This window comes from Lissotriton helveticus, chromosome 8, assembly GCF_964261635.1.
Source record: "Lissotriton helveticus chromosome 8, aLisHel1.1, whole genome shotgun sequence".
Taxonomy (NCBI): domain Eukaryota; kingdom Metazoa; phylum Chordata; class Amphibia; order Caudata; family Salamandridae; genus Lissotriton; species Lissotriton helveticus.
The window spans coordinates 541,921,220-542,209,577 of NC_136069.1; positions in this window are offsets into that span (position 1 = coordinate 541,921,220).

The following is a 288,358-nucleotide window of genomic DNA, read 5'->3' on the forward strand; positions in this document are numbered from 1 at the left end:
ATCCCCTTCTCTTTTGCTGGACCTTCCAAATTTCGAATTACATTCAAAGGTCGCTCTAGAATTTTTGATGAACCCTCTGACCTTTCCAATTTTTTGGATAATCAGTCTGAATCGCAGATGGATTCTTCTTCTGCTCCTTCTGGTTCCTGATTCTGTTTGTTCCTTGTTCATGTAATTTATTAGCTCTTTTCTTCCGATATGTGCCACTGTTTCAGTGTTACATGTTGTGTTTGGCTCCTCTTATCTCTTCAGATGTCGTATCGTCTCATATTTTGACGTCGTAACTCCTGACATCTTGAGTCATGGTCCTTCGGCACATATGTTATCTTTTGTGACTTTTTATCCGTTTCGGACGTGTTCTCGTCTTCTCTGTTATTGGTCGTGCTGCTAGCTGTCATTTGCGTTTCTCTGTTCTACATATTTTTGCGTTCCCATAGTTGATTTGTTCTATTTTTTCGTTTTATTTTGTCATCCATCTATCTTCGTGTTGGCACTCTGGTCACTAATTGGATTGCTCTATGTCATTGATAGTTCTTTGTGATGTTTAATATGTAGGTGTTTCCTCGAGTTCTCCTTTCTCTTCTTTTTCGATTCTTTGTTTTTGTCACTAGGCTTTTCTTTAGTTTCTTGTTTTGTGGGTTCCGCTCATTATCTCTCTGACATTTCCTCACTTCCAATCGTTGTTCTGTGATTTTTTCTTGCACATTGTTACTTTTTGGTCATTTTATGTATTTGTATTGTAGCCTTCTATTAATGGTTCTATGTTTGACCAGCTTCACTATGTGCTTGATGTGGTTTTCTTTTTTCTTGTATATTCCACTGCGCTTTTCATCATTTATACAGTATATATAGTGCATTATTGTTATTATTGTATTCCTAATTTCCCTGCAAGTTTTACCATGGTTGATGCATTATGAGAGTTATTAGGTTTCTTTCCCTTTTACATATGTGGTTAATGATATCTTGCTTATCTTTACTTGCGTATTCCTTTTCATAGTGATATAGATCTGCAATTTTTATTCAATATATATCTATGTTATCACAATTGGCTGCAAATATTTGCTGTTTCTTATATTTTATATACCTCTTATTAATCTTAGGCTGTTTTTTAACTACTTACTTTTACCAAGGGTGATCTTTCATTTTGGTTAGCAAATTACTTCATTGTATGATTTTTTGCCTTGTTCTCTATACTGTGGATTTTACTTTTAGGGTTTCTACACTTTAACATCCAAGCTCTCCCGATGGTCTTCTGCTTCCCTTCCCATGTTCCCCCTGGTATGAATTGGGTCTCTTTTAGACCTCCCCTGGTGGGTCCTGTTTTCTCTCTTTCTTTCTTCCCCTCTCTGCTTCTTTTTTCTTCCTTTTGGTTCTTCTGGGGCGGCTCTCCCCTTTTCCTTTTTCAGACGTGGTCTTTGCCTCTTTGCTTTTTTCTATTACTTCTCCTTATATTACCCATTTTTACTGGATTTTTTGTTGATGCACACTTATGCCTGAGTTGAATATTGTGTCCCTGAATGTTAAAGGATTAAATCACCCGGTAAAGAGATCAAAAATCTTAGATTATTGTAAATCTCTTTCTTCTGATCTCGTTTTGTTACAGGAAACGAACATTTCTTACAAGGAGGCTTTGTGCCTGAGGAAAGAATGGGTGCTTGATGTTGCTTGTTCTGATGCCTCTGGTAAAAAGAATGGTGTGCTTACATTGATCTCTAAAAATTCTGGATTATCGTTGGTTTCTGCTGAACATGACTCTGAGGGCCGCTGGCTACTGTCTAGATTTTCTATGGGTACTAATGACATATATGTTCTCAATATTTATGCTCCGAATTGTGATGACCCGGTGTTCTGGCGTACGATTACGAAAAAGCTGATAGATACTCCTCATCAGGGAAATTTAATTGTTGGGGGTGATTTTAATTTAACTATGGACCCTCTGTTGGATAGAAATTCTGCCTTTCAGTTTCGTTCCTCTAGGGCGCACAAACAAATGTTAAGCATGTGCTCCACTCTTCAGCTTCAAGATCTCTGGCGGCTTCATAACCCATCTGGTAGTGATTTCTCTTTCTTTTCGTCTCCACACTCTAGCTTTTCTCGTATTGACTACCTCTTAGTTCATTCGTCTCTTGTTCAGGCTTCATCCTTCCCACTCATTCATCCTATTCTTGTTTCTGACCATGCTGCTGTTTCCTTCTCTCTTTCCTCTTTTGTTACGAAAAAAGGTCCTGGTTCGTGGAGATTAAACACAGAAATTCTTTATGATGACTCCCAGGTTCTGGCATTAATGACTGAAATTGAGAACTTCTTTGCTGATAATGATGGGTCGGTTAGCTCTCCCGTAGTTTTATGGGATGCGTTTAAATGCTCTCTTCGGGGCTCCATTATTCAATGCATGGCTAGGAGGAATTCTGCCGCCAAAAAAGAGCTTCAACTTTTAGCAGACGAAATTAAACAACGGGAAATTCTCTTCCGAAGCTCTAAAGATAGAACCCATTTACAAGCTATTAAGAATCTAAAATATTCCTACAACACTATCGTTACGAAGCGGGCTCACATTGGGGTTCAAGCCCAGAAATCCAAGCGCCTATTGTTGAAAAACCGTGCAGGAAAAGTATTGGCGGCGACATTGAAATATCAGGCTTCTAATATCAAATCCATTCAAATCTCCTCAATTACTGACAGCTCTGGTGATACCAAAGTTCAGACCAAAGACATTCTCGATGTCTTTCGGGACTTCTATAGTAAATTATATACTCCCACTAATCAATCATCTTTTGTTCAATGTCAGGAGTTTCTCAAAACAATTCCTCTTCAATCGATCTCCACTGATGATAGCCTGCAGTCGGGTGGCGAGATTACCTCTGAAGAAATTATTTCAGCCATTAAAGCTACTAGGTCCGGGAAAGCCCCAGGGCCAGATGGGTTTCCTATCCTGTTTTATAAAACCTTTCTTTCTGTGGTTGTCCCTCGTCTTAAAGTGGTCTTTGACTCTTTCATCCAACAAGGGTCAGTCTCGGGGTCGGCTGCGGATGCCACCATTGTTGTAATTCCGAAGGAAGGCAAGGATCATTTAGACCCCAAAAACTTTCGGCCCATTTCTCTCCTTAATATGGAAGCGAAAATCTTTGCCAAAATTTTGGCTAAGCGTTTAGAATCCCTTATTCCTAAGCTTGTTCACCCTTCTCAGACTGGTTTTGTCAAGGGCCGACTAGCGAGAGATAATATCCGTACCTTTTGTCATGTTTTGGGTGCTGCAAACGCGTTTCCCTTCCAGCGGCTGCTTTGGCCTTAGACGCCGAAAAGGCCTTTTGACAAGGTCTCTTGGCCTTTTTTACATGCGGTTCTTTGTGCACACAATTTGGGTGAATCATTTATTAATATGGTTATGTCCCTATATGCCCAGCCTAGAGCAAATATTAGAATCAATGGTTCCACTTCCTCTTTTTTCAATCTACGCCAAGGCACCAGGCAAGGTTGCCCTTTGTCCCCTCTTTTGTTTTTACTTTCTATTGATCCGTTGCTTCGTTTGATTGACATCCATCCAGACATCAGAGGTTTTACTTTTGGCTCGCATTGCATTAAAACTGCTGCATATGCAGATGATGTTCTTATTTTTTCTGAAGATATTGAACGGGCCATTCCCGCGATTTCGGATACCATCTCTCTTTTTTCGGGTGTTTCTGGCTATACTCTTAATCGGGACAAAACGGAAATGTTTCCTTTAAATGCTTACTGCTTTCCGGCTCATATGGGCCCTGCAGGGTTTAAGTGGCAATCTAAACAGCTTAAATACTTGGGTATCGGGTTCTGCAGTACTCTTTATGATACTGTTGCGTATAATGAGGCTCAGACTATTAATAAAGAACGAAAAATGATGATTACCCCTATTATTAATTTTGTTTCTTCAATGCTCCCTGTGAAACTCTCCTCTTCCTTTTTTCATACAATAAACTCCCTTACTTCTAAGTTTCTTTGGAATGAAAAGAGGGCTCGAATTGCTAATAAATACTTGAAGAAACCTTATGAGTTGGGTGGTTGTAACTTTCCTGATTGGGAAAAGTATCAAACTGCTTTTTTGGCCTCGCAGGGGGCGCTTTGGCTTTCTTCGTGTTCTGATCATATTCCTTCTTGGCTCTTCATTGAGCAGAGTATTGCTTCTCCTTTACCACCCTTATCTTTTCTAACTACTTCTACTCTTTCTATCCCTTTCTCACGCTGTATCATCTTAGATACCATTGCAGCAATTAAACAGGTTGATAGACGAGTTACTACTCCTATTCATAAATCAAGATGGTCCTCACTGTGGCACAATCCTCGTATCAAAATTGTTATTGACCCTGGGTTGATATTGTATTGGGCTAACAAAGGGATAACTTTAGTGCATCATTTGTATGACTCCAATGGAGATCCACTTCCTTTTTCTACCTTATCCTGACAGTTCTCTCTCAATAATTTGGACTTTTACACTTTCCTGAAAATAAAGGTGGCGTTAGCTAAAACTCGACTGACTCCAACCTCTTCTTCTATTAAATTATTTCAAATGTGGGTTCGTTTGGGTCATGTGGCTTCCAAAATTTATAAATTTCTCTCTGATGCTTCTCCTGCCGAATGTACTGTCACACAACAGAAATGGATATCTCATTTTGAGCAGGATATTATTGCCCATATCTCTGCAGATGACTGGCGCTTGATTGGGAAGCTCTCTCTTCGGAATAAGGTTGCTCCTTCTTTAATCCAATCTAAATTTTTCTCTATTAACCTGCTCCATTGGACGCCGGTGCGTTTACACTCTCTTCAATTGAAGGATGATGATCTTTGTTGGAGTTGTGGTCTATGTCCAGGTGATTACTTACACATGTTTTTTGAGTGCTCGCTACTTAAACCTTTTTGGGACTTAATACATAAACATCTTCAATTGATTTTTAACCTCCGGTTTCAGCTTTCTTTCCCCATGATTATGTTAGGTCCACTTGCATCTTGTACTCCACTACCCTTAGATTCCTTAGATTCCCAACTACTAGATTTGTTATTAACTATTGCAGTGAAAGTAATTCTTATGGAATGGAAATCTTTTTCTTCGATCTCTTATCACACTTGGTGGGCTTGGGTCTCTTTCTTAAGAGGTGCACACACCTCAGTTGAGGATGCTCATCTCTCTCCTTCAATTTCTAAAGGGGTCTGGAAAACTTTAGACTCTTATATGGATTTATCTTCTAAGGGTTTGGTTGCTCAATATCCTTTTGATTCAGATGTGTGAATGTTGTCGTTCTGTATAAATGTAGCTCCCCAGAAGATCTTTTCCTTCTTCTTCTTCCTCTTCTTTCCCTACTCTTCTTCCTCTCTTTTTCTTTAACCTCCCTTCTGTTTCTCCTTCTTTTCTTCCTTTTTCTATCTTTTTCTCTCTGCTCTCTTCTTTTTCTCTATATTTTTCTTTCTTTGATAACCTATGGTGATGCCATTGTTTTGGTTCCCGGTTTTTTAGATTTCATTTTATATTTTATCTCAGATATCAACTTATGATGTATTCATACTTTTTATTTTCTCTTATGTATCACCTCTATGTTATTCAAATGTTTATATACTCTTTTAAATTCTAATAAACTTATTGAACAAAAAAAAAATAACAAAAGTATGTTCTCTGAGGAAAGGTGCCAAATTTGGTGTAATGCTGTGTTTGCTTTCTTTTCTCTATCACTTCTTAAATTTTCAATGGAAATTGGTATTGGGAAAATGCATTTTGGTACCCCCCTTTAACAGATCACCTCAAAACTTTCCTGGAATCATCATTTTGGTGAACCTTTTTTGTAACGTTTTGAAAATTTCAACTAACAGTTCACAAATTATTGGAAAACAAAAAACGCTTCTTTTGTGAACTCTGATCAAGCTATAGTTCCATAGTGGAGACGGCCATTATGTAATCTCCCCACAATCAGTAATAAGAAGGTAATATTTTTAAAGAATTGTATGAGTGTCATCTATGTAGTATTCATTGTTTGCCTAAGAGAGCACATATGTCGGTCAAAGTTTTGAGAAATGTCTGCTTTTGTTTGTGAAAATGTACTAATATATATAATATGTTTTATGAATCAATGTGTATTATTGCAAGTTGAATTTTAAATGCAAAATACATTGTAAGGATCTTAAAAACATGAAATCTAAAATATACTTTTTTTTTTTCCCAAGACATTAACACTATTGAGTAGGTTTACCAAGACAAATGTACAGAAAGAAAATAAAGTGCAGTGTGGGACATTGTAACTTTGTTGTTGATAGGGGGCTCGATTAACAATAGTAATCTGAGATAAAATCCTACCTTTACGAGTCCTAAATGCCGTTTGTGAATGCCAAAAGTCGTAAAGTTAGGATTTTGTCTCAGATTACTTTTCTGAATCGGGCCCAGGGTTCAGTGAGCACAATGATTGTTTTCACGCACTAAGAAGGATTCACTATTGGAAGCTTACATTGAGGATTCATCTGCAAGGGGGAACTAGCCAGGTGTGCTGATTAACACTTTAAGATCGTTCCTGCTTTTGGGAGAGAGTTTTTTCTTCAGCGCTGTTGGAAATGGCCCTTTTTGCAGGGTTAGCCCCTAACTTTTTGCTTCTTCCTCTTTTTTTCCTGACCTGTCTGTGTTGCTTTTAGGACTCTGGGTACTTTACCACTGCTGATCAGTGCTAAAGTGCATATGCTCACTGTGTAAACTGGGTTACGGTTTGGTGTTTCCATGATTGGCATATTTGATCTACTAGTAAGTCCCTAGTACTAAGCACTGAGAGTACCAGGGCATGTAAATCAAATGAATGCTACTATTGGGCCTGCAGCACTGATTGTGCCACCCACATGAGTAGCCCTGAAAATGTATCTCAGAACTGCCACAAAGTTTCTGCACACAGTGTAATTGCCTTGTCGACCTGGCAAGGCCCTAACCTTCCCTTTTCTTACATATATGTTCCCCTTAATGTAGGCTCAAGGTACCCCTGTGGGCAGGGTGCTGGGTATGTTAAAGGTAGGACATGTACTGGTGTTTGTGACATGCCCTGGTGGTGAATATCTTCATTTTTCACCACTGCAAGTCTATCTGTCCCATAGGAAAGAATGGGAGTTTTTCTTATAACATCTTATAAGCATAACTTCCCACTGGGACCAAATAGAGAAAAGGAGTTTAGTATGCCTGGACTCAGAATTTCAAAATGCATTTTTTGTAAGGATGATGTTTATGTTCTGGGTTTGAAAATATCACTTTTAGAAAGTAGGTATTGTGTTGCTTAGCCAGCCTGTGTGCCTCTGCTGGGTTTTTGGATTGATTGTCTGGCTTTGGAGGGACAGGGGCTGGGGATGTGCAGTGGCTCCAGAGAGTCTGGATGAGTCAGGGCTGGGCTGCATTTAGAGTAGTGGGAGGAGATTTCATTGCACCTGAAGGGGCCTGGTCTGTCTGGAACAATGTTGTCTCCAACTCCTGCTGGGAAGCTGGGTCAGAGAGGACCGAACTTGTTTGGACTAAGCCCAGACACACTCTGCCTGAGATAACAAAAGGATTTTGAGCATAAATATCGGGCCCCAGACCCAAGAATTTTAGAATGCGCTTGAATCAAGGAACCTGCCATGAAGAAGAGCTGGAGAAGCTGTCAAGAGGAGTACTGCCCCTTTGCTGTGTTGTTGCTTTTTTGGGTTGGCCTGAAGTTGCTGCTTCTGTTTTGGGCAGTGAAAGGACTGGACTGAAATTTCTTTTACTTGTGCTGAGCACCTCCAAGGTCTTGAAGTAGAGCTTGCTCCTGTCCTGAAGTCTCAAGAACTGCAAAGACTTCACCAACATCTGGGTACCACTTCTGGAACCACTGTTTCAGTTGCCACAGAGAAGTGAAATACAACTATCACTGGCTCTCTGTCCTGACGGCACCGCAGAAGGCACTGTCCACATCTTGCACCTCAACCCTGGTCTCACCAACGATGACGAACGGTGCCTCCGGCACCGAGCGGCTGCTTACACCGTGACCTGTTGGCACTGCACTCCGCACCGCCTCGCTTCACTTCGCCATCCTGGTCTCACTGTCGCTGCTGCTGACTCTGACACCCATTACCGCATCATGGGTGGGGGGCCCCACTCATAAGTTTCACGATGCACCGCCACATCCCATACAGCAGTCTGGGCTGACCAATGCCAGCTCCCGCTAACAGGCTCTGTCGCTTGCACCGCAGGCTGGCAGCACTGCACCGAGCACCGCCTCACCCTGCACCTAAGTCTTGGTCTCACCATCTCCGTCTGCCTGCACCACATCGAGAGGGCACCACACCCTACACCGCTTCAATTTTGCAACGCAACCACGATGGTTGCCATGACCGGCTCGCAACAAACGTGCCAGCCACAACAAGAAAGGTACTGTCACTGAGTCTGTCCACGCTTATACTGGCCCATACCAATGTGGTCAGCTGGAACTGTTGGACTCTGTTGTTTTCAGGATAAAGGTATCCCCGAACAGAGCTACCGACTGTTATGAACTGTGTTTTTGAGGTATTCTGCCATTTTGAGGATATCTTGCAAAGTATATATTTTTAAGTACTGTATGTTGAATTCTTATCATTTTGGTCTTGTTTTGGATATATAAAACTATTGGATATTTTTCTAAACTGGCATGGTGTCCTTTTGTAGTGCTTTCACTCTATTATAGTTGGTTATGTGCAAATGCTTTACACACTGCTTCTAAGATAAGCCTGAATACTCTTGCTAAGCTTCCAAGGGGGTGAGCAGGTGTTATTTTAGGAGTGTACCTCCCTTACCCTGACTAGGAAAGAGGGGCCCTATTTGGACAAAGGTACCTACCTCTCGCAACTAGAGACCCCCATTTCTAACAAGCACTGAAAAAGGTTAAATGCTGTGGTAACCATCCATTGAACTTTAGTACTTGTTTAGGAAAGTATTCAGCACTGTGAATTATGGGAAACAATTTACAGTTAGAGCTCTTATCTGTGAAATTTTAGCTTTACAAACATTCAATAAGACTTACCCATGGGACCTTTCTATAGAAAATAATATTATTTATTGTTAAAATATGCATTTAAGATATGTTACTGTACATTCTTTAGCAACTTTTATTAATTTTATATTACACTATTGATGTACCTTTTGTATTTGTGTCTAAAATTATTTTATATACATATTTAATATTAAAGTGTTTGTAATTAAATCATATTAAATATTCATACACTTTTTTACTTTTTCTGCCTAAGTGGTGGAGAGCTCCGAAGAGGTGTTAGAAATGTACTAGTAGTAAATTTGCACTTGTACCTCCACCCCCTGGTTTCAGGAAGGGGACATATGAGTCTCCAGTTTGGAGAATATTGCATTCAGAAATGGTGACTAGCCAAAAGTAGTAAGGTTAATACACAATGTAAGAGTAAAATTTAAGTAAATCTACATGTATAAATTCAACTTTGAGAACAGGGCCAAATGATGTATGCCTATATTGTCCTTCTGATCAGATGTAGTAATTCATATCATATACTATTTGAGAGCTACACCGATGAAACACATTTTTAGTCAAGCTTTGAGCAATGAATAAAGTTAGATGTAAGTGCTTTGGTGGTTTCTTGATACAAATAGTTGAGAACATATGCCAAAATAACAATGTACCAATGTAAGATGGAAATGATAATGAGAAGGTACAGAGACATCTGCACTATCTGAGATATTGCCAACTGCCCAAATGTTCTTCATGATTGTTGTAACGAGGGTCAGTGATTCTGCGCTTTCAAATGATGACAATCTATAGATAACTAGTGTGGTAAAAGTGGGGATTTATCATCTTGAAGTAATCAAAAAGTTCTTCTCACTACTGAATTTCTCTTAAGGGTACATGAAGTCATTGCATTTTTGTTATTTGATTGTGACAACTGTTGGCACCTGGTCTTCAACAATGTCTGCTGAAATGTCAACCAGGGTTGCAGAATGCCTCAAAATATTCCCTGCTAGACCTGAGTCAATAGGCAAGTGTAACATGTTCAGAAGTCCCTGCATTGTTAACAACAGCATAAGGTTGCTCATAAACTATTCAGATGTGTGGTTTTGAATTGATACTAGGCTACTAAATAGTTCATGAGCATCAGTGTAAAGAGGAGTGTGGTGAATACGGGATTGCTGTGTGTATTCATGTCTATCTGTGTTCACGAATGCACACGTTTGTTGGATGTGAGCAAATATATTTGTAATACCTGTAGTAAGGTGAGAACACCAGCAAACTATTTAGCATGCGTTCAAAGCATTTGTCCGGGCATGGGGTGGCAATATTTGGTATGTCAGTACTTGGAGCTGTAATGTAAATAAATTACTTGGGATTACTTGGTATGGTATGCCTTCGTGCTGAGTAGTCCTCTGCACAAACATTTCACTGACTGCATTGTACTACGTAAAAGAACAATGTGGCCGTTGCAGGGGGCAAACAGTGACAAGGAGCATAGATTTGGATTGGGGCACCCACATTAAAAAAAAAGAGTAAAGGAGCGGAAGCGTATGGGGCACCCTTTATACAAAAAAGCAGACTAGTGAAACACATGATAACATCAAGGACACCACCAAACATTGAAAAAATATAAGAGCAACTAGGAACACAAAAATGCATGAGTTAATGTTCGCAAATCAGGATGCAATTGTCTTCAAAATTATATTATCTACCTGGCTATTTCATGACAAAATGTTACATTACAGTACTTAAGCATGCGATGGCAATACATAGCATAAAGTAGGAATACCTAATCGGGCATACAATTTTAACATGTGGTTTATTGTAAATACCTGGATATGTGATGGTAGCATTGAGACCAACTTATTTTGCAGGTATTTAAGTACCTGACATAAGGATTGTCGTGCGTAAAGAATTTAAAAGACAATGTTATCATTAATGGCACGATTCAGAAAGGCCTAAGACCAACAGTTATATAGTATTCATTATAAAAATGGCAAAAATGTTTAACATGGTAAGGCAGGACTTTGTGAACAAAAGAGGATCTGAGAGCTCAGCTATTTCTTTTTCTCTGTGAATACTTGAAACTCGGTTCCAAATATGAAGTACGAGAAAACTTTAGATGCCTAGGTGGCACTGTCAAAAGGTGTATTTTGCTACTTTTTAGGTCGAGCATTAGCGATGCCTTGTTGTATCTCTCTGTGGGGCTTTGGCAAACTCACCCATTGCCATTGGCTGTTAGCTGCAGCATTTAGAAATGCTAGCCTATTATTGGTCCATTTCTGACAAAGTCCATCCTTTGTTTGTTTAGTTCTCTTTCCGGGATTTCACTCTGAGAATATTTTAGTTGGCCCTCAAACAGAACAGAGTGTGATGACCTCTCTTGCGTCCTCCCATCTGGTCAGGCATTTTTTTTGTGTAATTTTAAATAGCACAAACTCAACCCAAATGTATTGCAACTCTTTAAAAGAGCACAAGTTAGTTACAGATGGACACATTCATTTTTGGATAGGCACGGGAGATTAAGTTATTTTCTGGGAATTACTAATGTTGAGCCGATGCTCATTTATTATTTACGACCCTTAGAATGAGCAGTTCAAACGCTTTACTATTTACCTCAAGCAGGACATTATCAGCATCCTTGTAACTACATCAAGGCCTTTTTCTAGAAGATAGACCTCACACACGAGCCTATTAGCATTGTTATAACTACATTTAGGCTGTTTTCTATTTTGTTTTAGCAGGCTGAAGCCATTGACAGGAGCCCAACAGCCGCCACAGTCTGTTAAGTAAATGTCAGTGTTGTTTATTATTGGCTAGAAACAGAAAGCTGCTGTGGCCGGTTGGTGAAAGAGCAGCCAGCTGCTCTTTTTCAAAGTGCACAATTCCAGAGTCTCGTGGCCGATGGCACAAGCCTTTTAGGCAAGAAAAACCTGTTCTTACCTCCAAAGGTAGAAAACAATTGAATTGTCTGGTTCATTTTCAAGCCAATAATGTTTTTGATGGTTTCTAAATGGCTAAGAAATGTAATTTAATGCGTTACCATTAACCCCTTCTGTGCTCCTGTACTCATGACGGAACCATTCTGTCATGAGGACAGGGGCACGAAATTCCTCTGCTGTAAACAGCAGAGAGATTTCCATTTTTGGGGGGACCTCGGGAGGTGGGGAAGAGCTTCCCCAAACTCCTGAGGCCCGTCCCTGGTTTTCAATGTAATGACGATTGCGTGCATGGAGAGCTGTCGTCATTACATTGAAAACAAAACTAAAACTTAGTTTCAGTTTCAGCGTTTTAGACCTTGTGGGGCTATCTGATCCCCTGAGCACTGCATCACTTGGCAGGGGTATCATCCACCCACCAGCACCAGGGAGGGGGGAGAGGCCCCTTGGGCAAGGGCCTTTGCTCCGCCCATTGTGTTTTGGGCACAACAGTCTTTTGGGGCAGTAGCCCCCAATCCTCCCCCGGGTAGGCAGAAAGCTGACTGGACACCAGAGATTTTTTTTTTTACATTGGAGTGGGGGCTGCCCAAAAAGGGCAAGGCAATGCCCCACCCCCACATAAATATCAGTCTTTCTGCCCCCTCGGGGGGGTGCAGAAAGCCCACTAAAAAACTGGGATTTTTTTATTGATGTTGGGGTGGGAGCTGCCTAAAAAGGGCATGCCAATGCCCCCGGGAAATATCAGTATTTCTGCCCCCCCGGGGGAAGACTAGGGCAGTAGCCCCCAATCTGCCCCGGGGGAGGCAGAAAGTCCACTAGAAACCAGGTTTTTCTTTATTGAGGTTGGGGTGGGAGCTGCCCAAAAAGGGCATGACAATGCCCCCACCACCCCTCCAGAGAAATATCAGCACTTCTGCCCCCCCAGATGGAAGACAGGGGCAGCAGCCCCCAATCTGCCCCCGGGGAGGCAGAAAGTCCACTAGAAACTAGTTTTTTTTATTAATGTTGGGGTGGGGGCTGCACAAGATAGGCATGACAATGCCCCCACCCCCAGTGAAATTCCAGTTGTTCTGCCCCTGGGGGGCAGATGGGGCAGTAGCCCCCAATCTGCCCTCCTGGGAGCAGAAAGCTCATTAGAAACCAGGGATTTTGTTTATTGATGTAGGGGTGGGGGCTGCCCAAGATGGGCAGGCCAATGCCCCCACTCCCCCCCCCCCAAAATACAACATTCTTTCTGCTCCTCCCAGGGGGTGATGGGGACAATAGCCCTCTGATTTTTTTATTTTTTAATGTAGTGGTGAGGGCTTCCCAGAATGGGCATGATAATGCCTCCACCCCAAAATCAAGTACCACAGTCCTTCTGTCCCTCCCTGGAGGCATATTGGGGCATTAGCCCCTTATCTGCCCCCCGGGGGCAAAAAGCCCACTGGGCCTACAGATTTATTTTTTTTTAATTCAGGAGAGATGTAATTCCAGAATGGGCATGCCAATGCCCACAAGTCCCCCAAAAATACCACAGTCTTTCTGCCCCCCCCGGGAGGTAGATGGGGCAATGGCCCCTGATCTGCCACAGGGGGGGGGGGCAGAAAGCCCACTAGGCACCAGCGGTTACGCTGGCTTTTTTATGTGTGGGTGTGGGGGCTGCCCAGAATGGGCATACCAATACCCCCACTGCCAATAAAATAGCCACAGTCTTTCTGTCATATCGGGGAAACCCTACCCCCCCCCCCCCAGGGCCGCAAAAAGCCGACTAGGCACAAACTTGTTTTCAGCAATGTGCCTACCTGTGGATTTTGGACCCTAGCGCAGCCGGCACATTAGGAAACCTAGCAAACCTGTACATTTTTTAAAACTAGACACCATGGGGAATCCAGGCTGGTTTGACTTGTGTGCTTCTCACCAGGTTCTGTTACCCAGTATCCCTTGCAAACCTCAAACTTAGTTAAAAAAACACTTTTCTGTGATAGAAAGTTCTGGAATCTGCGTGGATCCACAAAATCCCAGCCATCCCGCATTTTCCAAAGTCTTTTGAGAAAAATGGTACCTCACTTGTGTGGGTAGGCCTTGTGCCCACGACAGGAAACGGTCCAAAACGCCACGTGGACACACCACATTTCCTCTGTGAAAACGGACCCTTTTTTTGCAAAGTGCCTAGCTGTAGATTTTGAAACCTAGCTCTGCCGGAACCTAGGGAATCCTAGCAAACCAATATTTTTTTTAAACTAGACATCCAGGTGAATCTAGGATGAGGTGATTTGTCTGGCTCTCACCAGGTTCTCTTACCCAGAATATGTTGCAAACCGCAAAATTTGTCCTAAAAACCAATTTTCCTCACATTTCTGTGGTGAAAAGTTCTGGAATCTGCGTGGATCCACATAATTCCACTCAACCCGCATTCCCCAAAGTCTTCCGAAACAAATGGTACCTCACATGTGTGGTAGGTCGAATTCCCGCGACAGGAAACGGCCCAGAACTCAACATGGATACACTACATTTTACAGTGAAAACTGACACTATTTTGCAAAGTGCCTAGCTGTAGATTTTGAACCCTAGCTCTGCTGGCACCTAGGGAAACCTAGCAAACCTATGTATTTTTCGAAAACTAGACACCCTGGGGAATCCAGGATGGGGTGACTTGTCTGGCTCTCACTAGGTTCTGTTACCCAGAATCCCTTGCAAACCTCATACCTTGTAAAAAAAAAACAAATCCTCACATTTCTGTGGTGGAGAGTTCTGGAATCTGCGTGGATCCACAAAAATCTACCCAGCCCGCATTTCCCAAAGTCTTCCGAGAAAAATGGTACCTCACTTGTGTGGGTGTGTCAAGTATCCACGACAGGCAAGGGCCCAAAACCTATTGAGGCAACATCAAAATTACCTATTACAAAACAACCTTGTTTTGCAAAGGGGGACCCAGGAGTTTTTGGCGCCGGGCTTGGCGGCCACCTAGAGAGACCTACCAAACCCGCACATTTCTGAAAACTAGACACCCGAGGGAGTCCAGCAAGGTATGGCTTGCATGGGGCCCCAACATTTCCCTGCCCAGAATCCCCTGCAAACCTAAAATTTTGTTGAAAAAAATCTATTTTTTCCTACATTTCTGTGTGGGAAAGTTGATAAATAAAAATGGTATCTCACTTGTGTGGGTAGGCATAGTGGCTGCAACAGGAAAGGGCCAAAACCGTACTGTGGAGACTTCAAAGTTACCTAAAACAAAACTACCTGGTTTTGGGGGGGGGCGGCACCTGGCATTTTGGCCCCGGGATCATCACCATCTAGGGAAACCTACCAAACCCACACATGTCTGAAAACTAGACACCCTGAGGAGTCCAATGAGGTATGGCTTCCGTGGATCTCCCAACGTTTCCATAGCCACCGCCATGGGGCGGTGGCGATCCGCCCTACATCCTAATGGACCCCTTGGTGTTTCTCCTACCTCTAAATGAAGCAGAGAACCACAGGTTTGGCAGCAATGAAGTCTCACCAATTCATGCAGAGGTTCCTGGTCGCCCAAACGCTAATTGAACTTTATCTAATTACCAAACATTTTCAGAAAATCAAATATTGTAATGATGATGCTGCAACAGTAAATCGAGCACACTTTGCTGGGGGCATTCAAAGAAGGAACTATGCCCTGCGATAGTAGGCCTTCAGCGCTCCAGAGATTTTTAGCATCTAACTATAGTGCTTTTATACTAAAGAGAAATACAGGTACATTGCACATGAATACTCTCTAAACTGGTGCTACAGGCCAGGTAGAAACTTGCAGGTACCATCTTCTTCCCAACAAATGTACTTGAGTGAACTTAAATAGAAAGTCTAGTGTTTCAAACATGAGAATACTAAAAGACTTTCGACCGATTTTCCTAAACAGTTGAGGTCATGTTGAGCTAGCATTTGCCATTATTTCCTTTTTCTCAGCAGTTCAGGTGTCTGCCGTGAGTGAATGCTCACTTCAGCATTAGTAACGAAGTTAATCTTATTTGTCACCTCTCCTGCTTTTCGTTCATTTCAATCACAGATTAACACCCTTCCATAACCATGAATAATTGTTACTAGATGTTTCCCACGGGAAAGTAAAGAGTCTGTTTTGTTTACCTAATCTATTTAGGAGGCGTGAAACTTACACAACGTCGTAGTTATTTGAGCTGAACTCATTATGTGTCTAGTCAGCAGAATCTAAGACAAATATAGGGGCATATTACCAATAAAGTGGGGTAGCGTGGGTTAGCTCCAAAATGGCTATCCCATGCTCCATCACTTTCGAAACATAGGAATGCACTGTATTTGCAGTAACACTGTGCACCTCTGCATTTCTCCCTGCCATGGCACTAAATTAAGCTTCTTAGCGCCAACACAGGCACCATTGCAACATAGTGCCTGTTTATGTGCAGAAAGGGACACCTTTCAGCACATAAAAAATCATTCATAGCAATTTTCTGTTTCTATGTGAAGTGTGGCTCACTGGTTAGAGGAGGCAGACCCTGAAGCAGAGGTCAGACCCGGGACCAGGGTTCAATTCCCGACGCGGCAGGGTCTTGAGCCCAAATATCCGGGAGAAGTGTGGCTCACTGGTTAGAGGAGGCAGACCCTGAAGCAGAGGTCAGACCCGGGACCAGGGTTCAATTCCCGACGCGGCAGGGTCTTGAGCCCAAATATCCACGGACTCGATAATTCTCGTTTCGGTGCCTACTCGAATCAGGGGTTCACACTCTGCAGCTCTGGGCATTAGCTTGCTTAATCTCCACTACGGCCCCCCCGCGGCGGGATGCCTGGCTTTCACCTTGGGGATGCCCAGTACGAGTATCTCACAGGGAAGAAAGCCAAGACGGGTTCCCAAGGCAAGCGCCGAGATGCCTCCGGGAAATCGAGCGCTATATAAGAACGCATAATAATAATAATAATAATAATAATGTGAGCAAAATCAAGGAGAAATAAAGCATTTCTCTTCGTTTTGCCATGTTAAGACCAGGTTTTCCCTGGTCTTAATTTTGGCGCTGCTTCCTACTCATGCTGCCCTTGTAAATAGTGGGCAGCGTCAAAATCATTGGGTGTTGCTGCGGAATGCCCACCGTAACACCCATTGCCCACCCCTTTCACGCTAAGTATAGCGTTAAAGGATGCCTTATTTACAAGGTGATTTTAAGCCACGTTGTTGCCACCTTGTAAATAAGGCAAAGCCCCTATCGCCACAGGAATGTCATAAAAAGTGACGTTCCTGTGTTGATAGGGGCTTGTAAATATGCCCCATAGATTTTTATTGCATATCTCGGTCACTACAAGGTTAATAGTGCCATTTTTGTATATTTTTTCCAGGGGTAAATTATTATAGTGACTGCCAAAGAAAGACTTTAATACCTTGAAAACTTGCTGCTGACAAATTGTAATATGCTACACTAACGTGTTTTTTTTTGTCATTAACTTCTTTCAGGAAACATTGACGGAGAGGAACCCGAGGAAATTTGATATGGTTCTTTCACACACCTTTGCTCATAATTTCAAGTGAGGTTTCCCAAGTACCCGGCAAAGCGGGAAATGGAAAAGAAAGGGTTTAGAACATCCTATGGTTTCCTAATGGTAAGTAGAACTAGAACCAGAAAATGATTAGTTGTACACTGTTTGTTTATAGTAATTTTAGAGTGAAATGCGGACTTTCATTCACAAACTAAGACGTGCAGTTTGCACATCCACTGATTTGCGAATGGTAGTGCAATGTTTCTGTCAAAAGGAGGTCACAAAACGACCTGCCTAATAAATATTAATTAAACAGGGCAGAGTTTATGACCCCCTGTGATTGACTGAGGCTGTGCGTTTTAAAGTATGTACATTGACATTTCCAAACAGGAAACATCGGTGCTCATTTATAAGCCCCTTTTCATCACTTTTAGCATGGGAAAAAGTGACCTACCAGTGACACTAGGGGCTTGCAAATAAGCCCCATTGTTTTATAAAAACATCCAATGCCCATCAGTGGGACACATGCAATTGGTTGTTTTTTTTTATGTTTCTCATTTAGGAAGACACCCACCTGGAGAAAGGTCAAGAGGACAGATCCACTTTGTTAATCAGTTGCTATCCTGTGACGGGCGTTGGCAGCTTAAGCTTATCATTCGTTTGGAACTACAAATGTAGTCACAAAAAGCTGTGGGCTCTTGCAGGTAAGAGTGGTAGGGCCGGGTGTGGGAGGGGGATTTCAACAGACTACGACGAGGAAAATTAAATAAATAATACATTTTCCCTTGTCATCATCTGTCAAACCCCCGCCCCCCCCCCCCCTCAGCCCCCACCGGGTCCCACCGCCCCACTGCTTTTACCTGCATGGGCTGCAGTTTGTCACATTGATGCATCCCTTTCAACTCGCAAATAGGAGAGGGACATCTCTTGCACACTCCCTCCTACTATTGCGAGTCGGAAAAGGTTTTCCAACTATTGTAAAACAGCTTTTATACATTGTGAAATGCCTTCTTCTTGCAAACCAAAATATTTTTCAAATGCAGGGTTTGAGACAGCAAAAGAGCTGTGTGCACGAGACACTAAGGGGCATATTTACTAGAGAATTGCAAGAGTGAGGAGTTAGCCTTCTTGGATTATTGCACCACCTAAATTTTAGTGATGAGTTGTGAGCGTGCAGATGCCAACATTTGCGGCAGTTCACCAAAACCTTATTCTTTTAAGCCCAATGGGGATAAAGTGGGTTCTGGGATTGCAAAAAAACTTACTATACCAGACTATAACTGTAATAAATTGGGTTACTGGTTGAGGGGGTAATACACTACTCAAGCAGCAACCACAATTCTTGTCAGGGTGAAACAAAAGGAAACTCCAAATTAACCTGTGAACATCCTTCTGGTAGCCTGATACAATAGCAATCTGGCTTAACTTAGAGGCAATGTGTAAAGTATTTCAAATGGTAACTAAGTGAAATACAACACAAGAGAAATTCCATACCAATTTTAAAAAAATGGAATAAAATGAAATGCATTATTTGATGCCAAAAAATAAAACATTCAATCTGTAAAACCGCATATGTGCATATCAAGGTTTAGGTAAAAATAGTGCCGAAAGGCACAAAACACCAACAGTGGTTAACTGGTCATGCCGTATCACGACCAAGTCACAAGTTCAGGTCAACTGCGATGGAGCGTGGACTGAATACAGGGAACAAGTTTGGATCTCTGAACAATGTACCTTAAATCCTGGTTGCAGAGCTTTGCTAAGCCCAATGTCAAGGATGTATAATGCAGATGGGGTTCCGAGGAGCGATGCAAGGTCCTTCATTGAGGATGTATTGTGCAGCTGAGATTCCAAGGAGCTGCCAGGCTGTGATTCAAGTTCCTGCGTTAAAATGCTTTGCGCATCAGTGGTTCCGATAAGCTTTGGGGCGATATTTCATACTGTGTCAGTTCTGCCAGAACCACAGTTGATCTGGCAGAGCACCTTCAGAACCACTTCCAAGGGTCCAGGACTGGTGTGATGTCTCTTGGGGGCAGGACTCACAGCAGAAGGATTCCAGGAGTTGGGTGCAAGGTGGTAGGTTCCTTTTATGTCCCTGAGGTGCTGATTAGGAGGCCAGCCAACTAGCCCTTGGAGTGACTGGTTGTCCTAGGCTCAAGCTGCAGGTCCAGTCCTCACTAAGGAAGCAGGGCAGCTGGGTAGAAGGGCAGCAGAGAAACAGTCCTTCATGCAGAAGAGCAGCACAGCAGGTCTTCTTTGTAGTCTTCCATAGGTTTAGATGTGTACAGTTGGGTCTGAGGGTCCACTATCTATCCTTGGTGACAGCTTTGAAGTAGGAGATGTTTCTTCCCTCTATTGTCTTTGGAATTTTATTCCTCTCTGCCCTGGCCTCAGTTTGGGGGCATAAAAGACTGGTATGAAAATCTTTGTGATTGTGCTGAGGCAGATTCTTTGTGATGTGCAAATGTGGTAGGTGACAGCACCACCCAGTCATCAAATCAGAGCTGGCCCATCCTACCAACACCTATTCACACTTTCTCTCACTGTCTGGAAATAATAGATAAAGACCAACTGGCAGCTACACCAAGTCATGTGTCCCGGGTTACAGGCACCAAATTGTTACAGAAAAGGAGTCATCTACTTTATAAACATGTAATTTTTGGAATTGTGACTTAAAATCTACATTCACCATTAATGAGGGTTTCAAATTACAATTATTTAGACAACAAACTCAATATTCCTATCTGCTCCCAATTGAAAGTTATCACTTACTAAATGTAATGAAGTAACCCAATGTTATCCTAAAGGCAAGACAAACCTTGCAGTAGTAAAAAAGAAACATATGAGTTTTTCACTACCAGGACATCTAAAGGTTAAAAGTGCATGCCTAGCGGTTTAAATATACTGTACACTGCCTCAGTAGTCGCTTAGGTCCTACCCTAGAGGTGAATCACATGCATTAAAAAGGAAGGTTAAGGCCTGGCAAAGACTTATTTTGACAGGTTTAAATGGAAGTTTAAAAGCACACACACATGCTGCAATGGCAAGCCTGAGACATGTTTAAAAGGCTACCTAAGTCGGGTGCACAATTAGTGCTGCAGGCCTACAAGTAGCATTCATTTTACAGGCCACGGGTACAAGTAGTACCACTTTCTTATGGATTCACATGCAAATTAAACGCCCAATTGGATGTAAGCCAATTTTATCTTGTTTGAAGGAGAGAGCACAAGATCTTTAGCACCAGTTTGCAGTGGTAAAGGGCACAAAGTCTTAAAAGCCAACAAAAATGGGTTCAGAAAACAGTACGGTTAAGGCAAAATGTTTGGGGATGACTCTGCAGAGAGGTCCAAGTCCAACAAAAACCATGTTGCTACACCAGCAGTCCTTTATAAACAATGGAAAGGCTTGCCATATTATAAAGGATTAGACCCGCTGAGAGAACTTGATGTCCCTAAATCTATTTTCGCTGATATGCCCATTAGAGGAAACAGGGGTATAAAAAAACAGAACTGCATTCATTTTGTTAGTGACTTTGCCTCAGGTGCCCTCTGAGACATTCTTTCAGGTAGACTTGTACTCTGAAAGCCATTTGTATCTGTCATAGTTATGGTAATGGTAGAATACAACAGTCTAGAATGTGACAGAATGATTAATCTAGAAAGACTAGGTAAGCCGATGAATTAGACTTAAAGGTTGTACAGGTAGAGTGAGTGGTGGTAAGCTCTCATGAGACCAATAGATCAGATGGGAACCCATAGGACACCATAGGCAGACAGGTCACCTGCGGATAATCAAGGTTTAAGGGAGTAAAACATAGGAGAACCACAATGCGAGGCATATTAAGGAAAGAAACTAAAGGAAAAATCTAAACGCTGGTAAGCAATAAGGGAACAATAACAGCAGTGAAAGGACAGTAAACTAGGGAACTGTAGCAAAGCAGGACAATCACAGCAATAATCCAGGATATTTTTAGCTATCTGATGATTTTAAAGGGGCTTTGAATATTGGCTCTTCCATTAAGAGAGTGAACTAAGATTGTAAATCCAATTTCCTCTGTTCTGTTCTCCAAACTCCCCATGCTTTCCTGAATCTGCGAGTGATTTGGAATGTGTGACCCTTCAGAATCTTGACAAGACTATGTCTGCTACATGTGATGTGTATATTTGCACTCAGATATGATGCATGGAAACCCTATTGAGAGCCTGAAGGGATTTGAAGTGTCTGCCCTGTCAGCAAATTCATCGGCAATATCTTTACAGCTTGCCGCTCCCGCTGCGCGGGAGCCGCTGCGTGCTGCAGATCTCTCACCTGCCAGAGAAGAAAATTTCGGACTAGCTGCCGTGGCGTGGAGAGGCTGCAGGGGTGTTGCGCGGCAGGGACTCACTGTTCCAGGAGTCCCTGCGAGACCTGACGTCATCTGGTCAGCGCCCCCTGCCTGCCCCGCCCGCGGCCGGCTGATTACTGATAAGGCGCCTGCTCCTTCAATTCGAAGATAACCCTATTGAGAGCCTGAAGGGATTTGAAGTGTCTGGAGAATCGTAGCTTTGCCTGCCTGCCCTGTCAGCAAATTCATCGGCAATATCTTTACAGCTTGCCGCTCCCGCTGCGCGGGAGCCGCTGCGTGCTGCAGATCTCTGACCTGCCAGAGAAGAAAATTTCGGACTAGCTGCCGTGGCGTGGAGAGGCTGCAGGGGTGTTGCGCGGCAGGGACTCACTGTTCCAGGAGTCCCTGCGAGACCAGACGTCATCTGGTCAGCGCCCCCTGCCTGCCCCGCCCGCGGCCGCACTTCCGTGTATAAAAATAGTAACAGTTTCGTCTCGCGGGACGCCGGGCGAAGCCCGGGCAAAGGGTGGACCGTCTGTGGCCGTCCGGGGACGTACAAGGACGGGACGGGCCACCCTATTAACATCTGCGTCCAAAATTCACACCTACACTGTAGTCTTGTGACAAGGACCCCTAACTAAAAAGAATGCGGTAAGTGCACAACAACGCAATCGTCAGTAAGGTGACGGGTGATAGAGAATCGGGCTGAATCTCTAATAGCAACAATAAAGCGATACCTTGGGGAAACCAGCATCACTAACATCACTAGGTCTCCGACAGGAAAGTGAAATGGGATTTAAAAAATTACGTTCTCGCACTATATTCATGAAGCGAATGGGCACCGAGGAAGCTGTCAGGAAATCCTCAGATAAAGCAATAACACATGGCCGGATAACTCGGACCCCGGCAATTAGCAACTACTTTTCTGCTTTAACATCTAAAAGGGAACTAGATACGAATATCCCGGAAATAGAAAATAACCTTAATCCACACACAAGTATAGGGGAACAAATGTGCTCATCATTGATACCTCACCTAACTCAGAATTTAAGTGATTTGGTTCCTGATAACAAGTCCAACTATTCTTTACATGACCTACAATCCTTGGACCACAAGGCGACTCTCTTAAAATCCTCAACTCCTATAAAAGGTTTTGGGAGTCTACACAAAACTGAGGACCTAAGTACAAATAATTTGAAGCCAAAAGAAAACAATTCTGAATTAAAGTTATCTAATAGTTTTTCCAAAAAATCATCAGCACAAGTTCTTGAATTTGATTCTTCTTTGGATCCATTCATACTCAAAAATAACAATTTTGCTAACACCGCAACACCAATGTCAAAGGCTCTGTTTTCTCTACAAGAAATACTGGAATCGGTTCTCTCCTTTTTAGGAAATATTCTAGAAAATTCTGACCAAACTTTAGACGTCCAAATTGGTATACTAAAGTTTCTAGTAAAAGAAAAAAGGAAAAAAGAGTCCTCCGAAGCAGCGGAAAATCAACTAACTGCTAACACTAAACAAGTGCAAAAGAATATATCTACCAATAACGTACAAAAGCAAATAAAACGTGATTCTAGTACTCAGACATCAGAAACAGTACAATCAGAAACACAAAAAAGGGAAAAGTTGGAAACTAAAAATGAATCTACACTATACTCCTTAAAAAAATTATTTAGAGAAAAACCTCTAAAAAATGTAAAACAATATCCAATTTTTTCAAAACCGAATAAAACTGATATGCACAAAAACGATTCCGTCCAAGACGATCAGGACAATAGTACTAAAAACTTATCTGAAACTGTAAAAGGAGAAATAACTAATAAAAATATGGAAACTGAGCAAGAACGAAGGAAAAAAAGGAGGAAAAAACCATTAAGAAGGATTCACAAAAAGAAAACCCGCAAGCTTAAATTTCAAAAATCTATCACACCTCAAAAACATCGAGAGGAACAAGAAGATGAAATTATAAAGCTTCACACTACAAAAAAAGTGGAAACCACTGACAGAAACATCGTAGAGAAAATACAACCACTGAACCCAAGAGCAGAGGAATACCTTCCACCCAGGATACTTATAAAGACAGGACACCGAAATATAGGGGTCGGAGAAGGCGATAACAAGTATTCTCAATGTAGCGAAAAGACACAGTCCAAACTATTACAATTCGAAGAACTTTTTCCAACTGATAATGTTCCACTCAATAGAGGTAAGATAGTCAATCTTCTGCAACATATATGGCCTCTACAATCATTGACCAGTAACGAAATAGATTTAGTGACTTTCCCCAAAAAAGACAATATTAAAATAGCGATGGTAACATTCTGGTTATCAGTTCTTCCTGGGATCATTCTGAATGAAAAAGAGACACTTCATAAATGCGGATATGATGTAATTGAAAAATCTGAACCCAAGGAAAATAAAACCTATAAAATGTTTAAAGATCATACGCGATCAATTCCTAGTACGCAATCCAAACATTCTCTTACAATCTCTTCTGCATCACAAGATCCAGGATCAAGTTATTCAGGATCTACATACCCAGGGGAGGATACTTTGAAAATTCAAGTGAACAATGGGGAAATGGCAGTTTGGTACCAAGATTCAAAAGAGAAGGAAGTCACTGATAGTGTAAAATCCTGGTCTTGGGTCTCGGAGACACTGAATAGCAATAAAACCTTCACTTGCCTGCAACACCCTGTTTAACAATGGATTAAAGATAACATCGTGGAATATGGCTGGGAAAACTAAAAATAAAATGATTGAAGCCATGAATAACCAGCCTGACATCCTGATTCTGCAAGAAACTTGGGAAACTGAATCGTTCTCCCAGAAAGGCTACTATGTTTATGACATACCAGCAAAAGCAACTAACCGGGGCCATGCTAAAGGTGGTTTGGCTATTCTACTAAGGGAAGAATATTTGTGGGCCCAGGAGATTGTTGAGACCAACCTCGATAACTTACAGTGCATTAAGATTTCCTTAAAAACAAATGATACTGCCCCACACAATGCAATTCTGCTTTTCAACATATATGCCCCTCCTGGTAAAAAGCAAGATACCCTATTTGTAGATATCATGGAAACCATTACACAGATAATAGAAGACCAACTTTATCTGTCTTATATAATTATGGGCGACCTTAACGGAAAAATTTCCAACCTCGAAATAAGTAAGTGGGAAAGTATATATAAAGAAGAAACACTGGAAATTTCAACTCCACAGTTCCCTAAAGGTATTCATTCAGATAAAAGAGGTAAACTGTTACTATCAGCACTGCCTAATTTAAATGGGGTAATCTTGAATGGTAATGTCGAAGGAGATATTCCGGCATCATACACTAGACGGGGAAACTGGACCTTTTCTATTATAGACTACATCATCTGAGGTATGGATTTAATGGAAACAGTTACGTTTTTGCACTCTAATTTTACAGTAGATAGTGATCATGCACTGATGCATTTAACCACCTGCTGGTTGGCTAACCCTACAGCTGCAGGTCAGATCACCCTTTATAGAAATACAATCTTGGTAAAAAGTGAACAGAGACGCATCTTCTGGAACTCATCAACTATGGACAATATATCTGCAATGATCAAATATACTCAATTTCTAAAGAAAAAACATTCAGATGATCCAATAGCAAACTTTGAGTACATAATCAAGGAACTTAAAGATGTACTATTAAACAAGTTACAACAGGGTACAATAGGAAATAAAAAGAAGAAAAATAAAAATAACAATAATACCCGGAATTCAATAACTAAGAAAAAGCTCAATAAACTGATACGTGCTCAATATGTGTACTTTTCTCCTTCAAAAAAGAAAGAAATTAATAAATTAAAAAATCAATTGAGAAGAGTGAAATTAAGCTATAAAAAAATATTACAAGATCGCAATTGGGTTGATATCCAAATAGCCGCAAGAAAATATAACCAGCACAAATATTGGTCCCTAATCGCTAAAATAACCGGAACAAAAAAGAAACTACAAGCCATTCCGGTTCCACCGAAAGATTGGGAAACTTATCTGACTGATCTTTATAAAGCAAATCTGAGTATATTAGATGAAAAAAGCGCTGATAACATCATGGAAAAGCATAATTCATCAATTTCTAAAACCACGGCAATATCTGTAGAAACATATATTCGAAAAGCAAGAAACACTGGTGCCTCAGGCCCAGACCAAATATCCATCAAGGTCTTGCATGCAGACCCCAAGGAGTGGGGCCAGATGTTATCACCACTCTTTAATCACATCTTCAACACTGGACAAGTACCAAAATCATGGCAGGGGAGTATCATCATCCCCATACATAAAAAGGGGAGTAAAATCATAGCAGGAAATTACCGTCAAATAGCACTGATGGATGCCACCGGAATTTTTTTTGCCGCAGAGGTATTAGAACGATTGAAAGATTGGGCCTTCTCGTTGGGTCTAATACCTATGTTTCAAGCTGGCTTTAGACCGAAACACTCCGTTACTGACAATATTGCAATCATCCAGGTTATCCTAGATAAATACGTAACTCGGAAAACTCAGGCTGTATATGCAGCATTCATAGACTATTCTACCGCGTTTGACCGTGTCGACCGACCAACACTATGGAATAAATTAAGGAGTCTTGGTATACCAGAACAATTGCTACAGGTCATAGTAAGCCTCCATACCAATACCTGGTGTCAAGTACAAATGGGAGGTGAAAAAGGTTTAACGAAAATAATAAAAACAGCTAACGGTCTTAAACAAGGGTGTCTTTTAGCCCCGATACTATTTTCCCTATATCTCAGTGACTTACCATTTCAGCTACAACAGGGCTCAAGTTTGCCTCCTAAAATTGATAAACAAAGTATTCATGCGTTGCTTTACGCTGATGATATAGTGATGTTAGATCTCACTCCTTTCGGACTGCTAAAATCATTAGACATCCTGCATAAATATTCAAAAGAATTTTTTTTAATCCGAGGCGTGAATTTCGCCATAGTGTGAGGGTGTGGGGTGGTGATGGGCATGGCGCTGCGGTACTCATGACGACTCCGGGCTGTCATAAATCACGGTGGGCATGTGCTCATGATGGCCAGGAGCTCCACTGATTAATTCTCGCGCACAGGCCGGGAATTGACAGCGCATGGGAGGAGCGGCAACGGCCTGACGGCTCCCGGCCGTCATGAGAACATGCCTACTGTGACTCATCACAGCCGGAAACCGTCATGAGCACCAAAAAGGTTCAAAGGAAGGTGTTTGAATGGCTGTGACACAGAGGTCTCAGAATTGTAATCTTTGCCACAGTCAATGCCAGTAATATAGTTAAGGCCATGGCAAAAAGTAAATATTTCAGGATCATGTATGTGGGGCATTGCATCAACATCATTCTGCAGGACTTTCTCAAAAAAGGAGGCCCGGTCAGCAACTTACTGACTTCCTGCAGAAGAATCTGCGCTGATTTCAGCCATTGTACTAAAGCTCTGAAGCAGTTGAAGATCATTCAGCGTGCTAATAGAGTACCAGTTAAAGCCTTCATACGGGAGGCACCAACATGATGGAACCCGAGCTATTACATCTTATAACTACTGTTTGAGCAGTACAAACCGATCAATTAGTATTTCATGCAAAAGAGGGGATGTAACTGGGAAAAGAATGATCATTGAGATGGATAAATGGGGCCTCGTCAAATGCCTGGCATGGATGCAAATTTCTTTTTGAAGTTATCACACTGGTAGTTAGCAAGGATGACAGTATGATGGGCCAAGCTATCCCGTTGTTGAATCTGCTACAGGATCAGTTAAAAAAGGTGTCTGAAAGATTTGGATTAACAGTTGTGAACGAAAATGAAGGTGCGCATGAGTTGGTTGAGAGCTCAATCCTTCACTTGACTCATAATCCAAGGCTGTGAAGAGATATTGAGTCTTTCAATGAGTACACCTGTGCCACAATACTTAATCCACAGTACAGGGATGTGTTATACTACAATACCTGGAAAAAGAATGGTTGGACATTAGAGCCCAACTCCCGGGCAGAAGTTCTGGGGTGCCACCTTCAAGTTCCAGAGAGGCCTGTCCTGTTTTCCCACATCAGCCAACACAAGTAACATGAACACTGGAAGCAAACACAAAAGGAAAAGAAGAATCAGCCCAAACCTCTGCATTGGCTCAGTTTCAAGTAGCAGGTCCCAAGGCCAATGCAGGAGGCAAAAGTGGTTGAGCAAGTGGCAGCACCAATAACCATTCAGGAGATGATCCAGTACTATCTTGAAGATCTAACAGAGGTCTCTGTGGATCATAGCCTATTAGTGTATTGGTATAGGAAGATGTGGCAATGGTCAGAGCTCTGCAGGCTGGCAATAAAGTATCTGGCTTGTCCTCAATCCAGAGTATCTGTTAAACATGTACTCTGTGCAGCTGGTACAGTGTCATAGTGAGAAGAACCAGTCTCTAACCTCAAAATGTGGCTAGATTGACCAAGATCAAAAAGAGCCAAAACTTCAAACCACAACATTACAGTGTTAATTAAATACCACCGGTGGCGAATGAGGGTGATTGGTCAGACTCAAATGTGTTAGCTGACCAACTTCTGGGCAAACCACCTCACTTTGAGGACAAACTCCACTTCTTTGACTGAGAGTAGGCAACCTTAGAATTTTTATTCAATTATCGTTGGACTGCTTTGCCAAAAAAAGAAGCTACAGCTAGGGGAATATTATATATTTTATTTGTTTGTGTCTGACTGATTTACGCAGCCTCACCATTTTGAAAGCCCGAAACTGGTCCTAGGATGCTTGTTTCCAGTCCAGGGAGGACCTGGCTTGGCAGTTTGGTCTGGACTGTTCCCATGGGGCACAGGGTCAAGAATGATTTGCATATGGCTGGGTTCAAACTGGAATGGCATGGTGAGCCAACAACTATAGATTTAGGCCCAGATCTCTGTACTGGGTTGAATGTATGACATTGTTCTGAATTCTGTTCATCAACTGTTGTTTTTGCCTTTGTCACCATTTTCAACGCATTTATGGCAAGATCAGAGTTGGACCTGTATTTAGTGAAGAAGCCTCCCCATTCACTTCAAGTACATTGGAGGCAATGCCTGTCTCCATCCCATGCCTATCCTTTATTTTATCCTGTGGCTGGACAGCCTCAGATCATTTGATTTAAAAGACAGCCCAATGTGTGTTGCTTGCACCAAAGAGGAGATACAGTTTTGTACCACCGTGCTTGGATTGGAACAGGGAACTATTGTACCAATGAGTGATATATTATTGAGTGATTATAAGTTATGATTGATAATTCATGTGGTTTCAGAAAGTGAGGGAGGGCGTACAACTAATTTGTAAACTTGATTTCGATGATGAACAATGTTTGGGGCCTGATGGGTGATTTTGCCTGAAGGTGATTGACCCTTTCACACTTAGCAAAATTTACTTGCCGGGTCCACTTCTGGTTCTCAAACACTAATCTACACAAAAAGAATCCCAAACAATCTATTTTTTTTTGTTCATCTACAGCAGTGCACTACAGGACAAACTCTCTTATTTGGGTCGAGACAGAGTTAGACTGATTCATTACTCGGAGTCAGGATGATGACCTCACGAGGACTACTCAGCTCTGTCGATGGGAGATTGGTGTGTTGATTTGGGAATTGCTGCTGAGTGTGTGTGCTGGCTCAAATTTTAAACTTTTTTCTTATGTGGATGTGGTCGGGTGAGAGGCCTGTTATTGTGATTAGAGACAGACATGTGATGTCACATCATTGCATGATTCATGCATTTGGCTAAATGCTATGATTACAGTTGTGAGATTAATCAGCCCAGTACCTGCAGCTACTTTTCAATTAGTTGTAAATTGCCCTAACTTCTCAGTTAATTCATTCCTCATGAGTCATCTGACTTTAAGTCTTGATTCACTCCTCATGAATCTTACTTTCTGTCCTTCTCCTTGACTCTACAATATACTTCTGTTTTACAGTTCACAGGTTTCTCCTGTACGAAAGGCAAAAACCCAGCCCCACTTTCATTTGAATAGGCTGTGGCCTGTCTCCACACGAGTGCTGTATACCCCCTGTAGTTGGCCTGGGGCCAGGAATGCAGGACACATGTGCACTTCAAAGGCATGCCTCCATAAGCTTCTTCTCACTTCAAAGGCACAACTGCATATAAATACTGGACCTCAGACACCACAACCTCGGTTCACTTCTGGACCTGTGGATATTCTGCTAGGAAGAAGGGTTATTGTGCTGCTTCATGGACTGCCACTTTATTGTACTGCTGCTCTGAAGGAACTACTGCCCTACTTTGCTGAACTGCTGCCTACTGCCCTCTTACTGGGGTTAGAAAGACTGGACATTAATCTCTTGAACCCAGAAACCAGAGACATTCCAAGGGCTAGTAGGCTGGCTTCCGCATCAGAAGCCTCAGAGACATAAAAGGCTTGTAACAACCTTCCACCTGCACCTGCACCTGGACTCTAACAGTTTTGAGTCTACCCTGCCAAGTGGTGCCACCCCAGTCCTACATACTTGGAAGTGGGCCTAAGGTGCTGTGCCACCCTCTGTGGATCTAGTGGAACCAACGTATCTTCCCTGCTAGAAGCTGCAAACCCAAGAAGAATCAATGAATGTCTGTTGCAGTGTGGAGTGGACCCTTTGCAAATATCCACATCGCATTGGAACCAACACATCACCCCAGCTGTGCAACGCATCCTCAGCAAAGGCCTTCGCATTCCTCATCAATGGCAGCCTTAACAACAGCAACAGACTCTGCATTGCAGCCCCGCAACAGACTCTGCATTGCAGCCCCGCAACTCTTCTGAACCAACCCATCACACTGAGCGCATGCTGCATCCTCAATGCCGGACTTCGCATCACAAGTCCTGTCAACAGGGTCGTTGAAGAAAATTCAGGCCCTAGAATCACAGCCTCACCGAGCCTCGGAACCGATGCATTGCATCGGTTGGGCGGTTCATCTTAAACGCGGATCCACGCAATGCTTCGCAAACCCGGATTTAAGGTACTTTGGTCAGCGAGCCTAACTGAGTCCCTATAGGCGGCCGGCACTCCATCACAGTCAGCCTGAACTTGCAACTTTGTCCCAGTCCAGTGCAACCAGATATCCACTTTTGGCGCTTTGTGCTTTTTTGGGCGCTACTTTCACTGAAATCGTTAAACTTGACAGGTTAATTTGGAGTTGGCTTGTGCCTCACCCTCGAAAGGATTGTGGTTGCTTGGTTATCAAGGCTCATTCCCCAGTCAATCAACAACCCCAGTTCTCATATTTGTGATCAGAGTTGAAGATTAGTACTTGTCTTTTTTAAGTGCTATACTGTGATTTGGTGTGCACTACCATCCCATATCTAAGACCAATTCAAGTTTAAATTCTCCTTAATTGGCTTTTTTTTCTTGGTCCAAATTCTTCATTGGGCTGTTGTGTCTGAAACCACACTTGCAAGGATGGATTTAGGATTTAGTTTATTGTACAGTTAATAAAAACTCACAATTTTAAAACGTACATTTGTATATAAAGAAGTCAATAGCTGCAAATGAAGCATAAAAAGGAGCGGGTAGGCTCACATATTTAAAATCTTAAAAGTCACAGTATGGATTTAATAAAGTCCTTTGGGGTTAGGGGGGCGAGGTGCTTGCAGAATTAAGAATGGAATTCAAGCTTGTCAGCATGGATTCCTTCACTGTGCCGCAGTACAAAGTGTTTTGCAAGGACATGTAACGTCCAGCAAAGGGCACCACCAGAAATATAGAGCCCTGAAAGGAGCTGAGGATCTGTGCGGAAGCCCATCAGTTCAAACCACAGAAGCGATGATATGATGGAAAGACAAGGAGATGGCCTCCCTGTGATGCAACCTTCTGCTGAGGGGGTGACAGCCCCTGAAGTGGAGCCCCCCTTGCCAGTGCAGGGAGAAGCCTGTCTCTTCACAGCCTGTCCCCAGAGGAGTGGGCGAAGAGGAGGAAGGAGAGAGAGTTCAGGCTGGAGATGTCCAGGATCAGGCTGGAGGAAAAGAAACTCGCTATGGAGGTAGCAAAACAGAAGCCTGAGGCTGAAAGAGCCTTGGAGGGGGGAGACTAGCCATGGAGGGAAGGAGAATCTCTCATGAGCTAAGTCCACAAGAGCTCAACATCAGAACTGAGCAGGTGGAGTCCAGCAAGAATGGTGACAGATAACCTACAATGCTCTCTGGAGACAAGACGGTCCACATCCTTCTCTGGTGCCTGACTTTGTTGTGGGAGAGGACACTGACAAATTGTTTCGAAGCTGATGAGGTGGCTTTACAGATGTACAGGATCACTGTGGAGGTTTCGGGATAGTCTGTGGAAGCACAACCCTAACTAGGGAATGGACACCCTACTGGCCCTAAAAAAGGGGGTCAGGATGAGGTACCCCCCTCATGAAGGAAGCCCTTGTGAGAAAAAAAGGCCTTACCCCAGAGAAGTGCAGGCAGAAGTTCTGGGACAGCCAGAAGCTGCCCCGGCAATGCTGGTTGGATTTCGTGAATTCCTTTTGCAAGGCACTGGATGGTTGGGTGAAGGGCAGTATGTATGTATGTATGTATCGCCTATTTGTACCGCGCATACTGTCACCCAAAGGGTATCCTGGCGCATGACACTTAGAACACCGTGATGTTATGCTGTCGTGGCAATTACACTGTCCTAGGGAAAAGATACGTTTTTAAGCCCTTTTTGAAGGAGGAAAAATCCTCGACGATTCTCAGAGAAAAGGTTAAAGAATTCCACAGTTTAGCCACGGTAAATCTGAAGGCGCGCCCGCCCATCCGAGTCCTCACAATCTTGGGAACTGCCACCAGGCAAGCTGATGAAGAACGTAGCGCTCTGGCCGGCATGTACCTTGAGAACAGCTTCTGCAGCGGAACAGGCCCCTGACCATGAAGAGCCTTAAAAACCAAGCATGCTGCTTTGAAGTGGATGCGCTGGTAGATTGGCGGCCAATGAAGATCAGAAAGCGCCAGAGAAGAAGAGTCAGAGCGCAGCCGTGAGAGGGCCAGCTTAGCAGCCATGTTCTGTACTCGCTGCAGTTTGCCAACCAGAGTGGCTGGCGCCCCCAGGAGTAGTGCGATGCATTAATCAAGCCTCCTTAAGATGATACTACGCACTACCTCTGGGCGGGCGTGGACCGGGAGCATAGGGAGTATCTTGCGTAATGTGCGAAGCAACATCATGCAAGTGGCCACTGTTTTATTCACAAACACATGTGAGGTGAAAGATTACAAAGTGACGCATGATCTGTTTGCAAGAGAGCACATGCTCAGTAATTGTTTTCCAGAGCTGCACACAGTGCTTAATTAGTAAAACACTAAATGCTGGGGCGCAAAGTTTGCTCAAAAGCCTTCGGCTTACACTTTCGAAGGGTGGAGTGCCTAATGGCAAGGCTGCATTGTCTTTAATTTCAGTTCATACATTTTTAATGTGCGACAAAACACTCCCTGTCACATATTCTTACTCTTGCAGGTTCTTATTAATCCCTGTTTTCATACTTTGTCACTGTTTTCTTCTTCCTTCTTCGCCCTTTTGTGTTTTTCTCTCTTTTGCTGTGGATCAAAGTCTGTTGAGGAAACATAAGTGCTGGGCCCCAAAAAAAAGAGTGCCGGGGAGCCCCACAGGCAGCCTTCAGCTCAAAATAAGCACTGGCCGCATTTGACCGCATCACAAAGCGTTTGGCCCTGATGGTGTGACAATTCATGTTTTTTAAATCACCTTTATTGAAATCAGAATAGATTACAACTATATACTAGCCAAAGCTAAAGATATGAAATTAGTTTTTAATGAAACATATTCATATAATTATTTTTTGGCTGTATTGAATACACATAATTTTTTAAGATTTTGCTTTTGCTAAGATTGTCATAGGTATGTTGTGTGGTCGTGTTTGTTTGTAGGTCATTTTAACTTTAGTTAACTAAACTGATAATAATAATAACAATACAAATTATAAAGCTATACTTTTACAAAACAGTATTAGCGTTTGTTTGTTAAATTACCTGGGTTGCAAAGGAGCACTCTAGGGTTGTAGGTAGGAACAATGGGTGAATATTTGGAATCACTAACTATTCCTAAATTACTATATTGGGATTAGGCTTTCGAGAAGTTTAAGTTGCTTATTTTATTTGCTTTATTTATCAGCCACTCCACAAAGCCCCTCTGGACAGACCAACACTGTGTACACCTCTCCTTCAACAAGGCCACTACACACAAACCCACTCCTTGCCCATCGCGAAAGAACTGGAGCAAGGTCACAGAGGAACACTTCAACTCCACCCTCAACCATGATCCCCCTCCCACCTCGGCCAACGCCAACTGTACAGCCAAAGACCTACATCAGTGGATCACCAACTGCTCAGACAAGATCGCCCCCCTCCGGAACCCTTACAGATAGCACCCCATGAAGGCCACCTACTTCACCACTGACCTCTGAGAATCCAGACGCACCTGCAGACATCTCGAAAAATGATAGAAGAACAGCAAAACCACTGAAGACTAGACTACATACAAGAACGCCACGTTATAATTCCTCCATCTCCTCAGATTCACCAAAAGGACCTTCTTCCGGAACAAAATAAATCCTCGCCAACTCCAGCAACTCTAAGGAACTATTCAGCGTCATCCAGCATTTCACCAAACCCCTAGCGAAGCCACGGAAGTAACTCCCTTCCAGGACCTCTGCAACAAGCTAGGCTCCTACTTTCATCTGAAGATCTAGACCCTCAACAACAACTTAACCAGTCTCCCGAAACCACTCGTACATCCAGCGGCGACTGCCAGCCTAACATAACTGCCTGGACCCCGGTCTTCACTGAAGATACCACCACAACCATGAAGAGCACTCACTCAGGAGCCCCCCTGCACTCCTCTCCTCGACACATCTTCCACAGAGCTACCGCCGCCATTGCACCCGAGCTACAAGGCACCATCAACACCACATTCGGATCTGACACTTTCCCTGATGACTGGAAACACGGAGAAGTCAAGCCCCTGCTCAAGAGACCCTCGCCAGACCGGACGGACCTGAAAACTTACTGACCCATCTCTCTTCTCCCCTTACTGACCTAAGTCACCGAGAAGATCGTCAACCCCCAGCTGACAAACTTCATCGAAGAGAATGCCATTCTTGACCCCTCCCAATACGGATTACGCAGCAACCACAGCATTGAAACCACCCTCCACGCCGCCACAGATGACAACCGCGCGCTCCCCAACCAAGGCCACACTGCAGCCCTCATCATACTAGACCTCTCTGTAGCCTTCAACACCATCTCCCACCCCACTCTCGCAGCCAGACCCCATGACGCCAGAATACCGGGAACCGCCCTCGACTGGCTCCACTTCTTCCTTGCCAGCAGAACCCAAAGGATCAGACTCCCACCCTTCCTCTCCGAGCCCACTGAGATCAACCGTGGAGTTCCCCAGGGATCATCCCTCAGCCCCCCTTGCCACCATCGTCAGACAGCAGGGACTCAGCATAGTATCCTACGCCAACGACACCCAGCTCATCCTCTGACCCCATGAAGGAACCCAACACCACCAGACTCAGCTTCCAGGAAGGGATAAAAGATGTTGCATCCTGGATGAGCAGCAGCTGTCTGAAGCTGAACTCAGAGAAGATTGAAGTCCTCATCCTCAGTCCCACCCCCTCAGCTTGGGACAACACCTGGTGGCCCACTGCCCTCGGCACCCCCCCACCCCAACACACCATGCCTGGAACCTCTACATCATACTCAAATCCTCTCTCATCATGCCCCGCCAGATCGATGGCATCACCTCCAACTGCTTTAACACCCTCTGCAGACTTCACAAGACCTTCAAATGGACCTCCCAATCCAGAAAGACCTTCACCCACGCACTCATAACATACAGACTGGACTACGGAAAACCCCTCTACACTGATATCAACAAAAACCTGCTGTGCAAACTCCAGACCATCCAGAACACCGCAGCCAGACACGTCCACAGCATCTCATGCCATGAAGATATCACCCAACATCTACGAGACCTCCACTGGCTTCCCGGTGAGAAGAGAGTAACTTTCAAGCTACTCACAAATGCCTAGAAATCCCTCCATAACTTGGGACCCAAATACCTCAGAGAAAGAGTCTCCTTCCACGTACCCAAGAGAAACCTCAGCTCCGCCGACCTCGCCCTAGCAGTAACCCCATGCATCCAGAGAACCAGAACAGGTGGAAAAGCCTTCTCCTACATCACGGCAAAGGCCTGGAATGAGCTCCCGGGCAACATCAGATGTTTCCCCACTCTGCACACCTTCAGGAAAAGCCTATAGACTTGGCTCTTCGGCTGACTCAGAGTCATACCTCCTCCCCCAGGGCCTTGAGACCCTCGCTGGTAAGTAGAGCACTTCACAATTCCCTGATTGATTGATTGAATGATTGCTCAGTTCATCTACTTTTTGCCCTGCCTCAGTACCCAATTGTGTTTCTTGTTTGCCATTTAACTTACTGACTGACTCGCCTCAGCATTAGCACATTCTACTTTCCACCCTTGAAAACAACAACTATTTTTCTAGTTACTACACCTTATATTGCTTCGTTTCAGGTAGATGTTCCATTGATATAGCCATTTTAAAAAATGTATCAAACTCTGAGTACACTAAATCAGCACCAAGCCAAACTATTCTTCTGCGTGCACGCTTTGTTCCATACCATGGTGGATAGTTTATTTTGGGTTTAGTTTTGTGAATGCTGCTTGTGGCATGTTTTATGTCAAACCCTTGTAGTAATATACGATCAATGGTCTGTGGTATGGCAAGCAGAATTGCTCTTTTTGTGAATGGCTTAGCAAGAAAGCTATGTGTGTGTCAAGATTATGGTGTGGAGTTTAGCCTATGCCAATAAAGCATCTGTTGTTTTCATTGGTGCTGTGGTAGAAAGTAATCCCATCCCAATATAAACCATTGAAGACAGGTATTTCCTGTACTATGTATTTGAGTTTCAGTATTAATGCACCGAATGACCAAGTCATCCTTTCAGTGTAGCTACATGCCTCTCTCGGGGACTTATAAAAGTTTATTGCAGGTGGCCCTTCAAGTCTCCAGGCGAAACAGTATGAAAGTCAAGAAATCTTAAATAAAAAATGTAACATTCCTATTTATTGTAGCACATGTCCTACAAAATTCCACTAGGAAGCACTTGAAATGAGGGAATTAAGTGGAACTATCAATACTATAAACATCAAATGTATGTTTAGCGTGACAAAATAATGATGGTAGTTATTGAAAGCAAACCTAATTATAGAAGAGGTCGCAGATCTCTAAATAAACCCTCATACATTTTCTAATTATAGGTTTTGGTTCAATAAAAAAGAGCATTCTGAGATTTTAGAACCGTTTACATCGATTTATCCAACTAGACTAACACACTTAGCAAACATAATTTATAAAAGAAAACCCTCTTGACTGGATACATGTCCATTGTTGTACATGAAGCCCTCTGGCAACCATACGATGTGGTATTAGTTAATTATAGAAACATGCACATACTGAATTGCAGTAATACATATATGTATAATTATACATAGGAGCCTGCAGGACTAACTATGTTGTTTTCTACAAATGGAGACACACGGAATTTGCATGGACAACAAAACCAGCGTCACTCCTTACCAGGAAAAAAACGATATCTTAAAAGAAGAAACCTAGAACTGGATGATAATTGATAACCCACTGCGTTCCACGCCTCAAATGTCATATCCTCAGTAGGTGGACTAAAGGTTATGTGAACAGGAAGCCTTAAATCACCAGACGCATCCATCTCGCTCTTCGTCCCTGTCTGTCTGAAGCCTGTATACCCATAAAATGGATTTGTGTTGTGTGGGACTGTACATATGTCAGTGTGCTTTTGTGTGTATTTGTGCGTGTGTTGAGCAGCGCGAGAGAGAGAACCGCTCTCCGTGCGTTGCACTGTATGCGTTGGTGGGGACTGGTCTGGTGGTGTGTGAACAAGAGCGCCTAAAGGCCTGTGCGCATTGATACCAGTATATTTGTTAGACTTTAGGCATGATTAGTGCATGTCTTTGAGCATAGATGCATATTGATCTGGTGGTCTCTGTATATACACGTCTTTAGTGTGTTGGTCTGTGTGCTTGGATGTGCATTTACGTTGCTATATGTCAAGTTGTGCATGGACGTTGTGTCTATTTATGTGCATGCACAATATAATAATTGCAGGTGGCCCTTCAAGTCTCCAGGCGAAACAGTATGAAAGTCAAGAAATCTTAAATAAAAAATGTAACATTCCTATTTATTGTAGCACATGTCCTACAAAATTCCACTAGGAAGCACTTGAAATGAGGGAATTAAGTGGAACTATCAATACTATAAACATCAAATGTATGTTTAGCGTGACAAAATAATGATGGTAGTTATTGAAAGCAAACCTAATTATAGAAGAGGTCGCAGATCTCTAAATAAACCCTCATACATTTTCTAATTATAGGTTTTGGTTCAATAAAAAAGAGCATTCTGAGATTTTAGAACCGTTTACATCGATTTATCCAACTAGACTAACACACTTAGCAAACATAATTTATAAAAGAAAACCCTCTTGACTGGATACATGTCCATTGTTGTACATGAAGCCCTCTGGCAACCATACGATGTGGTATTAGTTAATTATAGAAACATGCACATACTGAATTGCAGTAATACATATATGTATAATTATACATAGGAGCCTGCAGGACTAACTATGTTGTTTTCTACAAATGGAGACACACGGAATTTGCATGGACAACAAAACCAGCGTCACTCCTTACCAGGAAAAAAACGATATCTTAAAAGAAGAAACCTAGAACTGGATGATAATTGATAACCCACTGCGTTCCACGCCTCAAATGTCATATCCTCAGTAGGTGGACTAAAGGTTATGTGAACAGGAAGCCTTAAATCACCAGACGCATCCATCTCGCTCTTCGTCCCTGTCTGTCTGAAGCCTGTATACCCATAAAATGGATTTGTGTTGTGTGGGACTGTACATATGTCAGTGTGCTTTTGTGTGTATTTGTGCGTGTGTTGAGCAGCGCGAGAGAGAGAACCGCTCTCCGTGCGTTGCACTGTATGCGTTGGTGGGGACTGGTCTGGTGGTGTGTGAACAAGAGCGCCTAAAGGCCTGTGCGCATTGATACCAGTATATTTGTTAGACTTTAGGCATGATTAGTGCATGTCTTTGAGCATAGATGCATATTGATCTGGTGGTCTCTGTATATACACGTCTTTAGTGTGTTGGTCTGTGTGCTTGGATGTGCATTTACGTTGCTATATGTCAAGTTGTGCATGGACGTTGTGTCTATTTATGTGCATGCACAATATAATAATGCAAGGTTGCATCTTCAGCCTGTTTGTCTGAGTCTCACTTATTAACGTTACAGTACAGACGATTCCACTGGAAGGAAAAAAGATGAAGATACGTTGTTCCAGTCAAGTCAAGTCAAGTCATAAAATTTGTATAGCGCACTACATACCCAGAGGGGTTTCAAGGCGCTTAGGAAGGGGAGGAGGATTATTTGTCAAATATCCACGTTTTAAGCTGCTTTCTGAACGCTAGGTGATTCTGGGTGAGGCGAAGGTAAGCGGGGAGTGAGTTCCAAGTTTTGGCAGCCAGGTATGAAAAGGATCTGCCTCCCATGGTGGTCTTGTTGATGCGAGGTACAGTGGCGAAGGCTTGGCTGGAAGAGCGAAGTTGGCGGGAGGGGGTGTAGAAGGACAGTCGAGAGTTGAGGCAATCTGGTCCGATGTTGTAGAGTGATTTGTGTGCGTGGGTTAGCAGTCGGAAAGTGATCCTCTTATTGACGGGTAGCCAGTGGAGGTCTTTAAGGTGACCAGAGATGTGTTCGTTGCGTGGGATGTCTAATATGAGCCTGGCTGAGGCGTTTTGGATTCGTTGTAGTTTTTTCTGGAGTTTAGCGGTGGTACCTGCGTAGAGGGTGTTTCCGTAGTCCAGTCGGCTAGTGACTAGAGCGTGGGTGACTGTTTTCCTTGTTTCGGAGGGGATCCAGCGAAATGTTTTTCTGAGCATGCGAAGAATGTTAAAGCAGGAAGATGATACGGCGTTGACTTGTCTGTTCATTGAGAGTGAAGAATCCAGGATGACGCCAAGGTTCCGTGCGTGGTCTGTCGGGATGGGTGCTTTTCCGAGGGCTTCCGGCCACCAGGAGTCGTCCCATGCAGAGGGGGATGTACCTAAGATGAGGACTTCTGTTTTGTCTGAGTTCAGTTTCAGACGGCTTTGTTTCATCCATTCGGCGACTTCTTTCATTCCTTCGTGTAGGTTAGTTTTGGCGGTGCTGGGGTCCTTGGTGAGAGAGAGGATCAGTTGAGTGTCGTCCGCGTAAGAGATGATGTTGAGGTTGTGTTGGCGGGCGATGGCCGCGAGGGGGCTCATGTATACGTTGAATAGGGTGGGACTGAGTGAGGATCCTTGAGGTACGCCGCAAATGATTTCAGAGGCCTCGGACTTGAATGGTGGGAGGCGGACTCTCTGGGTTCTTCCGGTGAGGAACGAGGTGATCCATTCCAGTGCTTTTCCTTGGATTCCGATGTTTCTGAGGCGTTGTAAAAGGGTGCTGTGGCAGACTGTGTCGAAGGCTGCGGAGAGGTCGAGGAGGATGAGGGCGACTGTGTCTCCATTGTCCAGTAGAGTTCGAATGTCGTCTGTTGCAGCGATGAGGGCGGTCTCAGTGCTGTGTTTGGCTCGGAAGCCAGATTGTGAGGGGTCGAGTGATTTGTTGGCTTCGAGGAAGGCGGCGAGCTGGTTGTTGACGGCTTTTTCGATGACTTTGGCCGGGAATGGAAGAAGCGAGATGGGGCGGTAGTTTTTGAGTTCGGTGGGGTCTGCTGTTGGTTTTTTCAGAAGGGCGGTGAGTTCAGCGTGTTTCCAGTCTTCTGGGAAGGTAGCGGAGTTGAAGGAGCAGTTGATGACGTCTCGGAGGTGCGGTGCTATGACGGAGTCTGCTTTGTTGAAGATGTGGTGAGGGTATGGGTCTGTGGGGGATCCGGAGTGGATGGAATTCATCAGGCGGATGGTGTCCTCAGTGGAGATTGGGTTCCAGGCGTTAAGGGTGTTTACGGGGGGAAGATGGTCAGCAGATGGTAGGGTGGGTTGGCTTCCGGGTTGGTTGTCAAAGCTGTTGTGGATGTCAGCAATCTTGTTGTGGAAAAAAGTCTATTGGGTAGCCAAATAAAGAGATTAAGGGGGATATTTACAACTGAAGTGGTGGAGTGAGGCGTTAGCGGTCATGGCTTAAAGCCTCACTCTGCCACTTCAGAAATGCAAGGCTGCACCATATTTATGAGAAAATGTGCAGCCTTGTGTTTCACCCTGCCCTGGCGCTACACTTTGCAGTGTAGCGCCAACGCAGGCAGGTGTCTACGTGCAGAGGAAAGATTGTTTATGTACAGGAAGGTCCACCTTCCTGTACATAGACAATCTTTAAATGCCATTTTGAGACTTCCATGTGTGCTTAATGCAGCACACGTGGAAGTCACAAAATATCATTTGTTTTTATAGATTGTTTATGTGCAGGATGGGGGACCTTCCTGTTCATAAACAATCCAAGGCTTTTTGCTTTTTCCATGTGTGCTGCACACAGTAGAACACATGGAAAAATAGCAAAAACAAGGAGAAATAAAGCCTTTCTCCTCGTTTCGCCAATTTAAGACCAGGTTTTCCCTGGTTTTAATTTTGGTGCTGCCTCCTATTTATGCTGCTCTTGTAAAAAGGGTGAAGTGTCAAAATCAATGGGTGTTGCGGTGGAACCCCACCGCAACACCCACTGCCCACCCCTTTCACTCTAAACATAGCGTGAAAGGGTTTCTTATTTTCACGACAGCTTTAAGCCCCCTTAAGTGTCTTAGCACCCCCTTGTAAATAGTGCGAAACCCCTATCACCACCACAACGTCTGAAAAAGTGTTGCCGTGGTGGCGATAGACGCTTGTAAATATGCCCATAAGTGTTTCAGATGCAACTGTTGTATCGTAGTTACAGTTTTCTGCTGAGCTACGGGCTTTGAAATGAAGATGAGTGTGCATTGGGAGGAAGAAGCTCCCTCTGTTGCAGCTCGTTCCAAGGTATCAAACACCATATATTAGGATAATCAGCTATATATCAGCAAGGACGTTTTTATATTAGACTTGGATGTTTTTTCACAATACCAACTCCAGAGTTGACTGAGTCTGCACAGAGAAGGTACATTCACACTGAACGGCAGAAAGCGACTGCACCTGCCTATAGATGGTTTGCTGGTAAACATCAAATGCAAATACGTGCATGCTTGGTGGAGTCTGCTTGTGAGTGTGCATGCACAGCAGGACATAGAAATTGTGGAGTCATCTGTATAGTATATGTACAAGCAAATAGAACTGCCAAGAGTGCAGGTGGTGAGTGACTCTATGGCAGTGCTTGGTGGAAAGCACAAAGGTCTAGTGTGCTTACAGGGCTTCAAGGGGCCACCAAAGTAAAGGAAGGGGGGGACTGCCATGCGGAGGCAAAATGGTGCGAAGGCAGAGAACCCAGATTGGAGGGTCTTTATTCAAACCAGCTGATTATGGGGTAATGGTGGTGAAGGCCAATTTTCGGTGGCGAAGATAACTGTGTTTGCACACCCAGACCTAGTAAAGACAAGTAAATTAACAAGTTGCAGAGAATTTAGCAGGAGTGGCACTGAAAAATAGCTGAATCAAAAGCACATCATCTCTCTATTCACAAAGATTGCCCGAGACAGGGCAGGATGCCACTGCAGTTAGTCCTGGGATGCAAAACGGCAGGGCTTGCTGCAAAGGGCAAAATATGGAGTGCCCCAAAATCAGAAATACTAAAGTACGCAAAAAGTGATGAATGGAATGCTTTAATTAATCCCAGCCACTGGGAAATACTTGTGCCACAACCCAGTCCATCGCTATTTTTCACCCCATACCTACTTATTTACATATGCCTACTATGCCTCCTGGGGTATAAGCCATCAACCAGGACTCTCCAGCAATATATATTCTGGGCGTTTCTCTCATTCAGACTACAAATGTAGCCCATCTCCTTTGCAGTTGATCCAGCGGCCTATAGAAAATATATCATAAACAACGCTACCCAACTTCATAACCTATAAACAAAATCTATACTAAATATGGACCCATTTACAAACCTGACATATTTTGGGCCTACTGAATCAGGTGGTCAGATTAAATCTATATATACATTATCTACAAACTATATACATTTTATACATCTGTAAAAAGAATATTGTCATTAGAATAAAACTTTAACCATTTAAATGACCACCATTGGCGACGTGATCTAGCTAATAGTAACCTACACTTCTGAATAACCAAGACCAGCTTGTTTGTCAAAAGTAAGATTTTATTTACTAAATTATGGTATATAAGTTGATAATTTTATAAATGAATTTTATTTGCAATAAAGCAAGCATGATTGTAATGAAATATGAGAAAAATACAATTTAAGCAAGTGAATCAAAATCAAAGTGAATATATAAAATTTAGCATTTCTAAAACCTAATTCCCTAACTGAGCTAAATAGATAGAATTAAAGAAAAGTTCTTTGAGGATTCTTACGTGCTCCACGCAAAGTCCAGCAGCACTTCACCCTCATCGGAAAGTCAGAAAGCAGCAGCCAGCCCATCCCTAGGGGCATGACTTTTTATACCTTTCTATGCTAACTAAACTACGCAAAGGAAAGTTTTCAGAAATCTTCGACGTCCCATTGGCTGAGAGTGACAAGTGACATGTCACCCAGTTTTCAAAAAGTTCCACTAAATCATATTTCTTAGAGACCATTGTCTCTTCCACGTGAAGCCAGAAGCTTCCTCATATTGCAACAAATGTATAAAGTCATTCTCGCAGCGTCCATTGACTTTCATTAGACTTCCGCGGATGCCAAGTTAAGGCTGACAAAATGTTCACTTTCGACCTTGGCCATGTCCGACAGAATGATGACAGCACATTAGTTTTCGCTTTGTGAACGCAGCTTTTGACGAATTATTTATTTCAGAATGGGCGTCTCGTGACTTTCTGCAGAATTACATGTCAGCTCTTTTCTGCGACCCAAGTGACTAGGCCCAAAAGCAGGCAACTTATGATTTCTAATATAAAACAAACACAAGAAAAGTATTAATGTAAGAAATAATGTAGATTCTGTATCCACCCCTTGTTTCACTAATTAATTAACCCACCCGATTAATCAAAATGTTACCTAGCCATTGCAAACAAATAAAGCAGCGTTTATATCTACCAGTCTCCGTTTCTCCATGAGACTCATATGCACCTAGAATAGTAGAAATGACATCACACAGACAAGGAAAAAGCAAAACAAGCACATGCTTCTTTTAAGTTTGCAGCAGTTAGTAATGACAAAAACGAAAACAATAAATTATTTTATTATTTTACACGAACAAAAAGATGCAACAATTATGCACGTTTATGAGCACACATGTTAGTCCCCCCATGTGTAAAGTTTAATCTAAGTTGTATTAGCACAACATATCACAAATCATTAATATTATTATTCATGTTATGGAAATGTGACTTCACGAGATTAAACAAAATTTTGTTTTCTATCTCGCTCCATCAACTCCCTCATCTGGTGATTAACAAATCACCACACCAGCACTCAAAATTTTGATAATTCAAATTTCTAAGAAATAGATTCAAATTCATTTGTATCAGTAAACCTAAAAGTCTGTTTCTGCATAATCCTTGCAATTAGCAAAACGCTCTCTATGTAACTCCTGTAACTCGATCTCCCTATCTTCTTCTTTTCTGAGTTTATAGATTCTTTTCTTTTCTTTCAACTGTTTCTTTCTTTTATGTAACAAACAACCTATTTTAGTCAAAATAAAAATGAATACTATTATAATCAAAGGTGCCAGAATCTTGCCAAGAATTGAACTTCCGATATTATGAAACCAGTTTTTAATTGCTTGAAACCTTTTTGAAAGTTTCCCTGTAAAATCATCTTCTTCTAAAGGAATTATTTCTGAATGCATTTGTGTAATATTCTTAATATACATTTCAATATTCTTACTTTCATCAGGTATATATGTGCAACAATGTTGAACATGTAAAATGCCACAGACTCCTCCCTCTTTTGCTAAGAGTATGTCTAAAGCAAGGCGATCTTGTATTACCATAGATCTAATTGCAATAACTTCAACATTCACTAATTGAAATCCATCAGCTGTGTCAGTTGATAATCTATCAACTATAGTGGACAATTTTCTGATTCTCCCTGCATTTAGGGTTATACCAACAAAAGGTATTACAGCTTGAAAAATATCTCCCAGAACTTCAGTAAAAGTTTCTCTTTTAGCTCTATTTACATAATTATGAATTTTAAACAATCCTTCTGAATCTCTGTCAACATGAAACACTTTAGGAAAAACAATTCCCACATAACAAGTTCCATACCAGTGGTCTGGAAGGTTGTAGTAGGCTTTGTCACCACAAACAAAATAAATCCCAGGAAAGATAGGATCTTTTCCACCTTTAAATCCCCAACCTCCCAAAATCTGATAAGTATCTTCACAGTTACTTACACCTACAAAATAATTATCAAAAAGTGTATTATCTCTTCTAATGCAAAGTTTTCCACTAACTGGTTTGTCTATGTGAATTGCAATATTTTCAAGCATTTTACCATTTAATTTCTCATCCTCTTTCTGCCAGAAGGCTGACTTAGTCTGCTTGACTAATTCATTCCTCTTATAAATTGCTCTTCTCTCTTCAACCATGTTCAAAAATTTCTTTCCTTCAGCACTTAATTTACATGTTAGATTATTCTTGTAAGCATACTCGTAAGTGAGTTCATTAGTAACAAGGAAAAATTCTCTCATTTGTTTTGCTTTCTTATGCTTATTTAAAGCATTATCAATCTTAATATTAGCAAAAATTTCATCATAATTTGAATAGTAATATTCTAAACGTCCAGTTTGATAAAATAAACTAGTTAATACACTACATGTTACAGCATAAGTGAGAGGAAGCATATTATATGTTACTCCCTCAGAAACAGAAGCAGGTAACTTAACACAGACATAGCAGTCTTTTGCATCCATTACCTTAACATACTCACTTAATAGCTTTGTGAATGTATTACTTGAAAAATCACCAATTGATTTATCTTGATGAATGTTAGGCTGATGATCAATAACTTTTGCAGACGCACTATGTTTAGTTTGGCTAACCAGAGCTTTGCTTGTTAAATTAACTTTGTGTAATTCTCTATTCATCTCCAAAGGGATAATTACAGCTAGAACCAACCAGAGCAGAACCAAAATGAGCAGACACACCAGAGTCATCTTACAGCATCTTTTAAAAACAGAACACTTTGAAGTGCTCTCCTTAACATAAGGCATTCTTGGTTAAATTTTAGCCTAAAAAAAAAATAAAATAAAATAAATTTTAAAATTATTTACACCCCCCTTTTAAAATATATATATTTTTTTATTTATTTTTTTATAACCCTAAACAAGATTTCTTCGACCTTATGTCATACATAAGTTTTCTTCAACTAAACAGTTTTTCTTCGACCTTGTGTCAACTAACAAATATTCTTCAGCCTTTTGCCAATTTAATATTTCTGTACTTCAATCATTGTCACTAATTTCTTGGATTTCGTTTTCTTCTTCACTACTATCATATATGTCAATAACAGGTGGAATTACTAAGTAAGTCCACTCAGGAGACTTGTATTTTTGGTTTGGTCTTATTATTCTCTTCCCTTTTCTCGATATAACTTCAATTTTTCTTCCAACTCCAACTTCTTTTCCAGGACTCTTTTGACTACTGATTTCTTCAACTTGTTCTTTTGGCTTTTTGATCAATCTGACTCTCAATCTTCCACCTGGCCAGTAGTCTGCTTTTCTCACATACTTCTTCTTTGGTTCAGAATTATTTGATTCTGACTTCCAAGTCCTTTTCTTTCCGTTTTCACTTTCACCTTCCACGTCACTTTCTTCAGTTTCGTAGTCTGAAATTTCAATTGACTCAGGAACTTCTCTATTCGGCAAATTTACTCCTTCAGGAACTTCACTTTGTCTTCCATCACTGGTACTCGGTAATTCGTTCTCTTCCTCCTCCTCAATTACCTCCAACTTCCCAGATTTCAGATTTTTGTTCCTTACTTCAGAGTTTGTTCTCTGCCTTTCGATACTCTCCTGGTCTGAAACTTCTTTTTGTTCTGCTTCTTTGTCTTCAATGGAAACAACCGAATCCTCAGTTATCTTTCCTTTTAACAGATTCTCTTCACCTTCAGAATCTATTTCAATTATTTCCAAGTCTTTTCTTGTCAAATTTCCATTCACTGGCACAGTTTCCAGATGTCGACTTTCTTGTCGATCTTCAGAATCTGGAATTACTTCACCTTCTGTTTTGCATTCTGCTTCAGAATCAGAATCATCTGTGGTATCACTTTCAACATCAGAACTCTCAGGAGTTGGTACTGGAATAGTATGACTAGGATGAATCCAACGTTTTAATCCTCTGCACTTTACAGCATTAGTAGTGATCAAAATTATCTGCCTAGGTTTCTGCCATCTAGGAGCTAGACAATTCCTTCTCCGGTGTACTTTCGTTCTGACCCAATCGCCAGGTCTCAGATCATGTGTCAAAACCTTTTCATTTGATTGAGCTTCAGTTCCCACCTGATTAGACACAGAAGTTACCATATCAGATAACCTTTTACAGTAATCCAAAATTGCACTGTCATTTATGCTCAACAGTTTACCTACAGGTACATAAGCTTGCCTCATAACTCTTCCCATTAAAATTTCATGAGGACTCAAACCTGTCTTTTTATCTGGTGTACTTCTTAATGACATCAAAACAAGTGGAAGAGCATCAGTCCACTTTATACCTGTTTCAAGACACATTTTTCCAATTCTGTTTTTGATTGTTCCATTTATTTGTTCAACTACTCCTGATGCCTCTGGTCTGTATGCACAGTGTATTTTCTGCTCAATACTCAAAGCTTCGCAAATTAACTTCATCAGTTTGTTATCAAAATGGCTTCCTCCATCACTCTCAATAGTGACTGGAAAACCGTACCTTGGGATGATTTCTCTGAGCATTAGTTTTGCCACTGTAATTGAATCACAATGTCGTGTAGGGAAAGCCTCTACCCATCTTGAAAATAAGCACACAATTACAAGCACATATTTCAAACAATTGTGTAAGGGCATTTCAATGAAATCCATTTGTAACCTGGTAAAGGGACCACCTTCTCGACCAGTTATTCCTGTCCCCACCACTGATTTTCTGTTTGGATTCATTTGTTGGCATGACAAACACCTTTGACAAAAAGATTCAGCAATAGTTCTAAACTTGGTATTGAACCATGTTTCTCTGAAAAGTCTGACCATAGAATCTCTTCCTAGATGTGCTGGACCATGATATAATCTGGCCATATCAGCAATCAAACAATTTGGTAAGACTACTCTGCCATCTTTGTAAACCCACACTCCATCTTCTTCACGTGGTCTACAATCTGATCTTAACCATAAGTCTTTTTCTTCATCTTCTGCTTCATTTTGTAAATCTCTAATCTCATGCCATGTTTCTACAACAGTTGTTAGCATTAATGAATTTGAATCAGTTTCTTTACTCCTCTCCCGATTGTATGCATAATTTTTCCTTGCGCAGTACTTTGCTGTTTCATCTGCGAAGGCATTTCCCTTGGAAATATAATCAGTTCCTCTAGTGTGCGCTGCACATTTAACAATGGCGATTTCTTTTGGCAATTGTATTGCTTCAATTAATCTCCTAATGAAAACTGCATTTTTAATTGGTGATCCTGCTGATGTCATGTATCCTCTCTGTGACCAGAGTTGTCCATAATCATGCACAACTCCGTACCCATACTGACTATCAGTAATGATGGTAACTCTTATATCCTTTGATATTTCACATGCACGAATTAAAGCAATCAATTCAGCCACTTGTGCTGAACGAACTCCTTCAAGACATGATGCTTCTTCAACATCTACGACTGTACAAACTGAATATGCAGCTTTCAAGACACCTCCTTCGGATCTTAACCACTTGGCTGCTAAGGGTGTTCGATGAGCTCCATTGACTTTCCATTGAAATCAATGGAAAGTCCATGACGAGTTACCCTTGTCATTAGCGCTGAAGGGGTTAAGCATGACCCATCTACAAAGTAGACAAAATCCGATTCAGACAAAGGTCTGTCTTTGATGTCTTTTCTTGGTTTAGTGCAGAATTCCATGACATCTAAACATTCATGTTCTGTTTCAATGTCATCAACAATTTCAGAATCAGGCAGTAATGTAGAAGGATTCAGATTTAAACATCTTGAAATCGAAACATTATCTGCTCCCAGTATGATTTTCTCATACTTTGTCAATCTGTTACTTGTTAGATGTTGAGTCTTACCCCTTGTCAGTAATATTTCAACTGAATGAGGCACAAAAACTTTCACTGGAAATCCCATTATGATCCCCTCACTTTGTTCGAGGCTGATACTTGTAGCTGCAACTGCTTTCAAACAACCTGGTAATGCTTTTGCAATTGGATCAAGAACTGCAGAGAAGTATGCAATAGGTTTCTTTAAATTTCCATGTCTCTGAATTAACACAGATAATGCACACCCTTCTCTCTCACTGCAATACAGTTCAAAATCTTTCTCATAATTTGGCATACCTAAAGCAGGAGCTTGACATAAGCTCTTTTTCAAGTTCTCAAAAGATTCCATCTCAGCATCATTGAGAATAATTGGATCCTTTACATCTGACTTTGTTAGTCTTTGTAGTGGTTTTGCAATTACTGAAAATCCACTTATCCATTGTCGACAGTAACCTACCATTCCCAAGAACATTCTGACCTGTCTTTGTGTTCTTGGTGGTAACATTGCTGGAATCATTTTTAGTCTCTCTATTGTTACTTGTCTTTTTCCCTTTGCAATTCTGTGACCAAGATATTTTACTTCTTGTTTGCAAAACTGTAGTTTTGCTGGGGACACTTTATGTCCTTCTTCTGCAAGGCGATTTAACAGAATTATTGTGTCTGTTACACAATTTTCTCTTGTCTTTGCAGCTATTAACAAATCATCTATATACTGCACTAGCGTAGATCTACCTGGTAAGTCTAGGTCTTCTAATGATCTTTTTAACAGTTCGTTAAAAATTGAAGGACTTTCTGTATAGCCCTGAGGGATTCTCGACCATCCGAGGGTCTTACCTTGGAATCTGAAAGCAAATATTTCATAACTGTCTGGATGTAAGGGAACAGTAAAGAATGCATTGCAAAGGTCGATGACTGTATACCATTCAGCATCATGTGGAATCTGAAATAGAATTACTGCTGGATTTGGAACCACAGGACAACATGGAACGACAATTTGATTAACCTTTCTCAAATCTTGTACGATTCTAAATGTTCCGTTAGACTTTTTAACTCCCATAATTGGTGAATTACAAGAGCTACTCTTCATTTCCTTTAATACACCTTGCTTGATTAATTTTTCAATTATAGGTGTAATACCTTCAATTGTTTCTGTTTTCATTTTATACTGTGGAGTGTTTGGAAATTCTATTCCCTGTTTCAATGTAATTTTTACTGGATCTACATTTTTCATTAGACCCATCTCATTTCCAGTAAAATCCCATATTTCAGATTTCACTGTTTCTTTGAGTTCTTCAGGCAAATCTTTTTCTTCAAATGCAGGAAACAATTTTGTTTCTTCTGCTTCCATCATCATCATTGTCATTCTGTATAAACCATCTTCCTCCATTGTTTGTAACTCAACTCCATCAGGAGAACAATATATTCTACAATTCATTTTACATAGGATGTCTCTGCCCAACAGATTTACTGGACTACTATTACAAACCACAAATCTGTGTTTGTCTTTATAATTTCCAATTTCAACTGGTACTGGATCAGTTAAGTCTGTTTTAATTTGCTGATTACTTACTCCAACAACTTGGATGGTATCCCCAGAGAGAGGTAGGTTTTCAATTTCCACTGATCTAACAGTAGAACGGGTAGCACCAGTGTCCACTAGAAAAGTGATGTCTACATCATTAACTTTCCCGTTTACATAAGGACCAGACTGGTCAACCTCAAGAGTGGCTCCAACAACACACTCTTCCTCCTCTCTCGGGCACCGTCAGCAATAATCATCAGAATCGCTGTCTTGACTTTCTGTTAATAAAAATTGTTGTGAAGCATTTTGCATTTGAACCCTTTGCTGCTTTTGCTGTTTTTGTGGTTTTATTACCTGTTCACTTCCCTGAAATCCCACATTTGGATTATATTTTTGAACTCCCCCACTATTCGGAAAAGGTGGTTGTGGCAATTGGTCTTGACGATTATTCACCTGTTGTTGTTGCTGTTGTTGTAACTGTCGCTGAATATTAAATTCGTTTAACCCATGTTGCATCTGTAGCTGTCGCTGCAGGTCAACACCATTCTGCATCTGTGGATTCAATAAGGGATTCTTTAAGTTTTTAGGAGGATGAGGACACTCGTCCCTCCAATGTCCAATTTCGCCACAATTAAAACAAGGTAATCTTTGCTTCAGCTCCTCAATCTTTGGGCTAAATTTCTTTGGGAAGTTATTACCTTTAAACTTTCCTTGTATCTGGTTTGTATTTCCAGTTTGAACAAAATTAGTGTTCTTATTTCCCATGCTGGCAATCTGTTGCTCAGCCACTTTTACCTGAGCCCACATGGCTTTCTCCTTCAGCTTCTTCTGTTTTACTTCTATTTCATCGCTACAATACTTTGCTTTTCTTAGTATATCATCTACAGATAGTGATTGCCATCCGACAATACTAGTTCTGATCATTTCTCCAATTTCAGGTTTTAGTCCATAAACAAATCTATAGACAAAATGACTCATGTCTTTTTCATCTAATTTTTCATAACCACTGTATTGTTTAAAAATTAACAGTAGTCTTTCATAAAAAGAATGAACTGATTCTTTTGTTTCCTGTTCTGTTCTTTCTATTTTAACCCAATCGACTTCTTTGGGTGGAATTTTGTTTTTCATCCAAACAATTACTTTTTCATAAAAATCCATTACAAGTGGATTTGGAGCACCTGTTTCTTTAATTCGCTCAGGTTCTGTTTTTGGCCAACTAATCGATATTTTGCATTCTGTCCAAAGATCAGATGGAACGACGATGTCAAAAAATCCATCTAAATCAATCCACAGAACTTTTGATACTTTGATAAATCTATCGACTTGCCTGTACCACTCAACTGGTTTTTCCCTCAATTTTGGAAAGTCATTTGTAAATAACAGAATGTCCTGTCTCGACCAAGGGACATGAACATATCCTCCACCTGCAATTTCTCTCATTGGAAATTGTTTTGACAATTTTTCCAATCTTTCATCTTCCTTCTTTTTAGTCCATTTTACTCTCCACTTATTCAGTTCTCCTAGCTTTTTGATATACACAATCAAATCTTTAATATGAACTATTCTTCCCATTGAGTTCAAACTCTCAATGTCACTTTCTGAAAAGTCTAATCTGTAATGTTTTGCAAAATTCTTTTGTTTACTCACATCGATTTCAAGTTCTGCTGCTAAATCCTCTAGTTGATCATATTTGTTTTTCGTTTTCCACTGAATGCTTTTGCAGATGAACAGTAGTTCATCATCTCGATAGTAATTTAAACTATCTGGACCAATTGTTCCAATTATTAATTCTTCAATATTCGCTTTTAATTTGGCTACATCAAGTTTTGGTGTGGTTACCCTGACTTCAGGACTCCCTATATCTGATATAGCACCCATTGGTGTTTTTGGAGATAAATCCTCATTAAAGGTTAAATCAGGCATTCTCGATTTAGAAGTGTTAATTTCAGATAAATCTGAATAATATTTTTCAGCAGCCTTTTGAATTTCTGTATTTAAAGGAATAGTTAATCCAGTTTTGTTTGTTTCCTTTTGGTCAAATACGGGCTGAACAGGACCAATTGTTACTGGAACTGTCACAGCTTCCATGCCTTTTGTCATTCTTTTTATTAATTCTTCTTTAGATCTTATATATTCATTATAATCAACATCTTCAACATTTCTTGCCTCTCTTGTATAATCTTTTGGAGGTTCTCTTGCTCTTGGAGTCATTGTAAAATGTCTACCTTCATTTCGAGCATTCTCGAATTCTGGTCTTCTAGGAGTTTCAATAATTTCACAATTATTTGGATAAAGTTTAGGAGCTTCATTAATTGGAGGTGCACTCGGTGAAGTTTCAGTAGAAACCACCGGAGTAGACCATGATCTAGGAGGTCTCAAAGGCTGATTAGGCTGATTCTTTCTAGCAGTTGTATATATTTCTTCCATAACTGCATCCTCAGATTCACTTTCCATAGATTTCCCTGTAGGAGTACCCATTACCATTTCATGAATTAAATACAATCCTTCACTCATGTTTCCCTGTCTCCACATTCGCAATCTATCTTCATGAGTTTCTCTTTTCCAAGATGGATTTTTAGAAGGTCTTTTAATTCCACTAGCTTCTCTTTGTAACTGATACATCTCGTCTTCCCACTCAACTAAAGCTTCAAATTGAGTTGGTCTCGGTTTTGGAACAAGAGCATTCATTTTCTCTCGTAAGTTTCTTAAGACTCTTACATTAAATGAACCATCATCAGGCCAAGTTAAAACACCGTCATTTTTAGTATAACGTTTCCAACTATCGAACCATAAGACAGTATGATATCCATATTCACCTTCCATATACGCTGCAGGTGTTTTATACTTATGAAGTAGTTTACCACCTCGCGTTTCGATTTTCTTGTCAGGTGAAAATAAATTCTTGAACTTCTGAAATAATGTTGACTTTTTCTCAACATGTTTAAAATGATAACTCATTTTTAAGAGTTAAAACTAATTCACAAAATCGTTCGTAAAATATTTCCGGGATGTTCCGCAAAACAACCAATCCGTGCGCGAAACACACCAACAAGCCAATGACAGTTGAGCTACGTCACTTTTCTGCTCAACCAATAAATTTGGAGTTTTTCCGAACAACCAATCAGCTCACAGGCCGTCAGAGACTCAAGAGCCAATCAAAATATAGCTTGTGACGTAGGTCACCCAATCCCAGCGCGGCTCTGTGACGTACACAGCAGCTGCGGTTTCTCGTTTCTCACTCTTGGCGCTTACCCCTCCTTCACAAAATCTTTTCACAGCGCCATTTTAAGAACACTTTTCAGTGTTAAATAATTCTTAACAATGACTATAAAGACAACATCTGTTCGTTTCACTATTTAGGATAGTTTACATGCATTCAAGTATCCACACTTCGGAATAGACGGCGCTATTCACACTAAGGATAATATTCAATTGTCAGTAGAGTAACCTTACCCCACCCTTCTAACACGTATAATTATGAACTCGCTTTGCTCTGAACCCACCGCGAAGTGAAAGTTCTAAGAGTTCCACTTGAACATAAAATACAATTCAAACTCGCACTTTCACACTGAAAATTCCCTAATTTCAAACACACATGAAATCCGTACAGGACTCTCACCTGTTTATAGAAATCATGCACCGTTAGCAAAATAACGACGTTATCCGTACAGGGCTCTCACCTGTTTATAGATATGAAACATGTACCCGTACAGGACTCTAACCTGTTTATAGATAATCATGCACCGACGCTAATTTACCCTTCACTCAAGCTCGGATATAACTAATACTCTCATCACAGTGAGTTTTATGGAAGGCGCTTTGTCCCTATTCTCATGCTGCTTTAATTTCTTAGAAAACCCTCACTTTACAAGATTCAGACCTAGCCCTAAAACTGTGCTGCTCGGCGACAACACTATGGTACACGGCGATACCTCTTGTGATACTCGGCGATATCACTTCAAACAGAACAGATGGCTTGCGTGACTAATTTCTCGCCACACAATCTATACCGGTATAGCTTACAGATAGGCACGAAAAACAAACTTAACATGTGTTAAAACATCGATCCTATTTCCATACCATAATGTAACCCTTAGCAACCAACATATTACCTTGGTTACCCCTTAGCAACCATCAATTTCTGCTACCAGAGAATTGATCCAGCGGCCTATAGAAAATATATCATAAACAACGCTACCCAACTTCATAACCTATAAACAAAATCTATACTAAATATGGACCCATTTACAAACCTGACATATTTTGGGCCTACTGAATCAGGTGGTCAGATTAAATCTATATATACATTATCTACAAACTATATACATTTTATACATCTGTAAAAAGAATATTGTCATTAGAATAAAACTTTAACCATTTAAATGACCACCATTGGCGACGTGATCTAGCTAATAGTAACCTACACTTCTGAATAACCAAGACCAGCTTGTTTGTCAAAAGTAAGATTTTATTTACTAAATTATGGTATATAAGTTGATAATTTTATAAATGAATTTTATTTGCAATAAAGCAAGCATGATTGTAATGAAATATGAGAAAAATACAATTTAAGCAAGTGAATCAAAATCAAAGTGAATATATAAAATTTAGCATTTCTAAAACCTAATTCCCTAACTGAGCTAAATAGATAGAATTAAAGAAAAGTTCTTTGAGGATTCTTACGTGCTCCACGCAAAGTCCAGCAGCACTTCACCCTCATCGGAAAGTCAGAAAGCAGCAGCCAGCCCATCCCTAGGGGCATGACTTTTTATACCTTTCTATGCTAACTAAACTACGCAAAGGAAAGTTTTCAGAAATCTTCGACGTCCCATTGGCTGAGAGTGACAAGTGACATGTCACCCAGTTTTCAAAAAGTTCCACTAAATCATATTTCTTAGAGACCATTGTCTCTTCCACGTGAAGCCAGAAGCTTCCTCATATTGCAACAAATGTATAAAGTCATTCTCGCAGCGTCCATTGACTTTCATTAGACTTCCGCGGATGCCAAGTTAAGGCTGACAAAATGTTCACTTTCGACCTTGGCCATGTCCGACAGAATGATGACAGCACATTAGTTTTCGCTTTGTGAACGCAGCTTTTGACGAATTATTTATTTCAGAATGGGCGTCTCGTGACTTTCTGCAGAATTACATGTCAGCTCTTTTCTGCGACCCAAGTGACTAGGCCCAAAAGCAGGCAACTTATGATTTCTAATATAAAACAAACACAAGAAAAGTATTAATGTAAGAAATAATGTAGATTCTGTATCCACCCCTTGTTTCACTAATTAATTAACCCACCCGATTAATCAAAATGTTACCTAGCCATTGCAAACAAATAAAGCAGCGTTTATATCTACCAGTCTCCGTTTCTCCATGAGACTCATATGCACCTAGAATAGTAGAAATGACATCACACAGACAAGGAAAAAGCAAAACAAGCACATGCTTCTTTTAAGTTTGCAGCAGTTAGTAATGACAAAAACGAAAACAATAAATTATTTTATTATTTTACACGAACAAAAAGATGCAACAATTATGCACGTTTATGAGCACACATGTTAGTCCCCCCATGTGTAAAGTTTAATCTAAGTTGTATTAGCACAACATATCACAAATCATTAATATTATTATTCATGTTATGGAAATGTGACTTCACGAGATTAAACAAAATTTTGTTTTCTATCTCGCTCCATCACAGTCAGTCTCGAGGCCTCGGCACCAGGTGTTCCTTGGGATCCTCTTTTCCTTTTCCCATGTGGGTGCAAAGCCAGTGCTTGCCTGATGGTGTTTGCTGTTGGTTTGCCCAGGGTGTGACCTAACCAGCCACAGGGTCTTTTCATGATTTCTTCATGAGCAGAGCGCAGGAACGTCTTGTGCCATAGGTCGTTATTGCTGATGGTATTTAGCAAGTGGATTTGGAGTATTTTCCTCAGACAGGTGTTGATGAAGTTCTGGACTTTATTTGTGGTGGTCACTGTTGTCATCCAAGTTTCTGCTTCATACAAGTTCGGCTTTACGTTTGTGTTAAAAAGCCTGATCTTGGTTTGCAGCTTTAGATCCTTGGAGCTCCATATCTTCTTTAGCTGAATGAAGGCAGCTCTTAGTTTGCTGACGCATGCCTTGACATCAGACTCTGTACCATCCTGCCTGTCTACGAACTGCCCAGGTTGGTGAAGGCCTCAACCTCTTATAGTGCATTGCTTGAAAGAGTGTCTGCAGTTGTGCTGGCTGTGTTACCCTTCAGGATCTTGTTTTTCCCCCCACATGAATGTTGAGCCACATTGTGCTGATGTGAACTAAACAAAAATGGTTAGCCCAAATGACCCCACTATACCTGGACAAAGGAAACTAGATAAAAAGGCAAACACTGTATAACGTGGGGACTGATTATGCAGACACAAGTTATCACAGTGAAAACACAAATTCATCACGGGTCAAAGTTATTTCTGTTAGCAAATAAATGTTTTATTATTAACACAAAGACAAGCTTAATAACTGGTACTTTCAGGTCTCATTTCTGTAGACACTACATGCATTGCTATATTCACATATAAATACAATAGCACAAAAATGGCACCACATTCTTTACAACTACATAAACACAAACAATTTACTCCATTGTATGTTTATGGTCAGGCACTTTAATGTCTGAACATCAAACTTCCATCTTCCATTTGTTCGGGATTTTTGGCTGCCTTCAACAAATCAATCTACAGTCCACATTTATGAGGTAGTCTTACTGGGGGTCGACATTCATTAGTAACAAACTAGTTGTAACACTTTTTGTATGTGCTCAGCCCCAATTCTGAGAAGATGTAAATTTTCAAGAACTTAGACAACAAAGGTGTTGACGCGTGATGCGCTTCAGCCCTATCACATTTAGGCCTTGTCAGGACAATGGAAAGCTTGAAGTGCAACTCCTCTGAAGAATGCACAGTGTGTCACAAAGTGATCTCAAGGAGGTGGGTCAGAATATCACTCAGGGTTTATGATGGAACTTCGACAACTAGGTCCGTGTTAAAGTCCTTTGCAAAGAAGGCGTCTTGGCATGAGAGTGAGTTTAACACCCAAAAGGTATGAAGGTCTAGTACGGTACTTAAAAGAACTTTAGAAGAATCGACACCATGAAAGTGAGATATCACCGTTTGGTCAACATCCACTGCAAACTCTGTCATATCATCAAGTGTCGGTTGCGCATGCTACATTGTCGGTCTTCTCTTGCATCTGCAATGGGGGAGTAGGGCCAGGTTGTCTGCAAAGTCCAGGGCATAAAGCTACGTCCAAGGTGAACTCTGGTCCCATTTCCTATCCTTACTGTCGAAGTCTTTTTGGTCCAGACTATGGCCAGCAGGAAGAGAAAAGGTGAGAGCAAACAACCCTGGCAGACTCTAGTCCTCACTTGGAAGTCTCTGTTGTGTTATCCTCCATGGACTATCTTACAGGTCATTCCCTCGTAAGAGCTTCTGATGATTCTTACGAGTTTATCTGGCACACCATAGTGATAGAGGAGTTTCCAAAGGGTCTCTCTGTTCATGTCTATGAATGCCTTATCATAGTCGATGAAGTTGACATAGAGGGGGAGTTCCATTCCATGGACTGCTCAATGATGATGTGCAGTGTTGCAATGTGGTCTGTGTCCGATCTATCTTTGCGGAAGTCAGCTTGCTGATCTCTCAACTGAGCATATACTTGCTCCTTCATTCTGTTCAGGATGACTCTGTTGAACACTTTGCCTTTGAGTTTTTAGAAGAGTTATCCCCATACCACCTCAGTTTGGACACAGCCATATGCGTATAAATCTTGACCCTGCTCCAATGGGAACAGTCCAGCCTGAATTGCCAGGCCATGTCCTCCCTGAACCAGAACATAAGCAACCTAGGACTGGTTTCACCCTAGTTAGGGCTCATCAGCTAGGTATGGCTTGGCTCCTGTGACACAGCGTGCACAGGACCGACGTCTAGGCATACCCATCCCACACACTAAAGCATACTAATAACACAGACATGGCAATTGCAGACCATCCATGGCTGTAGGCAGGCTAAATTCTATAGGGAGGCTTCCCAAGGAGTAGGACAAATGTGACAATGACTTTAAATACTATCTGATGGTGCTTGATGTTTTAGGGGAGGGGAGGAGAGGGGAGGGGATAAAGATGAAAATAGATAGGACACACAATAAGAAGAGAACAAGACTCCATCCCAAGAACAGCTTTCCACTAAACCCCAGCAGGCAAATGGAGGCAGACCAAGGAACACCTGAAGGTGAACTTCGGAAACAGAAATGAAGACCCTGAATCACAGCTGGGGCCCCGTATTGAAACTTGCCCAAGACAGACAGAAGTAGAAGTTCTTTATTGCTTTCCTACATTTAAAACAGCATAATGGGCAATAAGTAAGTAAAGATGATGCTTGATAAGATTGGCTTGTGATATTTGTATAAGGTGAACAATTGCCTTACCCTCCTTTCTTCTGTGCGACCCACCTGTGATTGATGATTTAAAGTGTGACTAATAAAAACTGCGACCAACTGAATTTCTGTATCCAGATGCAATGATTATTTAGCCAAGGGTATTTCAGGAGGTCATGGCTGAGTGATTAGAATGCATGGGTTACTGGCTGTGGGAAGACAAATGGGAAGAGGACGGGTTATATGGAGAGGAGTTCCGCAGACAAGTAAGATCAGTTGAGAGGCCACTAGCTAATAAAATCAGGCTTTCCTCTGATCATCGACCTGGGACCATGTGTGCCTAAAGCACGAGAGCCAAAAACAAACAGAACTTCTGGTGCAGTAGCAGGACTGCTTTGCATGTTACACTTGCTGATCTTACTATACCTAACATGGAGGTGTTATTGTTCTGACTTGATAATTTTTCTGGAAGATCAGGCAGATCTTTTTTATTAGACTATTTTATGTAAATCCCACCTTGCATTCTAATATTCACCTGTGCGCCTGCATATAATGAACCTAGTTAAAGTCGATGGCATGACATTGGAGTATAAACCACCGAAAGCAACAAATAGCACACAGTGGAGTAAGGGATGTGTTGGCTCTTTGTGGCAGTATTGGACAGCCTTGCTAGCTATCTTGAGGTTGCAACAAATATGTTTTAATAACACTGGTTCTTTCTAAATTCATCATTGAAAGACAATTATTCACAACTTTGATTGGTGCCAGGCCTCCCAACAAACAGCAAATGACAATCCTGCGCTTTGTCAATAACTTCATACTTGCTGGAAAGAGCTTGCCCCCCTTTCTCTGTAGAAGAATGGAGTTTGGAGATTTCAGGAATTCTACCTAAATGAAGCAGAGGTAGGCTTGTATCACTTCCTTCAGAGATATCATTATGTAGCTCTTTGAAAAAATAATACTATTTTCTCAGTGGGTCTGATATTCTTCAAACATTTCACTTCTTTCATCCCTTTCTTTTTCTAACCCACCCCTAGAGTGTCCAGAATGTTCTGTGTCACAAGGACACCACTTTCCGATTCCAGAACTTTGACTTTACATATCACTGGTATCAGGTGTGTTGGTCCACTTATCTCAGTTTGCATCCAGCAAGAAGACTACAATCCCCAGAATGCACTGATATGTTAAATCAAAACTCAGGTAAAGTTGTTTCCTGGTGAGATGTAGTCATCTGGTTACCATAGCCACCTTACTCTGTGTTATGTTTTTTAAGGGAAGTATACCTGATCCCCATCTTTGGTCCAGGGTTTCAGATAGGTGCTATATGTTCAGGATTATGTAAATTATATTAACTGTAAGTACATTTTTCCCAAACGGATGTGAAAGTTCTAGTCTTCGAGGCTAAACATTACAAATCTGGAGTTTCATATAGAGATCAATTTTGTCACAGCCATTCAAGATTCAGTAGCAGCATTAATGAACTGGTAATGTTGATATTACCACAGATTAAGCATTAGGTGGGCAGAAAATGTGAAAAAACCTTCTGGATGTTTTTTCTGCATTTAAATATGGAAAGGTTAGCACCAGATTGTTGCAGATGGTAACAGCATGGACGTGTATCACAGAGAAGTTCTAGTATATGCCTAGAGCACCACTGTTCCTCTGCCCTGGTCAAGGGAACTGGTTGAGTCAAGCCATATGCCATCATCATGGGGAAAAGCCAGAGTCTTCTCAGCTTTCCCGAACTACAGATGCTTCTCATCCTTGCTACAAGAAAGTTCTAAGGTGTAGCCACTTGTACCAAGGAGGGAGTCCTCTAAGCATTTCTTATCAACAGGACTAGACAGTTGTGGTGCCAAAGTAGAGCAGAGTGCTGATGCATGCATATTTGTTGGTCTGTGTGCGAGAGAAAATGCATGTTTGCAGAACTTTGTTCAATTAGCTGTTTTTGTCTGTGTGCCTGCTCATATGGGTACATGTGTATGTTGTATGTGGGCGTCATTCAATAGACACATCTAGTGTCTTTGGCAATACTTGTTTTCTCTACCCTTTTGGCCTTGTAATCTGGTGTGTATGATAGGAAAACCCAAACTGCAAGCACCATGATGCAAAGGAAAAACCGGGTAGGTTAAGAAAAACAAGGGTACCCTATTAAGCGAACCTGGGGTTATAATGCACATAAAAATACAATGGTTCAGGGGTGGCCTAACTAGGTCCAAAGTAGAAGGGGGGGTTATTTTTCAGTCATTAAATAAGTTGGGGAGCAAAGTATGTAGGGCAACGTGCAATTTTTTCTCAAAAAGGTTGCAATTTTACGTTTTTCTCAGACATTTAAAGGTGCTCACATGAGTGACAGAGGTGCGTAACGTGACTAAGTGAAGGTGAAAAATACATGGAGTATCACAAAAACAACAGAAAACCTATGACGATATATACAATGAGGGATTTTCAATGGGGGTCAACGGCGTTTCGATCGTTGCTTAGTCAAGATCATCATCAGGACAGGCTGAGCTGTCTGAAACTAGAGTAAAAATGCATTTAGGTTAGCACTGTGCCCTACTTGGCATTAACTTGATTGATGCAGTGCTTAAGTGCTCCCAGTGGTAGAGTAATAGCATTCACATATTTTCAGTTTAGCGTAAAACATCCCATTTGTGCGGGGGGAGGGATTAGAATTAGCGTGTTTAAGTTATAAGGGGTAGCAGTGTCAGGGTGACTAATATAGTCATAGTCATATAGTCACACTTATTCAATAGGTGAGGGGTGTAGAGCCCTCTTTTTGGTGATTTAGGTTCCTCAATGGGCTACTGGACTATGAAGGGACCTGAAGTGAGTAAATACAGGAATCATCCCACACTTCCAAGGTGAGAGTGGGAATTTAGGTACTAATAGTGCATGGTCTATTCTGTTACTTACATCTTCAATTAGTATCTGCAGGTCTTTTAAAGGCTGATGGCTTAAAGTCCAGGTAAGTATTAAGGCAATGTCTAGAGGAGAATTAAATAAAATGCAGGTTGCTTGCTAAGGTTTATGGCATGCAATAGCAATTACAACATGTAGAGGAAATTAGCTAGGCACTAGGCTCAGATATTAAAATGAGTAATGCTTACTTCAATGTGTTTGCGGGCGGACCTGTATAGTTAATATATCCACTCAATGTTTCTAGAAGAAAGTAATATGCATTAAGAATAAGGATACAAACAGGAGTCTGCTTGTTGATAAGTTAAAAAAAAAAAACATGCTTACATGGAGTTCGCTGGGTTTGGGGACCTGTCTACTAATTGGGAAGGTCGCTCTCTCCAGTTACGGTCCTAAAAGCAAATTGTGTACATTAGTAATTAAGAATAAGGGGCCAAGTATGTTAGCTAAGTCACTGCAAACGTTAGTGAGACACAATGCGTTTTAAGGCAGTCAAATTCAAACTCAAAAGTCTTTATTTCGATTTTTTTCAATCATAAAAGACAGTTACAGCCTTGGCCATTTAAAAAAAAAAATGTACAATTAAAACATTTTAAAATTACCCTTCATTGACAGCTAGTAACATCCACAGTTCGTCACTTCAACTCTCAATTAACAAATATTGGCCTACCGGCAAACATAAAACCCATAGATTACAGTCATTAAATAAGTTATGTTAAAAAGAAGAAAAAAAAGGAACATGGATATATAATTCATTTCATTCTTTAAGAAAATATTTTAAAATTCATCACTAGGTACATTAATCACTAAGAACATTTTACAGTCTCAGGTGTCATAGGCCGAAATTACTGTAGGCTCATTTTACGGGCCCGAATTATCCACATCCAGTGGAGGAATTTAGCTATGGCTATAACTACGGCTTGGGAGTTGTCAGTTCGTAAAATCCTGACAGCCTCACAACCCGTTTTGAGACCTAACTGGACACAAATAGGTTTTAACCAAGATCTCCTAGGTACCTTATATTCTGGACAGGCAAAGAGAACGTGCCCAATGACTTCCCGCTGATCGGGACAAAAGGGACAGGCCGAACCTTGTCCCCCACACCATTTTGGAGTGAGAGCATTTAGTGGTAATGTCCCCACCCTAAACTGATGATATTTCTTCATGTCCCCTGGGATGGTAATCCAGTCCCAATAAGCCTCAAAGGCCGGAGAATGCTTGAGTTCTAGGAAATCTGCCGTAAAAGATGGTTCAATACAGCGGCCAAATCTCTTTGCCCCCAGCATGTTCCAGTACAGGTCTCGAAATGTTTTTCTAGGTGGAACAAGATTCCCTACTGGGTCCTCCCACAATGGAGATATTCCCATAGCCTTGTATATTGCTTTTACCTGCTTCATCCATGGTATTTTATGGGCCTTATCGGAGTCTCTCACCTCAAGGAAGGCCCGTGCATACTGGGAGAGTTCTGGGGTGACCCATAATCTCCTCCAGTAGGCAACCGATCTGTATCTGGCCATATCCTCGAGGCCATGAGACCCTGGATCATAGTGAAGAGGGATCAATGGAGTGGAAGCCGGTAAGCCTGTGATGTTGCGCAAAAATTTATTTTGCGCACCCGTCAACCTTTTTAAGTTACTGAGCCCCCACAGTTCCGCCCCATAAAGAACTGCTGCTCCAACTTTGGCGTCGTAAATCTTTAAGACCGGGGTGATTGGCCTGGTATGAGATAAGTAAAATTCCTTAGTGAGTGCTCCTGTCAATTGTGCGTGCTTCGTGACCAGCTGGTTGGTGTGCTGTTTCCAGTCTAATTTGGATGATAAGGTTATGCCCAGATAATGAAATACTTGGGTCTGCTCCAGTTGAACCCCATCCATAAGCACCTTCCCTCTGGCGTATTTATTTTTGTGTAGGACCATGAACTTTGTCTTAGATGTATTAATGACAAGACCATGGTCATTACAGAAAGCTTCAAAGACTCCAACGGCCTTTTGGAGGCCCTGCTGTGTCTTCGAAATCAATAGCGTGTCATCAGCAAATATCAACAGGGGGATCAGCTTGCCATCCAACTTGGGGGCATCGGTTGGTTGCTGTTCAAAATAGCTGATCACCCTGTTGATGTATAGTGAGAAGAGTGTAGGGGCAAGTACACACCCTTGGCGTACCCCCGTTGCGATAGGGAATTTATCAGTTACACTTCCCTGCTGGTTCCAGCGGACTCGGGCAACATTATCTTCATGCAATCTGATTAGGAGTGACAGGATATCCAATGGGATGTCCTGTTCTTGTAAGGCTGCCCACAGCTTAGTACGAGGCACCAGATCAAACGCTGATTTAAGATCAACGAAAGCTGCAAAGAGCATACCCCCCCCAGTAACACTACACGCCAATATAATAAAATAAATCTAAAAACTTGGTCAATCGTACTGGTATGGCTACCTAACCCTGCCTGTAGAGGCGACAAAATATCGTTTTCCTCTATCCAGCCCTTGAATACGCTGCAGTACCTTTTGTATGCAAGCAATAAGGCTAATTGGCCTGTAGTTTTCTGGGTCCGAGCACTCCCCCTTTTTGAAGATTGGGATAATCACGGCACCCTTCCAGGACTCTGGTATTGGTGAGCCCATCGCAATGCCATTAGCTAGCAGGTGGATGTAAGAGGCCCAAAGATCCTTGTCATGCATAAAAAGGTCTGCTGGAACGGAGTTCAGGCCTGGTGCCCTAGCTTTTGGGATATTGTTCAAAGTTTTAATGATATCAGCTTTGGTGAAGGAAAGGTGATTTGTGCCCTCAATTGCTTTTAGAAGAGCCTCACGCTCTTCTCCCTCCTCGTCCACAGCGGCATAGTGAGAGACCCAAGCATTTGGTGAAACATAATTAATAGGTTCACCCCTTTTATTCCCCTACCCCATTTGACCATATCCCAAAAGGAGCACATAGATCTTTCTTTGATAGCACTCAGGAGCTCCCTCCAGTATTCATTGTCCCAGTCACTTTTTGCCTTAAGTTGCGTTTTTTTATACATGACTCGGGCAGTCTTAATCTTAGCTATATCTTTGGTTTTTACTGCATCTGATATGGCCCTATATGCAACCCTCCAGGATTTGCCATACCATTGATCCTCCTTCCTTGCTGGCCTACTCTGTTTTTTAGTCACCTTTTTGACGAAGAAGGATCTTAACTGATTAAAAAAACTGTTGTGGATCCGACTAACATTTGATACGACTGCCTCCACAGTGGAATTGTTCCTTAATTCTACTATAGCCTGGATAGTCAAATCCCTCATGGCAGCAACACCTTCTTCATTCATTACACAGTTAGCCCATCTAATTCGTCTGTGGTTATTTGAGAGGGCTATCTCCACACAATCACACAGGCCCTCGCGTTTAAGTAAGTCAAATAACCTAAATGACAGGATTAATGGGTCATGATCACTCTCTACCCGTTCCTCTATCCGCATATCGTCAATACTAGACCAGTTCTCTTTGTTTGTAAGTATGTAGTCTCTGCGGCTATGAGATATACCGTTGTTAAAGGTAGAGGCGCCCTGTTTGTCAGAACCCATTCTTCCATTAGTGGCACGTAACCCGTGCTCCACACATAGGACTTTAAGTTGTAATGCTGCCTCTGACCCTTTTTTAATAGGTGGTATTGTCAGTTGAGGGATCTTCCAGATATAGTCCTCTTCCACTGTAAGGTCCATATCATAGCTGTCTAGGGGTTCAAAGCAACAATTAAAATCTCCTGCAACAATAATGTTACCTTTTGAGCGATATCGCTCAAGAAGAGTATCTAGCTGGTCAACTGCTTCAGTGGGTTTGCCACCTGGGAGCCCCCTGGAGTAGATATTAAAGACAAAGAGGTCCTTATAATCTGAGCATTTAAGTCTGATTAACAGAATATCTGGGCTATTTGTGACCAGCTGAGTAACGGAATATCTACTGTCCTGCGTAACCCATGTCAACAAGCCTCCCTTCAGTCTCCCCCGTAAGCTAGGAATGGCTAAAGTGTAAAAATTTAAATATCCTTGCTTAAATTCCGGGGTTACCTGCCATGTTTCCTGGAGGAGGATTATATCCTTATTATCCAAAAAGGCTAGCCAGTCCAGGGATGTTACCTTACTTCTCAGCCCTGCCACATTCCATGACAACAAAGTGGATTGGGCGAGAGGATTAATACTGTCAGATTTGGTGCGGGCGTCAACGCTAACCCTGCCCTCTTTGGGTAGTATACCCCCGCATAGACTAGTATCTAATGCCTCCAGATTTAAATCAATTTTGTTTTTTGCTGTGTTGTCAGCAATACAATCAAGTGGTTGATTTGGGCCATTTGTCCCTTCCAAATCCACTAAGATATTACCTTTGCCCATTATGTTAGTCTGGGGCGTGGGGATGTCACTTGTAAGGGCGGTGCTCTGAGCTATAATGTCACCCGTTCCACATTACTCAGATAATCTAATACATGCCATATTGCGATCCCTCGTGAGTCAGTCGCAGTCATTTAGGCCTGACAGGATCCCAAACCTATTTCCTAGGCAAATCCCCCATTCATTAGCTGGAGCACCCACACCCCATCTATTCATCATGGTGTCCCACCTTGGCCCTGGAGTCTTAGGATAAGTCACGTTTTGCTGCTCACCATAGAAAATTTTTAAGGTGAGGGGAACAACAGTGCCACTCCTGCGTTGAGGGGGGAGTATATTTGACAAAACATTAGGGAGCACAGCCGAATTAGAAAAGTTCACCACTACACAGTCTCCTTTGAACTTTTTCGGTCTGTTCCCTATCCAGGCTACCCTTCTAGCTGTCTTAATCTCCCCTGCTAACTGCTGTTTCCCTCCTGGAGCCATCTGCACGTTACCTAACAGCCAATGCATCGCCTTACTAGAGAGAGATGTTGGGGTTTCTAACTGCCCAGGTACCAGAGGTGGTACATTTGCCAGTACCAACACCAGAGGTGAAGCTTCTACTATGAATTGGGGAGAGTCTGTCTCCTGACATGGTACAGGTGGTACGGTTGATGTTAACAAAGAATGCTCTCTTACTACTGGGTAATTATCTACATTTGCTGGTGCCTGACCAGGGGGGATAGTTGCTCTCTTACTCCTCCCTGCCTCTGCCACACTCGCAACATTCTCCCCAGTTATACCTACTAGGTTTGAAACTAGAGTTGCTATGTTACCAACCTCCCCCACAACCTTATTCTGAGTCTCGCCCAATTTTTTAACCTCAGCAGTGAGCTTATCAATTTTGGCCACCATTGGTTTGATAATAGCTTTGATTTTACACTCAATCATATCAGCTATCCTAAGAAATAGCTCATCACCCATAATATGCTTTGCACTATCCTCCCCAACATCCATACTCTTATCCTTTTCCTCCTCAAACCTGACCGTAACCCGCCACGCTTGGGCTGGATCTTTCTACATGTTCTGACTGCCCTAGTTTCCTGCTCTGGGGAGGAAAGATCTTCTTCTATGACATGGACATGTGTCTCAGGGTCAGAAGCAGCATCACTTTCCGGGTCAGTTACCGGGTCAATTTCTGGATCAACCGCTATAAGTGCGCCATGATTATACTTGACACTGGCAAGAAGATCGGTCTCAGGAGCGTCACTACTAGCAGCCGGCAATGATGTATCTACCAATAGAGATGATGGAGATGGGCTCAGGGGAGGGAGAACTGGAGATTGACTTAATCCTAATGACTGTCGCCTTTCGCTATTAATTTTCGTTACCACCTGAACCAAATAGTTATCCATCGTATTGGACGTGGTTGGAGCTATTTTTTTCGGCATGCTACACAATTGCAGGGCAACGCTCAGAAGAATATTAGGAGTTTATAACATAGAATAAGCGGTACTCAAACTAGGAAAAGGGAGGGCACAACAATAATAATCCTCTATAGGATTTAATAAGGTAAGGCAGTATAGTCTTATTACAAGAAAATGCCTTGATCTTAGCAGGGGCAGAGTGTTCGGCCCAGTCCAGTCGCGGCCAGTCTCGGACTGTCTAAGACTGTTCGCCCTTTGTCCGGGCGTCCCGCTCGCATCTCGCGACGCGGGGAGAGCGCGCAATTTGAAGCGCCTCCGGTGTCGGGAGGTGACGTGGGGCTCCGCTATGCCCCCTGGGATTTGTGGTTTTTCCTGCTTCCTCCACTCAGCCGCCAGGTGTATCTTGCGGCGGCGGGAGGGCACTGTCCAGGCAATATCTTTTGCGTCTCACAGGGAAAGCACACTGTCCCCTCGCAGGCTCAGGTAAGAAGCAATCCAGCTACAGAAGGCCCGCTCCACCGGGAGAGCGCGCAATTTGAAGCGCCTCCGGTGTCGGGAGGTGACGTGGGGCTCCGCTATGCCCCCTGGGATTTGTGGTTTTTCCTGCTTCCTCCACTCGGCGGCCAGGTGTATCTTGCGGCGGCGGGAGGGCACTGTCCAGGAAATATCTTTTGCGTCTCACAGGGAAAGCACACTGTCCCCTCGCAGGCTCAGGTAAGAAGCAATTCAGCTACAGAAGACCCGCTCCACCGGGAGAGCACGCAATTTGAAGCGCCTCCGGTGTCGGGAGGTGACGTGGGGCTCCGCTATGCCCCCTGGGATTTGTGGTTTTTCCTGCTTCCTCCACTCGGCGGCCAGGTGTATCTTGCGGCGGCGGGAGGGCACTGTCCAGGCAATATCTTTTGCGTCTCACAGGGAAAGCACACTGTCCCCTCGCAGGCTCAGGTAAGAAGCAATTCAGCTACAGAAGACCAGGCAGTCATAATTACCGGTATCCGCTAGGTTAATTTCCGCCTTGACCGGGACTTGCAAGAAGGGGTACGCATGTATTAAGGTCGGAATTAGAGCCTATACCTTGGTTTATGGTTTAGGTGGTGGGCTGATAAACTTACTGAATCGGGCAATGTTGGGGAAGGCCTGTGTAATGTGAACCACCACCTCCCCGGGGTTGTGCAATAGGTGGGAGAAGGGCTGCGTGGCCCCCCCTCCTTGAGCCCTTGATGGCCCTGGGGACCGCTCCTGCAGCGCCCCGGGGTGCCCTTTCATTGCAAACTGCTTTGCTTCATTGAAACCTGCTCTCGCTTCAATGAAGCAAAGTAGAATTGGTTTTCCATAAGGGGAGCTGCATGTCAGCAGCTCCCCTTGTGGAAAAGCAATGCTGGCTCCCGCAGGAGGCGGGGAGCCGGCGGGACCGAGGGGGAATTGGGGTTCCCCTACGGTCCCCAACGGATAGGGCCAGCCCTGGGGGATTGGGTCCCTAGGGCCAGAAGTAGCCTGGGAGGGGGGCCACGCAACCCCCTACCCTACAAAAAAAAAGCACTATGGCCCCGGGGATGGCGTCCCCGGGGCCACAATTAAAAAAGCAATGGCCAGGCCCTGGAGGATGGGGTCCCCGGGGCCAGAAGTGACCCAGGAATGGGCCCATGCCGCCCCCCTTCCTAAGAAAAATTTAAGAAAAATAAAGGCTGGGCCCGGGGGATGGGGACCCCGGGCCAATAGAGGCCTCAGGAGGGGGCCCACGCAGCCCCCTTCATAATAAAAATATATATTTGGCCATGCCCCAGGGTGAGGAAAATTGAATTTTGCCCTGTCATGTGTCCCTACGTGTTCCCCATCGTATGTTAATATGTGCATGATTAATATGCATATTTACCTCCTTGACCGAATAAAGACGCAATTATAGTTGTGTCCAACGTTAGTATGCCAGTTATCCAGTCCTCCTGAAAGCAACAAGTATTAGGCCTATGTTGCCAACGTCTTTACATTATGCACGTTAATTCATCGAGTTGTCCCCGTTTCTAGGCCTCACAGGGCCCGGACACCAGATTCACCAGAATCAAGCCTCAAGTCTCCTGAAACCACTCCGAGGAGCGATGCAGCCCCTCCCGCATCCCTGACCCTTCACTTACTTTCTGCCAAGCAGCGCGGTGCCCGGCCTGGCCTGCCTGCCTGTCTGCCAAGAATATGTTATGCTTCTTGTTATCAGTTCAGCTCCCCGGTTTCACATTCCTAGCCAACGAACCGCAGAAACATCTTCATTTATAGTCTAGTCTTTCTGTCTCCATGCAAGAGAATTACTGTATTAATATCCATAGAAGATTCATAGCACACGCAATACTTAAAAAAATATATGCATGCACTAGCCTCAGTGACAAGTAGCCCTTGCCCTGATGACTTTTAGATTCAAGCAACATGTACTCCAAACACAAGATATTAGATATGCCATAGGTACATGTCGTTCTGACATCCCAGACTTTAGTCTCCTCTTCTAGTGCCAGAAGTCAGAGCCCCCAGCTCTCCCCAGTTACACGTCATGGCCCGTTTGCGCGCACCAGTAGGTTAAAGGTTCCAGCTGCCCAGGTAGCCCCCTCCATGTATCCACCCACTTATGACACTTCTGTGACGTTTACATCACATGTCTCCGTGCACGCCCTGTGCACGCCTTCTTTTTACGCCCATATGTCCTTATCTTCCGTATGTTACTTGTTACGCCTACTGTATTCAATGCAATTGTACTGTTTTACTATATATACTGTATGATGTTAATGAGATGTTGCAGCTGCCATTCCATGCCATTTCCCTTTGTCTTGTGTCTGTCCCTTCCTGAACCTTTGCAGGTGATGGAACCCGATGGTCCATTGGCTCGAGCCATCTAATTAAAGCCCATAGGACTCAGACACCTCGGATTCTGCCTCTTATTTATTGAGCTATCCTTTTCAGTTAATGCATAGAAAAATAGTACCGGTAATTATTTATTTATTTACCACAAAAATGGCGCCCGAACAGGGACGAGCCCCTACCCCACGCGCCGGCGATGTAACGCAGGCCCCCTGACCCTTCTACAGCCGTGACGGACCCTACTGTGCACGTGCAGATATTTCTGCTTCAAGTCTCCCTCAGGCCCAAGGAGGAGACGGAGACTGCGGTCCGGCATCCAGACGAGGCGGTGAGGAAGGCGGATCGTTCCGACCAGAGCCCAAGCCGAGAGAGCAAGGTCCGAAGTATCCGGAGGCCCACCTGTTTCCGAAGCCCGAAGCCCGAGGCGCATGCGTAGTGCGTAGCAGTAACCAGACGTCGTAGCAGTCCAGTCTAGTCCGAGGCCTTCAGTTTGCTTCCCGGTGAGTACCGTTGCTGGGGGTATCTAGACGGGTTCATTAATTTGTGCCCGGTCCGACGGGTTTGGGTACACAGATCCGGTCCGACGTGTTCACCTAGGTGGATACGGTATGACGTGTCTCTTTAGGAGACCGGTATGTTCTGTACTGTTTTAGCAGTGCATCCAGTAATTCTAGTAAGTCGGTTCTCGAGAAATCCAAGTATTATGTTTTCAATGTATCAGGTAGTATTCTGTTCGAACTGTCATTAATGTGTTCTTGATGTCGTTGTATGAATGATTGTTTTGCTATTCATTACTGTGTTTACTGTGTATTGTGTTCAAGTACAAGTACGTTCAAAGATGCCTCTGTTTTCGAAGTTACGTCAGATAAAAACCAGAAAAGGGTTACTCGAAGAATCAGTTCCTGTCCCTCCTAGGGACAGTCCTGGACATTTCATGTATCATAAACATGGCTTAGATGCCATACTGTATCTAGATTTATGGGTGGACTACACCAAAGATCTCGAAGAGAAATATAGATGGCCTGTTTCAGGAACATGGGATGCCGAGTGCATCATGAGAGTAGAAGAAGCATTATGGAAAAAGAAAGCCAGACAATCCCAGAAAGATGACATAGAATTGTGGCGTAAAGAATCGCATAAAAGATCCGAAAAATAATTCAGAAAAGCAGAATTAAGTAGAGAATCCTCAGAAAAAGCCCAAGAAAGGGAATTACTAGAAGAAGGTGAACGAGTTAGAGCAGAACAGTCAGACAGACAAAGAAATGCCCTTATTAAAGGTATGTATCCCCTTCTCGCCGAGGGTTTGCCGAAGGCGACCCCGGAAGCACTCTGTAATCTACCGCCACCATTGGTCCCGACTAAGCTACGTCATAAACCGACCGCAGCTGAAATTTTCCTTTCTTCCTATTTAGACGACACTGTCCCAGAATATGCTAATACGAATCCTACTCCACCTGTTCAACCTCAGCACCCTGTTAATAATATAATTACTGTGCCTCCAGCTGTTGGTCCCGGGAATCCTGTCCATGTGCCAGTACCCCAGGACCAACCCACATTACGTACACCTACTTTACCAGTCACGTTACCAGCAGCCGCACATTCAGTATTAATTGACGATTCTAGTTCAGGAGGAGCAGGGGGAGGTACTCCTATCACCCCGCCTCAAACAAAGCGCCTGACACTGAGAGACGCAGCATTACAGCGTACGCCAAAAGTGGCTACGTACGAAGCACTCAAAAAGTACCTTACTGATTGTAGATATGATCCAGTGCCAGGTGAAGATCACATGATATTGTATTCCGTACGTTTACGACGAGTTGTAGACTTTTTGATTACCATATCCGATATTAAAGAACATTTAGACAGAATATATAATTTCATTCGAACAGGGGAGAAACCAGAAAGTATTCACGAAGCCATGGCACACAGGAAAGTCGAGACTCAAGGCATGATTTTGCAATTTCTAATAAATTGTTTAATAAGAGAACAGGATCGTCCTGATAAAGACCAAGAAGAGATGAAAGTCCTGACAAGATGGAGTGACAATATAGCAGACGGAAAACACAAGACACAGAATAGTATAGAAACTATGTACAGAAAGATTCGTAAAGAAATTATAGGCATACACGAGAGGGAGAAAGCAAGAATAGTAGCAGAGAAAGAGAATGATTCTTCAGACGAAGATATAGACAACGAGAATCCCACCAGAATAGCGTATGTAGGTAGGACGAGACCTTCTGATAGACACACACGCCTAGACTACAAGAAAGTTTTTCCCCCTCCCGTACCAGAACAGTGTTCTCTTGAACGATTATTCCAGGCTACCGATAAAGTTCTGAAACCACGAATAGGTTACAGTGAGCTTAGTACCATGCATGAACAGGAACTAGCCCGATCAGCAGTCCGATGGACTAGTGATTCTACCACGTATTCAGACGAAGTAGTGGCTCAAATGTTTCTGAAACTGCCCCCAGGCGAACAGCGACTGGTGGGTATGTACATGATCCAGCACCTCATTACACTGTATGAGAGTCAGCATTCAGATCCAGGTCCCTTATATAATGTACTGAACGAGTTACTCCTAAACAGATGGAAAGGTCTAGGTACCGATCTGATTAACGTCATTTTAGAACAGCGCCACAAATACAGAACGTTCCTGACTCCGCATTTTGTTCCTGTTTCACCCCCATTCTACATAGACAGACAGAATCCCTTGCGAGAAGTAAATCCTGTTAAGGGAACGGGGGTGAGCTCGAACGAGTATTTGTTTACACCCCTATAACGAAAATAGAACTACTAGAAATGAAAAAGTTAGTGCCCTGTCACGATAAAGATCCAGCAGGGTTCCACGAGAGTTAAAAGACATGCTCCGTATGGGAGAATACACGTATCCTGATATCATCAAAATGTTAAAGGTCCTGTTGCCTGCGGGCATATATGAAAAACTTAAGGAAAAAGAATGGGAGGTGGGAGAGAAAAAGATTGATTGGACCGCGTTAGAGAACGAAGATAATACACGAGTCCCAGGTACTGGTCTTGGGGATAAAGCCAAGGAGTTACCCGAACTGTTAATACAAGTCTTGCCAAGATTATTAGCCACGAAAAAGGAAGATTGGGATGCCATCTCAGCCTGTAAACAGAAACAAGACGAAGACACTAGTGATTTTTATTCCAGATTTGAGAAATGTTTCATTATTAATAGCGGTTTGAAAACAAGTAGTGAGTCGTATCCACATCTTTTTGTTACTAAACTAGTTGAGAATTCTTTACCACAAGTTAAAAATCGAGTATTAAAAGTCGAGAGTACATGGCAAGCTAATACCCTGTCCCAAATGCTCCAGATGTTACAGTACCACCAGAATAGAATCAGGGAAGAGCAAGAACACGAAAGAAGACGTATGAAAGACACGAAAATGAAAGTACTAGTTGCACAGTCTGTTCCAGCAGATAGTCAGAAGAGGGGTACGAATCAAACTAGTCATTCTGCAGCTCCCGTTAAAGGGACATGCAATTACTGTAAACAGCCAGGTCATTATATAAACGAATGTGCAGTTCTGAAACACAACATAGCTACTGGTAAGACGAAAGAGAGACCGCGTCCTCCTAGACAAGAACATGTTCCGCAGAATTCGCAACCACCGCAGAACGCACAACAGACAGTTACAGTACCGCAGCCTATAGCTGCCACACAACACGTTACACAACAGATGTACCAGTACGCACAGTCAGATTATCCAGAATATCAGCAGTATTCATGAAACAGCCTAGAGAGGGAGGTTGGCTTGCCTCTCATCGAGGTTCCTGTAGATCAAGAGGGTCCCTACGTACACAGTCAAGTATTAGGGAAAGACAGAAAGTTTCTGATTGATACAGGGGCAAGTAGGACTACCATCAGTCATGACGAGGTTCCAGGGGCTCCACTCTCAGGCTCAAGAAATGTTTCCCTGGGATTTTCAGGAAAGCCTATTGTTAATGAAATATCGAAACCAGTTTCCCTAGAAGTCGGTCCATTGTCCCGAACTACAGACTTGTTACTTACGAAATCCTGTCCTGAAAATTTACTTGGTATTAAAACATTGAAAGAATTAGGTGCAGTCATATGCTGTTCTCCGGAAGGAGTGAGATTGTTTTTACGTGATTTTAAAGGTCATTATGTGTTACGTGATTTTGATCCAAGATTACTGAATGTACCACAGCATTTATGGGCGCAAGGTCCAACTGATGTAGGTTGTATGCACATTACACCATATCGTGTCACTCTGAAACAAGGTGTTGTATTACCACGAATCCGACAATACAAATTGCCACCTGAGGCTGTAGCAGCCTTATCGAAAATTATTGACGAGCTCATTGCTCAAGGAGTAGTTGTAGAAACTGACTCCAATGTATGTAATTCTCCTATCATTCCGATTCTTAAACGTACTGACCCAAATGCACCTCCAGTTTATCGATTAGTGATTGACCTTCGAGAACTTAATAAATGTATCATACCCCAGTACCCAGTGGTTCCAGATATCTCTTCCCTATTGACTGCCATTGATTCTGAAGCTACGTTCTTTACTGTTATTGATCTCAAGAACGCATTCTTTAGTGTCCCCATTCATCCAGACAGCCAGTTCCTTTTCGGATTCTGTTTAAATGGAAGAAGCTATAAATTCACACGAGCACCTCAAGGTTTCACAGAAAGTCCTAGTATTTACAGTCAAGCACTTAAAAGACAACTAGACAGTATTCACATGCCAACTGACACTGCCCTGCTCCAGTACGTCGACGATCTATTGATCACAGCCCGAACAGAACGTGACTGCGAACGTGCGTCACTGACAGTCTTGTATTTCCTGGCAGACATGGGGCACAAGGTGTCCCCTTCGAAACTGCAATTCTGTGTCCAGCAAGTGGTATACCTTGGACACTTGCTGTCCAAGAGGGGTAGACAGTTGACACCAGACCGTATCCAGTTAATAGCACATCTTCCACAGCCCAAGACACAGAAGGAGGTACGAGCTTTTATCGGCCTCACTTCTTACTGCAGACAATGGATTCCTCAGTATGCATATCTAGCCAAGCCACTGATACAGTTAACAACACAGGAGGCAGCCACATCGACTGTCCTCCCTTGGACCCAGGAACATACACTTGTTTTCAATGAGTTAAAGAAAGCTTTATGTAATGCACCTGTGCTAGCGACACCGAACTACAGTAAGCCTTTTACACTTTTTGTTACTGAACGTGATGGTACAGCATTATCTGTTCTCACACAAGATCAAGCAGGACAACACAAGCCTTGTGCTTATTTTTCTAGCACATTAGATCCAGTAGCCCAGGCTCTGCCTGCGTGCCTCAAGTCAGTTGCAGCCACAGCTCTAGCTATCAGACAAAGTGATTCCATAGTGTTAGGACACTCCCTGACAGTACAAGTTCCACACTTCGTGGAAGTTCTTTTAAACCGAACACAGACTCAGCACTTGACAATTGCACGTTTAACAGGATATGAACTGACACTGTTTCAGCCACACATAGAAATCAGACGCTGCAACATTTTAAATCCTGCTACACTGTTACCCTCGATTACATCAAACCCTGCCACACATGACTGTGTGGAAGTTATTAACACCATGACAAAGCCAAGACAAGACTTGACGGATATTGCATTACCTGATCCCGACCTGACACTTTACGTGGATGGTTCATGTATGAGAACAAGTACAGGAGAGTTAGTAGCTGCGTATGCAGTGACTACTGAAACTGAAGTTATAGAAACACATCGTATTAACACCTTGTCTGCTCAAGCAGCAGAGCTCATCGCTCTGACCCAAGCCTGCATACAAGCTAAGAACCTGAAAGTAAACATATATACAGATTCACGTTATGCATTCGGAGTCGTACACGACTTTGGAGTCCTCTGGCAAGAAAGAGGTTTCATGACCTCTCATGGAGCCAAGATTCAGCATGGCCCCCTCATTCAAGCTCTGTTAGAAGCAATACATTTGCCGACAGCTATTGCCATTATGAAGTGCAAAGCACATACGAAAGTCACTGACGCCATTTCCCAAGGTAACGATCTGGCCGCTCGAACAGCCAAGCTTACAGCTCAGACTCCAGACATTCCAGTTATCACGACAAAGACAGATGTTCCAGTCCCGACAACTTGCATGACAGTTAAGGACCCTACACATGATGTACTAGACATACAGACACATGCTACCCCAGACGAAATCAAGAAATGGTCTGAACAAGGAGGGGTCCAGACAGATCAGGGATGGTTGACGAAGGGAAAAGCCACATGGTTTCTCCCCGACTCTATGGTTCAAGTCATTATTAATAAAGCACATAGTCCAGCACATTTAGGAGAAAAAGCCATATTAGACAGCATCCAGAACCTTTGGTTTAACAAGCATTTACGAGCAGCAGCGAAGCAGAAAGTGCGTACCTGCATGATCTGTTGTCAGTTCAATCCAGGTAAAGGTGTTCCGGTGGAACAAGGTGGATTCCATCCTCCTGACCACCCTTTTGAAGTCCTCCAGATGGATTATATCCAGATGGATCGATGTCGAGGTTTCAAGTATGTCCTCGTAGTTGTATGCGCTTTGTCCAGATGGACAGAAGCATATCCAGTCCCAGATTACACTGCCGCGACCACTGCCAGGCAGTTGGTTCGTGAGTTTTTCCCACGTTATGGTTTGCCCAGGGTCGTGTATTCAGATAACGGACAGCCATTCTCATCAGAACTCATGAAACAAGTATCTCTTTTGTTAGGGTACCAGTGGAAGTTCCACTGCGTACGACACCCCAAGGCAGCTGGCCTCGTCGAGAGACACAACCAGACTCTGAAAATACGTATTGCAAAGGTCTGTGCCGAGAAAGGTGTAGATTGGATGGTAGCACTGCCAGTCGCCCTTTTCTACATGAGAATGGTCGCTCACTCCCGATCAGGTCTGTCACCGTATGAAGTGGTATTTGGTCGTCCCCCGAACATGTGGGGTACACCTATGCCACGTAAAATCACCGATGTTGACAGTAATATGCTGACAGATTACCTAGCTTCCTTGTTGTCTGCACTACTCTCTTGTCGTTCACAGGTCGCGGCTGCCTTTCCAGACAACACCCAAGTGAAACCGCACGAGGTCGTTCCAGGTGACTTCGTCCTCGTAAGGAATTTTGATCGTTCAAGCCCGCTGGAGCCCCGCTGGAAAGAGCCGAAACTTGTTCTGATGACCACAAGGACCGCTGTGAAACTAGAAGGCCGGAAGGGCTGGCTACACTCCAGCCACATCAAGCGTTTTCATGGACTCCGTCCAAAGACTTTTTTCAAGGACTGCCCCGTTCTCAAGGACTGCCCCGATACTGACTCTAAACTTCCCCTGTTAGAGAAAACTCTGCAGCAGGAGTATAAAATCAAACTAAGGTCTAGCAAGTCAGACAGTTTAATTGCTTAAGTCCCTCTCGGGTGAAGCGGTTAGACAGGTTCCTGACATGTATGAGATAGACCCACATAGTGAGAGAGTTAGACGAAACTCCAAGAAAATATGTTACTGTAAAAATCTGCGCAGCAGATGCGTTATTACACTATTGTTTATGTTCTTTCTGAGTCTTACGATCACATGCATAAGTTATGTTTTACATGTATTTTTTCCTCCTCTTGATTCGCATGAACATCTTTCCTCTAATGATACAGTAGAGCACACTTTTAGTGAACTACCTCCTCACGAGTTATCCTACCGACTTGCAATGCGCAACAATACTTTTATACGTATGTTACACTATTCACACCAGACCAGCAATGCCACTAATTGTTGGGTGTGTGGTCGACTCCCCCCTTACCAGACACCGAAGGGAGTTCTGCCACTTTTTCCCTATCCGTTTTCACACAATGGTTCGTGTGGAGCATGGTTTACGATAACATCATCCTTAGACGATAAGTCCCTTCTGAATAGAACATGTTTTCCGGACAAGGAAGGTCTTTCCCATAGGACAGGGTTAGATCTAGAAAATGAAGTATATGATCTAGGTAATTTCTCCTTGAATTTCATGGTTTTGAATGTTCAGTCCGAGACTACTCCAGACTTGCCTGCTATTACAGTTCTACCAGTGAAAGGCGAGTTATGTGTTAGAAAGAATGGTTCAGTACGTCTAGGACACAGTGATTGTAATACTGTGGTCGAGTATAGTGACAGTGGGAAATCTACTTTCAAAGCCTCACGTCATTCATATTTTGTATGTGGTCAGACCGCATATGTACGTCTGCCCCTAGATTGGATGGAACATGTTACATTGCCTTCCTACTGCCACCAGTTTTCCTAGCCCCATCCGATTATCACAGAAACACCCATCTAGTACACGTCAGACATAGAAGGGAGATCGAGTCCCCAATTGTCGATCAGACTGAAACTGCATTAGAACAGTACACAGATTTCAATAAAGGTTTCTTTTTCTTCATAGGACCTATCCAGAATAGTAAGCTTATACGTAGGTTGACCAGAACCCTTGAAGCAGTAGTGAATGAGACTACTTCCGCTCTAGGTAACTTAACAGAAGAGCAATCTGCTATTAGATTTGTCGTTCTTCAGAACCGCCTTGTTCTTGACGTCATACTGGCTGATAGGGGCGGAGCTTGTAGAGTCATCGGATCTAGTTGCTGCATTTTCATTCCTAATAACGCACTGTCTGTATATTCAGCAATAACAAGACTTCATAAAATAGCCCATCAGTTACACCAGAATCCAGGCACCTGGACATGGTCCGGTTGGCTCTGGAATATAATATCTGCATGGGGATGGAAAGTACTGTCATTCCTAGGAATAGTAGTAATGATCATATTCAGTTGTTGCCTTTGTTTACAATGTGGCCCTGCGATTTGCGGCTTGTGCGCTACCTCTTGTATTCCAAGTCCAAAGTCCCATTCCCAGAAGATAAGAGACGAGCAAATGATGCTGTACGAACAGATAGATGGTATCATGAATATTGATGTTTCATGAAGGAAACGTAGGGAACAAGGAGGGAATGAGGAAAATTGAATTTTGCCCTGTCATGTGTCCCTACGTGTTCCCCATCGTATGTTAATATGTGCATGATTAATATGCATATTTACCTCCTTGACCGAATAAAGACGCAATTATAGTTGTGTCCAACGTTAGTATGCCAGTTATCCAGTCCTCCTGAAAGCAACAAGTATTAGGCCTATGTTGCCAACGTCTTTACATTATGCACGTTAATTCATCGAGTTGTCCCCGTTTCTAGGCCTCACAGGGCCCGGACACCAGATTCACCAGAATCAAGCCTCAAGTCTCCTGAAACCACTCCGAGGAGCGATGCAGCCCCTCCCGCATCCCTGACCCTTCACTTACTTTCTGCCAAGCAGCGCGGTGCCCGGCCTGGTCTGCCTGCCTGTCTGCCAAGAATATGTTATGCTTCTTGTTATCAGTTCAGCTCCCCGGTTTCACATTCCTAGCCAACGAACCGCAGAAACATCTTCATTTATAGTCTAGTCTTTCTGTCTCCATGCAAGAGAATTACTGTATTAATATCCATAGAAGATTCATAGCACACGCAATACTTAAAGAAATATATGCATGCACTAGCCTCAGTGACAAGTAGCCCTTGCCCTGATGACTTTTAGATTCAAGCAACATGTACTCCAAACACAAGATATTAGATATGCCATAGGTACATGTCGTTCTGACATCCCAGACTTTAGTCTCCTCTTCTAGTGCCAGAAGTCAGAGCCCCCAGCTCTCCCCAGTTACACGTCATGGCCCGTTTGCGCGCACCAGTAGGTTAAAGGTTCCAGCTGCCCAGGTAGCCCCCTCCATGTATCCACCCACTTATGACACTTCTGTGACGTTTACATCACATGTCTCCGTGCACGCCCTGTGCACGCCTTCTTTTTACGCCCATATGTCCTTATCTTCCGTATGTTACTTGTTACGCCTACTGTATTCAATGCAATTGTACTGTTTTACTATATATACTGTATGATGGTAATGAGATGTTGCAGCTGCCATTCCATGCCATTTCCCTTTGTCTTGTGTCTGTCCCTTCCTGAACCTTTGCAGGTGATGGAACCCGATGGTCCATTGGCTCGAGCCATCTAATTAAAGCCCATATGACTCAGACACCTCGGATTCTGCCTCTTATTTATTGAGCTATCCTTTTCAGTTAATGCATAGAAAAATAGTACCGGTAATTATTTATTTATTTACCACAAGGGGATGGGGTCCCCAGGGCTGGAATTGGTCACGGGACGGGGGCCCATGCTGCCCACTTCCCATTATTATACACATATAAATATTTTTTTTATGGGGGTCAGGCCCAGGGGGATGGGGTCCCCAGGGTCCAAAAAAAGTAAAAGGAAGGTGGGCCACACAGCCCCCTTCCCAAAACAAAATTACAAAACACACGCGATCATGCCAGAGGCCCCCCTCCCACCAACACTCTGCAAACGTGCCCTGTGGCATGCTTTAAGTTGGGGAATTAGTTCCCCTTCAATTCTGGGGGTCCCTGGGGGCCAACTAGCCCACCAGGTACCTCCAGTAAGTGCCACAGGGCTGCGTTGCAGAGAGGTGGTCCAGGCCGCTCTGTGGTACTTAAAATTCTGGACCCGTGTCATAAACACCGTCGTATCATGACGATTTTGGTATCAGCAGACCGAGAATGACTAGTATACCATGCACAAGGATTTTCGTCATATTCGAGTGAGGAAATCACCCTGAAATCAGTGTTTCTGTCCTGAACCCTCGGGTTCCATTTTGTGTACGGCAGCCATTTTGTGGGTTGCCCTCACATAGGCCGTTGACTAAGGCCAAAAACGAGCCTGAAGGACACGTACACCTTTGCTGACTTCTGTGTGACCTGGGCAAGCTGACTCCACTGCCTGAAGCCAAACCTGTTCGGTCAGTTCCTCTCCCAGTGGCCGAATGAGATTAGTATCAAGGCACAACATATCATAAACCTTTCATCGCACACAAACCATGCCTAATCTTACACACACCTGTCCCTGGTTCTTTCTTTATGACTTGCTTTACGAGGAGGAGGTGCCCGTTTTTATTGAGGGTCCGTCGATATCTGATGAACATACTGGGCCTTGCCGGGTAATTGATTGTGGGCTGGACAAACTGAAATATGGGCTTGTCATCATGACTCTGCTTTTTCTTTGTATTGAAAATATGTGAATGGTCAACTGTAAAATAAGTAATGTTTGCCTAAAGCATAATATTTTGTATAAAAAGAGAAGGCTGGCTTTGCAAGTTTGAGCAGTCTCCTGAGAATATACACCGTGTTGTACTTCTAGGATACACTGTTACTGGCTGCAGCCAATAAATACGATCTTTGACTTCACCAAGAAGGCTCTGTGTTTCTGTAGTCTAGAACAGGAAGGACTCGATGTCTTAGGGTGTTGTCCCTGGCACCGCTGGGTTTCCGGTTCCGAAAAACCCAGTACTTTAGTTGGCGCCCAATGTGGGGCGATATCAGCGGTACCGGTCCAAGCCTGAGGTTCGTGAGGAGCTTCTTGTGAAAATTCTGGAGGAAGGCCGCCACTTCATCGACCCCTGCATGTCGACGTTGTCCGAAAGTCTTTGCTGCGAGGTTCCCCGCTTCCCGACGGCTACCAAGGACTGCTGCCCTGACTATTGCCCTGTTTTGGACCCTTGATGATTGGTAGAGCGAAACGATAGACGAGTCTTCTGGTGACGTCATCGATACCTCAGTTAAGTATAAGTGGAGCGTCTCCTAGTCCTTAGTTTGGTTCTTAGTTTGGGTATCCCCTTGGGATCTTTGATTTGGAACTTGCAAGTACCAAAGCCGAGGGACTCGTGTATTTACGAGAATATCGTATTCGATAATCCTTTGAAGTTTGAAGCTAGACTAGAGAGCGAAGATGCCTGGTCTTAGCAGACTTGGAAATTTGTTTTGTCTTGGTTGTAATAGGGATTCCCGATTGGAGGACTCGTGTCCGCTTCCTCCGATTGGAACTCCGACCAATGAACTGTATGTGAAACATGGAGTAGGCCCCATCACATATAATGAAGTATGGATCCGATACACCAGAAAGGATGGTGTTTTAAAATGGCCCCAATATGGTAGCTTTGACACGGAAATCCTAGATAATCTGGAGGTTAAACTCTTTAAGAAGAAAGCCCGGCCGGCGATGTTGGACTCTTTCCGCCTATGGCGTAAGGAAGCCAAACAGAAAGAAATTAAATTAGCGAAGAAAAATAAGAGAGAAAGGGGTATCTCGATAATGCAAGCTGCTACGCAGTACAAAGATAATGAAGAAGAACAGGCAAGTGAGCAGTTGCACAGGCAACGTAAAATGGCGATTAATAAATGTTATCCGGTTTTGCCGCCTCTTCAGCAAGATGCAGCAAAGGAACTTGAAAAAAGACCCCCTAATGTCACACTTATTGAGTTTGCCACCCCCCTATGCGCAGAGTGCTACAGCACCTCCGCAACCTTTAGTTGTGCAACCTCCAATTGTCGTGCCTCAGGTTCTTCCACAGCCACCAGCTGCTCTTCAGTTGGCTCCTACTCCTATGGCACAGCCCCCTCAAGGGCCGCCGACTTTGCTACCTGCTCCATCTGTACTTCCTACGACTTTGCCTACTGCATTGACTACCTCTCCTGGTTTTCCTTCTGATACTGCCTCTGCGTCTGCCTTGCCTCACTCTGCTTTTCCGCCTGTCCTTTCATCGACTTCTCCCTCTGTTCGACAGAGAATGACTGATACCGTTGTTAACCTTCTATCTCCTTTATTTGGAGCAGCAAGTATGACCCCTGTTTCAACACGCAAACAGTTGCGTAGTCAATTGCCTGATTCTAGAGAGCGGGAGATATTGGATCATTTGGCACATAAATGGGTCACAGACCCGATAAGATATGAGCTAGAATCTGTTATGGATGTCTTCCATCAATGGGAAGCACCAAAGCAGAGATATGTCTTTGATAAAATGTGTGCTTTTCTTTGTGAGGAATTGGAGGAAAATGATTTGGAATCCAATCCGCCTGAGTTGTGTCGTGTACGGTTCGAGTTTGCAAAAGGCACGATTGTAGGTTCTGATGCTAAGAAAGCAGTTGCGACATTGTTGTCGTTTAGGAGTGAGGGTATTTCTCAGTCATTGTTTGAATCTGATTTTTCTGTTAAAAAGAAGGCGAGACAATATCCCATGAGAGAAGTTCTCCCAGTTTGGAGAGAAGGGGAACCAAATGCTAATCCAGCCATTCCGCCACATTTTCAGCGTGTGTGGGTACATGTTCCATGGAAAAGAGCTGAAGTCTTGGCTCTTAAACAGACGTTGCCTGACCCCCGTAAAAATCCTGCAGGGTATTACAAGGAATTATCACAGACTGCAGGCTCATGCATTATGAATTTAGCTGATATAGACATGTTGTTTGGAAATGTTGTTCCACAGCCTTTATGGAAAGATTCGTCATGCGGATCATGATCAGGAGTTAGGTGACTCATGGGCTAATATTAGTGCTGCAGATGGCCGACAAGTTGGTGGTGCTAAACCCGAGCCTTTAGTAGCAGACCTTCCTGGTAGGATCATTAATTACATGAAGACTTTAATGCCTGCGATGCATGTGAATTGGGATAAGTTGTCTGCGTGTAAGAAGAAGAAAGAGGAGACAGTGTCCGATTTCTTCACCAGGTTTGAAGAGAAGTTTGTCGACCACAGTGGTCAAGATATGAGTACAGAAGGTGGTCAACGGTTGTTCGTTGACAAGTTTGTACACAATTTGCTTCCCGAGTTATGTAAGAAGTTAAAGGATTCAGAAAGTTCTTGGGCCGTTTCCTCCTCAGCACAGATATTGGCTACTGCACAGTACTATGAAAATAGAGATAAAGATGAGAAGGATAAAGCATACAAGAAAACTAAAGAGTTAAAAACTAAGGTTCTTTTACAGCAGGCGTATCCGCCACGTGGTGGCCAGAATAACTATCAGCAACCTCAACAGTATCAGAGAAACTCGCAAAGGTTCGAGTTTTCTCAACCACGTGTTCCTGTAGGTCCCAATCAGTGTTCATATTGTAAAGAAGAGGGTCATTTCAAGTATAGTTGTCCTATTTTGTTACAACGTATGAATGGTGCTTCTGGTGCTAGAGGTCGAGGCGTTCAACAAGCTCCTAGAGGTAGAGGACGTGGAAATTTCCCCCAGAACGCGCGTCCCTTTCTGCCTCAAAATTCAACGAATAGCTTTGATCAGCAGAATAACGCATCTGGTAGGACGGCTCAGTACTATGCTGATGACTACTATACAGAAGATGAGCATATGGAAGGTAATGATTGCTAGGACAGCCATAGACAAAGAGAGGGAGTTGTTTCAGTTCCAGTAGATCAGAGTGGACCTTATGTTGAAGTGATTACATCAGGTGTGTCAGAGCCTTTTCTGTTGGATACTGGTGCTACAAAGAGTTCTATTATGCACTCTAAACTCCCTGGCGCACCTTTGTCTGGCGAAATGAATGTTTCAGTAGGTTTTTCTGGCGCCCCGGTTCGGAACCCGATTTCTAGTCCTATGTCCCTTTCTGTTGGACCTTGCGAATTCGAAGCACCCCTTATTCTGACGACAGGTTGTGGTGAGAACTTGTGAGGACTGGATTTGTTGAAAAGATTGTACGCAACGTTGTATTGCTCTCCCTCAGGAGTGCAACTTACACTGGTTAAGAAAGTGATCTCTCCAATGTATTTGTCGAAGGACAAACTGCCGACAGAATTGTCATTTCTTCCTGATTTTCTCTGGGCCACTGGTCCTAATGATGTAGGTCTTTTGGAAATACCGCCATATGTTGTGACATTGAAAGCCAACGTTAAAATGCCACGAATCCCCCAATATAGGATCTCTAATGAAGGTGAAAAGGCATTGCTAGCGATCATTTACAACTTGATTGAAAAAGATGTAATTGAAGAGACAAGAGGTAACGTTTGCAATAGCCCTGTTCTGCCTGTTTTGAAGCGTACTGACCCTTCTCAGCCACCTGTTTACAGGTTTGCGATTGACCTTAGAGAGGTGAATAAGATTGTTGTGCCACAATTTCCAGTTGTTCCTGATATCACTGCCCTATTGACTATGATTCCAGCTTCTGCAACCTGGTTTTCAGTGATTGACTTGAAGAATGCTTTCTTCAGCATCCCGATAGCCGAGGAGAGTAGGGATATTTTCGGCTTCAGTTTAGGAGGCCGAAGCTTCCGCTTCAAACGCGCTCCCCAGGGCTACTGTGAAAGCCCATCGATATACAGTCAGGCTTTAAAGACACAGCTTGATACGATTGTTTTACCTGATGGCGCTACACTTATTCAGTACGTTGACGATTTGCTCGTCGCTGCAGATACTGAAGAGATTTGTAATAAAGCCACGTTGTCATTGTTGCGTCATTTGTCTGATTTGCATCACAAAGTGTCTCTTTCGAAATTGCAAAATTGTCGACAAGAAGTGACCTACTTAGGTCATCTCTTATCGAAGGAGGGAAGAAAACTGACCCCAGAAAGAATTCAGGCAATTGAGTGTGCCAAGGACACAGAGAGAAGTGCGTGCTTTCCTAGATATTACATCATACTGCAGACAATGGATACCACATTTTTCTTTGCTGGCCAAACCTTATAGCCATGTCTGAACTGGGGGGGCTGAGTGAACTAAAGAATGGTGATGGATTAAACCCAGATCAATTGACTGGGGTGAGTGTTTGATTTGTTCAAACGCTCCGTCCATCATCCCCTTTTGTATCGCTTTGTTCGCCCTAAGTGTGGCAGGGTATGCTCAGTCGTGAGTCCCTTGTTCACTTGGCCACTGGATTCAAGATAGCCTGGCTGATGAGGATTATGAATCCGAAACCGGTCCCAGGATGCATGGTTCCGGTCCAGGGAAGACATGGCTTGGCAGTTCGGGCTGCACTGTTCCCATGAGGCACAGGGTCAGACTGATTTGCATGTAGCCATGTCTGAACTGGGGTGGCTGAGTGAACTAAAGAATGGTGATGGATTAAACCCAGATCAGTTGACTGGGGGTGAGTGTTTGATTTGTTCAAACGCTCCGTCCATCATCCCCTTTTGTATCGGCCAAACCTTTGGTGGCATTAACTTGTAAAGATACACCGAATCCCATTCCATGGTCTGAAGAGTGTCAGAAAAGTTTTTCCGAATTTCGAAATGCATTATGTTCGGCTCCTGTGTTGGGTACCCCCGACTACAGTAAGCCCTTTACATTGTATGTCCATGAGAAAGAAGGTTGTGCATTGTCAGTGTTGACACAGTTGTTCGGAGACAAGCAGCATCCATGCGCGTATTTTTCGTCGACTTTGGATCCAGTAGCTAAAGCGTTGCCGAGTTGCTTCAGAGCCACAGCAGCAGCAGCTGTTTCCATTCGGCAGTCTGCTGGTTTAGTGATGAATAATACATTGATTGTGATGGTTCCACATGCAGTAGACATGTTGTTAAACAGGACCAAGACACAGCATTTAACTAGTGCTCGATTGTCAGGTTACGAGTTGACACTGTTAGCAAGTCATGTACACATAAAAAGATGCAACACGTTGAATCAAGCTACGTTGTTGCCTATTGTAGCAGAAACAGATGTTTCAGAACAGCATGATTGTTTTCTCAGGACAGAAGAAGAAACGAAAGGGAGAGTAGATCTTCAGGACACTGCTCTTGTGAAGTGTGATGGTACCTTATGGGTGGATGGTTCATGCTTCAAGCTTCCGAATGGTGATACGACTGCAGCATATGCTGTCACTACTTTGCATTCGATTGTTGAAGCTGCACGTATCCCACATAATTCAGCTCAAGCAGCAGAGTTGATTGCACTTACGAGAGCGTGTGTGTTGTCGAAAGGAATGAAAGTGACCATATATACCGACAGCCAGTATGCGTTTGGTGTGGCTCACAGTTTTGGACGATTGTGGAAAGAACGTGGGTTTCTGACTTCGCATGGAGCTAAGATACAGCATGGTCAGTTGGTGAATGAGCTTCTTGAGTCACTTACTTTGCCGTTGCAAGTTGCGATTGTGAAATGTAGTGCACACAAGAAGGTTACTGATGATGTTGGTCGTGGCAATGCATTTGCTGACGAAGTCGCAAAAGAAACAGCAAGGGATGTGATGAGTCGAATGTATGTTGCAGGCCCTGCAAGATGGGTCGGTGATGTTGGAATGTGTGAAGATACGATAGAGAGTGTGAAGTCTATTCAAGCTGAAGCTACAGAGAAAGAGTTGAGTGTGTGGAGAGAGAGTACGGGTAAAATGGATGCAAATGGTTGTTGGATTGAATTGTCAGAGCATCAGCGATGGTTGCTACCCGATGCGTATGTGCTTGCAGTGGTTACGATGGCCCATGGAATGGCTCATATCAGTTTGAAATGGATCTGTAAGTTGTTGGCTCCAGTATGGCAAAATGCTGGAATTCCTAAGTGTGCAGAGAATGTGGTCAAGAATTGTATGGTGTGTCTGAAACCATACAATGGTCATTTTGCGCCTCCTACGTATCCGTTCGAGGGTTTGCAGCTAGATTTCATCCACATGGAAAGGTGCAACAATTTGAAATACGTACTCGTTGTTGTTTGTGCCTTTTCGAGATGGGTAGAAGCATATCCTCTGAAAGACAACACTGCCTTATCCACAGCTAAAGCCCTTGTCAAAGAATTTTTCCCTAGGTTTGGAATGCCGAGAATGGTCTGGAGTGACAATGGGAGTGAATTCGTGGGTCGAGTGATGAAGAAAGTATGTGAAGGGCTAGGCATCCAACAGAAATTCCACGCTGCAAATCACCCCCAATCAGCTGGACTAGTAGAATGCTACAATGGCACACTAAAATTGAAATTGGCCAAGATTCAAGTGAGCTCTGGTCTTAAATGGCCTGACGCTCTGCCTTTAGCACTCCTATCAACAAGAATGACTGTGCATTCGCAAGTGGGACTTAGTCCCTATGAAATCGTGTTCGGCCCTCCGGCCAACATATGGGGAGTGCCAAGGCCGACAAAATTCAGTGAGATCGAACACCCTGTACTGCTTGATTATTTGTACAAATTGACGGCTAAATTGCGTGCTTTACACCAACAGGTTCACGATACTCTGCCTCAGGTCTCTGAAGCTCCAGGACATCCGATCGATCCTGGATCCTGGGTGCTGGTCAAGAATTTTCAGCGAACAAAGAATGACCAGCCCCGCTGGACCGGCCCCCATCTAGTTCTTCTCTCAACGAGATCAGCCGTTCGAGTGGAAGGAAAGAAAAACTGGATCCACGGCGTGGATTGCAAGAGGGTCCCTTTGCCTCTGCCGTACGACCGGTGGGTCCAGGAGGGTGTCGCTGACTCAGAGACTGAAACTGTGCCTCGTTTTCTACCTTTCAGTGATGCACGTGTAAAAGGAACAATTTCTGAACAAGAAAGTGACAATCTTTTGCAAGAAGCTGTGCCGCCGTCAATTCGATTGGACACTGCAGAGCCTGATCTCTTGTTTCAAGACCAGACATTACCTGGAAAAAGACGCTATAATCTGAGGCCGAGAACTATGGACTAATAAAAAAAATTCATTTTCCTTACTTTTTTCTCAAAGTGCAGCTCTCTCATCTGAGAAACTTTTTTTATTTTTGTTTTTCGAACCACCATCCGGGTTCAGCTGTAGGGTCGCAGTTGCAGAAGTCTTTGGGGTGCAGCTGAAGACGTTAGGTCGACAGTTCTGGTTGGTCTAAGGGAGTTGCCCTGGACTGACAGAAGCATTCCTTAGCATAGAACACCCTACCATCGCGAGCAGCAATTAGAGAGGATGGAGTTTTTCGAGATGGAGAGACCTGCCAAAGAGACGTACTCTAAAGATAAAATTTGTAGAATGATGACCAAGAAACGCTTTTTGATATTATGTATTTTTATGTTCAGTGTAATGATGTTTTTAATAGGATATGTTTTATTCTATTTTCAAGTAACATTTGCACCCACTACATCGCCCATACCTCCTCCTTCTACTGTTTCCTCATATTCTTTTCACCCTCTTCCTGAGCATGAATCCGCTAGGAGATTAGAGTTTATCAATAACTCCGTTGTTCAGCTGTTGCACCAACACCAATTAGTAGTGAACACGACTAACTGCTGGGTGTGTGGTCTTATGCCTCATACTACCGATAAAGGTATCCCTTACTTGGTCCTGCCTTTCAGCTATAATGGTTCTGTGTGGGCATACAGAACAATGTTCATCTACGCACATGAAGTCTACCCCCTACGTTCTGTGAAAGATAATCCTAAGAATAGTGCTCTAGTTAAGGGTATAGAAGATATGATTAGGGAAGATATTTCCTATGAGACTATCCCGAGAGATGAGACACTAGTATATATAGGATGGAACGTGACCGGATATGGAGTTACTCTAAGTGAGAAACAGCAAGCTAAGAGATCTTCCCCGATTTGGATTGTACCCCATCAGGGTCACCTATGTCTGCAAGGTAATGGCAAGAATCCCAGAGCTCAGTTGGGGAAAAGTATCTGCACTGAAACATATGTTTTTGCGTCTCAGACGTCCCCTTCGTTCCTAGCAGCTAAGGGTACCTATTTCATCTGCCATGATAGAGCCTATACATGGTTGCCCCCTGACTTTTCGGGCACATGTTTTGTTTCGTTCCTGTTGCCTCCCACCTACACAGCTACGGCAGATTACCATAAGACAAGGATAGTTAGAGGTGTCTTCAGTAAAGAAGACACTGCTGGACAAGAATTTGGAGACTTCGTGAAGGGTTTTCTACCGTTTTGGGGACCCATGGTTAACAGCAGGAACATTAGACAATTGACGAGGGTGGTTGAATCCACCATAGTTGAAACTAACGGTGCCCTTAGTAACTTGACTGCTGAGCTCCAGTCGGATCGTCTTATGACTCTTCAGAACAGGGTCGCGTTAGATGTCATACTTGCAGACCGAGGTGGGGTATGTAAAGTGATCCAATCGAGTTGCTGTGTTTTCATTCCAGATAACGCTCTGATAGTGTAACAGGCCATTTCCAAACTACACAAGATCTCCGACTCTATTCATGTAGATAAAGGAGATTGGTCTTTGATGGGGTGGTCTGGGAACTGATATCCGCCTGGGGATGGAAGATTCTGATGGTCATTGGGATGATCTTAGCCATTCTTTTCCTGTTCTGTCTGTGCGTACAGTGTGCTCCTGCAATATGTGGCCTCTGTGCTACATCATGTGTAAGGAAACCTGTATCAAGGAACGAGCTAAGTAATAGGATGATGCTACAGCAACATCTCCATGACTTTATGAATATAGACCTGGACTCAGATTAGCGTGAGTATAGGTTAATTGCCTATGTAAGGGCAAAAGGAGGGTCTGTGGTACTGAAAATTCTGGACCCGTGTCATAAACACCGTCGTATCATGACGATTTTGGTATCAGCAGACCGAGAATGACTAGTATACCATGCACAAGTATTTTCGTCATATTCGAGTGACGAAATCACCCTGAAATCAGTGTTTCCGTCTGAACCCTCGGGTTCCATTTTGTGTACGGCAGCCATTTTGTGGGTTGCCCTCACATAGGCCGATGACTAAGACCAAAAACGAGCCTGAAGGACACGTACACCTTTCCTGACTTCTGTGTGACCTGGGCAAGCTGACTCCACTGCCTGAAGCCAAACCTGTTCGGTCAGTTCCTCTCCCAGTGGCCGAATGAGATTAGTATCAAGGCACAACATATCATAAACCTTTCATCGCACACAAACCATGCCTAATCTTACACACACCTGTCCCTGGTTCTTTCTTTATGACTTGCTTTACGAGGAGGAGGTGCCCGTTTTTATTGAGGGTCCGTCGATATCTGATGAAAATACTGGGCTTTGCCGGGTAATTGATTGTGGGCTGGACAAACTGAAATATGGGCTTGTCATCATGACTCTGCTTTTTCTTTGTAGTGAAAATATGTGAATGGTCAACTGTAAAATAGGAATGTTTGCCTAAAGCATAATATTTTGTATAAAAAGAGAAGGCTGGCTTTGTAAGTTTGAGCAGTCTCCTGAGAATATACACCGTGTTGTACTTCTGGGATACACTGTTACTGGCTGCAGCCAATAAATTCGATCTTTGACTTCACCAAGAAGACTCTGTGTTTCTGTAGTCTAGAACAGGAAGGACTCGAAGTCTTAGGGTGTTGTTCCTGGCAACGCTGGGTTACCGGTTCTGAAAAACCCAGTACTTCACCGCCCCTTTTAACACCTCTCTACAACGCAGTTCCGTGGTGCTTACTGGAGGTACCTGGTGGGCTAGTTGGACCCAAGGGACCCTCAGGATTTAAGCGGACTTTATCCCCCAACTTAAAATGCGCCATGGGCACGTTTGCACAGTGGTGAAGGAAGGGGGGTGGGGCCTGAGGTGACATGTGTGCAAACACGCCCTGTTGTGCATGTTAAGTTAGGGAATTATTTCCCCGTCAATCCTGAGGGCCCCTGGGGGCCAACCAGCCCACAAGGTATCTTCAGTAAGCACCAGAGGCCTGCGTTGCAGAAAGGTGGTCCAGGCCATGCCCCTTTTTACACCTTTCTGCAACACAGCTCTGTGGTACTTACTGGAGGTACATCGTGGGCTAGTTGGACCCCTGGGACCCTCAGGATTCAAGGGGACTTTATGCACCAACCTAAAACGTGCCACCGGGTGCGTTTGCACAGTGGTGAAGGGACGGGGCGAGGCCTGAGGTGACATGTGTGCAAACGCCCTGTTGCTCTTTTAAAGTTGGGGAATTAATTCCCTTTCAATCCTGAGGGCCCCTGGGGCCAACTAGCCCACCAGGTGCTTCCAGTAACCGCCACTGGGCTGCGTTGCAGAGAGGTGGTCCAGGCCCTGCCCCTTTTTACACCTCTCTGTAACGCAGCTCTGTGACACTTACTGTAGGTACCTGGTGGGTTAGTTGGGCCCCAGGGACCCTCAGGAATCAAGGGGACTTAATCCCCCAACTTAAAACACGCCACAGGCCCACTTGCACTGTAGTGAAGGGAGGGGGCGGGGCCTGAGGTGACATGTGTGCAAACATGCCATTTGGCGCATTTTAAGTTGGGGAATTAGTTCCTCTTCAATCCTGAGGGTCCCTGGGGGGCAACAACCCCACCAGGTACCTTCAGTAAGCGCCACTGCGCTGCGTTGCAGATAGGTGGTCCAGGCCTCTCCCCTTTTTAAACCTCTCTGCAACACAGCTCAGTGGCGCTTACTGGAGGTACCTGGTGGGTTAGTTGGACCCCAGGGACCCTCAGGATTCATGGGGACTTAATCCCCCAACTTACAATGCACCAGGGGGCGGATTTGCACAGTGGTGGAGAAAGGGGGCATGGCCTTTGTCTACCTCTCAACAATCTCACTGCTTGGGGCTTACTAGAGGTAAATGGTAGGCTAGTTGGCCCCTAAAGGACCCCCAGCAGTGAAGGGGACTTCAAACCCCATCCAAGAGCGTCCCAGTTAGTGCGTTTGTAGAGTGGTGGGCAAAGTGGGCATGGCTTGGTACGAGTACTTTTCAGTACTGCTGTGTGGGACTGACTTGAGATAATAGTTTGGGAAGTTGGCCTCCAAGGATGTCCTTGGGTGCCAACTACCCCTCTTGTTACCTCCAGTAAGTCCCACACAGTGGGATTGCTAAAACGTCTTCGGAGGCCATGGCCCCCTTTATCTACCACTCTGCAAACGTGCCTCATGGCAGACTACAGGATGGGGGATGAAGTCCAATTTAGTACTGAGGGAGTTTGGGAGCCAAGAATCCCTCCTGGTACCTCCTGTAAGTCCTACGCAGCGGAATTCCTGAGCATTGGTTGGATGCCCAGCACCCTTTCTCCACCACTCTGCAAATGCGACTACTAGTTAAAGTAGCATATTTCTGCACCTCTGACTTAGAGGTAGTTTTAATCCCCCTGCCCTATTATGTACAAGGGCCTTACAGAGGAGGTCATGCTAATCACAGGAGTACCCCAACGCATAGTGTTCCCTAGTGTATGTAGGTGTTTTCACTGTATTCTAAGTGTCTTTTAGCTTAGCACTGGCTCTAGGCCTGGTGTGAGAAAGTGGCTCTATATATACTGGACAATAATGAAGTACAGTGTGTATAGAGTCCACAAACACCAAAGGTATAACAGAGGTAAAAATCAGGACTGACCTTACTCTCAAAAATGGTAGCTTGGTCGAGCAGTAAGGGAGTACCAGAGGGCAATGCAAAGCTTTTGTTGTACACACTCAGTCAGGAAAGGATTTCACACACTCAAAGACTGAACTCCAGGCCAACGGTTTTTATATCCAAAGATATGGTGTTTTATTTTTAGAACCAACAGGCATAAAAATATACTTTGCTAGATATGAAAACTCTCATGTAATTACTTTGCAAGGAAGCAATAACGTTGGTGAACACAATAAGTCTAGACACACTTTAGCATTGAGCTCAATGGATTGTTACCTTAAAAGTACAGTTGATTATAGTACAGCCTACTTTAGTAGTTCCAGGACTAGATCCTAGATTCAGTCCAGGGGTCTAAGCTGAAACCAGATTAGCAAAAATGTTTTAGTTACGTGGTGAATTTTCATGAATATAAAGCTGTTTTAAAAGTCCACACTTTTCAATGACAATCTGGCAATGTTATTCAATGGGAGAAAATTCAGGTTGTAGGTAAAGTATGATCGCGTTACTTTTGTAATCCAGTACTGGGCGTCAAGGGCCAGCACTAGGGTCTGAACTTAAAACAGGCAGGTAATTGCGTTTCAGCATTTCGTATGATTTTTAAAGAATATTTAAAGTTTTCAAAAGTAGACACTTTTCAGAGAAAAGCAGACAAAGGGTTCCTATGGAGAAAATACAGATTACTAGTAAACCCAGTAAGGATTACTTTTGCGGATCAGTACTGGGCTGCAAGGTACAGTACTGGCTTCTCGCCTGCTTGCAGGTGAGTAATTCGGAATTTGGACTTCGGCTGATTTTACGTGACTACTTGCTGTTTTCAAAACTTCACACTAAGAACATTTTCGAGTCAAAATGGGTCAATGTTATCCAATGGCAGGTAAGTGAGTTACCGGTTTCCAGGTGAGTACTTGGCTAGTGAAGTTAAGGTTCCGGGTATAGACTCAGGGGTTCACCAGGGTCCGGTAAGTACAGTTGGTTTCGTCCCAGCAGTGCAGTGTAGTGTGTTTATATAGGGACCTGTATCGATACTCCTATTTCTGACCCTTGTCCGGTTAATAAATCACTAATAGCCATACAGCGGCACAGAAACCCGTTTTCAGATTAAGTCATAGCGCATGCTATCACATTAGGCAAGCACTATTCCTCCAGCCCCCTAGAAAGCATACCGAGTTCTCAAAACAAACCAAACCTCCAGCAGACCTGGGAAATCCCCCGCAGCTATTGTTTTGATTTCGTTCGAGAACTCTTGTAAAGAATGTAAGAACGACCAGTTCTTATGACATCCTTAATGACGTCTTATGTCCATCCTTACGTCAAACTCGGCACCTTTCAGGTATAAATATACCGACGCTGCCTTTAGCAAGGACACGGTGGTGATGAGCTTGGAGCAGCGCTACTTGCCGGAGAGCCCAGCTGATGCAGGAAGCCCACGGACGCTGCCCCTCCCTTTTGACGCGCTGAGAGAGACGCTGCCTTTTCTCCTGCCGAGAAATCCAGCCTCCGGCGTTTCCAGCTTCCCCTCGCGGGTAACTGGGATACCGAGTCCTGAGACAGAGATACCAGCCCTCCAGCCTTCTAAATCCCAGGTACTGAACTGACTAACCCCTTACAGAGAATTCTTGAGTCAGATTCTTGGCAAACCAAACTTAACTTAAACTGCTACTTACTTACTCCCTCCCACGTATTAGGCTCAGGTCAGGTACACCGGGGTAGGCGTAGTTAGAAGCACCAGTTGAGTACGATTAGTCAATGTATATATATCTTTTATCCATTTTAAAGTATCATATGGCTAAGAAACCATATCAATGCTTTTACAGTATTATTTTATAATCCTGCTTTTATTGTATGCACTTTACTTAACCATAAGTATTGCATTTGTAGCGATTCATTTCTCTTGTATGAGAAAAGAGACTGATCAATTAATAACACCTTTTTATTGAACACGCCCGTCTCTTCTTTTCTCTACAATCTGGTGAAACTAAGTATGCACGTATTGACTGAGTAAAATAGTTGTCTTTTGTTTTCACAGGACTCTAGAGATATACTCTTGATTAGGGAGAGCAAAGTTGTCATGTTCTATGGTTGTCAGAAACTAAATCCCTTCTTGTCTATCCAGGGAGGTTAAACTCCTCCTTGCCTATTCGAGAAAGTTTCTAGTGAACTCTGAGCTAGCTGGCACACATAACTTTAAGTCTAATATCGTCAGTAGAAGACATAGTTAACCTCTGTCCTACGTCTATACTATTGAAGATATTATTCCAATGCGCAGAGCCTATTGGGAAAATAGGAACTACACTACATGGCGCCCAACTGTTTGGATAGGCGATAAATCTAACGCAAGGCATTAGAGTAACTCAGTCATGCTTTTTCACACAGACCCTTTTCTCCCATAAATACTCCAAAGACGTCTGGAGTGGGTAAAAGGTTAAAATCCGCCAAACTTAGTAGGAGGAGACTCCTATGTATAGTTTTTTGGTTTATTCAACGTTGAAGGATACACTGTTCCAAAATATTGTGCATCTAATCTCTGTTTCCGTGGAAACCTGATCTGCAACAAAAACCCTTCTATCAGTAAAAATGTCAGAAACTGAAGAAGAGAGGGAGACAGCTAGAATAGCAGCTCGTCGCATAGAGGAAGACACAAGTGTCCTGCAATCTGACCCGGACGCAATACTCATCCCGGTCAGCATAAGGAAAACTATAACCTTAAACTTATAGCAAATGGACTGACATCAAGAGGTGGTACAGTCATTTTCGTAATTGAGGCACATGAATATCGGCAGACAGAGGTATTCTATTCATGGATAAACTTTCCTGTAACAAAGGAATTCCACTATTACAAGATAGAGGAACCTCCGGATGAGTACACTCCTTTCGAGGAGGTGGAAATACCACTAAAATACCAAGAGCACCTGCTCTGGTTTAAAGGCGCCCTAAAACACAATGATCACATCACTAGGCTCGGTCCACTAGGTAGACCAGGAGCAACGTGGCCGGTTCTAGCCGGATACACACCACATCCAGACATTGAAGAAATGTCTGCACCAGATCTTTTAGCACAGCTAAAACAACTGATTAAAATACACAGACAATTAGTCCAATATGTAATGCGGACCTCAACAGTCCAAACAGCTATTAAAATTCCACAGCTGACCCCTCATCAGGGAAACACAAATAAAATTACACCACAGACATACAGTCCTGTCTAGGTAAAGTACCCATTAAACGGGAACAAATTCCATTCTGGTTAGCACAAAAAATCACTCAAATAGAGGCGGTGTTTCCGGATACCACCCCTGTTGAGAAACACAGAATTCTGACTATCTGTCTTCCAATGGGAATCGCACCACATGTGGAGGACTGTGACACTTGGGGTACAGTCTTTGCTTCCATTTACACAAAAACACATGGTGTTCCGTCCATGTCGGTAATACCAGATGTGCTAAAACAGATTCAAAGCGAATACGGTCCAGAACCTGCCTTAACTCTGGGTATGAAATTACTGAAAGACTTCAAGCAGGTCTCGGCAATATTACTAGCCAACATAAAGGGGGAAGCAGCAAATGTGGCAATCCGCCAAAGGTTGAAAGAAACAGATATAGCAGACCAACCATTTGAACTTGCCAGAATCATAGAAAAATCCTATGAAGAACTAGGAAGAGATAGTTTGGGTGGGAAACCAGTGAAACCCCAACTAATTGAAAATCCTGAAAAGGTATTTATTAAAAGTAATCTAAACACTCCAAAAAAGAGCTGGGATGGAAATAAACAATCCACTCCCAAAGAAAAAAGATTCCAGTCCAGAGGAAGGTCTCCTAGGCGGAGAGAAAAATCTCCGGACCAAGGACACAAATCTCCCCAAAGGTAGCCCTCTGAGAAAAAATACAACCTTAGAAATAGGGCTAATGTGAAGAAACCTGATAGATATCAAGATATTGATACACGTCCCTCTCGATCTTTTCAGACTTCCTCGCAGAAATCGGAAAGAAGAGGACGGTCAGAATACAGGGAAGAGCATGTCAAGTCCAAAGACAAGGAACCTGCTCATCAATATAAAAAGTTACAATTTCCAAAGAAGAAGGTAGCCAGTATTAAAGTAATCAAACATGCCGAGGATACTGAGGACACAGTTGAAAAACGGAGAGTTGGCTCAGACAATGCTAGACAGCGCAGCAGAAGTGAGCATAGCTCGCAAGATCCTGATGAATCATCTGGAGACAGTGGACACGAATGAATACATTCAGGTGGAAACTGCAGATACCAGAGTTAGCAAACCTCATAAAATATATGAAATAACATTGCGTATAGAGGGAGATAAGACTAGGAAAATAAGGGGTCTATTTTGGGATAATCTCTCCAAGGGCTATGACATCCTTCTAGCTGAAAAAGATTGGCCGCCAGAGTTTGTCAGGGAGTGCCCTCATGGCGAAGAAATAATGATGCCTGCCTTCTCAAATCATATTCCAATTCATAAAAAATATACACTCGCAAGAAAGTGGGCAGTAGCCCAGGCTCCTGCATTATATAAAAATCATGTGGGATGGGATGAGGACTCTCCTCCTCACAAAATCCAGTTAAAATCACAACCAACTGCACAGAGACAGTATCCAATTAAGCAAGAAGCTAAAAAACAGGTCAAGGAGATCTTAGATCAACTTGAATACCAGGGGGTGATTGAAACATGCACCTCACAAATGAACAATCCTTTGTTTCCTGTCTCCAAGCCAGATGATACATATCGTCTTGTTTTGGACTACAGACACTTAAACTCATGTTGCAAGACTTTTGCAGTACAAAACTCACACAGTGCAGCACTAATGAATAACATAGTGCGAAAAAAATATAAAACAACATTAGACATCTCTAATGGATTCTTTTGTCAAAATATAGCACCAGAAAGCAGATATTTGACCGCTTTCTCAATAAATGGCTCGCAGAAAAATTTCCGTTGTTTGCCACAAGGGTTCAAGAACAGCCCAGGATTATTCTCAGCGAGAGTAACAGAGTTACTACAAATATATGATGATGAGGCATTATCTTATGTCGATGACATCTATCTAACAGATGATGACTTGGATACTCACTTGAAAAGAGTGAACACCATAATACTCGGGTTCGCAGCAGAGGGTTACAAATTCAACTTCAAAAAGTCAAGAATTGCCCATCTAACTGTCCTGTTTTTAGGATATGAACTATCAAGTGAAGGCAAGAGCCTGGCTGACAATTTCCTAGAGAAATGTGCTGTAATCCAAGCACCAAGAACGCTGAAAAACTTACAATCAATTCTAGGTTTCCTGAATTTCGGAAGAACTTACATTATAAATTACGCAGAGAGGGTTAACCCTCTCTATGACCTAATAAAACCTGATTTTAAAAGAATCAATTGGACTCAAAAACACACAGAAATTTTGAGATCTTTACAAACAGACATGTTAGTTAAAACAAAACTAGAAACACGCGATAACACACGCAACCTTGTAATCCGAGTCATCCCAGGAAGATGCGGATTCACATACCTAACCTCTAATGAGGGAGAAACGGTACCAATAGCATACAAATCACATTTATACACAGAAGCTGAAAAAACATTCACTATAAAGGAAAACATTGTACATGCGGTTCAAACAGCTATAGCAAAGGAAAAAGCCCAGGCCCAAGGCAGATGGATTACTGTTATAACAGCAGAATCGGCTTTTGAGGCATTAACAAGCCCATGCAATTTACCTACTATGGCACTAAATCCAAAATGGATACAATGGGAAAATTCCCTTGCTAAAGATAAAGTAAAGTACTACTTTGGACCGAACATGAAAAAATTTAAAAATCTAGAATATGAAAGAGAATATCCTCTGCCAATCGACATTCTGCCCATACGACAGTACGCCTGTGTAATATTAACAGACGGACATGCTCAACCCTCAGTCTGGGGAGAGCAAGCCTATAACGCCACATGCGAGATAGTAAAAGAGGTGTGGCGCGGAGGTAAATTGAGACCTCTGATTACGAAAACACACTCAGTGGAAAACAATTCAGAACATCAAACTGAAATAATAGCGGTAAAAATGGCGCTAGATAATGCCGATCGCGAATTCCCGACACTAATAGTGTGCGATTCGTATTACTGCGTCAAATCATACAATAACGATTTACAGAAATGGATTCAAAACGGTTACAAAGATGACACAGGTGCCACAATCAAACAAAAATCACTTTGGGAACAAGTAGTTCTTTTGCAGAAAGAACTACCAAAGACTCACGTGATATACTCACTGAGTCATCAACGTGATGGCGTTCACGTTGCAGGGAATTCATTGGCTGAGACAGCCACAGCGGAAACAGCTAAACCAGCTTCCGTAGCTACAAAAAAGCGTTCAAAAAAATACATTGGCGGGGAAACAATGCTGGCGGTGAAAACGTCATCAAATGGCGACTGCTTAACGCTACCCATCAACTATCCACTCAATTATACATACATAATCGATGCAAACTCCGTTCCTTTTGCTGTAATTCCTGGAGTGGGGGATGGAGTAATTCCAAACATGAACAGGAGAGGCTTGTTAATATCAGACGCACATATGGGTGAGGGTCTTAGACACCTTAAGCTTAAGGATTCGCTGGAAGAATTACAATCAATATACTGGTGGCCAGGTATGAGCCTGCATCATCACATTTTTGTAAAAAACTGCCCAGACTGCAACAGAGATCGCAGTGGCGACCGAGACGGTATATTACCATGGCGTTTCGCTCCAGATTGGATTAAACAATAAAAAGAAAAGCCCAGTATGAATAATGCGTCATATTAACAGGTAGAGACTATTTTCACTTATAAATGTAGACCCCAGCACTCGGCTGACGTCTGAACTGTTATATAAAGATTTGCGAGTCTATAATGGCATATACGCTAGGAGCATGCTACGTTCTGACCAATGTCTTGCCTTTAGCTCTCGAGCTTATAGGGGGGGCATGGCCAGCATGAGCATTGCATTGCGGGACTCTTCTCACTTCCTTCCTGAGGGAAACGGGATGGTGTAAAGAAAAAACCAAGGCATAGAGCAATCTATAACGGCAAAGGCATTAGGTTCGGGAGCTGGGTGGGTCAAACATTTAATAAGTGTCCAACGTAGTCTTAATAATCTGCCAAGAAATTCTCTGAGAGGTCTCAGTCCGTACGAACGATTGTTTGGGACTAGAATGTTAATCCAGGACCTCGATAGTCAAACTTCAGTGGTGAAAGAAAAATGCTTTGATATCAAAGATCGTTTGGCTATTTTACAGGACTTAAATGAAACAAGAAAAGACATGAGCAACATAAAGTTGAAACCGCAGCCAACAACCACGGAAGAGAAACCACCTGTCCCAGCAAGGCCTGTCTGGATTCCAAAAATCGGGGGTCTGGTCAGAGAGAAGATCGCGGTAAAGAAGGAATTTGGGCCTTCTTACAGAAAAGCAGTTGCTGTCTTGTCTGTCAACGGGACAAGATCAGTGGTATTACCGCCCCTTGCTGGTAAAAAGGAGAACCGAGTTGTATCCATCGACCTGGTTAAACCACAATCATGTGGCCGATAACAAGTAGTAGGCCAAGTGGACTCCCAAGAAGTAGTAGAACACCAAAGTTTGCTACATCTACAGAGGTTCAAACTGAGAGACTAATCACATTTGATAAACCTACAGTGAATCAACAAGGACTATGCAACAAAGCCATAGAACTTAAACCTCTTGAAACCCAAATCAAAATTTCACATCAAGAAACACCAATCTACAATGATGTAACAACTGACTATGCTAATGAAACAAAGCAAATTCCAAAAGCAAAAAGAAATCCAGAAGCAATTAAAACAATTGACAGAACAGCATCTGGCTACTTCATCAACTTCGATGATTTTTCTGAGGATCCGAGTGAACCTGAGGAACAGCCAACACCAAGAACTTTTAAAGACAAAGCAAAGGAACTCTTTCATCAACTAAAAGAAACCTATCTGATCTCACCATGGATTGAATTTTGGGTGGCACTAGGTGTATTCATCCTCATACTTTGGCTCATCATGGTACTATGCTTGGGACATTTCATTGAGGGAAAATATGTTACAATGGACACAGCAAGTCAGAACATCAACTTGGTCCTGAAACCACACAAGTCTTCACACATCGAGAAAAGAGAACTTTCTTCAGTAAACTTCACAGCCAATCCTATACCCGGTGGGGTAGCATGGGACAAAACTGATTACGAAATCTATGGTCCGGTTGAGCTCCTGAAGTATCCTCATCAATTCAAGATTTCATTGAGTGACTTTGTAAAACCAAGCACATTCGCTGATGATTGGGACTTTGAAAGTATTAATGATATGATGTCAGATATAGTGATGTCAGCTAAATTTACAGAACATGATTATTTACAAGGTTCATCTAATTATGACCAGATGTATTGTTTTAACCAATAGGGTAACCATTATCTGCATAAATCTGCTCAACCTAGAAATGTTTTCAATTATAACCAATGGGAACATTGTGCAACTCCACCAAAAGGCAGTTCAAAAACATTTTATGAAAATTTTTCTTATTTCTCAGGGTTCAACACAAGCAATGCAGAAACATTTTATTTCAAATTGTTAAATAGGACAGGTATGAAAACCATGCTTACAAACACAAAATTCATATATTCAGAATCATTTTTTGAAAATATGAAAACATTTGGTTTTGATTTCTGGAACAAAAATATGAAACAAAAACAATCTGGGGTACAAGAGATTGGCAAGTGCAAGGTATAGAATCATTCTTTAGAGCCTGCATGATCCCAGAACAAATTATATTCTTGAATGATACAATTCAACAGACAACCTGTCTTGGCCTAGCCAAAATTAAAGACTTAAACAAACCGTCTATTCCTAAACCAACACCTGACAGTAATAGTACTACAGATGTTGAGATAGACGTATCCCATATTTTAAACCAAAACAGAACACATCCTGATTGGAAAAAATGGTTGATCTGGCCCACAGATACAAATAACTGTCAAGAAAGATTCCTGAACAAGGTACAGGGGTTCACTTCGACCAGGCCAGACCCTAGATACTCCCAGAGACAACATCCAGGGATTGTAACTACTTACAGTGTGGGGAAACTCTGCCTCGAATGGCTGCATACATCCACACTGGCAGAAATTAAGCAACACTTAACTTTACTTAAAGAAGGTGCTGACTTGCGTGATTTCATTATGGGACCACACAAACAGCGTCAAAAACTTTTCATAGCGGCCTCTATATATGCAGCTTACAACGAAGCTTGGAAAGAAACTCAAATTGAGACAGCAGAGAAAATACGGGAAATTGACCGTGTTAATTTGGAAAAATCACTTTCTGTTGTAGACAATGGGTTAATGACTCTGTCTTCCAGAATATATTCACTGGAGAGTATTGTATCATCTGCAATCGATATAATAGAGCAAGACTTACTGATGTTGCAACACGGTCAGTCCCAATTACGTTCTATTGTACAGCTTGGCTGGACGTTACAAAATCTGCGTTCAGGGTATGTGCCTTGGCGTTCAATCAACACAACGTCACTATTCAGTATCTTTAACCTTACTGATACACAAATCAGCTTGGCACAAAAGGGTGCTGATTATACAATTTTGAGCATTGAAAAACTTGAGAGATTACCATTGACAATGTCAGAACGACCTGTCATTGAATGGATAATACATGGGATAATAACTATTCCGATAACAACTTTCCAGTTTCGATACTGCCAAAAATATATACAGGCAGGCCAGTATGAAAGGTTGGGTAAAGGATACATTAAGTCAACATGGAACTTACCCTATACACACACACATGTGTCAGTAATAAAGGACAGAGTGTATTTCTTAGCGGTAATAATTGTGAAAAATCACTAAGTGGTATACTTCTGTGTCAGGGTATAAGTTTGCATGGGACCTGTGAAGGGACTTCAAATAACCTTTCATGTCACCAGCTCAGCGAAGCCTGCAACACAAATAGAACCATTCTTTAAAAGGCTCTCTAACGGGAGTTACATTCTAATTGTAGATCACAGATGTTGTGGCTTGCTGCCAGGAAAACCTTATCTAGTAAGCGTGACTTCCAGGGTCATTTGCTGTGAAAGGGTATTGTTCCCGAATGATGCTCCAGACAGGGAGGGAAGGTTATGGCCCAGTTTGAAAATCTCTTCTATTCGAATTGATACTTTAAGCAGAATGAAGACTATGCTCCTACAGACGCCAACCCATTTGACGTCATCAAAAGAAACGTATGATCTCCAAGTTGCAAGGACAACTGGTGAGATACATGCATTGTTATCAACAAATTGCCCCCTACACTTCGCAGAAATGCTAAACAAAATCTTAAATATTTCTGATACAATTGGTATCGCAAGTGTATTTAAAACAGTTTTTTCGGGACTGTTAACACCATTCAAAGCAGTCCTGGGTATTTTTCCTAATTTCGTCCATTCCATCTTTGGCGGACTTCCACTCCTGTTGGGACTCGTAGCAGGCATTTTATTTTTGCTACTCCTGCTTCGTTATGGCAAGCCATGTCACAGACAAGACTCCAGCGACAATGGAAGAAACGATCCTAGCAAACCGCTACCGGGACCGCATAACTAAAGTCCTTGGACTAGCCCGGCTAAGAGATCTAAATATGACCTGGTTTCTTTCGTTCAGACCCATGTGGCAGAATTGTGTTATGCCTGTATTAAGGTGCATGCTATGCTGTGAAGAATGCGTGTTGGACACCTGTCTTACACTACAATCAGAAGTACCATTGGATGCAGATACTTTGTTGGGTCCAGTAAAGGCTCATGCATTGTGCTGTCCCCAGCGGCTACCTATCCTGATGACGGCATTCGTGGAGACTTCACCACTACGATTGAGGGGTAGTGAAGTACAAGATGAAAGCAGCATCGATCAGGTACGACCTTCTGTTAGCTATGCTGATCAAACCATCACTGAAAGCGAACATGCGCATGACTGCATGGTAGCGACATTTTCCAACCTAGTCGAACTTTCACCAGAGGCTGTAGACTGTTTTTTCAAGTCTGTCTGAAATGATGTTTTCACCAGAACAGAGAGAGCGACTTTAAGCAACGTGCACACAGCGTTCCCTGAACTCTGCATTTGGCCTTCAGCTTTAAAAAACAAAGCTACTGAGAACTATTTTTTCCTTCTTCCCCTGAAAACGAAAACTTTTTCTCCAAATCCAAAATATTTACCTTTTTGGCACATATCTTCTGCTTAAAGTAAAACTATTCCTATAGAACAGAGCTTCTATTTTTAGGAAACTCTAGAGACGTTACGTTACCTCAACCTCTAGCTTATTTACAAGAAATTGTATTTATATGTGATGAAGTGGTCTCGCACTTTTTCTTCTGTATTAAGAGCCATTTCATGTGTAATTTTCGCAAATCATTCATGCTGATTTAAAATGTGCATCCTTTTTGAATGATTACACTGCTTGAATGCATACAGTACCTATACTCATTTTTTGTGTATTTCGCAACACCATTTTTAAATGCAAAAAATGTATTTTGGGGTGGTTCGGTATACACATGCACTGTTAGTTATGTTCACTATTGCTGAGGTTAGTACATATGTACATAAAATCGTGGAGTGGGTGTAGTGTGTTTATATAGGGACCTGTATCGATACTCCTATTTCTGACCCTTGTCCGGTTAATAAATCACTAATAGCCATACAGCGGCACAGAAACCCGTTTTCAGATTAAGTCATAGCGCATGCTATCACATTAGGCAAGCACTATTCCTCCAACCCCCTAGAAAGCACACCGAGTTCTCAAAACAAAACAAACCTCCAGCAGACCTGGGAAATCCCCCGCAGCTATTGTTTTGATTTTGTTCGAGAACTCCTGTAAAGAATGTAAGAACGACCAGTTCTTATGACATCCTTAATGACGTCTTATGTCCATCCTTACGTCAAACTCGGCACCTTTCAGGTATAAATATACCGACGCTGCCTTTAGCAAGGACACGGTGGTGATGAGCTTGGAGCAGCGTTACTTGCCGGAGAGCCCAGCTGATGCAGGAAGCCCACGGACGCTGCCCCTCCCTTTTGACGCGCTGAGAGAGACGCTGCCTTTTCTCCTGCCGAGAAATCCAGCCTCCGGCGTTTCCAGCTTGCCCTCGCGGGTAACTGGGATACCGAGTCCTGAGACAGAGATACCAGCCCTCCAGCCTTCTAAATCCCAGGTACTGAACTGACTAACCCCTTACAGAGAATTCTTGAGTCAGATTCTTGGCAAACCAAACTTAACTTAAACTGCTACTTACTTACTCCCTCCCACGTATTAGGCGCAGGTCAGGTACACCGGGGTAGGCGTAGTTAGAAGCACCAGTTGAGTACGATTAGTCAATGTATATATGTATATATATCTTTTATCCATTTTAAAGTATCATATGGCTAAGAAACCATATCAATGCTTTTACAGTATTATTTTATAATCCTGCTTTTATTTTATGCACTTTACTTAACCATAAGTATTGCATTTGTAGCGATTCATTTCTCTTGTATGAGAAAAGAGACTGATCAATTAATAACACCTTTTTATTGAACAAGCCCGTCTCTTCTTTTCTCTACAATCTGGTGAAACTAAGTATGCACGTATTGACTGAGTAAAATAGTTGTCTTTTGTTTTCACACGACTCTAGAGATATACTCTTGATTAGGGAGAGCCAAGTTGTCATGTTCTATGGTTGTCAGAAACTAAATCCCTTCTTGCCTATCCAGGGAGGTTAAACTCCTCCTTGCCTATTCGAGAAAGTTTCTAGTGAACTCTGAGCTAGCTGGCACACATAACTTTAAGTCTAATATCGTCAGTAGAAGACCTAGTTAACCTCTGTCCTACGTCTATACTATTGAAGATATTATTCCAATGCGCAGAGCCTATTGGGAAAATAGGAACTACACTACCGCAGGGCCGGCCCGGTGAAGAGGTAGGTAGGCCCAATGATATCCAATAGAGGAAAGGGGGCCTTCGGTTGGTCGCTGCTGGCTAGCAGGCCATGCGGCTGTGGGAGCTGGGCTCCTCGTCACTTGCTCAGGGCAAGGGGGGAAGTAGGTTAGGACAAAGGTGGCACAGCCAGCGGCACTCGTGCGGTTGGGTGCAGGGTGCTCTTGAGCCGTCGGGCGCTCAATGTTATCCAATGGGAAAGGTTAAAAAGGAACAAAGGCTGCAGGCTCGGGGACGGAAACTCTCCAGGGGCGACCAGCACTTCGAGAGGTAAGTTGGGATCTTGGAGCACAGGTTGGTACCCCAAAGGGAGGCACAAGGGGCTATAGGGCACCGGGTGCAGGGGAGTCTTTGGGTGTCAGAAAAGCTTACCCTCGGCTGGTCGCCGTTGGGGTGGCCCCTGGTTCTGAGTCTGCAGGCGTTGGCTGGTTCGTCGAGGAGGGTCTTTGGGCACTGGAGTTTGGGTCCCAGTCGCTGAGGGGACATCCTCGTGGTTTCGGTTTAATTGGGCCCAGCCCAGGCTCGGAAGGTGCAGAGTGGGCTAGTCCGGAGCTTCCTGGTTGACACCAGGTGGGTTGTTGCAGCAAAGCCTTTGCTGATGGAAGTCCCAGTCTTTAAGAGGGTCAAGGCAGGCAGGTCCTCTGGGTGTCGCAAGGTTGCTGTCCACAGGAGTTGCCAATATTAGGCAGGAGCAGGATCCAGGGGTCCCTGTCCTGTGGTGAGTACACCCCCTGGCCTGCTCCTCTCCTGTGGGAGGGGGGCACGAGCCTACCTGGGATTGGGCAGGGCTCCCCATCTACAAGATGGCCGGAGCCCGGGGTCATACTTCACCTCGTCTCCCCCACCTGAGGGGTGGGGTTGGCACAGGCTGGCACACCCCCTTCCTGCAGTAGTTTTTCCTGCCAGTCTTCCACTAGAGTGGGGGTTAGAACTGGTGGGGGCCAGTTGCTGGGTACAGCAAATGGTCTGGAGAAGCTCACAGAGGTTGCATGCCTTTGACTGCCATAAGTGTGGCAGGGTATGCTCAGACGTGAGTCCCTTGCTCACTTTGCCACTGGATTCAAGCAAGCCGGGCTCAAGACGGCCGGAATGCCAGAAACCGGTCCTCGGGGCTTGTTTCCGGTCCAGGGAAGACATGGCTTGGCAGTTCGGGCTGGACTGTTCCCATGAGGCACAGGGTCAGACTGATTTGCATATAGCCATGTCTGAACTGGGGTGGCAGAGTGGGCTAAAGAACGGTGATGGATTAAACCCAGATCTTTTGACTGGGTGTGGGTGTTTGATTGATTCAGATGCTCCGTCCATCACCACCCCCTTTTGTACTGCTTTTGGCCGCCATAAGTGTGGCAGGGTATGCTCAGACGTGAGTCCCTTGCTCACTTTGCCACTGGATTCAAGCAAGCCGGGCTGAAGACGGCTGGAATGCCAGAAACCGGTCCTCGGGGCTTGTTTCCGGTCCAGGGAAGACATGGCTTGGCAGTTCGGGCTGGACTGTTCCCATGCGGCACAGGGTCAGACTGATTTGCATATGGCCATGTCTGTAATGGGGTGGCTGAGTGGGCTAAAGAATGGTGATGGATTAAACTCAGATCAGTTGACTGGGGGTGAGTGTTTGATTTGCTCAAACGCTCCGTCCATCATCCCCTTTTGTATCGCTTTGTTCGCCCTAAGTCTGGCAGGGTATGCTCAGACGTGAGTCCCTTGCTCACTTGGCCACTGGATTCAAGATAGCCTGGCTGATGAGGATTATGAATCCGAAACCGGTCCCCGGATGCTTGTTTCCGGTCCATGGAAGACATGCTTGGCAGTTCGGGCTGGACTGTTCCCATGCGGCACAGGGTCAGACTGATTTGCATATGGCCATGTCTGAAATGGGGTGGCTGAGTGGGCTAAAGAATGGTGATGGATTAAACCCAGATCTTTTGACTGGGTGTGGGTGTTTGATTGATTCAGATGCTCCGTCCATCACCACCCCCTTTTGTACCGCTTTTGGCCGCCATAGGTGTGGCACGGTATGCTCAGACGTGAGTCCCTTGCTCACTTTGCCACTGGATTCAAGCAAGCCGGGCTGAAGACGGCTGGAATGCCAGAAACCAGTCCTCGGGGGCTTGTTTCCGGTCCAGGGAAGACATGGCTTGGCAGTTGGGGCTGGACTGTTCCCATGATGCACAGGGTCAGACTGATTTGCATATAGCCATGTCTGAACTGGGGTGGCAGAGTGGGCTAAAGAACAGTGATGGATTAAACCCAGATCTTTTGACTGGGTGTGGGTGTTTGATTGATTCAGATGCTCCGTCCATCACCAACCCCTTTTGTACCGCTTTTCGCCGCCATAAGTGTGGCAGGGTATGCTCAGACGTGAGTCCCTTGCTCACTTTGCCACTGGATTCAAGCAAGCCGGGCTGAAGACGGCTGGAATGCCAGAAACCGGTCCTCGGGGGCTTGTTTCCGGTCCAGGGAAGACATGGCCTGGCAGTTCGAGCTGGACTGTTCCCATGAGGCACAGGGTCAGACTGATTTGCATATAGCCATGTCTGAACTGGGTTGTCAGAGTGGGCTAAAGAAAACCTTTTGTACCGCTTTTGGCCACCATAAGTGTGGCAGGGTATGCTCAGACGTTAGTCCCTTGCTCACTTTGCCACTGAATTCAAGCAAGCCGGGCTGAAGACGGCTGGAATGCCAGAAACTGGTCCTCGGGGGCTTGTTTCCGGTCCAGGGAAGACATGGCTTGGCAGTTCGGGCTGGACTGTTCCCGTGAGGCACAGGGTCAGACTGATTTGCATATAGCCATGTCTGAACTGGGGTGGCAGAGTGGGCTAAAGAACGGTGATGGATTAAACCCAGATCTTTTGACTGGGTGTGCGTGTTTGATTGATTCAGATGCTCCGTCCATCACCACCCCCTTTTGTACCGCTTTTGAAACTTCCCCCTGCCTATCCTGGGGTAGGAGACCTAGCACCTCGCCCAGGATGTGCATTGTTGCAGGCCCAGGAGAGCGGTGGCTCTCCACCCAGGGGTCCAGCAACATGTCTGCTGTGTGGCAGCCTCTGCAGCCACTCATCCCAGACGTGGATTGTAGGTTAGGTTTTCAGAGGGTATCTCTAAGATGCCTTTTGGTGCATTTTACAGTAAATCCCACACTGGCATCAGAGCGGGTTTAATGTGCTGAGAAGTTTGGTACCAATTGTGTCAGTCTTCAGTGTAGCCATTATGGTGCTGTGGAGTTCGTAATGACAACCTCCCAGCACCATATGCTCTTAATGGCATCACTGCACTTACAGTGCCCAGGAATGGCCCTGGGTACTGTAGGGCCACAGGGCTCATGCACCTGTGCCCACACCTCTGGCATAGGGCACCCAGCTAGAGGGGTGACTGAAGTATGCTAGGGCAGTGGGTTCTGTGGGCATGGCACACAGGAATGTGTGCCATGTCGACTCTTTGTTTAGTTCTGTACTTAGGCACTCAGCCTGCAAAGGCAGTGTGTGGGTGCCAGGGTACAGGGCCCCTGAGGCCCCTGAGCGTGGCACAATAAGTGCCGCAGCCCTCAGGGGTCTTCTCTGGTCACCATGCCCTGGTTACCTAGGGTATCATTTACTAGGGGCTTACAGGTGGCCAGAGATGCCAATTGAGTTTTTAGTTTCAGCACAGTTTTAGGGAAGGAACACAAGCCCTGGGTACCTGGTTGGCAGGAACCCAGGGCACACTCAGTCAAAGCACATCAGCAGTTCAGAAAAAAAGTGGGGGCATACCAAGGCAAGAAAGATGGCACTTTCTCACGCCTGGTTAGTCAGAGTAAGTTACCACTAGAACCCATATGAAAATGTTGTGGGCACAGAATGATTTTGCAACAAGGCCTCTTTCTGCTCCTCTGTTGGTTCTTTCTGCACATGTCTTACTTCTTCCTGCACTTTTCTTCGTCTTTGTGGACTTCTGTTGCTACTTTCTGGATTTCTTTTGCTACTTTCTCTGTGTTTTTTTCTTCTTTCTTCACATGTCCTACCTCTGTAGGCATAGTTAGAAACTAGCATTTAAAAAACCTTTGAAATTCACTTAAAAAACCATAGGTTTCAGGCATGTTATAGTTAGAAATTAGCATTTAAAAAACCATAGAAATTTACTGGAAGAAACATAGGTTTCAGGGACGTTATAGTTAGTTGGACATTTCACTCGTACAAAACCATAGAAATTCCCCCATTATAGTTAGTTCACCTAACTATAACTCGCGCCCCCACAATGCACTGCTGATGACGTCACATATTACATAATTCATGACATGGTACTGACACACTCCACAGTTGCTCAATGTTGGACTTAGCCCTCTCTGCAGGGTCACCCCAAACATTTTGCCTTTACTCCCTTCCTTGGCTGAACACATTTCTGTTGGCTTTTACGACCCTGTCCAAATTACCACTGCTAACAATACTAAAGTGATTTTGCTCTCTCCTGATAACATGGTACAATTAGCTTATACCTGTGCTGTTTGTGTTTTGGAAACACACTTTGACCACTATTATCACATGTGTATCACCTAAAAGAGAGCGCTGAGCATGTTTTGTCCGTTTCACACATTGTGCTGTTTGATTCTCCTTTTTCATTGTTTTTTCTTCTTTCTTTTACACATAACCAACCATTTGGTATTTAAGATTGCTAATATTTTGTCTCTAGGGACCAGTGTTCTGATATACCATGACTGTCCAATGTCCCTAACAACTCTTGAGCTCCCTTGTTTCTTAGATATTATTTAACCTCCACACAATTCTGGCTATAAAAGAAGCCGCCTACACCCTATTAAGTATTGTAAAAATTTAATATGCATTGTTTTCTTTCTGTAGCAGAAGACTCACACATCATATGGCTCGTACATGTAGCAATTTCACTACCTTTAAATACCATTCATTTTCATGACTGCCTGAAACATAAGTCCGTAGATTGGTATGAAAAAATGTACAACGTTTTCCTTCACCATATGTGGTGGTTATCATATGAATGTTTCAGTTACACACAAGATAATCCCATATCCTCTTGTACAGCTGAATCTTCAAATCCTCCAGGTCACTTACACCTTTATGATCCATTCTCTCTGCACAAAAATTGTAACTCTTTGAAGCAAGGACTAAGCTTTAAATTGGTAGCCATACCGTTTTCATCCACTCCTGCCCACCACACACTTCTGAATAACGGTCCCTATTTAATCATGACCAATGAGACATTGTAGGATGGTTCAAGCACATTTGTATCTGTTACAAACATCACAAATAACCAACGGCTGTTGGTAACCTTACATCCATCTCCCCAAACAGTATTTAAAAATGCTCCTTGCTTCAAAATAGATATGAATAATATGCACCTTGATAAGTTGAATAAGCTTGTTGCCATAATAATGCAGAAAGAGGTCTCCTAAACCTCAGCAGCAGAAAACGTTGACTTACAGGCAGCCCATTCTGCATTAGAGATTACAAAATGCCTGGAAACCCAGGGTCATATTTACGAGCTCTTTGCACCGCTGTGATGCCCCAGTGGTGCAAATGACAAAATCATATCTATGAGGTCATGCAAAGCCACTTTATTTCTCCTTGTTTTTTCCTCTGTATATGCATTCATTCTACAGCACACACAGAAAGAGGAAAACGCCTCTTAGGATTGTTTGTGTGCACTAAGGAGTCAGTTCCTGCACAAAAACAATCATGCCAACCCACACAGGCACTCTGGCACCATGGTGTAAGTGTGCCTGAGCAGCGCAGGTTCTGGTGTTAACCTGGGCTGCAATGGGAATTCACAAGGGCATATTATCAAGCCCATTATCGCCGCTTTAGCGGCAGTTTCCTGCCGATAAAGCAGCAATAATTTTATCGCCTGTTCTTGATAATATGCCCCTGAATCTTTTACCAGGAGTTTAGAAATGTGACCCTAAAAGCTCTGGGGCACCAGAAGATTGTGGGAGCTGATTTTCTCACCACAGCTGAGAGTGTGAAATGTCAGTACTCTTGTACATTGGAGTTTCTAGAGCAATTCTTTGTATGAGAAGCCTTCTGTCTAAAAATGCAACAAGACTCCTGTATGCCCTCATGACACTGCCTCTACTACCCTGAGTTCCGAAGAAGGCCAGAAATGACTATGTCCACGTCATCCTAGTGGGCCAGGAGAGTGAGGTATCCAGAAGTCCAGGGCATGAGCATCTATCAACCGTTCCTGCTGCCACTTTGTGAGGATCTTCAGTGGCAGCAGCAAGTTAGGGTACTGTACCTGGGCTGGCGCAAGTTGCATTTCTATTCTTGGAGATTGGGCTGAGGCTGTTGACCGCTTTCAAACATCCCCTGGAAGCCATTGATATCATCTTGTCAGCAAGATGTTGGAACATATTTGTGGATTGGTACAGCACCTGAATAATTCCCATTACAACAGAATTGTGTCTGACGTGTTTTTATTTATTCTCTCCTTGGTCCATTAAGGACTTGCTTTATGCACTGTTATGGGGTACTTATAAGCTCTTACGGCTTTTTTGCAGTTGCTGTATCTGTCCCCTTTTTTAAATCACCTGTTGTGAAGAGATTTTTAAAATGTTTACAAAATGTATTTCTACCAAAACCCTTTGTGATGGTGCAGTGGGATTTGAACTTAGTGTTCACTTTTTTATGTGCACCCAGTTTGTGCCACTGTACAGTTATCCTTTGACACGTCGGATTTGACGACGACCTTTCGTATCACAATATCATCAGCCAGATGAGTGAGCGAGCTGCAGGCTCTTTCATTCAATGAAATGAAATGAAATGAAAAAGGAACTTAATTAAGCGCACTGTGGCCAAGCGGCTTCCTGGCGCTGGGGGGAAAAAAGGGGGGGGAAAGGGAAGGGGAGGGAAGGGAAGAACGGATCCAGTGCTGCAAACGATGGAGCTAACCAGGGAAGGCCTGAAGAAAGAGAAAAGTTTTTAATGCTTTTCGGAAAGCCGGGTAAGTAGGAATTGATCGGATGGAGAAAGGAAGGCTATTCCAATACTGAGGGGCAAGAACCAAGAAGCGGGTGCCACCGATACGGGCTTTACGGAAGCGGGGGACTTGAAGAAGAAGTTGAGAGGACGAACGAAGAGTGCGAGAGGGAGTGTAGGGAGTGAACAAAGAAACAATGAACAGGGGGGCCGAGTGGGTGAAGGCTAAAAAGGCTAGACAGGCTAGTTTGAAAGAAGAACGAAAACGTACAGGAAGCCAGTGAAGGGACTTGAGAACCGGCGTGATGTGGGAAAATTTGGGAAGGTGAAAGATGAGCCGGGCGGCTTGGTTTTGGATGGCCTGGAGCCGGCGCATTTCATAGGTGGGGATGCCGGAATAGAGGGCATTCCCGTAATCGAGACGGGAGGTGATAAGGGCTGAAATGATGGATTTGAAGGCGTCAGTGGAAAAGAAGCGGGAAATTTTGCGAATGAGGCGGAGGGATAAGAAACAAGATGAAATTACAGCGCTAACTTGGGAGTGAATGGAAAGGTCACTGCTGACTTTAAGGCCTAAAGTACGAACAGTGGGAACTGGAGTGAGGGGAGTGCCTAAAGAGAGGGGCCAGTGAGAAGGGGACCAGGGATTAGAGGGGCCACCAGTGAGGACAAGCTCCGTCTTGTCGGGGTTTAATTTGAGGTGGCTCGTGATCATCCAGTCCGAAATGAAAGTTAAAGTGGAACTAATAAAGGAAGAAGAGTCAGGAGTGGAGAGATCAAAGATGAGCTGGAGGTCGTCAGCGTAGTTATACACTGAGACCCCCAGCTCGCGGAGGGAAAAAATAAGAGGGTAGATGTAAAGATTGAAAAGAAGAGGGGAAAGGGAGGAACCTTGGGGGACCCCACACACAAGAGGGCGGGGGGGCGGAAAAGCCGGCAAGCTGGACTGCCTGGGACCTACCCTGAAGGAAGGACTTCAGCAAGGATAGTGCTAACCCCCTAATGCCGGCTGCGCTGACACGGTCGAGAAGGATGTCATGATCAACCGTGTTCAACCCACCTCATACAACATTTTTTCTGGATACGTTCTTCTTGAGGCCACCGAGCTTTGTTTTTACCAAAAGAATTCACTCCTTGGTATGTCGGGCAGGCTATCACACTTCCGACATTCTTTGCTCTGTCACATACTTCTAATGGGGAAGAGATACTCCATCATTTGGATCTGAAGATTGGACTAACTTTTATATTAATCGCACCAAAGAACATGGAGTGGGCAATTGGCTCTATAAATTCTTTCTGAGAGCAAAGATGGACGAGGCATCGCAAAAACAGACCACCTCTTGATTGTTTGCTGTATAAATATCTGCTAAGTTCTGATGAATAAGCAGCCCTCAGAAGACTTGTAGGCTCATTCTACCAGAGATAAAACTGCTACCATTGTATTGGCATGTTGAGTGCTTGTCCTGGGCATTTGTTAGGTGGCTATGTATGCATCAGTACCTATGCTCATTGAGTACTATTGACTAAACGGTTAGGTCTGTCAAGAGGAGCATTTTGGCAGCTTGATTATGCAGAACCTTTTAGTCTGAGCCAATTCAAGCCTTGGGAGTTACTTCTGTGGTAAGGTGTGGAATCTGCGTGCAGAAAATCCATCAGAAGCACAAGTTACCTACCTTCAGGAGGGATCTTTCTGGTAGATTGTCTATTGAACCACAGATTCCTCATGAACCTCCCACCGCCCAATTCTGTAAACTGAACTCCTTTTTCATCTGAAAAGGTCTTAATCTAGCAATCTACCCACTGGCCAAGCCAATCTACCGATAGGCCAAAGGCGAGGACAACTGAGAAAGCAATTGATGTCACCCTGCATTGAGTGGGACATATAAGTAGTTCCACTGATCACTTTCGGAGCAGAGAAACGTCTCGGTACAGAGACACAAAACACCACATTTGGGCAAAAAAGTACTGGTTTATGATTCTGAAACTAGTCTAATGGGTGGTGAATAATCACAAGGTGAGAATGATGTGACTAAAGTATGCTTCAAAATGGCATATTGAACTTAGGCATCAACATATATGGTTTATGACATGGCATCTTTTCCATAAGTATTGATATTCACAGGAAGATATTTTACCAAAATAAGTGGTTATATTTAAGCAATAATGTAAAATCACTTTAAAATGTCTTGTGACTTTTGGGAGAGTTGTTTCCATTGGTGAAGAAATTGAGACATGCAATCTATGAAGCCATAATCAGCATTGTCAATTTTGCTGTACTGTGGTAATAAATCGGATTCTGACCTTTGTACTTCAGTAATAAATATGCCTGGGCGGTTAACTCCGCTCCGTTTGCCGAGTTGTGGAGTTTTCCCACTCCACAGAGCACACAGAGTTCCATAAATTCAGCTCTGGAAAGTGGAGCAGAGGTTTATCCTCGCTCGTACTCGCCAACAAGTTGGCAAGCGCAAGTGAGGAAAATCCAAAGCTAGGCCACCACTCAGTGAGATTTCTCGACATGGGTGATTGTGAACAGTCTCTACCGCTTGCTTTGAGAAACCCTCCGATCGCGTTGAGGAAGTTGTCACTCGAGTAGAACTTCTACTAGAGCGGCAGACAGAAGCAGCGCCAAAAAATCAATTGCAATTAAAAATGCCTTTAACACTAACAACAATATACAAGTGACCTAGCCAAAGAATTTTAAGAATTGAACAAAATACAAAGTAATTAACTATCTCTCTCATACACAGAAACATGGCAATAGATAGGAAGGATAAGAAGAAAGGAAATGGCTGACAGTCTGGGACTGGAGTATCCTCAACCACCAACAACAACATGCACAAAATACCTCAAATTTGCCATACATTATAGGTTGCCTATATGCCCTCAAAACACATCTGGCACAGTAATCGTGAGAATATGAAAAGTTGATTAAAATAATTGTGAAAATCACATATAGGCTAAAGAAGAAGACCAGACTGCAAACAGTAAAATACCATTGTATAATCACTATAAACATGGCCCAAAAAACAAGAAAAAACAGGAAATATATCCTCAATCTTCCATCATCCAAAAATGCCCATTGCCCTTAGACTTTAACCTTACTCCTACAGTTGGACTGCCCTTTATCCTAGTGTTGCAGTAACAATTGAAATAAATCTAAAAAGAGGAAACAGTTAGTGGTACCACTCCTCTAACAAATATACTGAAAAGGAACAGAACGTTCCTGATTTTCCCGAAAATTGCAGAACAAAATACCCAAAGACTGGTCGATTCAGCAGACCCTGCATCATTTCAGGCTCTGGTACATTTATGGTCCATGAGTGATGTGGTAATCGTCTTCAGAAGTGTTCTATAGTTATTCTGGTTAGGTAGACTTTGTGCAGTGGTGTCCCGATGGCCGTGTCTGTACATGCTGCTTTATTCCCATCAGTGGCCAGATTACAACTACACCCCTTTTTTAGGGAGGAGTACCTAATGCTGCATTTAATGTGCCAGGCTTCCTGGTGAATTTCTCTTTGGCAAAAGTGCATCCATCTGTGTGGGAGATTCACGTCTGTGAAAGGTGAATATACTATTTTGTTTTAGCCCCCACAGGTATTCTTTTTTCACAAAAAAGCCTCCAAAGTAGGAGTTTGTAAAAGTAACAGCTAGTTCTGATGCACAGGGGCATTTCTCCTTGCATAGAGATTTCAATGTTTTCTTTTTCCTACCTAGATGAGTCATGATACATGTCATTCATGAGTATAGAAAATAAGTGGCAATAGTCCTGCCCCAAATAATCAGGGGCTAACCCCTCACAAACCAGGGCCCCTGCGAAAGATGAGATGCTGAGTCAAGGGTTTGTAACAGCTGAGCGATCTTAGCCTCCATCCTCAGAATTCTGGTGTTTCCCCCACCTAAAAATGCGGAAAGGAAACTATGAGTTGGATGGGCCTTTGCTATGTTCATTTATCGCCAAACTATACGTTTTTCACTCAGTAATTGAATATTGGAACGTTCCACCCTCCACTCACATACATACCTCATCAGCTCTTGCATCAGCGATCATTCCAGAAGGAAATACATTCTTAGCTTCCTTGGAGTTCATCAATCATGGTTTCCTTTGTTATGAATGATGAGTAATCTACTCCTAAAACTTTCACCTGCACATACTGGTAAGATGGACCTAGACATCTATTAATATCTCAAATACTTTAGACATCATTTAATATTATGTACCAAGTTCTAATTTCTTCTGTTTCCTTGCTTCCAGCTCAAGCAAATGAAAATATGTATACAATTATAAGCATGAATGCCCAATAGTCAAGATGGCATCACACTTCTTCCCTCTGCTAGAGCTCCCTAGTCCCCCTAGCCACTACCCTATTTAGATCTTTGACTATGTGTCTTGGTCAGAAATGAATATCCATTTTGTAGGGGATGAAACCAAAGTGTCTAGGGGCTCAGCAAACGAAAAGGAGCAGATCCTGTCAGTTTCATTTAGGATTGGGAAGTCAAAAGAAGTATAAATGCTGTCCTTTGTTCTTTCAGCTGTGCTGTACCACTCCCAGATGGCTTATCTATGCTAAGTGGTCAATTACTAGCAACACCTTGCCTTCTCGAGCGCACAAGGCCAAACCATTGTCCTCTGGAAAGTGTACTGGTCCCAGGAGGTGTTATGAGTAGCAGGACTGGGTTTCAGTAAACCAAATTATGGCTCAGGAAATCCAAAGCACTTTTTTTTAAATTTGTTTTTATAACTAACGTTACTATAAATCTCATGTCACAATTAATTTGATTTTGAAAATGAAGTGGAAAAAACTTTGATTTTTTTTTTAGCATGTTCCCAAGCAAAAATAGAAAATAAATATTTTAATCACGCTCAGGCTTCTCTTACAGAAACGTAGCTGAACCTACAGAGTGGAAAATTTCTTTTAGGCATTTGATCAGTGTGACAACACCTATTTCAAACATAAAATGTGCCACTTTTTATATAACAGGCACTCTGCTCCGGGTGCTGACAAGGTACACTTTAGGGGTGAGGTATTAATATCTAAAATTATATTTTTTGTTTACTTAGCAAAGGCACTTTTCCATACTATGTGGTACTGTAGGGCCTTTAATTTGCAGCCCAGCCAGAGCACAACGGTGCTTCTGGCAGCAATATATGTTGCCACTTCTGTAGGTGATATAATTACACACTGCAACCTACTTATAACACTAAACTCCCATGCCAATGGTGCATTCTCTGCACCATTTATTTTAGCTATATTCAGTGAATAAGCCAGCAAAGGTAATCCAATGAAGAACAAGTGCTATACTACTGTTTAATGGAGGTATGGCGCATAGAGTCCTACAGCCAGCAAAACCAGATTTCTTACAACTGTCTATTACTCTGCATTTTCACCACTAAGCCCTAACTGCACACCTGCAGCCATACTTTTTCTTGGTTTCAGGCCCACTTGAGTTCATTGTACAGGACTGAGGTGTAGCTATGCTGGCAGTGATCATCTCATAACAGTGAAACTTTGCCCATATACGTTGAAACAGAGTGGACAGAACAATCTAGCTTATTTATCTGGTAGGAAGGTGTGACTACTGTCTCATATGCAATTTTATTCATTTAAGGATACTTGTGGAGATCATGTTCTTGCTCAAAAATGACAAATCCTTATTTACTAACTGTTCTCTGCTCGTTCTATATGCAGTTTAAATTTTACTTCAATGAAAGTAATATCTCATGCAGAAGCTCACATACGAACTGCCATCACCACAAACCCTCACAAAGTCAGCCGGTCTGAATTGTATTATTCATGGAAGTGCTTCTTCATTAATTGTGAAGTTCTTGCTTGGATTGGGGAATACGAGAATATGAAAATGAGTTAATAGGTGGTTGAGTGGATTGTTGAATGGGTGCGTGAAACAGTGGCTGTGTGCATGGTACATGGGAAAGTGACAAGTAAAGTGACTGCATACACGGATAACTGAATGCCTGAATGAATGAGTGAGCAGTGGGGCGGTGAGTGAAATGCACTTTCCGGTGCTATCAATGGAGTCGCCCTGCCAAGCACCCTTAGCTGGGTCATTCATATGCTCAATCCTTCTTGTTGTCCAACCCTGGACGCTCATTCATCACTCTTTCATCCATCAGTGCACATGTTCACCCCTTCAACTATCCATATAGTCATGTACCCATTCAACCATACATGCACTAATCTCCCTGAGCATTCATTCATTCAGCAATCCACCCAGTCAGTCACTCACCCACATAGTCCAACAATGTAGTTACCAATCAACCCATTCATCACTGTTTGACTTGTTCTCCACATAACTGCATATACACGATCACCAATCACTTATTTAAAAAAGTTGAAAAGTTTGACTTATTGTATTTGCCCATGCTTGTTTATATATCATTCATTTCACGAATTACGTGATTGATTTAATTTATGAAAAATAAGTCAAACTGTGAAATTAATTGTGCTTTTAAAATGTCTTCTATTGTTTTATTTTCCCAAGAAGCAATGTTCACCCTTCACTGCCAAGGTACCATAGATTCACGAGAACAAGTTAGGGTAATATGGCCTGAGTGGCTTAGAACAGAGCTCGTGAAAACATTAAAAAGCAATGAATGAATGCGCCTTAATGCTTCTGTGTTACTGAAGTCCATTGCTCATATCACTTGCTGATGTACCTATCCAGGATCTTACTGGCGGACTGTCCTCATGCACACATACCTTTAGCGAGAGTAAAACTCAACTAGTTCTAAATCAGGAATGGTGATTTGAATTCGGGCCATATGTATCAAAAAGTCATTTTGCGATTCTCAAATACTGATTTTTTGCGAATCGCTATTTGAGAATCAATAAATGCTATGTATGTAGGATTTGCAATACATTTTGTGAATCCTACATATTCCTTAATTGCGAATCTCAAATTGCGATTCGCAATTAAGAAATACCTCCCCATTCATTTCTATGGGCCTTGAGGCCCAAAGGAATGAATGGGAAGACATTCTCAATTTGCGATTGACAATTAGAGAATCGCAAATTGGGAATGCAATTTCAAGGGTGCAAGGGTGTCAAAAGGACACCCTGTTGCACCCCTGAAATAAGCATGGGTGCACATGTGGCGCACATACATGCCCTAAGGGCATGCATGTGCTTCACATTGCACTTTGAAAAATGCAAAAAAGTCAGCCAGTCTGAATTGTATTATTCATGGAAGTGCTTCTTCATTAATTGTGAAGTTCTTGCTTGGATTGGGGAATACGAGAATATGAAAATGAGTTAATAGGTGGTTGAATGGATTGTTGAATGGGTGCGTAAAACAGTTGCTGTGTGCATGGTACATGGGAAAGTGACTAGTAAAGTGACTGCATAAATGGATAACTGAATGCCTGAATGAATGAGTGAGCAGTGGGGCGGTGAGTGAAATGCACTTTCCGGTGCCATCAATGGAGTCGCCCTGCCAAGCACCCTTAGCTGGGTCATTCATATGCTCAATCATTCTGGTTGTCCAACCCTGGACGCTCATTCATCACTCTTTCATCCATCAGTGCACATGTTCACCCCTTCAACTATCCATATAGTCATGTACCCATTCAACCATACATGCACTAATCTCCCTGGGCATTCATTCATTCAGCAATCCACCCAGTCAGTCACTCACCCACATAGTCCAACAATGTAGTTACCAATCAACCCATTCATCACTGTTTGACTTGTTCTCCACATAACAGCATATACACAATCACCAATCACTTATTTAAAAAAGTTGAAAAGTTTGACTTATTGTATTTGCCCATGCTTGCTTATATATCATTCATTTCACGAATTACGTGATTGATTTAATTTATGAAAAATAAGTCAAACTGTGAAATTAATTGTGCTTTTAAAATGTCTTCTATTGTTTTATTTTCCCAACAAGCAATGTTCACCCTTCTCTGCCAAGGTACCATAGATTCACGAGAACAAGTAAGATTAATATTGCCTGAGTGGCTTAGAACAGAGCTCGTGAAAACATTAAAAAGCAATGAATGAATGCGCCTTAATGCTACTGTGTTACTGTGGTCCATTGCTCATGTCACTTGCTGAAGTACCTATCCAGGAACTTACTGGCGGACTGTCCTCATGCACACATACCTTTAGCGAGAGTAAAACTCAACCAGTTCTAAATCAGGAATGGTGATTTGAATTCGGGCCATATGTATCAAAAAGTCATTTTGCGATTCTCAAATACTGATTTTTTGCGAATCGCTATTTGAGAATCACCAAATGCTATGTATGTAGGATTTGCAATACATTTTGAGAATCCTACATATTCCTTAATTGCAATTAAGAAATACCTCCCCATTCATTCCTATGGGCCTTGAGGCCCAAAGGAATGAATGGGAAGACATTCTCAATTTGCGATTAACAATTAGCGAATCGCAAATTGGGAATGCAATTTCAAGGGTGCAAGGGTGTCAAAAGGACACCCTGTTGCACCCCTGAAATAAGCATGTGTGCACATGTGGCGCACATACATGCCCTAAGGGCATGTATGTGCTTCACATTGCACTTTGAAAAATGCAAAAAAGTGAATTTTTCACAGAAATCGCAAATTACCACCAACTTGAAGTTGGTGCTAATTTGCGATTTCTTAAGGCCAAATTACACTTTTTTGGTGCTTCTTACATTGCATTTAAGGAATCGCAAAATTTGTGATTCCTTAAATGCAATTGCAAAATAAGGAATCGCAAATTATTATTTTGCACGCAGATGTACCTCATACATACCACAAAGAAAAAAATGTGACAGCAAATGCAGAAATTCTGCCAATACATATGGTCTGCCAAATTACATTTTTCTCGCACCTAAATTCGCTAAAATGTTCTAGTATTTGGTGCATTGCATTTTCATCAGCCTGGATGTATTGATGGAATGATGTAGATGTACTTTTACCCCCACAAGCGATGAAAGGCCATTATCAAAACACAATATTTTGACTTTGCACTTGGCTATTTTTCAATATGAATTCAGCAATTTATGTATAATTCGTCTCAAGTTCTAACAATACTTCTTCCGGGAAAAATGTGTTCTCATTTTTATAAAACTCATTTCTGTAGAGCTGTAAACAAGCTTAAGAAGAAAAGTGGATTAGGGCCGTTAGACTTTAATCTTGTAACTCAAAGTGGTTTTAGTTTGATTGTTTTTTTCCACCAGGCCATCAATCCATGAATGACAATGGATGCATGTTCATTGCTATACTCACATTTGCAGGCACTCAGGTAGAGCTCTGTGCTTTCCCAGAATTCAAAGGGACGAGACTCTCACAGAAGCCAGTATGGAAAGCAACTTTTCTATCCATTATCCTAAAAATTGTTGCAGTTACTGACCGTATTGGTAAGGATTTTATTACCGTTCTGATGACCACAAACTTTCTTTTTGAGCTATATTTAAAAGGGGAATGTTTTTCTTTGTCTTTTATCTGTAAAAGAAAGCGAATTCTGAAGTTGAAGCTAAAGGTCTAGCAAGAGAGTTTCAGACCAATTAAGATTTGGTACTGCGCACCACCAGGTTGCTTTTCCAAATATGAAGTCCTATCCCTCTCTCAGAGATAAAGTCCCCATCTTTGCGAACCTATTTTTGCTGCACTGAACATTAGGACCCATAATATTTACTTCCACTAAATGATCATTTTGTGTCTTTTTTAATGTTGCCCTTTTTTAGGTCTCGCGCCTAGCGTTGCAGTGCGCAGCAGTACTCGCACAGCGAGACTTCATGTAGGGGCTTCAGAAAACTGACCACACGTGCGTGTGCTTTTGTTATTGTTACAGGCTATTGGCTTTTGTGTGCGTCTTTTTACCAAAGATGGCACGCAATTCAGCAAAGGCTGATACATGTCACGCAGTTGCTCTGCCCACGGCCTATTGGTGTCGGTTACCTGCACAGGCCACATCTGTTTTGAATTATCATGCCCAGACATGGGCGCGATACTGGAAAAACAGATGTCTAGCTGTTGCTCGTGTTCACGCACACCACTCGCGTGCTTGTTATTGAATGTGGCTGTGTTTATTCTCAGACTCTCCTCTAGCGTGTGTGCGGTGTGCTTGGTTCCGTCTGGGATAGTGGCAGCCTGGGTTGCTGCTGGCAGTGAGCGGGTTACTCCTCCTCCTCTCTGCAGCGGGGTGGTCTTATCCCTGCCTCTCTACCTTTCTCCTTTTCGCAGACCCTCTACTGCAGGAAGATGGCGACGGATGGTGCGAGTGCCGCCGGGGAAGGAGCTCTCTCCCCTGAGCCGGGGGAACCAGCAGAGAAGGTAAGCAGGCGGGCTTGGCTTGGCAGAGATCTGGTGAATGTGGGCCCTCATTCTTAGCATGGATTGGTCCCCTGAACACACCCTCTGTGGTCCCCGGGGATCCAGCATAAAAAGAAGCAGTGTCCGTAGACCCATCCCAGGGAATGACTCCCGGCTGGGCAGGTGCTCTCAGGAGCTGGAGCCCCGGCAGTGGTGCCTCCTCTCAGCCAGGGGTGCAAGGAGACCCCAAGCAGTCTTTGTTCCGGTGCTCGGCTTTATAATAGTGCATTTGTTGTGCACGGCTCCCAATCTGTTCAGATCAATGTGCGGGGGCTGCAGCAGTGCCAGGACTCATTCATTGTACCACAGTGCATATGGCAGCCTTTTAACCAGTACCCGTTTAGCAAGCAACCATGCGTATCAGTATACCGGGTCTGTTGCTTTGCGTGTGAGCCTGAAAGTTTTAACTGGAGGCAAGGTTCGTAAAGTGACCCTTCCGTGCACCTGCAGGCTGCAGCTAATACGTTTTTATATCGAGTCCATCGGTCTGTCCTCCTTCGAGCGTGCGCCTCTGATGACTTTTTTGTACGATTAAACCGACTTAAAAATGGGAATGTGTGTGTACTTTTAAAGGTTTGAGCGCGAATTGCTAAAAGACACCCGCCAGCAAGTGGGTTGGTAACCCAGACGGTATATGGGTGGGTGCACAGTGAAATATCACATCTATTTGGGCAACGGTACACCAGTGAGTCATATACGGCTGATTCTCTACACCAATAAGTGTAATATAGCGCTTCCTGCTGGTGGGTGAATATATTGTGCAAGTATTCATGTGTTTATATAGATTTGCATCTTACTCTGGGGTTAATCTGAATGTTAGTGGTTCTTTTTATAGCGCCGCTGTAGGAAGGGGGAGTCTCTAGTTGGCGCAGTGCAACACTGGCGACAAGCAGGGCCTCTCTCTTCCTCGTCAGGGCTGAGGGTTACCTTCAAGACAACCTCTGCTTACCCTCTAGGTAGTGTGGCTTAAGCAGTCTTAGGCTAATCTCTGGGGCATGTAGGGTTAAACATTTGCAATATCATACCATCACAACCAACCCACCACACAATGACACCAAACTGTATTTGTAAAAATATATATCTTTATATAAGTTTCAAGCAGGCTTGTAAATACAGTCTTAGTTCACGTTTAAAGGCAAGTTCCAGTTACTCTTTAACAAAGGGCCACAGTTCTGGTTCAGCTCTTAATAGTCTTATCCTTCTTTCGCAAAAAGGGGGGTTTCAGGCTCTTCAATGTACTTTCTCTGTCCTTCAGACACGGAGTCTAACCAGCCAGGGTTACCCCGGGCTGTCCGTGGGCCTCTCTGCGCCCCTGGGCTCCTCCGCGTAGGAAAAGCGGGCCCGGTCTGCCCACTCTCACGCTTCTGGCGGGAGCGGCGGCCGGGGAGTCAGCGTCCGCCTCTCTCTGCGAGCTGCACGGCTGTGCGCGGCTGGCGGGGGAGAGAGCGGGGGCTCAGGGAGCGCTCTCCACGCGGCTCCGAGGGCTGGGCGAGGCAGAGGGCGGTGCGAGCGAGGATGGCAAGGACTCGCACCGCGGGGCAGGAAACAGTACCTTTTCGTTGAAGCAGCTGGGCGTCTGTCAGCGCGGCGGTCTGCGTCGCGGGGTCTCCCCTCCGACGGTGGAGCGAGCGGCGGCTCGGCTCTGGCTCGGGGGTTGGCGTTGCGACGCGGGCCGGGTCAGGCTGGTGAAAACGCCTCGGGGTTTCCTCACAGAAGGGGGGACACACGCAGAGGGCAGTGATCCTCAGCGCAAGCCTCTGTCAATCCAGGCGACGCTCAGGCACCCCACGCAGCAGCTGTTTCTCGGACAGCGGCGGCGCGTTTAGGGGCACAAGACACGAAGGGGGGGCAAGCAGGCACCGGGCACGGCCTTCTCTTCACGATGCGAGCTGCAGCTCGGGGCCAGTCACGGTGTTGGGATCAGCTGGGCTGGTCGTCACGTTGCTTCTGGGCCAGGCAGGCGGCAGTCACTTTGTTTAGAGCGAGGGCAGCTCCCAGAGTGGTGCTAGAAAGCGCGATTGTCAGAGCGCGCTCTGCTTTTCCTGGAGAGGCTCGCAAAAGGGAATCAGCGTCTTGCAGTGGTTCCTCTGTCAGGGGGTAGCGCTCACTGTTCCTGGAGCGCTGGTCAGGGGGCAAGTTCACAGGCAAGCCCTTGGAGATCTTTCAGCAGAGTTTGGCACAAAGTTCAAATAAGCAAAAGTCTTTGGTAGTCTTTTCTTTCCTCTCCTTTGGCAGCAAGGCACCAGACACAGGCCAGAGACAGCACTCCTCCTTGTCCTTCCAGGTCCTTCTCTTCGGGCAGAGTTTCTTCTGTAGCACAAACAGGATCTACTTTACAAGGAGCAGGGCTCCTACTTTTATACCCAGTTTCTTTTGTTCTAGCAAGCCAGGGGGGCCTCTGCATAACTGCTCCAGTCTCTGAGTACTTGTTGTGGGTACTTATGACTTCTGCACTCAGTGTGAGGGCAGGCACATCAGCCGCTCCCCAGGGGGGCGGAGCCGGCATTGAGAGGGCAGGAGTGGCCTGAGCACTTTGTTTACAAGCTTCAGTCCTTCCTGGGCCAGGTGCAGGCTGAGTCATCAGTCGCTCCCCAGGAGGGCGGAGCCAGCATTGTGGTGGCAGGGGCACAGCCTGATGCATCATTCAGGGGAAACTCCCACCACCCATTAAGGGGTCCTCCTGCTAATCACTACCTGTCAACTCCCAGCCCTGTCACTCACACACACCAGACAGTCAGATCCACATCCAAGCAGAGGCGGGCTGAAATGGTTAGGCAAGCAAATGCTAACTTTCTAAAAGTAGCATTTGCAAACACAGGATATTAAAATAAACTTTACTAAAAGAAGTATTTTATTATTCTGAGTTCAGGCATACTAAACATGAATTTCTACCATGTTCCCTGAGCCTGCTGGGATTATAGAGTGTAATAATTCCAGCAGCCCATCTGGCCTAGAAGGGAACAGGTAGCCTTACAATAGTGAAAAACGACTTTGGCAGTAATTCACTATTAGAACATGCCACACACATCAGGGCATGTTCTACCTTACACTTACAATGCACCCTGCCCTCTGGCCTACCATAGGGGTGACTAATATGAAGGTTAAGGGAAGGTTTAGGGGCTGGCAAGTGTGTGCACTTGCCCAGCCAGGGTGACAGTACCAGACTGCACGCAGGTTCTGCAATGGCAGACCCTAGACACATTTTAAGGCTGCTTCTGTGGGTGGCGCAACCAGCGCTGCAGGCCCACTAGCAGTATTGGCATTCACAAGCCCTGGCACTCCTAGTGCACTTTACTAGGGACTAACAGTAAATCCAATGAACCAATCATGGACATCAATCACATGTACACTTTACAGTAGGGAGCACTTGCACTGCGGCACGGGTTGGCCGTGGCGCAGTGCCCTGAGTAGCAGACACCAGCAAAACATTTGAGGCACAACAGCAAAAAGTGGAAGGGAAACCCACGCCAAGGTGCCAGGTCTAACACGTGTCCCCTCCAGCTGAAATGTGGGGAGAACTACCCTTCCCCAGGGAGTTCCTCATCACTAAGGCGGAAAAATCTGGACAGACCATCAGCGTTGGCGTGATCTGTGCCAGGGCGGTGTTCCACCGTGAAGTCCATACCCTGTAGGGAGATGGACCACCTCAACAGTTTTGGGTTCTCACCCCTCATTTGCATCAACCATCTGAGGGGCCTGTGGTCCGTCTGAACCCGGAAGTGAGACCCAAACAAGTAGGGTCTTAGCTTCTTCAGCGCCCAGACCACAGCAAATGCTTCTCGCTCTATTGCACTCCACCTACTTTCCCGTGGAAGTAACCTCCTACTGATGAAGGCTACGGGTTGGTCAAAGCCCTCCTCAGTCATCTGTGAGAGAACAGCCCCTACACCATGCTCTGAAGCGTCTGTTTGCACTATGAATTCCTTGGAGAAATCAGGAGCCAGGAGCACGGGCGCCGTGCACATGGCAGTCTTCAGGGTGTCAAAAGCCTTCTGACAGGTGTCAGTCCAAATCACATTCCTGGGCTGCTTCTTAGAAGTCAGTTCTGTCAAGGGGGTCACAATAGTGCCATAGCCCTTGACAAACCTCCTGTAATACCCAGTGAGCCCCAGGAAGGCTCTCACTGCAGTCTGGGTCTTGGGGGGTTCCCAAGCCAGGATGGTCTCAATTTTGGGTTGCAAGGGTGCCACCTTGCCACTCCCCACTTGGTGTCCCAAGTACACCACGGAACCCTGCCCAATCTGGCACTTGCTTGCCTTGATTGTGAGGCCTGCCTTGCGCAGCGCCATCAACACTTCCCAGAGGTGCCGCAGGTGTTCTGGCCAGGTGCCACTGAACACTGCGATGTCATCCAGGTAGGCGGCACTGAACTCATCCAGCCCGACCAACACCTGGTTGACCAACCTCTGAAAGGTGGCAGGGGCATTCTTCATCCCAAATGGCATAACCCGGAACTGGAAATGCCCATCTGGTGTGGAGAATGCTGACCTCTCCTTTGCCCCATCGGTCAAGGCGATCTGCCAGTACCCAGACGTTAAATCAAACGTGCTGAGGAACCGGGCAGCCCCTAGCCGATCAATGAGCTCATCAGCTCTGGGGATAGGGTGCGCGTCAGTCTTGGTGACTGAATTGAGTCCTCTGTAGTCCACACAGAACCGGAGTTCAGGTGTGGCTCCCGGCGCAGCAGCCTTTGGGACCAAGACCACGGGGCTGGACCAAGGACTGCTGGAAGACTCAACCACCCTAAGAGCAAGCATCTTGGAGACCTCCTCCTTGATGCAGGCCCGGACCCTGTCAGTTACCCTGTAAGCCTTATGCTTCACAGGTAAGCTGTCTCCTGTGTCCACATCATGGACGCACCAATCTGTGACACTAGGAACCAGGGAGAACAGGTCTGGAAACTGCCCCAGCAACTGGCGGCAGTCTTCCTGTTGCTCAGGGGTCAGGGTGGGTGAGAGGTTAACTCCATCCACTGACCCATCTTTCTCACAGGCCACTAAGAGGTCAGGAAGAGGCTCAGACTCCTCTTCCATTCCATCATCAGTGGCCAACAGCATGCCCACTTCGGACCTTTTCAAGTGGGGCTTGAGGCGGTTGACATGTAAGACCCTTAAAGGATTCCTGGGCGTCTTCATGTCCACCAAGTATGTCACTGAGCTCTTGCGCTCCACAACCTCAAATGGGCCTGTCCACTTATCCTGAAGTGCACAGGGTTCCACTGGGGCCAAGACATACACCTCCTGTCCAGGCTGAAGCTCTACCAGAGTGGCATTCTGGTCGTACCACCGCTTCATCTCCTCCTGGCTTGCTTCCAGATTTGCCTCAGCAAGTTGTCTGAAGCGCCTGGTTTGGTTTCTGAAGGCCAGCATGTAGCTATATACATTCTGGGGAGGTTTCCTGGGAGATTGCTCCCAGCCTTCCTTTACCAAACTCAGTGGTCCTCTCACGGGGTGGCCATACAGCAGCTCAAAGGGGCTGAACCCTAGAGACTTCTGTGGCACCTCGCGGTATGCAAAGAGCAGGCATGGTAAGAGGACGTCCCACTTACGCCTCATTGGACCTTCCAGGCCCATGATCATGCCCTTCAGGGTTCGGTTGAATCTTTCAACCAACCCATTTCCTTGGGGATGGTAAGGTGTGGTGAACTTGTAGGTTACACCACACTCTTGCCAAAGGGACTTCATATACTTGGATATAAAGTTGGTCCCCCTGTCGCTCACCACCTCTAGAGGGAACCCCACTCTGGAGAAAATTCCCATTAGTGCACGCCCCACCACGGGGGCCGTCACTGTCCTCAGAGGGATGGCTTCAGGGTACCGGGTGGCATGATCCACCAAGACCAGGATGAACCTGTTGCCCATGGCTGTCTTGGGGTCCAGAGGCCCAACAATATCAATACCCACTCGTTGGAATGGCGTACTGACCACAGGGAAGGGTTGGAGGGGAGCCTTGTTCTTCCCTCCGCTCTTCCCACTTGCCTGGCAAGTTGGACAGGTCCTACAATGAGCATCTGAGCTCTTGTGCATTTGGGGCCAGTAGAAGTGGGTGACAAGCCTGTCATAGGTCTTGTCCATCCCCAAATGTCCTGCTAAAGGCACATCATGAGCCAGTCCCAGTAGGAAGGCTCTGAACTTCTGGGGTACCACCAGCACACGGGCTGACCCAGGTTCAGCAGCCTTAGGCTCTGAGTACAGGAGGTCATTCTCCCAGTACACATAATGTGTTTTGGCCTGAACACCATTGGCCTGGTCTGCAGCCTGCTGCCGCATACCCACGAGAGAAGGGCATTCTTGCTGCTCCCTGCAGAATTCCTCCCTGGAGGGGCCTCCTTCTTGCTGCCAATGGGTCAGCTCAGGCAGGTCCCCCAGTTCGGCAATCTGTTCCCCAGTAGGCTCCAGGGCATCCCCCTCAAGGTCTGCTTCCTCCTGGACCGTGGGAACTTCAGGGGCCGGTTTCCCGCGCGCCCTGCGCCTTCTCCCTAAGGCCGGTTTCTGGGCCTCTCCGTCAGGCCCCAGGACCTCTTGATCACCCCTACTGGCTGCCATTGACCGGGTGGTCACGCACGCCCAGTCAGGTAGACCCACCATCTTCAGGTGAGTCGTTTTCTCCACCTTTTCCCAAGGGGAGTCCTCCAAGTCATTCCCTAGCAAACAGTCAACAGGCATGGCTTTCCTCACACAGACCTGCAGAGTACCAGAGACCCCCCCCCACTCGAAGGGAACTTGAGCCATCGGACACTGACTCTCTGAATTGTCAGCGTTGACAACCCTACAGTAGGCATGGGGTACAACCTGCTCCTGAGACACCAGGTGATGCCTCACTGCAGTCACACTGGCTCCTGTGTCTCTAAGAGCCTCAGCTTTCTTACCATTGATGGTAACCACCTGCCCATATTTTTTAGTGTTAGAGGGCAGGTAGCTTGTAGGGACCATCTCACTGTCTCCTAGTGAGACTAGGGTCATCTGAACAGGATCTCCACCCCCCGGGACCATCACTTCTTCTCCTAAGTGAACACTGGTCACTTGTCGGGGCGGAGCACCAGTGGGTGCTGGTTTTCCAAACAGGCGACACTTGGGGTCACTGGCTATGTGCCCCGGGTCACCACATTTGTAACAATTGAAGGGCCCCTTTGGAACAGGTCGACCTGTCGGGGCCCCATTTTGCTTAGGGGGTGGGGGAGGCTGAGAACCTTTCTGCTGGTCCCCTTGGGGATTACTTTGGGGGCCTTTTTGGAACCCTTTCTGTTTTCCCTTGTCCCCCCCACTCTTCTGCTGGGGACCCTGCCCACCCTTGGCGGAGTCTCCCACTGGACCCTTGTGGACCCTGGTGCTGAGCCAGCGGTCCGCCTCCTCAGCAAGTTTCCTCGGGTTGGACAACTTGCTATCAATCAGGTGCTGGCGTAACTCAGGAAAACATTGATCAGACAAGTGCTCCCATGCAATTAAATCAAAGAGACCTTGAAAATCATTCACTTTGTTACCCTTCACCCAACCATCCAGTGCTCTGCAAAAAAAAGTCACAAACTCCACATACGTATTCCCAGGCCGCTTATTACACCCCCTAAACTTCTGCCTATACATTTCAGGGGTAAGCCCATACCTGGTCATTAAAGCTTCTTTCATATGGGGATAGGATCTCTGGTCTTCAGTGGGCAAATCTAGCAGGGTGTCCCTTCCTTCGCTAAGGAACCTTCCCCATAACCCCGCTCCCCAATCCTTCTCAGGGACCCGGTGGGAAAGCATGGCTACCTCATATGCCCTAAACCACTGTCCTATGTCATCCCCCTTAAAGAACTCTTTAACTACATCTTTGGGGATGTGCACTCTTGACTCTACCTGCACCGGCGTTGTGCTGCCACCAGAGGGAGGATGATCCAAGGCTTTCTCTTTTAGACTCATCTCCCTCATTTTCATATCATACTCAAACTGGAGCTTTCTTTCTTCCAGAGCCATTTTTTTGCTTTCAAGCTCCATTTGGCCCTTCAAATTCAATTCTGCCATCTTGATCTCATGATCCCTGGTTGCCTGTCTGTCTGCCAGCTCCTCTGGCGACAGGCCTCTGCCAAAGCTAAGGACGCTGTCTGGTTTTTCCAGACCCACAGGATCCACAGGTGCATTCTGATCCTCAGGTGCCTTCCTAGATTCAATCCAGGCTCTCATGGCCTTGTAGAACTCAGGTTTGTTTCTGCATCCTGCGTGTGGAACCTTGAGTTTCCTGCAAAAATAACTCAACTGCTTCTTTGTGTAGTCATCCAGCTTTGATGCGTCCCATTCTAGCCCCTGCGCACTAGAGGCTATGGACTCTCCTCCATCAATGCTGTTTGTGCCAGGCATGTTTGCAACACTAGGGATCTTCTTCTTTAGCAAAATTAAAAAATCAAAAAGTCTGTGGCTAAGTTACTGGACTGTAATCACTATGCAATGGTCAGTAGCTAAGGTAAAACACTGCAAATGTAAATTCGCGAATCCCACCGCTGCCACCAATGTAGGAAGGGGGAGTCTCTAGTTGGCGCAGTGCAACACTGGCGACAAGCAGGGCCTCTCTCTTCCTCGTCAGGGCTGAGGGTTACCTTCAAGACAACCTCTGCTTACCCTCTAGGTAGTGTGGCTTAAGCAGTCTTAGGCTAATCTCTGGGGCATGTAGGGTTAAACATTTGCAATATCATACCATCACAACCAACCCACCACACAATGACACCAAACTGTATTTGTAAAAATATATATCTTTATATAAGTTTCAAGCAGGCTTGTAAATACAGTCTTAGTTCACGTTTAAAGGCAAGTTCCAGTTACTCTTTAACAAAGGGCCACAGTTCTGGTTCAGCTCCTAATAGTCTTATCCTTCTTTCGCAAAAAGGGGGGTTTCAGGCTCTTCAATGTACTTTCTCTGTCCTTCAGACACGGAGTCTAACCAGCCAGGGTTACCCCGGGCTGTCCGTGGGCCTCTCTGCGCCCCTGGGCTCCTCCGCGTAGGAAAAGCGGGCCCGGTCTGCCCACTCTCACGCTTCTGGCGGGAGCGGCGGCCGGGGAGTCAGCGTCCGCCTCTCTCTGCGAGCTGCACGGCTGTGCGCGGCTGGCGGGGGAGAGAGCGGGGGCTCAGGGAGCGCTCTCCACGCGGCTCCGAGGGCTGGGCGAGGCAGAGGGCGGTGCGAGCGAGGATGGCAAGGACTCGCACCGCGGGGCAGGAAACAGTACCTTTTCGTTGAAGCAGCTGGGCGTCTGTCAGCGCGGCGGTCTGCGTCGCGGGGTCTCCCCTCCGACGGTGGAGCGAGCGGCGGCTCGGCTCTGGCTCGGGGGTTGGCGTTGCGACGCGGGCCGGGTCAGGCTGGTGAAAACGCCTCGGGGTTTCCTCACAGAAGGGGGGACACACGCAGAGGGCAGTGATCCTCAGCGCAAGCCTCTGTCAATCCAGGCGACGCTCAGGCACCCCACGCAGCAGCTGTTTCTCGGACAGCGGCGGCGCGTTTAGGGGCACAAGACACGAAGGGGGGGCAAGCAGGCACCGGGCACGGCCTTCTCTTCACGATGCGAGCTGCAGCTCGGGGCCAGTCACGGTGTTGGGATCAGCTGGGCTGGTCGTCACGTTGCTTCTGGGCCAGGCAGGCGGCAGTCACTTTGTTTAGAGCGAGGGCAGCTCCCAGAGTGGTGCTAGAAAGCGCGATTGTCAGAGCGCGCTCTGCTTTTCCTGGAGAGGCTCGCAAAAGGGAATCAGCGTCTTGCAGTGGTTCCTCTGTCAGGGGGTAGCGCTCACTGTTCCTGGAGCGCTGGTCAGGGGGCAAGTTCACAGGCAAGCCCTTGGAGATCTTTCAGCAGAGTTTGGCACAAAGTTCAAATAAGCAAAAGTCTTTGGTAGTCTTTTCTTTCCTCTCCTTTGGCAGCAAGGCACCAGACACAGGCCAGAGACAGCACTCCTCCTTGTCCTTCCAGGTCCTTCTCTTCGGGCAGAGTTTCTTCTGTAGCACAAACAGGATCTACTTTACAAGGAGCAGGGCTCCTACTTTTATACCCAGTTTCTTTTGTTCTAGCAAGCCAGGGGGGCCTCTGCATAACTGCTCCAGTCTCTGAGTACTTGTTGTGGGTACTTATGACTTCTGCACTCAGTGTGAGGGCAGGCACATCAGCCGCTCCCCAGGGGGGCGGAGCCGGCATTGAGAGGGCAGGAGTGGCCTGAGCACTTTGTTTACAAGCTTCGGTCCTTCCTGGGCCAGGTGCAGGCTGAGTCATCAGTCGCTCCCCAGGAGGGCGGAGCCAGCATTGTGGTGGCAGGGGCACAGCCTGATGCATCATTCAGGGGAAACTCCCACCACCCATTAAGGGGTCCTCCTGCTAATCACTACCTGTCAACTCCCAGCCCTGTCACTCACACACACCAGACAGTCAGATCCACATCCAAGCAGAGGCGGGCTGAAATGGTTAGGCAAGCAAATGCTAACTTTCTAAAAGTAGCATTTGCAAACACAGGATATTAAAATAAACTTTACTAAAAGAAGTATTTTATTATTCTGAGTTCAGGCATACTAAACATGAATTTCTACCATGTTCCCTGAGCCTGCTGGGATTATAGAGTGTAATAATTCCAGCAGCCCATCTGGCCTAGAAGGGAACAGGTAGCCTTACAATAGTGAAAAACGACTTTGGCAGTAATTCACTATTAGAACATGCCACACACATCAGGGCATGTTCTACCTTACACTTACAATGCACCCTGCCCTCTGGCCTACCATAGGGGTGACTAATATGAAGGTTAAGGGAAGGTTTAGGGGCTGGCAAGTGTGTGCACTTGCCCAGCCAGGGTGACAGTACCAGACTGCACGCAGGTTCTGCAATGGCAGACCCTAGACACATTTTAAGGCTGCTTCTGTGGGTGGCGCAACCAGCGCTGCAGGCCCACTAGCAGTATTGGCATTCACAAGCCCTGGCACTCCTAGTGCACTTTACTAGGGACTAACAGTAAATCCAATGAACCAATCATGGACATCAATCACATGTACACTTTACAGTAGGGAGCACTTGCACTGCGGCACGGGTTGGCCGTGGCGCAGTGCCCTGAGTAGCAGACACCAGCAAAACATTTGAGGCACAACAGCAAAAAGTGGAAGGGAAACCCACGCCAAGGTGCCAGGTCTAACAGCCGCGTTTCACAATTAGCCCTCTTCAGAGCGCTGCAGAATGCATGCTTACAGTGCAAGGTTACAGCCTTAGGGCTCTTGCCATCAGATGGACTACGAGATTAAGCAAGGTACAATGGATAAACTCAAATGTTCTTTGTATTAACTGTGGTGGGAAGGTCCCTCGTTTTTCTTTTCCACTACACAACCAATTTGGATAATTGATGGTTTTTCCAGGAAATAACGCAGGGCAAGGAGCTGGATTTTTTGTATTCATAACTTTCATGCTTATTTAGTGTCTGTGGGTACAGGGGCGAGTGAGGTAACATAGAGTGGGCGGGAAGAAGCACTGGCTCTAGTAACAAGCATTTGAAATGCAATAGGTCTCGCATTTACGTGAGTTTAAGCCAGTGGCATTTTAAATAACAATGCCTTTTATTTATGTTTTAAAAACAGAAACACAAATAAATGGCATTGTCATTTACAATGTCAATAGCTGAAACTCAAGTAAATGTGAGACCTATTGCATTGCAAATGCTTGTCTATTATGGAGGCAATACACCTAAGGAAAGCCTTATGTTTTAGATAGTATTATGGGGCGTAATGACTGATTTTAATTGTTGTAAGGACTGTAAGGAATTGATGGTTCGCAAATTATGTTTAATAACTGGATTTGTTTTTACACTGCACAAATTATATCATTCCATGTTTTTTCATGGTTCTTTTTAACTTGCCGAATAAATGTTTGAGAACCAAACTGAGTTTCAGAATCAATTGAGGGCCACGCTGTAGTTAACAGATACATAGCCATATGCTTGCTGATTTCTGCTTCCATTTACAGTGTCATGTTGCAATTAAAATTTTTCGTTCTGGTGTGCCTCGTATGCATGAGGCGATTTTGTGTTGCTTTATGATAGAAGGGTTTTCCAAATATGTTGAGCTCACCAAACAGCTGTGAAGGATTTATGGAATTATGGCTTTCTGCTCTTTAACAGACTATATGAGCATGTGCTGCAGTTCATATGCAGAATCACAGCAAACATTCCGTGGACCTGTCACTACCGGGAAAGTCAACATGCTGCTCAGGGGCGTAGGAGACACTAAATTTCTGGGGGGGACAGGGACAACCGTTTGGTCGTTCCAGTGTCCCGATACAAATCGACCATTGTCTGGAACCGTGCACTCTGTTAAAAGAAAACAATCGCATCGTTTTGTAGTGGAACATTGATAAAGACAGACATGTAATCACAGTTTGCAAGTATGCTTCTATTCACAAAGTAATTAGACCAAATGTGAAAAAACATGTTTTTGAATCTTACATTTTCATGCACAAAGCAAACAAAGATGGGACTAAAAAGGAAGAATAAACTGAATGCTCTTTGCGACATGTGCATGATTGTGAGAGACTGTACAATTTACTTGTGAGGAAGCACATCTTTAACAACTGTCAAAATCAGCAACTGCACCAGTACATGGTGGACTCGGATCTGACATCTCCCCAAGTATTGGGAAAGAAGGCAGACAAGTGGGTCTGTACCCTAGTGCAACAAAGGTCTCATGGTGGTGCTGACCAGAAGAAGCAAGATTATTCTAATGCCCAACAGAAAGGTGGGGAGAAATCTAAAGAAAAGAGTCTTCTGAAGGTCCTCAAAAATCTTTCTCTGGGGTAGGTCCCATTCCTTTTCCTAATCTAACAAGAACCTTGTTGCTATTTGTGTAAGGAAAACCGTAAAAGGACAAAGGATGCTGATTGCTTTAAGTCTAGCACCAATACTGCTACTACTACTCCTAAACCTCCTAGTGCCACTAGCAATAGCAATGGTTGTGATAGGGCCCCCAAGAGTTTAGCTGGGTTAACCTTGTGTACTAAAGTGGGTTCAGGCCTAGTCAGGACACCCACTCAGGCTGTTTTAGTCTGTGATGGTGGCACTGAGCTCGCAATCCGTATTGTAAGTCCCACTAACTTTGGCAAATACAGACAACAGCCTCTCATCAATGGTCAGGAAGCTGTGGCATACAGGGGCCAGTGTCACTATGGTGACAGAAAAACATGTGTGTACTGAGCCGATTCTACTTGGACAGATTTACCAAGTGACCAAGCCTAACAATACCAGGACAGATTATTCCATGGCAGATGTCAATCTCACCTGGGGAGGGGTAACTGGCCCAAAGACAGTTGTGTCATCCCCCAACCTACCTGTGGACTGTCTACTGGGCAATCATTTGGAAACTTCAGTCTGATCTGAAGTGGAGTTCAGGACTCATGTAGAAATTATGGGAATTTCAGCCAGTGTATTTGCTGTCTCTAGGGATAAGGCCAAGAAGCTAGGCACTGAAGGAGCCCTAGATCCTGAAGAAATGGCCAACCAGCTCTCAAGAGAAGGAGCACGAAGGATAAAGATGTATCCTTCTCTCAGGCTTACAATGAGAATCAGCCTCCTCAGGGAGATGATCTCAGTACTTGTGAAGGAGCTTTACTAGAGGAGCTTGGGCCTGACAAGGCAGAGCAACTGGGGTCAGGGGTCCTTCAAGGAAAGACTTCAGTCCGGAGCAGAAGGCCTGCCCCTCTCTTGAACAACTCAGACATCAAGCTGCTGATGAGGAAGCAGGACATTTCAGTAGGTCCCACAGGACTTATCAGGAAGAAGGGCTTCTGTTTTCTGAAAGTAGAGACCCCAAGCCTGGTGCTACCAAGATGTTGGTCATACCTATAAAGTTCAGGGGGTTCTTATTGACCCTGGCACACAACATTCCCCCTGCAGATCATCTTGGGCAAAGCAAGACATGGTACAGGCGTGCCCTTACTTTCATTGGCCCCACATGTCTGAGGACACCAGGGAGTTTTTTGAGTCCCGTGTCACCTGCCAAGCCAGTGGTAAGTCAGGTGGCACTACAAATGCCCCCTTAATCCCTCTGCCAGTGGTTAGGGTTCCCTTTAAGAGGGTAGAGATATATGTTGCAGGTACCTTAAACCCTCCAACAGCATCTGGACATAGTTTTATCTTAGTGGTGGTAGACCATGTCACTAGATATCCAGAGGCTATTCCCCTTAGGACCACTACAGCTCCTGTAGTGGCCAGGGCTCTCCTGGGAATCTTTTTCAGAGGTGGGTTCCCTAAGGAGGTATTGTCAGACAGAAGTACTAACTTCATGTCTAGCTACATCACTGCTATGTTGAAAGAGTGCGGTGTAAACTATAAGTTTGCCACACCCTACCATCCACAGGGCAATGGGGTTGTTGAAAGGTGCAACAAGACCCTCAAAGGTATGATCATGGGATTCCTAGAAAAGCTGATGGGAAAATGGGATGTCTTACTACGGTGCCTTCTCTTTCCCTACAAAAAGGTTCCTCAGAAAGGGTGGGCTACATCCCATTTGAACTTCTGTTTGGACATACAGTTAGGGGTCCATTATGTATGGTCAAAGAAGGATGGGAGCAACCTTCCAAGCCTCCTAAACAGGACATAGTAGACTATGTTCTAGGCCTGCGTTCTCAAATGGCTGAGCATATGAAGGCGGCCAGCAAAAACCTTGAGGCCAGCCAGGAGCTTCAGAAAGCTTGACATGACCAAAATGCTGTACTTACTGTTCACTGGCCAGGACAAAAAGTGTCGGTGTTGGGGCCAGTGGCCAGGGCAGCTCTCTAAGACAAGTGGAGTGGCCGAAAGTTGACCTAGGTACTCCAAGAAGTCCAAACAGGGTACTTCATGTGATTCGCTCAAAACCTTTTGTATACAGGGCTCACATGAGCTTGCTCATGGCCACTGATGAGGCACACGAGGAAGAGAGTGATCTTCTCCCTAATCTCCTCTCTCAGGACCCTGGCGATGGCTCAGTTGAAGGAGTAGCCTTGGCAGACAGAATCACTGATCAACAGCAAGCTAATTGTAGACAGGTGCTCAGTTTTCTGGTCTCTTTTCTCTGACACCCAGTCAAACCACCTGGTGTGCCCATGAAGTGGACAGAGGTGATATCATGCTTGTGAAGAGTAAAATGTACAGACAGCCTGACCATGTCAGAGACCGCATCAGGACAGAGGTCCAAAAGATGCCAGAGTTGAGAGCCATTGAGGCTTCAGACAGCCCTTTGGCTAGCCTTGTAGTCCTTGTACCCAAATCTCACAGCTAGGATGGTAAGAAAGAAATGAGTTTTTGTGATGACTATAGAGGCCTCAATGCAGTCACTAGGGCTAATGCCCATCCAATTCCAAGGGCAAATTAACTGATTGATACTTTGGCCCCTGCCAAATATCTCAGTATATTTGACCTGACAAAATCAGATTCAATGAGGATGTCAAACCTAAAACAGCATTTTCAACCCCCAGCGGACATTATAAATTTATTGCGATGACTTTTGGTTTCAAAAATGCATCTACCACATTTCAGAGGCTGGTGAACAAAGTCTTAACAGGTCTGGAAGCTTATAGTGCAGCATATCTAGCATTTAGCTGTCAGAAGGCATTTGATAACCCGAAGCAAGCATTGTGCTCTGCTCCAATTCTGCAAAGTCTAGACTACTCCAAACCATTCATTGTCCATATTGATGCCTCTGAGATAAGAATAGGTCCAGTATTGTCACTGTTTAATGCAGAGGGCCAGGGTCAACCAGTAGCTTTTATAAGCAGAAAGATGACCCGAGGGAGAAGTGTTGATCAGCTTCTGAGAGAGAGGCCTTTGCTGTGGTCTGGACCTTGAAGACGTTGAGGCCATACCTGTTTGGCACTCACTTCATTGTTCAGACAGACCTTAAGCCCCTCTTATGGCTTAATCAGATGAAGGGTGAAAAACTCAAACTTTTGAGGTGGTCCATTTCCCTACAGGAGATGGACTTTTCAGTGGAACATAGACTTGGGAGTAACCATGCCATGCCATTATGTGGTAAATAAATAATTAATACCCTATTTTTGACTAGACTTATAGCATAACAGATAGCTCAATAAATAAGAGTCAAGATTCGAGGTAGTAGGAGTTTCTGCAGGTTTATTACAGCATAAGGACAGGATCAGGACAACCTGCATGGGAATAGGACAATAAGGCCCAGCAGGACAACTGGGGCCCAGCAGGGGAAAAGAGGCCCAGCAGCTGCTGGGGCTAGGTCTGGGATGAGCGCGCTAACATTTAATAACAAAGCATTGACTTATATACATAGTGCAAACACATAGCATTACATTGCAGTAGGCGTAGCAGTGGGTGGAGCAGAAGGCGTGACGCGTAGCAGTCGCGAGAGATAAGAGAAATAAGAGGTGTAACTGGGAGTTTACTTAGACATGTGATGCAAAACGTAACAGAATATGTCATGAATGGGCGGAAACTTTGGAGGGGGCTACCTAAGGAGCCGGGACCTCTAACCTAATGGTGCGCGAAAACTGGCAATGACGTGTTACTAGGAGAAGCTGGGGGCTACGAACTCTGTGCTAGGAGCAGAGACTAGAGTCTGGAGGGTCGGAGCGACATGTACCTAAACCCTATCTGGTATCTAATGTTTAGGGAACATGTTGATATAAACTAGAAGTCATGAGGGGAGAGGCTAACCTGACTCTAAGACTGGACCATGCATTATTCTACATGTAGTGCGTGAAGAATATTAAATGACCATTAAATACAGTATTTCTCTAACATGGAGACGAGAAGGCTAGACAATGACGGAAACTATTGATGCAGTTCAGTAGCTTAGGAATGCAGAGGAGGAGGACTGAACTGATAACTGGAACTATAACATACTTTTGGCAGACTCAGAGGCAGAGCCGGGGTGCACCGGGCACTGCAAGGCAGGAAGTGAGTGAAGGGTCGAGGATACAGGTGGGGGCTGTATCGCTCCTCAGCGAGGCTTTCAGGAGACAGGAGCTGAATCTGTGGTCCGGGCCCTTTTGAGGCCTGGAAACGGGGACTTTATAATTGAATAACGTGCACACTGAGAAACGTGGCAACATTACTTACATAGGCCTGACATTCGTAGTATTCACGAGGACTGGAAAATAGCATACTAGAGGTGGACACAACTGTAATTGCGTCTTTAATCAGAAATGGGGAATAACATATGCATATTGGTCATGCACACATAACATATGATGGATGAGGCGTAGGGACACAGAACATGGCAAAATTTACTTTTCCACATTCCCTCCTTGTCACTACGTTTCAATCAGGAAACATCAATATTCATGATACCGTCTATCATTTCATACAGTACCATTTGCTCGTCTCGAATTGTCTTGGAACGAGATTTAGAACGGGGCTTGGGACTAGGAATACAAGAGGTAGCACACATGCTGCAAATCGCAGGGCCACATTGTATACAGAGGCAGCAGCTAAATATGATCGCTACTGCAATACTTAAAAAGGACAGGACTTTCCATCCCCATGCGGAAATTATATTCCAGAACCAACCGGACCATGTCCAGGTGCCTGGATCTTGGTGTAACAGATGGGCAATTTTATGGAGTCTGGTTATAGCTGAATAAACAGACGGCGCGTTATTAGGAATGAAAATACAACAACTGGATCCGAGAATTCTACAGGCCCCGCCCCTATCGGCCAGTATGACGTCAAGGACGAGACGATTCTGTAAAACGACAATTCTCATAAAGGATTGCTCTTCAGTTAAGTTACCTAGAGCGGAGGCAGTCTCATCTACTACTGCTTCAAGGGTTCTTGTTAACCTACGAATAAGCTTACTATTTACAACTGTACCTAAATAAGGGAAAACACCTTTATCTATATCAATGAATTGCTCTGCGGCAGTTTCAGTATAATCGATAATCGGGAGATTTCTCTTGTGTCTAGTGTGTACTAAGAAAGAATTCCTATGATAGTCAGGTGGGGCTAGAAAGACAGGTGGCAGTAGGAAGGCAATGTAACAGGTTCCCTCCCAATCGAGGGGCAGACGGACATATGCAGTTTGACCACAAATAAAATAAGAATGACGTGAAGCTTTGAAAATAGATTTCCCACTGTCACTATACTGGATAACAGTAGTACATTCACTATGACCTATATGTACAGAACCATAACTACGGACACATAATTCGCCTTTGACTGGTAGTACTGAAATAGCGGGTGAGTCTGGAGTAGTATCAGACTGAACATTCAGAACCATGAAATTCGACGAATAATTTCCTAAATTATATACTTCATTTTCTAAATCTAAACCTGTTCTGTGGGGGAAACCTTGCTTGTCTGGGAAACATGTACTGTTAAGAAAAGACATATCTGTTGAGGATGACGTTAACGTGGACCATGCTCCACACGAACCATTGTGTGAGAATGGATAAGGAAAGAGTGGCAGAACTCCCTTCGGTGTCTGGAAAGGGGGGAGTCGACCACACACCCAACAATTAGTGGCATTGCTGGTCTGGTGTGAATAATGTAACATACGGATAAATGTGTTATTACGCATAGCGAGGCGGTATGCATATTCGTGAGGAGGCAGATCACTAAACGTGTGCTCTACTGTAGCATGAGCAGACATATTTACATGAGGAACTGAAAAACACAGATAGAAAGCATAGCTGGTGCAGGAAATCATTATGCTGATGAATAATACGAAACTCAGAAAAACGATACATTTGATTGAACTTTGACTGACTCTCTCACTATGGGGATCTATTTTATACATGTCAGAAACAGTCTAACCGTTTCACCTAGGGGAGGACTTATACAATCAAACTGGCTGACTTATTAGACCTGAGCTTTAACTTATACTCCTGTTGCGGAGTTTTCTCTAACAAGGGAGGGGTTGTAATAATGTCTTGTGCGGGACAGTCCTTTAAAACAATATTCTGGCAATCCTTCGAATCCTGGGAAATGTTCTTGGAAATGTTTTTGAAGACTGGTTTCGATCCTTTGAAAAGTTTTACATGAGAAAGGTGGACCCACCCCTTCCTGCCTTCCAACTTGACGGCAGTTCGGGTGGTCAAGAGGACCTGACGTGGCTCCTTCCAACGTGGTTCCAGCGGACTTGATCTGTCGAAATTTCTGATCATCACTAGGGAGCCTGGAACGATCTCGTGCGGTGCCACCTCGGTATTGTCTGGAAATGCGGCGGCAACCTGTGAACGACATGAGTTGAGGGCAGACATCAAAGAAGCTAGGTAATCTGTCAGCATATTACATGAAACATCGGTAATACTTCGGGGTCTAGGAGTACCCCACATATTAGGGGGGCGGCCGAATACGACCTCATACGGGGACAGACCTGATCTGGAATGTGCGACCATACGCATATAAAACAGAGCGACTGGCAAAGCTACTAACCAGTCCACACCCTTGTCTTTACATACTTTTGCTATACGGATTTTCAGAGTCTGATTATGCCTTTCGACTAGTCCAGCTGCTTCTGGATGGCGTACACAATGGAACTTCCACTGGTACCCTAACAAAAGGGAAACGTGTTTCATGAGTTCAGATGAGAATGGCTGGCCGTTATCAGAATATACAACTCTAGGGAGTCCATATCTAGGGAAGAATTCACGAACCAACTGCTTGGCAGTGGTCGCGGCTGTGTAATCTGGGACTGGATATGCTTCTGTCCATCTGGACAAGGCGCATACGACTACAAGGACATACTTGAAGCCTCGACATCGCTCCATTTGAATATAATCCATCTGGAGGACCTCAAAAGGGTGGTCAGGGGGCTGGAAACCACCTTGTTCCACCGGGACACTTTTACCTGGATTAAACTGACAACATATCATACAGGTACGGACTTTCTGCTTGGCTGCAGCTCGTAAATGCTTGTTGAACCAAATGTTCTGGATACTGTCTAACATAGCTTTTTCTCCTAAATGTGCTGGACTATGTGCGGTATTGATAATAACTTGAACCATAGAATCGGGGAGAAACCATGTGGCTCTACCCTTCGTTAACCATCCCTGATCTGTCTGGACCCCTCCTTGTACAGACCATTTCTTGATTTCATCGGGAGTAGCATGTGACTGGATATCTATGACATCTTGAGTAGGGTCCTTAACTGTCATGCATGTAATCGGATCTGGAGTATGTATCATATTAACTGGAATGTCTGGAGTCTGTGCTGTAAGCTTGGCTGTGCGGTCTGCTAAATCATTACCTTGGGAAATAATGTCAGTGACTTTCGTATGTGCTTTGCACTTCATGATAGCAATAGATGTCGGTAAATGTATGGCATCTAACAGGGCTTGAATAAGGAGACCATGCTGAATCTTGGTTCCATGAGAAGTCATAAAACCTCTCTCCTGCCAGAGCACTCCGAAGTCGTGTACAACTCCGAATGCGTAACGTGAATCTGTGTAAACATTAACCTTCAGGTTCTTGGCATGTATACAGGCTTGTGTCAGAGCAACTAGCTCTGCTGCTTGAGCGGACAGGGTATCAATACGGTGTGTTTCAATAACTTCAGTGTCAGTAGTCACTGCATACGCGGCGACTAGTTCTCCTGTACTAGTTCTCATACATGAACCATCCACATAAAGTGTCAGGTCAGGATCTGGTAACGGAATATCTGTCAGGTCTTGTCTTGGCTTTGTCGTAATGTTAACTACTTCCACACAATCATGTGTGTCTGGATTTGAACTAACTGATGGTAACAGTGTAGCAGGATTCAGGACGTTGCAGCGTCTAATTTCTATGTGTGGCTGGAACAGTGTCAATTCATAACCTGTTAAACGTGCAATTGTCAGGTGCTGAGTTTGTGTTCGGTTTAAAAGAACTTCTACTGAATGTGGGACCTGTACTGTCAGGGAATGTCCTAAAACTATAGAATCACTTTGTCTGATAGCTAGTGCTGTGGCTGCAACTGACTTGAGGCACGCAGGCAACGCCTGGGCGACTGGATCTAATGTGCTCGAAAAATAAGCACAGGGCTTGTATTGACCTGCTTGATCTTGTGTGAGGACAGATAATGCTGTACCTTCGCGTTCAGTAACGAAAAGTGTAAAAGGCTTACTGTAGTTCGGTGTAGCTAGAACTGGAGCTTGACATAGGGCTTTCTTTAACTCGTTGAAACTAAGTGTATGGTCAGATGTCCAAGGGAGGACAGTCGATACGGCTGTCTCCTGTGTCGTTAACTGTATCAGTGGCTTGGCTAGGAATGCATACTGGGGAATCCATTGTCTACAATAAGAAGTAAGGCCGATAAAGGCACGTACCTCCTTCTGGGTTCTGGGCTGGGGAAGACTCGCTATTAACTGGATACGGTCGGGTGTCAACTGCCTACCCCTCTTGGACAGCAAGTGTCCTAAGTATACCACTTGCTGGACACAGAATTGAAGCTTCGAAGGTGACACCTTGTGCCCCATCTCGGCTAGAAAATACAGAACTGTAAGTGATGCTCGCTCGCAAGCACGTTCAGAACGGGCTGTGATCAGTAGATCATCGACATACTGGAGTAGGGCAGTGTCAGTTGGCATGTGAATATTGTCTAGTTGTCTCTTGAGTGCTTGACTGTAAATACTAGGACTTTCTGTGAAACCTTGAGGAGCGCGTGTAAACATATAGCTCCTCCCATTTAAACAAAATCCGAAAAGAAACTGGCTGTCTGGATGAATTGGAACACTAAAAAATGCATTCTTGAGGTCAATAACAGTGAAAAACATGGCTTCGGAATCAATGGCTGTTAACAGGGAAGAAATGTCTGGAACAACTGGGTACTGAGGAATAATACATTTGTTAAGCTCTCGTAAATCAATCACTAATCGATATACTGGGGGTGCATTTGGATCAGTACGTTTCATGACTGGAATGATCGGAGAATTGCATACATTGGAGTCAGTTTCTACAACTACTCCTTGAGCCATGAGCTCGTCAATAATTTTGGATAAGGCTGCTACAGCCTCAGGTGGCAATCTGTACTGCCTGATTCGTGGTAACACTACACCTGGTTTGAGAGTCACACGATAGGGTGTGATTTGCATGTAACCTACATCAGTTGGACCTTGCGCCCATAAATGCTGCGGAACATTAGACAATCTTGAATCAAAATCTCGTAATACATAGTGACCCTTAAAGTCACGTAGGAACAGACGTATTCCCTCTGGGGAACAGCAAATAACTGCACCTAATTCTTTCAGTGTCTTAATACCTAATAGATTTTCTGGACATGACTTAGTAAGTAACAGATCAGTAGTACGGGACAATGGACCTACTTCTAGAGTAACTGGCTTTGATATCTCATTAACTATGGGTTTTCCTGAAAATCCAAGGGAAACATTTCTTGAGCCTGAGAGCGGAGCCCCTGGAACTTCGGCGTGACTAATTGTGGTCCTACTTGCCCCTGTATCGATCAAAAACTTTCTGTCTTTCCCTAATACTTGACTATGAACATAGGGACCTTCTTGGTCTACAGGTATCTCGATGAGAGGCAAGCCTACCTCCCTCTCTAGGCTGTTTCATGAATATGACTGGTACTCTGGATACTCAGACTGTGCATACTGGTACATCTGTGATGTAACGTGCTGTGTTGCAGCAATAGGCTGCGGTACTGTAACTGTCTGTGGTGCATTCTGTGACTGAGGAGTCTGTGAAACTTGTTCTTGTCTCGGCGGACGTGGTCTTTCTTTAGTCTTACCAGTAGCTATATTGTGTTTCAGAACTGCACACTCGTTTATAAAATGACCTGGCTGTTTACAATAATTGCAGTTCCCTTTAACGGGAGCCGCAGGGTGACTGGCTTGATTCGGACCTCTCTTCTGACTGTCTTGAGGAATAGATTGTGCAACTAGCACTTTCATTTTCGTGTCTTTCATACGTTTTCTTTCGTGTTCTTGCTCTTCTCTGATTCTATTCTGGTGGTACTGGAGCATCTGGAGCATCTGGGACGGAGTATTTGCTTGCCAGGTGCTTTCGACTTTCAAAACTCGGTTTTTAATTTGTGGACTTGAATTCTCGACTAGTTTGGTAACGAAAAGATGAGGGTATGACTCACTACTTGTCTTGAGACCACTGTTAATACTGAAACATTTCTCAAATCTAGAATAGAAATCACTAATATCCTCATCTTGTTTCTGTTTACAGGCTGAGATTGCATCCCAGTCTTCTTTCCTAGTTGTCAATAATCTGGGTAAAACTTGAATCAATAATTCTGGTAATTCTTTACATTTATCTCCAAGACCGGTACCTGGTACTCGTGCCTTGTCTTCAGCTTCTAGAGCTGCCCAATCGATCTTTTTCTCTCCCACCTCCCATTCTTTTTCCTTTAACTTTTCATACACCCCTGCGGGTAGCAGGACCTTTAACATTTTAATGATATCTGGGTAAGTGTATTCTCCCATACGGAGCATGTCTTTTAATTCTCTATGGAACCCTGCTGGATCTTTGTCGTGACAGGGGATTAATTTCTTCATTTCAAGAAGTTCCATCTTTGATATCGGAGTGTATACAAACACTCGTTGCATTACGCCACCCGCCCCTTGGACTGGGTGGACTTCTCGTAGCGGATTCTGTCTGTCTATGTAGAATGGTTTACTTTCTGGGGGTGAGACATGAACAAAATGCGGGTTCAGGAACGTTCTATACTTGTGACGCTGTTCTAGAATGACACTAATTAAATCGGTACCTAGACCTCTCCATCTGTACTGGAGTAACTCGTTCAGGATATCATGTAACGGGCCTGGATCAGAATGTTGACCCTCATACAGGGTAATGAGGTGTTGGATCATATACATACCCACCAGTCGTCGCTCGGCTGGGGGCAGTTTCAGAAACATTTGTGCCACTATTTCGTCTGGAAAAGTGGTAGAATCAGTAATCCATCGGACTGCTGATCGGGCTAGTTCTTGTTCATGCATGGTACTTAATTCGCTATAACCGACTCGTGATTTCAGGATGTGATCGGTAGCTTGAAATACTTGTTCTAGAGAACTTTGTTCTGGTGCTGGATGATGAAACATAGACTTAGGTTCTGGACGTAAATGGCGATCTGGAAATCTGGATTTTCCTACATACGCTATTCTGGCGGGATTCTCGTCTTCCTCTTCAGGATCAGAGATACTTTCTTTCTCGCTTACTTGTGCTGCTTTACGCTGTTCGTGTAACCTTATTATTTCTTTACGAATTTTCTTGTACATACTTTCCATGGCACTAATGGTCTTGTGCTTACCCTCGGCTATATTATCACTCCACCTTGTTAGAATTCTCATTTCGGCGGGATCTTTAGACGGGTAATCTTGTTCTCTTATTAAACAATTGATCAGGAACTTTAATATCATGAGCTGAATCTCGGCTTTCCTTTGAGACATAATTTCGCCAATACTTTCTGGATCATCCCCTGTACGGATGAAACGATATATTCTGTCTAGATCTTCTTTCATATTTGGTAAGGTGACTAGATACTCGGTCACCCTCCTTACACGTACGGAATATAAAACCATATTATACTCGCCTGGGACTGCGTCATAGACACATTCGGCAAGGGCTTGTCTGATTTCTGTGACAGACTTATTACTTTTAGGAGTACGCTGTGATGCTTGAGCATGTAATTCGAGTGCTGATAAACGCTTGTGTGGCGGCGGGGTTTGAGGAGGACCTCCTCCTGCGGCCCCTAGACTGGAATCGTCGACTGACATTCTTCGTGCTTGCAGGGTCGGTAATTGTAACGTGGGCTGAACTTGTATGGCAGGCTGACCCGGGGGTACCGTAACAGGTACTCCGGTGTCTGGAGGAACGGGAAGTGCCTGATTTACAGGGACAGGTGGGGCGCGAACTGGATTTGCATATTCTGGAACTGTGTCGTCCAGATAGGACGAAATAAAAATATCAGCTGCGGTCGGTTTGTGACGTAGCTTGGTCGGAACTAATGGTGGCGGGAAATTACTGGGTGCCTCTGGGGTCGCTTTTGGCAAGCCTTCGGCAAGGAGAGGATACATACCCTTAATAAGGGCATGCCTCTGTCTGTCTGACTGTTCGACTTTGACTTGTTCACCTATCTCGATTAATTCTCTTTCTTGAGCTCGTTCTTGGGATTCTCTACTTAACTCTGACTTTCTGACTTCCTTTTCCGTTCTTCTATGCGCTTCCTTACGCCATAACTCGATGGCATCTTTCTGTGACTGTCTGGCTTTCTTTTTCCATAATGCTTCTTCTACTCGCATGATACATTCGGCATCCCATGTACCCGATACGGGCCATCTATACTTTTCTTCTAACTGTTTGGTATACTCTACCCATAAATCTAGATACAATATGGCGCTTATGCCATGTTTCTGATACATAAAGTGACCTGGACTGTCCCTAGGCGGAACAGGAACTGCTGCTTCCAGCAGACCCTTTCTAGTTTTTAACTGACGTAACTTGGAAAAGAGCGGCATTCTAAACTTGAATCGGAACACAATACAATACACGAAAAACAATAACAATTGGGAAAACAATTCAGGCATACCACGACATTGGAAATACATTAAACAATATCATAACATAACAGTTCGAACAGAATACTACCTGAAAATACTGAAAACAGAAACAGAACAGAATTCTCGAGAACGGAACAGACTAGAGTTACTGGATGCACTGCTGTAACAGTACGGAACATACCGGTCCCATAAAGGAACGCATCAAGACCCGTATCCACCTAGGTGAACACTTCGTTTGTGGGCTTGGGTACCACCAACCCACGGACCAGGAGTCAATTTAGACTGACCCTGTCTAGACACTACCCCAGCAATGGTACTCACCGGGCAGCACGGAACGGAAGGCCTCGGACGGGACTGGACTACGACGACGAACTTCGGACTTCGGACTTCAGTTACGGGTGGGCCTCCGGATACCTCGGACCTTGGACTCTCGGCTTGGGCTCTGGTCGGGACTCGCCGCGTTCCTCCACCGTCTCGTTCGGATGCTGGACCGCCTCCTCCGTCTCCTCCGTGGGCCTGAGGGATACTTGAAGCAGAAATATCTGCACTTGGCCAGTATGGTTCCGTCACGACTGCAGAGGGTCAGGGGGTCGGCGTGGCTTCACCGACGCGTGGGGAAAGGGCAAGTCCCTATTCGGGCGCCATTATGTGGTAAATAAATAATTAATACCCTATTTTTGACTAGACTTATAGCATAACAGATAGCTCAATAAATAAGAGTCAAGATTCGAGGTAGTAGGAGTTTCTGCAGGTTTATTACAGCATAAGGACAGGATCAGGACAACCTGCATGGGAATAGGACAATAAGGCCCAGCAGGACAACTGGGGCCCAGCAGGGGAAAAGAGGCCCAGCAGCTGCTGGGGCTAGGTCTGGGATGAGCGCGCTAACATTTAATAACAAAGCATTGACTTATATACATAGTGCAAACACATAGCATTACATTGCAGTAGGCGTAGCAGTGGGTGGAGCAGAAGGCGTGACGCGTAGCAGTCGCGAGAGATAAGAGAAATAAGAGGTGTAACTGGGAGTTTACTTAGACATGTGATGCAAAACGTAACAGAATATGTCATGAATGGGCGGAAACTTTGGAGGGGGCTACCTAAGGAGCCGGGACCTCTAACCTAATGGTGCGCGAAAACTGGCAATGACGTGTTACTAGGAGAAGCTGGGGGCTACGAACTCTGTGCTAGGAGCAGAGACTAGAGTCTGGAGGGTCGGAGCGACATGTACCTAAACCCTATCTGGTATCTAATGTTTAGGGAACATGTTGATATAAACTAGAAGTCATGAGGGGAGAGGCTAACCTGACTCTAAGACTGGACCATGCATTATTCTACATGTAGTGCGTGAAGAATATTAAATGACCATTAAATACAGTATTTCTCTAACATGGAGACGAGAAGGCTAGACAATGACGGAAACTATTGATGCAGTTCAGTAGCTTAGGAATGCAGAGGAGGAGGACTGAACTGATAACTGGAACTATAACATACTTTTGGCAGACTCAGAGGCAGAGCCGGGGTGCACCGGGCACTGCAAGGCAGGAAGTGAGTGAAGGGTCGAGGATACAGGTGGGGGCTGTATCGCTCCTCAGCGAGGCTTTCAGGAGACAGGAGCTGAATCTGTGGTCCGGGCCCTTTTGAGGCCTGGAAACGGGGACTTTATAATTGAATAACGTGCACACTGAGAAACGTGGCAACATTACTTACATAGGCCTGACATTCGTAGTATTCACGAGGACTGGAAAATAGCATACTAGAGGTGGACACAACTGTAATTGCGTCTTTAATCAGAAATGGGGAATAACATATGCATATTGGTCATGCACACATAACATATGATGGATGAGGCGTAGGGACACAGAACATGGCAAAATTTACTTTTCCACACAACAAAGATGGACTTTCCAGATATTTCAACTAAGACAAAGAAGACTCAAATGGGAAAGGTTAGCCTCATCTTTACATTTGGGGCGGGGGTGTAGGAAAGTAGGGTCTGCTTTCTTGGTTACCCCCACTTTTTTCCCGGGGTCAGTGTGTTTTGACTGTAGTCTGCTGGGATCCTACTAATCAGTACGCCAGCAACTGTGCTCTATGCCCTAAAAAGGCTCTGGTAACATTATACGTCGCTAGTATATGCCAAAAAGGTATGCGGCATGTATTTTGCCACCCGTGGGAGTCCACTTAAACTGGACTACAGGCCTGCTATTAAAGCCTGTGTGAGATGGTGCTTGCCCCTCTCACAACAGCTTTAAGTTCCTTATATCTGAGGTCACTGCACTTAAAAACTATGTCAATCCTATGGTAGGCAGGATGCTTGGTTACAAATGTGAGGGTGCCCCTGTATGAGCAGGACACCCCTTACGGCCCCGGAGTTGATTCTACAGGCTTTGTAAGAGTGATAAGTCATTTTAAAGTATAAAGTGGACATCAGTTATTATGAGATGTCTAACTAAATAATGGCTGCACTGGACTTGGTCATGTTTTGTATCAAACGTGTTGGAATCATACCCCAACACTAACTCTGGAGCTAGAAGAATGATCCTAAGTACTGGGGGCTCCTCAGATGACCCCCCCGTACTCCGAGTAACAGCCTTTTAGGGTCTGCCAGAAACCTAGTGCTGCCGACCACAGACACGATTCGGCCCTCCTGCTGCTGAGCTCAACTTGAGCAAGGGAAGGTAGAACAATAGGTTTCCTGTCACAGGGAGGTGTGACCACCTCCCAGACAGGACTTATTATATTGGACTGGGGTGGGGGTGCTTGCAAGTGATATCAGACTACTTTGAAGGGCCAAATTTGTGCCTGCCTTGCATATTTCTGTTTGAGACAGTTCAGAAACCTCTGGTTTCCACTCTAGCACAAAAATGGACAAAGAAAAGGGGAGTATCCTCCCCTCTGTCCAGCCCATCCTCTGGGAGGGACCCCAAAGTTGTTTCAACCCTTTCCATAGGGTACTTAAGGGCTCCCCCATGGGTAGGTCCTCAGATTCTTCGTGGAACAAGACTCACCTTTAAAACCAAGACACTCTTCTACCGTTCGGGCACTTGAACTTCGTCGGACTTTGACTAGACCCGAGACTGCATCAAGGAAGGCTCCTGCTGTTCCTGGTCTCGCTGTTCTTCAAGTCTTCTGTGTCATCTGTGTCTGTGCATCATTAAAGTTCTCCAGAAGGCCTGTGGGCATCAAGGACATCCGAAGTAATCTCCCTTGCCATGAAGGAGTCACTCCCCTGCATCAGCAGGCACCGCAACAAAGCTGACTGGTCTGCTGCTCCTGTCATCCAACGGACTTCACGTGGCCCAGCAACACAGGTTCTGGTTCTGCAGCCCCTAGAGGCCTGACCTGTCTTCTCTGCAATTTTGAGGACAGTATAGCTCATCATAGCCGCTGGTACCAAAGTCATGTGCACTGCAATGAATTACTGTTGCCAAGGCTTGGTGGCTCTGCACTCCAGAGATATTTGGGCTACAAGACCCTTCAGAACCTTGTCCCTCGAAGATCAGCATCCTCACTGCATCCTCTGCACTGTGGGCCTCCATCTTTTATGAGCTGCCTGAAGTCCTCTTGTGACTCCATTGCCTTCAGCATGTGGGTCCTCTTGAGGGTCTTCTTTTGCTTCAGTGGGCTCCCCTGCTTGCTCAGGTCCTGCTCTGACTCTCCTGCACTTGGTGAGTCGCTTGGATCTTACTGGTCCCAATGTTTGCATCTGTTTACTTTCTACACCATTTGGGGCTACCAAGGCTTGTTGGTCCTCCTGCTAGACACCGACCACCTGAACACCGACACCCGATATGGGACAGCTTGTGCATGGCTCCTTGTCTGCCTCAGGATCTCCTGGTCCTCGCAGCTGCAGCAACACGGTCACCGTCTTCCCTCTTGAACTTCCCAACATTGTTGGGGAATGTGCTTCTGTGCCTCCTGGTCACTTCTAAGTGGCATAAACTCTATCCCCTCTGCTTGCTGGTTTTTTTCTTCAAGAATCCATTCTTGGATTCCACCGGACACCTTCACATGCTTCATCAGAGGCATCTTCTTGGAAGAATTCCTTTCTAGTCTATGGCAGGTTCCGACGTCAATTCACCCCTATGCACCTGGCTTCCTTGGTGCAGGTAACCTGGTTCCTGGGGCATCCATGGGTGGGATTACTCTCCAACCTCCCGAACTTCCAAAGGGTTTCTTCAGGGTCCTCTGGGAAGGGTCCTTCTTCTGTAAAACTGCAACCGCAACTTCTACATTGATTTCCATCGGGCATGCGGCTGTGTTTCTACTCTGCACACAGCCCCTTGGGGTTCCTGGGTACTTACCTTGGGTAGTTTCTTGCGTACCCGTCTCCTATGAGTTTTCTGGTCCAAGTCTCATTCTCCTTGAAGTTTGCATTGCACTTTCTTTGCATATGGTTTGGTGTTCCCATGGACAGCAGTGAATATTTGTGCTACTTACCTAAATATTTTGAAGTATTCTTGTGTGTATTGTTGATATCTCTGGGTAGGAGATATACCAATGTGTTAGTGATTGTGTTGCATAATAAAAAGCCTTTTTTTATAAACATTGTGTGGTTCTTTTTCATCTAATCTACACTGTAGATTAAATGTGGTAAAACATGCTGCTTTATACTCCTTCAAGATAAGCCTGAAGGCCTCTCTCCACAGCTACCACTTTGAGAGCTTTATATGGTTATCAAAGGCCACTATAATCGCCATACGGGTTGCCTGTATTAGTGCAAGGTGCATCACTCCTGAGAATGTGCATGTGCACCATATCCTAAGCCAGCCTCCCACAACCGCCAACACCACTTCTCTAATATACTTCTCCCAACAGGGCACAAGTCCTAAAAAAAAGAAGTGGGGCACTAACCAAGTTAGGCAGTATGTAAGTGACATCACAGCGCATGACATCGCACGTGATATCACAACACATGACCTCACTGGAAATTATATCACAAAAAATCACATCAGATTCTAAGACCTCGCATATGTTAAGCAGGTCTATCATGAGTACATTCGAGCGCATTACAATATTTAACAAATTAGAGTTTGCGTCGAAGTTGTACCAAAAAGTGATGCAACCCTGGTGCAAGGACTAGGCCTCCACTTATATATTTATATATTAAAACTCTGCCAGAAAGAAATTGGCAACAAGGAGAAACATGGCTGTATATCTGTTCTGTTTAATTGGTTAGAAATTCTGCATTTTAAAATATCTTATCGGGTTAAGGCACCTGGTGCAGTGCTCTTTATGTACCCAGTAAATCTCAGGAAATAATGATAATAATGGTAAGATAGGTCTGGAGGTGAATGCTCTTGCTGGAGAGACAGTTGTTTTGTCTTGTCCCAGTTTTAAATCAATGTAGCATAGAGGGTTAATATGTCTCACGCAAAGCACATCATGTGATATACCGATGACAAATATTTATTTTATGGGTTATTATTTTTAACACAGAGATCCTTTATTTACTTGCAGTTCATGAATTGTAATCCTTATAATATAGCACAACTAATTATAAAGGAAAGGACATGTGACTCCTACACCTTGTAACCCTCACTATCTTATGTAACACGTCCTGAAAATTGATTTACACACATATGGTTTATTATGAATGTATAATGTGTATGTGTGATTTAAAGCGCTCCAACAGCCTGGATTAGTGGTATTTAAATAGTTATTTGTGTAAATATTAGGACAGACCAACACATCTGACACAACATAATGTAAGATAGCTTAGACTATGTTTGATGCTAATTGTTCTCATGTTCCAGGGCAAGGTTCAACTGCTCAAAATAAACATTCCAACAAAACATTAGGCTTTGAGTTGCTGAATTGCGCAGTGTGAAACAGTCAAATGAGGTAGGGTCTGGGCTGAGGAGGGACAGTATGCAGTCAGCCAGGGCCGACTTTAGGGTGGTGCGACCGATGCCACTGCACCAGGCACCAAGCTTAGGTGGCGTCATTTGCCTCTGACCAAAATGCATGCACTGTCCTCTTCCATTTCCACAACATTGTGAAAATAGAAGATGGACAAATGCGCTCACGTGGTTGCAGATGGATGTACATGGACAATAAGTATGACCCCCTGAGGATGCCTCCTCTGCCGCGGCACATGCAGCAAGCGCTGCTGCTGGACCCTGAGTCCACCACTGTACCAGTGCTTGTGCTGTGCAACAACAGCTAGTCTAAGCAGCCGTGCAACCTTGGGCTTCTGACAACAAGCCAGAGGGCCCTTGCAGGAGCAACCCTCAGATACAGGAGAAGAACAGCACTGGCCTTCCCCCGAGCATCCATTACAGGAAACTGAGGCAAAGCACTGTGGCTGAAAACACAGCTCTTGTCTTTTGGTATTTACAAGGCTTCCTTGTCTCGCCATTTTTCATGCCTTTACGTTTCATTGTGAACAGTCTGCTTGTCAATGTTTTTATTTTACAGCCTGCCCCCTTTACACATATAGTCTTACTTTACAGTGGTGGACAGTCTGCCTGTGCCTATTTACACTTCTCTCCTTCTACCAGAGGCCTATCAGTGTGTCCTGGACCCCAGTGCAAGAAAGAAAATGGGCCCTTCAGGCCAGTGGGTCACAGCAACTCTGTGTGCTGTGTATAGTATGCCTTCATCTCTCTTTACGCTACTCCTCTGGTGTACAGCCTACTTGCGTGTCTAAACTGCTATCCCTTATATGCAGTCTATTTTTTGACCCTCTTTACACTGCTGTGGCTTGTACTGCTCTGGTGTGTACAGTCTGCCCCATACCAGTTTTCCGCTTCTATCAAGGTGTGTACAGGCGGGTATGGACTTTTTTTACACCGCTTTCCAAAGGCTAGGATACCAGACGTGGCCTAACGGATAGAGCTTCTGACTTTGCAACTGGGCACTTAGGCTAAAGTCCTGTGTTGGCTCACTATACTGTGACTCTGGGCAAAGTATTTAATTTCCCCATACCTGGAAAAAACATGAATCTGACTTGTGTACTATAATCTAGTGTTCACATGAAGCACTGTGATCCCCTCCGGCCAAGTTTGCACAATATGAAAACTACAAAAGTGGATAAAATGGTGGGTGGACACCCTGGCCTAACCTGCTAATACTTTGTCTTTGTGTCTTATAGAGCATCAGATGTCATTTTTTTGCATTTCATTTTAGAAGTCTCCTTGGTTTAAACACCGTACAGTAGCTGTGCTTCACGTAGCCTTGCACCTGTCACTGCGTGCGCCGCACAATGCCTTTCAGCAGTGTGCGCCTATTGCATTTTGGGCACCTCTTTCTATTCGTGTACTTTGTGTGCTTCTAGTCCAAATACCTTCCTTGTTTTCAGGAATTCAGTAAATAGCACATTTACTTCTCTGTGTTCAGAGCGCCGTACATCGGAGTCCCTTACAAACATTACACCAGCATTGTTTTCCCGCATAACTTATAATTAAAAAGTGTGTTGGGGCGCCCACAGAGATGATCACACTGGACACCACCAACTCTAAAGCCGACCCTGCAGAGTCAGCAATCAACAAACTACCTCTTCCTTGAACTGGAAATGCAGACTGCAGACAGTGGCTGTGGTGAGGGAGAGGTGTGAAAACGTTCCTGTAGCTTTTGCAGCAGAACAAAAGGGAAGGTCACAGGTCAAGTACAGGGCCATCAGCATGTCAAAGCACTCGCGCTTTGACATACCAATTTATTTATTTATTTTTTTATTTTTTTTATTTTAATTTCTTCTATAGCGCAGGAATCAATCCCGTAAGGGTATCTCCGCACAATGGCCCTGCCACAGACAGAAGAGAGAGGGGAAATACTTTCGTCCCCGAGTCATACCCCCCACCCTTGTCCCCCGCGTCCCCCCACTACAAAATCTGGGGGGGGATATGTCCCTCGCGTCCCCCACACTTCCTACGCCCATGATGCTGCTCTGCACTGAATGACAGGGAAAGGGAAGGAACGTGTGGATTTAAAGAAATACGGTGCATGCCTGCCTATTCCCCTATGCTTATGCTCTTTTGGCACCCAAGCACCAATGCAGGGACACTTGCATCATGGTGCAAGGGTGTCTGTGTTGCATGCAGGTTTATTTTGTGCAGGAAGGGGCACCTTCCTGCACAAAAACAATCATGTATTAAATGTATATTTCTATGTGTGTTGCAGAGTGCAGCACACATAGAAAGAGGAAGTAACAAGGAGAAAAAAACAATCTCCTCCTTACACCTACCTGGGAAGGCGTTTTTTTTTGGCTCATTCCCAGGTTTACCAGTCTTGGTAAATCTGGGAATGCATCATAAAACATGGGAGTTGCTTAGGAACACCCACAAAATGCCCATGGAATGCCTCCCTAGTACCGAGTAAGGCAAGACAACGATTTTGGCTGTGTTGCTTTAGGCCAGAGTAATGGAGCCAATCAGGGCCACGCAAAGTGGCTTTGCACAACTTTATAGTTCTCATTTAGGGCATGCATTACTCTGGCTCCACCTTGCGTAGTGCAAGAGTGAAGCAACTCCACTCGTAAATATGCTCCTACATCTTTAAGATTTGTTTCTATGGATCCCAGATTCTCTGCAGCAGAAGGTCCATTTATATCAATAGTGGTTAATGCCATAAATGGATAAGTAATTTTTTGTTGCATCAGTGATAGAAAGGCTTCTAAATAATCATTTTACAGATAAGTCCAGGTTTCACCTATGACTGCCTGGAACGTAATGATTCACTTTTATTTGAAATCTTGCTTGCTTTCTCTGCACAATTATAAGCTGTACATTTCCTTTCATCAAAACATTTCTTATAATACGATTCATTTAGTAACCGCTTCTTGAATATGGGTGTGACTTTGATTGGAATTAGTGGTAGCATGTGGCTACGATAATTAAATTTAAGATGCTGAACTTCTCAACTCCTCTTGGTGTGCCATAGTGCAGCTCAGACGTTTCCTGGAGCTCAGAAATATGAACCCAAACTTGTTAAACATAACCCCCGTCCCTAGGTGGAAATATATCTATCAAGAAGTCCCAAATGGAAAGGGTTCTTTTTAGGTGGAGCCTATAGCGGCAGCGCGCATGCGCTGCACACTCTGCAAGGCATGCAGTAATGGAGTATTGAGTGGAAGCTCCGCCTGCTCTCCGCCCATTTTTTTAATTGGCTTGTGTCATTGTCTTTCGTAAATGCTGCCTTCTGATTGATTTTGAGGCTTGTTAGTCCCTCCCATTATGGCAATGTCGTCATTTGGACCCTACCATGTCTAGTGGCCCCCTTTACCTCGAGTGTCACACGGTACGGTACCTGTTATTTAGACTGTCAGCACTACTTTTGTTGCCTTCACGCCCCCTTTTCCCCTCTCCCCCCTGCCCGCACTCCCGTTTTCCGTGCCCCCCGTTGTTCGTGATGCAATGCAATAGGTCTTGCATAAATGCGAGTCCTATTGCATTGCAAATGATTGTTTGAACATGTGATGTGTTGCATGAGGGCTGAAATCGCCTGACAATGGTTCCTTCCTACCTAGCATTTTCTTTCCACCAAATTTGGAAATTCTGTTCCTAAGCATGTGAGGTACTTGGGAACTGGGTTATTTCTGGCACTTTTACAGCTGCATTCTTGCCCAGAAGCATGACGGCTTTGACTTAAAGGAATAAACATTTGCTAATTCCAGGGATTTTTGGGAGCTGGAGGGGAAACACAAAGGGCTAATTTTATCGTTAGGTGATGCAGATCAAGACAACATTCTGTGGTGCATCAAATGGAAAGGGCAGGAATTACCCATATTTATATCTGCTTACATTTGGGGCATGCCTGCTCCCGCACTGCCCAGACACACTAAGTGCTGCCTAGCGCCAACGCAAGTACCCTTGCACTATAGTGCAAGGGTGCAGGTGCTGTACCCAATAATGTTTTTGTGCAGGAAAGGACACTTTACTGTACAAAAATAGCCCAGAAATAGGAAAACCAAGAAGAAATCAAGATATTTCTCCTTGTTGCATCTCAATCGGTAAGGTGTATAATTTTCACTCATTCCCAGGTTGGTAAGTCTAGCAAACACCAAAATACCTGAGTGCCTGCATGGGAACATCCACTCTCCACTCATGTAATGCCTTACCGGCTAAGAGTAATGCAAGGCAGCGACTTTCGCTGACTTGCATTACTCCAAATTTACCAAGCCACGCAGGGCCAGGCAAGGTGGACTTTTCGTGGCCTGGTAAATTGGCTTAAAGATCGCATTGCCCTTGATCACCCTCCATGATGCAAGAGCAATACCATCCTTTGATTAATCTGGGCCTAAGTATGATCTGTTATTGCCACATACCTACATACCAGTGAAAGTGATCAGTGGTAAAGCAGGTTTCAGAAGCCACTGATTTACTCTGCTTTTAGTGCATCCTCACACCACCACCTGTTGGGCAAAAGTATTTTGCTCACGTAAATCCTCTAAATACTGCTCTTTGTCTACCTTTTTGACCTCATAGTCTTCTAGCGGGCAAGGTCCAAGACTGAAGGCAGTGAATGTCCTCCAAAGTCAAAAGTCATCATTTGCCTCCCTCTGAAGTGTCTTGGCACAAAAGCTTTTAGTTGGAAGAAACTGAATTGTCAAAGTGGCAGAGAAGACTTTGCCACTGGGATAGTTTGGCAGCTGCAACCCGGTCCATGGTTTTATCTTTCTACCCACTTGCTTTATTGCCTCTCAAACTCCTCAGCTCTCACCAGTAAAGTATAGCTGGAGCCCTGTGGCACAGTGAGCATGGTACCCACGTCTTGGCATACCCATCACACTTACAGTGTTCACTGAAATAAGCAACAAAGTAATACAAGGAATGAGGAATGCTTGAATGATTTTTCATACCCCTGCAGCAGGTAAAGAGACACTTGACTCAGGGAGCAGCAGTTCCTATCCCAGGCTTGAGCAGGAGCCAGGAGTTCTTGCGTTTCATTCTTCCTGCAGTCAAGCTGAGTATGTTTTCTTCCAGATAATCTCTTCTCAGTTCAATGATGGTTCTGAGGAGCTGGTGGTAAGGTGCCAGTATTATCTAATGATTGGTAAATTCCCCTCGCACACAAGCCTAAAGATTTTCCCACAAATTCCTTAATACCTTTTGCATCATGTTCTCTCCTTCTTTACTGCAAACCTTCCTTTGAGCCCTAAAACAAAACGTCTTCCCCCAACCTCTATCTGAAGGAGCTTTGGTCCTTCTTCAAGACACCCACTGATTTATATGGGGCAGCCTCCCCTTTGTCAGGCCCAAAGATTGGGCTCCCAACTGCTAAGAAGCCAAAAATTCTGAGAGAGCCCTAAATCTGAATAGTAGGAGTTCCTGTCAGTCACATTCGGTGTCTGCAAGTGAAAGGAAAAATGATTAAGGCTGTCCTAATTCTTCTGTTCCTGTCTCCCTCCTAGATGGCAAATCCCTGCTAACTGACCACTTGCTGACAACACCCATCCTTCTTGGGCAGTGCATTGCTTTACATAAGCAGGGTCATCAATAGCCAACCAAGAATACAAAGTGGGCCTCTAGAGTAGGGCTGAGCAGCAAACTAGTTCTAAACCAGTTTTCTCTCAGTACAAAGTACACTTTTTAAAAGTTACTGTTAGAAATGGAGGTCTCTAGTTGGCAAAGGTAGGTACCTTTGTCCAAATAGGGACCCTTGCTTCTAGTCAGGGTAAGGGGAATACACTCCTAAAATAACCCCTGCTCACCCCCTTGGTAGCTTGGCACAAGCAGACAAGTTTATCTTAGAGACAGTGTGTAAAGCATTTGTGAACACATACAGTAACATAATGAAAACACTATAATGGACACCATACCAGTTTAGAAAAATAAGTCATCTTTATCTAAACCAAAACAATACCAATTAACAAAAATCCACAATTCAGTTATCCAGATATCCTCAAAAATAGGTTATTCACTCAAATCAAGCTTGTAGTAACAAATAACTTTACCTGGAGTTATTGTAACGTCGTGACAGATGAAAATCCCAAAGAACGACACCGACCTCAATGTGTGCGGCTTTGTGCCTGAAGTCAAGCAGACCCACAAAGGACAGCACCTTGGAATTGATGAAAGCAAAGACAGTGCACGTTGTTGGGAGGTGATGCTTTGTTGGTGCCTGCGGGGTCAGTTCCTTACGACCCCACGGGAGGTGATGCCTCTGTTCCTTACTGCGGCGCAGGGGAGGTGAGACATCTATTCCTTACTGTGTCAGTGAGGTGAAGGGTGGAGGGCGGTGAGGCGTCAGTTCCTTACGACAGTACGATGTCGATGGATTCGAGAGTCACTCACATCAAGGATCGCTCTTCGTTGATAAAGCACCGGCGTCGCTGAAGTTGGGACTGCAGTGCAAGTCAGGGCGGTGCGTCGTGGACGTCAGGAGCAGTGTCCTCGGGTCCGGTACAGGCAGCAGGCTTTGATGTCGATGTGGCACGGCATCATCAGGCGTCTGGCCGACGATGCAAATCGGGTCAGTGTAACGAGCTCTTCATGAATTGTGCCCATGGCTTTGTTGCAGTTTACGGCATCGTTGGCCGGCTTCGGTGTTGCAATTTTCTTCTGTAGCAGGTGAAACAGCAATTCCAGATGCAGAGAGACGGAAGGGACTACGTCTTTGTGTGCCTGAGACTTCAGAAAAAGGAGGCAAGCTCAGTTTTAAGCCCTTGGAGAGTTTCCTCAAGATGACAAAGCAAACAGCAAAGTCCTTTTCTCCTATCATTGGCAATAAGCAGCCACTGCAGGCCTACCCCCGACAGCAAACAGCACAGGGGCAGCATTCATCCTCAGCTCCTCCGGCTCTTCTCCTTGGCAAAGGTTTCTCTTGATTTCCTAGAAGTGATCTAAAACTCTGGGGTCTGGGCCCCACTTTTTATACACACAATTCCTTTGTTCTCTGAAGGCAGAGAGTGTCGGAACCTGGCCAAAATCAGTTCTGTCCTCACTGGTGCAGCTTCCTGGCAGGAGGTGGAGACAACATTGTTGAAGGCAGACCAGGCCCATTCAGGTGAAAAGGAAATCTCCTCCCCCTACTCTAAATGCAGCCCAGGTCCATTCAGCCCAGCCCTGACTTATCAGACTTCTGGAGCCACAGCCCCTCTCCAGCCCCTGTCATCATAAACCAGACATACAATACACAAACCTAGCAGAGGCACACTGGATGGTTAGGCAAAAAAATACCTACTTTATAAAAGTGGTATTTTCAAACACAGAATGTAAAAATCACCCTCACTAAAAGATGCATTTTTACATTCTGAGTTCAGGCATACTAAACTTTATTTTTCTACCTGGTTCCTTTTGCCAGTTATGTTTACAAAATGTTATAAACAAACTCCCCATTCTGTCCTATGAGAACAGGTAGCCTTGAAATAGTGAAAAACTAAATTGGCAGTGATTCAATAGCAGGACATGCCACACACATTAGGGCATGTCCTACCTTTCACATACAATGCTTGGGCCTACCTTACGGGTGACTAATATGTAGAAAAGGGAAGGTTTAGGGACTGGAACGTGTGTACACTTGTCCAAGTCGTCATGGCAGTCCCAGACTGCACATAGCTCTGCAATGGCAGGCCATAGTTACATTTTACAGGCTGCTCTGTGGGTGGCACAATCAGTGCTGCCGCTCCTAGCAGCATTTGATTTACAGGCCCTGGGCACACACAGTGCACTAATCTAGGGTCTGACAAGTAAATCAAATATGCCAATAATGGAGTCACTAATCCATAACAACAATTTACAAAGGGAGCACTTGCACTTTAGCACTGAACAGCAGTGGCAAAGTGCCCAAAGCATCAGCAAAACAGAGTCCAGAAGCCCTCTGAACATTGATTTACACTTGAGAAATTAAATGAAAAATAAGTTGTAATAATTTCTCTAGTATTGTCCTATGTGGAGATGTAAAATAATGAGTTTATTTTTGGGTAGGCTTGATTATGGGAAATGCGCCTTTACCTACACAGTGAAAACAGTCTTTGACTAAGGGACGGATTATGATGACAGTCGGTTGGACTGCCACCCACTATTGCCAGGGGCAGGAAACCACCCGACAAGCAGGCGGCGGTCTAACCTCTGCATTTTGATATGACCGCCATGCTGGCAGTTGGAAAGTTCTCCTTATTACTGTGGCTTGTGCTGCAGCCAAGGAAAAGGCCTACAGCACAAGCCGCTGTGGTATTGAGCACCTACTGCACGTCCACACAGTGCATGGAGATGAGTGAGTGCCATGCAAATGCCCCCCAGGGCCACTTTACAGTATTCTATGATGTACAGGGGCCCTGTTTGGAGGCCCCGAAATCCCTTTCCATCTTCCTTTTCATGGTGGTGTTCCTGCCATGAAAATGCTGTTGAAAAGGGATATTGTAATCCCAACTGAGGTGTCAGCCACAGCACCGCCGCCATTCAGGCATACCACTCCAACCACCACCCGTCTGTAGGTCTGATCCTGGCGGAGATGGCGGTCTTCCCTCCGACCGCTGTGCGTCCAACCAGCTGAATTGAAATTCAGCAGTTAGACAGAAAGGCTGTTGGCAGTTGGACCACCACCAATAGCCTGTCCCGTCATCGTAACAAGGCCCTAATTGTTCATGTGCTGGAATACTGTTTCCAATACATAGTATGCCACAATATTATATATTAACACCCCAGCTCCAAAGGTTTACAAAGCACACTGTAGGGGGAATTATAAACATATCAAATTATTTTCTTTCCATGCCATATGCCACTGCTGTATTCTTTACCAATAGCCTAGTCAGAACGCAATGGCATTCCCTGAACCCATATTTTTTGATAAAGTTGACTTGTCATTGCACAAAGCCAGCCTCCACTGATGCGTTTCAACCAAGAGGTCTTCATCACAATACAGTAGACCTTTTTTCAATCAGCGTGTGTACAACCAATCCGTGTTCCATATAATGAGGTGGTTCATCATTAAAACTGCATTACTTCATGTAGTTTTCTACTTATTTAAAACGGTTGCCTGACATATTTACAATCTCTCTAATTTAAACTTCAATAATATGTCACAAAAGCACCTTTGCTTTGACAAGGCAGTAAGTAATTTCATATAGATAGTGCATAATCAAAAGCTAAAAAAAATTTAGATTGACATTTTTTCACATTACACTATTACTCTCCTGACGAGGGAAGCCCCATTTATTAGGTTTGATTAATGCCCAAGTACTACAAAATGTCAATTTGCTTATACATTTAGTTGATAACCCTTCCTTTCTAGTATACTGAGTGGCGTATTACTGGTCTCATGTTCAACTCTTTCCAAACCCTTCTTAATGTCTTTCCACCGGCATCTTCTTTGTTTGAATCTTTGGGAAACTTCCATTTATTGTTTTGTACTTCTCTTTCATCCGAGCAATTGGGTTCACTTGAAGAAGCTCCACATATGGTGTGCTTTTAGTCAAGAATGTTGGTTGAAAGCTTAGTAATGTTACAGTGCATAGTCCTAATACTAGCCAAAATTATGATCCAGAAAAAGGTGGGAATTCTGAGTTGAACATACAAAGAAACAACTTTGCCACTATGGAAATGTGATTCAAGAAGGAAGAGACATGCACCAGGCTTAAATTTAATTTAAGTGGCGCTGAATTAGAATGTTCAGAATTATTTATATACTGATAGTCTTAACACCTGTAAAACACAACGGAGGACTATGGGTGTCATTGGTGAAAGGCTCATTTGCCCTCTCTAGTAAGGGAGGATGAGCCCTCGGTCCTCTAATGTTCCTCCCAATTTCGTTTTACAATAAGACAGGGTTCCACCCCTACTGGGTGTGGTTTCTTCTATTAAAACAGATGTAGTTGCATCATTCTATGGTTTTGGATGCCCCTGTATTTGCCAATTTTTTCTTGGCCACCATGTATGTGGAGGCATGCCCAGCGTATATCTTATATGGAGTTTAAAAAATATCAGAAACTCAATTGCAAGACTACCACCATGTATGGGCACACATGCCCAGTGGTCTTTTGTAATGATGTTTCTTCTGTGTTTTTTTACTTTCCATTACAAAATGATTGCCATAAATGTATGCAAGCAAGCAGCCATTTTGAAATAGTTTGGCTTTGCAAATTCTAGTGAAGCAATTCCACAAGCATTAACCAAACCAAAATATGAATAAGACAGCGGTAGATAACATGTGGCAAGGATTGCAGGGACCACATCCTGCACTGGAGGAGACGTGTTGGAGGAAAATGTTCAGAGTGGGGTAGGTCAAATTGGCAATATGGGAGATGAGAGCATATATGAGAGGTTAGAGGACTACTTTAAATCCTGTGTAAAAGGTCTTGCAGGTAACCAGTGGTGGCTGCTACTTAAGGGCGATGAAGGATGTCATGAAAAAAGTTTAAATAATCATTTACCTGACTGCCATCCACCACCTCTCGGTCCTCTCTGCCCGCTTCCAAGACTCCAGGGGCATGAGCGGGAAGAACCAGGCTTCCCTAGCCAATGATGATGCTGATCATAGCAGCATTGTGATTGGTATGAGTGCTGTGATTCGGTCTCTCAGACAGGGACTGGGAGCCTGGGCATGTTCTCCACCCAGGCTGTACATTACAGCCTGGCGGAGAACATGCAAAGTGCGCATGACTGTTTGGCCGGCCCAAGACGGGCAGCCAAACCATCATACACACTTAAAAGAGTGCTCACCACTCTTCCCCCTGCTCTTCTGTAATAGCCCAGCCCCACCTCTAACCAGCTGAGCAGTGACAAAAAAAGTAAAATGATAATAACAATGCATTATCATTTAATGTTTTCCTTTTTGACCTGCTCACAGATCAGTAGGGCGACGCTCCTTTAAAAATACCAACAGCCAATGACTTAACAGGGATGGCGTATAGCCCACCCATCTTTTGGATGTTTTCCTTGGTAACATGAAGTATACAAAAGACAGCTACAACTTTGCCTAAGTAAAGACAATATGCATACACAAACACTGTGGTTCTGATTCACAAAGATAACATACTTTTGCGTAAGTTTACACTTTTGAATAAGTTTACTACTTTTCGTTATTCACAAACTGCACTTTTGTAGTAACTTACACTTTTGTAGTAATTCTAGCACTACACATGGCAAACTACTACTACGATAACTACTATAACATCCTCCCTCTTAGAAAATAATGGTGGTAGGGACTTATAATAAAATCCATTCGGAAATAATGTTGAATATATTACACTTTTTTAAATAGTTAAAAAATAAAGAAATATACATTAGTATACAAATTATATATAAAAATAGTACCTACTTGTATTTATTTTCAAAAAATGTATTATACTTTTTAATTTAATACATAATGTAGCATTTCTTTTGATATATAAACGAAATACATTAATTTTAATTATTTGTATACATCACTTTTAATAATTATTAATGTGAATACATATTTTCTTTATTTATGTGTTTTGTTTGTTTAATTTACACTTCAGAAAATATTTTACTTTTAAATTAATATACTTCTATTAATTAAAGTTTTAATTCAAAATTAATTTAACAATACTGTTACATTTCTCTATTTTGTTCTGCATTTAAAGTAAATACCTGAAATTAATTTACATTCATATTTAACTGAAACATAGGGAGACACAACAGTCGGGGCACAGATCTCTGCATGAAAATTTATAGAAAGCTATTGATATCAATGTAAATTAATTTAAAGTATTAACAGCCAAAAAAGTCTGATGAGGAAGGAGGGGTGGGTTGTAAGTACTTTGATGAGTAAAGAATAAATGGAGTATTGAAGATTAGCAGTAATTAATCCAAGCATTGCCTCCTCATTACCCTACTTGTTGCATTCCTTACAAACTTGAGGTATGCCCAAGAAAATTCCCCTCAACAGCTGAAAATAACACAAAAAGCAAAATCAAACAGTTTAAAGAAACTCAGCAAATTTCAAAAACCTTCTTTACTACGGGCCCGATTCACAGAATAAACTTAAGACTAAATCCTAAACTTTCTACCATTTGGTAGTCATAGAATGCACTTACTACTTCTGGCATTCACAGAATGAACTTACTACTTTCGGTATTCACAGAATGAACTTACTACTTTCGGTATTCACAGAATGAACTTACTACTTTCGGTATTCACAGAACAGACTTACGACAACTAACTTTACGTCCGCACCCGGGCCATAATTTCAGCCACTGGGCCGTAATTTACGGCTCTGCGGCGGAATTTACGATTCAGGCCCGCAATTTCCGACATTGTGCCGTAATTTACGATTCCGGGCTAGAAAATAGGATTCCGGGCCGGAATATACGATTACAGGCGGGAGGATACGATTTTTTGGCAGTTAGTCATGTTAGTCAAGGGTAAACGCCTGTCCAAGTGCCTACCATCCTCCACTATGGAGCAGCTGACACACTGCAGCCAATCCCAGCCAACAGCTCCATTTTGCCATGGTGAATGTTGCCAGTGCCTACCATCCCCCACCACGCTCCAGCTGAAGCCAATTAACACTAATTGAACAGCACTCAAAACACATAAAAGCAGCACACATTGAAGGAACAGGTTTGGCCACAGAGAGTTCGTGTCCACAACGCTCACAGTGCCACAGAAAACGGAAATTAGGAGAAAAAGGAACTTTACAGCAGAGGAGACCACCATGCTTGTGGAGCTCATAGTCAGGCTCCACAAACGCCTATATGGACTCCCACCCTACTGCATCAGTGGGACACAGAAAGCAGCCCTATGGCAGCAGTTGGCCACTGCTGTCTCAGCATTGTGGGAGGAGAGGTGCACAGTACAGGACATAAAAAAAAGTGGCAGGACGAAAGGCAGAGGGTGAAGGAGAAATACTCAAGGATCGAATTAAGCAGGATACTTCCTTCCGCATGCCCTGGACCCCGCATCCGTCTCACCTCACTGGAGGAGGATATCCTCACAACAATACACCTCCACTTGGTCCATGGGCTGACTGTCAGTGACGTCCGCTACGTGGTACCAGGTAAATGGAATGAAAAGAAAAAGTGCATGAAAAGATTGTTTGTGTTATACTCTCATTGTGATTATGGAACTTGTCCAAAGTTTATATAAAAATATAGTCAGTCAGAGACTCATGTGTCACCCTCTACGTAGCACCACAAGTCCCAGAATCCTTTGCATCAGAAAAGGCGAATCCCTTCCCCCCCTATTAAAAACATGGGCACAGTACTGCTGCCATACATAAACATACATACATAAACAACCCTGCTAATTCAATAACTGTTCATATTGACTGAAAATGTGCAATGATATATGGAAATGCTAAATAAAGTTTTAAAAAAAGTAGCAATTGACAAATATTAGCAGGAAAGCGCCAGTACCAATGTGACATGCAAATTCAACACTTGCGCAAGCACGGATGCATCGCGTTTACATGGTGGTGCACTGTGGCGCAGGGATAGACAGATGTGTGTTGAATCTGATGGTGTGTAGGGGGGGCTTTGCTGGAGTTGTGTTGCAAGAGCGATGCAACTCCAATAATATCCATGGACTGCCTATACCTAACGTGCTGCGCCACTCCTTACGTCTGCTTCAAGATGACGTAAGGTTGCGTCGCAGTGGCCTCTGAAAAGTGACTCTGTGAAATCTTGTAGATTTACGCGCCATATCCCAAAGGAATGCCCACCCTGCCTACATCAAAGCTGATGCAGGTTCAATGTTGCGCAGGGCCTCACAACGTGATGCTTCACCATAGAAGAGTCACGTTGCGAATAATTCTAAATGTGTTGTCGGCTGTACACCACCGTTTTGTCACATAAGCGATGCAACAGCAGTGTAAATATTATTAAAGGGGCTTGTAAACCTGCCACAAATTCGCCAAGTTTCACTCCCATCATACTCCCAGACACATATTGCATATGATGCACTTACTAGGTCCCTGCTGCTCATGCTCCTCCAGCTGAGCATGGAGGGTCGGTCAAGCTGCTTGCAGGACCCTCCTGTACAGTGGGGTGAGGTGAGGATGATGCACATGGTGCTGGGAAGACAGGCCAGCCAGCTCCGTAGCCTTGTGACGGACCCAGCGCTTTAGGTCCTCCCAGGGCTCGTGGCATGCCTTAGCACTCCTGGTGGACACTCCCACTGTACTCCAGCACTCGCCGATGTTGGCCCATAGCATTGCCCGGGCTGCAGTGCTCAGCTGGTGCTCAGAGTCCCTATATAGCTGAGTACATTTTTCCAGCATCCCCTCCACCAAGATGTCCAATTCCCTTTCTGAGAAAGGGGGTGCTCTCTCCTCATACTCCTCAGCTATTATGGGGAAATAAGTTTGATGAGAGCAGCAGGATGCCTGAGGATCTGATCAGTGCTAGAGGATGACTCAGAATGAACACAAAATGGCTGCCAACTACTTCCTGTGATGTATTTCCTATCTCCCACTTCCTGTATAACATTGCCTGTATGAAATGATGTGTTCCAGTTTATTTTCGGAATTTGCGGCCCGAAAATGTAGTTTGCGGATCCGGAGCGTCATTTACGCGCACGCGCATTACGCTGCGACACCAGAACTTACGATTTTAGGCCGTCACCTCCGAAAATGACCCAAAACACATTATATCATGCAGTAGATGTTATACAGGAAGTGGGAAACAGGAAATACATCACAGGAAGTAGTTGGCAGCCACTTTGTATTCATCCTGGTCCATCCACAATCAGTAATAAAATCCACTGCCATCCTGCTGTTCTGTTGTAGAAAAAAGTGAAATGACAGTGCAGGTGTGAATCATGAATATGTAACAAAAGGGGGAACAGACCATTTCATGACATATCTGCACAGACAGGGGGGGCTGACACAACATCAAACCCCAGTTTCCTTTTCTCATACTTTGCATTATGGGACATGTAGTCCATAGTGCTCATTATCAGAGTTGTGTGATGTGTTACGTAACATTGGTGTGGAGCAGTGTGGATATGTCACAGATACATGGGGGCAGATTTACGAGCCCTGTATGCCACATTTGCGCCATAGTTGCGTCACTTTTGTGACGCAGCAGCAGCGTAAAGCCAACGCCATGCTGTGGGGTATTTTCAACGTGACGCATCTGGGAACTGTGTCATGTTGTAGTGCCCTGCGCCACAGTTGGGTGTCCCTGCACAGGGGGGGGGCGTTCCAGCACAGGAACGCCTCCTAAAAGTGGCAGAGTGAAATCTACAAGATTTCACTCAGTCACTTTAATGGACATGCTGCGTCAGAACCCTGCGTCTGCTTGTAGCAGGCGTAAGGATTGACGCAGCATGTTAGGCATAGGGTCACCGCTAGCCTTGCTGGAGCTGCGTTGCGCTTGCGACACAACTCCAGCAGTGCTTTACCTTTATGGCAGCAGTTGCGTCACGCTTCTGTCTATATTTGTCCCATGGCGCGCCACATTGTAAATGCGGTGCATCCATGATGGCGCAAGGGGTGTCTGCTGTGACGCACAATAACTGGGGCATCCCTGCTGATATGCAGGGATGCACCAGTTATTGCAAATCTGCCCCATGGTGCCTGATACTCCCATGACATCATCACTCACATTCTGGGCCCATCATTTGTGGGGGAGTCAAATCTGTTGAGGTCACAGGCCAGAGTATGCAACCTTTTGTGATTTGGTGACCCATCCTTATGAGGTCCAGGTATGTCTCTCAGGACATGTATTGTTTGTCCTCGGCGTGAATAGTTGTTTTTAGGGATGTCCACTATACTGATCGCTGACATGGGTCCATTACCTGAGGCACACTCCACCTGTTGACTACTGTCAGCGGCTGTGATTTGCATGCAGTTAGTGTGGCTTGCAAAGTCGTCTCAGGGTGGGATTTATTGACACTGTTGTGTCTATCCAAGTTTCATCATTGACAACAGACAGCAAACCTCATGTTGTCTGTGACAATACAGGTTGCTCATGTGAAAAACGTGGCAACAAGCTGATCACGGACTTGCATGCCCTGACGTCATCGGTCATGTGCAATGGCCTGGTTCCCACATTCAGAGCTAGCCGAGGTTCCAGAGGCATGTGTAAGCCATGCGTTAAAGCAATGTTGTGCAAAACACAACAGGCTAATATGATCTTGCACACGACTTCTGGGGATCACAGAAGCACATCCCCTGTTCGGTCGAGACATCTGAATCATGACTTCAACAGACCAAAAGTGTGCTCTATGATGGCTCGAGTACGTATGTGTGCCCTATTGTACCTATGCTGAGGTACAGTGTTGGCACCCCTGTAAGGGGTGAGGAGATGTGGGGAGAGTGCATACCCAGCGTTGCCTGAGGAGGGAAGAAAGGGCAGTTGTTAACGTTTTCCTCTTTGACTTGCACAGAACATGATCTATATGTTCGTACATGCAGTGTCTGTTGGGCCATGATTCTTAATGTACAATGGTTAATATTGAGGGGCATTCAGACATTTCAATGACACATATCACTTATTTTTAGTGCTTGGTACTTACCCAGTAGCCACATGCACCAGCAGTCATGCGCCGGGCAAGAGGTGACATGCGGAATATAAAACTGTCATGGGTACTGCCTGGGAACCCTGCATGAACATTGATGGACCTCCTACTGGCATCACAGATAGCTTGCACATTGATGGAATACCATCTGTGTCTGTTGCAGAAGATGTGTGCAATGTGGCGGGGTGGCTGAAGGGCCACATGGGTGCAATCAATTGCACCCAGCACACGTGGGAATTGTGCAAGGAGATAAAATCCCTTTCTGCCCTTTGTCTCATGGCCAGTGTATGTGGCATTTGTATGCGGTTGGGGGCTCTAGCAGTGATGCATCTCAGTACCTGATGCAGGCACCGCAACTGGCTCGCCTGGAAAATGCCCACATGGTCACTGGAGACCCTTTGGAAGGACCCAGTGGCAAAGAAGTGGAGAGCTGAAAGTATCTTGAGATATGCTGGTATTGCATGTGAGCAGCAGGTCACAGAGTCAAGTTCCTGCTCCCACTCACATACCATATCCAAGATGACTTCTGGAGGGAAACGATACCTGGCCCTTACATCCTGGCTGGACATTCCAAATAGGTTGATCCTCTGTCTGAAGATCCTCTCTGCTCTCCTCCTCCTCCCCCTCAAGTAGTTTTGCCGCATGGCAAGAGGCAGTGCTACAAACACATTCAGTGACATCCTGAAAGGGTTTGTTTGTGTCTGCTCTGCATTCATACATGCTGCAGGGCTGGGCTTGGCTGCAGTGTGTCAGCTGATCCATGGTGGGGGATGGTAGGCACTTGGACAGGTGTTTACCCTTGGCTAACATGACCAACTGCCAAAATTCGTATCTTCCAGCCCGGAATCGTATTTTCCGGCGGCGAATCGGAAATTACGGCACAATGCCGGAAATTGCAGGCCTTTTTATAAGAAAAACAAGTGCTGACCATACAACGAACTTCTGACTACTCCTTATTTAGAGTAACAAATCTACTCTGATTCAAGATTTGTCCGGTATTTTTATTTATACCTTTTAATTTTTGTTTTTTAAGAATTAGAAAATTGATTTGTACGAAAAAGACATACCACATGTATTTCACATAAATCAACGTATACTTAATCACAACACTATCATATATAGACAACAGAACATGAATGACAACATATCATATATACATTAGCACAATGATTTGTGCTACAACAAAAATATTCATTATTTGCACTATCTTTCTTTGAGTAAAGTGTATTCACAAAGAAGAAAAATCAAATGGAGAGAAAACATTAATATCATAAACAATATTGGTGAAGCTGAAAGACTTAATCAACATTTCAGTCATTCAAGGATCAAATTGTTCCTAGCTGTTTATCCAATACTTGTCTCCAGTTGTCCGACGCGTTTCGAACTCGCTATTTTAATTCGCGTGTTCTCATCAGGGCTTTGTGACTTTTTCCTGCATGGTTTGTGCAAAATATGAATAAAAATACATCAGATCCTATTTTATGCTCTCAAGCCTCTTATTATCAATCTGAATTTGGCTGCAAGATGCATACCTTCAAAAGGTCATCGCAGTTAGGTAGGGTTCAATTATTCTATGCGGAGATCCCTGTCGCAATTTTCTGAAATTGGGGAAAATAAACCAAAATGATGGAATCAGTTTTCTGTTCCAGGCGAGAGCCCATCACCCGATGCCAAAAAACAAACACGCACTCCCTTCTCATACCTTATTCGTTATTCGTGAAATCCAGTATTTGAATGCGGAGTTTAATCAGTCGTCCCGCATTTTGTCAGGGGCACCCCTGTGGGTCCTGTGTGCCTGCCTGGACAAAATGATCATTTGTGTCAAGTCCTTATTAATCAGTTCCCTAGTGATGTCAGTGCCCATTACTCACAAACAAAAGTACCTGCTCTCACCACTCGGCGTTGTTCCTTCTAACTTCTGAAGGCGGGGTTTACTCTATGTTTAATGCGAGCGCTCCGTTACCTGGAGGGCAGACAAGCGTACAGTTACATACAGCTTGCCGATTATGGCGCATCTACGCTAGTCTGTAAAAAAGAAAGTTCACCTACCCTAGAAAGAAGTAAAAGCTATCCTCATGGCAAAATACACCTGAACTGTTAAGTAGGTCACCTTAAGAAAAGGCACCGATCTGTATTATTTGTCTGACCCCGTTGCACATATGCATTATTTGTATTAGTGATTCACTGATGTACATGTTTGGCTGTGCCCTCATTTATTTGTATTGTATGCTCCCCTGACTTAATTGTTTTGACTATGTTCCCTCATGTACCCTTTCTGTGTAAAGCGCTCTGATATCTGCAAAGATCTTGTCCGCGCTATATAAAACTTTCAAAATAAAAATAAATAAATACCCAGTACCTGCTGCTCAGGGCTGCACTTCTCACTAGCCATCGATTTCCATCAATGCGCCATTTTGGAAGGGGGCGTAGTATTTAGATACATCACATGGTTCGGGGCTTATGGGACATGTAGTCCACATCTGTTTTTTAAAAGAATAACGTTATCAGGACATCTACAATCTCGAAATTTCTGACATGGAATTCAAACCAGATAGGCTTCTTTTTTCAGTAAGGCATCATCCACATCAGGATGTGGATGATGCCTTACTGAAAAAAGAAGCCTATCTGATTTTACGATTCAACAGCCTATAGACTGGGTTGAATTCCATGTCAGAAATTTCTAGATTGTAGATGTCCTGATAACGTTATTCTTTTAAAAAACAGATGTGGACTACATGTCCCATAAGCCCCGAACCATGTGATGTATATAAATATTACGCCCCCTTCCAAAATGGCGCATTGATGGAAATCGATTGCTAGTGAGAAGTGCAGCCCTGAGCAGCAGGTACTGGGTAGGTGAACTTTCTTTTTTACAGACTAGCGTAGATGCGCCATAATCGGCAAGCTGTATGTAACTGTACGCTTGTCTACCCTCCAGGTAACGGAGCGCTCGCATTAAACATCGAGTAAACCCCGCCTTCAGAAGTTAGAAGGAACAACGCCGAGTGGTGAGAGCAGGTACTTTTGTTTGTGAGTAACGGGCACTGGCATCACTAGGGAACTGGTTAATAAGGACTTGACACAAATGATCATTTTGTCCAGGCAGGCACACAGGACCCACAGGGGCGCCCCTGACAAAATGCGGGACGACTGATTAAACTTCGAGTTCAAATACTGGATTTCACAAATAACGAATAAGGTATGAGAAGGGAGTGCGTGTTTGTATTTTGGCATCGGGTGATGGGCTCTCGCCTGGAACAGAAAACTGATTCCATCATTTTGGTTTATTTTCCCCAATTTCAGAAAATTGCGACAGGGATCTCCGCATAGAATAATTGAACCCTACCTAACTGCGATGACCTTTTGAAGGTATGCATCTTGCAGCCAAATTCAGAGTGATAATAAGAGGCTTGAGAGCATAAAATAGGATCTGATGCATTTTTATTCATATTTTGCACAAACCATGCAGGAAAAAGTCACAAAGCCCTGATGAGAACACGCGAATTAAAATAGCGAGTTCGAAACGCGTCGGCCAACTGGAGACAAGTATTGGATAAACAGCTAGGAACAATTTGATCCTTGAATGACTGAAATGTTGATTAAGTCTTTCAGCTTCACCAATATTGTTTATGATATTGATGTTTTCTCTCCATTTGATTTTTCTTCTTTGGGAATACACTTTACTCAAAGAAAGATAGTGCAAATAATGAATATTTTTGTTGTAGCACAAATCATTGTGCTAATGTACATATGATATGTTGTCATTCATGTTCTGTTGTCTATATATGATAGTGTTGTGATTAAGTATACGTTGATTTATGTGAAATACATGTGGTATGTCTTTTTCATACAAATCAATTTTCTAATTCTTAAAAAACAAAAATTAAAAGGTATAAATAAAAATACCGGACAAATCTTGAATCAGAGTAGATTTGTTACTCTAAATAAGGAGTAGTCAGAAGTTCGTTGTATGGTCAGCACTTGTTTTTCTTATAATATTACATATGGTCCAGCTGACCCTACGTCCCAGGACCTATCTCCCTGTTGCACAAAGGAAATTGCAGGCCGGCATCGTAAATTCCACCGCAGAGCCGTAACTTATCTACAGTCCGGGTGCGGACGTAAAGTTAGTAGTCGTAAGTCTGTTCTGTGAATACCGAAAGTAGTAAGTTCATTCTGTGAATACCAAAAGTAGTAAGTTCCTCCTGTGAATACCAGAAGTAGTAAGTGCATTCTGTGAATACCAAATGGTAGTAAGTTTAGGATTTAGTCTTAAGTTCATTCTGTGAATCGGGCCCATCATCATTTCTAGCCACTGAATTCACCTTTCTAAAACAAAAATCCAGTGCTTTAATACCATCAATTCAGAGACCTAGATGTCTTAGTAACCGAAGAAGCAAAAGATAAGTTGGGCCCTTATGCAACTTTCAACCTATAATGAGTGATAAATGAGGATGGGGTAGCCCACAAGGCTGCTGTGCATGCATTAGCTATAAAAAGTCCTGTCCAATCCGCCTAAACGTTAGCCATTCCCCTTGTATATTGGGCTGGATTTGCACCAGGAAGGTCCCTCTCATCATCCTGATCAGCTAGCAAAATGACCATTTTAACCACCTCGCCATGGTAGATGTAGACTGATTCTCCCCTCTTTTTACCAGGCCAAAGTTCAAATAGTCTATCCAAACTTCTACATTCAGAGGATCTCTTAACATAGATCATCCCCGCCCTAACTACATCTAGGGGATGAGAGAGCTCTGAATGAGTACCTGAATCAAACATAAAAGCAGGCAGAACTATTTTTTGTTCCATATGTAATTTGGAAAGGACATTATGAAGGATTTTATCATATGGAATTTGGACCGGACCTTATGAGGGATTTTATTGACTACAGGACTCTGCGACCTTCAAATATCCCTAAATAAGGATGGCGACAACCTACTGTGCACAGTTCCCCAATGCTTTTAGCGATTGTGACTGCAACTAGAAAAAGTACCTTTATGGTGAGGAACTTCTCAGAGATCAAGTCCAGAGGTTCGAACTGAGCTGCCTCAAGAGTTGACAAATCAACTGGTAAATCCCACGATGGAAAAGGTTCTCAAGCCTTGGATGTAAAAGAGAAAAACCTCTAAATAATCTATAAACAGAAGGTTCAGAACTGGAAAGAGCACCGCAAGATCACCTAAGAGATCTATTTGCTGCCCATTATAGTCGATGGGTGTCCCAAGTTAAACCATTACTGAATCCATCCTGCAAGAATTGTAAAATATCAGGAGCCTAGGTTAGGTTAGATGAAATATCAGTAGAGGTATACCTGACATTAAAGATGGCCAATGATGATTCTAGGCTTTGTTCATTGACTCTCTTCTAAAGACCTGCAGCAATTTGGACACTTAAAGTAACAATTCTTTACTCTTGAGCCCCTTACTCTCAACCTCCCGACTGATAACCTTAGTTGGATCAGAGTTTCCATGAGAAAATGAGGATTACTCAGTGGAAATGGAGGCAATGGGATTATCCATACAATATCTGTCACTAATTGAATTAGTAAGGGGAATCAAATCCTCCTCGTCCTACATGGAAGGATGATTATCATTTCTTCCGTTTCCCTCTGTATCCCTGTAAGTACTCTGGGAATCAAAAAGATTGAAGGAAATGCATAAAGGAGTCCCTCTGGCTACCGACTGAATAGAGCATCCACCCAAACTACCTAACGTTTCTGAAATATTGAGACGGAAGTTGAGAGTTGTAGGGGTTCACAAAGAGATCTGAAATGGAATGCCCCACCCGCAACATATCTTTTGAAAATGTTTGGATTGAGGATGAACTCTTGGGAACAAGGGAAAAACAAGCTTGAGTAATCTGCCTGTAAATTCAGAATACCTATGATGAGGATTGCTCTCAAATTCTTCTCGACCAAGAGACAAATCTGTTGAGTCAACTGAATCAGAGAGGAATAACCGGTCCTGAACTTTTGATTTAAGTAGGACATGGTTCCATGTTGTATGCTCTTATCATTAAGACTCTTCCCAGGAGATAATAGGAGAAAGCCTAAATGGCTCTGCTAACGTCCAATAGCTCCCTCCAGTTGGATTATCTGTTCTTTTCTGATACTTTCCAAAAACAATGAATAATGTAATGGCCCATAGCAGCTCCCAACCTAGACTGCTGGCATCGGAAGAGATTATCACCAGGTTGGGGTAAGTGAACATACTACCCTGAGACAGAGACAGTGGATTTATCTACTATTGTAAATTGTTTCTGATCAACTGGGTTACCAAAGTCAGCTGCTCACAGTCCTCTTAAGGAGGATTCTAATACTGCAGTAAAAAATGAACTAAGTCTCTCAGATGTAGAAGGAAAGTAATTTGATCCCAGCATAGTGGTAAATAATGAAATTCAAGGAGGGACGTATTAATGAAAAAGGACAATATTTACCATTTCTTCCTGAACTCACAACAGTTGTCTTGCTGGAACCTCTGACTTGGACAATTGCTCTGCTAGGCAATGCTGTAACTTCTTTCTTCTGACCTCTAGAAAAACCTGAGAGAAGTGTTGGACACCTCTCCTCTGTATACCAGCCTCTCGCACAGTACTAGGTGGGATTTTCCCTAGTTGATAAGAGCTCTGAAGCTCTGGAGCATCTGGATTGTGTTCTGGTTATCTGACAAAACGTGATCTAGTGTTGGTCCATGTATTAAGAGGTCATCCAAGTAGGGTGAACCATGATCCCCCAAGAATGTAACAACCTTAGGACTGGAGCCAAATCTTTTGAAAATACCCTGTGTTTGGTCTTGAGGCTAAGCGTTAAAACCTGAAATTGCCAATGCTGATGATTAATGACACATCTGAGAAATTTCTGGTCCTATTGAGAAACCGGGATGTAGATTAGGGGTGGGTGGTAAACTTCACTCCACCAGAGGAGTTTACCGGTGCCCACCCATTAACTAGTGCGCACGGTCTGAGATTGTTATGTTGCAGAGCTATGCCGAAACTTCAACTGGCTTTCTCTACAATCACAATAAAAGAAACGTGATTGTATTGGTTGACGTAAGTCGATTTTTTATCAGTTTAAGAAACATTCTGGGACATATTTACAAGGAGCTTTGCACCACCACTGCATCATTTTGTTTGTGCTCCACATTTACAAAGTGACAGTACAGGCCGTTATCGTCACTTTTACCACTCAATTGCGCTTGATCTGGATGCATCAGATAATTACAATGATACGCAAGGTAGGCTTTTCCCCTTAAACTGCCACGCAGGACTGACACAGCCAAATTTACAACAAAATGGGAACATTAGTTTCTTTGGCAAAAGTTGCTTAGAGGCCCAAAAGTGTAAAAGATTTAACTCTTCAGCAAACGAAGCATAAAAATAAAGCACCGCCCCTAGTATAAAAGCAGAACATACCCAAATCGCTTTGGCAAGCTCAATTACGATATTGATTCACTCCTACTGTAGCTCAGAGCACCAAGAAGACCACCACTACTACTACCACCTCCACCATCACCAGCACCATCCCCACGAAGGCAGTGCAGAAGAGGGGAGCGGACATCTGGCAGAGGATTACCCTCATTGACTTCAGGGGCGAGGAGGTCATCACCCTTTACAGGCTCAGGAGGGAGTCCATTGTCCAGCACTTGCACCAGAATTCGCCAAGGCTGCAGACAACATCCTAGCTGTGCACCAACATCCCTCTGCAAGCCAAGCTACTGACTGTAATGCACATGCTTTCATCTTCAACATTCCAACCCATCACATGCAAAGTGGCGGGAGTATCCCAGCCATTGTTCTCTAAATTCCTACCGCCAATCCTTAATGCCATCATAAGCCTCACACCCCAGTACCTCCTCTTCCCCAACACACTGCAGAAACAACAGGAAAACAAACAAGGCTTCTATGGCTTACAGGATTTTCACATGTGTTGGGGGCAAAGGACTACACATATGTGCAACTTTTGCCTCCAGTCACTACTACTCACCTGTACCGCAACAGGAAGCAGACCTATTCCAGGAATGTGCAGCCAATAGTGGACCATCTGGGGCTGTTCATGAATGTTCTTACAAAGTACTCTGGGACCTCGTCCAGATTTGGACCTATGGGAATGGCCTACCGGTTCGTAAGGTCTTCTCAAGCACATCACTGACCACATGGCAGTCAATATTGTGTGATAACATAGCCATATTAGTGTTGGGCTGAATGAGATAGTGCATATGTAGCAGGCGTGGGCCTACATACTTGCACCATACTACATGGCATATGTGCAACATAATCATACAAGTCACACATGTTGAGACTGGCTACACTACTGTGGGCCACATGTACAAGGGGCCTGCACTGCCGGAGCATCAATGCCCATGGCGCTCTGATGGAGGAGGTCTCTCACTCATATCTATATAGCAATGCAAAGTCAGTGTGTGTGCCCTTGCACGACCACATAGATATGGAGTAAGGCAAGCTAGGGCAAAGTGCAGCATTCCCTCACCCTACGTCGAGGATGTGTTAGATTGGCCTTGGGGTGGGTTTTCCCATGCAACACCAATGATGATCTTACTCATTTCCACATATACAAGAACTGTGACCCTTGGGAGTATTTGTAGATAGTGTGCCTCCCAAGAGGATGTGTAATGAGGAGTAATACTGACATGTCTCCTTGTCATTTCCAATTTTTATGTGTGCTGCATTCTGCAGGACTCATAGAAGGAGGAAATTGCATAGATTGTTAGTTTTTGCTGCAGGAATTTATCCCTTAAAACATCTATTATTTGAGGCCACAACGCTGACACACATGTACCATGGTGCAAGGGTGTGTGTGTTGGTGCGAGTCACCAATATGTGATGGTGCACATGAGGACGGACCATGGATGTGCTGAATGTTAGTAATATGGTACATTCCAGCCCTTCCCTTTGTATGCAGGGCAGCACCACCAAGTGACACCCTGTGCTGCCCTGTGGCAACAACTGGTAAATGAGGCTTTGTGCATGCATCCAAATGCTTGAAAGATCCTTACTAATGCTATAGTATGTGAAATGCGGTGTCAAAACACTGTGTTGAAGGAAGGGCCTCCCTTTCTGTTGTCTGTGTGTCCACAGTTAACTTCCATGATCCTGAGGCACGTGATGTATCCTTGACCTGTGAAACTGAGAAATAGAGTCCTATTTTACGTTAACCTTCCAAGATCATGTGTACCATGCAAAATTACATTGCATTTCATATACACCCATGACATTCTATTTGTTCAATATTTTGCGGCATGTAAACCACTCTATCAGTCCTCCAAGGCTTTAGACTGTGAAATAAGGTACAGCTTCATGCACAAAGTACATCTCACAAGGCAGGCAGCCACACAGTCTCACTGGTAATAATGTTCCTGGAGTAATGCTGAACATTGTCTTCCAGCACAGAGGAAAATATTTTTTCGGGTCAGGCACTACCACTACCTGCCCCTGAAAAATGAAACAAAAACATTTCATGTTTTTAAAAAATGCATCCCGTTTTTCTTTAAGGAAACGGGCTGCATTTAAAAAATAAAAAAACTGCTTTATTTTAAAGCAGTCTCAGACATGGAGGTCTGCTGAGCCCAGCAGCCCCACCATACCTGGGTGGGCCAGCCATTCTCAATGGGGTCACAAATAGTGAGTGCCTCATGAATATTGATGAGGCATGCAATTTGCGACCCCATTGAGAATTGCTAACAGTGTCTCTGACACTGTTGTACATGTTGTTTTGCCAGTCGCAAATAGTGACTCACAATTGAGCGCAATTTGCGACTCACAAAAGGACATGGTCGTGCATCGGCCCATTGTGATGAGTGCCAGTGGCAAACATATTTATGATCAGACTACACGTGACTAGTTGTGGCTAGACAAGCTGGTCTTGTGATCCACAAATCCTTGACTGAGCTTGTGGGTAAAGACAAGGAGCCGTTGCATTGTGAAAGTGCCACACATATCCTTCAAAGCACAAGGACATACAGCCGATCTTTGTGTTACACAACATGTTATGTAGGTGTTTCTGAAGGCTTGGTGCTCAATTGTTTAGTTCACACAAGATCTAAGACAATACTATTATGCTTGCGGTGCTCTCAGAGGTAGGAAGATTTACCCCACTCCACAATAACGTGACCAGAAGATCACTGTCCATACCTCATTCTAGCCCAAGTACACATTGTGTAAAAGATACATTCAGAATCATAATCTGTGTTCCAGAGTTGTGTTGAGTTGGACGCTTGAGGACACAGAGAAATATAACTGAAAGGAGCGCAATATTGATTTTATCCAGGACAAAACTTAAACCGGCATTAAGAAATGGATATTGTTTTTAATTAAACAGCCCAAAGGCAGTAATGGGGTATTACCCATTAAAGATGAAACTCATGCTGGTTTTGTGGATAGGAAAAAAAGAAGTGACTGACAGGCCGAACAAATAATGGCTGATGTTGCTGATATCACACCACTCTGGGACCATCTTATGGCACAAGCCTCTAATCAACATCCATTAGACCATGCAAACTTAACTCATGTGGCTCGTCCTGGACTCATTGCTAGTATAGTCCAAGAGGCTGTCTACTCTTCTGCTGTGTAATATGAGAGTTGCAGGGACCTTGTGGGTGAAGTCTTGCCAGCCAACCCTCATGGATAATGAGGATGACTCGTACACTTCTGGATGCCAACACGGGGCTCTAGAAAAGCCCCATACCTCCACCTATTCTGCTTGCATTACAGGTCTCTTAACACTTCCCTGCACATAAACCAATCATGGAATAGTACAACATGGCCAATTTGACTAACAGAATGCAGGACACCTGGAAATAGATGAGCCAAGGTAATATCAATTAATACATCTTATTTCAGGCTCTACTTGGGATGCCTAAAAAGTTTGGAACCATTCCAGGTTCACGTGAGGCTCATTACCTGCCAGTATCAAACTACATGGGTGTTGCATGTGAACACCCACTGCTACGCACAAGCAACATCACATTGATGTAGAGTGTAGTATTGCTGTGATTTATGCTTTCTTGCTAAGCCAATATTTAGGTCACACCAAGGCATGCATGGTGGGCTAGCATAGCATCTTCAGCATGAGTGAGAATCATGTGCTCTCCTAAATTCTGAAACCTTCCTGTGGGACATGAGCCTTTATTATGACTGGCCTATACTCAACCACTACAGAGCATCTACCTATGTATGTCTAAAGTGTGATTTTTTGCAGCCGCTTCCCAGCCAATGCATCTGAAATACCGCATAGTGCTTTGTTAGGCCTTGTGTAGCTGGAAGCATCAACAAAATCAATGCATTAGCTGAAAACTTGATGCATCTGGCCATGAAATGTTGCAATTGATAAGGAATGCTGCAAAACAGAACATGTGATGTTACTTTTGTTTTCACTTTTACTCACAGTCTATCTGTCTGTGCTTTTTAGAGGGTGTGTTTTGGCTGTGCTGGAGAGTGAAGTGGTGTTTTGTGGAAAGTGCTGTAGTGTCTGATGTCCCACTAGCATCCTTAATGTTTAAATTGTCCTTTGTATTTGTCTATTGTATTGATTTGTTCTGTGTTTTGTCTGGTGTTTTTCTTTAGGGATATCGTTGTTAGAGATAGTTGTGGGTATTTTTGAGAATTATAGGTTTGTGTTGGCTCAGATTGTGTTTGGGGTGGGACATGTCTGGGAAGGAGAGGGCACATAATATGAATGCCCAAGTGTTCAGTAGGTTCCTGTGGTTTATCGCACACTACCTGCAGAAAATGGTAGCCAGTGGTGGATGGGTCATCCATGGCTACAAGACTAAGGTGCGAAAGCTTGTGGGGGAGAAGGTTCAGCAACACATGCTGAGGATGTACAACATCAACCAGATGGCCCACCAATTGAAGCATCGCTGGGCAGATGTGGATAGCGATGAGGGTGAGCTTCTGGAATACATTGGTATTCAAATTGGTGAAAATGTTGGTAAGCACAGATGATCTGTGTATTTCTCCCTGTGGCTCATTTGCCCATAGATAATTTGTGTTATTATTTTCTTTGGCTCACATAGTTTTTTGCACAGAACTGCCATACACCAATGCAAATGCGGGAAAATGCTGTGGCAATAGCGCTGGCACTATATCTGCCTCGGTGCTATCTGTAAAAGAAACAATTATTGGACGGAATGCTGGACAGTGCAAACATTTACCCCTAGTCACAAGGATCTGGGTTTAATCTATCATTCTTTTGCTTACCACACCACCCCAGGTTGGATCCAGCCATATGCAAATCAGTCTTGACCCTGTTCCTTGTGGGAACAGTCCAGCCCGAACTGCCAAACCAGGTCCAACCTGGACCAGAAACAGCATCTTTGTACTGGTTTCGGGGCATCACCCTTCATAACCAGGCTAGCTTGAATCCAGTGGTGTAGTGAGCACGGGACCCACGTCTGGGCATACCCTTCCCGCTTACGGCGACATATGCAAAAGAAACAATTAATGAACGGAATGCTGGAAAATGCAAACATTCACTGCCAGTCACAAGGATCTAGGTTTAATTTATTACTCTTTTGCTCACCAGACCACCCCAATTTGTATCAGCCAGTCTAGCTTGAATCCAGTGGTTTAGTGAGCACGGGTCCCACGTCTGGGCATACCCTTCACACTTAGGGTGACATATGTAAAAGAAACAATTAATGGACGGAATGCTATACAATGCAACATTCACTCCCAGTCACAAGGATCTGGGTTTAATCCATCATTCTTTTACTCAACACACCACCCCAGTTTTAACCCAGCCATATGCAAATCAGTCTTGACCCTATTCCTTGTGGGAACAGTCCAGCCCGAACTGCCAAGCCAGGTCCTCCCTGGACTGGAAACAAGCATCTTGGGACTGGTTTTGGGGCATCACCCTTCATAACCAGGCTAGGTTGAATCCAGTTGTGCAGTAAGCATGGGACCCACATCTGGGCATACCCTTCCCACTTAGGGCGACATATGCAAAAGAAACAATTGATGGACGGAATGCTGGACAATGCAAACATTCACTGGCAGTCACAAGGATCTGGGTTTAATACATCATTCTTTTGCTCACCACTCCACCCAAGTTTGGCCCCAGCTATATGCAAATCAGTCTAGACACTGGGAACAGTCCAGCCCGAACTGCCAAGCCAGGTCCTCCCTGGACCGGAAACAAGCATCCTGGAACCGGTTTCAGGGCATCACCCTTCATCAGCCAGGCTTGCTTGAATCCAGCGGTATAGTGAGCACGGGACAGTACTATCTGTGTCACAGAAAAGACCACACAAATTTGGTAATATCAAAGAACCCATGGGAAGAAAATAGCTGCCGCACATGCCCCTAACCTAATTGGACACATCTTCTGATGGCAAACCAGGAAGTGAAGGGCAGCTCCAGAGTTGGTTCTTGCACCGCAATCATTTGCCAGGTTCTGCGGAGATGGACCATTGCAGGACAAAATTTGCAAGAAGCGGTTTAAGCAGAACCATGTCTGAGTGCAATGCACAAGTAATGGTGTAGCACAGTCCATCAAGCATTCAGGCTGTGCTGACCAGTAACAAAATTAATTTTTAACATTGGTCTGAGATAATTTTATGGCTGCACAGGTGCCCTATTTAGTGTATTTAGCATACACAGACACCCTTGCCCCGTGGTGCAGGTATGTCTGCATGTTTGACACAAATGTTCTTGTACTGGATGGGACAGCTGTCAGCACAAAGAAATGCAATGGTGGTGTACTACATTTTCAATATGTGCAGCAGAATGCAGCACACATGCAGTACTAAATGACACATAGAGATATGCCGATGATCCTCCCTGTTATACCTCCCCTGTAAAGTTGTGTAGTAATGAGGACAGTCATGGTTTACATAGTTTAGCAAATCTGGGAAGGTGTTAAAACACATTTCACTTGTTTGGGACAGCAATTGCAGTGGAAAAAATGGCTCCTTAATGTAGAGTATTGCTATGCTGTGCTTTGCACTTCTTTGCCTGACGCATAACTTTAAAGAATGGCAACTCTCACAAGGTGGCTTTGCAAGGCCTCACAGAAGTAATTGTGAGGTTCGAGCCACTGGAGCTGTTCTCATGAATTACACTCCTATTGTGTATGCCTCTTGTGAAAGAGGACGAATGTATGTTACAGGGAACCCCACTCAGATGTTACTTTACCCAAAGGTATGACAGGCTAAATCTGTCACATCAAGAATATCTTTGGGGATGTACGGGACATGTATGGACAATATCTGGTACAATGTAGTACTGACAGGCTGATCTCCCTTAAATTAAGGAACAAGGATGTGTGATATTTGTAGTATAGCCAAGGATATGTGAAGAAATGAGAATTGCACTGGTATTGCTATACCTTCCTAAGTGTAGTATGTGAGTTATGTAGGTGCAGAGAGCCATAAAGTCAGCTACCCTTGTGAAATCTTGTAGTCGTGAGGTATTAGAACTGGTTCCGCAATCTGTCTACCAGATGCATCTTGTTTTGGCTCATCATGTGTGTGTACATATCAGCCTGCCTTACAATCCTAGATCTTTAAGGCATGTCAACTGTGCAATTTGATTCATTACAACGGAAACTTTACATAGTCAATTGCTTTACATACTGTGCCTCAGTTGCCTAAAATAAATTGTGTTAATTATTCTTTGTGCAAATGTTCATGTTATGTGTCATTGGTGGACCTCCCAGATACACAGTTGGTGAGGTGAAAGTTTTAAGGACCAGAATATTACCAGTGAGTGTCATTGTGAATGCTAATTGTGTAGTCCAAGGATTGTGTGTGATGCAAGCTGCTGTGTGAAATGCCATGTTCAGTGTGCATCCCTAACATAAAGAAAACATATGTAATATAAGGAATAGGACAGAAAAATGGGTGTTAATTCTAGCATGTGCTTTTTCCTCTGATTAATGTCAGGGTGAATATATTGCCAATCTCGGATGGACCACATGATAGATGGCTTGACAGATGAACTATGATCCAAATGCCATAGCATGTGAAAATATGTGGTAGTGTATATGTAGCTGAACAAGACTGTGAATGGGAAAACTTCCAAATGCATGTCAGTTGCACAAATATGTTGTGGGTGTTCACATTGCATTCTCTGGCTGATTTGTAAGTCTAGTCCACACAGGAGGAGGGGAATGACACCACAGTACTGACCAAAAGACTATGGGCCATATTTCCAAGGTCATGAAAAGCCACGCAGGTTTCCTTTACGTGGCCTTGCAAATATGGAACTGCTGTGAGCGCCACATGATCCTCACTAAAAGTGAGGTACCAGCAGGACTGAGGGTCTGGTAAATGAGCCCCTAAGTGTAGCAAGGGCAGGTGTCACCATTCCACACTTAGTAAGGTATTAGAAGGCCTCACACATTGCAGAATGCCCCATACTCTTAGGTGGATACATCAACATACCTTTGCCCACAGGCATGTCTGCACAGCATAGTCTTCCAACATGGCATTGTCCAATTCACCTTCATTTTGTGTTGCCCATGATAGTCTCCAAATTTCAACACAAACAGGATCAAACTTTGGACATCAATTGCTAATCACATCACAAGACACCTGGGCAGATGAGATGTGGAGCAGGAATGCACACACCCATCACACGGATGTACTGATTGCTGATGTGTGACACAGTGACATTAATATCTGACCTGTATGGACAAACAATAGGCTGTGTAGTTGGACACATGCTATTACATTGGGAGCATGTGAGTTAGCTATCCACCCTCCATTCTTACATCTAATACCTGACACATTTTAAGTGACGAGAGCCTTACAGCTAGAGCGGTTGACTTTAAAGCTGGGGAACCGGGTTCGAGTCTCTGCAATAACGTTCAACATCCTGTGATACTGGGCATATCACGTAAACTCCTGTGCCTAACAAAAATGAATGTGTCCATCTGTAATGAAACTAATGCTCATGTAAAGCGCTTTGATACCCGATTGCTAGGGTCTAGTTCACATGCTATATAAAACTCAAAAAAATATATATAGGTAGCTATGTTTGTGAGACAATACATGTACTTTGCAGACATTGCTCATCTTACTTTTACAAACGACAATGGAATCAAAGCCATTGTACGATGCAGAAGGGATACTGATGAGCTGGAAAAGGGCCATGTGTACCATACCATGGGTAAAAACCAGTATTGTTCCTAAGCATACTCTATACTGACATGGTCATGCATAAATTTCCCAAGATGGTGCAATTGCATTGTGTGACATTTGCTATGACTTTGTACTTGGCCTTAGTAAATTAGAGATGATACATAATAGGTAGGTGTATGCTCCCTTTAACATTGAAGACAATTTTAGTGTCTAGGGGATGCAACAGGTGATGTTTGGACAATATTTTCAGATCAATAATGATTATACCTGTTCCTACTAGAATCCTAACAAGGGTTTAAGTTAACACAATACGTGCATCAAATTTTGAACAAAAAAATCAAAAACCCCAAAGAAAACATAATATGAAAAATATGGAAAATTACACTAGTGAAGTCATAGAAAAGGAAAAAGGAAAGAGAAAAAGGAGAAAAAAGAGAAAACCCATGTTTAAATATATACAATTCATAGAAAAAGTTTTATTAACGATGATAAATAATTCAATCTTAAAACATATAATACAAATAGAGCTCAACACAATACACAAACAAAGACCTATAAACAGTGCAATGTGTTGACAGGCAAGTGGCCGGGGGAAAAAGTTTTACAAAAAAACGAAGTTCAGGACAAAAAGGAAACAACACAAAGCAAACAATGCGTCCTCTTCAATTTCGGCCACATATGTGCGTCAACGGCGTTTCGACCATAGTGAAACTAAATGGTCATCATCAGGGCAGACGGTAATTATATGAGCGTCCGTTACCAGTTTCCACTTTCAATAAAATATCTATTGTTAAAGTAGACCCAACCGAAGGTGCAACAATGGTATGGAGTCCGCCCGGAAAAATGACTCTGTAGAATGAAGATCAAGAGGAAATGTGCAATAATAATTGCAGGAGCTTATGCATAAATTCAAAGGCTCCAAGATTAGGTGAAATCATGGAACAGCCTATTCCTTCAAATAATTTTAAGAAGCCAAATTAATTGGCAGAAGGCTTAAACATCAGAGTTAGTAGATCACATAGTTACAGGCTTTTATTCATTTGTAAACTGTCAGTCGCCTTTAATAAATTGGCACCAACATATGGATCACTGGCTTAGTACAGCCCAACGGGTTCTGTAGCACGCTGCCCACAAAAATAACCTGTTCCTAGTCATCCTTTGTCTGACAGTTTCTCATTCTGCTTTAACAGACAACATGACCCCGGAGCTGAAGAGGAAGCATGAAATATGTTAGGAACGTTACCGCCACATCCAACACATTTTCAAAGACAAGGTTGTTGGGGCAGGCGAGGGTACTTCTAAAGGACTGGTCCCAAGCCCCTCCAGTAGCAGGCCGACAGTCCACAGACCACAGGCCACAGGAGAGGTTAGCTCATTTGAGCAGGACATGCCAACAGACATATCAGACATGAAGTTAAGAGTGGCAGTGCTGGAGCACAAAATGGACCCAGACAATTAGGCACTTACAGGATGTTAAGCAGGCTGTGGAGAGACTGTAGCCCCCAATGAGCCTCAGGGACCATTTCCTATGTATATGTTTTTTTGTTACTAATGTTTTTATAGCTTAGTTTAGGTTAGTTATTGTAGATATAATGTAGGTTTAGTAGGTGGGGTACTTTGGGTTATATATAACTGTTTAGGATTATTTGTGTAGTTAGTTGATATTGAGGTGCAGTTTCTGTTGTCCTTGTATGAAGATGTGTATTAAGGGGGATGTGGTTTAGCATGTCATGCTATATGTGTAGATTAAACTTGGTTAAGTTAAGGTAGTTTTTGACGGTATGTATGATAAGGTAGTGTAGGTTAGAACAGTTAGTTAGTGTAGGTTAGGAGGTTTTAGTCAGATAAAGTTTTAAGATCCCGATAAATATCATTCTTTGGTACATATGTCTACAATATGATTTACTGTCTAACGGTTAGCATTTCTTCTTAGGTAATGCTAAGTACATGCTTTTGGCTTTGCAAGCAGAGTTTGGCAACATGCGTGACTAGGTGATATTCCTTTTAAATTCAATTCAATAATCTTTATTCAGATATAAAATATCCATAAAAGCACAGAGCAAAATACCAGCAAAATTGTGCATTTGAAAATACTACATAGGTTAAAACGATAAACACACAATTTAAAACAATGGGCACACAAACACCTGTTAATTGTGCAAAGCGACGCAGCAGGTTCTTCATAAACTTATAATAAGCTTGAGACCGATAAAAGGGTTTTTCATAACATGTAGCAGCATAAAGTGATAAAGTGCAAAAAGGTTTAACAGTTAGCAGCAAAATATGGTCTGGGTACAATCCAGTGTAAACGACGAGCAGCATAATACTTTCAAGTACAGTCAAATTAGACTATAAGGTTTAGACCATGAAATAAATAGCAACACTTTTCAGGGCACCGGCCAAGATTCAAATTCACGTACCTTATCAAAATAAAAACTAATTTTGAAAGGTGCAATCGTATCTACTTATAAGGTGGACATAGAGGCACGTGAATGAATAGCCATTTTCAGAAAATTGCTAACACAGACAATTAGGTCTTCCCCATTAACCTTAAGAATATCCCTGTAGGCTACTTTAAAGTCAGTAATGGCCAGTGCCTTAAAAAAGGGATCAACAATTGTTTGCTGTATTTTTGGTAAAAGTTACAAAAGAATAAAAAACTGTACCATGGATTAATTGCCACGGTTACCGCAGGGACAGGGTGTTTGCTCAACATTAATGTTGAAGCCTAAAGAGAAGCATAATAGGGATTTTAAAGTGCTAGCCCTGAGGCGAAAGAGCAAGAATCTCTCCCAGCGGTTAATACTTTTAGGAGGTCACTAGCTGTCAAATGTGAGGGGGGACCATCAGCGTCGCCTTGGACATGTACCTTGCAACTGAGAATTTCAAAAGTTCTTGTGCATGTCTCATGTCACCATAATGTTCATATAGGCCCACCTGGACAATCTTTGTTAATACCCTCCGTGTTGCTTTGGTTTAAAAAGATATAGTCGAAATTCATGCTAGTCAGGCTATCCCTAACGGCCACCAGCCAGGCTATATCCCCATTCTTGTCGCATTTGAGACAGTCCGCTATTATTTCTTGTGTTAATGTAGCTGCTGGATTTTGCCAAACCTTTAGCCAAATTATGGCCGGGCTGGACCTAATATAATCCTCTATATAAAACAATTTTAATTCCTTGTGGCAAACAAAGGATGAGGAAAATATCGGTGCCCCCAAAATTGTCAGGCAAAATCTGTTTTCTTATACCTGAATGCTGCTACAATTTGTAAGGCCCCAAACTTCTGCCCCATATGTTGCAGTAGGTATACACTGTGTTTTATATGTTTTCAATAGAGATAGCACTACCTCAGTTCTTTTGGGTTGGGGGAGGTTCAGAATTGAGTTGATAGCCTTTAGAAATTTGCTCCCGCTGTGTTCCATGTGAGCTGCCAAAGAACCATTATCTGAAAATACTAGCCCCAAATATGGGAAAGTGTGAGTGCGTAGCAAACATTCAGAACCTGAGGTAATTACATTAACAGAGTGTTTTTGGGGCCGCAACTCATTAAAAATGATTCCTTAAAATTTGTACATAGATCTAAGCCGTCAATAAAATCAACAAAGCCTCCTACTAAAGTGCGCAGTGCATTTGGGGTCTGGCCCATTAGGACCGCGTCATCCGCATATAGTAAGGCGGGCAGTTTGTTACCATTAATCATTGGGATATCTGCAGTCAGTTTAGACAACATATTTTGTAACTCATTAATGTATAAAATAAATAGGAGTGGGGCCAGTACGCACCCCTGCCTGACACCTCTGCCAATAACAATACCCCCTGAGAATGCCCCATCTTACTGATCTTCACCCTAGCCTTCAGGTCACTGTGTAAGTAGGCTAAAAAATAAACTAAAACCTCATCCAAAAGGCATGACCATAGACGCGATCTATAAACAAAATCAAAGGCTGAGGTAAGGTCCAAAAAGGCTAAGTAAATGGGGGAATGACGTGCTATGGTATATTTGCTAATAATCAAATTAAGTTTAAGGCATTGTTCCACAGTTCCCAGATTACTTCTAAAACCTAGCTGGCACTTGTTTAAAATACGTTCCTCCTCAGCCCAAGACCTAATTTGATTAAATAACACACTCCCAAGTATCTTACGTGTGTTATCGATCAGCGAGATCGGTCTGTAGCAGCTAGAGTTGGATCTGTCCCCCTTTTTAAAAATCAGTACAATAATGCTGGTCGACCATGTGCTGGGAATTTTGGTATTTTGTTAGATTAATAAAAACATTGAGTAAAAAGGGGGGGGCAAAACTCCGGTTTATGCTTAATAAGATCAATGGAAAGCCCATCGGGGCCAGGGGCCTTGTTGCCTAAACTTTGGTAGATGGCATCCTCAACTTCAGATAATTATATCTGGCTTCGTGTATCAGCATAAATGTTACTAAGATCCTCACTCTGAGATGGGGCTCTGTATATTTCAGAAAAATTCACTTCTCAGGCTTCGCTGGTTATATACCAACTTAGTGGGGTAAGTGTGAGGCCCATAGTTCTCATGTCCTTAACTGCTCCCCAGAAACCATTTGTGTTAATGAGTCTTGCAGTGTAAGCTAAGTTGTCAGATTGTTCTTTCAGGATCTCATCTTTCCCCAGCAGTATTCTGACAAGGCTTGCATCTATTGGTACCGCTGTAAGAGCAACATGGAGCTCTCTATTTGCCCGTGAGCAAGCACTATTAAACCACTTAGGATTTTGATTGTTGTTAAATCCAGGTCTTGAGATAATTTGCTTAATGCCTGCACATAAGTGGCTAAAGGCATTAACTGCCTCAGAATTGGGGTCAGTATGCAACAGACAAATTTCTTTTTTTTTTTTTTTTTTTTTAGGAAATAAAAAAAGTTATTTATTAAATATTTTTCAGTGGGCCCAACATGCATACAAAATGTATGGTTTTCTCTTGCTTCATTTTACTGGACAGCTTAGCATTACATATGCAGTATACAAGTAGCCCAAGTGAGGAAGAAAAACCATAAATGCAAAATTGGTAATTAAAAGACGAGAAAAGACAGTTATTTATAATATATACACGCACACACAAAGGCATGAAATTAACCAAAGAATGTATGCATTCTATTGTAAAATCAGAGCAGTGAAATATCCAGATCAAGAGGAAAAAATACAGGGTAATGAATGCACCATAGGTAGATGTTTTACAACAAAGGCAAATTGAGAAAACAGGTGTGAAGGTGATTTCTTCTTTGTCAAGTTTGTCTGCTTTGGTCAGGAAACAATGCTATTTTGGCTCCTCCTTCTTCTCTGCTGCCTTTTTCTGTTTCTGCTGCATGATCTCAAAATTTCAACAGATGATCGGTAATTTGTTAACATTTTTTAAAACAGGTTACTGTTGTCAATGCCTTTCCATATCACTCTTAAATTGTCTGTTGTGGATACTAGATTACTGGCCCCAGGTTCTTCAACAAAATCAGGTCTAAGGGCAACCCTGAATGTAACCGAGGTAGGATTATGTTCCCCATGCACAGTGGGTATGACATCAGCTTTTAATAAGAAATCTTCTAATAAAGCCGATATGAAGACATAATCTATTATTGGGGCACAACTGCGTAAGTGGGGATTGGATGGCTGTCGTCATGGTTTATGGCCGCGATATCCATCACATTTAATAAAATGTGGTTGAACAGGTAGTCCAATTATTCAATCCCCCTTTTCAACGGATGTGCCTGGGGTGGATGAACGGCAACCAAATTATTTGCCCTGGCAATCTAAATGTTAAAGTCGCTGCCCAAACAGATTCCAGCTAAATTATGATTCTCCGTTAGGCTTTGTATATCCGAAACAAAATTAAAGAGATTATCAAAATTCATGTTAGGTACAATTGATAAAACAAATTGAGACCCCCGTGTGTATATCAGGACTTGAAAGTAGTCACTATTAGTGGCAATGGTTTTAGCACTTCCACCTGAAGAAATATTGACCGAGATGGAAAGGCTACCAGAGGGTCCCCCATGTTTAGGGACAGGTGCAGTGACGTTAAAGCATTCAAACCCCTCAACATATAACTCCCTTGTTGCCCAGGTCTCTTGAAACATTAAAATATCATATTTATTTACCATCTGGACCCAATCATCAGCACTTTAGAGTCCAAGCCAGCGATATTCCAGCTTCCAGCTTAGCACCTGAAGGTTTGGGTCATGTGGCTCGAAACCAATATTTCCCAAAGGATCCAGCATAGGTATAGAAGGGACAGATTCAGTGGGTGTTGTAATAGACATCAGTCAATCTAAACTATCTAAGCCAGATAGGGCAGAAAACATATCCTCTGTTGAGTATGGAGAGATAACAGGTGTTGGCAGTGACCAAATGTGAGTAGGTGTAGAGCTATTATGCTCTTTTGACATCGATATAGATCTTACAAGTGCTGGACGGTTGAAATTGATGACAACACAATCTCCCTCTATGGTCTTGAGTGAGGGTCCAACCCAGCCCACCCTGCGCATCATTATGATGTTAATGTTAGACACCCTGAACACTTTATGCTTCGCCAGCCAGTCGGTGTTCTTATTATATAATTGGCCCCAAGACTCAGACTGATTTTTCTCTATGGGAGGGACCCCTGCAATAACCAAGACATAGGGACAGGCTGCCAGTGGTAGGCTTGGGACTTCTTTACTTGTCTCCACAAGCCCATTCTTAGTAGCAGGGGTCATACTCTGAGATTTACTCACTGAGCGGGTGTAATTTGCAGGGGCTGTAAGGGAGGCAAGATCGACTGGTTGGGTGAGTGGATGTAAGCTGTTAAAATTCAATTGTAGGAGGCTGTGCGGGAATTAGAGCCCGCCGCATCTCTAAACGCGCCTCCAGGCGCAGGTTGTGTCGTCAGGGGCGGTGATGGTGCAGGGGTGCCTGGGACTGGTAGTCCTGCTGTTCAGCTGTTCCCCTCATGGCGTTGAAAACAAAGGGGCCTGTTGCAGGTTGCTGGCCGTTCCCCTCACGGCATCAGAATCATGGGCTTCCAGCACTGTGGGAGCCCGCTGCACCTCTTAATGCGCCTCCAGGCACAGGATGTGTTGTCAGGGGCAGTGATGGCGTAGGGGTGCCTGGGACTGGTAGTCCCGCTGTTCAGCCTTTCCCTCACGGCATTGAAAACAAAGGCGCCTGTTGCAGCTTGCTGGCCGTTCCCCTCACGGTGTAATAATAATGGCATAGGATTTACCTATGGACAGCTACCTGTCATGTTGGCCTTAGAATCACATGAGCTATTGACAAACATTGTTGAGCAGTGTACGTGGCAATCTTGATGTGAATGGATATACAGTCCAACACAGTTATTCACATACGGTTGCTCTGTGTGAGTAAGTCATGGAAATTTCATTGGAGGGATGTTAGTGTTGAAGAATTCTCCCTAATCCAAGTTTGTTTTACTCACACATTTATGCCTGCCCCTTAGAAACTGACACTTGCATCATTTGCTTGCCACAAGAATGATGTTTGCTTGCTAATATCCCTGGGTACACTTAATTCACCATGATCATTGACTGCATGATAACTGTTGCATTTCATGCTTGCGAGTTTGAGTAACTACTTGATAGTCAACATACACATGGGGTGCACCAACATTATTTTCACTCTGGCTGTGTTGCCAGGTCCCTGGCTCCAACCTACACATGCCCCTTTGGCAAGCAGTTGGTGTCTTTGCCACACCCAATGCACCATAATATACTTAATCCAGACTTCAACAGACATACAAAAGAAAGGTTGTACAAAGTGCATTTATTTACATCTGAAAAAAAAGTTCACAGGTACAGTTCACAGGACAACAACCCCAAAAGATGTATTATGCCAGTGGATGTACAGACAGACTCCATGGGGGGAGTGATTCAGTGAGGCGGAGGACCACATTGCCATTTGGGAAGATAGGCCAAATTGACAATACACAAATGGATGAGGTCAACAGGTGGGAAAGCAAATTGAGGACAGTTCCTGTTGAAATTGCACTGGCAGGTTTATGAGCACATGGCAAAGGAGAAACTTGGTATGTGGCACAGATAAATCCTACCGGGCACTTTTGAATGTGAAAGAGGTGCAGTCCACATCTTCCTCCTCTGATGTATGTGGTGGCTCCCTTGAGGGGGTGTTGTAGGTGTGGGAGCCGAAGAGGCACACACACATCAGGAGCAGAAGATCTGGATCCATGTATGCAGCAGCCTTTCTCTGTGCCAACACATAAGGCAGCACAGCAGCGAGAAGGATCTGCTGGTTTTGCAACATAGCAGCAACGCCACCTTGGTAGACAGCCATGGTAGCAATGTAGGAGTCCTGCTCCTGCTCCATGGACTCCAAGATGGTTCTGATTGCCCCCCAACTGGTTGGCAACCTTGCTGGTGCCCTTTTGGTAGGGGATTGCTCATGCCTCTACCTCATAACACCAGTAATGTAATCCAGGGACTGTTGGAAGCCATGGAGTTATCTCTATTGGGACTAAGGTACCAATGGACTCCCTCTAGGGTGATTAACAGAGTCTCCATCCCTGAATGCACCTGATCTACCATCTCTCGCTGGACTTCTACTGCAGTATATTGGAAAAGTATTTGTGGGTCCTTGGAGTCCAGGGCTCTGGTAGGCTAGCAGATGGTGGCTGTTGGTTGGTATGTGGATCATCTGGAGACCCCATAACACTGTTGACACTCCCCGTGCCTGGAGATGTTGTCTCCATGAAGTCCCGGATTTGCTGGAGGGGTCCTGCTCAAGAGTTTTCAGGTCATCATCCATATCATCGCTGATATCTGAGACAGCCTGCTGGCCTGGAGGTCTGGGTTTATCCTCTGCAATGAGATGGAGAAATGCTATTGGTGATCTCTGTTAGAGGGTGCCCTAAGTGTACCAGTGTGGGAGGGCAGGCTTGATAAACAGGCGTTGAGGCTGAAGTATGGGTTTAAAAGATGGTTTATTGACAAAAGGGGGAACTGTAGACTGTTGGGATAGGGTTCCTGGGCGATCTTCTTCCTCCGATGAGTCCTGTGAGCTGGAAGGGTTTGATGGGGGCAAAGGTGTTGTTCTGCTTCCTGGTCCCCCTTGACCGAGGTGGCCTCCCCGGAGGCTCATAGGAGGATAAAGAGAAGAAAGGAGCCGTCAGAATGTTGTACGACTAAGACTATGGTTATACACCCATCACCACACCTTGGTGCTCTAGGTTCTTTGGTGTGCCCAGTCTAGTAATAGGTTTTGAGTAACGAAAAGCCAAGAAAAACGAGATAAGGGTAATGAAGATGGGGAAGGAAAACGGAAGAATCCTTGTTGGGGATTATGGTTACGTGCCTAGGATGAGAAATAGGAAAGGTGCACAATCCTGCGATAGTTTCTAAACTCTTGGTTGATAAGGCATATTTTCACAGAGAGGGTTCGCAAATAGCCAAGACTATCCTCCTGTTCACGCTTCTTCCCCTGTACTCCCACCCACTTCTTCTCCCTCCCCTCTCCCTGACAGCCCCGAGCCGAAAACACTCACCGGCTCTGCCGTAACTCTCCTGAGTTACGGTCGCTCCCCAGCCTCCTCCGGACACCACCAGTCCTCACACAAGCATTCTTCACCGTCCTCGGGATTTCCTGGCGTCTGGGTATTCAGCAAGTCGGGTCCCGCGTCTTCTCTCTCGGATCCCGCGTCTTCTCTCCCGGGTCCGCGTCTTCTCTTTCAAGTCCTGCTTCCGCTCTCTCGACAACTCCGCTCCAGCGTTCTTCCTCTTTTCTCCCTCCTCCCGGCTGATTTTTCCCCTCTATTATTGGACCCGGGCTTCTTCTTCCGGTTTGCGGGGGCGGTACTTCCGGGGCATGACTCTGTCCGCGTCCCTGTGGAAATAGAGAAAAGGAGTCTGGATGCCGTGGTTCTGTCGATCGTCGCGGAACCATCACCCATGAGTTTGGACCTCCCCTTGTTGTTACTTCGGTAAGTGTTTCTCTCCGCAAGGCACCTTCCTCACAACCAGTCAACTATCAAGCTTTCATATTTATCACTTTCAGTTCCTCATTGTTGCGTAGGACACTTGTTTCACATGGGTATTGAAGGCAAATTGCACTGTAGTTCCTTTTCAGCTGGCTGGATCTCAGCATTGTTCTCACTGCCACTGTGCGCTTACTCTGAGCAGATGGGCCCTGTCACACTAGGTAGATTATTGTCACTGACGTTCTCCCCATTTCATAATTATCAGAGTTGGTTATCTTCAGAGTGTCACACATTGTTTAAATCAGCCCCATGCACTTGTATGTTTGCATGCCTCCTCTGGCCGTCACCAGTTTGGTCCTGGCAGCCTGGTTACTCCCACATCATGATGGAATCCAGAACATACATTGACTCTCATGTGCCTACGAGACCTATATTATGCATGACCATATCCAATGGACTGACATAAGCAAAAACAACAGGTGATGGACAATGTCATTCATTCACCCCAGTACAGAGATCTGGGCCTAAATCCATCGTTTTTTTGCTCACCATGCCTTTCCAGTTTGAACCCTGCTATATGCAAATCAGCCTTGACCCTGTGCCCCAAAGGGAACAGTCCAGCCCGAACTGCCAAGCCAGGTCCTCCCTGGACTGGAAACAAGCATAAAAGGACCGGTTTCGGGCTTTCAGCCCTCATCAGCCTGGATAGCCTGATTCCAGTGGCATGGAGAGCACGGGACTCACGTCTGAGCATACCCGTCCCACTCGGGGTGACAAAAGCAAAAACAACAGGTGATGGACAGAATGCAGAACAATGTCATACATTCACCCCAGTACAGAGATCTGGGCCTAAATCCATCGTTTTTTTGCTCACCATGCCTTTCCAGTTTGAACCCAGCTATATGCAAATCAGCCTTGACCATGTGCCCCATGGGAACAGTCCAGCCCGAACTGCCAAGCCAGGTCCTCCCTGGACTGGAAACAAGCATCCAAGGACCGGTTTCGGGCTTTCAGCCCTCATCAGCCTGGATAGCTTGATTCCAGTGGCATGGAGAGCACGGGACTCACGTCTGAGCATACCCGTCCCACTCGGGGTGACAAAAGCAAAAACAACAGGTGATGGGCAGAATGCAGAACAATGTTATTCATTCACCCCAGTACAGAGATCTGGGCCTGAATCAATCGTTTTTTTGCTCACCATGCCTTTCCAGTTTGAACCCAGCTATATGCAAATCAGCCTTGACCCTGTGCCCCATGGGAACAGTCCAGCCCGAACTGCCAAGCCAGGTCCTCCCTGGACTGGAAACAAGCATCCAGGGACCGGTTTCGGGCTTTCAGCCCTCATCAGCCTGGATAGCTTGATTCCAGTGGCATGGAGAGCACAGGACTCACATCTGAGCATACCCGTCCCACTCGGGGTGACAAAAGCAAAAACAACAGGTGATGGACAGAATGCAGAACAATGTCATACATTCACCCCAGTACAGAGATCTGGGCCTAAATCCATCGTTTCTTTGCTCACCATGCCTTTCCAGTGTGAACCCAGCTATATGCAAATCAGCCTTGACCCTGTGCCCCATGGGAACAGTCCAGCCCGAACTGCCAAGCCAGGTCCTCCCTGGACTGGAAACAAGCATCCAAGGACCGGTTGCAGGCTTTCAGCCCTCATCAGCCTGGATAGCTTGATTCCAGTGGCATGGAGAGCACGGGACCCACGTCTGAGCATACCCGTCCCACTCGGGGTGACAAAAGCAAAAACAACAGGTGATGGACAGAATGCAGAACAATGTCATACATTCACCCCAGTACAGAGATCTGGGCCTAAATCCATCGTTTTTTTGCTCACCATGCCTTTCCAGTTTGAACCCAGATTTATGCAAATCAGCCTTGACCCTGTGCCCCATGGGAACAGTCCAGCCCGAACTGCCAAGCCAGGTCCTCCCTGGACTGGAAACAAGCATCCAAGGACCTGTTTCGGGCTTTCAGCCCTCATCAGCCTGGATAGCTTGTTTCCAGTCGCATGGAGAGCACGGGACTCACGTCTGAGCATACCTGTCCCACTCGGGGTCACAAAAGCAAAAACAACAGGTGATGGACAGAATGCAGAACAATGTCATACATTCACCCCAGTACAGAGATCTGGGCCTAAATCCATCGTTTTTTGCTCACCATGCCTTTCCAGTTTGAACCCAGCTATATGCAAATCAGCCTTGACCCTGTGCCCCATGGGAACAGTCCAGCCCGAACTTCAAAGCCAGGTCCTCCCTGGACTGGGAACAAGCATCCAAGGACTGGTTTCGGGCTTTCAGCCCTCATCAGCCTGGATAGCTTGATTCCAGTGGCATGGAGAGCACGGGACTCACGTCTGAGCATACCCGTCCCACTCGGGGTGACAAAAGCAAAAACAACAGGTGATGGACAGAATGCAGAACAATGTCATACATTCACCCCACTACAGAGATCTGGGCCTAAATCCATCGTTTTTTTGCTCACCATGCCTTTCCAGTTTGAACCCAGCTATATGCTGGACTGTTCCCATGAGGCACAGGGTCAGAGCTGATTTGCATATAGCCACTGTCTAACCCAGGGTGGTGTGGAGTGCAAAAAAACGATGGATTTAGGCCCAGATCCTTGTACTGGGGTGAATGTATGACATTGTTCTACATTCTGTCCATCAACTGTGTTTTTTGCAATTTTCACCCCGAGTGGGCTGGGTATGCTCAGACGTGAGTCCCAGGCTCTCCACACCACTGGAGTCAAGCTATCCAGGCTGATGAAGGCTGATAGCCAGAAACCGGTCCTTGGATGCTTGATTCTGGTCTGGGAAAGACATGGCTTGGTAGTTCGGACTGGACTGTTCCCATGAGACACAGGGTCCGAGCTGATTTGTATATAGCCAGTGTCTAACCCAGGGTGGTGTGGAGTGCAAAAAAACGATGGATTTAGGCCCAGATCCTTGTACTGGGGTGAATGTATGACATTGTTCTACATTCTGTCCATCAACTGTGTTTTTTGCAATTTTCACCCCGAGTGGGCTGGGTATGCTCAGACGTGAGTCCCAGGCTCTCCACACCACTGGAGTCAAGCTATCCAGGCTGATGAAGGCAGATAGCCAGAAACCGGTCCTTGGATGCTGGATTCTGGTCTGGGAAAGACATGGCTTGGTAGTTCGGACTGGACTGTTCCCACGAGGGACAGGGTCAGAGCTGATTTGCATATAGCCAGTGTCTAACCCAGGGTGGTGTGGAGTGCAAGAAAACAATGGATTTAGGCCCAGATCCTTGTACTTGGGTGAATGTATGACATTGTTCTACATTCTGTCCATCAACTGTGTTTTTAGCAATGGACTGAGATGGCAGGCTGTTATTGAGGGCTATGGGTCAGGCAGCACCCCACATGATAGGAATGCTGGAAATGGTGACTTGTACTTACCCAGTTTTCCCACACAACTGGGCCCATCCACCTCAGCCTCTGACCTTCCCTGACTTGTATCCTTTGTGGTAGCTAAGTAATTCTTCCAATCTCTTGATGGTTCCGTTTGATATTCTCTGACTTATACATATGGCACAGTGAGACTATTTTGGTTCAGATTACCTCCTGGCACATGCTACATCTTCACCCAGGGCCACATGACATGTAGGATGTACTACCACAATTGGCTGTTCTTTGTCATCCTTAACCAGCTGCAACACAAGTGTGCTCAGTCCGACACAGTGGTGCATGTGTATTGGTGAGGGTATTTTGCAGTAAACATGTGCCTTCCCACCTCCTTGTAATGCAGTGTCTTCCCATTCAGAGTGGCAGTTCTACATTGACAGAAAGCACCTGCAATCCACTGCAGTAACAGGTGGCCCCAAGGGCCACACACCATAATATGTTATAGCACACGTGGAGGCATATTTACAAGTGCATTGCACCACATGAGTGTAGTTTTTTTGTTACTCTAGTAACGCAGGCCGCAGGCCCATATCTACAAGGCAACGCCAAGTCACCTTGAGTAATTTAACATGGCCTTATAGATATGGAGTACGGCAAAGCAGTGAAAGTTACTGTGTTGCCCTAGTCTGCATCAAAGGGGCATTCCATGGGTATTGCAGTAGCTGTCCCACGCAGTACCCATGAATTTAAAAGCAGTCCCAGATGTACATGGATTTGTTAAGCTGGAATACATCAGTAGCCTACAGGGAGGATCAACACGGAGAAATAACATAATTGTGCACCAGCACTGTGGAAGAGGACAGGAATGCACAGTATCTTGTAGATGGCAGCACATCTCTGCCCTTTTCCTTTTGCAGTAGGTCAGTGCAGCAAGAAGGCTTACAGTGCTGGCCTACACAAAAATCTTGTAATATGCCCCATGGCCGACTGGTGTGCATCGCTTGCATTCACCTCTGCACCCAGTCAGATTTAGAAGATTAGTGGAATTCAGGTTGTCCCTACCATGGCAACTGAAACCTGTGTTTTCTGACCCTGCATGCCAAGACTGCTGTGTGCAATGTAGTTTAATGCAGGCTACTTCAGACGTGCCTCTTCGAATGTCCCTATGTGTAAATATTTCCCATGGCCTACTCAGGCAGGTGGTTTCTCCTCTGACAAGCCAATTCCATGCCATGGGTTTGCAGGCTAGATTAGAGTGCATGCGCCCAGGTGCGACAGAATTGCTTCATGGTGCAAGTTAGTATGCATTGTCACAGTAATTTTGGGCTGGGTTGAAGTGTTGTTCCATTCCATGTTTTTTTGCTTTGTATTCTGGGGCTTGTAGTTCTAGTGACATTACACTTCAAGTGCCACTATGCAGAGAAAGGTGAAAGTCGACTGGTGCTGCACTTCACACATGGAAGGGATAAAGGTGGCAGAGCTGAACTGAGCTGTGCAATGTGTAATTGGGCAGTGATACTTCAATTTATGTTATGTTTAACAGTAGATGAGCCAGCATACTACCCTTTGACCTGCAGACAGTGCCATGGAGTGATGGAAAATAGCTGACTGCATTGCACATAATGACCTAGTTGCCTACATTGCCCCTTGTTGCAAATTACCCTGTTATTGTGGTGGTTCATTATAGCCTGCACTGTCCTCTGACTACTCTGGGATGATGGCTGACACCCACTACTACAAGGGATCCAAGGGATCCGGCTGCTCCTAGGCCGCTGGACTTCCACCTCTTGTCTGCATGGCTGCTACTGGCTGCCTTCTGGTTGTTGGCCAGTTTATCCTTTGTCCTGCGCTTGCAATTGTGCCATCACTTTTTGCTGTCAGTCATTGTCCTCTTTACTTCTGCCATGCTGTTGACTGCCAAATGAACATTTCCTTTCCTAATGGCAATTTGGAGGTGACCAAGAGCTGATGTTGGTGCTCGGTCACCTCAGTGATCAGGATATCATTCTCCTTCCTACTGAAATTGCACTTCCTTTTGCCCTGAGAGTCTTTCAGGACATCCTGGCTGGTTCTGTCGTTGTTGTCCTGGGCTTTGCTCTCTGATCTTCCCTCTTGGCTGCTTTCAAATAGTTGTACCATTTATTTCATGTAGCAGCATTTTAAAAACTTTTTTGGATGCATTAGGTTGTCAAACGTGATGCTAGGACTGCATGTGTCTCTTTAAGAGATGCAATTCGGCCCAATGTCACTTTTGTAGCAGTAGCGTCAGATTTTATTACAACCTGGCACACAAAATGTGTCAGTTTTTATGACACCAGCTACCGCCCTATGCCATGGTGCGCCACATTGTAAATATAACGCTTCCATGGTGTAGGAATCTGTTATTCCACGGCGTAAGATTTTTTTACACATTTCTGTCGCAACACAGGGATGCATCAGTTCTTGTAAATATGCCCCTCTGTTTTATAAGTTGCATTTCATACTATAGAACTCATGAAAGTGCTTCTGACTTTGGATTTCTACTTCTTTGACTACCTGTTTGCTTGTGGTTTCAGAGCATTGACAAGCTAGAAACAAAGTGTGAGGCTTTCTCCAGTGTCCCAGACAGTGAGCTTAGACACTGCAAGCTTGGTGAGTTTGAATGATCAGGAAGACATTGGCAGGCTATGTTCTGCAGTGTAAAAGGATGGAAAACCTAGGGTGAAACGCTTCAGCGTGTTAATGAAATACACTTTTTAGACATTTATACAACCTTACCTAGCCAAACTTTTTCAGGGTTTGGCTGGTGCGCAAGCTCTTGGAGCCAATCAGTTCCTTGGCTCAGCCCTGTCATGTTTTTTCCTGTTTATTTGCCGGCACGCACGTGCACACAAACACATTTTCTTACTAAATAAACACATCTGTATTTGGGGGCGTCTACCCTTAGCAATTGGGTTTTATATCATCGCACCACAAACATAACCTTTTGTTTTTATCCAGTCAACCAATTTGCGAGAGCATCTGTAGTATATGGCACGAGTAATGTTCCCTTAGATGAGGCCTTGCTCACGGTTATCCCTATCTCAGTACCTGAGCACTGAGCTTCAGTATGCAAGTTGGCAGAGACTCAGGATATGTTCCTGGCTCTACCTTCTGCTCTCCATCCTGTCATTTGAGGAGATGGCACATTCTGACAGGAGCTGAGCCATCAAGTGGTAGCGGAGATGTTGAAGGGAAAATAAAGGCAAGTGACAAGGTTGTCCACGCTTTGCCATTTCTTCTGCTTTCCTCCTGACTGGTAGGCCATTTTCTGAAGGTCCTTTCACTGTTGCCTGGTCCCGTGTCTGTCAGAACCAGCGTTCAGGTGACAGCTACCGCTCGGCAGAGTGAAGTGGTAGCCCAACAACCCTTTTTTTCCTGCACTGCATTGCATTCTAATAGCTCTTTGTAGACCCAACAAGGAAGCCAAGCGTTTTCCCTGTACGGTGGTCTACCACTGCATATGTTCTAGCCTACAAATGTGCACTCACTATGGTAGATGTGGACGTTGCTTTGTGTGCAAACAGGGGATTGCAAAGAATTCAAAATTCCCAGCTGTCAAATGGCCGCCACTATCCTAAAGTACGGGATGACAGAACTCCTAGAAACTCACTGAGTTTTTATGTAACTCCACATGATTCAGCAGAGTAAAACTCTGCGAGTTCCACCCACCCTTAATGCGAAGGTATGCATCCTAAAGGTCTATTTTGGATAAACAGTTTCAGTTTCGCAAGCAGTGGAATAACTTTCATCATGGAGTCTGGTGGCTGGTGTGTGGTGGGAGATGGTGTCGAAGGCTGCTCAAAAGTATAGGAGGAGGAGGGTTTTAGTGTGGACTTAATCGAGAAGGATGTGGGTGTCATCAGTGGAGGCAATGAGGGCAGTCTCGGTGCTTTGGTTGCTGTGGAATACAGATTGAGAGGAGTCAAGGATGTTGTTGGTTTCTATGTAGTGTGTTAGCTGGGTTTTGATGACTTTCTCAATGACTTTGGCATCGCGGGGGAGGAGAGAGATGGGCATGTAGTTCTTGTGGTCAGTCAGGTCTGCGGAGCGCTTCTTGAGGAGGGTTTTGACTTCGACATGTTTCCAGTCATCGAGGAACATAGCTGTTTCGGGGGCACAGTTGATTGTTCATTGTAGTTAAGTTGCGATGGCGGCGGCAGCCCTGTGGAAGATGTGCTCCAAAGAGGATGCTTCTAATTGTCTTTGGGGTATCTTCTGTGGTGAAAGGGGTCCAGGTGAGGAGGGGAGGCTGGGTGGCGTCGCTGGTGGGGGGTGTTGGGTTGGTGCCGTGGCCTTGGTCAAGGAAGATGTCACAGAGCAACCTGATCTTGTGGTGGAAGAATAGGTCTTGGGAGGGAGGGACGTCAGTAGTTTCTCTGTTGGGTCTGGTTAATTTTTGTATGATGGCTAAGAGTTCCTTGGAGTTGTGGGAGTCGGAGAGTATTCTGAGATGAAGTTTCTCTTAGTTGATTTGATGAGTTGGTGGTGTGCCTTGGTAGCGGCATGTAGGCAGAGCGTGCTGCTGGGGTTTTGCTGTTCCTCCATGTTTTTTCCAGTCATAGGCAATAGCGCTTTGATTCTCGGAGGTCCATGGTGAACCAGGTGGCTTTCAAGTTGTATCATCTTGTGGGGTTCTGGAGGTGGGCGAGTGTTTTGCTGCAGTTAGCGATCCATTGCTGAAGGTCGTTTGCTGCTGTGTTGACATCTGTCTTGGTAGGGTGAGCAGTGCAGCTGAGGGAGGAGGTGAGGTGTTCTTCTGTGATTTTGCTCTAGTTTCTGCACAGGAGGTGTGGCGTGAGCTTGTGTTCAGTGGGTTTCGAGATGGAGAAATGGATGCAGTGGTAGTCCATTCAGAGCAGGTTTGTGGTGTGCCTGAAGGAAATGTTGTTTCCTCTGGCGAAGATAAGGTCATGAGTGCATCCTGCCATCTGGGTGGGGGTGGAGATGAGTTGACACGCTGTTTTCTGCCCGCATTGAATCCTGAAACACTGACCAGATCTTTGCTGCAAGGGGAAGGCTCCGCCGAACTAAATCACCCAAAGGGCTGTTGAGACCCACCGCCGCCTACCTCCCGCCGTCCTGCTGTCTCATCACATCCGACAGCGGGGCCGCCGAGCGGAGCGAGGCGAGGGGCTGCCTACAACTCCTGGCAGCCCTCGAGGTCTCCAGCCACACCCCCAGCACGCCGCGACAGGAGGCGCATAAAGGGCGTCACAGCTTCGCAGAGCCGTGACACGCTGTTTTCTGCCCGCATTGAATCCTGAAACACTGACCAGATCTTTGCTGCAAGGGGAAGGCTCCGCCGAACTAAATCACCCAAGGGCTGTTGAGACCCACCGCCGCCTACATCCCGCCGTCCTGCTGTCTCATCACATCCGACAGCGGGGCCGCCGAGCGGAGCGAGGCGAGGGGCTGCCTACAACTCCCGGCAGCCCTCGAGGTCTCCAGCCACACCCCCAGCACGCCGCGACAGGAGGCGCATAAAGGGCGTCACAGCTTCGCAGAGCCGTGACACGCTGTTTTCTGCCCGCATTGAATCCTGAAACACTGACCAGATCTTTGCTGCAAGGGGAAGGCTCCGCCGAACTAAATCACCCAAGGGCTGTTGAGACCCACCGCCGCCTACCTCCCGCCGTCCTGCTGTCTCATCACATCCGACAGCGGGCCGCCGAGCGGAGCGAGGCGAGGGGCTGCCTACAACTCCCGGCAGCCCTCGAGGTCTCCAGCCACACCCCCAGCACGCCGCGACAGGAGGCGCATAAAGGGCGTCACAGCTCCCCCTCGCGGGACGCAAGCGGGACGCTGGGCGAAGCCTGGGCCAAGGGTGGGCCCGTCTTAGCCCGTCAAAGACCGGAGGAGACTGGGCTGGGCCCACCCCCCCTAACATCTACTGCCAGGTAATACGATCCTACAAAATCAAAAACGTGCTTTCTGGGTCTAACTTTCCATAATGTCTACAAGAGGCTCCAGGAGCAAAACGCGGAAAAACACGATGATCTCTACTGGCCCTATAGACCAATTTATCAGCAAGGTGAATCAAACCATAGATCACACTGTAATGTTGATTGATAGACGAGTCTCTTATGAACTCGATCAAGCTAGACGCTCTTCATTGGGTCTGCTGGCACAAGCACAAACACCAAATGTACAACAACATAATACTACTACAGTGGATTTACACACTGATATCCATATAATCCCAAACACAGTTGATCTGTCGGTATCCCTACAACTATCCGACACACAACTGTCTCAGGATCTCGAGCGAACCCCTGACATCTTTGCAAGTCCACAGTTACCTCAAAATGCCCCCATGCAGAACGAAACTAGAGGGATAAAGGAAGGAGCAATCCCGAAACGTCCAACGCTCAATGAAACCCATTTAGGTAACCAAGCAAAACCCAATACAGCAACTTCTGAACTCAGCTGTTCTTCTAATCTTTACGATTCAAACAAACCTCAGAGTATGAACAACACCAACAATATGGTAGTTTCCGAACTCAACAGTAACATCAATACAAATGTTGTCACAATTGAAGACGACAACGGAACTAATTACAACCACATACATCAAAAAAAATCGGAGACATCGCGAGCTAGAAACCCGAACAACGACAAGTTACAATCAGTTCTAATAAAATAAATAGAGAAAATAATTAACCATCAGCTACAACCTATTCAAAAAAGTTTAGAGTTGATAGAAAAACAAGTAGCAATTTTAGTCGCTTTCTCAAAAAAACCTATAAATTCGAGTCTACAACTTGTACCAACATCGGTTGGGCCTTTAGCCCAAACTGGAAAAACACAAACTGCCAACAACCCAACACAACCAGCAAAAAATACTACCACAATAAATACTCAAAACCTAAAATCAGTTCAATCAGCGAATAATTCAAAAAATTTAACTCCTTTAATCAATACTAAGTCTTCTCAAGAACCCTCAAAATCACTACCCACTACTCAAAATCAACCACCAGTAAGTGCTCCCTCAGATAAAGCTCCCCCAGTTAACTCATCTCCTAGACCATCTGCATCCTCAATTCCACAGCCCGACCGCATACAAAGGCACTCCAACAAACCAAAACCAACAAAATCAAGATGGACTAAACCAGTAAACCTCCCCCCAGAGGCAGCACCATTCGTAGTCATCCTAACAGGGGTCCCAGAACTAAGCAATAACACTGACGAACCAATTTGGTCCTTGCTAAACAAAACCCGGCACTGGTTGAATACCAACAGACCCAACCATCCCAATAACATCACTAGGATTACTACGGTCAGAAGGGTCCCATGGATAGGCTACCAACCAAATACTATCCCTGGTGACTGTATAATAGTCAATTTAGTAAATCCCCGTGCAGTGGATTATATTTGCTCCTGGGATCCACTGGAAGGTAGTGGTGGAATAAACACTAAACCCCTATCCTTTTTTTATCCCCAACAAGGTCATCGGGATGAGGACCATAATTGGTCCTGGAACCAGTACGATCAAAGAAGCAGGAACCAAGGCGACTGGGGCTTTGGTAACAATCAAAGGAGCAGATTCCGAGGAGAATGGGGGAATGACCAAAACGTTCGAGAAGACTGGAATATTCACAATAGCAGGGCACAGCAAATACCACAGAGGGAACAATGGGCCGGAATACCAACCTTTAACTCCTACAGTTGCTTGGAGATGGTCGACTCACCACCACCACAGATCTTAGCTAGTCTTCCCTCAAGTAAATCGTCCGATAAAGAACATTACACTCAAAGAATTAACTCAAATGAACCAACTAAGATGGAAAAAACTCAAATGGATGTTACAAAGATACAGGACTCTCAACGTCCCTCTAAGGTTAACACGAGATCCTCACCAATTCTACAATCTCACCAAAATTGTCAGCTAATAGCCTTAAATATGACATCTGATTTACATCCTACCCTATGCGAAGAAATAACTCCTCAGATTGTGATACCCACAACCATTCCAGAGAACCCCGACAAGAGGGTGCTTTTCTGGAACGTAGCGGGATTAGCGACTAAACAAGCAGAAATAAGTTTCCTTGAACTGATAGAATCAAACGACGCTATCTGTCTACAGGAGACATGGCTAAATAACCCAATCCACCTACTGGGATATAAAACTTTCTTCTCCCAAGCAATAAGATCAAACTCAGGGAGAAGCAAAGGAGGATTAACAGTATATATTTCTAACCTCTGGCCATGTCACGAAACAACTCCGACAATATTACATCAAAATTATCAGATTATCAATCTTCAGGGAATCAATCGCGAGGTCTATACCATCATTAATTTCTATAACAACATGAATACAATGGAGTGGTCTAAGACCCTAAACGAAATTCTGAACCAGGCCAATGATCTTAAAATAAAGCACGCTAAGGTTCCTCACACAATAATCTGGGGAGGAGATTTTAACCTTCACATATGCAAGGAAAACAACACCTTCATCTGTGGGACTCCCGACAAATATAGAAATTGTCCTACCCACTTCTCCCACACCATCGAAGGTAACAACATGCAAGCTATCATGGCTGAATTAGATATGGGGTTTGCCAATCTATTAAAATATCCCATGACTCAATTCACTCCCACCTTTCACGGAAGAGGTCTCGAAACTTTGATTGACTACATATTAATATCTAGTAACAAAGCCACACGTATTAAGACCTTTGAGGTGCTCAATAACGTACTCAGCGATCACTTTCCATTAAGACTAACGTACCAAGAACTGAATCACCGAAACAATAAAAATAAGGTGAAAATCGGAATGCTCAATCAGGAAGCACTAACATTGGACAGACTTAATGGGTTTACCCTTAAATGGAGCACAATGGATCAAGAGGCTGTCAGTAAAAGAATAATTACTGCATGCAAAAACCAAATAGATAGGTGTCTAAACCCTTCTACAGCCCCAAAAGAGATTATGATCAACGACGAAGAAATCTTGTTGAAAATAAGAAATGAAATAACCAACCCCTACAAAGCCATTAAGGCCCCTAGAACAGGATGGTTTGACACAGAATGCACTAAAGCATATTCCGAACTAAAGAAGGCCTTAACGAAAAAAGATAGAAATAGACAAGAGGTAACTAACTTACGAAAAACCTATAAACTGGCAATCAGGAAAAGAAAAATGGACCTGAAAACAAATCTCTGGACACAACTGTTAAAAAGCAGCTCTCTAAAAGACAGCGCAGCGTTCTGGAAAATAGTAAAAAATCCTTTCCTAAAAGACAACAATAACGAGCCCTCCCTGGACGTAGCAATAAATGCACAGGATTGGGTGCAATATTTTTCAGGAGTATTTGGACAGGATGAATCTGCAGACTTAACTGCTCAGGGATCTCTTCCGCCTGTGAATTATCCAATAGCCATTCACTTTACACTGAATGAAACAACAAAAGCCTTAAAATCGGCCAAAACAGGCAAAGCACCAGGACCTGACTCAGTCCCAACGGATTTTTATAAACTTTTACCTGATCTTTGGTCTCCTCTCCTTAACAAGGTACTAAATGCGGCAACGAACACTAACCTCCCAGACTCTTGGTCCACCTCGATACTCGTCCCTATTTTTAAGAAAGACAATAGGGACAGTGCTTCTTGTTACCGCCCAATCTCCCTCCTGGATTCGATCGGAAAGATGGTGGGGCGCATACTTCTCGATCGTCTCCAGGAGTGGTCAAAAGAACATGGTGCGCTTTCAGATCTGCAATATTGTTTCAGGGCCGGACTGAGTACCGTGGATCAAGTGCTAAATTTAACATTACTGGCCGGAAAATACGTCAAAGCAAAAAGTTCCTGCTTACACATGGTCTACGTCGACCTCACAGCAGCTTTTGACTGTGTCCAACATTCCAAACTCTGGAGAATAATGCTGCAAATGGGGGTTGAACCATCAATCGTTGACTTTCTCCGCAAATTATATACTGGCGCCACCGGTAAGGTCAGATTTGGGACAGGAGGACAACTTACAGACAGTTTTCCTATACAGAAGGGGGTCAGACAAGGGTGCGTACTGGCCCCCTTCTTATTCACGCTCTATACCAATGGCCTCGAGAGTGCAATGCTAAAGGATGTAGAAGATCTCCCTGAAGCAGGTCGTCGGCGGATTCCCGCATTATTATACGCCGACGACGCGGTAATTCTTGCTCAAACCCCTGTCCAACTTCAACGGGCTCTAAACAATTACAGCTCCTTCATGACCAGCCTAAATTTGAAAATTAACATCAAAAAAACGTATGTGATGCATGCAGGTACCAAGGGGAAAAAAGCAAAGACTATATACGTGGATAACGTACCCCTTGCAAGAACAAAAACGTACCCTTACCTAGGCATCATCATGGACGAGGACTTCAATTGGAAAGATGCAGTAAACTCTCGAAAATTGTCCCTCATAAGAACTATAGGGGCATTAAAAGCTTTTTCCCTCCGTCTCGGAAAAAGGCCCCCGACCGAAATGATCAAGATCTATAATGCTAAATGCATAAGCACTGCCACCTTTGGAGCAGGGGTATGGGGAACAACAAACGTCGAGCAACTGCAAAAAATCGAAAATTCCTTTCTCAGATTTCTACTGGCTGTCCCGAGAAGCACAACAACGTACGGATGTCATCTCGAACTCGGGGTGGAATTTATTAGTGACATTATTAAAATTCAACCAATCATGTTATGGCGCAGAATATGGGCCACGGATGAGTGTCACCTCTCAAGATCAATAATCCAGGACTGTCTGAAATTAGACAACAGGGGAAAGATAAAATGGTTGGCCTACGTGGAATCCTTTTTTACAGATATTGGTTTCCGGAGGTTTTTTGACGATCCATTTTCAGTTGCAGACATATCAAAAAAAGAACTGAAAACAATTTGTATGTCGCATCTATCCCAACTTCGGCTAATGACAGAAATAAGGAAGCCATCAGTCCAGCATTGTCTAATGATTCAGCTGATCCCTACCATCCAACCCTACCTGCAGTTTGATTTAACTCAACATGAAAAGTTTCTTCTCACACGTTTTAGGTTTAATTTATATCACTATTTGGTTTTGTTTCCCAAACAAAACGATTGGACACATAACATTTCAGTATGCCCTTGTGACTCAATGTCACCCCAGTCCACTATCCATGTCTTATTTTTTTGTCAATTTTACATACCATTACGCAAACGATGGATAATACCAGTACTTAAAGTTCTAAAAATCCGTAGATGCCGCCCCGCTTACCTGGCACTACAATTTCTGGAAAACCACCTGATGTCCAAATCGGTCGTACAATATCTTAAACTTTGCATCAGACATAGACTAAATTTATGATCAAACATGACGTACTCTATTTCCTTTTATATGTATCGTTTGATTCAAAATGAATGCATTTTAAAACATTTATTGTGCTTTTATGTACTTTTATGGTTTTCAAAGAAAAAAGGAAACCGAATAAAGATGATTTGATTTGATTTGATTTGATTTGAGTTGCTTCAGGCCAATGTTGGTGAGGTTCTCTAAGAGGGTGGTGATGTTGGGGTCGCTAAGGTTGTCTAGGTGGAAATTCAGGTTTCCGAGCAGCATGAAGTCTTTGGAGGCGAGGGCATGGGGAAAATTGTAGTCTGCGATGGCATTGGTGAACGGGGAGTGGGGTCCGGGTGGTCTGTAGGTGAGTGATCCACGGAGAATCATTCTGGGGTTGGGCTGGATCTGGAAGTGGATGCGTTCCATGGGGGGCATGGCATTGTTCGAGTTGGTGAATGTCAATCGGAGGGAGCTTTTGTGAATGATGGCTAGGCCTCCTCAGGGGCCGCTGGGGCGGTCTTTCCTCAGGTCTTGCATTCTTCGGGGATGGCAGTAGAGATGTCAGGTGCAGAGCTGGTGTTGGTCCAGGTCTCTGTGAGGAAGGTGACGTTGGGAGAGTGAGTGTTGAGGAGGTCCTAAACTTCTACTGAGTGTTTGTGCAGGGAGCGCACATTGTGGAGGATGCATCTCAAGGATTTGTGTACATTGGCGTCCAGTGGATTAGGGTGGCTCTCTGGTGGTGGGTGCAGGTGCAGTGGCAGTGTTGGCAGGAGAACGGGCCTTGGGATTTTCTCTGCATTGAGAGAGCTGGCAGTTGTTGTTGTGTCCAGGGTTTAGTGCGTGGAGGGTGCTGGGGTCATAGTGGAGGGGGTCCCTGCAGCTGGTTGTGAGTTAAGTTGAGGTAAAGGGTTTTATTTAGCATCTTTCTGTTATTCATTCATTTATTGAAGTATTATTCTCCAAGATTTATCAATAAAGGTCAACAATCAATCAATATTTACTAATAAGATAAGTCAATATAGAATAAAGCATTAATAGAATAAATATAACAAGTGTGTTTCATTAAGAAACGTCCCTGTTCTAAGCTAACTCAAGGAAAATGGAGAAAGTGTTTTCGGTGTAAGTTCAGAAACCTATTAAGAGTTCTTGAAGAGACAGTCGAGCAGAAACATAACGCTTTAGCAGAATAAGCTTGAAGGTATTCTTAACTTAAATAATAGCGTATCAAGGAAAAAACTAAGAGTTCTCATAAAGAGATGTCCAGAAGATTCAATACAGAGACTCCTCAGAGAGTCAGGAAAAGCGACATACATCAACTGCTGCAAAACGGGAGTCTCACAGAAAAGACGCTGCCTAACGAGTCTATAGACATGCACTAATATAAACACACATTTTCTACGTTGCAACATTAATATTCTTTCTTCTTCATTTTAACCAATTAGATTTCAGCAAGCTCCTGGGAACGGGTCTACTTCCCATCTTCTCACCAGAGTACAATCGTCTTTCAACCATGTGTCCTTGAATGTGGCGGGCACATCTCTTCTTGTTTACGTGATCACCTTCCCATGAATTATCCTCTCTGTCATCTACTTGTTCATGTGGTGTGAACCTCACTATCAGTCTCTAATACAGTCAATGTCTTTTACTTTAACTAATAAACAATAGCTTCTGAAAATGAAATGTCTGCAGTAAAGAGTAGAAAAACGACTTGCACAATTATTGTTTAAAGTGAAAAACAAGTATTTCAGTATTAATGGGCCTTCATGTCACAAACATGGTGTCATTACACATGTCAAGTTAAAAATCCAAGCCTCATTACTGTTACAGGCCTAAAGTTTTTAAGTATGGTTGCGTAATACAAATTTTACATTAAACATAATTCATTTTTATAAGGTAAATTCTGCATATTTATATTTGAACAAAGCATTTGGTAAATAATTACAATGCCCTATCAAGCATAAATGAAAACAGGAAATGAGGAAGTGTGAATGGGGTATTATGGGAAACGTGTACAACTGAAAAGCTTTTCAAAGCTCTTGAAGGGGGTAAGGAAGTCTCAGTAATGGGGGCACATTCCTCCAATCCGTGAGTACTGGGACCTGTAAAGTGATGAGGAATGAGGTAATCCATGTGTCTTGTTTTCCCGAATCTACCTCCATGATATGAGGGGTACCTTCCGCACCCCTAGGTCCATCATAACTGCCATATCCACACAGTATTTCATTCTCGTAGACTCATTTGTACTTTCCAGGCTGCTCCCTGCTTCTTCATGCATTATACGCTCATGAAAAATTAACAATTCCGTATGAACCGATAATGTTTGCCTTTATTTTTTTTAAAACACATCTTTTTATAAAGTTGCAGTTTTCTGGTGCCAACCCCTGCTACTGCATTGTTTCCATCCCCGACCTAGAAAGTAGGAAGCAGGTGAGGTCGCTTGCTCCTTTTTCCAACTACAGGAAGAAGGAAAAGCTGAGGGGCGTAGGCTGGATTCGAACTTGCAGATCTACTGGTACCTCACCAGGCATCTGGAAAGGAAGTCACTGCGTGCGTGTGCATTCTATACACAGGAGGGCTGAAACGCAAAATAATGGCATAAACATATTGCATTTTCACCATTGCCACTAAAAACCTGGCGGATAAAAAAGGAGGACCCATTGCCGGTGAGAGCATATCTCAACATTAATAAATAGGAAGATTTGGGAAATGAGCAAAGAAGCAGCAGTTTTTAGAATCACAGTTTCTCCTTATGTTCTATTAATCTTTTAAGCAGAGTCACCACATTTTAAGGTACATTTCACCACCCTGTCCTCAGTCCTGTGGACATGGTTAGAAGAATATGAGGAAAAAAGATAAGGCCAAACACATTTTTGCTCATATTTTCCCCGTGTATACCACACTTTAGCCAAGAATAGATGTGGCTGTCAGTGTCATGGCTCCATGATCAATTGTACTCCAGCAAGGATAATGCATTCCAAGGCCAACTAACAAGCTACAGCTTCAAAGTGAGTAGACCCTTGGATATGCAGAAAGAAACAAACTGGTCTTCAAAAAAACAAATACACACATACGTTCGTTCCTCATCTGAACATCCTGTACATCCACCACCCACGTCAAGATGTAGAGTCTTGAAACAATGGATTTTGCATAGCTGCGCATTACAATTTCGTGACTTGGTTAGTTAATTGACTTATTAATCGATTATTTGACTCGTGCATTAATTATTCATTTGTTTGTTTCTTCTTGTATTGACTGATGGGGAAAGCCGCTCCAGTCATGCCAATAAACTGGAATTGATGTCTCAAAATACAGGGACAGATTGTGAACTCTTTTTGGTATCCACAACTGTACAATTACAAAATAAAAACAATCAGAGATGTTGCCATGGGCTGCATGTTGGTTTCATTGATTTCTCATAGTTTATACCCCTTGCTCAAGAAATCTTACCGAAAGCAATAAAATAATAACATCCTCCCTTAATGAAATCCAGCGCAAAATTATCTCATCCAAAGTCAGTTGGACATCTTTCAAAGACAAGTTGGCTGCCTTATTCTCATTAAAATATCACAAACAAAGTAGAAGGCAGTATTGATGGAGCAGGGTTTCGTAAAAATGAAACCTGCTCGAATTGATACTCGCATAATACATACTAACAGTAAGTAGTTGTACACCCATCATGAACACACAGATATTGCTTTGTGCATACCTGAACTAACACGTAAATAAAATAATATTGTAATAACATTTGAAAGAAAACGAAGAAGTTGAATGAATAGGCTGCATGTGCAAAAATCTTTTGCATATTGCATCGTGCTTTAAAGTAATAATTAATGCCGCTTCTTGCACTAAGCTTATGATAGGTAACATTAATGGGGAATAGTGCAAGGTGGGTGGTAAACAGTGAAGGTTTCATTATCACAAAATTAATAAATGTTCATTTTCTTTTTCTTTAGTGTGCTGGATGAAATAGCCATTTTCCTCAACTTGAGTGAAGTGCGAGGGGGAAGTTTCGAGAAATGAGTGCGCTCTGTCAGAAGCAAGGCAGAATGTGCCATGCACAAGAGATGACATGAGAAGGGTGAAGGCAAGAAGGCAAGAATGATGAACGACTGCAAATTGATGTCCAAGTCATAAGAACGGAGACACATTGTGCGGATGATGCTAAAGCATGAATAGAAAATGTTAAAATTAGTATCACATGAAGGGGACATGGGAGCTAACTAAGACACAAACCCTGAGAACTATTATAAAACAATGAACTTGTTGAATTAAAGGTGAAGTCACAGTGGTGTGACAACGCCACCTCCCAAGCCAACCAATCCCTATGCGAGTTTGATGGTAGTTTGCAACAATTGTGGTGTGGACATGTCAATTTTAGGGTATAATTGGGGTGCCTTTAGGGGTGTGGTTAGAGCTTAGGCTGACAGGACAGAAAGAGGGGAGATGTGTTGCTGTCTGTCGGTTTGCAGAGAGGCCTAGCTGTTCCTGACCTGTCCTGTTCCTGTCCTTATGTCCTTTGGTCCCTGATTCTAGTTCGAGGAACCCCCACCATCTCCTAGGCCGAGAGGGTGGTTTTCCTACAGACCGATAGGTTTGTATTCAACCTAACTTGTTCTCAAAATTATATTTATTGATGTATTATGTCTCTGAAACTTTTGTCTCTCCATCTATCCACTCCGTTAATGATAATTGATATGTATTCTTTAGATGAAACTATTGTCTCTTCATCTTTCCCATTCGTAGGTGTATTTTGTTTTGTACATATTTTTGCTGAAACTTTTGTCTTTTACTGTATCCACTCCTTCATTACATAAAGTCATTGCTTTGTTTAGTCTGCGTTCATTGAAATTTGTATATGTAATTTCTCCTTTCGTGAGGATCAGTGTTTGTATTTTGTGACCAAATGCAGCTGAGCATTAATCCATAATATTTGAGATAAAATCATTATTAACTGTACAGAGCGTCTGTGATCATTTAATTTACTAAATGGTTGGTAAGTCAGTAGATATCATTGCCATCAACTATTCAACTAATTGGTCCATCGACCAAGTGGAAGGAAAGTTGATGTAAAGTTAGTTATGATGTTCCTTTTTAACCTATGAAAATAAAGAATTGAATGTACATATGAATTGACCCCAGCGCAACAGGTATTCTGGGTGAATGTGTATGGGCCATTATAGTGTCATGTTATTGATTATTGATCCCTGATAAATTATTGGTATTGGTGCAGGATCAGTTTCTTTGATAGCAGAGGACGGTTTAATTATTGATTAATTTGGTAATGATTATTGATTATATGTTCTTAACACTAAAAGTTAGTGTCAGTTTCTATGTTGTCTAGAAGTACAGGAATGGAGATACCTGAGGAATCCCGGGAATGGAATTTAGTCTGAAGTAAGCAGAAGAAGAGTGTGGAACAGAAGCCATACTGCAGAAGTAATTTGTCTGTTGTAATAATACGTAAAAGCTACGGAGGGCTGTAGATGTAATATTAGGGAATTTTTGTATGTGAGTAGAGTGTTTAAATTAGCGTTGGTCCCCTTTCAAAACTCTAGCCTTATTCCCAGGAAAGTAACAAGACCTCTTTTCACACCACAAAGTCCTCTTGTGAAATTTTGGCCTTATCCCTAGAGGAGTAACAGTTCCTCCTGGAGCTTGTTAGAGAAGTGACATAACGCTGGTTGTTATTATTACTTGCAGAGTAAGGAAATCTATCTCTTAATTTAGTGGCACAGACAATGTAGCACTGTTTTTTGTCATTACTTACTGAATCTCGATTTAAAAAACTCAGAAAAATATTTCTGTAAAATTTTGAAAGGGAGGGTCAGTAGAAGGAGTAATACTGACATCAGGAAGAGCCACACTGACAATGGTTTGGCAGCGGGCGTGTACTGAGCTGTGATTGGTTGGTTGGTGTGAGCCACGCTAGCATTGGTTGAGACTTTGCTTACGTAGCAGTACTCTGATTGGTCGGTAGGTGTGAGTCGCGCTAGTATAGGATGAAAGTTAACCAATTTTATGGAAAGGTTGTTTTTGTTTATTTATGAGGAGACCCATTAGTGGAAGGAGACAGAAAATGAAGTTGATGCAGAAAATAAAACATTTCTTTAAAAAGGACAAACCAATTGTGACTCGAGTGGGAATTCCGATTTCACCTCCAAAGACGCCTGCTTCTTTTATGATGTTAGGATGAGGATATCACATGTGTATTTGGTTAGAAAATTGGATAGAGTATACAAAGGATGATGGTGTTTTAGCTTTTCCGCAACATGGTACATTTAATGTGAGGATATTGCAGAATTTGAGAAACCGAATGAATTTATTAGTTCCAAATCCTAGATTGACTTAGTACGAATCCTTGGAAGAGTGGGAAGTAGAAGAATTTGAGAGAGAAACATACAGAATTGGTAACAGAGGTTACAGGAGTATGATCAGATATCCTTTTGAGAGTAGGGAAGAACATCTGAAAAGATGGAGGAGAGCTGTAGTAACGGAAGGGTTATACCCAGCTTTAACAGTCGATGAGCAGACTGGAGGTAAATGTAAGGAGAAAATAAACCATATGGAGACTCTAAGTGTAAGAGGTGATATGAATAATTTTGATGATGATGAATTGATAGAGGTAATTATGAACAAAACACCTCCACCATATGTAGAGAATCTAGAGGTGGTGACTCTAAGTACACCACAAATGGGATCCCCATTGACTTCGCAAATCTGAGATATAGCAAAAGTAGTGAGGGAAAAAGAAGCAAAACTGTTGAATAAGGCCAGGTTAGAACAGGTACAGAAACTGAATCAGTTGAGTTTGAATACAGAAGCATTGATGGTACCGGTAACAATTGGTCCTGTAGTTCCGTTGTATGGAGATAGACAGGATGTGTCTAAAGTGCATGCATTGGCTGTACCAGGAAGTAGCATCAGGAGTGGTATGACGGAGGAAGGACAGGCAAATGCGAACAATACATTGTTAGATCTTCTGGTTGGTGAGTTGATAACAGAGACCCCACAAAGAAGTATACAATTAGACACAAGGAGAATAGGGCCAAATGTCACTCCAATAGCAGGGAGTTCAGCAGGCCCTTTACCAGAAGAATTAAATAATTGGATAAAAGAAATGACAAAGGTGAATCCTCAACCACAGAGTATAAATGTGAGTCAGTTGAAAGTAGATTTGGAAGAGATGATTATTGGTACAATAAGTCCAGACAGATTAGGGACCTATCGAGATGAAGAGTTGTTGTTTTTGTGTAAAAGTATTACCTGGAGGGCAAAGAATTTACATGAGAAAATATCTGAAGGTGCTAGTGAGTATGGAGTAGACATAGAAATGTTGAAGGTGTTGCAGAAATCGCACAGGTTAGCTTTCACTGACAAGGATTTAGAAAGCCTGAATGCATCTAGAAAAAGGTTGCAGATAAAGGAAATAATTAATATTTTGAAGACATGGGAAATTGTCGATCGCTGGAAAAATAGGTGGACGAAAAAGAAGGAAGAAGCAGCTAGTAAAGGAGAATCTATGCTTCCCATGAAAGAAACAGAACAGGTTGAAAGGGTGTGTCCGATGAGAGAAGTACCAAGTTGTGGATATGTTCATGTTCTATGGTCAAGACAGGACATATTATCTTTTTTGAACGATTTTCTCAGACTTAAAGAGAAACCAGTTGAATGGTATAAACAAGTAGAAACGTTTGTGAAAGTCTGACAGGTTTTGCTAAAGATTTAGATGGGTTATTTGAGATTGTTGTTGCAGCTGATTTATGGACAGAGTGTAAGATCACTGTTGAATGACCAAAAGATGAATATCCTAGAGATGCTAAAACAGGTGCACCATCAGAGGAGGTATTGAAAAAGTACAAATAGGTAATCATGTTTCAGAAAGGGAAATCTTCCCCTAAGGAAATAGATTGGGTTTAAATTGACAGAACTACCCAAGAACCAAAAGAGTCGGTACATGCCTACTGTGAAAGGGTGTTGCAGGTATTTAAACAGTATAGTGGATTTGAAAATATTGGAGACAAGGATGTGGGACATTTTGTGTATTATTTTGTGTTTGGGTTGAGACCAATAATTAGTAATATGATTCAACAACATTTGATTTGCTGGCAAAGCAAAACGATAGACGAAATTCTGAGGTATACCAAATATTGAAGTGATGACATTGAATCAAGACATAAAAAGTTAAAAGAGAAAATGTTGTGGGCACAGGTAAAAGTGTCAGAACAGCAAGAAGCTAATAATGGCCCTCAAACTAATAATCAGGCAGGTAGTCAGAATCAAAATGGACAGAATTTCAGTGGATGTAAAGGAAAAGGAAAAATTAGTTAAGAGGAAACTATGAAGAAATATTCTTGAAATGTGTGCGGAAAGCTTGGACATTGGAGGAATGAGTGTAGATCTGCTAAAAAGTTTAATGGGGGAAATCAACATTTAATTCCACAGATGCAGAATGAGGTGGGTATAAATCAACAGCAGCAGCAGCAGATAGTTACTCAACTGTTACAGGTGCCACAAGCTCCCCTGCCAAATAATGTGAATGCTCAAGTGCAGAGGTACAGTGTGAGCCCTGGATATCACAGAGTTGACCAGTTTGGTAAGAATCAAGGTGTAGTTCCGCAATATTTGGTGCAGTGCAATGGACGTGATTCCGATTCATCTCTATGACGGTGCCTGAGGGGAGGAGGAAGAGTGCGTACTTGGTGCATCCTTGGTGGTGGGTAAGTCAAGTCCATTGGTTGATGGAAAGGTGGAAGGTAATGATATTAGATTCCTAGTGGATACTGGTGCTACCCGTTCTACTGTGAGAGCAGCAGAAATTCTGAACCTACCACTGTCAGGAGAAACTATCCAAGTTGTAGGAGTCTCGAATAAGCATATTAGAACGCCAGTCACAACCCCAATAGAAGTTCATATTGAAACCTTCAAAGACATGCATTTGTTTGTGGTATGTGGCTCGAGCCCAGTAAATCTCTTAAGTAGGGATTTGCTGCGTAAAATGAACTGCACCATCTATTTTACACCAGATGGTATTGCATTTCAGACACCAGATGAGGATGCTGAATTCAAAATGATGCTAGCAAAGCAAGAGACAGACGTGGATGAGTTGTTTTCACTTCTCACAGAAGAGAATCTGCCTGAAGAATTGAAAAATGGAGTGAGTTCAGATGTGTTGGATTTTACTGGAAAAGAAATTGGCCTAATGACAAATGTAGAACAGATTCAGGTAATAGTGAAGGATGGTGTTGTGTATCCGAACACACCTCAGTACAAAATGAGTCCAGAAGTGATTGCAAGACTTGCTCCAGTAATTGGCCAAATGATTGAACACAGAATTTTAAAATAAATAATGAGCAGTCCTTGTAATTCGCCTATCATAGGTATCAAAAGGCCCAGTGGAAAGTACTGAATAGTGCAGGATTTTTGCAAAATTAATAAAATTGTAGTACCCTGTTGTCCATTAGTGCCAAATCCGACCGTGACTCTATATCAGATTACCTGTGATGATGAATGGTACATAGTGATTGATTTGTGCCAAGCATTCTTGTCGATTCCTCTGCATCCGGTAAGCCCGTATTTATTTGCATTCTGGTTCCGAGACCGTGTTTTGGCATGGTGCCCAGTTCCTCAAGGGTACACAGAGAGCCCCTCAATCTTACTATTGGTGGCATCAAAGACACGAGAGGCATGTGTGACAGACACAATTGCCCTATTGAACCATTTGGCTGAGGGCGGGCACAAAGTGTCCCAAGCAAAATTACAATTTTATGAACAGAAAGTACGCTACTTTAGACATAAAATAGAAAAGGGAGTTAGGAAATAAACTCCAGAAAGAATCAGCGTGATCAAAGAGATGAGTCTAACCAAAACCCAAAAGGAAGTACAAATGTTTTTGGTAATGGTTGGATATTGTCGTCAGTGGATATGTGGTTTCTCACTGATTGCAAAACGTCTACGGAGGTTGACACGAAAGGACGTGAAAGATCCTATTGTTCTGGATGATGAAAGTATGGATGCTTTTACAAAATTGAGAAGCAGTCTTTATCGAGCATCGGCATTGGGAATGCCAGATTATACAAAGGAATTTGCGCTGTACTGTAGTGAGAGAGATGGATGTGCACTTTCAGTCTCAATTCAGAAACATGGACTGGCACGAAGTCTAGTAGCATATTTCTCTGCTACTCTGGATTCAGTGGCTGTAGTGTTGCCAAGATGTTTGAAAGCAGTAGCAGCTACTTGCATGAGTCTGGAATAGAGTGACCCGATTGTGATTGGTTACCCAGTCAAAGTGTATGTGCCACATTCTGTTGAGATTCTTTTGACTCGTACCAGGACACAGTATCTTACTTCTCGTCGGCTGCCTAAGTGCGAAAGAGTCATCCAGGTTGCTGAAAATGTGGCGGTGGTAAGGTGCACTACTGTGAATCCGGCAACTCTATTGCCTAATTCTCACTGTGAGGAAGTGAGAGAGGAAGCGGATCATTATTGTCTGGATGTGACAGAATTATGCACCAAACCTAGGACAGACGTAGAAGATAGTCCGTAGGAAGAATCAGATTGTGAGATGTTTGTTGATGGATCATGTTTGAGAAATGAAAGAGGTGAATTATGCACTGCCTATGCTGTTTGCACCATAGTAGGAGTTCTTGAAGCATCCTGTCTAAAAGGAGTAAACTCTGCTCAAATAGCTGAGCCGATAGCTCTGATTAGAACGTGCAAAGTAACGATATTCACAGACAGCCAATACGGATTTGGAATTGTACTTGATTTTGGCCAGCTATGAATGCAAAGGGGATTTCTGACTTCCTCAGGTGTCCCTATTAGAAATGGTAAAATATTAAAAGAACTATTGGATGCATTATAATTGTCCAAAAGAATTGCACTGGTCAAATGTGCCGCACATAAATGAAGAGATGATTATGTGATGAAGGGCAACAGATATGCTGACCAAATAGCACGTTACTGTGCACGAAATACAATGGTTTTAAACAGATCAATTGAAAGAGGAAATACCTAATGCCATCTTGTGTACACCACAACATTTGAAACTTGGGATGAAGTTAGGCAAATGCAAGAAGGGGCAAGTGATGAGGAAAAAGAAATCTGGAAAATGACAGGCTGTTGAAAGAGAGCAGATGATGAATTGTGGGTTTATCAGGATGAAAGACCAGTTTTATCAGACTCTCTACTTTCCCACATGGCTAGGGTTTACCATGTAAATGCACTTATTGGAAGAGATGCAATGATCAGACTCTTCAAGTAGACATGGTATAATCCGAAGTTCAGGGTCATTGCAGAGAGCCTTTGCCAGAGGTGCATTATCTGTCAGCAGCAACATCCAGGCAGAAAGGTAGTTGTTAGTTGGGGACAAATTGGAAGAGCAGGAGGTCCATTTACCCGACTTCAGATAGATTTTTCCGATCTTCTCCCTTGCAATGGGCTCATATATGTGCTAGTCATTGTTTGCTTGTTCCCTCGCTGGGTGGAAGCATATCTCATGAGATGAAATGATAGCCTTACAGTTGCTAAACTACTTTTGAGAGAACTGATCCCTAGATTTGGAATTCCAGTCACTTCTGAGACAGATAGAGGAACACATTTTAATAATGAGATAAATCAGCTGATTTGTGCAGCATTTGAGAATGAGCAGAAGCTGCATTGTGCCTATTGACCTGAAGCATCTGGAGTAGTTGAACAAATAAATGGCACTATAAACTCCAGGTTAGGTAAAGTGTGTGTATCCACATCACTGAAATGGCCTGACGCTTTGCCCCTTGTGCTGATGAGGCTGAGAAGTATTCCTGACAAAAAGACTGGATTGAGTCCCCATGAAATTCTCATGGGAACAGCAATGAAACAGGCATATATACCAGCGAACAAACTGATGAATATATCTGATGAGCTGGCGCTTGACTATTGCAGAGGTTGGCTGAACTGGTGCATTCTGTGTCTCACCAGATAGGAGGAGATGCCACAACAATACATCAGAATCAAGCTTATGATCTGTGTCCTGGTAAATGTGTTTTCATCAAGAAGCACGTAAGTAAATTGTCTTTAGAACCCAGGTGGCACAGACCTTATCAAACCATACTGGTGCCAACAGCGGCAGTGAAGGGTGCTGGTTTGCCAAATTGAATTCACGCGAACCACACCAAACGAACCTTAGATCCGCCCGAAAGACCGAAGGTGCAACAACTGGTGAATCAAAACAAAAGACCAGTGGCTGAAGTGTGTGAAGCTGATGAACCTAGAGTGACAGATTCTGACAAACAAACAGATGGTGAACAGCCGAGCACAAGTCGAGTAGAGTGGGAGCAAGATTCTAGTATTCAAGAGACTGCAGGTCAGCCAGAAAGAAGTGAGTTCACTACTGATCCAGAAGAAAGTGAACTCCCAGCTGAACCTGAAACAGAAGAGACTGTTTTTGAACCAGAAGGAAGTGAGTTCCTAGTTAAAAGAGAAGTTATTGTTGAATCAGAAGAACCCGAAGAAATTGAAAATAAGGAAGAACAACAGTCAGAAGAAAGGGCAAGCAAAAAAACACGTTAACCAGATGTAGAAGGTGAAAAGGTGGTCAAAGCAATATAACCAAGAAAAGGTGATAATTGGCCAAGTGGAGTGAAAAGAATAAAGTACACTCTTGTGAAGAAAAGATAAGAAAAAGACCAGACCAAAGTAATGAGGTCTCAAGTCAAACAGAACAAGAAGAGTCAGGAAAATAATTAGTACAAAAAACTAGAAGAGTAAGAATTCAAAGCAGGAAATACAGAGCACCTGAATTAACTTACTTCATTTTGAAAGAAATTGAAAGCTCAGATCCAAGTGAAGAAAAAGACAATTCTGAAACTGAACAATTTGATGAAAGCAAAATAAGACCCCCTTAGAAAAACTGTGACAAAATAAGGTGCAAACCTTGCTGTTTGAAACAAAACAAAATAAAGACTCAGAGCAGACTGAAGGAAAAGTATAAAAGAAGGGGGTAAAGAAGAAAGCCTTGAAGTGTAGGATTACTGAAAGAAAGTGGCTCTCTATATACTGGACCAAAATAAGGTACAGCGTCCACAGTCTCCAGAGGTATGGCAGAGGCTAAAACTAGATATAGCCTTACTCTCCAAAGTGGTAGCTTGGTCGAGCAGTAAGGCAGTACTAGAGGACAGTGCAAAGCATTTGTTGTACACACTCAGTCAGCAAAAGGTTTCACACACTCAAGAACTGAACTCTAGGCCACTTGTTTTGTATCAAAAGATATAGGTATTTACTTTTAGAACCAACAAGGTATCAAAATATACTTTCTCAGCATATATTACTTCAGTTAAATACTTTTTAAAATACGCTGCAATGTCTCTGGACTGGTCACAGAAGGGGAAAATGTGTTAGCTTAGAATGAAAACTAACTACAATAATTATTTCATTGGTTCTAGTGAATGTGAGCAAACTTTCCAAATTACTGGAGGTTGCTGATTGAAGGGTGGAACTGATCATGTCTTTCCAGAAGTCTATTATGTGTGTGGTAAGAAAGCCTATTATAGGTTGCCTGCACATTGGTATGGAAGTTGTTATTTTTAGGGGTGGGCGGAATTTGCGTAGTCGCGCTATGCAAAGCTCATCAAAATGGTAAAAAATTATCCGCGAGCACGCAAAAGTTCTGCGAACACGTTGAATTGCTTGTTCCACCCATTTGCAATGCTTTTTTCCTGTTCGCGAACGCTGTTTGCGTGCTCGGGGAGATATATCTCCCGAACACGCATTTTGGAAGCGCGAACAAGCAAAAATTACGCAAAGCACAGATCGCAGAATTTTTGGCAATTCTGCGTTCTCCGCGGAATGTGAATTTACCCAAAGTCCGCAAATTCTGCAAGCGGAACAGAATTTACAGCCCAGGCCTAGGTATTTTGCTATTGTCTTTCCGAAAGTATACCACACGGACCGAAGTAGTCATAAACTGAACCAAGTATACCAAGGACTAACATGTAACAAAAGAGCAAGTTTCTAAGAAATAGTAGGTAATATTTTTGGTGCACTGATACCCTCAGTTGGAGTTGTTCTGATTTCACACAAAATTCGAAAATTGTCCACAGTGGTTGATCGTTTATCTACAGATACTGCTGGTGGGTTCTTGATGATTGTCACGGAAATGGTTGCAATCAGATCAATGGTTTTGCTAAATCGACTTGCCCTTGATATGCTATTGGCAAAAGAGGTTGGAGTCTGTGGTATGTTGAAAGTCCAACATTGCTGCACATATATCTCTGATAAGAGTAAAGGAATTGAGGGATATATTAAGAATATTGCAAAATTACACGAAGATTCGAACCAACTGGAGGTTGACGGTGTTTGGGAGAGACTTGGTATGCGTTTCTCCTCTATAGGTAAATGGTTTTCTACCTTTGGAAATGGTTTATTACGTAAAACAATAATGCCAATAGTTTTACTAACTATAATGGTCTTAGTAATATTAACAACATATAAATGTTGTAAGTGTAAATGTAAAAGAAAAGAAGTGACAGAAATAAAGAATCAATGAAGAGCAGGAAAGAGAAAAAGAGAAGATATAGAATTAGAGAAAATGAAAGGAGAGTATTATGACTTGATGAAAGATTTAGATGAGGGTGCCATAAAAAGAGAGAAGAATACAGAATTTTAAAATGAATAAAGATGGCACTTGGTATGGTAGGTATTTTATGATGACTCCTAAAAGCCATCAGAAGGGGTAATTGATGGAGCAGGGTTTCGTAAAAATGAAACCTACTTGAATTGATACCCCCATAATACGTACCAACAGTAAGTAGTTGTAGTAAAACTAACATACACCCAACATGAACATAAGGAAAATTGCTTTGCGCATGCCTGAACTAACACGTAAATAAAATAATATTGTAATAAAATGTGTGCTTTGAAAGAAAACGAAGAAGTTGCATGAATAGGCCGCTTGTGCATCAGTCTTTTGAAAATGTGGCATCCTGCTTTAAAGTAATAATTAATGCTCCTTCTTGCACTAAGCTTATGCTAGGTAACATTTATGGGGAATAGTGCAAGGTGAGTGTGAAACAGTGAAGGTTTCATTATCACATAATTAATAAATGTTCATTTTAATTTACTTTAACGTGCTGGATGAAACAGCCATCTTCCTAAACTTGGCTGAAGTGGGAGGGGGAAGTTTCGAGGAGTGAGTCCGCTCTGTCAGAAGTAAGACAGAATGTGCCTTGCACAGCAGATGACATGAGAAGGGTGAAGGCCAGAATGATGAGCGACCGGCAAATGATGTCCGAGTCGTGAGAACGGAGACAGATTCTGCGGATGATGCTAAAGCATGACTAGAAAATTTAAAAAATTTGTATTACTTGAAGGGGACGTGAGAATGAACTAATACCCAAACCCTGAGAACTATTATAAAACAATGAACTTGTTGAATTAAAGGTGCAGTCACAGTGGTGTGACAACGCCACCTCTCAAGCCCACCAATCCCTTTGCGAGTCTGATAGTAGTTTGCAACAATTTTGGGATGGATATGGTAATTTTAGGGTATCATTGGGGTGTCCTAAAGGAGTGTGGGTAGAGCTTAGGCTGGCAGGAGAGAAAGAGGGGAGATGCGTCACTGCCTGTCAGTTTGCAGGGAGAGGCCTAGATGTTCCTGACCTGTCCTGTTCCTGTCCTTATGTCCTTTGTTCCCTGATTCTATTTCAGGGAACCCCCACCATCTCCTAGGATGAGGGGCTGGTTTTTGTACAGACCGATAGGTTTGTTTTTAACCTAACTTGTTCTCAGAAATTTTATTATTGATGCATTGTGTCTCTGAAACTTTTGTCTCTCCACCTAACCACTCCTTCAATGATAATTGATATGTATTATTTAGATGAAACTATTGTCTCTTCATCTATCCCCGGCTTTAGATGTATTATGTGCCACAATCGCTCTGCCTGGGTGCCGTCAGCGCAAGGGGCAGAGCTAGCCGGGAGTTAAAACCCTGCTTCCGGACGGGAGGAGCGATTTGCGTTCTAGCTGTTTTTTGCATTCCTGTTCTCCTTCGAAGCGCCTCCAGGTTACTTCTAGGGTTGTTGCGGCTGCTGCCACGAGCACTCGACTCTCCTCCTACCCAGAGTATTGCTGTCCCTCCTCAAAGATACGTGGTGTTCCCTCCCTGAGTTTCAACACGCCGCCGTTCCTGGTTTCTCTGCGTATCTCCATATTGGGTTTGACAACATTGGGAGCACCAGGCACAATGCGGTAACGTGCTTAGCGCTGGAATGTATGGCTGACACCTGTGTGAGTGTGTTTTTTCCCACAAGGCATTTTTCCATGATAGGGGAAAATAACACTTGAGCATCTGCATTTCTGTTCAGTGGTCTATATCTGATTTACACTTAAGATTTAACTACGTAGGGGCTCTCAGTGTTCAGAGGCTCCATGAGTAGCACAAGGCTCATGTTGTGAATGAGTTCTACCCTCCAATACGTCTACTGTATATTCAGCAGTTTGCATTCATGCAGAGATGAAGGATGATTAGTTGAGCCCGCATCATTTTTTCTTTTTTGAATCGCTGTTAACCAGTCTACCTATCGACAGTTGGTCATTATTATTTTTGGGGCTAATCTTTCTTTGTTATTACACCACACCACTGGTAAGATTCCACTACCTTGTTTTCTTTATATAACTAGGGGCCAGATGTAGGTCACCAAATACCGGTCGGTAATGGCCGAATTCGGCCGTTACCGACCGGTATTTGGTGATTGAGATGTAGGGGCCATTATTTTACAGAATCGGTAAATTTACCGAATCGGCAAATTTACCGATTCTGTAAAATACCGAATCAGTAATTTTACTGATTCGGTAAATCCATATGTAGGTGACACTCCTAAGTGTGCCACAGGCCCTTAAGAGTCGGTATTTTACCACCCAATCCTATTGTGTGGTAAAATACCGATTTCAGGTGTGCATGCACATCTGTGCATGCACACCTGTGCAATGTGACACACAGACATGCCCTTAGGGCATGTATGTGTGCCACATGTCACACATGCCTGTACTTGGGGTGCTAGAGGGTGTCAAAGTGACAACTCCTGCACCCTTGCAGGATTCGGTATTTACCGATTCGGTAAATACCGAATAGGTATTGCCCATGAATTCCTATGGGCTTCAAGGCCCATAGGAATCAATGGGCAATACCGAATCGGTATTTACTGATTCGGTAAATACCGAATGTTACCGATTCGGTAATTCAAAAACCAAAATTACCTACATCTCCCTCCTTCATATTTACCGATTCATAAATACTGAATCGGTAAAATTCGGTATTTATGAGTCGGTAAATTGAAGTTACCTACGTCTGGCCTAATATCTCTGGAATTGAGTAATTTCCCCTTGGCTCTGTTCAGGTGGCACCGCTTATGAATCCAGTATTTATGCAATTAGTGAACACCAGCGGAAGAGGGGAAAACAACAGGTATTAGTTCTATGATAGTCGTTGTCCTGCGCAGTGCATAAGGTGAATATTAGTTTGGGAAGTTATATTTTAGCAGGAGGCAACGCTATTTCTGTTCACAGGATTTCGAGGTCTTCAGTGACAGATTATTGCTGCCCCGGGGCGTGCTGAGGGTTCCTTTTCCGTGAGGTCTCAGTCAAGGTCAAGATGAGGGTTCAGAAAAGGTATAGGGGGCCCCCTAAGGTGTGATCTGGGACCAAGGGGAGTAAGGAGAAAAAGTGACAGTGTCCCGAGAAGACAGAATGTCAGTGGAGAAGAAATACCTTTGAGTTCAGGTTCTTCCTCTGCGAGTTCTATTACTGGACACAACCACTAAGTATCACAACCAATGCTTTAGTCGGGTACATATTAAGAACACCATACAGTAACGCTGATATCTATAGTGAAAATGAATTAAAAAGTTTTTGTGACAGGAAAAAGAATACAAAAGTTTTATTTAAAAAGGTAAACACAAATTTATTGCACATGTTCAGGAGACTGAAGACACAAACTATAAACAGATTAAAAATACATTGTAATATACCAAAATTCCATACAATATTAAAAATGTTCTTGAGAACACGGGTCGACGCAGCGTTTCGGTTTAAAAAACCTTCCTCAGGACAGTGTCTCGGGATATTCGTTGTGGTATGCCTCCCAATTTATGATTTTGAGGGCTGGTATCTGATAGACAGTGATATTTGTGTCCTGTTTTTGGTCCACATCCACAAGTGCTGTGGTCCCACTTGTTCGGGAGATAATTTAATATGCCTTAATCGTAAATCTAAGGCCAAATAATTTCTCGCTGTATCGGAGGGGCCACCAGTTAGGATAAGTGCATCAATGAATTCGCATGCACAATAGTGTTGCTTTACTAGTTTCTGTAGCCGCGTGCTGAATAAGCTTCAACGGCCCGCTTTTGGTCGTTTCAATTGCAAAAGCATTTGGATAGAGACTGCTGGCCTCCCTGCTCCTCCGTATACAGCGTCTGGGGGTTCCGTATTTCCAGTGAAAGATGAGGGTTCTACTGCAGTTGTCTTCCTCCCTTGTTTCCCCTCTTCCCCCTGCTTACTGGTTTATAGCATTGACACGGTTGGGCAGACCAGTGGTAGCGGGAAGTTGGGACCTGTGCATCAGCTTCCTGCCTTTTGTTCCCGTGGAAATACCAGGTGAGCCCTGACATTATGTTTCGCATATATTTTTGCTGAAACTTTTGTCTCTTAGTCTATCCACTCCTTCATTGCATAAAGTCATTGCTTTGTTTAGGGTGAGTCTGTATTCATTTAAATTTGCATTTGTAATTCCTCCTTTCTTGAGGTTCAGCGTTTGTATATTGTGACCAAATGCAGTTGAGCATTAATCCATAATATCTGAGATAAAATCATTATTAACTGTACCAATAGTCTGTGATCATTTAATGAACTAAGTGGTTGGTAAGTTAGTAGATATCAGTGCCATCAACTATTCAACTAATTGGTCCATCGACCAAGTGGAAGGAAAGTTGATGTGAAGTTAGTTATGATGTTTCCATTTTAACCTATGATAATAAAGAATTCAATGTACGTATAAATTGACCCCAGTGCATCAGGAATTCTGGGTGTATGGGCCTTGTAGTGTCATGTTATTGATTATTGATCCCTGATCAATTATTGGTATCGGCGCTGGATCAGAGTATTGGCATTTTAAAAAAGATGTCTCCTTTAATATGTTTTGTGTTTTAACTAAGAGACCTGGAAAAGGGAATGATTTCTGGTCTCTAGTACCTCTTTGGATTTGCAGATGTGCATGGATTAACAGCTCTGGCAGGGATGACTGTATGCAGGGATTTAAGGAACAGAATGAGATGGGGCTTCTAGAAGTCTGTGTCTAGGTGGCATTTAATGATGACTGGAGCACAGAGGTTGTTCAAGACCTCGGTAATCAGCAGCTTTGATTGTGATTAACGCAGAAGTAGCATTTATTTATTTAACAGCGTTTCAAGCAGGTATTGAGAATGATATATAGTTCCTAGCAGGTGCACACAGTTGTGAGGAGCTGCTCGGCCGGACAAGGGAAAGGCTGCTAGGGAAAGTTCACTGTCCTGTCAGGCACTTTCTAAGCAAGCACTGCCAAAGTCCAATAGGTCTTGTTTTGGGGAAGGCTCATGGGCCCACTGGGCACTGTGACTTCTGCTAGCGACACAATGGGATAAGGGGGGCTAGAGGGGCAGTGGGGAAAACTCCATTGGCCCACTGGGCATTTGGTTTGTGAAGAGTGGCCCAGCGGAAGAAGGGAGTGCCAGCAAGCAGCAGAGAAACCTTTATTGGCCTCCCATAAACGAATTAAAGAAGCACTGGGAGCGCCAGTGGGTGTCAAGTGCTGGAAACTTCACTGCTGGGCACTCTGAGTAATGATTAGCTGCCCAACAGGAGAATGGTGGGACAGCGGGGAAAGGTAGAAAGAGAGTGCAGAGGGGGTCGCCAGATATAAATTAAAAAAAATAATAAAGAATGATATAAATTAGACTTTGTTTTGAAGAATGGATAAACAGTTGCTATTTTTTGCTTCAACATCCCTGCTGTTTATTAAGGATTAAGCCCATTGAATATAATGATGGTGTAACTTAGGTGCTCCTCTGGGCAGAACAAACACAAGGATATGAAGTAAAGCCATAAAATCATCAGCGGGGAGTTGAAATAGACAAGCAAAGCATTCCATCATGTGCAACGGACTGATACAAAAGTCGATTCTAAAGATGGTGAAACCAGAATGGTCATTTGGGCAGGGAAAAAAAAAGAATAGAGAAGAAACCTATGAAATCATGGAAATATCGAGTTGAAATAGAATAGCAATCCACCCACCATGAGCAAGAGGCTGACCTAAAGCCCAAAGCTGACCCAAAGCCAAATCTAAGTGTATGTGATGGAAGCAATAGGTTTGTCTACAGATAGCTATATCTTTCTGTAATTACAAACTTAAAACGACATGCAAGATATAAATATTGACTCCTGAAATAGACATTAAAGACATAAATACTATGAGTTAATGCATTATTTATACCCCCTAAAGATACCAATACTACTGGTTACGTTACTTTCCAGGGAACGATAAATAACACCTAGTATGTGTTTACGGGAAATAATATGTGAATTTTGGGGTTTAGTGCACCAAAATCCTCATGATACGGCAATTACCGTATGTTTTCCCTGATAAATTTCGGCAGGTTTGACCTGCCAAAATTTAACAAATGGGTTGTTTAACGCATCTAATAATTATTGGATGTGTTAATTAAGAACAAATTCCTAATTCAGTCCGGTATGTAAACAGGGGGTTAAGTACTGGACGGAATTTAACAAACAACTCATAATGAGGCCCTGAGTGTTACTTGGTAGTTGGAGGAAATAGGGCCAGAGAGATTTTGCCACTAATATTCCATTAGAGGTTGATTCCAATTTTAAAATGAAACATGACAACAAAGTCTAGAGGTAGATCTTAGCTCTGAATTATAATAATAGAGTGAAGACTGCTCGGAAAGAAATCCCTATAGAAAAATCAAATTAATTAAAGTTAGAAGCGCTGCCCTACTGATGTATGTATGTAGATTTTCACAAAAATTTCCCAAAAAGAATTTCATCCACCTCAGCGATATTTATTGCACAGGAATGCTGCAGGGAAAAAAACAAAAAAATAAAGCATTCTGTTTGGCTAGGCCAGCGGAACTAAGAGCATTCCAATGGACTGAGAACTCTAATTGTCTGGCCTCAACATGAGAAGAAATGTTGCGGCCACCATTGCATGAACTCAGGTATTGGTCCCTGAGTCCTGAAAAAAAAAACATATGAAAGGGGGCACGGATACCCTGAGGCCACAGTCCTTGATTCGTAAACCCCAGAGGAAACCCCCTGAGAATTTTTTTTTTTTAAATTTAAAAAAGAATCAGCCATTGCTGTCTTGCAGAAGTCTTGCAGGAGCCAGGGAGGCCCTTTGTTATATTGAGGGACTCCAGCAGGAACCAGTGCATCCCTGACTACGCTCCCTTGAGGGTCCCATTACACAAAAAAAGTTAAGGAACTTGGGGTAGGGGTCTGTGGGGGATTGGCTGCTGATGGGGCATGGCTGCCAGTGGGGGGGTTGGGCACAGACGATCCCCTTCTGCACATGGCTGGAAGCTGTGCACGGTGGTGCATTGGCCACCTGCAGAGAGGTTGACTGCAGGGCTGATTCTGTGGTTAACATTTATCTCAAGAATAATGTTATACTAAATGGGATGTCAATCAATGTATTAATATTGTTTACAAAAGTTGTCATACACTGGTAAATCAGTCAAAAATAAGTTTAATTCAAAGATTTTAAAACTGTTATAAAATCTCAATTAATTACGTACACCATAACATTCATCAAGTTCTGTTGCTCTATAAAAGTACATACAATCGAAATTAACAATTCCCCATATTCTTTTCCACCATTTGTAAAAAAATGAACAGCACTTATCAGTTCTTACAAACGAAAAGCTCTGTGCTCTCTGATGAGTTCCTAGATCATGTTTCTTTAAAATAGCTTTAAAAAATCTTCTCCTTTCCCCTATATAAAATTGACAATCCAATAAAATATGCAAATTTTTGCATTTCATATTTATACCACATTAGCAATGGCATGCTGCTTTCGGAATAATATTAGTGAGCTAAATGCAAGAAAGTAATTAATTTATTTCCAGCCTTAGATCATAAATATTTTAAGTCATGATCTCTGGACAATACTTCAATTTTCATATTTCAATGAAGACAAGAGATTTTCACAGGAACTTCTAAGGTGGGAGAGTCTAAAGAAAGCAAATCAACTCATATCGTTATTTGCTCTCTTATGCTTGCATCCCACCGCAGGCCACTATTTAAAAGCTCCATTTTGCAATAAATGGCAATTTTATCTTCTCAAGCTAAAAAAAATCTATTCCAGAATTTCAACATTAATTTAATTAAAGTCAAGTACCAAGCGATTAGTTTTGTTTCCATCCTTATGGCTTTAACATAGATGATTGGGGAGAGAGAAGGAGGAGTTTAAAAGTATTTTCAAACACTGAGCTTTTTCAGCTTTTTGCAGTTTTTGAACCGAATTAGGAGGCCGATTAGGATTGCGGTGAATCCGCACACCTCCGGGCCAGCGGTGGCTTCCGCCGGCCCGGAGGATGCGGATTCACCGCTGCGGTGCCTACAAAGACCCCCCAGATTAGGATGGCTGGGGGGTCATTGGCGGACGGGAAGACCGTCCGCCGTTTTTCCGCCGCGGTCGCCTTCCGACCGTGGCGGAAAAGCTCTAATATGGTGGCGGTGTCTATCAGACACCGCCAGCCATATCAGGATGGGGCACAAAACATGCTTTTCCGCCGCGGCTTTTCCGCCGTGGAAAAGCATGTGGTCTTTTTTGTTTGGGGGCCCGTTGCGGGCCCCCAGGGTGTCGGGGGTGGGGGGTGCACAATGGGGGTACCTATGGTACCCCCCAGCATTTACATACAAAAAGCGGCAGGCACCGCGCGGTGCCTGCCGCTTTGCGCATGTAAATGTTAAACATGCATTTTTAGTTTTTGTAAACAAAGGAACAGCACCGGGTTCTGTGCATGTATATCACAACAATCTAACAACACGTTGATCACTTAGTGATATATTATACGGACAAGGTACGTTTTTAGAAAAATATTTTCTTTTTATTAGATTCTTCCTTATTAGATATCTTTTTTTTCAACTTTTTCTATAAAAATGTATACATCTAGTTTTGTCTTGATTCTAATTATCAACTTTGGTATTCAAAAAAAGGCATATGTTAGGCCTTGGGGGGTGTTCCCCAAACTTTTTGCCTACCTACCTCCACCTTTTGCTGTATTCTTTTTGTTGGCCATAGGTCTCTGAGCACTCTACCACTGCTAGCCAGTGCTAAACTGCATGAGCTTCTCCCCAAACATGGTTTCATTAACTTTTCCACAATTGGTATATTTAATTTATCTGTAAGTCCCTAGAAGAGTGCACTACCTGTGCCCAGCGCCTGTAAATTAAATGCTACTAGATTGTGCCACCCACACAAGTAGCCCTATAAAACATGTTTCAGGTCTGCCACTGCAGAGCCTGGGTGTGCAGTTTACACTGCCATGTCGACTTGGCACGTAATTCCCCTTGCAAAGCTGCAAACTCCTATTTTAGTACATAATAGTAATCCCTAAGGTAGGTCCTATGTAGCCCACGGGGCAAGGTGATTAGTAAGTAAAGGGTGGGAATGTACTTTTAAGATTTACATGTCCTGTTAGTGAAAAAACCTAAATTCGATTTTCACTATTGTGAGGCCTACCCTTCCCATAGGTTAAAATTGGGAATTTCTTATTACACTTTCAAGCTGCAATTCCTGTTGTGTTTCATATCATCAGAAGGGTAATGATAAATCCCCTTTGCCGGCAAAGTTGAATTTAACATTACTATTTTAGAAACACCACTTTTAGAAAGATGACATTTCTCTGCTCTTAAACCTCTGTGTGCCTGCAGCCTGTCTCGTCTGGGGTGCTTGACAGGTGGACTTTGTGCATTCCCTCTATACAGCCAGATACAGGGGAAGGGTAGGTGTGACTGAGTGCCCATCCGCATTCTGAAAGCTCATCCCGGGCAGGCTGGGAGGGAGGAGCTCACACTAACACCTGAATGGGCAATTCCTATATCCACACAAAGTGCTGTAAATGTAGTGAGTCTGGAGTCTGGAGCCAGAGCTGGGAAGGGAGGACCTCTGTGGACTTCAAAGCCCCTCTTTGAAGTCACCTCCACTTCAAAGGCAAAACTGGATATAAGAACTAGGGGGGTCATTAGGATGACGAGTGGACAAGGACCGCCCGCCATAAGGGCGGGGGTCCCATGGCTAGCATTAGGATGCGCCTGCCACAGTGGTGGGGGCATCCTGCATTCCTACCATTGTGGTGGGCGGTGCACTCAGCGCCGCAAGAGTGGCATTCAAAAGTACATTCAGCAGATCAATTTATGTTCTTCAATGTTTTTATGACAGAATCATGTAGAACAACCTGTTCACAATTTTCTGGTTTTCTAAAGTTTGAAACTCAAAAGCTTCGTCTAAAACCTCCACTCTGATGTAATATGGTGTGTCACAGAAATGATAACTATAGGTTACATAGCATGAAATTGTGATTTTTGAAGGTGAAGTTGAATGTATTCAACAGTGCCACACAACCACAAGTGCATTAATATAGATTAGTTTCTTTCTGATTGCTTGGCAAAGCATGACCGGATGTGGGATTCCAAATCAGAATGTGAAAAAACGAAATGTGGTTCCAGAATATTATATCCAATCAAGAAAAACCTCAATGCTATAGACAGCCTTTCCCAAATGATACTGGTAGGCCTTAGAGTTACTTTCATATTTGCAAATCTGTTTAGATAATGACTATCAGTGATATTTTGCTTACATTCGCCTAGCATTGCCTTGTCTTGTTATAGTCGTAGGGCTGTCCATAACCAAAATATTAACAACATTGAATAAACATGATTAAACCAGAGGATGTTTGCCGTGCTATTCCACATTATGGCCAAGAGGGCTCTCCTTAAATTTACAGATCAGCAGACATTTCATTACTAGCCCAAATAACATTGATTTTAAAAGACCCTTCAAAAAATAAAGCGTTCACCCTTGGGCACTTACTCTCTGTTTTTCATTTGCAGAACATGTCTCGTTACAATTTATTTCAATATTTGTCTGCTTACTGTGTGAACTGATGATAACCAGGCCCAAAATCTAATGATCCAGTACTGTTCCAATTCCTGGAAATGTCCCCCTTCTTTTTGTAGTAACAAATGTGTGTCATATAAACCTTCTCCATTTCCAACATCCTCAAAAACATTACATTCAAAAGTATCAATAATTTGATTCTTTGTTGCCATGTTAGTATACTTTATTTGTGTTCCAATTAATTTAAATTCATTTTTGCGGTTATCAAATCCTTCTTTGTTAAGATAAATTGCATTAACCCGACTTGGTGTCTCATTCGAGAAGACCCAGCTCCACGCCTGCAGCTTTGTACTTGAAGGGGGGGGGGGGGAGGGGGTATGACAGCGATGCCTCGCTCCTCAGCACAACAGCGAATTATACGTTTTTGGTATCTGTGCAGCAGTAAATGTTTTGGCGCTCTATTTACATCATATAAATACATCATTTTGAATCGGTGCCAAGACCCTAATAGCACAAAAAATGCACCTGCCTTATGAGCTGCTGCTTAAGTACAACTACATTGTGGTGGATTTATAAGGTTTGTTGTCTATTAATGTATAACATTATTTGTTTCATATTAGACACATCATTGAGTGCCATGTGTATATAAAGAGATGTATGCAGGGTGTTGAACAGCTTTTTTTGTTTATATTGTATACACCTCACCAGTAGAAAACAAATAAAAAGACGAAAACAATCGGAACAGAATGCAATGGGCGCCAAAACACTTCTGACACCACTAAATGAAGAATTCGGACATTGAAACAGCAAATTTAAAACTCATTTTGTTAAATACAGTAAAGGCGAACTGGCCGATATAAAATGTTTAGGTTGGCACATTCGGGCAATAGAAACCTATTCTGCACTGCCAGACAACACAAGGATTCCTGGTAACACCGTGCAGCAAAGAAAGGACGGATTCCAAGTTAATCTCTTTGGACATTGCTTTTTACATTTCACATCACTGGGTGTATAGCTACGTGCCTCTGGCAGTCACTCAACACCTAGTGATAAACACAAAAAATGACATTGTCAAGCCTTACATAAAACGAATGTAATTGTAAAAGCACAGCGCCTTTTGATGAAAGAAACAGAATGAAAGACATTTCTTTTCTAGATCTATACAATTCTATCAACTTTGCCCATAAACAGAACAAGAGGGGGTAGTAATTGCGCAGCTTGCAGAATCTGGACATGTAGACACCTGTTATCTTTCTTTTTATTCTGAAAGCAACCTTTGTCTCATATTGTGCAGCAATTTCCTTTACATACATCAATCAGCTCGCAGAAAATGAGAATAGGTAATAAAGTTAGATTGGTTCTGTGTACAACTGAACTCTAATCAACATTCACTCTGATGTAAACAAAAAGTTAAACGTAGAATTGTAAGAAAAATACAAATGTAAAAATGAGGAATGAAAAATAAACCATAGGTTCAAGAATATGTTAAAAGATGAAAACAGGTGTTAGCAAGAAGATAATATAAAATACTTCGGGGCATAGTTAAATATGCAGTCCTCTAAAATTGATCTTTGCATTTAACAAGACATGTCAAGAACCCCAAAACAGTAAACATATGAATTCAGATAGGTAAATAAACCAATAAAAATAAAAATCATGGTAGAAGCTACCATAGATTGAACGCTGGACAGAAAAGAAGACATTGTAGCACAGATCTTAAACAATTTCTCATTGCTGTTTACGTCTTCGATAGTGCTGCCTAGCTGCATTTGATTTTCTTCCGAAGTCACATGTAATACAGAAATCTAAGAACAATTAAGTGTGCTGTAACTCAGCTTCAGCGGAACTCACACCCATATTCACAAAAATTAATCCACCGGGTTGATTTCTGTGGCCTGAATTACAGCAAAAGCTTTACCTCGCAAGATATGCTGCAGCATGGGGAAATCAACCTACATATTGCAATTCATCAAACGAATAACTCAATGTCCGCGTAAAGAGTGATGTCAAATTATTGTGTATATTCAATAATCAGAATATATACAGGGAACAGATAATAAGGAACAAATGAAAGTCTCAGGTTTTTTTCCGGGACAATGCACACATTCCACAAAGTCCCCAACACTATTTGTTTCAGTGCAACACACACGTCGCACAGAGTTTCAGAAATAAAATCTAGCGGTGGAAATTATGGCCTTCAGGAATATTTTCTGATCTGGGGGTGTGGCTTGACCGCCGGTGAAGATGGCGGCGTCCGAATAGAGCTCCGTGAGGAGACGCGGTAAATCCTGCAGCATTCCATACCTATCTTCGACCGAAGGACTTCTACCGGTAGCGGATGCTGCTCTGCCTTCAAGGATGTCTGTGGCGGGCTCCATGGCGCCATTGAAGCGCGGACCTCCCGCATACCGTTCTCTGCCTCACGTCGGATGAAAACGCGGCAGCCATTTCCCTTATATTGGCGTTTCTGAGGTAACAGCTGAAGCTCAGAATATGCCTGCATATGCGCCTATAGACTTCCTTTTGTGACTTCCTCACTTTCTTTTTGGGATTTGTACGATGTGGAGGCGCGTTTTATATATTTTTTGATGTTCTCTATATAAAAATTTTGATTGTTAAACCTCTGGAAACTGGTGGCAGCCATTTTGTTCGTCCCTTCTTCCGCTAATATTCTGCTTTGCTGGCAAAGATATAAGTTCCCAGACCAAGACGCCTCAACTATAATCTGTTGCTGGTGTGAATCCCTCCTCTTTTCTCATTATAACCATTTTTGTGCTCTTTTTTCACCATCGCGATTGTGACCTGAAACACCTGAGCACTACTCTGTATACCTGATTGTTCTGACGCAATTTATATAATTTTTTCTCTAATTTATATGGGAAGGTTACTGAGAGGTGGCTCCTCCTTAGCTCGTCCCACACAAGTATTTATCAATAATTCTACGCTATTTTCAAAATACTCTGTGAAGGAGGATTCATTGGCATCTGTTTCAAAAGGCTCTTCTTCTTCGATACCCGCCCCTGTCGTTGCAGGGAAGGCTTCCACAAAACATGTAAAAAAGGACCAACTTTCACCGCAGAAACCTTCCTCCCCAGCTTCTATTGACATGTTAATGGAAGAAATCCGATCGCTGCAACCATTCATGGAAGACGCATCTACCAAGTTGCAATTTCTCACTGAAAATTGGTCAGCAATGAACGAAAGACTTACTGTCGTAGAGCGCAATGTATCCTTGCTTGAAATCACTGAGAATAAGTTTACTTCTCTGCAATCTCAAGTCAACTCACTCCAAAAACAGGTGGAGGACTTGGAAAACAGAAACAGGCATAATAATTTACGCATTTACGGCCTGGAGGAAGGCACGTAGACCAACGATCCACTTCAATTTTTTAAGTCCTTCCTTCCGAAGGTTTTAAATATGCCACCAAAAACCTTTCTCAATATCCATCGCCTTGGATGTCTACCAGCTTCTTCCACCAGTTCACAATGGCCTCAAAGTGTTATCCTATATTTTTAGGAATATACTGATCTACTCAAGGTCCTGGTAGCTGCTAGAGCACTCAAATGTGTGGCTTGGTCTGGTACTACACTCTACTTCCCTCAAGATTACGCCAAAATGCAGCTGATAGGCGCAAAGAGGTTCTGAACTTGAGACCTGATCTCAGATCCCTTGGCGCTCATTTTGGCCTATTCCACCCTTGTCTATTTAAGGTCACCTACAAGAATAGAACCACTACTTATGAGGATGCGATCAGACTGAAAAGTTGTATTAACTCTGCAAGTTGGAAGCAATTTATCTTTCTGGACCCTTTTCCTCCTAAACTATATTAATTTTTGAAGTTCTTTCAAATTGCCTCTGTTTTCTCTGTATTTTAGCATGTATTTTGTTTCTCTATCCAGGGTAATGCTGTTTAATACAATATTGTTCTATTAAATGTCATTGTTACCTATAATATGGTTCTCCCTTTTGATTAACCATTTCTTTTCTCCTCACTGGTTGATCCTTGTTATTCCTGTTTGTTCCTGTTTGTCCTTCAACGTCTTCTATGAGCCATAGTTTTTCCTTGTCCTACCCCTTGGTCTGCTTGGATGTCCCTCTTTCCCATGTGGCCCACCCCCCCATTCTCAATTGGATCCTTGGTATGTTATCATGCCTTTTTCTTTTCTTCTGTTGTTCCCCTCCCATGTTCTTTTTCCCCTTTTGTCTTCTCACAGTTGGTGTTCAATTATACTATTTCGGTTTTATTATGTTTCTTGTCTATATTTTCATACTTAGAGGCTATCATTTGTTTGTATTTTTCTCAACTTTTTATATAACTTGAGTGTTGCTGCAGCTGTTCTTTGTTATTGGAGGGTTTATTTAAATTGCTTTCCTATTCTTTCATCCATTCTGGTACTTTCTCCTTTCTATTTTTATCTCTTTCTTCTCCTCCTTTCAGTCACATGTACCATTTTTTCTGTTTTCTTGTATTTCAATCATCATGTCTTGTCTCCTCTCTTCCTTTTTCCCGTGCTCGCCTATTTTGTTATTTTATTTATTTTGCTTATAGTTGGTTCAACTTCAAGTATTCTCTTTGTTGTTCGACATTATACATTATTTATCCTTTTTCTTACCTCTCCTATGTCCTAAATTTAATTTCCTGGAATGTCAAAGGTCTACATTCACCTATTAAACGACAACTGGTGCTTACCAACTTAGCTAAATAGGGGACTGATGAGGCAAGTTTACAGGAATCTCACCTAACAGCAGAGGAATCCATAAAACTAAAGAGAGTTTGGGTCGGGGAAGTATTCTATTCCCCAGGAGATGGTAAACGCAATGGGGCGTTGACTCTTGTTCGGAAATCTCTTTCTGTTAAATTCATCTAACAATGTGCTGATGATGTTGGCAGGTGGCGATTTACTAAATTGGTAATGCTCCAGTCTCTTCACTTAATCTATATGCCCCCACCATGGGAGATCCCTCCTTTTGGACTTCCCTAGCTCAAAAACGTGTGCATTGCATTGATGAGAATTTTATTCTTGCATTGGACACAAACCAAGTTTTTGACCCTTTTTTAGATCGCCACTCCAAAGTCTCTTTTATCCCTCACAGATCCCATAAGCTTTTTGTCAAACTTTTAAACAATATACATTTTTGAATGCCTGGCGGCTTTGTCATCCTACCACTAGGGAATATACTTTTTATCCTGCAGCCCATCAAAGGTAATCACGTATTGATTTTTTTCTTTGCATCTCATAACTTTTCCCAATCCCTAATAGCCACAGATATTGGCTCCATTCTAATATTTGATCATGCTCCTCCCACCATTCGATTGGATGTTTTCCATAAGCCCAACTCCTCTCGTACCTGGCGTTTTAATAACGCTCTCCTCTCCGATCCCGTATTCACTTCCTCCTTTACTTCTTTTTCCAATGAATACTTTCTGTTAAATCAGAATGACACCATGCCTTTTCCTGTGGTATGGGATGCTTTTAAAGCCGTAGCGGTTGATTTCATTCTTGGCTACGTCTCCAAACGACGTAAACAGTCATGAGATCTTTCAAAAATCCTCTTAGACAAGATAAAAAGACTGGAGCATTCTTTTTATTCCTCAAAATTTAAAGATAGTTTGGCTCAACTTATTAATGTTAAATTTCAGTTCAACAAACAATCCACAAATGATGCATCTACATTTCTATTAAAATCTAGTGCAAAGTTTTATGGGGGCCAGAACAAAGCCGGCAAGGTGTTAGCTAACTATCTGAAAGTTAAACATAACAAACTTAACATTGACTTCATTATGGATGAACATCAAAATTTGAAATTCAAAGATGATGAAAATGTAGACGAATTTCTCTGTTTTTATCAAAAATTGTACACCTCAGAAATTCCCCCCACACCTCACTACATATCCCACTTTTTTTTCTAGTATTCAACAACCTTCCCACGCCCAACCAGACCTCGCGCTCCTAGAAAATGACATATCACAAAAGGAACTACTTACCATGCTACAGACCCTTAAAAAAGATAAGGCCCTGGGACCAGACGGATTTACTGTCGATTTTTTTGCACATTATCAGTCTTTACTACTTCCTAAATTACATACTCTTCCTTCTTCTTTTTTACAAACTGGTGAATCCTCAGGCTCTTTTTCAGATGCCCTTTTCTGTCTCATTCCTAAGGAAGGGAAAAATTTACAATATTGTAAAAATTATCGACCTATTTCTTTGATTAATGTCGATTATAAAATATTCTTAAAAGCGCTAGATCTGCGTTTGGATTCCCAGTTGACTGATCTCTTGGGATTGAAAAAATCTGGTTTCATTCATAATTGTTTTATCTCTGATAACACTTGTTTATTCTTCGACATTCTATCCAAATCCCCCCACGTCCCCCACTCCTTGGCAGCCATCGCGTTAGACGTGGAAAAAGCCTTCGACCGAGTAGAGTGGCCGTACCTTTTCCAGACTCTCAAGTGGTTTGGATTTGGTGCCAAAATAATTTCCTTAATCTCAATTTTATACTCAAATCCGAGAGCTGCAGTGCGTGAAAATGGCAAAACATCCTCTTACTTTAAATTAGGCAGAGGGGTTCGTCAAGGCTGTCCTTTGTCCTATTTTTTTTTTAACCTAGCCTTGGAGCCCTTCCTCTCCTAGATTCATCAAAATTGGGATATCCATGTATTTCAATTTCAAAACACTCATATTAAACTAGCAGCATATGCTGATGATCTCCTCTTATTTCTGTCCCAGCCTCAGTCTATTCTCCCTGCATTTCACCACGAAGTAGCCTCTTTGGCTGCTGTTTCTGGATATAAACTCAACACAGATAAATGTGAAATATTACCCCTAACAAAATATACTTTTAAAGAGGACTTCGCTATTTCTAACTTCACCTTGGAGTTCCCAACATGTCAACTATCTAGGCCTTCAGTTTACTCTCTCTTTTTCAGGCACAGTTTCAAGATGTATGGAAAATTGCATACAGAAAATCTCCTCCTTAACCTCGAAATGGTATCCTTTGTACTTATCATGGTGTGGTCTGCTTGACACTATAAAAATGATGCTTTCCCCTATAGCTTTATTCACTATGTCCAACATCCCTGTATCAATCCCCTCCCCAAAAAATGTAGGAAATTAATTTGTTATTGTCTTCTTATCTGTGGAGCAACAAAAAATCCTGTATGTCTCTATCAAAATGAATACGCCCTAAATCAGAGGGGGTGGGGGGGGGGTAAAATTCCCTCACTTCCCTTCCTATCACAAATCCTTTTGGCTTCATCAAGCTGCAAAGTGGCTATCTATAGCTTCCAAGGTTTCTCCTCTTTGGGCCCAACTAAAACTTTCTTATCTTTCTCCTTTTTCATTTAAAGAATATCTTTCTTTCTCCCGTAAACCCCAATACCTTTCCACTCCCATCATTAAACTCACAGCTACGCTTTTGAAGTCCGCTTCATCAAACACGCCTCTGGACTGGACTTCTTTTTCTGACTCTACAATCTGGCACAACAATACAATTTTAATACATGGCAAACCCTTTTACTGGAAGTCTTGGTGGCAGGAAGGTCTAATCTGGGTACATCAACTATACGCACAGGACGAGCTTATGTCATTTTTGCAAATTAGTGAACACTTTGACCTCCCCCCAACATTTCGTTCTAAATACTCCCTGCTACAGCAAGCTATTCTAGCTGGTCGCACCCAATACCTACTTCCACGCTCTTTTAATGCCCATGCATCTCCCTCCATTGATCATTTATACACCCTTTTATGTACCAATCCCAAAGCCTCTACTCTTTATACCCATTCACAAGCCTCATGCATTCCCCAAGAAAAAACTAAGGTGGGACCCACCTGGGAAACTGACCTGTATGTTAACTGGTCTAAACCTACATGGGCCAAGTTATGGACTACAATTTGGAAATCTTCTAGATCAGCGAGTACTATGCAAACGTTATTTTTTGTTTACAATTGATTGTTACTGACCCCAGTTACTTTACACTCATGCCATGCCAACCTTTCAGATGATTGCTGGTCATGTTCCTCACCGCATGCAGATTTTCAGCACTTACTCTTCACCTGCCCCCTCGTTCATACATTTTGGGAAAGGGTATGGTCCCAAATTAACTTAATTTTTGATTCCAGTCATACTGTTTCTACTTCCAATATATTTGTAGGCAGCCTTTTTCACGTATGGACACAATGTACTTCTAACATAAAGATAATTGATTTACTGTTAGCAGTTGCCTTTCAGCAAATTACCAAGAACTGGAAAGATTTTCGCAAATTATCTTATCAAGCTTGGTGGTATGCCTTGTGTTATAATCACAGATTAGATACAACTTTTGTGTATCCTGTCACTCTAACAGTAAAACGCTTGAACTTATGGTTACCTGTTACATTATTTCTCAATTCCAGTGCTCGACGCTTCCATGCTTTGCTCCCTGTGCAACAAGAAGTCTCCAAACCTCCTTGACATTCCTTTTGTTATTCTTGTCAATACATGCTCATTTTGTATTTTGTATCATGTCTTATTTTTATACATAATGTGCCACCTTTCTTTTTTTTGATCATAATCTATTTGTATTTCCCTGCTTTTCTCCTCTTTTGTATTGTTATACTGCTTTACACACCCAACTCTTCTGTTTCCTTTTTGGTTTCCTATTGATTCATGTGACTATTTCTTGTTACATTGTTTATTGTACTGTGACTTATCTTTCCCTTAATAAACTCACTTTTTGAACTGAGAAATATTTTCTGATCTGCTCAGAAGGTTTTCAGGTTTTGATGGAGAATTGTCTTTCCTTTTGTTATGAGAATATGGTGCACCAGGGAAACATCCTTTACAACGCAACTTTTACCACGCAGTGCTCTTACAACGCAGGTTTTACAACTAAAACCATTACAACGCATTGCACTGGGGGGCGCTCTCGGATAGGGAATAGATTTAATTTACTATCCAACACCTTCCCTAGTGTCCACGGTGACTGGAGTTGGAATAGTAAATTAAACTATTCACTATCCAGCACCCAAAGCGCTATGCGTTGTAATGGTATGCGTAGTAAAACCTGCGTTGGAACAGCATGCGTGGTAAAAGCATACGTTGTAACGTCATACATCCGGTGCACCATAGCTACCAGGCACTTATATTCGGGATTTCCAAGAAATTAATTTCTATTTGCAGGTCACCAACTAGGAAGAATCATAATACCCCTAAGTCATAGTAATGAAGTTGGAGAGCACAACTAGCTCTTTAGCTGGAGCATGCGTTCACTGGTGGTGGACCGAAGGGAAATACCGAAGGGAGTACACCAATCGTAGGGTCTACAGCATTAGAGATTATCATGCAAACATTACTGTTAAATTTGTATTATATCTCGGCATGTAATCGTTTTGCCTCAAAACTTCAGCTTCTCAGTTTATGAAAACACACACTTTTTGTTACCAAATAGAAATTTTCATTTACGAAAATATACATAATTCTCCAAAACAAAAGGTGATAATTTGTGTGAAAAAGCACCACATGTGTCCCATGTTGCCAGCTTCTAATCTATGGTAAATACATTTTTGAGCCAAAACACTGATTTATCTATTTCATCAAGCACCTATGGTACACAAGGATAGAGTCTGCCTTGCTTGCCCATGTATCACCATCTCTTGCTATGGATGGCCACACCACAATATGCCAGGCATATGTCAAATGTCATGAATTATCACCATTATGTCAGGGAAAGCATTATTCCTGAGATAATGATAGGAAGGCCATAAACTGGCTAGAACTACAAAATGCTTGGGCACATACCCCAATTTCCAGTATTACTGCAGTATGTCTGGAATTACAAACGTTTTGCCAGGCCCCAAACTGTCTCAGAGGCACCATCGTGGAGTGGTGTGGCTCACTGGTTAGAGGCGGCAGACCCGTAAGCAGAGGACGGCCCGGGACCAGGGTTCGATTCCCGACGCGGCAGGGTCGTGGACCAGGGTCAGCGGGGTTGATAATTCTCGCCTCGGTGCCTACTCCAGTCAGGGACCACACTCGGCAACTCTGGGCATTAGCTTGCCTCATCTTCACAACGGCCCCCCAGACCGCCGGGGATGCTTGGTCGCACCTTAGAGATACCCATTAGGGACCATCTCTCAGGGTGAGCCAGGACGGGTTCCCCAGTAGTCGAAGCGCGGAGATACTCCTCCGGGAGTTGATTCTAGCGCTATATAAACCCACAATTAAATTAAATTAAATTAAATCTTGGCATTTATGTCCATATTATTCTAAGACAAGCTTCTGTAAGGCTAATAGTTCTGGCTGTAAAGGAATTTTATATGGTAATGCGAAGTATTATAAGTAGTAGCATGGGAATTAATATGTATTTGTGTGGAAGCAAACAACTTTAGAATAATGTTGGTGTTGGCTAAAGGTCAGGTGAAACCTGTACTGTCAAAACAGGCTTAAAATCCCATGTAGGTTAAGGTCTGCCTTCCTCCCATCTGTGCTGCAGACATTGAAAGACAAACACCATAAATTATCTATTTATCTAACACACTTTTACAGCATTACAATGTCATGCATGTGCCCTTGAAAATTCAACCCCATCCAGCTGATGATCACAGCTGCATGCATGGAGGGAAAGCTCGTTTTTTTGTGAAAGCACACAATGCCTGCCCAATCAAAACATGTACTCTTGGCTCTCACGATGTGGGCGGACCCAAAGCCCCTCTCTAATGATGATCACAACATTTTCTGCATGACAGCTCCGCTGTCAAGCCAGACAATACATTTATCAGAGATATAACTATAACATGTGTGGGTATCTGCACTCCATTGATGCTTACAATATTCTATGGATTATTTATTTTAAGAGGTGCCAGAAAACTACTAATGGTAGGTACCATCATGCCATGGATGTACATATCAGGGCAATACTTACCACAATTGTGTTAGTGCCTACATATTCCTAGCTAGGAATTGGCTCTAACATGCCACAGAGGCCAACAACAGTAAAATATTACCAACAGTATGCCAGTGATAGTATCATGGCAGGTCACCATCATGCAATGGATACTCACGATATGCAGAAAAGGATGACAATTAAGCCCTGCCAAACATATACTAGGGATGGTCAGGGGCACTTCACACACACACACACACACACACAAGCACACACACCCACACACACACACATACTCTGTCTTGTGTGCAAACACACACACACACATGCACAAACAATGCCTCAAACACCTTCTCATACCAGACAAATAGCATAAAGGAATACTTTTTTAATACATACAAACTTAATTGAGAGTCTCAGATCGACTCCTATTCTTCTTTTTTATTACTCTATTTCTGTCAGTTCCTTCCCCTGAATCTCATTTATAGTGTGATTGATAGTGCATGGTCTGTTTGATTGTATTACATACCCACGGTCTGCAGTTTGCTATGACTGATATCATGTTCCGTCAGAGAAGTGCAGGCCATGAATTAAGCATACGTTGCTACCAGACTGTGCCTATCTGATGGCCAATCAATGAACAACCTGCTCATTAGACACATAAAAAATATTGTCTGGGCAGTGCCAGAACTCACTGATAGTAGAACATGGACATCATTGATGGGAGGACTGGAATAGGGCCCCATAGTCTCCTGAGATTACAAGAATGCAAATTAAAATATGATCATAAAATATGTCGATTAATCATACTCCAAATGGGATAGAGTAGAGGAATTGTTTATGGTACCTGAATCATAATTTTCTATGGTGTAAGTCTAAGTAAGCAAGTAAATGAAATATTTCTAAAGCGCACATATGCCGAGGCATCTTACCGCTAAAAGCAAAGCTGCCACTAATCAGGAAAAAGAGTTACATGGGCTTGTGGGTAAAGGCCCAAGTTTTTAGTGATTTCCTAAAAAAGGGTCTGTTCAGTTGAGACCTGAGGGAGGAAGGCAGCATATTCCAAAGTTTGCCCGGCCAAGTGGGAGAGGCTTCTGCCTCCCCACATAGCCTTCCTCATCCTGGGAATAACGACCAGCTGAGCTATAGAAGATCTCAAATCGCATTGAGGGACATACCAGACAAAAGATTTCTGGAAGGCCAAGGTCCAAGTCTGTGCAATGCCTTATGTATCATACACAATGCCTTAAATGTTAATCCTCTCTTGAACTGGCAACCAATGAAGATCCTTGATGGTGCTTGATATGGAAATGCCTTTTTGAATTTTTAACAGCAATCAAGCAGCAGCATTCCGCAGACTGAAGTTTTGAATGCAGTTGTTTGTCTATTCATAGATAGAGAGCACTAGAGTAATCGATCTTGGACAAAATCAAGACATCTATTACCATTTTTTGCATATCGAGTGGGATAAAAGGGAAAATATTTCTTAGGAGCTTTAGAAATAAAAACAGGAGGATGTGACATGGTTCATCTGGTCGGAAAAGCAGGCTTGTTTTTGAACAGTGCACCAAAATATTTCACTTTATTAAACTGGGGCTGTATGAGGACCACAATTGTCAGGCCAGCAGGAGTCATTCCAGAAAGTAAGATAGTTCCCAAACAATATCACCTGTTTTCTCCGTATTAATATTTAAATATTTCTCTTACATCCAACTGTTAATATGCAGCAGACAGTTGGTAAATTGTCTGGCCATGGCATTTGCATTAGATTTAATAGATATGATTATCTGCATATCATCCACGTAGGATATGGTGGAGAAACCATGGGATTGAATGAGTCTAGCCAAAGAGGTGATATAGATGTTAAATAAGGTAGGGGATACTGACGATCCTAGAGATACCCCACATGGGAGGGAAAACAAATCAGAGGTGTACCCTCCTAAGACCTGCAGTGATATGAAAACACACAATGAATGCCTCCCAAATATGCAAAATACTTTTAGAAAAGTGCTAGAAAATTCCATTATTATATCAAGACTGGTGCGTCCCAATATTTAACCACATCTTTTACTACTACTGTGGGAGAAGGTCTAGAAATATGCAGTAGAAATTTGCACAGTAACAGAATATGTCCATCTACAAAATCCTTTGGGTTCTATAATACATCCCTTTTTACTGCTGCTGTCTCAAACGATTGCCAGGAAATTCTGTTCTGGTACTAAATAATATGTATTGAGGCACATGTAGCATGTGACCTGTGTCTAATCCTATTTTATTCGTCTGCAAGCAGTGCCTCTTTTCTGTGGATGTTGCAACACTGTCTTTGGTGTCAAACGTGCCCTCTGTCTTAGGGCCCAAATCATCAGTGGTAACATAATTTTCATCATAAGTGTAGTTTCCCTGCTAGAGGAATTTGCATCGCCATGCTGCAGCATCGCATTGGTAAATATACCGGAGGAGAATCCTTTTGGGGAAGAAGTTTGAAGGTATCCAAAAACAATACCTTTCTCTAGAACCGAAACACTCCTTTGATGTCTAGCTGATCATTGTTTGTTTATGCGTGTTTCCTAATTGATTACGCTGAGTGGTGTAATACTCATGCCTTGGCTCTATACTTTCTTGCCTTTACTTTAGTCCATACTAAAACCCGCCCAAAAATATGGGCTTTTCAAGGATTTTGAAACTACTGAAGCAAGTTTTAGGATGGAGGAATGAATGTGGTGGGCCAATTCCCACTTCAAAAACAAGGCTATAAGATTCATCCTCTCAGCATTGATCATTACAGTCCTTTCATCAAATAACTTGACATTATATGTGTGTTAGAACCAACTGAATTCAATGCTAGTTAGTATATTGCAACGGGGTTCTCAGTTGGTTATTTCTCCCAATAAGGATGATAATAAGGGCGTGGCTTCGGAGCCGTAATATGCGCTGACAAATGCACTTTGTTTCCTGACCCTGGGTGAGTGCCTTACAGCTTTTTTCAGCGTGTTGCCTGTTTCGCGCTTTTCTCACATGTCTGCCATTTCCTGTGAGGCGCACAGGAGTGTCATTCTTCCCAACGCGCGTCTTTCTCTCCAGATGACGCTGTTTATATAACAACATTACTACGAGCAGCAGAGCTCTTTTTTCACAGTTTTCTTCACATTATGCAAGTGCCCTTTGAGTGTTTCCTGCAACAAGGCATTCAGGTTCCATATGACTGAATCTTCCATGGCCAATTAGGTGGGCATTATTATGCAATATTGTTGGCTGATCCAATTCAGAGGCTTACCTCAGCGCTTTCACTGATACAGGCAGGGTTCTATGATTTTTTCTTCAATTGAAAGTGTGATGTGGGCATAATTACGGCAATCATCATTTATAGTGCGCTGTATTCAGTGAGTTTTGTTCTATTGAAGTGGTGAGCAGTCACAGACTGTTATTTATTTCATTTTAATTGAGGTCTCTTCTGCGCTTTGTCCCTTGTTATGGCCAAAGAGCGTTCATCTCGCAGAATCTCTCTTCCTATGGAGAATACTTCTGTGGCTTATTTTAACCCCTTTAGTGTGTTACCAGATAATATGGAGGAATTGGACTCTGGCTCATCTCAACCATGCAATGTTGCACCCCATACCTCTAGGGCCAATTCCAAGCACCCAACTAAAATTCCTTCTTCCTCATCTCCTGCCTCTTCTAAGACCCACCATCACCAACGAATAATACGTCATCTTTGACTATGGACTTACTCCTCCAAGAAATGTGTGCGCTCAAGCCTCATATGGAAGAGACAAATAATCGTCTCCAATAACTAGAGGATAAATGGTCCCATTTGGAACAACAAAATCTCCATCTAACTCATCGGGTTGATACGATTCAAGCAGTCACAGCTCAGATTCCTCCAATCCAATCACATCTTTCCTTGTTAAAACAACAGATTGAAAATTTTGAAAATCGTAATAGAGGCAACAACCGGCACATTTATGGTCTTGTGGAAGTACTTGAAGGGTCTGATCCTCTCTCATTTTTTCCATAATTTTTGTCCTCTCTTTTGGATATTCCTATTTCTCCCAAATTGAATATTCAAAGAGCACATCAGCTGGGTTCTCCCCAAAATCATCGTCTGTTGGTACTAAACCTAGGGGTGTGATCCTCTACTTCTTAGAATATACTGATTTGCTTAAAGTCCTTCATGCTTCCAAACGTAAAGGTAAACTGTCTTGGCAAGGGAACAATCTATTTTTTGCCCAGGACTACGCAAAGGCTACAGCTGACCGACGGAAGAAGTTTTTGGATATGAGACCGTCACTTCGTGCTTTTAATGCACAGTATGGATTGTTCCATCCGTGCCCTATGAAAATAACGATTAACAATCGAACCACTGCATATGAAGATCTAGCTCGTCTGCAACAATTCCTGGACTCCTACAAAAATGGATCTATGGAAACCTCAGATTCTTTGTTGCCTTGATGTTTTCTTTATCTCCTTTTTGTTATATTATGGATCCTTGTCCTTTGTTATTTTGCGTGATGTTCTTATTGTATGTTTTGTAACCATTTTCTCCCTTTCTTGATAGGTGTAGTTCATGGTGGTCCCTCATTCCTCTTCGTATTATGTGAATCTATTTATTCCCGCCTGGATGATGTCTACTCCTTTCCGTGTCGCTTTGGAGTTTTTCTGCCCAAGTGTGCCTTTTTCCTTCTGCGGTTTCACCACCCTCATGTCTCCCTGTTTTGTTGTGGTATGGTTTTCTTATTTTCTCATTTCAATTGCTGTTGCTTTCTTTCTGTCTCTTTTCTTCATAAAGTTTTCTATCCCTATCTCTCCTTTTTTCTCTTCTCTTCTCTTTTTTCTTTTTCTTTTCCTGCTTTTCCCCCATCATTGGTGCCTTTTATACTTTTCTCTTTTTATAACATATCTATTTATTTTTCTTTTCATGTTTTGTTTCTCTCTTTCTCTATTCTGCTTTCTTATTGCTCATTTCTCAATTTTCTTACACTTTTGTCATTCCCATCCTCTTCTTTTCTTCTATCTAAGCCTCTCTTTTCTCATGTATATAATTGAGTTTTTCAAATTGTTTTGCTATATTTTATATCTTTAGATGTCGTTAAATATATTATTTTAGAATGTTAAAGGTTTGGGTTCCCCCATTAAGAGACAACGAGCTTTGTCTCACTTAGCAAATTTAAAGTGTGATATTGCACTGTTACAAGAAGTTCATATAAATGATGCTGAAATCGCCAAATTACGTTGCAACTGGGTAGGACATGTTTTTGTATCTCCTGGTTCAGGAAAACGGAATGGAGTTGCTATTCTTATTCACAAAAAGTTAAATGTCAAACTTGTCAATCAAACGAATGATTCGGAGGGTAGATGGGTTGCAGTAACTTTGTTGATTGATACCATTCCTCTTACTATTTTTAATCTGTATGCACCCACTATTCAGGATAAATTGTTTTGGCCCCAAATTCTTACTTTATTGATGCAATTTCCCGATGACTAATTAATTCTAGGAGGTGACTGCAATACAGTTATGGATCCTATTTTAGATCGGAGGTCCAAATCCCGTTTCTCGCCTTCTTCTATACACAAACAATTTACTTCCACTATTTCCCAACGGTCTCTTGTTGACTCCTGCAGACAATGTCATCCTACACTACAGGAATATACCTTCTATTCACCTGCACACTCCTCTCAATCCCAGATTGATAACCTCTTTATCTCCAAAGCTTTGACCTAATACATCACTCACTCTGACATAGGCTCTATTTTACTCTCCGACCATGCTCCAGTTTCCATAAGTTTAGATTTACTCCCCCCAATTAATGGAACTATGAGGTGGCGATTTAATTACTCCCTTTTACTAGATCCCAATTTTACCCCAGCCTTCCTTGAGTTTGCTTCTTTAATTTTTGCAGAGAATGAATTCCCCCAATTCTCTCCCCAATTAGTCTGGGATACGTTTAAAGCTGCCTCTAGAGATTTCATTATTTCTTTTGTTACCCAAAAACGTCGTAAATCTTCTTTCTTACAAGCTCTTAATAAGCAGATCAAACGATTGGAACACTCTTTTTACATATCTGGTTCTCAGGATGATTTAGAAAAACTTCTTAAAGCAAAATTTTCCTTTAACAAAGTTTCCACAGAATCTGCAAACTTATTTCTACTGAAATCCAGTGCCAAATTTTATAGTGCACAAAATAAGGCTGGTAATCTTCTTGCCAATTACCTTAAAATTTGAAAAGAGCATACGAGAATTGATTCTATTGTCACTACTTCTAACGTTACTGTTCATAAGGATGAAGAGATTCTATCTGAATTCACTAATTTTTATCAAACTCTTTATACTCCTGAATGCTCTCCTTCAGTGTCGGAGATTAATCAATACCTGTCCTCCATACCCTCTCCTTCCATTCCCAATTTAGATTTTTCTTCTTTAGGAAAACTGATATATCTCCTAAGGATATCTTAGAGTCCATTCAAGCTATTAAAAAATGAAAAGTCCCTGGTCCCGATGGTTTCACAATAGAGTTCTATTCCCATTTCTCCAATCTGTTAGTACCTAAGCTCTCTCAATTATTCTCTTTTTTCATATCATCCTCAAAATCTGAGGGTTCTTTTCAGGAACCTTTGATTTGTCTTCTCCCTAAAGATAATAAAGACCACACTCTTTGTAAAAATTACAGACCAATTTCCTTGATTAACTTGGATTATAAGATTTTTTTGAAGATTCTTGCTCTTCATCTAGATGCAGTTTTACTTCAATTAATTGGTAAGGAACAGTGCGGTTTTATCAAAGGTCGCCATCTTTCAGATAATACTCACCTCTTTTATAACGTTCTTAGTAAATCCAAATCTTATCCTCACTCTTTGGCTGCCGTTGTTTTGGACGCTGAAAAAGCTTTTGGCAGAGTTAATTGGCAGTTTATCTTTTCTTCTCTTCGTTGGTTTGGTTTTGGTCCAAAATTTCTATCCTATATCTCCTTACTATACTCTTTCCCTCGATCCTTTATTTTAGCTAATGGCCTTGTCTCTCCTTCGCTTCCTCTTTCTCGTGGTGTTTGCCAAGGCTGTCCTCTTTCTCCCCTTCTTTTTATTCTAGCACTCGAACCTTTCTTAACGAAACTTCGTATGAATAAAACCATAACTTTTCCATATGGAGATAAACAATTTAAGATTTCTGCCTATGCTGATGATATTCTCTTATTTATTTCAAATCCTCAAACGTCTCTTCCCGCTTTTCTATCAGAAGTTTCTGATTATGCAACTGTGTCCGGTTATAAACTTAATGTTGATAAATGCGAGATCCTTCCTCTAAATAAATTTTGCTATCATGCGGACTTCTTGGTCTCTTCTTTCCGCTGGAGCCCGGTACATATCAAATATTTAGGCTTATGGTTCTCTTCTTCTCTCAAGGATGCTGTATCCCTTAACATTAGGAATTTACTAACTACTTTGACTAATTCTACCTCTCATTAGACCCCTTATTCTTGTCTTGGTGGGGCAGACTTGACTCTATTAAGATGATGTTGGTTCCAATTGTTTTATTCTTCCTCTCTAATATTCTGATTAATCTACCTAAGTCTTGTTATAAAAATATTTATTTCATTCTATAAAAAATGTTATGGCATCATAAAAAAGCTAGGATGTCATTTGCCAAACTTCAGCATCCTAAGCATTTGGGTGGTGTTAACTTACTGAATTTCTCAGCTTATCATACATCCTTTTTCCTTAATAAGTCTTCTTCTTTGCTATCAGATACTTTGTCTGATTACTCTTCTCAACCATTGTGGGTTGATATTGAGTCTTCCTTTTTTCATCCTTTTTCATTTGAAGAATTTATTTCGTTATACCATATTCCCCAAAAATGTTCTCTCCCTATTCTCAAGAATTCTCGTAAATTATTTTCTCCTCTTTTTCTGAAAGGGTTAACCCCTCGTTCTCGTTTTCTAAATTCTTCCATTTGGTATAATTCTCTCATTAAACTTTAAAATAAAACTTTTTTCTGGAATGACTGGAATGATTTTGGTATAAACTGGGTTCAACAAATTTTCCAAACTAATGCTTGCATTCCTTTTCCCGCTTTTCAATCTTCCTTTTCTTTACCTTTATCTTTTGCATCTAAATGTACTGTATTATATAAGGCTGTTCAGGATGGTTATGACTCTTTGTCTCAAAATATGTCCCATAGTGATTCCTCTCCTCTTTCTCTTTCTTTTCTACTCTCTGCTTCTTCGGCCTCCCAAGTCTACAAAAACTACGTGAGGATCCGGTTGTTCGTGACAAGACTAAAGTAGTATGATTGGGAAGAAGACTTAGAAGAGTCATTTTCTATTGCAACATGGCAAACAATTTGGCTCAAAATAAGGCGTTCTTCTAGAGCAGCGAATACGACCCAGACACTATTTTTTAAATATAACCGTCTTTTAGTCACACCTATTGAATTGCATTTAATTGATTCCTCTGTCCCTTCTACTTGATGGTCTTGTTCAGCTACAATCTCAGACCTTAAACATATGTTATTTACTTGTCCAGCGATTTATAGTTTTTGTTTACGTGTGTGGAAGCAAATAAAAAAAAAAAAATCCACTCAATTTTCCTTTAGTTTCACACATATCTTTTTGGGTAGTCTTTCAGACATTTGGTCTCCCCTCACTATTAACATGTCAGTCATTGATTTGCTTATTGCCGTAGCTTTTCAACAGATGACCAAATCTTGGAAGTCAGCCTCCAATGTTTCTTTCCAAGCCTGGTGGTATGGGGTTTGCTATAATCATAGACTAGACAGAGCTCAGGGTCTCACCTGTCTCACTTGCCATTAAACGGGATTTATTGTGGTTGCCCATTACCACTTTTTTATATTTTTCTGCCCAATCTTTCCCTTTACATACTCCACATTCTGAGGAAGTTCCCAAACCTCCTTGACGTTGATATATTAGTATGCTGATTTCTGATAAGACAAGTTTTGATTTCTTGTTACATTTATATAGTTTTCACTTGAGGATTATTGTATTCCAATTAATTCCGTTATGGTTATGCATTTTGTTATCACATTTTTTTTCCCTGTTTCTCCTCTTGAATTATAGAATTTTTTATCTTATGTTTTCATTTGATATTACTTTACATTGTCATTTTGCTGTCTCTTAATGTCAATAAAATCCAATTTAAACTTTAAAAAAAAGAATGATAATATGAATAAGAAAGAAATGAGAATAAGAACATAATAAGAATGAGAAGGAGAATACAAATAAGAATAACACTCTTTAATACTCAAATATTTGTATTCTGAAACTGTTATTGAATATTAGTGAGTGAAATATTATCTATTCTGAGTCAGTACATGATTTAAGAAGTGACCGTGCCATGGACATTAATGCAGCCTTTTTGTTGATAAAATGAAAGCAACATCGGACCCAAGGATTATTCTTTACAAAACACAACAAATGACTAACCCTATGATCATATTACAAAAAACAGTGGTCCCTATATGTAAATGATACACAAAGAACAATGACCATACACTTAATAAGTAGTATGTCTTCTGTCCGTCCGGACAGGATTTTTATTTTTCATTAATTGCAAGTAAAAGTGTTTCTTAGAAAAGATGTCAAGCGGGCACAGCCGTGACCCTCAACATACAAGACACAACAACAAAGAAGCAGTGTAAACAAGGCAAAAGAATCCGTCTACGCACTTGTACCTCAGTAAAGCAGACTTAAAGTGTACAAAAAACCACACCATTGCATTATTAAGTTTTACATAAATACTTTGCATATGGGGTTAAAAGTCGACGACGTTTCGATGCCTATTAGGATAGAGGCATCATCATCAGGACAAGAGTTGGCATTATTGTTGTCTTGGACACGAGTAGTAATTTTAAGCCTTTTTGTTACATTTAGTAGTAACAGTGTGGCCATCCGTAGAATATTCTACGTGGTTGAGGCAGCTATAGTCGGCAGTCTGGTTGATCGGGTGTAAACCTTGACTGTAATTCTTCGGTATCTTAGTTAACCGGGAAGGTAATCATGACTCGGACGTAGTAAAGCCGCAAGGAGCACAATGGCTACTGCATAAGTGCATCAGCACTGCTGCGGGTATGGCTGATGCACTTATGCAGTAGCCATAGTGCTCCTTGCGGCTTTACTACGTCCGAGTCATGATTACCTTCCCGGTTAACTAAGATACCCAAGAATTACAGTCGGACAGACAGAAGACATACTACTTATTAAGTGTATGGTCATTGTTCTTTGTGTATCATTTACTTATAGGGACCACTGTTTTTTGTAATATGTAATGCCCAAGGTCCCTATGCTACACCTTAAGGGTTCCCTTGTTCTGTTGAAACGTAACCCTATGATCAAGCATGGTCAGTGGGCCAAGTACAATCAAATGAAACATCTTGTAAACTTAAGTTGCCTGATTGTGTAAAATTGTTCAGAGTGAATATTCTAATTGAATCAAAGTACCAGTAAAGTTATTTTTGGTCTTGTTAGCTACAGGGGGTAGGGTCAGCCATGGCTACTCCACCAAGGAAAGCAAGAAGCACTGGGAGAAAGTGTGCAGCAACATGAGCCAGGAGCTACAAGTTGGTGTAGACCGCGTTGTACACCAACTCAAAAACAGATGGGCGGTTGTGGTGAGTCATGTGGCCGATCTCCTAGATCACCTTGGCATGGAAGTTTGTGGACCCATTGATAAGTACATATTTAACATCAGCTTGTTGTTATGTGCATATCTTAAAAATATGTGATCTATTTCTCAACAGGAAGGGGCAGACATTTTAAGGGGGAAGTATGTCCTAATACACGCTAAATCAGTCAGGTGGCAGCCCAATGGCCCAGGGGCCAGTTCACATGGGCTTAGCAATAGCCCCTGCAAACCCTGCAGGGAAGGCCCAGAGGTCCAGGGGGCCCTCTCTGGCTTTGTGCATGGAGTGTGGGTCCCTGGGCTGAGAGACCATGACTGGGTTCTGAGCGTGGGGGTTACCCTGCATGTACATTGCAAGGGGGGTCTCTCACAATTTGTTACGTCACTGGCAGGACATGGTTTTTGGGTCAAACCAAATACTTTCACTTACATGTATTTTGTATACATGACATAAATGCATGTACCAGCCTGTACAGAGCAGGAATGGTTAATGTTGAAATGCCCTGCACGGTGATATGTAAAGAGCTATGTGATGAAAACTCACCTCTCATATTGACCATCTGATGTGTGCTTAATTAGCAGGGTATTCCCAGACGTGGGTCCCTTGCTCACTTTGCCATTGGATTCAAGCTAGACTGGCTGATGAGGGGTGACACCCTGAAACCTGTCTCAGGATGCCGGTTTATGGTTCAGGGAAGACTTGGCTCAGAAGTTCAGGCTGGACTGTTCCCATGTGGAACAGGCTCAAGACTAGTTTGCATATGGCTGGGTCTGAACTGAGGGTGGCGAAGTGAGCTAAAGAACAATGATGGATTCAACCCAGATCTATTAGAGACTGGTGAGTGTCTGAAAAGTTTCAGTGCTCTATCCATCATCTCCTTGTATGTGCTTTGTTCACCCTAAGTTGGCTGGGTACGCCCAGACGTGGGTCCCTTGCTCACTTTGCCACTGGATCCAAGCTAGACTGGCTAATGAGGAGTTTTACTCCAAAACCTGTCCCAGTATGCTTGTTTCCAGTTCAGGAAATACCTGGCTTTGCCGTTCAAGCTGGACTGTTCCCATGAGGAACAGGGTCAAGACTGATTTGCATATGGCTGGGTCTGAATTGGGGTTCCCAAGTGAGCTAAAGAACCATGATGAATCAAACCCAGATCTATTAGTGACTGGAGGTGAGTGTCTGAAAAGTTTCAGTGCTCTATCCATCATCTCCTTGTATTTGCTTTGTTCACCCTAAGTTGGCTGGGTATGCCCAGACGGGGGTCCCTTGCTCACTTTGCCACTGGATCCAAGCTAGACTGGCTGATGAGGAGTGTTACTCCAAAACCGGTTCCAGTATGCTTGTTTCCAGTTCAGGAAATACCTGGCTTTGCAGTTCAAGCTGGACTGTTCCCATGAGGAACAGGGTCAAGACTGATTTGCACATGGCTGGGTCTGAACTGGGGTGCCCAAGTGAGCTAAAGAACCATGATGGATCAAACCCAGATCTAATAGTGACTGGGGTGAGTATCTGAAAAGTTCAGCGCTCATGCCATCATCTCCTTGTGCTTGTTTTGTTTTTTAGGGTACCCAGTTCTGCTAGTGAGTGTCAATAGAATGTGTTTGTGGCTCCATAAGGATTGTGTTTGGTCTATGACATTTGCAACATTCTGATATGTATGTGGTAGCATCATTCACCTTTAACCACCTTATAGTACATGTTAATTGACCAATGAAGTAGCACACAGTGACATGTGCAATGGATAAAGAGAAATGTCAATGTGCATGTAGGGACAATGTGTGCAGGCCCACATGATTGATGGATCATCATCTGCTGTGGTGATATTTTGGCAGCTAAGGGTTGGATGCTTATGACACATGTACCATCACCAGCCATATTATCTACAGATGGTCATGAGTCTAATTGTGTTACACTCCTACCAAGGCACAAATGTGAAAAAATCTTGGACAAAAAATAATTGTTACAGCAAAGTGGCATGAGATAGACTGAGCTTGTATGGACACTGCATGCTCGCCTATTTCCATATATGAGCATGTGACTGGTGGGGGGTATAGAGTAACACATATCCCAGACAGCATTAACATTTGTCTGCATGTCAGTGTCATGGTATGCTATGCACAGTGAACATCTTTCCCCAAATACTACTTCTACGATTGTTGTTCTGCATTACTATGCTCTCATATGCAGAATACGTTTATCCTCAATACCAACATTATTAGTACAATGTGTAAGAACATAGGCATGAACAGTCATTCATGCTGTTGAACAACTAAAATATTTTGGGATCCATATATGTACCAGTAACTATGTGTGTCATCAAACTTCACAATCTGAGAAACTTGTGTGACCATGTAAGCAGGCTAGGTATCACAAACAAACATTCCTCCCTATCATAGATACTGCGTGTGTAGTTGTGAGGGGGCAAAATTCTCCCTAATCGTTGCTTAAAGTAATCTCAGTGGATAGATGGTATATCTACTTGCATTGCTTATAGGGTATAAATACATTGTCATTTGATATAATTTACTTCAGTGCACCACTTAGGCTACAATGATCCTGAGCTACGGCTACTGTCATCCGGCCTCAGGGGTACATGAGCATCCCTCATAGTACTCCATATCAATAATATGTGAGATGGGGTGACAGAGGAACATTTAAAAATATGCCGTGGGGGGGGCTGGGGGGGGGGTTAAGGATGTAGGTGATAAACTCCAGTTGACCATGGGATTAGATGGTTCACCTTCAGATTGTCTGCCTGATGCACATTGCTAGTATAGTTGTCCATTTGGCAAGGTATGGGCGAATGGGCTGGCAGGTCCTGACAGAATGTAAAGAATCCTACCTCAGTGGTGACAAAATAGGTAGGAGTACATATGACACTTGTCACCAGTCTACACATGGAAAAGCAGTTAAATGCCTGGCTCATATACTCAACGTGTTATTCTGGGGAAATAATCTCACTTTAGCTGGGAATTTTTCCATTTTGTTGCAATGTGAAAAGGACCACATGCAGGTCTGCAGTGAGTCACCTGCATACAACCCATTACACTGCTCACCTACTGGTTTCATTACTCCTACTGGCTAGCAACTAACCTGTCACCCTTGACCCATAGTGGAAGATTCCCTGTTAATTATAATTCAAAATACTTATGAACATGAGATCTGCAGCATCTTCGAGCACACTCATTTAATGAGAGCAGCGAGCAGGCAGGCAGCGAGGAGCTGCAGAGAGCAAGGAGCGGCGCGGCGGCGTCATCCCGGAGAAAAGCCGAAAGCCGAAGCCGTAGCAAAAAGCAGAAAGCAGAGAAGATTAAAATAGAAAATCGCTGCAGCCGGAGCCGCAGGAGCGGCAGGAGCCGCGGGAGCCGTGGAGGCCGCGGTGAGGGACCCGGCATATGAGGGGAAAACCGGGCTTAATCAGACAAATTCGGGAGTCGCGCGGGAGATGCCAGCAGCCCGATCCCGACCTTCTGCCCGAGCCCAAGCACAGCCTGGAGGTGTGAGAGAGCCTGAAGTGAAGTATTCAGGCAGTCGGGCTGTGGTTTGTGGCAGAAATATAAAAGAGGCATAAAAGAGAAAGAAGCACTGAGCTGAGACGGCTCGAAGCGGGCTGAGGTGGGCCAGAGGAGTTTTTGAGGAGATTTTGAGGAGATTCGCAGATGTGGCAGCTTCCAGACTTCCTGGAATCGGAGTGAGGAAGCGGAGCAGCAAGGACGAGTTTGAATCATGATTCAGGATCCTGACGTCAGACGCGAGGAGTGAGTGCTGTTGCTGGCGTGAAGGCTGCCGAGAAGGCTGCCGCGGGGGAGACACTCAAGGTCACTCAAAGCTGGAAATCAGGCTCTGGGGAAAAAAGCCCCCCCGCGGTCGCCGCCGCTACCTGCTCAACCCGCTTAACCGCGGTTAACCCCCGGCGGGAGGAGGCCGTTTCGAGGGCCGATTAGAAGGGGTGTGGCAACCAGAGTGCGGGTCTGCTGGTCTGCCGGTCTGACCGACGGGCGGCGAAGAGGTGGAGGAGCGGCAGGAGCGGCTGGAGCATACCGGCACTACCGGCACTACCGGCACTACCAGCACAACTGGCGGCAGCTCCGGTCACAGAGAGGAGGTCCAGGCGGGGAGCGGCTGGTGCACTGGTGCACTGGGTTCAGCCTGCAAGCCACGCACCCTGCAAGCCACGCAGCACGGGATAGCGGATGAAAGAGGAGCGGCCAGTGCTCACCCAGCTACATCAGCTACATCAGCCGGCCGCAGTATTGTGATGGGGGAGCAGCAAGAGCAGTAAGAGAACACCATCCCCACCAGCGGCAGCTGTGGCATCAGCCAGGTGAGAGATCGCCCAGAAGTGCCCTGTTTACCCTGATATCTTGACGTGGGTTGGGCTGGGTTCCCGGCCAGCGATTTTCCTCCATTAGCAGCCACCTAGAAGCCACCTAGAAGTCCACGGGGCAAGTTAGTCCACGGCAAGCACTCACCGAAGCACTGCCACTTAAGAGAGCTTCAAGAGATCGCCAAGCAACAAGTTTAACTTGCCAACCAGCGCTAGCAGCAGAGGTGCCGGCACAAACTAGAGGAACCAGAGAAATCAGGGTCTGTACCCCCTCCAGACTCCACTCACCCTCAGCGCCATATTAGTGGTTATTGTAGCCAGGTGTGCGGGGGTCCACGGACAAATTGCTCCCCTTTTTCAGCATCCCTGTGAGGGTATAACAAAGGACAACTAAGGGACTACAAATAGGCAGAGCAAGGAGATCAGGAACAGTCAGACTTGAACCAAAGCCTAAACCACCTGCCAAATCCAAAACGAGGAAAAGGAAACAGGGCAATTTAGAGCTGAGCGCCTCACCGAATTTAGGACATGTCCAGGCTATCCACCTCAAAGCGTGCAACAACACTGGAGAGGACCGTACGCTAGCATTCGTGGATCTATCGTCACCCAATCAACCCCTAACCCCAATTGAATCACTGGATATGTTGTCACTCAACCAGCCTCTAACCCAAATTGACTTCAAAAAAAGAAACCACCAGGCACACTTGGCCCCCTTGCCGCTTTGTCCAACTAATGTCCTCCACAACTCACAAAGGCCCGCACAAAAGCCTTCACAAGTAGCCCTCGAAAATCTGGTAACTATTGACGGAATGCCACCGAAGAAAAAGATATGTTCGGATCAGCCAAAGATCTACACAAAGTTTTCCTTTCTCAAAGACCCAGGGACAGCCATATTTTCAAAGACCGGGGACATCAGTGGCCTCCAAATTCCACTACTAAAAGGTGCAGCAGTCGATACCCACACAACACAGAGCCTAGTAGGCTCCTCTTACTGGTCAAGTGACTTTTCTTCACCTAGCAGTGGGGTAGCTATACTCACGTCAACACCACCACAATTAACACCAACGGACCCAGGGGACATGGCTATATTTAATTCTACAACTAGTCATGCTTACACTACCACCTCTAACTTTCCGGGAAACGGGTCAGTCAGGAAAAACCACATGGTTGTGCAGAGTACTGCAAACGAAGCGGAAATAATTGAGTCAATATGAGTGCAGACCTTATCCACCTCTAACTTGACTCAACCGAGTAAGTACGGTTTATCTTCCTTGAGTAGCCAGGAGAGGTCTCAGGAAACCAAGGCTGTGGTTCATAGGGAAGTGGGAAGAGAAGTCTCGCCTGGCCTCCATCGAGTTAGTAGTTCCCCAACCCGCGCAACCACTGGCATGGATACTCGAGGCGCATGTACGGAGCCACCAATGGCTTACCAATGGCTTTAATAAGAGAAGAAAGCGGGTATCCCTTGCCACAATCACTAGGACTTCCTTTGACCCCCCGTAAAAAAATCCCAAGGCAACCGGAGCAGAATCATCGAACAACTAACTCCAACCATTGGACCAACGGTGTCAACAGCATCTCAACGACGCACATTGATGCAGTTTAACGACTCCCAATCTACAAATAATTCCATAAACAATGATATGTCTTCTATTTCTGTACAAGAGTGGGAGGAACTAGTTGCGGCTTACAATGCCAAACCTCCCGAAGAGAAGCCGATGATCAATGCCTCCCCGAGATCGGATGGGGATACTAACTTAGGCAACTCAGTCCCGGATACCCTATGGTCCACAATCTTAGGTACCTTGCAACAGTCGGCCACCGCCCTGGACTTCCAGTCACAAAAAATTGACTTACAGCTTACCGTCTTGCAGTCAATGGCGAGTCAATTTCAGGGATTGACTGGAAAATCTCGGAACTAAATGGACTCATAAGGAGGGGCCAAGACGCAGTTCTCGCAGATCACTCAGTTACCATCCGACCCCCCCCCTTATGATCCCCTTTTAGATAAACTATCATCTTTACCATCTATGCTAGGGGACCTGATAAGCGACTTAAAAGCATCAGCCCTCCAATCATTAAAGCAACACACCGCCGACCCCCCTGCAGTTCCTTTGGTAACTGCCTCAAGGCAAGAGATCAATTTGCCAAGTGACCCGAGCCTAGCCACTACCTTGCCGCCCCAAGCTCCATCCACTAAATTACCGGAAATAGAGGAAGCGATCACTATCGCGAGTACAGCTGAACCTCCGACTCAAACTAACGCAAAGTCCCGCAGAAAGAACAAAAGGAAAGGTAGGAACCGCACCCTAATAGGGGCAAGGCTTAATACAGAAGGATTATCACCTTCCACCGCGGTTTCAGACACTGATGCCCAGAGCCCGTCACCTAGTGTCCATCGGTCTCCCTCGTCCGAAGCCCAAGACAGTGCGCCAACAGAGTCTCCATCACAGTGCTTAAAATCAACACATAATCTCATAAAGTAGGTGACATCAAAAAAATGCACCAAACAGAAACTTTTGCAATTTAAAATAATCCAGCCAGGTCAGACTCCGGACAACAGTAAAATTAAATCGGGTGAAGAAGCCACAAAAAACAGGCGGAACGCCACCCCTCCAGTCACGACCTCGGAGACATGTTCGGAGTCTAAGCCGAAAACAACCAGTACCACGTTTATGACCTCGGAAATTTGTCCTGACCCCCAGCCGAAAACACACAGTGCCCTCTGGGCCATGAAGCTAGATAATGACCAAGGCGGAGGCTCACTCGGTGTATCATCCTCTAGCCACGCCCTTGAGCAACCTTCTCAGGCCATCAAGAGCCCACCGATGGTTCCAACAAAATCGCTATGTCAGAGCATTCCAACCTCAATTCTGTTTATCCCAGAATATATATCCAGAGGGAAGGAAGACACATTGAATAGGGGGAACATCCTAAGACTCCTGCACTCTTCAACAAATCTAGCAAACATCAGCACGAAAGACCTTTTATTAGTAGGGTTCGAATCCAACACCTCGACCCATCAGCCTGATATTACCAAAACTACCTGGATTTCGCAGGAGATAGCTAACAAAATCTTGGAAGAGGAGCCAATGTTCCAGCAATGGGGAATCGCCTTGAAGCTGGAAAGGCAACCCCGCTATCCAACTCGGCTTTTAACCTCCATTCAACCTCAGCTTCAAAAAAACTCCACTTCAATATTAAAGGGAGCTAGGAGCTGCTCACCGGGGCAACGTGACCGACACACTATAAGTCCCCAACGGGGTCAATATCGCAATCAAGACACGAACTTGTCATTATCGACAGACCCCAATTGGAGATGTATTCAGCGTACTATCGCGACAACGACTGCTGACGTTTGATAGAATGGGCAAGTGCCCGCTAACTTCATGGTGGTACGGAGACTCACAAGAATCTGTTCATGGAACATCAATGGCTTAGTTAATAAAAAGCACGACCCGGAGCTCATACAATACTTAACCTCATTCGATCTCCTGTTAATACAAGAAACTTGGGAAGATAAACTTGGGATTCACGTCACTCTGTACGCCAGCAACCAAAACTTCAACCTTCGGCCGCAGTTCAGGAGGATTGATGGTATTCGCCTCTATAACGACAATAGGTGAAATTAGGGCTCTGGACTTCCATATAACCCCCCCAAGTGTCATACAGGTGGTAAAGCTTTCACTCCCTCTAACAAAGCAGCACCAGGAAGTTATTATTATAAACACATACATTCACCCCAAATGGAAACAAAAATCGGTGGAAGAGCTGGGGCACGTTCTACAAAAAATAAGGGACTCTGGGGAGTCAGACACCTTCATCCTGGCTAGTGACTTTAACATGCTTCTCATCAGCAATGAGCAAGGCACTGACCTCTCTTATGAGTTAGACACAGCATGGGGCGTGCCGCCGCAAGGTCGAACAAAAAATAACAACCTAACGAAACACTCAAAAAACCTTCTTCGGCAATTGAACACCCATAACTTAAGGGCCCTAAACGGACGTTATGCTGAAGACGATCCACCGGCAGTCACTTTCCACTCTAGCACACAATCCTCGCATTTGGATTACATGTTCATGTCCTTAGACATGTTCAGCTGGATAACTTCATTTAAAATAGACGTGAGTGATTTCAGCGACCACCTGCCCTTAGTGGCTGAGATAAAATCCAATTCGGTAGAGAAAAAAGAACGCTGCATTGGCCCAGAAACAGAAGTCAGTGCAAATTTAAAACGGATACGGTGTAGTCTTGATAACATCGACCTTATTGGTTCAATTGCGAAAACCCTCTTCCACCAAATTCACTGCTCATCCAAGTTGGGGAATGTCTGGCATGACTTCATCATCACCATCGGGGAACAACTGGGTAGTACCAGGCCCTCCAATTCTCGCCTTGTGAGGGGACCCTCAAGCACAAGACAGATGTGGTTGGACATGAAAACGCAAAAACGCCTGATTAATCAAACTCCGAGGCGGATACGAAAGGATCAGGGAAACCCTAGTTTGCAAGTAGTGCTGAGGGAAGGAAAAAAGAAACTCAAACGGCTGAAATGGTTAAGTCAAAAACAAAGGAATGAAGAACTTTGGGGGAAACTTGTTCACGAAGGAAAGCAAAAAAACTGTTCTAGGTTCTGGCAAATGGTGAAAAGAATCCAGAACCCTGACCATTTGGGGCAAAATTCGCACCTAGCAGAGGAAGTATGGACTAAATACTTATTGTCACACTTTAATAATGACAACATAGGAGATACGACAACAAAGTCCCCCTGCATGGAAATCACAAAGCTTGGTCGTGATGGTAACTTCAGCAATCAAAGCGGGACAAGCATGTGTGGATTGGGGGAGTTTAAGGGTATGACCTTACCACAACTAGAACTCGTAGAAGGGGAAGGCAGACCTATAAGGATCATGGAGACAGGGCTCACGGAATACACTCCAGCAGACATCGGGCGGCGAATCACCAAGGGACCACCAAATGGGGCCCCGGGACCGAATGGAATCCCCCCATGTTGTACAAATCTGATGTAGCCTTTTGGAGTGCATCCTTGGGTCTGGTCTTTAACGAGGCCAGACTTACTTTATCCCTTCCGGACTCTTGGCATGGGTCCATCATTCGTCCAATATACAAACATGGGAGCAAGAGTAATCCGAACAGCTACCGTCTCATTGCTTTGCTTGATATAGAAGCAAAATATTTCAGCGGTCTCATTCTGGAAGAACTATCGGCGTGGGTGTCCGAAAAAGCCATTATCCCTCCCAATCAAACAGGTTTCCGTAAAGGCCAAGGGACAACAACCAACATCATGGCCCTGTCCTTACTGATGGGCGAAGCAAAAACCACCAAGCTACCGCTATTTCTCTCATTTATTGATTACACTGCGGCCTTCGACCATGTGGACCGGAATAAACTTTGGGAAAAACTATTTAATTGGGGCATTCCGAAACATCTCCTAGATGCCCTAATACTGCTCCACTCTAACACCTGGGTTAAAATTAAACTTGGAACTGGCCAGCACCTCTCGAAGCAGATAAGGACAACTAAAGGACTAAAGCAGGGGTGCTTATTAGCGCCAATTCTTTTCAATCTGTTTATTTCGGACTTACCGGAAGAACTTGACAAATGCCGCAATCATGCGCCCAAGCTAGGAAAAGTCACCCTCCCTAGCCTGTTATATGCGGACGATTTAGTGCTGATAAGCCGGTCGCCAATAGGCCTTCAGCATCTTTTGAATTGTACCCATGCCTTCTCGGCAAAGAATGCCCTAGAAATAAACCTCAACAAATCTAAGGTCATGACAGTGAACTACAGGAAAAAAAGGATCCCTTGTTGGTACCTGAATGGAGTAAAGCTTGAACGGGTAGCCACATACAAGTACCTTGGTGTCATGTTGGATTCTAAGAATACGTCTAGGCCTCAGCTCCAGTCTATTCGAGGGAAGGCAACAATGACCCACCTCGCATTGAAATCTCTAAAGACTAAACTCCCTGACCTCACCCTTAAACCCTTCCTTGAAATCCTCCGAGCGAAACTTCAACCAACGCTCACCTATGGGAGTGAATCGTTGCATGGGAAGGACACTGCATTGCTAGACACAGTTATAGCCAATTGTTACAGGGCCATCTTCAATCTTCCAAAATACGCGTCTCCGGCCCAAATTCGTTTAGAATTTGTGGTGGTCAAACAAACACTAGAAAGACGGAGTGCATATGTAACTAACTGGCGCAAGATTCGCAATGCAGATCCTGACTCCTTAAATGCCAGCGTTTGGGAAGAGCTACTCAGATGTCGCACTTCACTGCCGAGGGACTACCTATTTGGATCTCTTGACGTGCTAGGCTTATCCGATATTTGGGAATCCGCCATAGATCACCAGTCCTTCAAAAAGTTGGCAAAAAAATCTGCCCGAATAATTTCTGCAATAGAAGATAAGAAAGATCTAGCCAACAGGGTGCATGGATGGATAACGGTGGGAGACTACGGCAAAATACAGCCACAGGCATATCTTAATATCGGGATGAAAATAAAAATCAAAGAAAAGTTCCTGAAACTGCGCCTTGGAGCTATCCCGATATTACCGCACCTGCCGCCATGGGAGAGAACTCATGCCTCTGCTCTATGTCGCCTGTGTAAATCTGGCAAGGAGGACATCATCCACGTGATATGCATCTGCCCGAGACTAATGGACTTGAGGCACAAGCTGTTGCTACCTTTTTTTAGATCACATGCCGTTCGGACTTGCAGGCAGGCAGTCAAACTGTGTTTTTCCTCCAGTGACATTAAACTGAACTGTCAGGTTGTGAAGTTCTTTGATTTAATGAAGGAAAGACTCAAGCACACCTGAAAGACTCATCGGAACTTAATAACAACCTTGAATTGACAATAGTAACTGCTGTATTTTAAATCATTTGTACTGTCATATGGCGTTTTATATTTTTGTAAAGATTTTAATTAATCATATACAAATAAAACATTACTTACTTACTCACTCATTTAATGGATGTACTTTTTGTTGATTTGCATCAAGGAAAGCAGCTTTTCTGACATGTGTGGAGAGACACTAAGATATGTAAAGGTCACCCTGGTATTGCTGAAGCTGTATGTATTAGGGTTCCTGGTATTTCCCTGAGTCAATATCCATGAAGTGTCCGACATGTCTGTTTTCCTAGAGATAGATTCATACCCTCTATCTATGTTTAGATTACCTGGCACTGAGTCAGTCAATGCAGCAATGGGTGTGGCCTTGTGTATTTGCCATATGAGTTTACAAATTCTGAAGCAAACTACCTGTACTTGCTGTACGTAGCTTATTACACATAGGTTATTGAGTGCAAAATATATCCTGTTGCATGCTGCAGAACCAATACTATGGAGTCGATATGTGGACCATGTGTTTAATTCCATGTGTATACCACATCATGATTCCACCTCAGTATCTGGATAGATATGGTTATAAGACGTTTGTGTGAACACTGCCATTTGGTATATCTACACTGTCAGCACTTGAGTGTGTTTTCCTTGTTACACTAGGTGAAGTATATGTTTAGAAGAAATATTGTTCATTCCTCTTTCCCAATATGTGGTTTTGTGATGACATGTCACCTGTGATGCTCAGAAATGTGAGCATATTATTGCAGACATCAGTTGCAAATTCTGCTTTTGCTACTACATATTTCCTTTATATCCACCAGGCAACATGACGGCTGATTAGAAGAAATGCCACAGCATCAGGCTTGAGCACTACTGCCCCATAAGGCATGTGGCAAAGGCCTACAAGAGGATGTGAATGTGAATGCAATTTATAAAGCGTGAACTCATGCCCTAGGGCGTCTTGGCGATATCGGAAGATGGAATAGGTGTAGAAATTATTTGAAGGCATAGTTCCCTTGCAGGAGATCGACTACCAATTACTCTTGATAGAAAAGCCAGATCTTTAGAGACTTTCTGAAGATAGGTAAGGAGAGGGCAGTTTTTAGTGTTAGTGGTAAGCTGTTCCAGCACACCGCAGTAGCACTAAAGAAGCTTCTTCCACCCCATGTAGTCCTCCTTTAATGGGGGACATTCCGATTCTTGGTAGAACCTGAACAAATAGAGTCCTTCCTGGGGTACAATGTATAAGCTTGTCCTCGAAGAAATACAGTCCCGATCCATACAATGATTTGTAGGCCAGACAGAGGGCTTTGAACTTACACTGTTTTCTGACTGGAAGCCAGTGAAGTTTGTTGCTGGCTTCTTTAGCCGATTCATATTTTGGTATTTTGAAAAGAAAGTGTACTGGAGCCTCTTCATGGGACCTACTGCAAGATTGAGAAATAGACTGTTGCAGTAGTCAATCCTCTAGAGTACCAGAGAAATAATCACAGTTTTTCGGAGATTCAGAGGTAAGAAATGTTCAATCTTCCTTACCATTCTCAGAGAGCGGAAAGAAGCAGAAGTAATTCTGTTCACCTGCTCTTTGAGCTTCATCTCATTATCTAAAAGAAAGCAGAGACTCTTCACTTTATTAGTGGGGTCAGGAAGAGGGCCGGGCTTGGAGGCCACCAATCCGTTGTCCAAAAAGATGGGTTATTGCCGAAGATGATAACCTCCGTTTTTTGTGGCATTCAATTTCAGACAGTTATTGCCCATCCAGGTGCTGACATTGCTCATGCACATTCTGAAGGCAGAGCTTGTCTTCTCATCAGCATTTTTTAGTGACTCCCCAATTTGGGTATCGTTGGCATATGATGCCTGGGAGAAACCAGAATTTCTAATGAGAGTCGCTAATGGAGCAACAGAAAGATTGAAAAGTGTTGGGCTCAGGGCTAAACCCTGCAGAATCCCACAGGCTAAGGAAAACAGACTTGATGTAAAATTGCCCAGTGACACGTTTTGTTGTCTATTTACCAAAAATGATTGGAGAAGCTCTAGTGCCAGAGCATTCATCCCAAATATCCGCATACGGCCAACCAAGATTTCATGGTTGACCGTATCAAAGGCCGTGGAGTGATCCAGCAGGATCAGGGCCACTGTTCCTTCATTGTCCAGCTTTTATCGGATATCTTCCATCGCAATTATCAGAATAGATTCTGTGCTCCAATATTTTCTAAACCTTGCTGTGGGTCATCCAGAAGGGAATTGTCCTCAATGTATTCCGAGAGTTGTTCATTCATCACTTTTTCTGGCAGTTTGGCACTGAAGAGGAGTCTAGATATAGGGCGATAGTTGTTTGGGTCCAAAGCATTCAAATGATCCTTCTTTATTAACAGAGACAACTTTCCATTGTGCAGGAAAAATACCCTCGCTGAATACTTTATTGAAAATTTGACCCCAGATTTCGTGCTAATCGTGCAGCGATCTGGTGCATTATCTTGGGTTAGCAAGGATCTTGCAGGGAACCAGATTTGATTGAAGGGATTAGGTTCATAAATTGTTCTTCTGATGTGGCCCTAAAGTGGAGGAAATTAGTGTGCGTAGATGTGGGAGTTGGAGGCTGCCCGTCCCATTGGATGGTGGTCTTGCCTGAGTTGAAATAGTTAAAGATATTAGTAACCTTTGTTTTAAAAAAGTTGTCCAAAGTGCCACAAAAATTTTGATTGCTTACTGCAGTGTCGGGGCTCACTGGTAGCACCGATTTTGTTATTACTTGGAAGAGAGTTTTATTAGCATTATGAGCTGATTTAATCTGCTCAGAATAGGAAGCACATTTTGCAGCTATAATACAATTTTTATGCTCTGCTAATTTATTCTTATAGATAGATTTCTCCACCTCCTCATATTTATTTCTCCATTTCTGTTCCTGCCTACTGCAACCTAGCCTCGAATTTCTAAGGGTTTCATTATACCAGGGCTGGGAAACTTTCCTTTTAGTTGTGGATCTTTGTTTAACCGGAGCTATACTGTCTAGCGCTGAGTTTAACCATAACAAGAGGTTTTCCACACTCTGCTCCAGATTATCGGTTGCTTGCCAAGGAAGTGAGGTACGGATAGCTTTCAGTTCGACTGGTTGTATCATATGCCAGGTTCTGCTAGAAGTATGTTGAACTATATCTCTGAGCATGGACATATTTTCCATCTTTACCTACCAGTTAACTGCCCAGTGATCTGTCCAGGTAAGAGGAAGAGATGGGAGTAGATTAATGTTTGGATGGCTTGAAAATATCCCATCAAGCTTATGTCCTGCCTTATACGGTGGAAATTTAGAAACTAGAGATAGTCCTAATGCCTGCCTTGCATCAATTAGTGTAGAGGGGTCAGCGCTAGTTTCATTTTCTGAATAAAAATTAAAATCACCTAACACTGAGAAATTTGCATTAAAAATGTATGATTAAAAAATCATACTTAGTTCATCAGTAAAGCTATTTCTTAGTCCCGGAGGACGGTAAATTAGGATTCCCATAAATGGTTCCAGGTCTAGTAGTTTTATAGAGAATACTATAGCCTTGAAGCCGGAGGTAGCTAATGGATGCAAGGTGGTTTTGAGGACGAGAACAAAAAATAACAGCTAGCCCCCCTTTTTAGGGTGAACCCATAGCGGCAGTAGCATGAGCCACTCGCTTTGCGAGGCATAAAGTATTCAGTATAGAGTGGAAGCTCCACCCACTCTTCGCCCATCTTTTTCATTGGTTTGTTTCTTTGTCATTCCTAAATGCTGCCTTCAGATTGGTTTTAGGCTTGTTATTCCTTCCCTATGACGGCAATGTTGTCGTTTGTATCCTACTATGGCTACTGGCCCCTTTACTTCAAGTGTTGGCCATTATGTTCTTTTTAGATTGTGAGCACTATTTTCTTCCCGTGCCATCCCCCTCCCACAGTTCGTACCTTCTTGCCTTCCCACTCTTGTTGTTTGTACCTTCTCGCCCGCCTGAACTCCCGTTTACAATGCAATAGGACTCGCGTAAGTGCGAGTCCTATTGCATTGCAAATGCTTGTTTTAGACAAGTGCCGAAACTAGAACTAGAATACAGGAATCCTTACTTCAACAATAGCCACTCAGACGCTTGTTCGCATTTCCTTCAACCGCTATCACATGCTGCACTTCTTGTTCACAAAAGCTACTGTGCTAACAGCCAGTCAGTGGCAAGAGACTATTATTCCCTGATTACTCATAATGATTGTCATAAGGATTCCAGTGATAAGGGAGTGTCAGTTTGTCTCTGTGACTAGTCAGTCATGTGTTGGGCCACTCAGCCATGAGAACGCCGAACACAAGCAGCTACGGACCCGAGCACTCCAAGTATTGGAACGATGTGACCAGTTCTGCAAGTCCTGAATGCGGGAGGCACGAGTGGGAAGCAGCGCACTTGAAGGGACAACCTCTTTCGAAGCTCTGAAATATGTTACACTCGCCGTTCTGTTTACCAACAGGTTTCCGTGGAAGCAAGGAATCTGCTTGAAACAGGTACTTGGGCCCTAGGTTTATCACTGTATAAAATGTTCAGTACAACTACCCAACAGGAAATTACGGAAACATCCATAACAACGCGGGCTTTACCCCGCACTGCTATTACAACGCTGCTATTACAACGCAAGTCGTTACAACGACTTGCGCTGGAGGATAGAGAATAGTTTAAGTGTCTATCCAACACCTTCCCTACTGTCAACGTGGGCTGGAGTTGGAATAGAAAATTAAACTATTCCACTATCCAGCGCCAACCAACGCAAGTCGTTGTAACGACTTGCGTTATAAAAACTGCGTTGTAATGGCATGCGGGGTAAAAGCCCGCGTTGTAATGCGTACAACCAAAAAATGACAGCGTGTACTGTATTGCATCACCGACGATAACTGGCATACTAAACAAAAACCTCCAATCGGTGTCATACGGTACACAGTCACACAAAATGCATGGTGTTCCTTCTCAGAGGGCACCTTGAGAAGACAACTCCCCAGTAAACTATGACATTACATCAAGCTGAAACCTTTCTTTTTCCACACGTTTTATATTTACCAGCTTCTCTACTTTTTAAGATTATTTCTAATGTTTTTCTAAACTGTTATTTCAAATTAATTGATAATGTTTTATTGTTTCCCCACCACCTTAAAATATAGTAATTTCGCCATTGTGTTTACCAGCCACCGCAGAACTAGACAGCCTGACAAGTTTTAGGTTTTACTGTAGAAACGTCCATTGTACCGCGATGTAGGCTGCAAAGATAATCAGAACGACGAGGAGAAGATGACGAGCGGGGATAGCCAGAGTTCTGAAACTAGACCAGTAAAGGTTACAATGCCTGCAAATGGAGTACCATACTACTGGTGGTAGAAACAAGCTGAACTGGCAATAATAGCAGATTAACAAGTAGTGTTTATATACCGCATTTTACGGTAAACATCCTTTACAACGCAACTTTTACCACGCAGTGCCTTTACGACGCAACTTTTACAACGCAAACCATTACAACGCATTGCGCTGGGGGGCGCTCAAGAATAGGGAATAGGTTTAATGTACTATCCAACACCTTCCCTACTGTCCACGGTGACTGGAGTTGGAATAGTAAATTAAACTATTCACTATCCAGCGGCCAAAAGCATTATGCGTTGTAAAGGTATTCGTTGTAAATACCGCGTTGTAAAGGCATGCGATGTAAAAGCATGCGTTGTAATGTCATACATCCGCATTTTACTGAAGGCTATCATTTAGAAGCACTGTTAACAGTAGGCGTTACTTTTACCCAACTCAGGGGTACACTATCAGCATCAGAAGAACAAAAGTAATTTCCGCTGGGCTGTGAAGGTTAAACATTAAGCTACAGTCAGACAGATGTCACACGTGTGCACTTAACTAATTGACCTATTTTACCACTGAATATGGGTGTCAACTTGGTCATATCATAATCAGATCAGAGAATGGAATGATACAGGAGTCGTGCTTTGCACTTGGCACATTTCCTGTTGAACAATGAATAGCCTTTAACGAAGGCTCTTATTATTCTTCCATTTTTCAATGAGCTGCAGGTGTAGGCAAAGCACACTCCCATGATTGATGGGCTGTAAAAAGTGTAAACAGCTTACCTTGGTTAATGGAGTACTAAAGTACATACCCTTCCCCTTAACCACCTTCTTCACTGGGTGCAGAAGCGATATAGAGTATAGCCAGTTATGGACAAGAGCAGCAAGATGCACAATGCAAGCAGAAAAAGTCAGAGAAGGATTAAGGAGTTTTAGAAGAGGTATGGATTAGAACAGAATGGAATCCCAGTGAAGTGGATACGTAGTTTTTATTTGGATAATTTATTGTTTAATGAATTAGGATTTGCTGGCTACTAACAGTGTGTCAGCCCTTACAGCCTTTGAGGCTTAAACAAAATGGCTAAACCAATAACTCTAGCTAAACACTTATAAGGCCACAAAGGAGAGACCTATTGACTTTGCCAATACTTGTTTTCTTATTTGCCTATCTAACCGATAGATGGTGTAACCTGGTGGAGTGGCAGCCACCATTTCTGGGCCTAAGCCGCGTCTGCCCATGTTTCATTTATGAAGGCAATATCTACTTGAAGCGTTTGGACCTTGTCTGCAAACACTAAATGGTGCTTTACAAAAGACCTGATTCTTAGTAACATGCATACGAAGGTCTCCAGTGTTTGCTTACAATCTGTTCTTTGTTGCTGATCAAGTGACATCGTTTTGATTGACTCATTGGTTGAAATCAGAGAGGGATTCCTAGAAAGTGTTGAGGTCAAATGTTACTATTAAGGTCAGAGTGGCCTTCATCCTTCGGTCTTAACCCCAGTAGGGCATCACAAGAGTATTTATTATGATCCCTGCAGGGGCTGGGGACAGCCGGCCAAGGGGATTGGCGCTATGCCCCATCCAGGTATGGACAGGCGCAGACAGGCTTGCCTTTGGCATGCCTTTGGTGCACCAGCGGCGCAACCGCTACACACGTCCTCTGCGTGTCGGCGCCATCCCCCGTTTTATGTGATCGGGCCGTAACTCAGGGAGAAGACGAGACTGTCCCCCTCCCAAGATGGTGGTCGAAAGGGGGTCTATGGAAGTGAGAAGTCCTAGAAACCAGCCCCCCTCCACACAAACAGCAAGATTGCTGCGGCGGACCGGGGAAGAGTGGGAGAAGGATGAAAAAGCTCAAACGAAGCTGAAAAGCAGTGAATATCAGAATGCTGCTAAAACAATGATAAAGATACAGGTTTAAAAACGCTAATAAAATTACAAGTTTTTAAAAATAATGATTATAAAACACAAGTTACTTTAAAACACGCTGATATGCGAATACTATCAGCAACCTACCCTCGGGAAGCTATAAGAGGAAGCAAAGGTTGCTGGTACATGGAAGTCAGGAAGCCATGACCAAACAGGGACTTCCAAGTCAAAAACGCATTCGGATGGATCAGTACATCCAAGTGGAGTCCTAGTGGCCATTGCAGGACCTTCCTGTAGAAGAGCCGGGACCAGCTTCTCAGGCTCAGCTCACTACCCCTGCCGCGGCTCAATTTTTAAAGCTCAGGCCATGAAGGACTTCCAAGAAATGAAACTGAGGGTGGCTGCCAAAGAGAGGGAACTCTCAAGTTTGTGGGCCATTATGCTGACCTTGCAAGAGGCCATGGAGAGGATCAGTGCCCAAATGTGACTCTCCCTAAGGCTTTCCCCTTTACCAAGTTGGTTTCCAGTTGTGTGTGTAGTATACATTTTTTAGCAAAGGTTATATTAGGCTTTAGAATAGGTATAGGCGTTAGCATAGAATAAGTTAGTTTAATTGTTATTAGGTGCTAATTGTTAGGTATGTATATGGTTGGGGATATTTTTTAGTAAGTGTAGTGTGTGATTTAGAAAAACAAACAAAAGAATTTTTGTCTTAAGTTTGTCTTATGTGTTGTGTTGAGATGTGTATTACAGAGGGTGGTGGGTTGATGTTTAACATGCCTGTTGTGGTAAATGTCTAGCATATATATAATTAAGGTTAGGTAGGTTAAGGTAGTGTTAAGATAAGTTAGTAAAATACAATGGTCCAGCACTCCACTGAAAGTAAGCAATGGTCAAGTTTAACAAAATTAAAAGGTGTTTATGACCTTGGGAAGGACCACGCAACGGGAACAGACTGATTCTGCCTTATCAACTGAGACTGGTTAACGCCGTTTACGTTTCACTGGGAGCACTTATTATAATTGGATCTCCCACCTGCAGGGAGAATGATATTGGAAATTACCGAGCCCCATAGGTCATAGGTGGCTGCGCTACGAGAGAGTGAGAGAGCACCAACACTGGCCGGAGGAAAAGTAAGGAAAACGTCCTGCTATTATTTTCGTCCTGAAGAAGTCCTTAGGGACGAAACGCGTTGGCTACGATCGTGTGATTTGCAAGAAGATTGTACATAAAGAACCTTTATATAAAGACCTGCTGAATGGATTATCATTTGGTTAAACTTGACCATTGCTTACTTTGATTGGAGTGCTGGACCATTGTATTTTATTGTAAATTGTGGGAATTTTCCTTGTAAGCTTAGGGGTATTGAGCTTCAGGTCCCTGGCACCCTGAGATTAGGATTACCTATACCAGATTATCGATAGGTGCAGTCATTTTGCCTTATACCCTAGGTTCTTTTGTTGTCTATATATTACGCTAAGGTAGGCTAAGTTCTTTTAATGTGAGTTTAGATAGTGTTAGTTAAGGTAGGGTAGATAGTTTTAGCTGATAACTTTTACAAAATCTTATATAAAATATATTTTTCTACTTTCACAACTGCCTGATGATTTACTGCATAGGAGTTGTCATATTTGTCTAGGTTGATTTGTGTACAAGATGTTAGGAATCCCTTAACATATTTCTTTGTCCAGCACCCTCCTGAAATATGCAACATCTTCACCCAGGCTCACTTCACACATAGGCTGTAGTACACCAATGCCCTCTTCTTTGTAATTCCTTTCCAGCTGTGAAACAAGTGTGACACTATGCAGTGCATATGTATTGCTCAGGCAACCTTGCAGTGCAAACGTCACCTTTCACCTCCTTGCTATGCAATGTCTCCCAGTTCTGACACTGTCCCAGTTCAATGTGCTCAGCAATACCTACAGTGCACTGCCCACCAGGGGCACACTGGAATCACACACCATCTATTTTTGCAAGAAACACACATGGGGGCCTATTAATGAGAGCCTTGCATCAACTATGCACCACGTGAAGCGGTACATGCGTGATGGAGGGCTCCTTATCATATTTCTGAAGCCCCCAAGGTCACCCTCCGTGGCTTTGTGTGGCTTCATAAATGAGTAGGACAAAACAGTGCAAATTACTGCCTCTCCTTACTCTCTGCTCGGGAGGCCTTCTATTGGGAATTGCAGTGGGTGTTTCCAACAGTACACTTGGATTTTGACACTGCCCCAGATTAAAAAACTCATGTAAACCTTCCTGCACAATGCACTATCCTGCTTGCAATGTAGGTACCCTTTCACCATGGTGCAAGGGTGCCTCTGATTGGCACTGGGCTGCTCAAATGGCACAGTCGCAGGGAGTAAGGACAGGAATGCAGCATATTGCATACATATGGTACATTCTTGTCCTTTAACTTTGGCATTGGGCAACGCAGAAAGGTGACTTGCACCACTGCCCTTTGCCAAATTCCCATCAATGAGGCCCATGGTCCTCTGATGTGCACCACTTGCATTCAACCCCAACCCCAGTATGAATTTGTACATGATAGGAGTTAGGGTGGTCTATACCATGGCAGGCAACACCTGGTTGCTCTCACCCTGCACATCAGGACAATTGCATGCAATGTAGTTTCATGCTAGTGACTATGCACATGGCTCTTTTCATGTTCCTATGTGGTGATACTTCACATGGCCCACCCTTGACAGTGTTCAAGTATTCATGCATGATTTGTTGTTCCTGTTTATGTTTTTTGCTTTGCGGTGCAGTACTTGGAGTTCTGACGAGTCATTGTATACATTCCACTACAACTCCCAATATACAAAGGTCACCCTTAACTGGTGCTGCACATCACACATGGAATGAACATACTTGACAGAGCTTGACTGAGCTGAACAATATGTAACTAGGCAGTATGACTTAAATTTATGTGATGTATGACTGTACCTGAGAAAGATTACTACCCTTTCCCTTGCACATATTGCAGCGCTGCACTGGGACATAGGTTGCTGCGCTTCACAACATTTTTGGCCATATCGCCCATTGTTGCAACCTATCCTGGAGGATTTCTTAGTCCTCATGGCCACCATTGTCCTGCCGGAACTCCTGCCACCAACTCTATTGAAATGACCTCTTCCACCTGCTCCTCCAAGGCGGTCTGCTCTTAAGGTCCTCCTCTGTTCCGCATGGCTGCCCTCAGTTTCACTGTCAGTTTCTCCTTGGTCCTAGGCTTATAAATGTACCAGCTCTTCTTGCACTCTGCTACTGTCCTCTTAGCTTCCTCAACACTGACCTCTGTCCACCATGGACTACCAAATAGCCTCTTTCTTCCTAATGGGAATTTAGAGGTAACAAAGAGTTGATGTTCATACTTTGTCACCTCTGTTACTAATATTTTGTTCTCCTCCTTACTAAAATTACTCTTCCCCTCCTCCTGGGTGTCTGTCTGGACATCCTGGCTCGGGTTGGGGCTGGAGTTTTTGCCCTGGATCCTGCTGCCTGCTCCATATTTCTTTTTTGAGGTATGGGAAAATGTATTTTTTAAAATGGGTCACCTTTTAAGGAATGTATGATGTTTGATGCATTCCAATCTAGAGTGTTCTGTGGCTTTTTTGGCTTACAACCTGTGAAGCAGCCTGGAGTCACTTTTTCTGCACTTATGTCAGTTTTCTCTGCGGCAGCCATCCCATGGAAGGGTCATTTTTGACAACATTCCATGGGACCTTATGCCATGGTGAGTCAAACCATAAATTTGATTCAACAACGTTTCAAATTGGTGCATCACAGCCCATATTTTTCTGATGTAGCACTGCCTTACCACAGTGATGCGTCAGTTCTCATAAATGAGGCCCGAGTCTATAATAGTATTCTTTGTTCCACTGAGCGCCATTAGCAGGTGTAGTCTGGGTTGGGTCTAATGATAAAATATAGGAAAGGAGCACACTAGCTGTACTGCTAGATTTTGTAATCTTTTAAGTTGGGCATTCACTGATTCTGTAGGGCAAAAACTAAAGATAGAACAAATATCAATCCTTGATAAGACTGTGGCTGAGACCACCTTAGCATGAAGGTAGCTATGTAGGAAAGGGAGGGTTTTTAGAAAATGGAGGACATCGTTGATGAAGAGGCGGCACTAATCTGAGGTGTTAATGAAAGTTCTTGGTCTCACAGGACTCACAGGGATTTCATTTGTATGGCTCGCCTTACCTAAGAACTTGTTTGAAGGGATTGCCAGTAAACCATAACACAGTCATGTTTACATTTAGCTTCAGAAAATGACACAAAATCCAACGATAGGCTTCATGTAAGCACGCAGTAATTTTGCCAGTAGATTTAAGTGTCTGCTGACCGAGATGGGTAATTGCATGTTGTCAGCATGTGAGATTGCAAAGTAGCCTAACTATCCAATCAGTTTGTACAGTGGGCAAATGTAGATATTACACAACATCACGGAGAGGGGGGAGTGATGTGGGAAGTTGTGGGCACTGATGAAGGACAATATGGCGGAAGAGCCAGGGATTGAGTCCATCCTTTATGGAATAATCTGAACCAGTTGAGCAAAGGACCTTTGATGACATTTTGTGTCCAGGGGCTTAGTAGTATTTCATGGTCCAATGTACAGAAAGCTGCTGAGAAATCATGCAGATTACGATAGCACAACTGCCCTGTTCTAAAGTCTAATGCAGATCATTGACTACAAGGGCTGTCTGGGTGCCACAACCTGGCCAAAAGCCAGGTTGCCAGGGGGCCAAGGATGCAAGTGTATTCTGGGTGGTGGGCTAGCTGTTTGACTACAAGCTACTCCATGGTTTTGCTGAGAGACGGGTGCTGCGTGAAAGGTCTGTAATTTTGGTCAAAGTCGCATCCAGATTATCTTGTTTAAAAAGGGGTGTACGTACACCCATATGCCATTGAGTAGAGACCTGTTAGATGTAGGAGGGAGATAAGTGTCAATGCTTGTGTAATATTAAGAGAGCAGGACTATCCAGCCATTCCATAATTTGAGAATTTTGGATTTGGCCACCAATAAACTGAAAAAAAACAGGTCATCTTGATCAAATTATTATTGGTAGCAGACAACAGTGGGTGATTTTCCTTTCTACCTAACCACTCCAAACAGTCTTTTCTTGCCTACTTACATGTTCTGATGATTTGTGATACATATATTTTTCATTTATATGCTCATGATCACACACATAAAGGCCATAAACTGGTCAAACGTTAATTCAAATCGAATAATAAAATTGCGTTGCTAACTACTCTTTGATAGGTTTTGAACAGCTGGTTGGCAACTAAACTATCACTACAAACGCTTTTGAGAGAGCATATTTATGCCAGCCTCATCTTTAGGAGCAAAATGAATGAACACAGTGACGATGGAAAACAACACAAAGGCCTTGCGAGCAGGAGAAGACATGATTCCAGGGAGGAGCAAAAGAAACAAGGATTAATGTTTAATCTCTTTGGACATTTCTGTTTTTTTACAGTTTACGTCAGTGTGGGATGTAGGATGTGATTCTCTTTCAACACCTAGTGACAAACACAAAATTAACTGTCAAGTCTTAGATAAACATCCTGTAAATGTAAAAACGTTGCGGTCTGTTGTAAAAGGGGCAGAAGAGGGGTGTTTTCAAAAAAATGCATACAACTGTAAACTTCGCCCATAATTTTAACAAGAGTGAACCGTAATTTTGCCGCATGGAAAAAGCACGACCACGCATGAAAGTGGCATCGAAGGATTATAGTAGGAATTAAGATGAAAGTGCATCCAGAAAACAAATAAAGAATGCAGGCCTTTTAAATGAATGTTTTCCACCTACATTGACACATCGGTATTACAATAACATGAAACAATACAATTGATTTGGATGTATATTATAAAGAGGGAATTGTATAAATAAATAAAAACCTTTCTGCACATCTATGTTGCACGCTCAAGTGACAAATCCTGATTTATTTACTCACGCGCGCATGACATTTACTCCTCTGTACGTGGAAATTACGACCGTACAAAAGAGCAATGGAAATTAATTTCATACAGTTGTCGATTTTGAACAATCAGGGAGTGGGGACGAGGGAGCAGGATAAGGCCGACTGGGCTATGATGGACATGGAGTGTGTTGCTAGTACTATCAAGAGTTCTCAATTACTTTTAGAACCCTAGTAAACTATTGTGTTAGTGCAATAAATCTCACTAAGTGTTCAAATTGCATGTAAAATGCACCAAAATATTGCCTGTTGTACACAGAGTTTAGCAGCCTGGAAAAATATTGCATAATTGGAGGCAAAAAAATGGTTAGAAGCGTTTTGTATTTTATAATTGAGGTAATTCCTTGGCAGTTCTGCTTGTAAGGAAAGTCTGATGATGTTAGTATAAGCATAAACGTGGGAATCTCGGATTTTCAAATATTTCCCTACATATCTCATGGTATTCGTGTGACTCACAGAAGTAATTTTACAAAAATCGCAAACCTACGACTTTAAAAGTTGTTAAATTCAGTGTGAATCATCCCCAGTGCAAATGCATTTATATACAAGAAGCTAGATGGAATATTGGGTGGAAAGCAGCGAAGGACTTCAGCAAACTCTCATTACTGAATAAAAAGTAAGCTTTTTTGGCTGTGCACGTCCATTGCCTTTAATGGCTTAAGAATGCAAGTACAGTATAGAGGCAGAGAAGAAATTAAAGATCAAATAAACTCTTTTTTACCTTCTTCAAAGAACGTAAGCTTCTATTCGCATATAAGGAGGGGTCTAGGTACCATGAAAGATGCCTACTTAAGTTCAAAGGCTTAAGTCTCCACAGGTTTAGAACTAGGCAAGAACAGAACATGCAATATAATGCAGAGATCCTTAACTTAAGGTGCAGACAAAAATGAGCAAACTGAAAATATGTTTGAAGAATAATCACTAGAATATAAATGTACCAATAGGAGCAGTCATGATGAAAACCGTCTTAACAGTTCTATAGTGTGAGGTATTTATAATGAAGGTTTAGTAAACACCATAGGTGGTCAAAATATTCAGATATTCTCTTAAATATTGAACGTTGGTGCACTGAACGTAGACATCTGTGTGTTGAGTTTAGAGAGAGATGTGTTTTTTTGCAAAATTACTTTGAGGTGTTTTGCCAGGCTCAGCTCGCTTTTAGCAAGCCATGTGGCTAAGGTCATTGTGTAGATCATAGAAGAACCTCTATGAGGGTCTCAATCGTGGCCCGCCACCGCTCCATATAAAGAGTTTGATATTGCAATGAATGTTGTTAACAGATCGAGGGGGACTGTCCGGGATATCATGCTTAAGATGTAATTAAATATAGATTCTATTACCATTTTTGAGTATTGAACTCTATGCCAAAATGAAATATGTGATGGATGTCAATATTCATTTTTTGACTGAGAGGATTTAGGTTGTCTTAGTTATATTTGCCAAACCGTTTTTAATAATATTCCCAAGTAGTTCAGATTACTTCCACCAGTATCATTGCTGAGGTTGTGCGAGTCATTGTAAGTGCCTCCCATTTAGTCAAGATAATATAATATCCAAAGAAAACGGAGGAAATGAGGTCCAAAAGTAAAGTGTCTGGCTTTGTCAGTGTGAACACAATGTCATCAGTGTAGAATGATGGTTTCACTTCTCTGGACTATGTATTTTGTATTCACTTCACAGATGTGATATGGATGGCTGTCGCAAGTGGCTCCAGAGCGAGGAGGAAAACTAAAGCTGATAGAGGATAGACCTGTCTGGTTCCCATTATATTGCAAAAAACCTTAAAAGGAACTGGAGACACCCACTACTTTTGCCATAGTGTTAGACCTGGCACCATTGGCATGGGCCTCTCTTCCATTTTTCGCTGTAGCCTCATCTGTTTTTGCTGGTTATAGATGCTTTGGGCACTGTGCCACTGCTATTCAGTGCCATAGTGCAAGTGCTCCCTATGGTAAATTGATGTATGGATTAGTGACTCCATGATTGGCTGGTTTGGTTTACTTGTCAGACCCTAGTACAGTGCACTGAGGGTGCCCAAGGTTTGTAAATCAAATGCTGCTGGTGAGCTTGCAGCACTGGTGTGCCACCCACATAAGCAGCCTGTAAAGTTTGTCTTAGGTCTGCCATTGCAGAGCCTGTGTGCAGTCCGGTACTGCCATGTTGACTGGGCAAGTACACCCACTTGACAGTTCCTAAACCTTCCCTTTTCTGCATATTAGTCACCCCTATGGTAGGCCAAGAGCAGGGTGTATTATAGGGAAAAGCTAGGACATGCCCTAATGTGTGTGGCATGTTCTGATAGTGAATTACAGCCATTTTCGTTTTTCACTATTGCAAGGCTAACTGTTCCCCATAGGCCAGAATGGGCAGTTTGATTATAACATCTTATAATCCTAACTGACTTAGAGAATTAGGTAGAAATTCGAGTTTAGTATGCCTGAACTCGAATGATAAAATATACCTTTTAGTGAAGTTGGTTTTAACATTCTGTGTTTGAAAATACCACTTTTAGAAAGTAGGTATTTTCTTACCTAACTGTCCAAGCCTGCCTCTGATACGTAGTGTATTCCTTGCCTGGAGTTTGAGTGACAGGGGCTGGGGTATTCCAGGAGATAGGGTGTGTCAGCACAGGGCTGAATAGAGCTATCTGCATGTAGATAGGTGGGTGGAGTTGCACCTGGAACCAGAATAGGGCTGTGTCTGCCTTCCACAATACTGGCTCCACCTCCTGCGGTGCGTCTGATGTCCCTGGCCCACACTGTCAAAGGAAAGAAGGAGCCTTGTCAACAAAGTGCTCCAGGACTGCCCAGAACTGGTTTGGACTAGGCACAGACACACTCTGCCTTCAGAGACAAAGGATTTTGGTGTATAAAAGATGGGACCCAGACCACAGAACTTTAGATCACTTTTGGGAAACAAGAAGAACCTTTGCTGAGAAGAGGAACCAGAGAGAAACTGAAGGAGGAGACTAAGCTGAGTGCTGAGTGGGTGGTTGGCCTGCCGTGGTTGCCTGACTGCCAAATAAAGGAGAAAGACATTTTGTGCTACTTTCATCAACTTGTAAAGGATCTCCAAGGGCTTGGAAATTGAGCTTGGCACCTGCTGAAGTCTCAGGGACAACAGATTTCACCAACCAGCTCCCCTGAGTTCTTTTGAAGTGCCTGCTGTTGTGCTGGGCCTTCTGAGGTACTGCGTGTCGCAAATAGCTGGAAGTGAGACTCACGAAGAAGAAGCATGACACCGCCGCTGCCGTCACATCACTGGAGAAGGGTGTTTCCGCTGCCGGTTCGCATCGCAGAAGCGCCTCGCATCACTGGAGAAGAGTGTCACCGTCACAGAAGATGCCGTCGCATCACCAGAGAATCATGCCGCCGCCGCAGACGCTGCAGTCACATCACTGAAGAACGGGGTAGCCACTGCCGCTGTGGCATTGCATCATTAAAGAGCCTTGCATCATTGTAGAAGAGTGTCGCCTTCACAGCAGACGCCGTCGCATCACTGGAGAAGCGTGTTGCAGGGCCTGTCGCGGCTCAGAAGATTTGTTGAGTCGCCGCATGGCTGCTGGGCATGCACACATCGTTGTGTCATCAAGAAGAAGATGCCATTTTGTTTCATTGTACCAGATCTTTGTCGCATCACGGCGTTGCGGGTCGCATCACCACAGAAGCGCTGTAAGAAACCGGCGCATCACCTCCCCATGCAGAGAAGAACCGACGCATCACCGTCACCTACACAGTAGCAATAGGGAACTGACGCATCACCGTTATTGCGTGTAGGGAACCGACGCATCACCTTCCCTGCAAGACTTTCTTTGTATAGCGTTACGCATCCAAAGGTACACTGAATTTAAAGTGTTCCATTTACCATCTAAAGAGAACTAAGCTATTTCTACAATTTTTAAAGTACAGTACTGTGGATTTTTGTACTTTGTGGTCTTGTGTTAAGTCTATATAAAAATACTTATTTTTATACTACAACTTGTGTGGTGTCCATCTGTAGTGTTGTCACTGCGTTACTGTATGTGGTAATAAATGCTTTACACACTGCCTCTGAGATAAGCCTGCCTGCTCATGGCAAGCTACCAAGGGGGTGAGCAGGGGTTATTATAGGAGTGTACACCCTTACCCTGACTAGACGCAAGGGTCCCTATTTGGTCAAAGGTACCTAACTCTGACAACTAGAGACCCCCAAATCTAACATTGGTGGTCAGCGGTGAGGATTCTGGACTTGCATTTGTGACACATATACAGTGATTGGTGAACACTACTAGTGAGTGCAGACCAAACACAACCACATACATTTTGGTAGATTGTTTTCCTAGGATTTTCTATTTTTGCAAAGAACTGTCAAGTGTAGCCACCATGAGTAAAACAGCATCCATAGCATCTGAGAATTGGGATTTTGAGGAGGAGAAACTGGAAAGCTACAATGTGAGAAAGCTGAAGCACTTCTGCAGGAGATTTAAAGTTGCTTTGACTGGTCTCACCAAGAAGGATAAGTTCCAAAAGGCGCTGAGGGCCTGGGTGGAAGCAAGGAGCGCCCCTGAAGGGGCTGAAAATGCAGATGAGCAGCTGGAAGGGCCATTGGGTCCAGGGCGGAGGAGAGAAACTTCCCCAGTAGGTAGCAGTGTTTCTGCCAAGGGCCTGTCCCCAGAGGAGTTGGAGGACAGGGAGAAAAGTAGGATGCACGCATTTGAGCTGACCAAGTTCAAGATGGGTGGGCAATTTGAGTTAGAGAATAGGAAATTTGCCCTAGAGGACAAGAAAAGGCAGTTGGAGCATGAGAGAAGTTTGAGGGAGTTGGAGCTAAACGCTAGGAGCTTAGAGATTACTCCCTATGGTGGCAGCACACCCTCCATACCTTTTGAAACAAGGGTGTGCATACCTAAGGATGTGATTAAAGAATTTTACAAGAATGATGACATTGGGCAGTGGTTCAAA